A 288,358-nucleotide genomic window follows, 5' to 3' on the forward strand; every position below is an offset into this window, starting at 1 on the left:
CTGCGCAATCAAAAGTATGGTTTAACTCTGTTAGCTTAATGAACATATCAGAAATAAGTTTCACACAATGCTTCTGTGTAGTTTTTATTTGAAGATATTATTTTTCCCAATATAGGCCTCTTAGCGCTCAGAATGTCCAATTGCAGTTTCTACAGAAAGAGTGTTTCAGAAAGGCTCAATCAAAAGGAAGGTTCAACTCTGTTAGTTGAATGCACAGAACAGAAAGAAGTTTCATACAATGCTTCTGTGTAGTTTATATTTGAACATATTCATTTTTCCACTATTACCCACTTAGCGCTACGAATGTCCAGTTGCATTTTCTACAGACAGAGTGTTTCAAAACTGCTCAATCAAAAGTATGGTTTAACTCTGTTAGCTGAATGCTCAGATCAGAAAGAAGTTTCACAGAATGCTTCTGTGTAGTTTATATTTGAATATATTCCTTTTTCCACTACTACTCTCTTAGCGCTCCAAATGTCCAGTTGCATTTTCTACAGAAGGAGTGTTCAGATCTGCTCAATGAAAAGTATGGTTTAACTCTGTTAGCTGAATGCACAGATCAGAAAGAAGTTTCACCGAATGATTCTGTGTAGTTTATATTTGGAGACATTCCTTTTTCCACTATGACCCTCTTAGCGCTCCGAATCTCCACTTGCATTTTCTACAGAAAGAGTGTTTCAGAACGGCTCAATCAAAACTAAGGTTCAACTCTTTTAGTTGAACAAACAGAACAGAAAGAAGTTTCACACAATTCTTCTGTGTAGTTTTTATTTTTAGACATTCTTTTTCCCAATATAGGCCTCTTAGCGCTCAGAATGTCCAATTGCAGTTTCTACAGAAAGAGTGTTTCAGAACGGCTCAATCAAAAGTAAGGTTCAACTCTGTTAGTTGAATGCACAGAAGAGAAAGTAGTTTCATACAATGCTTCTGTGTAGTTTATATTTGAACATATTCTTTTTTCCACTATTACCCACTTAGCGCTACGAATGTCCAGTTGCATTTTCTACAGACAGAGTGTTTCCAAACTGCTCAATCAAAAGTATGGTTTAACTCTGTTAGCTGAATGCTCAGATCAGAAAGAAGTTTCACAGAATGCTTCTGTGTAGTTTATATTTGAATATATTCCTTTTTCCACTACTACGCTCTTAGCGCTCCAAATATCCAGTTGCATTATCTACAGAAAGAGTGTTCAGATCTGCTCAATCAAAAGTATGGCTAACTCTGTTAGCTGAATGCACAGATCAGAAAGAAGTTTCACTGAATGATTCCGTGTAGTTTATATTTGAAGACATTCCTTTTTCCACTATGACCATCTTAGCGCTCCGAATCTCCACTTGCATTTTCTACAGAAAGAGTGTTTCAGAACGGCTCAATCAAAACTAAGGTTCAACTCTTTTAGTTGAACAAACAGAACAGAAAGAAGTTTCACACAATTCTTCTGTGTAGTTTTTATTTGTAGACATTCTTTTTCCCAATATAGGCCTCTTAGCACTCAGAATGTCCAATTGCAGTTTCTACAGAAAGAGTGTTTCAGAACGGCTCAATCAAAAGTAAGGTTCAACTCTGTTAGTTGAATGCACAGAACAGAAAGAAGTTTCATACAATGCTTCTGTGTAGTTTATATTTGAACATATTCTTTTTTCCACTATTACCCACTTAGCGCTACGAATGTCCAGTTGCATTTTCTACAGACAGAGTGTTTCAAAACTGCTCAATCAAAAGTATGGTTTAAATCTGTTAGCTGAATGCTCAGATCAGAAAGAAGTTTCACAGACTGCTTCTGTGTAGTTTATATTTGAATATATTCCTTTTTCCACTACTACGCTCTTAGCGCTCCAAATGTCCAGTTGCATTTTCTACAGAAAGAGTGTTCAGATCTGCTCAATCAAAAGTATGGTTTAACTCTGTTAGCTGAATGCACAGATCAGAAAGAAGTTTCACCGAATGATTCCGTGTAGTTTATATTTGAAGACATTCCTTTTTCCACTATGACCCTCTTAGCGCTCGGAATCTCCACTTGCATTTTCTACAAAAAGAGTGTTTCATAACTGCTCAATCAAAAATATGTTTTATCTCTGTTAACTGAATTTACAGATCAGAAATAAGTTTCACAGAATGCATCTGTGTAGTTTTAATTTGAAGATATTCTTTTTCCCAATGTAGGCCTCTTAGAGCTTAGCATGTCCAATTGCAGTTTCTACAGAAAGAGTGTTTCACAACGGCTCAATCAAAAGTAAGGTTCAACTCTGTTAGTTGAATGCACAGAACAGAAAGAATTTTCACAGAATGCTACTGTGTAGTTTATATTTGAATATATTCCTTTTTCCACTATTACCCTCTTAGCGCTCCGAATGTCCACTTGCATTTTCTACAGAAAGAGTGTTCAGAACTGCGCAATCAAAAGTATGGTTTAACTCTGTTAGCTGAATGCACAGATCACCAAGAAGTTTCACAGAATGATTCTGTGTAGTTTATATTTGGAGACATTCCTTTTTCCACTATTACCCTCTTAGCGCTCCGAATCTCCACTTGCATTTTCTACAAAAAGAGTGTTTCATAACTGCTCAATCAAAAATATGTTTTATCTCTGTTAACTGAATTTGCAGATCAGAAATAAATTTCACAGAATGCATCTGTGTAGTTTTTATTTGAAGATATTCTTTTTCCCAATGTAGGCCTCTTAGCGCTTAGCATGTCCAATTGCAGTTTCTACAGAAAGAGTGTTTCAGAACGGCTCAATCAAAATTAAGGTTCAACTCTGTTAGTTGAATGCACAGAACAGAAAGAATTTTCACAGAATGCTACTGTGTAGTTTATATTTGAATATATTCCTTTTTCCACTATTACCCTCTTAGCGCTCCGAATGTCCACTTGCATTTTCTACAGAAAGAGTGTTTAGAACTGCGCAATCAAAAGTATGGTTTAACTCTGTTAGCTTAATGAACATATCAGAAATAAGTTTCACACAATGCTTCTGTGTAGTTTTTATTTGAAGATATTATTTTTCCCAATATAGGCCTCTTAGCGCTCAGAATGTCCAATTGCAGTTTCTACAGAAAGAGTGTTTCAGAAAGGCTCAATCAAAAGGAAGGTTCAACTCTGTTAGTTGAATGCACAGAACAGAAAGAAGTTTCATACAATGCTTCTGTGTAGTTTATATTTGAACATATTCATTTTTCCACTATTACCCACTTAGCGCTACGAATGTCCAGTTGCATTTTCTACAGACAGAGTGTTTCAAAACTGCTCAATCAAAAGTATGGTTTAACTCTGTTAGCTGAATGCTCAGATCAGAAAGAAGTTTCACAGAATGCTTCTGTGTAGTTTATATTTGAATATATTCCTTTTTCCACTACTACTCTCTTAGCGCTCCAAATGTCCAGTTGCATTTTCTACAGAAGGAGTGTTCAGATCTGCTCAATGAAAAGTATGGTTTAACTCTGTTAGCTGAATGCACAGATCAGAAAGAAGTTTCACCGAATGATTCTGTGTAGTTTATATTTGGAGACTTTCCTTTTTCCACTATGACCCTCTTAGCGCTCCGAATCTCCACTTGCATTTTCTACAGAAAGAGTGTTTCAGAACGGCTCAATCAAAACTAAGGTTCAACTCTTTTAGTTGAACAAACAGAACAGAAAGAAGTTTCACACAATTCTTCTGTGTAGTTTTTATTTGTAGACATTCTTTTTCCCAATATAGGCCTCTTAGCGCTCAGAATGTCCAATTGCAGTTTCTACAGAAAGAGTGTTTCAGAACGGCTCAATCAAAAGTAAGGTTCAACTCTGTTAGTTGAATGCACAGAAGAGAAAGTAGTTTCATACAATGCTTCTGTGTAGTTTATATTTGAACATATTCTTTTTTCCACTATTACCCACTTAACGCTACGAATGTCCAGTTGCATTTTCTACAGACAGAGTGTTTCAAAACTGCTCAATCAAAAGTATGGTTTAAATCTGTTAGCTGAATGCTCAGATCAGAAAGAAGTTTCACAGACTGCTTCTGTGTAGTTTATATTTGAATATATTCCTTTTTCCACTACTACGCTCTTAGCGCTCCAAATGTCCAGTTGCATTTTCTACAGAAAGAGTGTTCAGATCTGCTCAATCAAAAGTATGGTTTAACTCTGTCAGCTGAATGCACAGTTCAGAAAGAAGTTTCACCGAATGATTCCGTGTAGTTTATATTTGAAGACATTCCTTTTTCCACTATGACCCTCTTAGCGCTCCGAATCTCCACTTGCATTTTCTACAAAAAGAGTGTTTCATAACTGCTCAATCAAAAATATGTTTTATCTCTGTTAACAGAATTTACAGATCAGAAATAAGTTTCACAGAATGCATCTGTGTAGTTTTAATTTGAAGATATTCTTTTTCCCAATGTAGGCCTCTTAGAGGTTAGCATGTCCAATTGCAGTTTCTACAGAAAGAGTGTTTCACAACGGCTCAATCAAAAGTAAGGTTCAACTCTGTTAGTTGAATGCACAGAACAGAAAGAATTTTCACAGAATGCTACTGTGTAGTTTATATTTGAATATATTCCTTTTTCCACTATTACCGTCTTAGCGCTCCGAATGTCCACTTGCATTTTCTACAGAAAGAGTGTTCAGAACTGCGCAATCAAAAGTATGGTTTAACTCTGTTAGCTGAATGCACAGATCACCAAGAAGTTTCACAGAATGATTCTGTGTAGTTTATATTTGGAGACATTCCTTTTTCCACTATTACCCTCTTAGCGCTCCGAATCTCTACTTGCATTTTCTACAAAAAGAGTGTTTCATAACTGCTCAATCAAAAATATGTTTTATCTCTGTTAACTGAATTTGCAGATCAGAAATATGTTTCACAGAATGCATCTGTGTAGTTTTTATTTGAAGATATTCTTTTTCCCAATGTAGGCCTCTTAGCGCTTAGCATGTCCAATTGCAGTTTCTACAGAAAGAGTGTTTCAGAACGGCTCAATCAAAAGTAAGGTTCAATTCTGTTAGTTGAATGCACAGAACAGAAAGAATTTTCACAGAATGCTACTGTGTAGTTTATATTTGAATATATTCCTTTTTCCACTATTACCCTCTTAGCGCTCCGAATGTCCACTTGCATTTTCTACAGAAAGAGTGTTTAGAACTGCGCAATCAAAAGTATGGTTTAACTCTGTTAGCTTAATGAACATATCAGAAATAAGTTTCACACAATGCTTCTGTGTAGTTTTTATTTGAAGATATTATTTTTCCCAATATAGGCCTCTTAGCGCTCAGAATGTCCAATTGCAGTTTCTACAGAAAGAGTGTTTCAGAAAGGCTCAATCAAAAGGAAGGTTCAACTCTGTTAGTTGAATGCACAGAACAGAAAGAAGTTTCATACAATGCTTCTGTGTAGTTTATATTTGAACATATTCTTTTTTCCACTATTACCCACTTAGCGCTACGAATGTCCAGTTGCATTTTCTACAGACAGAGTGTTTCAAAACTGCTCAATCAAAAGTATGGTTTAACTCTGTTAGCTGAATGCTCAGATCAGAAAGAAGTTTCACAGAATGCTTCTGTGTAGTTTATATTTGAATATATTCCTTTTTCCACTACTACTCTCTTAGCGCTCCAAATGTCCAGTTGCATTTTCTACAGAAGGAGTGTTCAGATCTGCTCAATGAAAAGTATGGTTTAACTCTGTTAGCTGAATGCACAGATCAGAAAGAAGTTTCACCGAATGATTCTGTGTAGTTTATATTTGGAGACATTCCTTTTTACACTATTACCATCTTAGCGCTCCGAATCTCCACTTGCATTTTCTACAGAAAGAGTGTTTCAGAACGGCTCAATCAAAAGTAAGGTTCAACTCTTTTAGTTGAAGAAACAGAACAGAAAGAAGTTTCACACAATTCTTCTGTGTAGTTTTTATTTGTAGACATTCTTTTTCCCAATATAGGCCTCTTAGCGCTCAGAATGTCCAATTGCAGTTTCTACAGAAAGAGTGTTTCAGAACGGCTCAATCAAAAGTAAGGTTCAACTCTGTTAGTTGAATGCACAGAACAGAAAGAAGTTTCATATTATGCTTCTGTGTAGTTTATATTTGTACATATTCTTTTTTCCACTATTACACACTTAGCGCTACGAATGTCCAGTTGCATTTCCTACAGACAGAGTGTTTCAAAACTGCTCAATCAAAAGTATGGTTTAACTCTGTTAGCTGAATGCTCAGATCAGAAAGAAGTTTCACAGAATACTTCTGTGTAGTTTATATTTGAATATATTCCTTTTTCCACTACTACTCTCTTAGCGCTCCAAATGTCCAGTTGCATTTTCTACAGAAAGAGTGTTCAGATCTGCTCAATCAAAAGTATGGTTTAACTCTGTTAGCTGAATGCACAGATCAGAAAGAAGTTTCACAGAATTATTCTGTGTAGTTTATATTTGGAGACATTCCTTTTTCCACTATTACCCTCTTAGCGCTCCGAATCTCCACTTGCATTTTCTACAGAAAGAGTGTTTCAGAACGGCTCAATCAAAACTAAGGTTCAACTCTTTTAGTTGAACAAACAGAACAGAAAGAAGTTTCACACAATTCTTCTGTGTAGTTTTTATTTGTAGACATTCTTTTTCCCAATATAGGCCTCTTAGCGCTCAGAATGTCCAATTGCAGTTTCTACAGAAAGAGTGTTTCAGAACGGCTCAATCAAAAGTAAGGTTCAACTCTGTTAGTTGAATGCACAGAACAGAAAGAAGTTTCATACAATGCTTCTGTGTAGTTTATATTTGAACATATTCTTTTTTCCACTATTACCCACTTAGCGCTACGAATGTCCAGTTGCATTTTCTACAGACAGAGTGTTTCAAAACTGCTCAATCAAAAGTATGGTTTAAACCTGTTAGCTGAATGCTCAGATCAGAAAGAAGTTTCACAGAATGCTTCTGTGTAGTTTATATTTGAGTATATTCCTTTTTCCACTACTACGCTCTTAGCGCTCCAAATGTCCAGTTGCATTTTCTACAGAAAGAGTGTTCAGATCTGCTCAATCAAAAGTATGGTTTAACTCTGTTAGCTGAATGCACAGATCAGAAAGAAGTTTCACCGAATGATTCCGTGTAGTTTATATTTGAAGACATTCCTTTTTCCACTATGACCCTCTTAGCGCTCCGAATCTCCACTTGCATTTTTTACAAAAAGAGTGTTTCATAACTGCTCAATCAAAAATATGTTTTATCTCTGTTAACTGAATTTACAGATCAGAAATAAGTTTCACAGAATGCATCTGTGTAGTTTTAATTTGAAGATATTCTTTTTCCCAATGTAGGCCTCTTAGAGCTTAGCATGTCCAATTGCAGTTTCTACAGAAAGAGTGTTTCAGAACGGCTCAATCAAAAGTAAGGTTCAACTCTGTTTGTTGAATGCACAGAACAGAAAGAATTTTCACAGAATGCTACTGTGTGGTTTATATTTGAATATATTCCTTTTTCCACTATTACCCTCTTAGCGCTTCGAATGTCCACTTGCATTTTCTACAGAAAGAGTGTTCAGAACTGCGCAATCAAAAGTATGGTTTAACTCTGTTAGCTGAATGCACAGATCACAAAGAAGTTTCACAGAATGATTCTGTGTAGTTTATATTTGGAGACATTCCTTTTTCCACTATTACCCTCTTAGCGCTCCGAATCTCCACTTGCATTTTCTACAAAAAGAGTGTTTCATAACTGCTCAATCAAAAATATGTTTTATCTCTGTTAACTGAATTTACAGATCAGAAATAAGTTTCACAGAATGCATCTGTGTAGTTTTTATTTGAAGATATTCTTTTTCCCAATGTAGGCCTCTTAGCGCTTAGCATGTCCAATTGCAGTTTCTACAGAAAGAGTGTTTCAGAACGGCTCAATCAAAAGTAAGGTTCAACTCTGTTAGTTGAATGCACAGAACAGAAAGAATTTTCACAGAATGATACTGTGTAGTTTATATTTGAATATATTCCTTTTTCCACTATTACCCTCTTAGCGCTCCAAATGTCCACTTGCATTTTCTACAGAAAGAGTGTTTAGAACTGCGCAATCAAAAGTATGGTTTAACTCTGTTAGCTTAATGAACATATCAGAAATAAGTTTCACACAATGCTTCTGTGTAGTTTTTATTTGCAGATATTATTTTTCCCAATATAGGCCTCTTAGCGCTCAGAATGTCCAATTGCAGTTTCTACAGAAAGAGTGTTTCAGAAAGGCTCAATCAAAAGTAAGGTTCAACTCTGTTAGTTGAATGCACAGAACAGAAAGAAGTTTCATACAATGCTTCTGTGTAGTTTATATTTGAACATATTCTTTTTTCCACTATTACCCACTTAGCGCTACGAATGTCCAGTTGCATTTTCTACAGACAGAGTGTTTCAAAACTGCTCAATCAAAAGTATGGTTTAACTCTGTTAGCTGAATGCTCAGATCAGAAAGAAGTTTCACAGAATGCTTCTGTGTAGTTTATATTTGAATATATTCCTTTTTCCACTACTACTCTCTTAGCGCTCCAAATGTCCAGTTGCATTTTCTACAGAAAGAGTGTTCAGATCTGCTCAATCAAAAGTATGGTTTAACTATGTTAGCTGAATGCACAGATCAGAAAGAAGTTTCACAGAATTATTCTGTGTAGTTTATATTTGGAGACATTCCTTTTTCCACTATTACCCTCTTAGCGCTCCGAATCTCCACTTGCATTTTCTACAGAAAGAGTGTTTCAGAACAGCTCAATCAAAACTAATGTTCAACTCTTTTCGTTGAACAAACAGAACAGAAAGAAGTTTCACACAATTCTTCTGTGTAGTTTTTATTTGTAGACATTCTTTTTCCCAATATAGGCCTCTTAGCGCTCAGAATGTCCAATTGCAGTTTCTACAGAAAGAGTGTTTCAGAACGGCTCAATCAAAAGTAAGGTTCAACTCTGTTAGTTGAATGCACGGAACAGAAAGAAGTTTCATACAATGCTTCTGTGTAGTTTATATTTGAACATATTCTTTTTTCCACTATTACCCACTTAGCGCTACGAATGTCCAGTTGCATTTTCTACAGACAGAGTGTTTCAAAACTGCTCAATCAAAAGTATGGTTTAACTCTGTTAGCTGAATGCTCAGATCAGAAAGAAGTTTCACAGAATGCTTCTGTGTAGTTTATATTTGAATATATTCCTTTTTCCACTACTACGCTCTTAGCGCTACAAATGTCCAGTTGCATTTTCTACAGAAAGAGTGTTCAGATCTGCTCAATCAAAAGTATGGTTTAACTCTGTTACCTGAATGCACAGATCAGAAAGAAGTTTCACCGAATGATTCTGTGTAGTTTATATTTGAAGACATTCCTTTTTCCACTATTACCCTCTTAGCGCTCCGAATCTCCACTTGCATTTTCTACAAAAAGAGTGTTTCATAACTGCTCAATCAAAAATATGTTTTATCTCTGTTAACTGAATTTACAGATCAGAAATAAGTTTCACAGAATGCATCTGTGTAGTTTTTATTTGAAGATATTCTTTTTCCCAATGTAGGCCTCTTAGCGCTTAGCATGTCCAATTGCAGTTTCTACAGAAAGAGTGTTTCAGAACGGCTCAATCAAAAGTAAGGTTGAACTCTGTTAGTTGAATGCACAGAACAGAAAGAATTTTCACAGGATGCTACTGTGTAGTTTATATTTGAATATATTCCTTTTTCCACTATTACCCTCTTAGCGCTCCGAATGTCCACTTGCATTTTCTACAGAAAGAGTGTTCAGAACTGCGCAATCAAAAGTATGGTTTAACTCTGTTAGCTTAATGAACATATCAGAAATAAGTTTCACACAATGCTTCTGTGTAGTTTTTATTTGAAGATATTATTTTTCCCAATATAGGCCTCTTAGCGCTCAGAATGTCCAATTGCAGTTTCTACAGAAAGAGTGTTTCAGAAAGGCTCAGTCAAAAGTAAGGTTCAACTCTGTTAGTTGAATGCACAGAACAGAAAGAAATTTCATACAATGGTTCTGTGTAGTTTATATTTGAATATATTCTTTTTTCCACTATTACCCACTTAGCGCTACGAATGTCCAGTTGCATTTTCTACAGACAGAGTGTTTCAAAACTGCTCAATCAAAAGTATGGTTTAACTCTGTTAGCTGAATGCTCAGATCAGAAAGAAGTTTCACAGAATGCTTCTGTGTAGTTTATATTTGAATATATTCCTTTTTCCACTACTACTCTCTTAGCGCTCCAAATGTCCAGTTGCATTTTCTACAGAAAGAGTGTTCAGATCTGCTCAATGAAAAGTATGCTTTAACTCTGTTAGCTGAATGCACAGATCAGAAAGAAGTTTCACAGAATGATTCTGTGTAGTTTATATTTGGAGATATTCCTTTTTCCACTATTACCCCCTTAGCGCTGCGAATCTCCACTTGCATTTTCTACAGAAAGAGTGTTTCAGAATGGCTCAATCAAAACTAAGGTTCAACTCTTTTAGTTGAACAAACAAAACCGAAAGAAGTTTCACACAATTCTTCTGTGTAGTTTTTATTTGTAGACATTCTTTTTCCCAATATAGGCCTCTTAGCGCTCAGAATGTCCAATTGCAGTTTCTACAGAAAGAGTGTTTCAGAACGGCTCAATCAAAAGTAAGGTTCAACTCTGTTAGTTGAATGCACAGAACAGACAGAAGTTTCATACAATGCTTCTGTGTAGTTTATATTTGAACATATTCTTTTTTCCACTATTACCCACTTAGCGCTACGAATGTCCAGTTGCATTTTCTACAGACAGAGTGTTTCCAAACTGCTCAATCAAAAGTATGGTTTAACTCAGTTAGCTGAATGCTCAGATCAGAAAGAAGTTTCACAGAATGCTTCTGTGTAGTTTATATTTGAATATATTCCTTTTTCCACTACTACGCTCTTAGCGCTCCAAATGTCCAGTTGCATTTTCTACAGAAAGAGTGTTCAGATCTGCTCAATCAAAAGTATGGTTTAACTCTGTTAGCTGAATGCACAGATCAGAAAGAAGTTTCACAGAATGATTCGGTGTAGTTTATATTTGGAGACATTCCTTTTTCCACTATTACCCTCTTAGCGCTCCGAATCTCCACTTGCATTTTCTACAGAAAGAGTGCTTCAGAACGGCTCAATCAAAACTAAGGTTCAACTCTTTTAGTTGAACAAACAGAACAGAAAGTAGTTTCACACAATTCTTCTGTGTAGTTTTTATTTGTAGACATTATTTTTCCCAATATAGGCCTCCTCGCGCTCAAAATGTCCAATTGCAGTTTCTACAGAAAGAGTGTTTCAGAACGGCTCAATCAAAAGTAAGGTTCAACTTTGTTAGTTGAATGCACAGAACAGAAAGAAGTTTCATACAATGCTTCTGTGTAGTTTATATTTGAACATATTCTTTTTTCCACTATTACCCACTTAGCGCTACGAATGTCCAGTTGCATTTTCTACAGACAGAGTGTTTCAAAACTGCTCAATCAAAAGTATGGTTTAACTCTGTTAGCTGAATGCTCAGATCAGAAAGAAGTTTCACAGAATGCTTCTGTGTAGTTTATATTTGAATATATTCCTTTTTCCACTACTACTCTCTTAGCGCTCCAAATGTCCAGTTGCATTTTCTACAGAAAGAGTGTTCAGATCTGGTCAATCAAAAGTATGGTTTAACTCTGTTAGCTGAATGCACAGATCAGAAAGAAGTTTCACCGAATGATTCTGTGTAGTTTATATTTGAAGACATTCCTTTTTCCACTATTACCCTCTTAGCGCTCCGAATCTCCACTTGCATTTTCTTCAAAAAGAGTGTTTCATAACTGCTCAATCAAAAATATGTTTTATCTCTGTTAACTGAATTTACAGATCAGAAATAAGTTTCACATAATGCATCTGTGTAGTTTTTATTTGAAGATATTCTTTTTCCCAATGTAGGCCTCTTAGCGCTTAGCATGTCCAATTGGAGTTTCTACAGAAATGGTGTTTCAGAACGGCTGAATCAAAAGTAAGGTTCAACTCTGTTAGTTGAATGCACAGAACAGAAAGAATTTTCACAGAATGCTACTGTGTAGTTTATATTTGAATATATTCCTTTTTCCACTATTACCCTCTTAGCGCTCCGAAAGTCCACTTGCATTTTCTACAGAAACAGTGTTCAGAACTGCGCAATCAAAAGTATGGTTTAACTCTCTTAGCTTAATGAACATATCAGAAATAAGTTTCACACAATGCTTCTGTGTAGTTTTTATTTGAAGATATTATTTTTCCCAATATAGGCCTCTTAGCGCTCTGAATTTCCAATTGCAGTTTCTACAGAAAGAGTGTTTCAGAAAGGCTCAATCAAAAGTAAGGTTCAACTCCGTTAGTTGAATGCACAGAACAGAAAGAAGTTTCATACAATGCTTCTGTGTAGTTTATATTTGAACATATTCTTTTTTCCACTATTACCCACTTAGCGCTACGAATGTCCAGTTGCATTTTCTACAGACAGAGTGTTTCAAAACTGCTCAATCAAAAGTAAGGTTTAATTCTGTTAGCTGAATGCTCAGATCAGAAAGAAGTTTCACAGAATGCTTCTGTGTAGTTTATATTTGAATATATTCCTTTTTCCACTACTACTCTCTTAGCGCTGCAAATGTCCAGTTGCATTTTCTACAGAAAGAGTGTTCAGATCTGCTCAATGAAAAGTATGGTTTAACTCTGTTAGCTGAATTCACAGATCAGAAAGAATTTTCACAGAATGATTCTGTGTAGTTTATATTTGGGGACATTCTTTTTCCACTGTTACCCTCTTAGCGCTCCGAATCTCCACTTGCATTTTCTACAGAAAGAGTGTTTCAGAACGGCACAATCAAAACTAAGGTTCAACTCTTTTAGTTGAACAAACAGAACAGAAAGAAGTTTCACACAATTCTTCTGTGTAGTTTTTATTTGTAGACATTCTTTTTCCCAATATAGGCCTCTTAGCGCTCAGAATGTCCAATTGCAGTTTCTACAGAAAGAGTGTTTCAGAACGGCTCAATCAAAAGTAAGGTTCAACTCTGTTAGTTGAATGCACAGAACAGAAAGAAGTTTCATACAATGCTTCTGTGTAGTTTATATTTGAACATATTCTTTTTTCCACTATTACCCACTTAGCGCTACGAATGTCCAGTTGCATTTTCTACAGACAGATTGTTTCAAAACTGCTCAATCAAAAGTATGGTTTAAACCTGTTAGCTGAATGCTCAGATCAGAAAGAAGTTTCACAGAATGCTTCTGTGTAGTTTATATTTGAATATATTCCTTTTTCCACTACTACTCTCTTAGCGCTGCAAATGTCCAGTTGCATTTTCTACAGAAAGAGTGTTCAGATCTGCTCAATGAAAAGTATGGTTTAACTCTGTTAGCTGAATTCACAGATCAGAAAGAATTTTCACAGAATGATTCTGTGTAGTTTATATTTGGAGACATTCTTTTTCCACTATTACCCTCTTAGCGCTCCGAATCTCCACTTGCATTTTCTACAGAAAGAGTGTTTCAGAACGGCTCAATCAAAACTAAGGTTCAACTCTTTTAGTTGAACAAACAGAACAGAAAGTAGTTTCACACAATTCTTCTGTGTAGTTTTTATTTGTAGACATTATTTTTCCCAATATAGGCCTCCTCGCGCTCAAAATGTCCAATTGCAGTTTCTACAGAAAGAGTGTTTCAGAACGGCTCAATCAAAAGTAAGGTTCAACTTTGTTAGTTGAATGCACAGAACAGAAAGAAGTTTCATACAATGCTTCTGTGTAGTTTATATTTGAACATATTCTTTTTTCCACTATTACCCACTTAGCGCTACGAATGTCCAGTTGCATTTTCTACAGACAGAGTGTTTCAAAACTGCTCAATCAAAAGTATGGTTTAACTCTGTTAGCTGAATGCTCAGATCAGAAAGAAGTTTCACAGAATGCTTCTGTGTAGTTTATATTTGAATATATTCCTTTTTCCACTACTACTCTCTTAGCGCTCCAAATGTCCAGTTGCATTTTCTACCGAAAGAGTGTTCAGATCTGGTCAATCAAAAGTATGGTTTAACTCTGTTAGCTGAATGCACAGATCAGAAAGAAGTTTCACCGAATGATTCTGTGTAGTTTATATTTGGAGACATTCTTTTTCCACTATTACCCTCTTAGCGCTCCGAATCTCCACTTGCATTTTCTACAGAAAGAGTGTTTCAGAACGGCTCAATCAAAACTAAGGTTCAACTCTTTTAGTTGAACAAACAGAACAGAAAGTAGTTTCACACAATTCTTCTGTGTAGTTTTTATTTGTAGACATTATTTTTCCCAATATAGGCCTCCTCGCGCTCAAAATGTCCAATTGCAGTTTCTACAGAAAGAGTGTTTCAGAACGGCTCAATCAAAAGTAAGGTTCAACTTTGTTAGTTGAATGCACAGAACAGAAAGAAGTTTCATACAATGCTTCTGTGTAGTTTATATTTGAACATATTCTTTTTTCCACTATTACCCACTTAGCGCTACGAATGTCCAGTTGCATTTTCTACAGACAGAGTGTTTCAAAACTGCTCAATCAAAAGTATGGTTTAACTCTGTTAGCTGAATGCTCAGATCAGAAAGAAGTTTCACAGAATGCTTCTGTGTAGTTTATATTTGAATATATTCCTTTTTCCACTACTACTCTCTTAGCGCTCCAAATGTCCAGTTGCATTTTCTACAGAAAGAGTGTTCAGATCTGGTCAATCAAAAGTATGTTTTAACTCTGTTAGCTGAATGCACAGATCAGAAAGAAGTTTCACCGAATGATTCTGTGTAGTTTATATTTGAAGACATTCCTTTTTCCACTATTACCCTCTTAGCGCTCCGAATCTCCACTTGCATTTTCTTCAAAAAGAGTGTTTCATAACTGCTCAATCAAAAATATGTTTTATCTCTGTTAACTGAATTTACAGATCAGAAATAAGTTTCACATAATGCATCTGTGTAGTTTTTATTTGAAGATATTCTTTTTCCCAATGTAGGCCTCTTAGCGCTTAGCATGTCCAATTGGAGTTTCTACAGAAATGGTGTTTCAGAACGGCTGAATCAAAAGTAAGGTTCAACTCTGTTAGTTGAATGCACAGAACAGAAAGAATTTTCACAGAATGCTACTGTGTAGTTTATATTTGAATATATTCCTTTTTCCACTATTACCCTCTTAGCGCTCCGAAAGTCCACTTGCATTTTCTACAGAAACAGTGTTCAGAACTGCGCAATCAAAAGTATGGTTTAACTCTCTTAGCTTAATGAACATATCAGAAATAAGTTTCACACAATGCTTCTGTGTAGTTTTTATTTGAAGATATTATTTTTCCCAATATAGGCCTCTTAGCGCTCTGAATTTCCAATTGCAGTTTCTACAGAAAGAGTGTTTCAGAAAGGCTCAATCAAAAGTAAGGTTCAACTCCGTTAGTTTAATGCACAGAACAGAAAGAAGTTTCATACAATGCTTCTGTGTAGTTTATATTTGAACATATTCTTTTTTCCACTATTACCCACTTAGCGCTACGAATGTCCAGTTGCATTTTCTACAGACAGAGTGTTTCAAAACTGCTCAATCAAAAGTAAGGTTTAATTCTGTTAGCTGAATGCTCAGATCAGAAAGAAGTTTCACAGAATGCTTCTGTGTAGTTTATATTTGAATATATTCCTTTTTCCACTACTACTCTCTTAGCGCTGCAAATGTCCAGTTGCATTTTCTACAGAAAGAGTGTTCAGATCTGCTCAATGAAAAGTATGGTTTAACTCTGTTAGCTGAATTCACAGATCAGAAAGAATTTTCACAGAATGATTCTGTGTAGTTTATATTTGGGGACATTCTTTTTCCACTGTTACCCTCTTAGCGCTCCGAATCTCCACTTGCATTTTCTACAGAAAGAGTGTTTCAGAACGGCACAATCAAAACTAAGGTTCAACTCTTTTAGTTGAACAAACAGAACAGAAAGAAGTTTCACACAATTCTTCTGTGTAGTTTTTATTTGTAGACATTCTTTTTCCCAATATAGGCCTCTTAGCGCTCAGAATGTCCAATTGCAGTTTCTACAGAAAGAGTGTTTCAGAACGGCTCAATCAAAAGTAAGGTTCAACTCTGTTAGTTGAATGCACAGAACAGAAAGAAGTTTCATACAATGCTTCTGTGTAGTTTATATTTGAACATATTCTTTTTTCCACTATTACCCACTTAGCGCTACGAATGTCCAGTTGCATTTTCTACAGACAGATTGTTTCAAAACTGCTCAATCAAAAGTATGGTTTAAACCTGTTAGCTGAATGCTCAGATCAGAAAGAAGTTTCACAGAATGCTTCTGTGTAGTTTATATTTGAATATATTCCTTTTTCCACTACTACTCTCTTAGCGCTGCAAATGTCCAGTTGCATTTTCTACAGAAAGAGTGTTCAGATCTGCTCAATGAAAAGTATGGTTTAACTCTGTTAGCTGAATTCACAGATCAGAAAGAATTTTCACAGAATGATTCTGTGTAGTTTATATTTGGAGACATTCTTTTTCCACTATTACCCTCTTAGCGCTCCGAATCTCCACTTGCATTTTCTACAGAAAGAGTGTTTCAGAAGGGCTCAATCAAAACTAAGGTTCAACTCTTTTAGTTGAACAAACAGAACAAAAAGAAGTTTCACACAATTCTTCTGTGTAGTTTTTATTTGTAGACATTCTTTTTCCCAATATAGGCCTCCTAGCGCTCAAAATGTCCTATTGCAGTTTCTACAGAAAGAGTGTTTCAGAACGGCTCAATCAAAAGTAAGGTTCAACTCTGTTAGTTGAATGCACAGAACAGAAAGAAGTTTCATACAATGCTTCTGTGTAGTTTATATATGAACATATTCTTTTTTCCACTATTACCCACTTAGCGCTACGAATGTCCAGTTGCATTTTCTACAGACAGAGTGTTTCACAACTGCTCAATCAAAAGTATGGTTTAACTCTGTTAGCTGAATGCTCAGATCAGAAAGAAGTTTCACAGAATGCTTCTGTGTAGTTTATATTTGAATATATTCCTTTTTCCACTACTACGCTCTTAGCGCTCCAAATGTCCAGTTGCATTTTCTACAGAAAGAGTGTTCAGATCTGCTCAATCAAAAGTATGGTTTAACTCTGTTAGCTGAATGCACAGATCAGAAAGAAGTTTCACCGAATGATTCTGTGTAGTTTATATTTGAAGACATTCCTTTATCCACTATTACCCTCTTAGCGCTCCGAATCTCCACTTGCATTTTCTACAAAAAGAGTGTTTCATAACTGCTCAATCAAAAATATGTTTTATCTCTGTTAACTGAATTTACAGATCAGAAATAAGTTTCACAGAATGCATCTGTTTAGTTTTTATTTGAAGATATTCTTTTTCCCAATGTAGGCCTCTTAGCGCTTAGCATGTCCAATTGCAGTTTCTACAGAAAGAGTGTTTCAGAACGGCTCAATCAAAAGTAAGGTTCAACTCTGTTAGTTGAATGCACAGAACAGAAAGAATTTTCACAGAATGCTACTGTGTAGTTTATATTTGAATATATTCCTTTTTCCACTATTACCCTCTTAGCGCTCCTAATGTCCACTTGCATTTTCTACAGAAAGAGTGTTCAGAACTGCGCAATCAAAAGTATGGTTTAACTCTGTTAGCTTAATGAACATATCAGAAATAAGTTTCACACAATGCTTCTGTGTAGTTTTTATTTGAAGATATTATTTTTCCCAATAGAGGCCTCTTAGCGCTCAGAATGTCCAATTGCAGTTTCTACAGAAAGAGGGTTTCAGAAAGGCTCAATCAAAAGTAAGGTTCAACTCCGTTAGTTGAATGAACAGAACAGAAAGAAGTTTCATACAATGCTTCTGTGTAGTTTATATTTGAACATATTCTTTTTTCCACTATTACCCACTTAGCGCTACGAATGTACAGTTGCATTTTCTTCAGACAGAGTGTTTCAAAACTGCTCAATCAAAAGTAAGGTTTATCTCTGTTAGCTGAATGCTCAGATCAGAAAGAAGTTTCACAGAATGCTTCTGTGTAGTTTATATTTGAATATATTCCTTTTTCCACTACTACTCTCTTAGCGCTCCAAATGTCCAGTTGCATTTTCTACAGAAAGAGTCTTCAGATCTGCTCAATCAAAAGTATGGTTTAACTCTGTTAGCTGAATGCACAGATCAGAAAGAAGTTTCACAGAATGATTCTGTGTAGTTTATATTTGGAGACATTCTTTTTCCACTATTACCCTCTTAGCGCTCCGAATCTCCACTTGCATTTTCTACAGAAAGAGTGTTTCAGAACGGCTCAATCAAAAGTAAGGTTCAACTCTTTTAGTTGAACAAACAGAACAGAAAGAAGTTTCACACAATTCATCTGTGTAGTTTTTATTTGTAGACATTCTTTTTCACAATATAGGCCTCCTAGCGCTCAAAATGTCCAATTGCAGTTTCTACAGAAAGAGTGTTTCAGAACGGCTCAATCAAAAGTAAGGTTCAACTCTGTTAGTTGAATGCACAGAACAGAAAGAAGTTTCATACAATGCTTCTGTGTAGTTTATATTTGAACATATTCTTTTTTCCACTATTACCCACTTAGCGCTACGAATGTCCAGTTGCATTTTCTACAGACAGAGTGTTTCAAAACTGCTCAATCAAAAGTATGGTTTAACTCTGTTAGCTGAATGCTCAGATCAGAAAGAAGTTTCACAGAATGCTTCTGTGTAGTTTATATTTGAATATATTCCTTTTTCCACTACTACGCTCTTAGCGCTCCAAATGTCCAGTTGCATTTTCTACAGAAAGAGTGTTTCAGAATGGCTCAATCAAAACTAAGGTTCAACTCTTTTAGTTGAACAAACAAAACCGAAAGAAGTTTCACACAATTCTTCTGTGTAGTTTTTATTTGTAGACATTCTTTTTCCCAATATAGGCCTCTTAGCGCTCAGAATGTCCAATTGCAGTTTCTACAGAAAGAGTGTTTCAGAACGGCTCAATCAAAAGTAAGGTTCAACTCTGTTAGTTGAATGCACAGAACAGACAGAAGTTTCATACAATGCTTCTGTGTAGTTTATATTTGAACATATTCTTTTTTCCACTATTACCCACTTAGCGCTACGAATGTCCAGTTGCATTTTCTACAGACAGAGTGTTTCCAAACTGCTCAATCAAAAGTATGGTTTAACTCAGTTAGCTGAATGCTCAGATCCGAAAGAAGTTTCACAGAATGCTTCTGTGTAGTTTATATTTGAATATATTCCTTTTTCCACTACTACGCTCTTAGCGCTCCAAATGTCCAGTTGCATTTTCTACAGAAAGAGTGTTCAGATCTGCTCAATCAAAAGTATGGTTTAACTCTGTTAGCTGAATGCACAGATCAGAAAGAAGTTTCACAGAATGATTCGGTGTAGTTTATATTTGGAGACATTCCTTTTTCCACTATTACCCTCTTAGCGCTCCGAATCTCCACTTGCATTTTCTACAGAAAGAGTGCTTCAGAACGGCTCAATCAAAACTAAGGTTCAACTCTTTTAGTTGAACAAACAGAACAGAAAGTAGTTTCACACAATTCTTCTGTGTAGTTTTTATTTGTAGACATTATTTTTCCCAATATAGGCCTCCTCGCGCTCAAAATGTCCAATTGCAGTTTCTACAGAAAGAGTGTTTCAGAACGGCTCAATCAAAAGTAAGGTTCAACTTTGTTTGTTGAATGCACAGAACAGAAAGAAGTTTCATACAATGCTTCTGTGTAGTTTATATTTGAACATATTCTTTTTTCCACTATTACCCACTTAGCGCTACGAATGTCCAGTTGCATTTTCTACAGACAGAGTGTTTCAAAACTGCTCAATCAAAAGTATGGTTTAACTCTGTTAGCTGAATGCTCAGATCAAAAAGAAGTTTCACAGAATGCTTCTGTGTAGTTTATATTTGAATATATTCCTTTTTCCACTACTACTCTCTTAGCGCTCCAAATGTCCAGTTGCATTTTCTACAGAAAGAGTGTTCAGATCTGGTCAATCAAAAGTATGGTTTAACTCTGTTAGCTGAATGCACAGATCAGAAAGAAGTTTCACCGAATGATTCTGTGTAGTTTATATTTGAAGACATTCCTTTTTCCACTATTACCCTCTTAGCGCTCCGAATCTCCACTTGCATTTTCTTCAAAAAGAGTGTTTCATAACTGCTCAATCAAAAATATGTTTTATCTCTGTTAACTGAATTTACAGATCAGAAATAAGTTTCACATAATGCATCTGTGTAGTTTTTATTTGAAGATATTCTTTTTCCCAATGTAGGCCTCTTAGCGCTTAGCATGTCCAATTGGAGTTTCTACAGAAATGGTGTTTCAGAACGGCTGAATCAAAAGTAAGGTTCAACTCTGTTAGTTGAATGCACAGAACAGAAAGAATTTTCACAGAATGCTACTGTGTAGTTTATATTTGAATATATTCCTTTTTCCACTATTACCCTCTTAGCGCTCCGAAAGTCCACTTGCATTTTCTACAGAAACAGTGTTCAGAACTGCGCAATCAAAAGTATGGTTTAACTCTCTTAGCTTAATGAACATATCAGAAATAAGTTTCACACAATGCTTCTGTGTATTTTTTATTTGAAGATATTATTTTTCCCAATATAGGCCTCTTAGCGCTCTGAATTTCCAATTGCAGTTTCTACAGAAAGAGTGTTTCAGAAAGGCTCAATCAAAAGTAAGGTTCAACTCCGTTAGTTGAATGCACAGAACAGAAAGAAGTTTCATACAATGCTTCTGTGTAGTTTATATTTGAACATATTCTTTTTTCCACTATTACCCACTTAGCGCTACGAATTTCCAGTTGCATTTTCTACAGACAGAGTGTTTCAAAACTGCTCAATCAAAAGTAAGGTTTAATTCTGTTAGCTGAATGCTCAGATCAGAAAGAAGTTTCACAGAATGCTTCTGTGTAGTTTATATTTGAATATATTCCTTTTTCCACTACTACTCTCTTAGCGCTGCAAATGTCCAGTTGCATTTTCTACAGAAAGAGTGTTCAGATCTGCTCAATGAAAAGTATGGTTTAACTCTGTTAGCTGAATTCACAGATCAGAAAGAATTTTCACAGAATGATTCTGTGTAGTTTATATTTGGAGACATTCTTTTTCCACTGTTACCCTCTTAGCGCTCCGAATCTCCACTTGCATTTTCTACAGAAAGAGTGTTTCAGAACGGCACAATCAAAACTAAGGTTCAACTCTTTTAGTTGAACAAACAGAACAGAAAGAAGTTTCACACAATTCTTCTGTGTAGTTTTTATTTGTAGACATTCTTTTTCCCAATATAGGCCTCTTAGCGCTCAGAATGTCCAATTGCAGTTTCTACAGAAAGAGTGATTCAGAACGGCTCAATCAAAAGTAAGGTTCAACTCTGTTAGTTGAATGCACAGAACAGAAAGAAGTTTCATACAATGCTTCTGTGTAGTTTATATTTGAACATATTCTTTTTTCCACTATTACCCACTTAGCGCTACGAATGTCCAGTTGCATTTTCTACAGACAGATTGTTTCAAAACTGCTCAATCAAAAGTATGGTTTAAACCTGTTAGCTGAATGCTCAGATCAGAAAGAAGTTTCACAGAATGCTTCTGTGTAGTTTATATTTGAATATATTCCTTTTTCCACTACTACTCTCTTAGCGCTGCAAATGTCCAGTTGCATTTTCTACAGAAAGAGTGTTCAGATCTGCTCAATGAAAAGTATGGTTTAACTCTGTTAGCTGAATTCACAGATCAGAAAGAATTTTCACAGAATGATTCTGTGTAGTTTATATTTGGAGACATTCTTTTTCCACTATTACCCTCTTAGCGCTCCGAATCTCCACTTGCATTTTCTACAGAAAGAGTGTTTCAGAACGGCTCAATCAAAACTAAGGTTCAACTCTTTTAGTTGAACAAACAGAACAAAAAGAAGTTTCACACAATTCTTCTGTGTAGTTTTTATTTGTAGACATTCTTTTTCCCAATATAGGCCTCCTAGCGCTCAAAATGTCCTATTGCAGTTTCTACAGAAAGAGTGTTTCAGAACGGCTCAATCAAAAGTAAGGTTCAACTCTGTTAGTTGAATGCACAGAACAGAAAGAAGTTTCATACAATGCTTCTGTGTAGTTTATATATGAACATATTCTTTTTTCCACTATTACCCACTTAGCGCTACGAATGTCCAGTTGCATTTTCTACAGACAGAGTGTTTCACAACTGCTCAATCAAAAGTATGGTTTAACTCTGTTAGCTGAATGCTCAGATCAGAAAGAAGTTTCACAGAATGCTTCTGTGTAGTTTATATTTGAATATATTCCTTTTTCCACTACTACGCTCTTAGCGCTCCAAATGTCCAGTTGCATTTTCTACAGAAAGAGTGTTCAGATCTGCTCAATCAAAAGTATGGTTTAACTCTGTTAGCTGAATGCACAGATCAGAAAGAAGTTTCACCGAATGATTCTGTGTAGTTTATATTTGAAGACATTCCTTTATCCACTATTACCCTCTTAGCGCTCCGAATCTCCACTTGCATTTTCTACAAAAAGAGTGTTTCATAACTGCTCAATCAAAAATATGTTTTATCTCTGTTAACTGAATTTACAGATCAGAAATAAGTTTCACAGAATGCATCTGTTTAGTTTTTATTTGAAGATATTCTTTTTCCCAATGTAGGCCTCTTAGCGCTTAGCATGTCCAATTGCAGTTTCTACAGAAAGAGTGTTTCAGAACGGCTCAATCAAAAGTAAGGTTCAACTCTGTTAGTTGAATGCACAGAACAGAAAGAATTTTCACAGAATGCTACTGTGTAGTTTATATTTGAATATATTCCTTTTTCCACTATTACCCTCTTAGCGCTCCTAATGTCCACTTGCATTTTCTACAGAAAGAGTGTTCAGAACTGCGCAATCAAAAGTATGGTTTAACTCTGTTAGCTTAATGAACATATCAGAAATAAGTTTCACACAATGCTTCTGTGTAGTTTTTATTTGAAGATATTATTTTTCCCAATAGAGGCCTCTTAGCGCTCAGAATGTCCAATTGCAGTTTCTACAGAAAGAGGGTTTCAGAAAGGCTCAATCAAAAGTAAGGTTCAACTCCGTTAGTTGAATGAACAGAACAGAAAGAAGTTTCATACAATGCTTCTGTGTAGTTTATATTTGAACATATTCTTTTTTCCACTATTACCCACTTAGCGCTACGAATGTCCAGTTGCATTTTCTTCAGACAGAGTGTTTCAAAACTGCTCAATCAAAAGTAAGGTTTATCTCTGTTAGCTGAATGCTCAGATCAGAAAGAAGTTTCACAGAATGCTTCTGTGTAGTTTATATTTGAATATATTCCTTTTTCCACTACTACTCTCTTAGCGCTCCAAATGTCCAGTTGCATTTTCTACAGAAAGAGTCTTCAGATCTGCTCAATCAAAAGTATGGTTTAACTCTGTTAGCTGAATGCACAGATCAGAAAGAAGTTTCACAGAATGATTCTGTGTAGTTTATATTTGGAGACATTCTTTTTCCACTATTACCCTCTTAGCGCTCCGAATCTCCACTTGCATTTTCTACAGAAAGAGTGTTTCAGAACGGCTCAATCAAAAGTAAGGTTCAACTCTTTTAGTTGAACAAACAGAACAGAAAGAAGTTTCACACAATTCATCTGTGTAGTTTTTATTTGTAGACATTCTTTTTCACAATATAGGCCTCCTAGCGCTCAAAATGTCCAATTGCAGTTTCTACAGAAAGAGTGTTTCAGAACGGCTCAATCAAAAGTAAGGTTCAACTCTGTTAGTTGAATGCACAGAACAGAAAGAAGTTTCATACAATGCTTCTGTGTAGTTTATATTTGAACATATTCTTTTTTCCACTATTACCCACTTAGCGCTACGAATGTCCAGTTGCATTTTCTACAGACAGAGTGTTTCAAAACTGCTCAATCAAAAGTATGGTTTAACTCTGTTAGCTGAATGCTCAGATCAGAAAGAAGTTTCACAGAATGCTTCTGTGTAGTTTATATTTGAATATATTCCTTTTTCCACTACTACGCTCTTAGCGCTCCAAATGTCCAGTTGCATTTTCTACAGAAAGAGTGTTTCAGAATGGCTCAATCAAAACTAAGGTTCAACTCTTTTAGTTGAACAAACAAAACCGAAAGAAGTTTCACACAATTCTTCTGTGTAGTTTTTATTTGTAGACATTCTTTTTCCCAATATAGGCCTCTTAGCGCTCAGAATGTCCAATTGCAGTTTCTACAGAAAGAGTGTTTCAGAACGGCTCAATCAAAAGTAAGGTTCAACTCTGTTAGTTGAATGCACAGAACAGACAGAAGTTTCATACAATGCTTCTGTGTAGTTTATATTTGAACATATTCTTTTTTCCACTATTACCCACTTAGCGCTACGAATGTCCAGTTGCATTTTCTACAGACAGAGTGTTTCCAAACTGCTCAATCAAAAGTATGGTTTAACTCAGTTAGCTGAATGCTCAGATCAGAAAGAAGTTTCACAGAATGCTTCTGTGTAGTTTATATTTGAATATATTCCTTTTTCCACTACTACGCTCTTAGCGCTCCAAATGTCCAGTTGCATTTTCTACAGAAAGAGTGTTCAGATCTGCTCAATCAAAAGTATGGTTTAACTCTGTTAGCTGAATGCACAGATCAGAAAGAAGTTTCACAGAATGATTCGGTGTAGTTTATATTTGGAGACATTCCTTTTTCCACTATTACCCTCTTAGCGCTCCGAATCTCCACTTGCATTTTCTACAGAAAGAGTGCTTCAGAACGGCTCAATCAAAACTAAGGTTCAACTCTTTTAGTTGAACAAACAGAACAGAAAGTAGTTTCACACAATTCTTCTGTGTAGTTTTTATTTGTAGACATTATTTTTCCCAATATAGGCCTCCTCGCGCTCAAAATGTCCAATTGCAGTTTCTACAGAAAGAGTGTTTCAGAACGGCTCAATCAAAAGTAAGGGTCAACTTTGTTTGTTGAATGCACAGAACAGAAAGAAGTTTCATACAATGCTTCTGTGTAGTTTATATTTGAACATATTCTTTTTTCCACTATTACCCACTTAGCGCTACGAATGTCCAGTTGCATTTTCTACAGACAGAGTGTTTCAAAACTGCTCAATCAAAAGTATGGTTTAACTCTGTTAGCTGAATGCTCAGATCAGAAAGAAGTTTCACAGAATGCTTCTGTGTAGTTTATATTTGAATATATTCCTTTTTCCACTACTACTCTCTTAGCGCTCCAAATGTCCAGTTGCATTTTCTACAGAAAGAGTGTTCAGATCTGGTCAATCAAAAGTATGGTTTAACTCTGTTAGCTGAATGCACAGATCAGAAAGAAGTTTCACCGAATGATTCTGTGTAGTTTATATTTGAAGACATTCCTTTTTCCACTATTACCCTCTTAGCGCTCCGAATCTCCACTTGCATTTTCTTCAAAAAGAGTGTTTCATAACTGCTCAATCAAAAATATGTTTTATCTCTGTTAACTGAATTTACAGATCAGAAATAAGTTTCACATAATGCATCTGTGTAGTTTTTATTTGAAGATATTCTTTTTCCCAATGTAGGCCTCTTAGCGCTTAGCATGTCCAATTGGAGTTTCTACAGAAATGGTGTTTCAGAACGGCTGAATCAAAAGTAAGGTTCAACTCTGTTAGTTGAATGCACAGAACAGAAAGAATTTTCACAGAATGCTACTGTGTAGTTTATATTTGAATATATTCCTTTTTCCACTATTACCCTCTTAGCGCTCCTAATGTTAACTTGCATTTTCTACAGAAAGAGTGTTCAGAACTGCGCAATCAAAAGTATGGTTTAACTCTGTTAGCTTAATGAACATATCAGAAATAAGTTTCACACAATGCTTCTGTGTAGTTTTTATTTGAAGATATTATTTTTCCCAATAGAGGCCTCTTAGCGCTCAGAATGTCCAATTGCAGTTTCTACAGAAAGAGGGTTTCAGAAAGGCTCAATCAAAAGTAAGGTTCAACTCCGTTAGTTGAATGAACAGAACAGAAAGAAGTTTCATACAATGCTTCTGTGTAGTTTATATTTGAACATATTCTTTTTTCCACTATTACCCACTTAGCGCTACGAATGTCCAGTTGCATTTTCTTCAGACAGAGTGTTTCAAAACTGCTCAATCAAAAGTAAGGTTTATCTCTGTTAGCTGAATGCTCAGATCAGAAAGAAGTTTCACAGAATGCTTCTGTGTAGTTTATATTTGAATATATTCCTTTTTCCACTACTACTCTCTTAGCGCTCCAAATGTCCAGTTGCATTTTCTACAGAAAGAGTCTTCAGATCTGCTCAATCAAAAGTATGGTTTAACTCTGTTAGCTGAATGCACAGATCAGAAAGAAGTTTCACAGAATGATTCTGTGTAGTTTATATTTGGAGACATTCTTTTTCCACTATTACCCTCTTAGCGCTCCGAATCTCCACTTGCATTTTCTACAGAAAGAGTGTTTCAGAACGGCTCAATCAAAAGTAAGGTTCAACTCTTTTAGTTGAACAAACAGAACAGAAAGAAGTTTCACACAATTCATCTGTGTAGTTTTTATTTGTAGACATTCTTTTTCACAATATAGGCCTCCTAGCGCTCAAAATGTCCACTTGCAGTTTCTACAGAAAGAGTGTTTCAGAACGGCTCAATCAAAAGTAAGGTTCAACTCTGTTAGTTGAATGCACAGAACAGAAAGAAGTTTCATACAATGCTTCTGTGTAGTTTATATTTGAACATATTCTTTTTTCCACTATTACCCACTTAGCGCTACGAATGTCCAGTTGCATTTTCTACAGACAGAGTGTTTCAAAACTGCTCAATCAAAAGTATGGTTTAACTCTGTTAGCTGAATGCTCAGATCAGAAAGAAGTTTCACAGAATGCTTCTGTGTAGTTTATATTTGAATATATTCCTTTTTCCACTACTACGCTCTTAGCGCTCCAAATGTCCAGTTGCATTTTCTACAGAAAGAGTGTTCAGATCTGCTCAATCAAAAGTATGGTTTAACTCTGTTAGCTGAATGCACAGATCAGAAAGAAGTTTCACCGAATGATTCTGTGTAGTTTATATTTGAAGACATTCCTTTCTCCACTATTACCCTCTTAGCGCTCCGAATCTCCACTTGCATTTTCTACAAAAAGAGTGTTTCATAACTTGTCAATCAAAAATATGCTTTATCTCTGTTAACTGAATTTACAGATCAGAAATAAGTTTCACAGAATGCATCTGTGTAGTTTTTATTTGAAGATATTCTTTTTCCCAATGTAGGCCTCTTAGCGCTTAGCATGTCCAATTGCAGTTTCTACAGAAAGAGTGTTTCAGAACGGGTCAATCAAAAGTAAGGTTCAACTCTGTTAGTTGAATGCACAGAACAGAAAGAATTTTCACAGAATGCTACTGTGTAGTTTATATTTGAATATATTCCTTTTTCCACTATTACCCTCTTAGCGCTCCTAATGTCCACTTGCATTTTCTACAGAAAGAGTGTTCAGAACTGCGCAATCAAAAGTATGGTTTAATTCTGTTAGCTTAATGAACATATCAGAAATAAGTTTCACAAAATGCTTCTGTGTAGTTTTTATTTGAAGATATTATTTTTCCCAATAGAGGCCTCTTAGCGCTCAGAATGTCCAATTGCAGTTTCTACAGAAAGAGTGTTTCAGAAAGGCTCAATCAAAAGTAAGGTTCAACTCCGTTAGTTGAATGCACAGAACAGAAAGTAGTTTCATACAATGCTTCTGTGTAGTTTATATTTGAACATATTTTTTTTCCACTATTACACACTTAGCGCTACGAATGTCCAGTTGCATTTCCTACAGACAGAGTGTTTCAAAACTGCTCAATCAAAAGTAAGGTTTAACTCTGTTAGCTGAATGCTCAGATCAGAAAGAAGTTTCACAGAATGCTTCTGTGTAGTTTATATTTGAATATATTCCTTTTTCCACTACTACTCTCTTAGCGCTCCAAATGTCCAGTTGCATTTTCTGCAGAAAGAGTCTTCAGATCTGCTCAATCAAAAGTATGGTTTAACTCTGTTAGCTGAATGCACAGATCAGAAAGAAGTTTCACCGAATGATTCTGTGTAGTTTATATTTGAAGACATTCCTTTCTCCACTATTACCCTCTTAGCGCTCCGAATCTCCACTTGCATTTTCTACAAAAAGAGTGTTTCATAACTGCTCAATCAAAAATATGCTTTATCTCTGTTAACTGAATTTACAGATCAGAAATAAGTTTCACAGAATGCATCTGTGTAGTTTTTATTTGAAGATATTCTTTTTCCCAATGTAGGCCTCTTAGCGCTTAGCATGTCCAATTGCAGTTTCTACAGAAAGAGTGTTTCAGAACGGCTCAATCAAAAGTAAGGTTCAACTCTGTTAGTTGAATGCACAGAACAGAAAGAATTTTCACAGAATGCTACTGTGTAGTTTATATTTGAATATATTCCTTTTTCCACTATTACCCTCTTAGCGCTCCTAATGTCCACTTGCATTTTCTACAGAAAGAGTGTTCAGAACTGCGCAATCAAAAGTATGGTTTAACTCTGTTAGCTTAATGAACATATCAGAAATAAGTTTCACACAATGCTTCTGTGTAGTTTTTATTTGAAGATATTATTTTTCCCAATAGAGGCCTCTTAGCGCTCAGAATGTCCAATTGCAGTTTCTACAGAAAGAGTGTTTCAGAAAGGCTCAATCAAAAGTAAGGTTCAACTCCGTTAGTTGAATGCACGGAACAGAAAGAAGTTTCATACAATGCTTCTGTGTAGTTTATATTTGAACATATTCTTTTTTCCACTATTACCCACTTAGCGCTACGAATGTCCAGTTGCATTTCCTACAGACAGAGTGTTTCAAAACTGCTCAATCAAAAGTAAGGTTTAACTCTGTTAGCTGAATGCTCAGATCAGAAAGAAGTTTCACAGAATGCTTCTGTGTAGTTTATATTTGAATATATTCCTTTTTCCACTATTACTCTCTTAGCGCTCCAAATGTCCAGTTGCATTTTCTACAGAAAGAGTCTTCAGATCTGCTCAATCAAAAGTATGGTTTAACCCTGTTAGCTGAATGCACAGATCAGAAAGAAGTTTCACAGAATGATTCTGTGTAGTTTATATTTAGAGACATTCTTTTTCCACTATTACCCCCTTAGCGCTCCGAATCTCCACTTGCATTTTCTACAGAAAGAGTGTTTCAGAACGGCTCAATCAAAACTAAGGTTCAACTCTTTTAGTTGAACAAACAGAACAGAAAGAAGTTTCACACAATTCTTCTGTGTAGTTTTTATTTGTAGACATTCTTTTTCCCAATATAGGCCTCTTAGCGCTCAGAATGTCCAATTGCAGTTTCTACAGAAAGAGTGTTTCAGAACGGCTCAATCAAAAGTAAGGTTCAACTCTGTTAGTTGAATGCACAGAACAGACAGAAGTTTCATACAATGCTTCTGTGTAGTTTATATTTGAACATATTCTTTTTTCCACTATTACCCACTTAGCGCTACGAATGTCCAGTTGCATTTTCTACAGACAGAGTGTTTCCAAACTGCTCAATCAAAAGTATGGTTTAACTCAGTTAGCTGAATGCTCAGATCAGAAAGAAGTTTCACAGAATGCTTCTGTGTAGTTTATATTTGAATATATTCCTTTTTCCACTACTACGCTCTTAGCGCTCCAAATGTCCAGTTGCATTTTCTACAGAAAGAGTGTTCAGATCTGCTCAATCAAAAGTATGGTTTAACTCTGTTAGCTGAATGCACAGATCAGAAAGAAGTTTCACAGAATGATTCGGTGTAGTTTATATTTGGAGACATTCCTTTTTCCACTATTACCCTCTTAGCGCTCCGAATCTCCACTTGCATTTTCTACAGAAAGAGTGCTTCAGAACGGCTCAATCAAAACTAAGGTTCAACTCTTTTAGTTGAACAAACAGAACAGAAAGTAGTTTCACACAATTCTTCTGTGTAGTTTTTATTTGTAGACATTATTTTTCCCAATATAGGCCTCCTCGCGCTCAAAATGTCCAATTGCAGTTTCTACAGAAAGAGTGTTTCAGAACGGCTCAATCAAAAGTAAGGGTCAACTTTGTTTGTTGAATGCACAGAACAGAAAGAAGTTTCATACAATGCTTCTGTGTAGTTTATATTTGAACATATTCTTTTTTCCACTATTACCCACTTAGCGCTACGAATGTCCAGTTGCATTTTCTACAGACAGAGTGTTTCAAAACTGCTCAATCAAAAGTATGGTTTAACTCTGTTAGCTGAATGCTCAGATCAGAAAGAAGTTTCACAGAATGCTTCTGTTTAGTTTATATTTGAATATATTCCTTTTTCCACTACTACTCTCTTAGCGCTCCAAATGTCCAGTTGCATTTTCTACAGAAAGAGTGTTCAGATCTGGTCAATCAAAAGTATGGTTTAACTCTGTTAGCTGAATGCACAGATCAGAAAGAAGTTTCACCGAATGATTCTGTGTAGTTTATATTTGAAGACATTCCTTTTTCCACTATTACCCTCTTAGCGCTCCGAATCTCCACTTGCATTTTCTTCAAAAAGAGTGTTTCATAACTGCTCAATCAAAAATATGTTTTATCTCTGTTAACTGAATTTACAGATCAGAAATAAGTTTCACATAATGCATCTGTGTAGTTTTTATTTGAAGATATTCTTTTTCCCAATGTAGGCCTCTTAGCGCTTAGCATGTCCAATTGGAGTTTCTACAGAAATGGTGTTTCAGAACGGCTGAATCAAAAGTAAGGTTCAACTCTGTTAGTTGAATGCACAGAACAGAAAGAATTTTCACAGAATGCTACTGTGTAGTTTATATTTGAATATATTCCTTTTTCCACTATTACCCTCTTAGCGCTCCTAATGTTAACTTGCATTTTCTACAGAAAGAGTGTTCAGAACTGCGCAATCAAAAGTATGGTTTAACTCTGTTAGCTTAATGAACATATCAGAAATAAGTTTCACACAATGCTTCTGTGTAGTTTTTATTTGAAGATATTATTTTTCCCAATAGAGGCCTCTTAGCGCTCAGAATGTCCAATTGCAGTTTCTACAGAAAGAGGGTTTCAGAAAGGCTCAATCAAAAGTAAGGTTCAACTCCGTTAGTTGAATGAACAGAACAGAAAGAAGTTTCATACAATGCTTCTGTGTAGTTTATATTTGAACATATTCTTTTTTCCACTATTACCCACTTAGCGCTACGAATGTCCAGTTGCATTTTCTTCAGACAGAGTGTTTCAAAACTGCTCAATCAAAAGTAAGGTTTATCTCTGTTAGCTGAATGCTCAGATCAGAAAGAAGTTTCACAGAATGCTTCTGTGTAGTTTATATTTGAATATATTCCTTTTTCCACTACTACTCTCTTAGCGCTCCAAATGTCCAGTTGCATTTTCTACAGAAAGAGTCTTCAGATCTGCTCAATCAAAAGTATGGTTTAACTCTGTTAGCTGAATGCACAGATCAGAAAGAAGTTTCACAGAATGATTCTGTGTAGTTTATATTTGGAGACATTCTTTTTCCACTATTACCCTCTTAGCGCTCCGAATCTCCACTTGCATTTTCTACAGAAAGAGTGTTTCAGAACGGCTCAATCAAAAGTAAGGTTCAACTCTTTTAGTTGAACAAACAGAACAGAAAGAAGTTTCACACAATTCATCTGTGTAGTTTTTATTTGTAGACATTCTTTTTCACAATATAGGCCTCCTAGCGCTCAAAATGTCCAATTGCAGTTTCTACAGAAAGAGTGTTTCAGAACGGCTCAATCAAAAGTAAGGTTCAACTCTGTTAGTTGAATGCACAGAACAGAAAGAAGTTTCATACAATGCTTCTGTGTAGTTTATATTTGAACATATTCTTTTTTCCACTATTACCCACTTAGCGCTACGAATGTCCAGTTGCATTTTCTACAGGCAGAGTGTTTCAAAACTGCTCAATCAAAAGTATGGTTTAACTCTGTTAGCTGAATGCTCAGATCAGAAAGAAGTTTCACAGAATGCTTCTGTGTAGTTTATATTTGAATATATTCCTTTTTCCACTACTACGCTCTTAGCGCTCCAAATGTCCAGTTGCATTTTCTACAGAAAGAGTGTTCAGATCTGCTCAATCAAAAGTATGGTTTAACTCTGTTAGCTGAATGCACAGATCAGAAAGAAGTTTCACCGAATGATTCTGTGTAGTTTATATTTGAAGACATTCCTTTCTCCACTATTACCCTCTTAGCGCTCCGAATCTCCACTTGCATTTTCTACAAAAAGAGTGTTTCATAACTTGTCAATCAAAAATATGCTTTATCTCTGTTAACTGAATTTACAGATCAGAAATAAGTTTCACAGAATGCATCTGTGTAGTTTTTATTTGAAGATATTCTTTTTCCCAATGTAGGCCTCTTAGCGCTTAGCATGTCCAATTGCAGTTTCTACAGAAAGAGTGTTTCAGAACGGGTCAATCAAAAGTAAGGTTCAACTCTGTTAGTTGAATGCACAGAACAGAAAGAATTTTCACAGAATGCTACTGTGTAGTTTATATTTGAATATATTCCTTTTTCCACTATTACCCTCTTAGCGCTCCTAATGTCCACTTGCATTTTCTACAGAAAGAGTGTTCAGAACTGCGCAATCAAAAGTATGGTTTAATTCTGTTAGCTTAATGAACATATCAGAAATAAGTTTCACAAAATGCTTCTGTGTAGTTTTTATTTGAAGATATTATTTTTCCCAATAGAGGCCTCTTAGCGCTCAGAATGTCCAATTGCAGTTTCTACAGAAAGAGGGTTTCAGAAAGGCTCAATCAAAAGTAAGGTTCAACTCCGTTAGTTGAATGCACAGAACAGAAAGTAGTTTCATACAATGCTTCTGTGTAGTTTATATTTGAACATATTTTTTTTCCACTATTACACACTTAGCGCTACGAATGTCCAGTTGCATTTCCTACAGACAGAGTGTTTCAAAACTGCTCAATCAAAAGTAAGGTTTAACTCTGTTAGCTGAATGCTCAGATCAGAAAGAAGTTTCACAGAATGCTTCTGTGTAGTTTATATTTGAATATATTCCTTTTTCCACTACTACTCTCTTAGCGCTCCAAATGTCCAGTTGCATTTTCTGCAGAAAGAGTCTTCAGATCTGCTCAATCAAAAGTATGGTTTAACTCTGTTAGCTGAATGCACAGATCAGAAAGAAGTTTCACCGAATGATTCTGTGTAGTTTATATTTGAAGACATTCCTTTCTCCACTATTACCCTCTTAGCGCTCCGAATCTCCACTTGCATTTTCTACAAAAAGAGTGTTTCATAACTGCTCAATCAAAAATATGCTTTATCTCTGTTAACTGAATTTACAGATCAGAAATAAGTTTCACAGAATGCATCTGTGTAGTTTTTATTTGAAGATATTCTTTTTCCCAATGTAGGCCTCTTAGCGCTTAGCATGTCCAATTGCAGTTTCTACAGAAAGAGTGTTTCAGAACGGCTCAATCAAAAGTAAGGTTCAACTCTGTTAGTTGAATGCACAGAACAGAAAGAATTTTCACAGAATGCTACTGTGTAGTTTATATTTGAATATATTCCTTTTTCCACTATTACCCTCTTAGCGCTCCTAATGTCCACTTGCATTTTCTACAGAAAGAGTGTTCAGAACTGCGCAATCAAAAGTATGGTTTAACTCTGTTAGCTTAATGAACATATCAGAAATAAGTTTCACACAATGCTTCTGTGTAGTTTTTATTTGAAGATATTATTTTTCCCAATAGAGGCCTCTTAGCGCTCAGAATGTCCAATTGCAGTTTCTACAGAAAGAGTGTTTCAGAAAGGCTCAATCAAAAGTAAGGTTCAACTCCGTTAGTTGAATGCACGGAACAGAAAGAAGTTTCATACAATGCTTCTGTGTAGTTTATATTTGAACATATTCTTTTTTCCACTATTACCCACTTAGCGCTACGAATGTCCAGTTGCATTTCCTACAGACAGAGTGTTTCAAAACTGCTCAATCAAAAGTAAGGTTTAACTCTGTTAGCTGAATGCTCAGATCAGAAAGAAGTTTCACAGAATGCTTCTGTGTAGTTTATATTTGAATATATTCCTTTTTCCACTATTACTCTCTTAGCGCTCCAAATGTCCAGTTGCATTTTCTACAGAAAGAGTCTTCAGATCTGCTCAATCAAAAGTATGGTTTAACCCTGTTAGCTGAATGCACAGATCAGAAAGAAGTTTCACAGAATGATTCTGTGTAGTTTATATTTAGAGACATTCTTTTTCCACTATTACCCCCTTAGCGCTCCGAATCTCCACTTGCATTTTCTACAGAAAGAGTGTTTCAGAACGGCTCAATCAAAACTAAGGTTCAACTCTTTTAGTTGAACAAACAGAACAGAAAGAAGTTTCACACAATTCTTCTGTGTAGTTTTTATTTGTAGACATTCTTTTTCCCAATATAGGCCTCCTAGCGCTCAAAATGTCCAATTGCAGTTTCTACAGAAAGAGTGTTTCAGAACGGCTCAATCAAAAGTAAGATTCAACTCTGTTAGTTGAATGCACAGAACAGAAAGAAGTTTCATACAATGCTTCTGTGTAGTTTATATTTGAACATATTCTTTTTTCCACTATTACCCACTTAGCGCTACGAATGTCCAGTTGCATTTTCTACAGACAGAGTGTTTCAAAACTGCTCAATCAAAAGTATGGTTTAACTCTGTTAGCTGAATGCTCAGATCAGAAAGAAGTTTCACAGAATGCTTCTGTGTAGTTTATATTTGAATATATTCCTTTTTCCACTACTACTCTCTTAGCGCTCCAAATGTCCAGTTGCATTTTCTACAGAAAGAGTCTTCAGATCCGCTCAATCAAAAGTATGGTTTAACTCTGTTAGCTGAATGCACAGATCAGAAAGAAGTTTCACAGAATGATTCTGTGTAGTTTATATTTGGAAACATTCTTTTTCCACTATTACCCTCTTAGCGCTCCGAATCTCCACTTGCATTTTCTACAGAAAGAGTGTTTCAGAACGTCTCAATCAAAACTAAGGTTCAACTCTTTTAGTTGAACAAACAGAACAGAAAGAAGTTTCACACAATTCTGCTGTGTAGTTTTTATTTGTAGACATTCTTTTTCCCAATATAGGCCTCTTAGCGCTCAAAATGTCCAATTGCAGTTTCTACAGAAAGAGTGTTTCAGAACGGCTCTATCAAAAGTAAGGTTCAACTCTGTTAGTTGAATGCACAGAACAGAAAGAAGTTTCATACAATGCTTCTGTGTAGTTTATATTTGAACATATTCTTTTTTACACTATTACCCACTTAGGGCTACGAATGTCCAGTTGCATTTTCTACAGACAGAGTGTTTCAAAACTGCTCAATCAAAAGTATGGTTTAACTCTGTTAGCTGAATGCTCAGATCAGAAAGAAGTTTCACAGAATGCTTCTGTGTAGTTTATATTTGAATATATTCCTTTTTCCACTACTACGCTCTTAGCGCTCCAAATGTCCAGTTGCATTTTCTACAGAAAGTGTGTTCAGATCTGCTCAATCAAAAGTATGGTTTAACTCTGTTAGCTGAATGCACAGATCAGAAAGAAGTTTCACCGAATGATTCTGTGTAGTTTATATTTGAAGACATTCCTTTCTCCACTATTACCCTCTTAGCGCTCCGAATCTCCACTTGCATTTTCTACAAAAAGAGTGTTTCATAACTGCTCAATCAAAAATATGCTTTATCTCTGTTAACTGAATTTACAGATCAGAAATAAGTTTCACAGAATGCATCTGTGTAGTTTTTATTTGAAGATATTCTTTTTCCCAATGTAGGCCTCTTAGCGCTTAGCATGTCCAATTGCAGTTTCTACAGAAAGAGTGTTTCAGAACGGGTCAATCAAAAGTAAGGTTCAACTCTGTTAGTTGAATGCACAGAACAGAAAAAATTTTCACAGAATGCTACTGTGTAGTTTATATTTGAATATATTCCTTTTTCCACTATTACCCTCTTAGCGCTCCTAATGTCCACTTGCATTTTCTACAGAAAGAGTGTTCAGAACTGCGCAATCAAAAGTATGGTTTAATTCTGTTAGCTTAATGAACATATCAGAAATAAGTTTCACAAAATGCTTCTGTGTAGTTTTTATTTGAAGATATTATTTTTCCCAATAGAGGCCTCTTAGCGCTCAGAATGTCCAATTGCAGTTTCTACAGAAAGAGTGTTTCAGAAAGGCTCAATCAAAGGTAAGGTTCAACTCCGTTAGTTGAATGCACAGAACAGAAAGAAGTTTCATACAATGCTTCTGTGTAGTTTATATTTGAACATATTCTTTTTTCGACTATTACCCACTTAGCGCTACGAATGTCCAGTTGCATTTTCTACAGACAGAGTGTTTCAAAACTGCTCAATCAAAAGTAAGGTTTAACTCTGTTAGCTGAATGCTCAGATCAGAAAGAAGTTTCACAGAATGCTTCTGTGTAGTTTATATTTGAATATATTCCTTTTTCCACTATTACTCTCTTAGCGCTCCAAATGTCCAGTTGCATTTTCTACAGAAAGAGTCTTCAGATCTGCTCAATCAAAAGTATGGTTTAACCCTGTTAGCTGAATGCACAGATCAGAAAGAAGTTTCACAGAATGATTCTGTGTAGTTTATATTTAGAGACATTCTTTTTCCACTATTACCCCCTTAGCGCTCCGAATCTCCACTTGCATTTTCTACAGAAAGAGTGTTTCAGAACGGCTCAATCAAAACTAAGGTTCAACTCTTTTAGTTGAACAAACAGAACAGAAAGAAGTTTCACACAATTCTTCTGTGTAGTTTTTATTTGTAGACATTCTTTTTCCCAATATAGGCCTCCTAGCGCTCAAAATGTCCAATTGCAGTTTCTACAGAAAGAGTGTTTCAGAACGGCTCAATCAAAAGTAAGATTCAACTCTGTTAGTTGAATGCACAGAACAGAAAGAAGTTTCATACAATGCTTCTGTGTAGTTTATATTTGAACATATTCTTTTTTCCACTATTACCCACTTAGCGCTACGAATGTCCAGTTGCATTTTCTACAGACAGAGTGTTTCAAAACTGCTCAATCAAAAGTATGGTTTAACTCTGTTAGCTGAATGCTCAGATCAGAAAGAAGTTTCACAGAATGCTTCTGTGTAGTTTATATTTGAATATATTCCTTTTTCCACTACTACTCTCTTAGCGCTCCAAATGTCCAGTTGCATTTTCTACAGAAAGAGTCTTCAGATCCGCTCAATCAAAAGTATGGTTTAACTCTGTTAGCTGAATGCACAGATCAGAAAGAAGTTTCACAGAATGATTCTGTGTAGTTTATATTTGGAAACATTCTTTTTCCACTATTACCCTCTTAGCGCTCCGAATCTCCACTTGCATTTTCTACAGAAAGAGTGTTTCAGAACGTCTCAATCAAAACTAAGGTTCAACTCTTTTAGTTGAACAAACAGAACAGAAAGAAGTTTCACACAATTCTGCTGTGTAGTTTTTATTTGTAGACATTCTTTTTCCCAATATAGGCCTCTTAGCGCTCAAAATGTCCAATTGCAGTTTCTACAGAAAGAGTGTTTCAGAACGGCTCTATCAAAAGTAAGGTTCAACTCTGTTAGTTGAATGCACAGAACAGAAAGAAGTTTCATACAATGCTTCTGTGTAGTTTATATTTGAACATATTCTTTTTTACACTATTACCCACTTAGGGCTACGAATGTCCAGTTGCATTTTCTACAGACAGAGTGTTTCAAAACTGCTCAATCAAAAGTATGGTTTAACTCTGTTAGCTGAATGCTCAGATCAGAAAGAAGTTTCACAGAATGCTTCTGTGTAGTTTATATTTGAATATATTCCTTTTTCCACTACTACGCTCTTAGCGCTCCAAATGTCCAGTTGCATTTTCTACAGAAAGTGTGTTCAGATCTGCTCAATCAAAAGTATGGTTTAACTCTGTTAGCTGAATGCACAGATCAGAAAGAAGTTTCACCGAATGATTCTGTGTAGTTTATATTTGAAGACATTCCTTTCTCCACTATTACCCTCTTAGCGCTCCGAATCTCCACTTGCATTTTCTACAAAAAGAGTGTTTCATAACTGCTCAATCAAAAATATGCTTTATCTCTGTTAACTGAATTTACAGATCAGAAATAAGTTTCACAGAATGCATCTGTGTAGTTTTTATTTGAAGATATTCTTTTTCCCAATGTAGGCCTCTTAGCGCTTAGCATGTCCAATTGCAGTTTCTACAGAAAGAGTGTTTCAGAACGGGTCAATCAAAAGTAAGGTTCAACTCTGTTAGTTGAATGCACAGAACAGAAAGAATTTTCACAGAATGCTACTGTGTAGTTTATATTTGAATATATTCCTTTTTCCACTATTACCCTCTTAGCGCTCCTAATGTCCACTTGCATTTTCTACAGAAAGAGTGTTCAGAACTGCGCAATCAAAAGTATGGTTTAATTCTGTTAGCTTAATGAACATATCAGAAATAAGTTTCACAAAATGCTTCTGTGTAGTTTTTATTTGAAGATATTATTTTTCCCAATAGAGGCCTCTTAGCGCTCAGAATGTCCAATTGCAGTTTCTACAGAAAGAGTGTTTCAGAAAGGCTCAATCAAAGGTAAGGTTCAACTCCGTTAGTTGAATGCACAGAACAGAAAGAAGTTTCATACAATGCTTCTGTGTAGTTTATATTTGAACATATTCTTTTTTCGACTATTACCCACTTAGCGCTACGAATGTCCAGTTGCATTTTCTACAGACAGAGTGTTTCAAAACTGCTCAATCAAAAGTAAGGTTTAACTCTGTTAGCTGAATGCTCAGATCAGAAAGAAGTTTCACAGAATGCTTCTGTGTAGTTTATATTTGAATATACTCCTTTTTCCACTACTACTCTCTTAGCGCTCCAAATGTCCAGTTGCATTTTCTGCAGAAAGAGTCTTCAGATCTGCTCAATCAAAAGTATGGTTTAACTCTGTTAGCTGAATGCACAGATCAGAAAGAAGTTTCACCGAATGATTCTGTGTAGTTTATATTTGAAGACATTCCTTTCTCCACTATTACCCTCTTAGCGCTCCGAATCTCCACTTGCATTTTCTACAAAAAGAGTGTTTCATAACTGCTCAATCAAAAATATGCTTTATCTCTGTTAACTGAATTTACAGATCAGAAATAAGTTTCACAGAATGCATCTGTGTAGTTTTTATTTGAAGATATTCTTTTTCCCAATGTAGGCCTCTTAGCGCTTAGCATGTCCAATTGCAGTTTCTACAGAAAGAGTGTTTCAGAACGGCTCAATCAAAAGTAAGGTTCAACTCTGTTAGTTGAATGCACAGAACAGAAAGAATTTTCACAGAATGCTACTGTGTAGTTTATATTTGAATATATTCCTTTTTCCACTATTACCCTCTTAGCGCTCCTAATGTCCACTTGCATTTTCTACAGAAAGAGTGTTCAGAACTGCGCAATCAAAAGTATGGTTTAACTCTGTTAGCTTAATGAACATATCAGAAATAAGTTTCACACAATGCTTCTGTGTAGTTTTTATTTGAAGATATTATTTTTCCCAATAGAGTCCTCTTAGCGCTCAGAATGTCCAATTGCAGTTTCTACAGAAAGAGTGTTTCAGAAAGGCTCAATCAAAAGTAAGGTTCAACTCCGTTAGTTGAATGCACGGAACAGAAAGAAGTTTCATACAATGCTTCTGTGTAGTTTATATTTGAACATATTCTTTTTTCCACTATTACCCACTTAGCACTACGAATGTCCAGTTGCATTTCCTACAGACAGAGTGTTTCAAAACTGCTCAATCAAAAGTAAGGTTTAACTCTGTTAGCTGAATGCTCAGATCAGAAAGAAGTTTCACAGAATGCTTCTGTGTAGTTTATATTTGAATATATTCCTTTTTCCACTATTACTCTCTTAGCGCTCCAAATGTCCAGTTGCATTTTCTACAGAAAGAGTGTTCAGATCTGCTCAATCAAAAGTATGGTTTAACTCTGTTAGCTGAATGCACAGATCAGAAAGAAGTTTCACAGAATGATTCTGTGTAGTTTATATTTAGAGACATTCTTTTTCCACTATTACCCCCTTAGCGCTCCGAATCTCCACTTGCATTTTCTACAGAAAGAGTGTTTCAGAACGGCTCAATCAAAACCAAGGTTCAACTCTTTTAGTTGAACAAACAGAACAGAAAGAAGTTTCACACAATTCTTCTGTGTAGTTTTTATTTGTAGACATTCTTTTTCCCAATATAGGCCTCCTAGCGCTCAAAATGTCCAATTGCAGTTTCTACAGAAAGAGTGTTTCAGAACGGCTCAATCAAAAGTAAGATTCAACTCTGTTAGTTGAATGCACAGAACAGAAAGAAGTTTCATACAATGCTTCTGTGTAGTTTATATTTGAACATATTCTTTTTTCCACTATTACCCACTTAGCGCTACGAATGTCCAGTTGCATTTTCTACAGACAGAGTGTTTCAAAACTGCTCAATCAAAAGTATGGTTTAACTCTGTTAGCTGAATGCTCAGATCAGAAAGAAGTTTCACAGAATGCTTCTGTGTAGTTTATATTTGAATATATTCCTTTTTCCACTACTACTCTCTTAGCGCTCCAAATGTCCAGTTGCATTTTCTACAGAAAGAGTCTTCAGATCCGCTCAATCAAAAGTATGGTTTAACTCTGTTAGCTGAATGCACAGATCAGAAAGAAGTTTCACAGAATGATTCTGTGTAGTTTATATTTGGAAACATTCTTTTTCCACTATTACCCTCTTAGCGCTCCGAATCTCCACTTGCATTTTCTACAGAAAGAGTGTTTCAGAACGTCTCAATCAAAACTAAGGTTCAACTCTTTTAGTTGAACAAACAGAACAGAAAGAAGTTTCACACAATTCTGCTGTGTAGTTTTTATTTGTAGACATTCTTTTTCCCAATATAGGCCTCTTAGCGCTCAAAATGTCCAATTGCAGTTTCTACAGAAAGAGTGTTTCAGAACGGCTCTATCAAAAGTAAGGTTCAACTCTGTTAGTTGAATGCACAGAACAGAAAGAAGTTTCATACAATGCTTCTGTGTAGTTTATATTTGAACATATTCTTTTTTACACTATTACCCACTTAGGGCTACGAATGTCCAGTTGCATTTTCTACAGACAGAGTGTTTCAAAACTGCTCAATCAAAAGTATGGTTTAACTCTGTTAGCTGAATGCTCAGATCAGAAAGAAGTTTCACAGAATGCTTCTGTGTAGTTTATATTTGAATATATTCCTTTTTCCACTACTACGCTCTTAGCGCTCCAAATGTCCAGTTGCATTTTCTACAGAAAGAGTGTTCAGATCTGCTCAATCAAAAGTATGGTTTAACTCTGTTAGCTGAATGCACAGATCAGAAAGAAGTTTCACCGAATGATTCTGTGTAGTTTATATTTGAAGACATTCCTTTTTCCACTATTACCCACTTAGCGCTCCGAATCTCCACTTGCATTTTCTACAAAAAGAGTGTTTCATAACTGCTCAATCAAAAATATGTTTTATCTCTGTTAACTGAATTTACAGATCAGAAATAAGTTTCACAGAATGCATCTGTGTAGTTTTTATTTGAAGATATTCTTTTTCCCAATGTAGGCCTCTTAGCGCTTAGCATGTCCAATTGCAGTTTCTACAGAAAGGGTGTTTCAGAACGGCTGAATCAAAAGTAAGGTTCAACTCTGTTAGTTGAACGCACAGAACAGAAAGAATTTTCACAGAATGCTACTGTGTAGTTTATATTTGAATATATTCCTTTTTCCACTATTACCCTCTTAGCGCTCCGAATGTCCACTTGCATTTTCTACAGAAAGAGTGTTCAGAACTGCGCAATCAAAAGTATGGTTTAACTCTGTTAGCTTAATGAACATATCAGAAATAAGTTTCACACAATGCTTCTGTGTAGTTTTTATTTGAAGATATTATTTTTCCCAATAGAGGCCTCTTAGCGCTCAGAATGTCCAATTGCAGTTTCTACAGAAAGAATGTTTCAGAAAGGCTCAATCAAAAGTAAGGTTCAACTCTGTTAGTTGAATGCACAGAACAGAAAGGAGTTTCATACAATGCTTCTGTGTAGTTTATATTTGAACATATTCTTTTTTCCACTATTACCCACTTAGCGCTACGAATGTCCAGTTGCATTTTCTACAGACAGAGTGTTTCAAAACTGCTCAATGAAAAGTATGGTTTAACTCTGTTAGCTGAATGCTCAGATCAGAAAGAAGTTTCACAGAATGCTTCTGTGTAGTTTATATTTGAATATATTCCTTTTTCCACTACTACTCTCTTAGCGCTCCAAATGTCCAGTTGCATTTTCTACAGAAAGAGTCTTCAGATCTGCTCAATCAAAAGTATGGTTTAACTCCATTAGCTGAATGCACAGATCAGAAAGAAGTTTCACAGAATGATTCTGTGTAGTTTATATTTGAAGACATTCCTTTTTCCACTATTACCCTCTTAGCGCTCCGAATCTCCACTTGCATTTTCTACAAAAAGAGTGTTTCATAACTGCTCAATCAAAAGTATGCTTTATCTCTGTTAAGTGAATTTACAGATCAGAAATAATTTTCACAGAATGCATCTGTGTAGTTTTTATTTGAAGATATTCTTTTTCCCAATGTAGGCCTCTTAGCGCTTAGCATGTCCAATTGCAGTTTCTACAGAAAGAGTGTTTCAGAACGGCTCAATCAAAAGTAAGGTTCAACTCTGTTAGTTGAATGCACAGAACAGAAAGAAGTTTCATACAATGCTTCTGTGTAGTTTATATTTGAACATATTCTTTTTTCCACTATACCCACTTAGCGCTACGAATGTCCAGTTGCATTTACTACAGACAGAGTGTTTCAAAACTTCTCAATCAAAAGTATGGTTTAACTCTGTTAGCTGAATGCTCAGATCAGAAAGAAGTTTCACAGAATGATTCTGTGTTGTTTATATTTGAATATATTCCTTTTTCCACTACTACGCTCTTAGCGCTCCAAATGTCCAGTTGCATTTTCTACAGAAAGAGTGTTCTCATCTGCTCAATCAAAAGTATGGTTTAACTCTGTTAGCTGAATGCACAGATCAGAAATAAGTTTCACAGAATGCATCTGTGTAGTTTTTATTTGAAGATATTCTTTTTCCCAATGTAGGCCTCTTAGCGCTTAGCATGTCCAATTGCAGTTTCTACAGAAAGAGTGTTTCAGAACGGCTCAATCAAAAGTAAGGTTTAACTCTGTTAGTTGAATGCACAGAACAGAAAGAATTTTCACAGAATGCTACTGTGTAGTTTATATTTGAATATATTCCTTTTTCCACTATTACCCTCTTAGCGCTCCGAATGTCCACTTGCATTTTCTACAGAAAGAGTGTTCAGAACTGTGCAATCAAAAGTATGGTTTAACTCTGTTAGCTTAATGAACATATCAGAAATAAGTTTCAAACAATGCTTCTGTGTAGTTTTTATTTGAAGATATTATTTTTCCCAATAGAGACCTCTTAGCGCTCAGAATGTCCAATTGCAGTTTCTACAGAAAGAGTGTTTCAGAAAGGCTCAATCAAAAGTAAGGTTCAACTCTGTTAGTTGAATGCACAGAACAGAAAGAAGTTTCATACAATGCTTCTGTGTAGTTTATATTTGAACATATTCTTTTTTCCACTATTACCCACTTAGCGCTCCGAATGTCCAGTTGCATTTTCTACAGACACAGTGTTTCAAAACTGCTCAATCAAAAGTATGGTTTAACTCTGTTAGCTGAATGCTCAGATCAGAAAGAAGTTTCACAGAATGCTTCTGTGTAGTTTATATTTGAATATATTCCTTTTTCCACTACTACTCTCTTAGCGCTCCAAATGTCCAGTTGCAAATTCTACAGAAAGAGTGTTCAGATCTGCTCTATCAAAAGTATGGTTTAACTCTGTTAGCTGAATGCACAGATCAGAAAGAAGTTTCACAGAATGATTCTGTGTAGTTTATATTTGGAGACATTCCTTTTTCCACTATTACCCTCTTAGCGCTCCGAATCTCCACTTGCATTTTCTACAGAAAGATTTTCTCAGAACGGCTCAATCAAAACTAATGTTCAAATCTTTTAGTTGAACAAACAGAACAGAAAGAAGTTTCACACAATTCTTCTCTGTAGTTTTTTTTTGTAGACATTCATTTTCCCAATATAGGCCTCCTAGCGCTCAGAATGTCCAATTGCAGTTTCTACAGAAAGAGTGTTTCAGAACGGCTCAATCAAAAGTAAGGTTCAACTCTGTTAGTTGAATGCACAGAACAGAAAGAAGTTTCATACAATGCTTCTGTGTAGTTTATATTTGAACATATTCTTTTTTCCTCTGTTACCCACTTAGCGCTCCGAATGTCCACTTGCATTTTCTACAGAAAGAGTGTTCAGAACTGCGCAATCAAAAGTATGGTTTAACTCTGTTAGCTTAATGAACATATCAGAAATAAGATTCACACAATGCTTCTGTGTAGTTTTTATTTGAAGATATTTTTTTTCCCAATAGAGGCCTCTTAGCGCTCAGAATGTCCAATTGCAGTTTCTACAGAAAGAGTGTTTCAGAAAGGCTCAATCAAAAGTAAGGTTCAACTCTGTTAGTTGAATGCACAGAACAGAAAGAAGTTTCATACAATGCTTCTGTGTAGTTTATATTTGAACATATACTTTTTTCCAGTATTACCCACTTAGCGCTACGAATGTCCAGTTGCATTTTCTACAGACAGAGTGTTTCAAAACTCCTCAATCAAATGTATAGTTTAACTCTGTTAGCTGAGTGCTCAGATCAGAAAGAAGTTTCACAGAATGCTTCTGTGTAGTTTATATTTGAATATATTCCTTTTTCCACTAGTACTCTCTTAGCGCTCCAAATGTCCAGTTGCATTTTCTACAGAAAGAGTGTTCAGATCTGCTCAATCAAAAGTATGGTTTAACTCTGTTAGCTGAATGCACAGATCAGAAAGAACTTTCACAGAATGATTCTGTGTAGTTTATATTTGGAGACATTCCTTTTTCCACTATTACCCACTTAGCGCTCCGAATCTCCACTTGCATTTTCTACAGAAAGAGTGTTTCAGAACGGCTCAATCAAAACTAAAGTTCAAATCTTTTAGTTGAACAAACAGAACTGAAAGAAGTTTCACACAATTCTTCTGTGTAGTTTTTATTTGTAGACATTCTTTTTCCCAATATAGGCCTCCTAGCGCTCAGAATGTCCAATTGCAGTTTCTACAGAAAGAGTGTTTCAGAACGGCTCAATCAAAAGTAAGGTTCAACTCTGTTAGTTGAATGCACAGAACAGAAAGAAGTTTCATACAATGCTTCTGTGTAGTTTATATTTGAACATATTCTTTTTTCCACTATTACCCACTTAGCGCTACGAATGTCCAGTTGCATTTTCTACAGACAGAGTGTTTCAAAACTGCTCAATCAAAAGTATGGTTTAACTCTGTTAGCTGAATGCTCAGATCAGAAAGAAGTTTCACAGAATGCTTCTGTGTAGTTTATATTTGAATATATTCCTTTTTCCACTACTACTCTCTTAGCGCTCCAAATGTCCAGTTGCATTTTCTACAGAAAGAGTCTTCAGATCCGCTCAATCAAAAGTATGGTTTAACTCTGTTAGCTGAATGCACAGATCAGAAAGAAGTTTCACAGAATGATTCTGTGTAGTTTATATTTGGAAACATTCTTTTTCCACTATTACCCTCTTAGCGCTCCGAATCTCCACTTGCATTTTCTACAGAAAGAGTGTTTCAGAACGTCTCAATCAAAACTAAGGTTCAACTCTTTTAGTTGAACAAACAGAACAGAAAGAAGTTTCACACAATTCTGCTGTGTAGTTTTTATTTGTAGACATTCTTTTTCCCAATATAGGCCTCTTAGCGCTCAAAATGTCCAATTGCAGTTTCTACAGAAAGAGTGTTTCAGAACGGCTCTATCAAAAGTAAGGTTCAACTCTGTTAGTTGAATGCACAGAACAGAAAGAAGTTTCATACAATGCTTCTGTGTAGTTTATATTTGAACATATTCTTTTTTACACTATTACCCACTTAGGGCTACGAATGTCCAGTTGCATTTTCTACAGACAGAGTGTTTCAAAACTGCTCAATCAAAAGTATGGTTTAACTCTGTTAGCTGAATGCTCAGATCAGAAAGAAGTTTCACAGAATGCTTCTGTGTAGTTTATATTTGAATATATTCCTTTTTCCACTACTACGCTCTTAGCGCTCCAAATGTCCAGTTGCATTTTCTACAGAAAGAGTGTTCAGATCTGCTCAATCAAAAGTATGGTTTAACTCTGTTAGCTGAATGCACAGATCAGAAAGAAGTTTCACCGAATGATTCTGTGTAGTTTATATTTGAAGACATTCCTTTTTCCACTATTACCCACTTAGCGCTCCGAATCTCCACTTGCATTTTCTACAAAAAGAGTGTTTCATAACTGCTCAATCAAAAATATGTTTTATCTCTGTTAACTGAATTTACAGATCAGAAATAAGTTTCACAGAATGCATCTGTGTAGTTTTTATTTGAAGATATTCTTTTTCCCAATGTAGGCCTCTTAGCGCTTAGCATGTCCAATTGCAGTTTCTACAGAAAGGGTGTTTCAGAACGGCTGAATCAAAAGTAAGGTTCAACTCTGTTAGTTGAACGCACAGAACAGAAAGAATTTTCACAGAATGCTACTGTGTAGTTTATATTTGAATATATTCCTTTTTCCACTATTACCCTCTTAGCGCTCCGAATGTCCACTTGCATTTTCTACAGAAAGAGTGTTCAGAACTGCGCAATCAAAAGTATGGTTTAACTCTGTTAGCTTAATGAACATATCAGAAATAAGTTTCACACAATGCTTCTGTGTAGTTTTTATTTGAAGATATTATTTTTCCCAATAGAGGCCTCTTAGCGCTCAGAATGTCCAATTGCAGTTTCTACAGAAAGAATGTTTCAGAAAGGCTCAATCAAAAGTAAGGTTCAACTCTGTTAGTTGAATGCACAGAACAGAAAGGAGTTTCATACAATGCTTCTGTGTAGTTTATATTTGAACATATTCTTTTTTCCACTATTACCCACTTAGCGCTACGAATGTCCAGTTGCATTTTCTACAGACAGAGTGTTTCAAAACTGCTCAATGAAAAGTATGGTTTAACTCTGTTAGCTGAATGCTCAGATCAGAAAGAAGTTTCACAGAATGCTTCTGTGTAGTTTATATTTGAATATATTCCTTTTTCCACTACTACTCTCTTAGCGCTCCAAATGTCCAGTTGCATTTTCTACAGAAAGAGTCTTCAGATCTGCTCAATCAAAAGTATGGTTTAACTCCATTAGCTGAATGCACAGATCAGAAAGAAGTTTCACAGAATGATTCTGTGTAGTTTATATTTGAAGACATTCCTTTTTCCACTATTACCCTCTTAGCGCTCCGAATCTCCACTTGCATTTTCTACAAAAAGAGTGTTTCATAACTGCTCAATCAAAAGTATGCTTTATCTCTGTTAAGTGAATTTACAGATCAGAAATAATTTTCACAGAATGCATCTGTGTAGTTTTTATTTGAAGATATTCTTTTTCCCAATGTAGGCCTCTTAGCGCTTAGCATGTCCAATTGCAGTTTCTACAGAAAGAGTGTTTCAGAACGGCTCAATCAAAAGTAAGGTTCAACTCTGTTAGTTGAATGCACAGAACAGAAAGAAGTTTCATACAATGCTTCTGTGTAGTTTATATTTGAACATATTCTTTTTTCCACTATACCCACTTAGCGCTACGAATGTCCAGTTGCATTTACTACAGACAGAGTGTTTCAAAACTTCTCAATCAAAAGTATGGTTTAACTCTGTTAGCTGAATGCTCAGATCAGAAAGAAGTTTCACAGAATGATTCTGTGTTGTTTATATTTGAATATATTCCTTTTTCCACTACTACGCTCTTAGCGCTCCAAATGTCCAGTTGCATTTTCTACAGAAAGAGTGTTCTCATCTGCTCAATCAAAAGTATGGTTTAACTCTGTTAGCTGAATGCACAGATCAGAAATAAGTTTCACAGAATGCATCTGTGTAGTTTTTATTTGAAGATATTCTTTTTCCCAATGTAGGCCTCTTAGCGCTTAGCATGTCCAATTGCAGTTTCTACAGAAAGAGTGTTTCAGAACGGCTCAATCAAAAGTAAGGTTTAACTCTGTTAGTTGAATGCACAGAACAGAAAGAATTTTCACAGAATGCTACTGTGTAGTTTATATTTGAATATATTCCTTTTTCCACTATTACCCTCTTAGCGCTCCGAATGTCCACTTGCATTTTCTACAGAAAGAGTGTTCAGAACTGTGCAATCAAAAGTATGGTTTAACTCTGTTAGCTTAATGAACATATCAGAAATAAGTTTCAAACAATGCTTCTGTGTAGTTTTTATTTGAAGATATTATTTTTCCCAATAGAGACCTCTTAGCGCTCAGAATGTCCAATTGCAGTTTCTACAGAAAGAGTGTTTCAGAAAGGCTCAATCAAAAGTAAGGTTCAACTCTGTTAGTTGAATGCACAGAACAGAAAGAAGTTTCATACAATGCTTCTGTGTAGTTTATATTTGAACATATTCTTTTTTCCACTATTACCCACTTAGCGCTCCGAATGTCCAGTTGCATTTTCTACAGACACAGTGTTTCAAAACTGCTCAATCAAAAGTATGGTTTAACTCTGTTAGCTGAATGCTCAGATCAGAAAGAAGTTTCACAGAATGCTTCTGTGTAGTTTATATTTGAATATATTCCTTTTTCCACTACTACTCTCTTAGCGCTCCAAATGTCCAGTTGCAAATTCTACAGAAAGAGTGTTCAGATCTGCTCTATCAAAAGTATGGTTTAACTCTGTTAGCTGAATGCACAGATCAGAAAGAAGTTTCACAGAATGATTCTGTGTAGTTTATATTTGGAGACATTCCTTTTTCCACTATTACCCTCTTAGCGCTCCGAATCTCCACTTGCATTTTCTACAGAAAGATTTTCTCAGAACGGCTCAATCAAAACTAATGTTCAAATCTTTTAGTTGAACAAACAGAACAGAAAGAAGTTTCACACAATTCTTCTCTGTAGTTTTTTTTTGTAGACATTCATTTTCCCAATATAGGCCTCCTAGCGCTCAGAATGTCCAATTGCAGTTTCTACAGAAAGAGTGTTTCAGAACGGCTCAATCAAAAGTAAGGTTCAACTCTGTTAGTTGAATGCACAGAACAGAAAGAAGTTTCATACAATGCTTCTGTGTAGTTTATATTTGAACATATTCTTTTTTCCTCTGTTACCCACTTAGCGCTCCGAATGTCCACTTGCATTTTCTACAGAAAGAGTGTTCAGAACTGCGCAATCAAAAGTATGGTTTAACTCTGTTAGCTTAATGAACATATCAGAAATAAGATTCACACAATGCTTCTGTGTAGTTTTTATTTGAAGATATTTTTTTTCCCAATAGAGGCCTCTTAGCGCTCAGAATGTCCAATTGCAGTTTCTACAGAAAGAGTGTTTCAGAAAGGCTCAATCAAAAGTAAGGTTCAACTCTGTTAGTTGAATGCACAGAACAGAAAGAAGTTTCATACAATGCTTCTGTGTAGTTTATATTTGAACATATACTTTTTTCCAGTATTACCCACTTAGCGCTACGAATGTCCAGTTGCATTTTCTACAGACAGAGTGTTTCAAAACTCCTCAATCAAATGTATAGTTTAACTCTGTTAGCTGAGTGCTCAGATCAGAAAGAAGTTTCACAGAATGCTTCTGTGTAGTTTATATTTGAATATATTCCTTTTTCCACTAGTACTCTCTTAGCGCTCCAAATGTCCAGTTGCATTTTCTACAGAAAGAGTGTTCAGATCTGCTCAATCAAAAGTATGGTTTAACTCTGTTAGCTGAATGCACAGATCAGAAAGAACTTTCACAGAATGATTCTGTGTAGTTTATATTTGGAGACATTCCTTTTTCCACTATTACCCACTTAGCGCTCCGAATCTCCACTTGCATTTTCTACAGAAAGAGTGTTTCAGAACGGCTCAATCAAAACTAAAGTTCAACTCTTTTAGTTGAACAAACAGAACTGAAAGAAGTTTCACACAATTCTTCTGTGTAGTTTTTATTTGTAGACATTCTTTTTCCCAATATAGGCCTCCTAGCGCTCAGAATGTCCAATTGCAGTTTCTACAGAAAGAGTGTTTCAGAACGGCTCAATCAAAAGTAAGGTTCAACTCTGTTAGTTGAATGCACAGAACAGAAAGAAGTTTCATACAATGCTTCTGTGTAGTTTATATTTGAACATATTCTTTTTTCCACTATACCCACTTAGCGCTACGAATGTCCAGTTGCATTTACTACAGACAGAGTGTTTCAAAACTGCTCAATCAAAAGTATGGTTTAACTCTGTTAGCTGAATGCTCAGATCAGAAAGAAGTTTCACAGAATGCTTCTGTGTTGTTTATATTTGAATATATTCCTTTTTCCACTACTACGCTCTTAGCGCTCCAAATGTCCAGTTGCATTTTCTACAGAAAGAGTGTTCTGATCTGCTCAATCAAAAGTATGGTTTAACTATGTTAGCTGAATGCACAGATCAGAAAGAAGTTTCACCGAATGATTCTGTGTAGTTTATATTTGAAGACATTCCTTTTTCCACTATTACCCTCTTAGCGCTCCGAATCTCCACTTGCATTTTCTACAAAAAGAGTGTTTCATAACTACTCAATCAAAAATATGTTTTATCTCTGTTAACTGAATTTACATATCAGAAATAAGTTTCACAGAATGCATCTGTGTAGTTTTTATTTGAAGATATTCTTTTTCCCAATGTAGGCCTCTTAGCGCTTAGCATGTCCAATTGCAGTTTCTACAGAAAGAGTGTTTCAGAACGGCTCAATCAAAAGTAAGGTTTAACTCTGTTAGTTGAATGCACAGAACAGAAAGAATTTTCACAGAATGCTACTGTGTAGTTTATATTTGAATATATTCCTTTTTCCACTATTACCCTCTTAGCGCTCCGAATGTCCACTTGCATTTTCTACAGAAAGAGTGTTCAGAACTGTGCAATCAAAAGTATGGTTTAACTCTGTTAGCTTAATGAACATATCAGAAATAAGTTTCAAACAATGCTTCTGTGTAGTTTTTATTTGAAGATATTATTTTTCCCAATAGAGGCCTCGTAGCGCTCAGAATGTCCAATTGCAGTTTCTACAGAAAGAGTGTTTCAGAAAGGCTCAATCAAAAGTCAGGTTCAACTCTGTTAGTTGAATGCACAGAACAGAAAGAAGTTTCATACAATGCTTCTGTGTAGTTTATATTTGAACATATTCTTTTTTCCACTATTACCCACTTAGCGCTACGAATGTCCAGTTGCATTTTCTACAGACACAGTGTTTCAAAACTGCTCAATCAAAAGTATGGTTTAACTCTGTTAGCTGAATGCTCAGATCAGAAAGAAGTTTCACAGAATGCTTCTGTGTAGTTTATATTTGAATATATTCCTTTTTCCACTACTACTCTCTTAGCGCTCCAAATGTCCAGTTGCATATTCTACAGAAAGAGTGTTCAGATCTGCTCAATCAAAAGTATGGTTTAACTCTGTTAGCTGAATGCACAGATCAGAAAGAAGTTTCACAGAATAATTCTGTGTAGTTTATATTTGGAGACATTCCTTTTTCCACTATTACCCTCTTAGCGCTCCGAATCTCCACTTGCATTTTCTACAGAAAGAGTTTCTCAGAACGGCTCAATCAAAACTAAGGTTCAACTCTTTTAGTTGAACAAACAGAACAGAAAGAGGTTTCACACAATTCTTCTCTGTAGTTTTTATTTGTAGACATTCTTTTTCCCAATATAGGCCTCCTAGCGCTCAGAATGCCCAATTGCAGTTTCTACAGAAAGAGTGTTTCAGAACGGCTCAATCAAAAGTAAGGTTCAACTCTGTTAGTTGAATGCACAGAACAGAAAGAAGTTGCATACAATGCTTCTGTGTAGTTTATATTTGAACATATTCTTTTTTCCACTATTACCCACTTAGCGCTACGAATGTCCAGTTGCATTTTCTACAGACAGAGTGTTTCAAAACTGCTCAATCAAAAGTATGGTTTAACTCTGTTACCTGAATGCTCAGATCAGAAAGAAGTTTCACAGAATGCTTCTGTGTAGTTTATATTTGAATATATTCCTTTTTCCACTACTACGCTCTTAGCGCTCCAAATGTCCAGTTGCATTTTCTACAGAAAGAGTGTTCAGATCTGCTCAATCAAAAGTATGGTTTAACTCTGTTAGCTGAATGCACAGATCAGAAAGAAGTTTCACCGAATGATTCTGAGTAGTTTATATTTGAAGACATTCCTTTTTCCACTATTACCCTCTTAGCGCTCCGAATCTCCACTTGCATTTTCTACAAAAAGAGTGTTTCATAACTGCTCAATCAAAAATATGTTTTATCTCTGTTAACTGAATTTACAGATCAGAAATAAGTTTCACAGAATGCATCTGTGTAGTTTTTATTTGAAGATATTCTATTTCCCAATGTAGGCCTCTTAGCGCTTAGCATGTCCAATTGCAGTTTCTACAGAAAGAGTGTTTCAGAACGCCACAATCAAAAGTAAGGTTCAACTCTGTTAGTTGAATGCACAGAACAGAAAGAATTTTCACAGAATGCTACTGTGTAGTTTATATTTGAATATATTCCTTTTTCCACTATTACCCTCTTAGCGCTCCGAATGTCCACTTGCATTTTCTACAGAAAGAGTGTCCAGAACTGCGCAATCAAAAGTATGGTTTAACTCTGTTAGCTTAATGAACATATCAGAAATAAGTTTCACACAATGCTTCTGTGTAGTTTTTATTTGAAGATATTATTTTTCCCAACAGAGGCCTCTTAGCGCTCAGAATGTCCAATTGCAGTTTCTACAGAAAGAGTGTTTCAGAAAGGCTCAATCAAAAGTAAGGATCAACTCTGTTAGTTGAATGCACAGAACAGAAAGAAGTTTCATACAATGCTTCTGTGTAGTTTATATTTGAACATATTCTTTTTTCCACTATTACCCACTTAGCGCTACGAATGTCCAGTTGCATTTTCTACAGACAGAGTGTTTCAAAACTGCTCAATCAAAAGTATGTTTTAACTCTGTTAGCTGAATGCTCAGATCAGAAAGAAGTTTCACAGAATGCTTCTGTGTAGTTTATATTTGAATATATTCCTTTTTCCACTACTACGCTCTTAGCGCTCCAAATGTCCAGTTGCATTTTCTACAGAAAGAGTGTTCAGATCTGCTCAATCAAAAGTTTGGTTTAACTCTGTTAGCTGAATGCACAGATCAGAAAGAAGTTTCACAGAATGATTCTGTGTAGTTTATATTTGGAGACATTCCTTTTTCCACTTTTACCCTCTTAGCGCTCCGAATCTCCACTTGCATTTTCTACAGAAAGAGTGTTTCAGAACGGCTCAATCAAAACTAAGGTTCAAATCTTTTAGTTGAACAAACCGAATAGAAAGAAGTTTCACACAATTCTTCTGTGTAGTTTTTATTTGTAGACATTCTTTTTCCCAATATAGGCCTCCTAGCGCTCAGAATGTAGAATTGCAGTTTCTACAGAAAGAGTGTTTCAGAACGGCTCAATCAAAAGTAAGGTTCAACTCTGTTAGTTGAATGCACAGAACAGAAAGTAGTTTCATACAATGCTTCTGTGTAGTTTATATTTGAACATATTCTTTTTTCCACTATTACCCACTTAGCGCTACGAATATCCAGTTGCCTTTTCTACAGACAGAGTGTTTCAAAACTGCTCAAACAAAAGTATGGTTTAACTCTGTTAGCTGAATACTCAGATCAGAAAGAAGTTTCACAGAATGCTTCTGTGTAGTTTATATTTGAATATATTCCTTTTTCCACTACTACGCTCTTAGCGCTCCAAATGTCCAGTTGCATTTTCTACAGAAAGAGTGTTCAGATCTGCTCAATCAAAAGTATGTTTTAACTCTGTTAGCTGAATGCACAGATCAGAAAGAAGTTTCACCGAATGATTCTGTGTAGTTTATATTTGAAGACATTCCTTTTTCCACTATTACCCTCTTAGCGCTCCGAATCTCCACTTGCATTTTCTACAAAAAGAGTGTTTCATAACTGCTCAATCAAAAATATGTTTTATCTCTGTTAACTGAATTTACAGATCAGAAATAAGTTTCACAGAATGCATCTGTGTACTTTTTATTTGAAGATATTCTTTTTCCCAATGTAGGCCTCTTAGCGCTTAGCATGTCCAATTGCAGTTTCTACAGAAAGAGTGTTTCAGAACGGCTCAATCAAAAGTAAGGTTCAACTCTGTTAGTTGAATGCACAGAACAGAAAGAATTTTCACAGAATGCTACTGTGTAGTTTATATTTGAATATATTCCTTTTTCCAATATTACCCTCTTAGCGCTCCGAATATCCACTTGCATTTTCTACAGAAAGAGTGTTCAGAACTGCGCAATCAAAAGTATGGTTTAACTCTGTTAGCTTAATGAACATATCAGAAATAAGTTTCACACAATGCTTCTGTGTAGTTTTTATTTGAAGATATTATTTTTCCCAATAGAGGCCTCTTAGCGCTCAGAATGTCCAATTGCAGTTTCTACAGAAAGAGTGTTTCAGAAAGGCTCAATCAAAAGTAAGGTTCAACTCTGTTAGTTGAATGCACAGAACAGAAAGAAGTTTCATACAATGCTTCTGTGTAGTTTATATTTGAACATATTCTTTTTTCCTCTGTTACCCACTTAGCGCTCCGAATGTCCACTTGCATTTTCTACAGAAAGAGTGTTCAGAACTGCGCAATCAAAAGTATGGTTTAACTCTGTTAGCTTAATGAACATATCAGAAATAAGATTCACACAATGCTTCTGTGTAGTTTTTATTTGAAGATATTTTTTTTCCCAATAGAGGCCTCTTAGCGCTCAGAATGTCCAATTGCAGTTTCTACAGAAAGAGTGTTTCAGAAAGGCTCAATCAAAAGTAAGGTTCAACTCTGTTAGTTGAATGCACAGAACAGAAAGAAGTTTCATACAATGCTTCTGTGTAGTTTATATTTGAACATATACTTTTTTCCAGTATTACCCACTTAGCGCTACGAATGTCCAGTTGCATTTTCTACAGACAGAGTGTTTCAAAACTCCTCAATCAAATGTATAGTTTAACTCTGTTAGCTGAGTGCTCAGATCAGAAAGAAGTTTCACAGAATGCTTCTGTGTAGTTTATATTTGAATATATTCCTTTTTCCACTAGTACTCTCTTAGCGCTCCAAATGTCCAGTTGCATTTTCTACAGAAAGAGTGTTCAGATCTGCTCAATCAAAAGTATGGTTTAACTCTGTTAGCTGAATGCACAGATCAGAAAGAACTTTCACAGAATGATTCTGTGTAGTTTATATTTGGAGACATTCCTTTTTCCACTATTACCCACTTAGCGCTCCGAATCTCCACTTGCATTTTCTACAGAAAGAGTGTTTCAGAACGGCTCAATCAAAACTAAAGTTCAACTCTTTTAGTTGAACAAACAGAACTGAAAGAAGTTTCACACAATTCTTCTGTGTAGTTTTTATTTGTAGACATTCTTTTTCCCAATATAGGCCTCCTAGCGCTCAGAATGTCCAATTGCAGTTTCTACAGAAAGAGTGTTTCAGAACGGCTCAATCAAAAGTAAGGTTCAACTCTGTTAGTTGAATGCACAGAACAGAAAGAAGTTTCATACAATGCTTCTGTGTAGTTTATATTTGAACATATTCTTTTTTCCACTATTACCCACTTAGCGCTACGAATGTCCAGTTGCATTTTCTACAGACAGAGTGTTTCAAAACTGCTCAATCAAAAGTATGTTTTAACTCTGTTAGCTGAATGCTCAGATCAGAAAGAAGTTTCACAGAATGCTTCTGTGTAGTTTATATTTGAATATATTCCTTTTTCCACTACTACGCTCTTAGCGCTCCAAATGTCCAGTTGCATTTTCTACAGAAAGAGTGTTCAGATCTGCTCAATCAAAAGTTTGGTTTAACTCTGTTAGCTGAATGCACAGATCAGAAAGAAGTTTCACAGAATGATTCTGTGTAGTTTATATTTGGAGACATTCCTTTTTCCACTTTTACCCTCTTAGCGCTCCGAATATCCACTTGCATTTTCTACAGAAAGAGTGTTTCAGAACGGCTCAATCAAAACTAAGGTTCAAATCTTTTAGTTGAACAAACCGAATAGAAAGAAGTTTCACACAATTCTTCTGTGTAGTTTTTATTTGTAGACATTCTTTTTCCCAATATAGGCCTCCTAGCGCTCAGAATGTAGAATTGCAGTTTCTACAGAAAGAGTGTTTCAGAACGGCTCAATCAAAAGTAAGGTTCAACTCTGTTAGTTGAATGCACAGAACAGAAAGTAGTTTCATACAATGCTTCTGTGTAGTTTATATTTGAACATATTCTTTTTTCCACTATTACCCACTTAGCGCTACGAATATCCAGTTGCCTTTTCTACAGACAGAGTGTTTCAAAACTGCTCAAACAAAAGTATGGTTTAACTCTGTTAGCTGAATACTCAGATCAGAAAGAAGTTTCACAGAATGCTTCTGTGTAGTTTATATTTGAATATATTCCTTTTTCCACTACTACGCTCTTAGCGCTCCAAATGTCCAGTTGCATTTTCTACAGAAAGAGTGTTCAGATCTGCTCAATCAAAAGTATGTTTTAACTCTGTTAGCTGAATGCACAGATCAGAAAGAAGTTTCACCGAATGATTCTGTGTAGTTTATATTTGAAGACATTCCTTTTTCCACTATTACCCTCTTAGCGCTCCGAATCTCCACTTGCATTTTCTACAAAAAGAGTGTTTCATAACTGCTCAATCAAAAATATGTTTTATCTCTGTTAACTGAATTTACAGATCAGAAATAAGTTTCACAGAATGCATCTGTGTACTTTTTATTTGAAGATATTCTTTTTCCCAATGTAGGCCTCTTAGCGCTTAGCATGTCCAATTGCAGTTTCTACAGAAAGAGTGTTTCAGAACGGCTCAATCAAAAGTAAGGTTCAACTCTGTTAGTTGAATGCACAGAACAGAAAGAATTTTCACAGAATGCTACTGTGTACTTTATATTTGAATATATTCCTTTTTCCAATATTACCCTCTTAGCGCTCCGAATATCCACTTGCATTTTCTACAGAAAGAGTGTTCAGAACTGCGCAATCAAAAGTATGGTTTAACTCTGTTAGCTTAATGAACATATCAGAAATAAGTTTCACACAATGCTTCTGTGTAGTTTTTATTTGAAGATATTATTTTTCCCAATAGAGGCCTCTTAGCGCTCAGAATGTCCAATTGCAGTTTCTACAGAAAGAGTGTTTCAGAAAGGCTCAATCAAAAGTAAGGTTCAACTCTGTTAGTTGAATGCACAGAACAGAAAGAAGTTTCATACAATGCTTCTGTGTAGTTTATATTTGAACATATTCTTTTTTCCTCTGTTACCCACTTAGCGCTCCGAATGTCCACTTGCATTTTCTACAGAAAGAGTGTTCAGAACTGCGCAATCAAAAGTATGGTTTAACTCTGTTAGCTTAATGAACATATCAGAAATAAGATTCACACAATGCTTCTGTGTAGTTTTTATTTGAAGATATTTTTTTTCCCAATAGAGGCCTCTTAGCGCTCAGAATGTCCAATTGCAGTTTCTACAGAAAGAGTGTTTCAGAAAGGCTCAATCAAAAGTAAGGTTCAACTCTGTTAGTTGAATGCACAGAACAGAAAGAAGTTTCATACAATGCTTCTGTGTAGTTTATATTTGAACATATACTTTTTTCCAGTATTACCCACTTAGCGCTACGAATGTCCAGTTGCATTTTCTACAGACAGAGTGTTTCAAAACTCCTCAATCAAATGTATAGTTTAACTCTGTTAGCTGAGTGCTCAGATCAGAAAGAAGTTTCACAGAATGCTTCTGTGTAGTTTATATTTGAATATATTCCTTTTTCCACTAGTACTCTCTTAGCGCTCCAAATGTCCAGTTGCATTTTCTACAGAAAGAGTGTTCAGATCTGCTCAATCAAAAGTATGGTTTAACTCTGTTAGCTGAATGCACAGATCAGAAAGAACTTTCACAGAATGATTCTGTGTAGTTTATATTTGGAGACATTCCTTTTTCCACTATTACCCACTTAGCGCTCCGAATCTCCACTTGCATTTTCTACAGAAAGAGTGTTTCAGAACGGCTCAATCAAAACTAAAGTTCAACTCTTTTAGTTGAACAAACAGAACTGAAAGAAGTTTCACACAATTCTTCTGTGTAGTTTTTATTTGTAGACATTCTTTTTCCCAATATAGGCCTCCTAGCGCTCAGAATGTCCAATTGCAGTTTCTACAGAAAGAGTGTTTCAGAACGGCTCAATCAAAAGTAAGGTTCAACTCTGTTAGTTGAATGCACAGAACAGAAAGAAGTTTCATACAATGCTTCTGTGTAGTTTATATTTGAACATATTCTTTTTTCCACTATACCCACTTAGCGCTACGAATGTCCAGTTGCATTTACTACAGACAGAGTGTTTCAAAACTGCTCAATCAAAAGTATGGTTTAACTCTGTTAGCTGAATGCTCAGATCAGAAAGAAGTTTCACAGAATGCTTCTGTGTTGTTTATATTTGAATATATTCCTTTTTCCACTACTACGCTCTTAGCGCTCCAAATGTCCAGTTGCATTTTCTACAGAAAGAGTGTTCTGATCTGCTCAATCAAAAGTATGGTTTAACTATGTTAGCTGAATGCACAGATCAGAAAGAAGTTTCACCGAATGATTCTGTGTAGTTTATATTTGAAGACATTCCTTTTTCCACTATTACCCTCTTAGCGCTCCGAATCTCCACTTGCATTTTCTACAAAAAGAGTGTTTCATAACTACTCAATCAAAAATATGTTTTATCTCTGTTAACTGAATTTACATATCAGAAATAAGTTTCACAGAATGCATCTGTGTAGTTTTTATTTGAAGATATTCTTTTTCCCAATGTAGGCCTCTTAGCGCTTAGCATGTCCAATTGCAGTTTCTACAGAAAGAGTGTTTCAGAACGGCTCAATCAAAAGTAAGGTTTAACTCTGTTAGTTGAATGCACAGAACAGAAAGAATTTTCACAGAATGCTACTGTGTAGTTTATATTTGAATATATTCCTTTTTCCACTATTACCCTCTTAGCGCTCCGAATGTCCACTTGCATTTTCTACAGAAAGAGTGTTCAGAACTGTGCAATCAAAAGTATGGTTTAACTCTGTTAGCTTAATGAACATATCAGAAATAAGTTTCAAACAATGCTTCTGTGTAGTTTTTATTTGAAGATATTATTTTTCCCAATAGAGGCCTCGTAGCGCTCAGAATGTCCAATTGCAGTTTCTACAGAAAGAGTGTTTCAGAAAGGCTCAATCAAAAGTCAGGTTCAACTCTGTTAGTTGAATGCACAGAACAGAAAGAAGTTTCATACAATGCTTCTGTGTAGTTTATATTTGAACATATTCTTTTTTCCACTATTACCCACTTAGCGCTACGAATGTCCAGTTGCATTTTCTACAGACACAGGGTTTCAAAACTGCTCAATCAAAAGTATGGTTTAACTCTGTTAGCTGAATGCTCAGATCAGAAAGAAGTTTCACAGAATGCTTCTGTGTAGTTTATATTTGAATATATTCCTTTTTCCACTACTACTCTCTTAGCGCTCCAAATGTCCAGTTGCATATTCTACAGAAAGAGTGTTCAGATCTGCTCAATCAAAAGTATGATTTAACTCTGTTAGCTGAATGCACAGATCAGAAAGAAGTTTCACAGAATAATTCTGTGTAGTTTATATTTGGAGACATTCCTTTTTCCACTATTACCCTCTTAGCGCTCCGAATCTCCACTTGCATTTTCTACAGAAAGAGTTTCTCAGAACGGCTCAATCAAAACTAAGGTTCAACTCTTTTAGTTGAACAAACAGAACAGAAAGAGGTTTCACACAATTCTTCTCTGTAGTTTTTATTTGTAGACATTCTTTTTCCCAATATAGGCCTCCTAGCGCTCAGAATGCCCAATTGCAGTTTCTACAGAAAGAGTGTTTCAGAACGGCTCAATCAAAAGTAAGGTTCAACTCTGTTAGTTGAATGCACAGAACAGAAAGAAGTTGCATACAATGCTTCTGTGTAGTTTATATTTGAACATATTCTTTTTTCCACTATTACCCACTTAGCGCTACGAATGTCCAGTTGCATTTTCTACAGACAGAGTGTTTCAAAACTGCTCAATCAAAAGTATGGTTTAACTCTGTTACCTGAATGCTCAGATCAGAAAGAAGTTTCACAGAATGCTTCTGTGTAGTTTATATTTGAATATATTCCTTTTTCCACTACTACGCTCTTAGCGCTCCAAATGTCCAGTTGCATTTTCTACAGAAAGAGTGTTCAGATCTGCTCAATCAAAAGTATGGTTTAACTCTGTTAGCTGAATGCACAGATCAGAAAGAAGTTTCACCGAATGATTCTGAGTAGTTTATATTTGAAGACATTCCTTTTTCCACTATTACCCTCTTAGCGCTCCGAATCTCCACTTGCATTTTCTACAAAAAGAGTGTTTCATAACTGCTCAATCAAAAATATGTTTTATCTCTGTTAACTGAATTTACAGATCAGAAATAAGTTTCACAGAATGCATCTGTGTAGTTTTTATTTGAAGATATTCTTTTTCCCAATGTAGGCCTCTTAGCGCTTAGCATGTCCAATTGCAGTTTCCACAGAAAGAGTGTTTCAGAACGGCTGAATCAAAAGTAAGGTTCAACTCTGTTAGTTGAATGCACAGAACAGAAAGAATTTTCACAGAATGCTACTGTGTAGTTTATATTTGAATATATTCCTTTTTCCACTATTACCCTCTTAGCGCTCCGAATGTCCACTTGCATTTTCTACAGAAAGAGTGTTCAGAACTGCGCAATCAAAAGTATGGTTTAACTCTGTTAGCTTAATGAACATTTCAGAAATAAGTTTCACACAATGCTTCTGTGTAGTTTTTATTTGAAGATATTATTTTTCCCAATGTAGGCCTCTTAGCGCTCAGAATGTCCAATTGCATTTTCTACAGAAAGAGTGTTTCAGAACGGCTCCATCAAATGTAAGGTTCAACTCTCTTTGTTGAATGCACAGAACAGAAAGAAGTTTCACAGAATGCTTCTGTGTAGTTTTTATTTGTAGATATTCTTTTTCCCAATATAGGCCTCTTAGTGCTCAGAATGTCCAATTGCACTTTCTACAGAAAGAGTGTTTCAGAACGTCTCAATCAAAAGTAAGGTTCAACTCTGTTAGTTGAATGCACAGAACAGAAAGAAGTTTCATACAATGCTTCTGTGTAGTTTATATTTGAATATATTCTTTTTTCCACTATTACCCACTTAGCGCTACGAATGTCCAGTTGCATTTTCTACAGACAGGGTGTTTCAAAACTGCTCAATCAAAAGTATGGTTTAAATCTGTTAGCTGAATGCTCAGATCAGAAAGAAGTTTCAGAGAATGCTTCTGTGTAGTTTATATTTGAATATATTCCTTTTTCCACTACTACCCTCTTAGCGCTCCAAATGTCCAGTGTCATTTTCTACGGAAAGAGTGTTCAGATCTGCTCAATCAAAAGTATGGTTTAACTCTGTTAGCTGAATGCACAGATCAGAAAGAAGTTTCACAGAATGAATCTGTGAAGTTTATATTTGAAGACATTCCTTTTTCCACTATTACCCTCTTAGCGCTCCGAATCTCCACTTGCATTTTCTACAGAAAGAGTGTTTCAGAACGGCTCAATCAAAACTAAGGTTCAACTCTTTTAGTTGAATGAACAGAACAGAAAGAAGTTTCACAGAATGCTTCTGTGTAGTTTTTATTTGTAGATATTCTTTTTCCCAATATAGGCCTCTTAGCGCTCAGAATGTCCTATTGCAGTTTCTACAGAAAGAGTGTTTCAGAACGGCTCAATCAAAAGTAACGTTCAACCCTGGTAGTTGAATGCACAGAACAGAAAGAAGTTTCACAGAATGCTTCTGTGTAATTTATATTTGAATATATACCTTTTTCCACTATTACCGTCTTAGCGCTCCGAATGTCCACTTGCATTTTCTACAGAAAGAGTGTTCTGAACTGCGCAATCAAAAGTATGGTTTAACTCTGTTAGCTGAATGCACATATCAGAAATAAGTTTCAAACAATGCTTCTGTGTAGTTTTTATTTGAAGATATTATTTTTCCCAATATAGGCCCCTTAGCGCTCAGAATGTCCAATTGCAGTTTCTACAGAAAGAGTGTTTCAGAACGGCTCAATCAAATGTAAGGTTCAACTCTCTTAGTTGAATGCACAGAACAGAAAGAAGTTTCACAGAATGCTTCTGTGTAGTATTTAGTTGAAGATACTCCTTTTTGGACTATTACCCACTTAGCGCTCCGAATATCCACTGGCAGTTTCTACACAAAGTGCGTTTCAGAACTGCTCCTTCAAAAGTAAGGCTTAACACTGTTAGTTGAATGCGAAGAACAGAAAGGGGTTTCAGAGAATGCTTCTGTGTCGTTTTTAATGGGAGATATTCCTTTTTCCTCTATTACAATCTTAGCGCTCCGAATGTCCACTTGCATTTTCTACAAAAAGAGTGTTTCATAACTGCTCAATCAAAAATATGGTTTAGCTCTGTTAACTGAATTTACAGATCAGAAATAAGTTTCACAGAATGCATCTGTGTAGTTTTTATTTGAAGATATACTTTTTCCCAATGTAGGCCTCTTAGCGCTTAGCATGTCCAATTGCAGTTTCTACAAAAAGAGTGTTTCAGAACGGCTCAATCAAAAGTAAGGTTCAACTCTGTTAGTTGAATTCACAGAACAGAAAGAAGTTTCACAGAATGCTACTGTGTAGTTTATATTTGAATATATTCCTTTTTCCACTATTACCCTCTTAGCGCTCGGAATGTCCACTTGCATTTTCTACAGAAAGAGTGTTCGGAACTGTGCAATCAAAAGTATGGTTTAAATCTATTAGCTGAATGCACATATCAGAAATAAGTTTCTCACAATGCTTCTGTGTAGTTTTTATTTGAAGATATTATTTTTCCCAATATAGGCCTCTTTGCGCTCAGAATGTCCAATTGCAGTTTCTACAGAAAGAGTGTTTCAGAACGGCTCAATCAAAAGTAAGGTTCAACTCTGTTAGTTGAATGCACAGAACAGAAAGAAGTTTCATACAATGCTTCTGTGTAGTTTATATTTGAATATATTCTTTTTTCCACTATTACCCACTTAGCGCTACGAATGTCCAGTTGCATTTTCTACAGACAGAGTGTTTCAAAACTGCTCAATCAAAATATGGTTTAACTCTGTTAGCTGAATGCTCAGATCAGAAAGTAGTTTCACAGAATGCTTCTGTGTTGTTTATATTTGTATATATTCCTTTTTCCACTACTACCCTCTTAGCGCTCCAAATGTCCAGTTGCATTTTCTACAGAAAGAGTGTTCAGATCTGCTCAATCAAAAGTATGGTTTAACTCTGTTAGCTGAATGCACAGATCACAAAGAAGTTTCATAGAATGATTCTGTGTAGTTTATATTTGAAGACATTCCTTTTTCCACTATTACCCTCTTAGCGCTCCGATTCTCAACTTGCATTTTCTACAGAAAGAGTGTTTCAGAACGGCTCAATCAAAACCAAAGTTCAACTCTTTTAGTTGAATGAACTGAACACAAAGAAGTTTCACAGAATGCTTCTGTGTAGTTTTTATTTGTAGATATTCTTTTTCCCAATATAGGCCTCTTAGCGCTCAGAATGTCCAATTGCAGTTTCTACACAAAGAGTGTTTCAGAACTGCTCAATCAAAAGTAAGGTTCAACCCTGGTAGTTGAATGCACAGAACAGAAAGTAGTTTCACAGAATGCTTCTGTGTAATTTATATTTGAATATATTCCTTTTTCCACTATTACCCTCTTAGCGCTCCGAATGTCAACTTGCATTTTCTACAGAAAGAGTGTACGGAACTGCGCAATCAAAAGTATGGTTTAACTCTGTTAGCTGAATGCACATATCAGAAATAAGTTTCAAACAATGCTTCTGTGTAGTTTTTATTTGAAGATATTATTTTTCCCAATATAGGACTCTTAGCGCTCAGAATGTCCAATTGCAATTTCTACAGAAAGAGTGTTTCAGAACGGCTCAATCAAATGTAAGTTTCAACTCTCTTAGTTGAATGCACAGAACAGAAAGGAGTTTCACAGAATGCTTCTGTGTAGTATTTAGTTGAAGATACTCCTTTTTGGACTATTACCTACTTAGCGCTCCGAATATCCACTGGCAGTTTCTACACAAAGTGTGTTTCAGAACTGCTCCTTCAAAAGTAAGGCTCAACTCTGTTAGTTGAATGCGGAGAACAGAAATGTGTTTCAGAGAATGCTTCTGTGTAGTTTTTAATTGGAGATATTCCTTTTTCCTCTATTACAATCTTAGCGCTCCGAATGTCCACTTGCATTTTCTACAAAAAGAGTGTTTCATAACTGCTCAATCAAAAATATGGTTTAGCTCTGTTAACTGAATTTACAGATCAAAAATAAGTTTCACAGAATGCATCTGTGTAGTTTTTATTTGAAGATATTCTTTTTCAAAATGTAGGCCTCTTAGCGCTTAGAATGTCCAATTGCAGTTTCTACAGAAAGAGTGTTTCTGAACGGCTCAATCAAAAGTAAGGTTCAACTCTGTTAGTTGAATGCACAGAACAGAAAGAAGTTTCACAGAATACTACTGTGTATTTTATATTTGAATATATTACTTTTTCCACTATTACACTCTTAGCGCTCCGAATGTCCACTTGCATGTTCTACAGAAAGAGTGTTCGGAACTGCGCAATCAAAAGTATGGTTTAACTCTGTTAGCTGAATGCACATATCAGAATTAAGTTTCACACAATGCTTCTGTGTAGTTTTTATTTGAAGATATTATTTTTCCCAGTATAGGCCTCTTAGCGCTCAGAATGTCCAATTGAAGTTTCTACAGAAAGAGTGTTTCAGAAAGGCTCAATCAAAAGTAAGGTTCAACTCTGTTAGTTGAATGCACAGAACAGAAAGAATTTTCATACAATGCTTCTGTGTAGTTTATATTTGAACATATTCTCTTTTCCACTATTACCCATAGAGCGCTACGAATGTCCAGTTGCATTTTCTACAGACAGAGTGTTTCAAAACTGCTCAATCAAAAGTATGGTTTAACTCTGTTAGCTGAATGCTCAGATCAGAAACAAGTTTCACAGAATGCTTCTGTGTAGTTTATATTTGAATATATTCCTTTTTCCACTACCAACCTCTCAGCGCTCCAAATGTCCAGTTGCATTTTCTACAGAAAGAGTGTTCAGATCTGCTCAATCAAAAGTATGGTTTAACTCTGTTAGCTGAATGCACAGATCAGAAAGAAATTTCACAGAATGATTCTGTGTAGTTTATATTTGAAGACATTCCTTTTTCCACTATTACCCTCTTAGCGCTCCGAATGTCCACTTGCATTTTCTACGGAAAGAGTGTTCGGAACTGCGCAATCCAAAGTATGGTTTAACTCTGTAAGCTGAATGCACATATCAGAAATAAGTTTCACACAATTCTTCTGTGTAGTTTTTATTTGAACATATTATTTTTCCCAATATAGGCCTCTTAGCGCTCAGAATGTCCAATTGCAGTTTCTACAGAAAGACGGTTTCAGAACGGCTCAATCAAAAGTAAGGTTCAACTCTGTTAGTTGAATGCACAGAACCGAAAGAAGTTTCATACAATGCTTCTGTGTAGTTTATATTTGAACATATTATTTTTTCCACTATTACCCACTTAGCGCTACGAATGTCCGGTTGAATTTTCTACAGACAGAGTGTTTCAAAACTGCTCAATCAAAAGTATGGTTTAACTCTGTTAGCTGAATGCTCAGATCAGAAAGAAGTTTCACAGAATGCTTCTGTGTAGTTTATATTTGAATATATTCCTTTTTCCACGACTACCCTCTTAGCGCTCCAAATGTCCAGTTGCATTTTCTACAGAAAGAGTGTTCAGATCTGCTCAATCAAAAGTATGGTTTAACTCTGTTAGCTGAATGCACAGATCAGAAAGAAGTCTCACAGAATGATTCTGTGTAGTTTATATTTGAAGACATTCCTTTTTCCACTATTACCCTCTTAGCGCTCCGAATCTCCACTTGCATTTTCTACAGAAAGAGTGTTTCAGAACGGCTCAATCAGAACTAAGGTTCAACTCTTTTAGTTGAATGAACAGAACATAAAGAAGTTTCACAGAATGCTTCTGTGTAGTTTTAATTTGTAGATATTCTTTTTACCAATATAGGCCTCCTAGCGCTCAGAATGTCCAATTGCAGTTTCTACAGAAAGAGTGTTTCAGAACGGCTCAATCAAATGTAAGGTTCAACTCTCTTAGTTGAATGCACAGAACAGAAAGAAGTTTCACAGAATGCTTCTGTGTAGTATTTAGTTGAAGATACTCCTTTTTGGACTATTACCCACTTAGCGCTCCGAATATCCACTGGCAGTTTCTACACAAAGAGCGTTTCATAACTGCTCCTTCAAAAGTAAGGCTTAACACTGTTAGTTGAATGCGAAGAACAGAAAGGGGTTTCAGAGAATGCTTCTGTGTAGTTTTTAATGGGAGATATTCCTTTTTCCTCTATTACAATCTTAGCGCTCCGAATGTCCACTTGCATTTTCTACAAAAAGAGTGTTTCATAACTGCTCAATCAAAAATATGGTTTAGCTCTGTTAACTGAATTTACAGATCAGAAATAAGTTTCACAGAATGCATCTGTGTAGTTTTTATTTGAAGATATACTTTTTCCCAATGTAGGCCTCTTAGCGCTTAGCATGTCCAATTGCAGTTTCTACAAAAAGAGTGTTTCAGAACGGCTCAATCAAAAGTAAGGTTCAAATCTGTTAGTTGAATTCACAGAACAGAAAGAAGTTTCACAGAATGCTACTGTGTAGTTTATATTTGAATATATTCCTTTTTCCACTATTACCCTCTTAGCGCTCGGAATGTCCACTTGCATTTTCTACAGAAAGAGTGTACGGAACTGCGCAATCAAAAGTATGGTTTAACTCTGTTAGCTGAATGCACATATCAGAAATAAGTTTCAAACAATGCTTCTGTGTAGTTTTTATTTGAAGATATTATTTTTCCCAATATAGGACTCTTAGCACTCAGAATGTCCAATTGCAGTTTCTACAGAAAGAGTGTTTCAGAACGGCTCAATCAAATGTAAGTTTCAACTCTCTTAGTTGAATGCACAGAACAGAAAGGAGTTTCACAGAATGCTTCTGTGTAGTATTTAGTTGAAGATACTCCTTTTTGGACTATTACCTACTTAGCGCTCCGAATATCCACTGGCAGTTTCTACACAAAGTGTGTTTCAGAACTGCTCCTTCAAAAGTAAGGCTCAACTCTGTTAGTTGAATGCGGAGAACAGAAATGTGTTTCAGAGAATGTTTCTGTGTAGTTTTTAATTGGAGATATTCCTTTTTCCTCTATTACAATCTTAGCGCTCCGAATGTCCACTTGCATTTTCTACAAAAAGAGTGTTTCATAACTGCTCAATCAAAAATATGGTTTAGCTCTGTTAACTGAATTTACAGATCAGAAATAAGTTTCACAGAATGCATCTGTGTAGTTTTTATTTGAAGATATCCTTTTTCAAAATGTAGGCCTCTTAGCGCTTAGAATGTCCAATTGCAGTTTCTACAGAAAGAGTGTTTCTGAACGGCTCAATCAAAAGTAAGGTTCAACTCTGTTAGTTGAATGCACAGAACAGAAAGAAGTTTCACAGAATACTACTGTGTATTTTATATTTGAATATATTACTTTTTCCACTATTACACTCTTAGCGCTCCGAATGTCCACTTGCATGTTCTACAGAAAGAGTGTTCGGAACTGCGCAATCAAAAGTATGGTTTAACTCTGTTAGCTGAATGCACATATCAGAATTAAGTTTCACACAATGCATCTGTGTAGTTTTTATTTGAAGATATTATTTTTCCCAGTATAGGCCTCTTAGCGCTCAGAATGTCCAATTGAAGTTTCTACAGAAAGAGTGTTTCAGAAAGGCTCAATCAAAAGTAAGGTTCAACTCTCTTAGTTGAATGCACAGAACAGAAAGAAGTTTCATACAATGCTTCTGTGTAGTTTATATTTGAACATATTTTTTTTCCACTATTACCCATAGAGCGCTACGAATGTCCAGTTGCATTTTCTACAGACAGAGTGTTTCAAAACTGCTCAATCAAAAGTATGGTTTAACTCTGTTAGCTGAATGCTCAGATCAGAAACAAGTTTCACAGAATGCTTCTGTGTAGTTTATATTTGAATATATTCCTTTTTCCACTACCAACCTCTCAGCGCTCCAAATGTCCAGTTGCATTTTCTACAGAAAGAGTGTTCAGATCTGCTCAATCAAAAGTATGGTTTAACTCTGTTAGCTGAATGCACAGATCAGAAAGAAGTTTCACAGAATGATTCTGTGTAGTTTATATTTGAAGACATTCCTTTTTCCACTATTACCCTCTTAGCGCTCCGAATGTCCACTTGCATTTTCTACGGAAAGAGTGTTCGGAACTGCGCAATCCAAAGTATGGTTTAACTCTGTAAGCTGAATGCACATATCAGAAATAAGTTTCACACAATTCTTCTGTGTAGTTTTTATTTAAACATATTATTTTTCCCAATATAGGCCTCTTAGGGCTCAGAATGTCCAATTGCATTTTCTACAGAAAGACGGTTTCAGAACAGCTCAATCAAAAGTAAGGTTCAACTCTGTTAGTTGAATGCACAGAATCGAAAGAAGTTTCATACAATGCTTCTGTGTAGTTTATATTTGAACATATTCTTTTTTCCACTATTACCCACTTAGCGCTACGAATGTCCAGTTGCATTTTCTACAGAAAGAGTGTTTCAGAGCGGCTCCATCAAAACTAAGGTTCAACTCTTTTAGTTGAATGAACAGAACAGAAAGAAGTTTCACAGAATGCTTCTGTGTAGTTTTTATTTTATATATTCTTTTTCCCAATATAGGCCTCTTAGCGCTCAGAATTTCCAATTGAAGGTTCTACAGAAAGAGTGTTTCAGAACGGCTCAATCAAAAGTAAGTTTCAACCCTGGTAGTTGAATGCACAGAACAGAAAGAAGTTTCACAGAATGCTTCTGTGTAGTTTATATTTGAATATATTACTTTTTCCACTATTACCCTCTTAGCGCTCCGAATGTCCACTTGCATTTTCTACAGAAAGAGTGTTCTGAACTGCCCAATCAAAAGTATGGTTTAACTCTTTTAGCTGAATGCACATATCAGAAATAAGTTTCAAGCAATGCTTCTGAGTAGTTTTTATTTGAAGATATTATTTTTCCCAAAATAGGCCTCTTAGCGCTCAGAATGTCCAATTGCAGTTTCTACAGAAAGAGTGTTTCAGAACGGCTCAATCAAATGTAAGGTTCAACCCTCTTAGTTGAATGCACAGAACAGAAAGAAGTTTCACAGAATGCTTGTGTGTAGTATTTAGTTGAAGATACTCCTTTTTGGACTATTACACACTTAGCGCCCCGAATATCCACTGGTAGTTTCTACACAAAGAGTGTTTCAGAACTGCTCCTTCAAAAGTAAGTCTCAACTCTGTTAGTTGAATGCGGAGAACAGAAAGGGGTTTCAGAGAATGCTTCTATGTAGTTTTTAATTGGAGATATTCCTTTTTCCTCTATTACAATCTTAGCGCTCCGAATGTCCACTTGCATATTCAACAAAAAGAGTGTTTCATAACTGCTCAATCAAAAATATGGTTTAGCTCTGTTAACTGAATTTACACATCAGAAATAAGTTTCACAGAATGCATCTGTGTAGTTTTTATTTGAAGATATTATTTTTCCTAATGTAGGCCTCTTAGAGCTTAGATTGTCCAATTGCAGTTTCTACAGAAAGAGTGTTTCAGAACGGCTCAATCAAAAGTAAGGTTCAACTCTGTTAGTTGAATGCAAAGAACAGAAAGAAGTTTCAGAGAATGCTACTGTGTAGTTTATATTTGAATATATTCCTTTTTCCACTATTCCCCTCTTAGCGCTCCGAATGTCCACTTGCATTTTCTACAGAAAGAGTGTTCGGAACTTCGCAATCAAAAGTATGGTTTAACTCTGTTAGCTGAATGCACATATCAGAAATAAGTTTCACACAATGCTTCTGTGTAGTTTTTATTTGAAGATATTATTTTTCTCCATGTAGGCCTCTTAGCGCTCAGAATGTCCAATTGCAGTTTCTACAGAAAGAGTGTTTCAGAACGGCTCAATCAAAAGTAAGGTTCAACTCTGTTAGTTGAATGCACAGAACAGAAAGAAGTTTCATACAATGCTTCTGTGTAGCTTATATTTGAACATATTCTTTTTTCCACTATTACCCACTTAGCGCTACGAATGTCCAGTTGCATTTTCTACAGAAAGAGTGTTTCAGAGCGGCTCCATCAAAACTAAGGTTCAACTCTTTTAGTTGAATGAACAGAACAGAAAGAAGTTTCACAGAATGCTTCTGTGTAGTTTTTATTTTAGATATTCTTTTTCCCAATATAGGCCTCTTAGCGCTCAGAATTTCCAACTGAAGGTTCTACAGAAAGAGTGTTTCAGAACGGCTCAATCAAAAGTAAGGTTCAACCCTGGTAGTTGAATGCACAGAACAGAAAGAAGTTTCACAGAATGCTTCTGTGTAGTTTATATTTGAATATATTACTTTTTCCACTATTACCCTCTTAGCGCTCCGAATGTCCACTTGCATTTTCTACAGAAAGTGTGTTCTGAACTGCGCAATCAAAAGTATGGTTTAACTCTGTTAGCTGAATGCACATATCAGAAATAAGTTTCAAACAATGCTTCTGTGTAGTTTTTATTTGAAGATATTATTTTTCCCAATTTAGGCCTCTTAGCGCTCAGAATGTCCAATTGCGGTTTCTACAGAAAGAGTGTTTCAGAACGGCTCAATCAAATGTAAGATTCAACTCTGTTAGTTGAATGCACAGAACAGACAGAAGTTTCACAGAATGCTTCTGTGTAGTATTTAGTTGAAGATACTCCTTTTTGGACTATTACCCACTTAGCGCTCCGAATATCCACTGGCAGTTTCTACACAAAGAGTGTTTCAGAACTGCTCCTTCAAAAGTAAGGCTCAACTCTGTTAGTTGAATGCGGAGAACAGAAAGGGGTTTCAGAGAATGCTTCTGTGTAGTTTTTAATTGGAGATATTCCTTTTTCCTCTATTACAATCTTAGCGCTCCGAATGTCCACTTGCATTTTCTACAAAAAGAGTGTTTCATAACTGCACAATCAAAAATATGGTTTAGCTCTGTTAACTGAATTTACAGATCAGAAATAAGTTTCACATAATGCATCTGTTTAGTTTTTATTTGAAGATATTCTTTTTTCCAATGTAGGCCTCTTAGCGCTTATCATGTCCAATTGCAGTTTCTACAGAAAGAGTGTTTCAGAACGGCTCAATCAAAAGTAAGGTTCAACTCTGTTAGTTGAATGCACAGAACAGAAAGAAGTTTCACAGAATGCTACTGTGTAGTTTATATTTGAATATATTCCTTTTTCCAATATTACCCTCTTAGCGCTCCGAATGTCCACTTGCATTTTCTACAGAAAGAGTGTTCGGAACTGCGCAATCAAAAGTATGGTTTAACTCTGTTAGCTGAATGCACATATCAGAAATATGTTTCACACAATGTTTCTGTGTAGTTTTTATTTGAAGATATTATTTTTCCCAATATAGGCCTCTTAGCGCTCAGAATGTCCAATTGCAGTTTCTACAGAAAGAGTGTTTCAGAACGGCTCAATCAAAAGTAAGGTTCAACTCTGTTATTTGAATGCACAGAACAGAAAGAAGTTTCATACAATGCTTCTGTGTAGTTTATATTTGAACATATTCTTGTTTCCACTATTACCCTCTTAGTGCTCCAAATGTCCAGTTGCATTTTCTACAGAAAGAGTGTTCAGATCTGCTCAATCAAAAGTATGGTTTAACTCTGTTAGCTGAATGCACAGATCAGAAATATGTTTCACAGTATGATTCTGTGTAGTTTATATTTGAAGACATTCCTTTTTCCACTATTACCCTCTTAGCGCTCCGAATCTCCACTTGCATTTTCTACAGAAAGAGTGTTTCAGAGCGGCTCAATCAAAACTAATGTTCAACTCTTTTAGTTGAATGAACAGAACAGAAAGAGGTTTCACAGAATGCTTCTGTGTAGTTTATATTTGAATATATTCCTTTTTCCACTATTACCCTCTAAGCGCTCCGAATGTCCACTTGCATTTTCTACAGAAAGAGTGTTCTGAACTGCGCAATCAAAAGTATGGTTTATCTCTGTTAGCTGAATGCACATATCAGAAATAAGTTTCAAACAATGCTTCTGTGTAGTTTTTATTTGCAGATATTATTTTTCCCAATATAGACCTCTTAGAGCTCAGAATGTCCAACTGCAGTTTCTACAGAAAGAGTGTTTCAGAACGGCTCAATCAAATGTAAGTTTCAACTCTCTTAGTTGAATGCACAGAACAGAAAGAAGTTTCACAGAATGTTTCAGTGTAGTTTTAATTTGTGGATATTCTTTTTCCCAATATAGGTCTCTTAGCGCTCAAAATGTCCAATTGCAGTTTCTACAGAAAGAGTGTTTCAGAACGCCTCAATCAAAAGTAAGGTTCAACCCTGGTAGTTGAATGCACAGAACAGAAAAAATTTTCACAAAATGCTTCTGTGTAGTTTATATTTGAATATATTTCTTTTTCCACTATTACCCTTTTAGCGCTCCGAATGTCCACTTGCATTTTCTACAGAAAGTGTGTTCTGAACTGCGCAATCAAAAGTATGGTTTAACTCTGTTAGCTGAATGCACATATCAGAAATAAGTTTCAAACAATGCTTCTGTGTAGTTTTTATTTGAAGATATTATTTTTCCCAATTTAGGCCTCTTAGCGCTCAGAATGTCCAATTGCGGTTTCTACAGAAAGAGTGTTTCAGAACGGCTCAATCAAATGTAAGATTCAACTCTGTTAGTTGAATGCACAGAACAGACAGAAGTTTCACAGAATGCTTCTGTGTAGTATTTAGTTGAAGATACTCCTTTTTGGACTATTACCCACTTAGCGCTCCGAATATCCACTGGCAGTTTCTACACAAAGAGTGTTTCAGAACTGCTCCTTCAAAAGTAAGGCTCAACTCTGTTAGTTGAATGCGGAGAACAGAAAGGGGTTTCAGAGAATGCTTCTGTGTAGTTTTTAATTGGAGATATTCCTTTTTCCTCTATTACAATCTTAGCGCTCCGAATGTCCACTTGCATTTTCTACAAAAAGAGTGTTTCATAACTGCACAATCAAAAATATGGTTTAGCTCTGTTAACTGAATTTACAGATCAGAAATAAGTTTCACATAATGCATCTGTTTAGTTTTTATTTGAAGATATTCTTTTTTCCATTGAAGGCCTCTTAGCGCTTATCATGTCCAATTGCAGTTTCTACAGAAAGAGTGTTTCAGAACGGCTCAATCAAAAGTAAGGTTCAACTCTGTTAGTTGAATGCACAGAACAGAAAGAAGTTTCACAGAATGCTACTGTGTAGTTTATATTTGAATATATTCCTTTTTCCAATATTACCCTCTTAGCGCTCCGAATGTCCACTTGCATTTTCTACAGAAAGAGTGTTCGGAACTGCGCAATCAAAAGTATGGTTTAACTCTGTTAGCTGAATGCACATATCAGAAATATGTTTCACACAATGCTTCTGTGTAGTTTTTATTTGAAGATATTATTTTTCCCAATATAGGCCTCTTAGCGCTCAGAATGTCCAATTGCAGTTTCTACAGAAAGAGTGTTTCAGAACGGCTCAATCAAAAGTAAGGTTCAACTCTGTTATTTGAATGCACAGAACAGAAAGAAGTTTCATACAATGCTTCTGTGTAGTTTATATTTGAACATATTCTTGTTTCCACTATTACCCTCTTAGTGCTCCAAATGTCCAGTTGCATTTTCTACAGAAAGAGTGTTCAGATCTGCTCAATCAAAAGTATGGTTTAACTCTGTTAGCTGAATGCACAGATCAGAAATATGTTTCACAGTATGATTCTGTGTAGTTTATATTTGAAGACATTCCTTTTTCCACTATTACCCTCTTAGCGCTCCGAATCTCCACTTGCATTTTCTACAGAAAGAGTGTTTCAGAGCGGCTCAATCAAAACTAATGTTCAACTCTTTTAGTTGAATGAACAGAACAGAAAGAGGTTTCACAGAATGCTTCTGTGTAGTTTATATTTGAATATATTCCTTTTTCCACTATTACCCTCTTAGCGCTCCGAATGTACACTTGCATTTTCTACAGAAAGAGTGTTCTGAACTGCGCAATCAAAAGTATGGTTTATCTCTGTTAGCTGAATGCACATATCAGAAATAAGTTTCAAACAATGCTTCTGTGTAATTTTTATTTGAAGATATTTTTTTTCCCAATATAGATCTCTTAGCGCTCAGAATGTCCAATTGCAGTTTCTACAGAAAGAGTGTTTCAGAACGGCTCAATCAAATGTAAGTTTCAAGTCTCTTAGTTGAATGCACAGAACAGAAAGAAGTTTCACAGAATGCTTCTGTGTAGTATTTAGTTGAAGATACTCCTTTTTGGACTATTTCCCACTTAGCGCTCCGAATATCCACAGGCAGTTTCTACACAAAGAGTGTTTCAGAAATGCTCCTTCAAAAGTAAGGCTCAACTCTGTTAGTTGAATGCGGAGAACAGAAAGGGGTTTCAGAGAATGCTTCTGTGTAGTTTTTAATTGGAGATATTCCTTTTTCCTCTATTACAATCTTAGCGCCACCAATGTCCACTTGCATTTTCTACAAAAAGAGTGTTTCATAACTGCTCAATCAAAAATATGGTTTAGCTCTGTTAACTGAATTTACAGATCAGAAATAAGTTTCACAGAATGCATCTGTGTAGTTTTTATTTGAAGATATTCTTTTTCCCAATGTAGGCCTCATAGCGCTTAGAATGTCCAATTGCAGTTTCTACAGAAAGAGTGTTTCAGAACGGCTCAATCAAAAGTAAGGTTCAACTCTGTTAGTTGAATGCACAGAACAGAAAGAAGTTTCACAGAATGCTACTGTGTAGTTTATATTTGAATATATTCCTTTTTCCACTATTACCCTCTTAGCGCTCCGAATGTCCACTTGCATTTTCTACAGAAAGAGTGTTCGGAACTGCGCAATCAAAAGTATGGTTTAACTCTGTTAGCTGAATGCACATAACAGAAATATGTTTCACACAATGCTTCTGTGTAGTTTTTATTTGAAGATATTATTTTTCCCAATATAGGCCTCTTAGCGCTCAGAATGTCCAATTGCAGTTTCTACAGAAGGAGTGTTTCAGAACGGCTCAATCAAAAGTAAGGTTCAACTCTGTTATTTGAATGCACAGAACAGAAAGAAGTTTCATACAATGCTTCTGTGTAGTTTATATTTGAACATATTCTTGTTTCCACTATTACCCACTTAGCGCTACGAATGTCCAGTTGCATTTTCTACAGACAGAGTGTTTCAAAACTGCTCAATCAAAATTATGGTTTAACTCTGTTAGCTGAATGCTCAGATCAGAAAGAAGTTTCACAGAATGCTTCTGTGTTGTTTATATTTGAATATATTCCTTTTTCCATGACTACCCTCTTAGCGCTCCAAATGTCCAGTTGCATTTTCTACAGAAAGCGTGTTCAGATCTGCTCAATCAAAAGTATGGTTTAACTCTGTTAGCTGAATGCACAGATCAGAAATATGTTTCACAGTATGATTCTGTGTAGTTTATATTTGAAGACATTCCTTTTTCCACTATTACCCTCTTAGCGCTCCGAATCTGCACTTGCATTTTCTACAGAAAGAGTGTTTCAGAGCGGCTCAATCAAAACTAATGTTCAAATCTTTTTGTTGAATGAACAGAACAGAAAGAGGTTTCACAGAATGCTTCTGTGTAGTTTATATTTGAATATATTCCTTTTTCCACTATTACCCTCTTAGCGCTCCAAATGTCCACTTGCATTTTCTACAGAAAGAGTGTTCTGAACTGCGCAATCATAAGTATGGTTTATCTCTGTTAGCTGAATGCACATATCAGAAATAAGTTTCAAACAATGCTTCTGTGTAGTTTTTATTTGAAGATATTCTTTTTCCCAATGTAGGCCTCTTAGCGCTTAGAATGTCCAATTGCAGTTTCTACAGAAAGAGTGTTTCAGAACGGCTAAATCAAAAGTAAGGTTCAACTCTGTTAGTTGAATGCACAGCACAGAAAGAAGTTTCACAGAATGCTACTGTGTAGTTTATATTTCAATATATTCCTTTTTCCACTATTACCCTCTTAGCGCTCCGAATGTCCACTTGCATTTTCTACAGAAAGAGTGTTCGGAACTGCGCAATCAAAAGTATGGTTTAACTCTGTTAGCTGAATGCACATATCAGAAATAAGTTTCACACAATGCTTCTGTGTAGTTTTTATTTGAAGGTATTATTTTTCCCAATATAGGCCTCTTAGCGCTCAGAATGTCCAATTGCAGTTTCTACAGAAAGAGTGTTTCAGAAAGGCTCAATCAAAAGTAAGGTTCAACTCTGTTAGTTGAATGCACAGAACAGAAAGAAGTTTCATACAATGCTTCTGTGTAGTTTATATTTGAACATATTCTTTTTTCCACTATTACCCACTTAGCGCTACGAATGTCCAGTTGCATTTTCTACAGACAGAGTGTTTCAAAACTGCTCAATCAAAAGTATGGTTTAACTCTGTTAGCTGAATGCTCAGATCAGAAAGAAGTTTCACAGAATGCTTCTGTGTAGTTTATATTTGAATATATTCCTTTTTCCACGACTACCCTCTTAGCACTCCAAATGTCCAGTTGCATTTTCTACAGAAAGAGTGTTCAGATCTGCTCAATCAAAAGTATGGTTTAACTCTGTCAGCTGAATGCACAGATCAGAAAGAAGTTTCACAGAATGATTCTGTGTAGTTTATATTTGAAGACATTCCTTTTTCCACTATTATCCTCTTAGCGCTCTTAATCCCACTTGCATTTTCTACAGAAAGAGTGTTTCAGAACGGCTCAATCAAAACTAAGGTTCAACTCTATTAGTTGAATGAACAGAACAGAAAGAAGTTTCACAGAATGCTTCTGTGTAGTTTTTATTTGTAGATTTTCTTTTCCCAATATAGGCCTCTCAGCGCTCAGAAGGTCCAATTGCAGTTTCTACAGAAAGAGTGTTTCAGAACGGCTCTAACAAAAGTAAGGTTCAACCCTGGTAGTTGAATGCACAGAACAGAAAGAATTTTCACAAAATGCTTGTGTGTAGTTTATATTTGAATATATTCCTTTTTCCACTATTACCCTCTTAGCGCTCCGAACGTCCACTTGCATTTTCTACAGAAAGAGTGTTCTGAACTGCGCAATCAAAAGTATGGTTTAACTCTGTTAGCTGAATGTACATATCAGAAATAAGTTTCAAACAATGCTTCTGTGTAGTTTTTATTTGAAGATATTATTTTTCCCAATATAGGCCTCTTAGGGCTCAGAATGTCCAATTGCAGTTTCTACAGAAAGAGTGTTTCAGAACGGCTCAATCAAATGTAAGGTTCAACTCTGTTAGTTGAATGCACAGAACAGACAGAAGTTTCACAGAATGCTTCTGTGTAGTATTTAGTTGAAGATACTCCTTTTTGGACTATTACCCACTTAGCGCTCCGAATATCCACTGGCAGTTTCTACACAAAGAGTGTTTCAGAACTGCTCCTTCAAAAGTAAGGCTCAACTCTGTTAGTTGAATGCGGAGAACAGAAAGTGGTTTCAGAGAATGCTTCTGTGTAGTTTTTAATTGGAGATATTCCTTTTTCCTCTATTACAATCTTAGCGCTACGAATGTCCACTTGCATTTTCTACAAAAAGAGTGTTTCATAACTGCTCAATCAAAAATATCGTTTAGCTCTGTTAACTGAATTTACAGATCAGAAATAAGTTTCACAGAATGCATCTGTGTAGTTTTTATTTGAAGATATTCTTTTTCCCAATGTAGGCCTCTTAGCGCTTAGAATGTCCAATTGCAGATTCTACAGAAAGAGTGTTTCAGAACGGCTCAATCAAAAGTCAGGTTCAACTCTGTTAGTTGAATGCACAGAACAGAAAGAAGTTTCACAGAATGCTACTGTGTAGTTTATATTTGAATATATTCTTTTTTCCACTATTACCCTCTTAGCGCTCCGAATGTCCACTTGCATTTTCTACAGAAAGAGTGTTCGGAACTGCGCAATCAAAAGTATGGTTTAAATCTGTTAGCTGAATGCACATATCAGAAATAAGTTTCACACAATGCTTCTGTGTAGTTTTTATTTGAAGATATTATTTTTCCCATTATAGGCCTCTTAGCGCTCAGAATGTCCAATTGCAGTTTCTACAGAAAGAGTGTTTCAGAACGGCTCAATCAAAAGTAAGGTTCAACTCTGTTAGTTGAATGCCCAGAACAGAAAGAAGTTTCATACAATGCTTCTGTGTAGTTTATATTTGAACATATTCTTTTTTCCACTATTACCCTCTTAGCGCTACGAATGTCCAGTTGCAATTTTCTACAGACAGATTGTTTCAAAACTGCTCAATAAATGTATGGTTTAACTCTGTTAGCTGAATGCTCAGATCAGAAAGAAGTTTCACAGAATGCTTCTGTGTAGTTTATATTTGAATATATTCCTTTTTCCACAAATACCCTCTTAGCACTCCAAATGTCCATTTGCATTTTCTACAGAAAGAGTGTTCAGATCTGCTCTATCAAAAGTATGGTTTAACACTGTTAGCTGAATGCACAGATCAGAAAGAAGTTTCACAGAATGATTCTGTGTAGTTTATTTTTGAAGACATTCCTTTTTCCACTATTACCCTCTTAGCGCTCCGAATCTCCACTTGCATTTTCTACAGAAAGAGTGTTTCAGAACGGCTCAATCAAAGCTAAGTTTCAACTGTTTTAGTTGAATGAACAGAACAGAAAGAAGTTTCACAGAATGCTTCTGTGAAGTTTTTATTTGTAGATATTCTTTTTCCCAATATAGGCCTCTTAGCGCTCAGAATGTCCAATTGCAGTTTCTACAGAAAGAGTGTTTCAGAACGGCTCAATCTAAAGTAAGGTTCAACCCTGGTAGTTGAATGCACAGAACAGAAAGAATTTTCACAGAATGCTTCTGTGTAGTTTATATTTGAATATATTACTTTTTCCACTATTACCCTCTTAGCGCTCCGAATGTCCACTTGCACTTTCTACAGAAAGAGTGTTCTGAACTGCGCAATCAAAAGTATGGTTTAACTCTGTTAGCTGAATGCATATATCAGACAAAAGTTTCAAACAATGCTTCTGTGTAGTTTTTATTTGAAGATATTATTTTTCCCAATATAGGCCTCTTAGCGCTCAGAATGTCCAATTGCAGTTTCTACAGAAAGAGTGTTTCAGAACGGCTCAATCAAATGTAAGGTTCAACGTTCTTAGTTGAATACACAGAACAGAAAGAAGTTTCACAGAATGCTTCTGTGTAGTATTTAGTTGAAGATACTCCTTTTTGGACTATTACCCACTTAGCGCTCAGAATATCCACTGGCAGTTTCTACACAAAGAGTGTTTCAGAACTGCTCCTTCAAAAGTAAGGCTCAACTCTGTTAGTTGAATGCGGTGAACAGAAAGGGGTTTCAGGGAATGCTTCTGTGTAGTTTTTAATTGGAGATATTCCTTTTTCCTCTATTACAATCTTAGCGCTCCGAATGTCCACTTGCATTTTCTACAAAAAGAGTGTTTCATAACTACTCAATCAAAAATATGGTTTAGCTCTGTTAACTGAATTTACAGATCAGAAATAAGTTTCACAGAATGCATCTGTGTAGTTTTTATTTGAAGATATTCTTTTTCCCAATGTAGGCCTCTTAGCGCTTAGAATGTCCAATTGCAGTTTCTACAGAAAGAGTGTTTCAGAACGGCTCAATCAAAAGTAAGGTTCAACTCTGTTAGCTGAATGCACAGAACAGAAAGAAGTTTCACAGAATGCTACTGTGTAGTTTATATTTGAATATATTCCTTTTTCCAATATTACCTTCTTAGCGCTCCGAATGTCCACTTGCATTTTCTACAGAAAGAGTGTTCGGAACTGCGCAATCAAAAGTATGGTTTAACTCTGTTAGCTGAATGCACATATCAGAAATAAGTTTCACACAATGCTTCTGTGTAGTTTTTATTTGAAGATATTATTTTTCCCAATATAGGCCTCTTAGCACTCAGAATGTCCAATTGCAGTTTCTACAGAAAGAGTGTTTCAGAACGGCTCAATCAAAAGTAAGGTTCAACTCTGTTAGTTGAATGCACAGAACAGAATGTAGTTTAACAGATTGCTTCTGTGTAGTTTGTATTTGAAGATATTCCTTTTTCCACTGTTACCCTTTTTAGAGCTCAGAATGTCCACTTGCATTTTCTACAGAAAGTGTGTTCAGAACTGCTCTATCAAAAGTATGTTTTAACTCTTTAGGTGAATGCACAGATCAGAAATAAGTTTCACAGAATTTTTCTGTGTAGTTTATATTTGAAGATATTCCATTTTCCACTATTACCCACTTAGCGCTCTGAATGTCCAGTTGCATTTTCTACAGAAAGAGTGTTCTGAACGGCTCAATCAAAAGTATGGTTTTACTCTGTTATTTGAATGCACATATCAGAAATAAGTTTCACAGAATCCTTCCGTGTAGTATTTTGTTGAAGATATTCCTTTTTCGACTATTATCCTCTTAGCTCTCCGAATGTCCAATTTCAGTTTCTAAACAAAGAGTGTTTCAGAACTGCTCCTTCAAAAGTAGGGGTCAACTCTGTTAGTTGAATGCAGAGAACAGAAAGGAGTTTCACAGAATGCCCCTGTGTAGTTTATATTTGAATATATTCCCTTTTTCAGTATTACCCTCTTAGCGCTCCGAATGTCCACTTGCATTTTCTACAGAAAAAGTGTTCAGAACTGCTCAATCCAAAGTATGGTTTAACTCTGTTAGCTGAATGCACAGATCAGAAAGAATTTTCACAGAATGCTTCTGTGTACTTTTTATTTGAAGATATTCCTTTCTCCAATATAGGAGTCTTAGCGCTCAGAATGTCCAATTGCAGTTTCTACAGAAAGAGTGTTTCAGAAAGGCTCAATCAAAAGTAAGGTTCAACTCTGTTAGTTGAATGCACAGAACAGAAAGTAGTTTCACAGAATGCTTCTGTGTAGTTTATATTTGAATATATTACTTTTTCCACTACTACCCTCTTAGCGCTCCAAATGTACAGTTGCATTTTCTACAGAAAGAGTGTTCAGAACTGCTCAATCAAATGTATGATTTAACTCTCTTAGCTGAATGCACAGATTAGAAAGAAGTTGCACAGAATGCTTCTGTGTAGTTTTTATTTGAAGATATACTTTTTCCCAATATAGGCCTCTTAGTGCTCATATTGTCCAATTGCAGTTTCTACAGAAGGAGTGTTTCAGAATGGCTCTTTCAAAAGTAAGGTTCAACTCTGCTATTTCAATGCACAGAACAGAAAGTAGTTTCAAAGAATGCTTCTCTGTAGTTCATATTTGACGGTATTACTTTTTCCACTATTACCCTCTTAGAGCTCGGAATGTCCACTTGCATTTTCTACAGAAAGAGTGTTCAGAACTGCTCCATCAAAAGTATGGTTTAACTCTGTTAGTTGAATGCACAGATCAGAAAGAAGTTTCACAGAATTCTTCTGTGTAGTTTTTATTTGAAGATATTCCTTTTTCCAATATAGGTCTCTTAGCGCTCAGAATGTCCAATTGCAGTATCTACAGAAAGAGAGTTTCAGAACTGCTCAATCAAAAGTAAGGTTCAATACTGTTAGTTGAATGCACGGAACAGAAAGAAGTTTCAGAGAATGCTTCTGTGTAGTTTATATTTGAAGATATTCCTTTTTCCACTATTACCCTCTTAGCGCTCCGAATCACCACTTGCATTTTCTACAGAAAGAGTGTTTCAGAACGGCTCAATCAAAAGTAAGGTTGAACTCTTTTAGTTGAATGCACAGAACAGAAAGAAGTTTCACAGAATGCTTCTGTGTAGTATTTAGTTATAGATATTCCTTTTTCGACTATTACCCTCTTAGCATTCCGAATGTCCACTGGCAGTTTCTGCACAAAGATTGTTTGAGAACAGCTCCTTCAAAGTAAGGCTCAAATCAGTTAGTTGAATGCAGAGAACAGAAAGGAGTTTCAGAGAATGCTTCTGTGTAGTTTTAATTTGGGGATATTCCTTTTTCCACTAATACAATTTTAGCGCTCCGAATGTCCACTTGCGTTTTCTACAGAAAGAGTGTCTCATAACTTCTCAATCAAAAGTATGGTTTAACTCTGTTAGCTGAATGCACAGATCAGAAATAAGTTTCACAGAATGCTTCTGAGTAGTTTTTATTTGGAGATATTCTTTTTCCCAATAGAGGCCACTTAGCGCTCAGAATGTCCAATTGCTGTTTCTACAGAATGAGTGTTTCAGAAGGCTCAATCAAAAGTAAGGTTCAACTCTGTTAGTTGAATGCACAGAACAGAAAGAAATTTCACAGAATGCTTCTGTGTAGTTTATATTTGAATGTATTCCTTTTTCCACTATTACCATCTTAGCGCTCCGAATGTCCACTTGCATTTTCTACAGAAAGAGAGTTTCAGAAAGGCTCAATCAAAAGTAAGGTTCAACTCTGTTACTTGAATGCACAGAACAGCAAGAAGTTTCACAGAATGCTTCTGTGTAGTTTATATTTGAATATATTCCTTTTTCCAGTATTACCCTCTTAGTGCTCCGAATGTCCACTTGCATTTTCTACAGAAAGAGTGTTCTGAACGGCTCAATCAAAAGTATGGTTTTATTCTGTTATTTGAATGCACATATCAGAAATAAGTTTCACAGAATCCTTCCGTGTAGTATTTTGTTGATGATATTCCTTTTTCGACTATTATCCTCTTAGCTCTCCGAATGTCCAATTTCAGTTTCTAAACAAAGAGTGTTTCAGAACTGCTCCTTCAAAAGTAGGGCTCAACTCTGTTAGTTGAATGCAGAGAACAGAAAGGAGTTTCTCAGAATGCCTCTGTGTAGTTTATATTTGAATATATTCCCTTTTTCAGTATTACCCTCTTAGCGCTCCGAATGTCCACTTGCATTTTCTACAGAAAGAGTGTTCAGAACTGCTCAATCCAAAGTATGGTTTAACTCTGTTAGCTGAATGCACAGATCAAAAAGAATTTTCACAGAATGCTTCTGCGTACTTTTTATTTGAAGATATTCCTTTCTCCAATATAGGAGTCTTAGCGCTCAGAATGTCCAATTGCAGTTTCTACAGAAAGAGTGTTTCAGAAAGGCTCAATCAAAAGTAAGGTTCAACTCTGTTAGTTGAATGCACAGAACAGAAAGTAGTTTCACAGAATGCTTCTGTGTAGTTTATATTTGAATATATTACTTTTTCCACTACTACCCTCTTAGCGTTCCAAAAGTCCAGTTGCCTTTTCTACAGAAAGAGTGTTCAGAACTGCTCAATCAAATGTATGATTTACCTCTCTTAGCTGAATGCACAGATTAGAAAGAAGTTGCACAGAATGCTTCTGTGTAGTTTTTATTTGAAGATATACTTTTTCCCAATATAGGCCTCTTAGTGCTCAGATTGTCCAATTGCAGTTTCTACAGAAAGAGTGTTTCAGAATGGCTCTTTCAAAAGTAAGGTTCAACCCTGCTATTTCAATGCACAGAACCGAAAGTAGTTTCACAGAATGCTTCTCTGTAGTTCATATTTGACGGTATTACTTTTTCCACTATTACCCTCTTAGAGCTCGGAATGTCCACTTGCATTTTCAACAGAAAGTGTGTTCAGAACTGCTCCATCAAAAGTATGGTTTAACTCTGTTAGTTGAATGCACAGATCAGAAAGAAGTTTCACAGAATTCTTCTGTGTAGTTTTTATTTGAAGATATTCCTTTTTCCAATATAGGTCTCTTAGCGCTCAGAATGTCCAATTGCAGTTTCTACAGAAAGAGTGTTTCAGAACGGCTAAATCAAAAGAAAGGTTCAACTCTGTTAGTTGAATGCACAGCACAGAAAGAAGTTTCACAGAATGCTACTGTGTAGTTTATATTTCAATATATTCCTTTTTCCACTATTACCCTCTTAGCGCTCCGAATGTCCACTTGCATTTTCTACAGAAAGAGTGTTCGGAACTGCGCAATCAAAAGTATGGTTTAACTCTGTTAGCTGAATGCACATATCAGAAATAAGTTTCACACAATGCTTCTGTGTAGTTTTTATTTGAAGATATTATTTTTCCCAATATAGGCCTCTTAGCGCTCAGAATGTCCAATTGCAGTTTCTACAGAAAGAGTGTTTCAGAAAGGCTCAATCAAAAGTAAGGTTCAACTCTGTTAGTTGAATGCACAGAACAGAAAGAAGTTTCATACAATGCTTCTGTGTAGTTTATATTTGAACATATTCTTTTTTCCACTATTACCCACTTAGCGCTACGAATGTCCAGTTGCATTTTCTACAGACAGAGTGTTTCAAAACTGCTCAATCAAAATTATGGTTTAACTCTGTTAGCTGAATGCTCAGATCAGAAAGAAGTTTCACAGAATGCTTCTGTGTAGTTTATATTTGAATATATTCCTTTTTCCACGACTACCCTCTTAGCACTCCAAATGTCCAGTTGCATTTTCTACAGAAAGAGTGTTCAGATCTGCTCAATCAAAAGTATGGTTTAACTCTGTCAGCTGAATGCACAGATCAGAAAGAAGTTTCACAGAATGATTCTGTGTAGTTTATATTTGAAGACATTCCTTTTTCCACTATTATCCTCTTAGCGCTGTTAATCCCACTTGCATTTTCTACAGAAAGAGTGTTTCAGAACGGCTCAATCAAATGTAAGTTTCAACTCTCTTAGTTGAATGCACAGAACAGAAAGAAGTTTCACAGAATGCTTCTGTGTAGTATTTAGTTGAAGATACTCCTTTTTGGACTATTACCCACTTCGCGCTCCAAATATTCACTGGCAGTTTCTACACAAAGAGTGTTTCAGAACTGCTCCTTCAAATGTAAGGCTCAACTCTGTTAGTTGAATGCGGAGAACAGAAAGTGGTTTCAGAGAATGCTTCTGTGTAGTTTTTAATTGGAGATATTCCTTTTTCCTCTATTACAATCTTAGCGCTCCGAATGTCCACTTGCATTTTCTACAAAAAGAGTGTTTCATAACTCCTCAATCAAAAATATGGTTTAGCTCTGTTAACTGAATTTACAGATCAGAAATAAGTTTCACAGAATGCATCTGTGTAGTTTTTATTTGAAGATATTCTTTTTCCCAATGTAGGCCTCTTAGCGCTTAGAATGTCTAATTGCAGTTTCTACAGAAAGAGTGTTTCAGAACGGCTCAATAAAAAGTAAGGTTCAACACTTTTAGTTGAATGCACAGAACAGAAAGAAGTTTCACAGAATGCTACTGTGTAGTTTATATGTGAATATATTCCTTTTTCCAATATTACCCTCTTAGCGCTCCGAATGTCCACTTGCATTTTCTACAGAAAGAGTGTTCGGAACTGCGCAAACAAAAGTATGGTTTAACTCTGTTTGCTGAATGCACATATCAGAAATAAGTTTCACACAATGCTTCTGTGTAGTTTTTATTTGATGATATTATTTTTCCCAATATAGGCCTCTTAGCGCTCAGAATGTCCAATTGCAGTTTCTACAGAAAGAGTGTTTCAGAACGACTCAATCAAAAGTAAGGTTCAACTCTGTTAGTTGAATGCACAGAACAGAAAGAAGTTTCATACAATGCTTCTGTGTAGTTTATATTTGAACATATTCTTTTTTCCACTATTACCCACTTAGCGCTACGAATGTCCAGTTGCATTTCCTACAGACAGAGTGTTTCAAAACTGCTCAATCAAAAGTATGGTTTAACTCTGTTAGCTGAATGCTCAGATCAGAAAGAAGTTTCACAGAATGCTTCTGTGTAGTTTATATTTGAATATATTGCTTTTTCCACTACTACCCTCTTAGCGCTCCAAATGTCCAGTTGCATTTTCTACAGAAAGAGTGTTCAGATCTGCTCAATCAAAAGTATGGTTTAACACTGTTAGCTGAATGCACAGATCAGAAGGAAGTTTCACAGAATGATTCTGTGTAGTTTATATTTGAAGACATTCCTTTTTCCACTATTACCCTCTTAGCGCTCCGAATCTCCACTTGCATTTTCTACAGAAAGAGTGTTTCAGAACGGCTCAATCAAAACTAATGTTCAAATCTTTTAGTTGAATGAACAGAACATAAAGAAGTTTCACAGAATGCTTCTGTGTAGTTTTTATTTGTAGATATTCTTTTTCCCAATATAGGCCTCTTAGCGCTCAGAATGTGCAATTGCAGTTTCTACAGAAAGAGTGTTTCAGAACGGCTCAATCAAAAGTAAGGTTCAACCCTGGTAGTTGAATGCACAGAACAGAAAGAAGTTTCACAGAATGCTTCTGTGTAGTTTATATTTGAATATATTCCTTTTTCCACTATAACCCTCTTAGCGCTCCGAATGTCCACTTGCACTTTCTACAGAAAGAGTGTTCTGAACTGCGCAATCAAAAGTATGGTTTAACTCTGTTAGCTGAATGCATTTATCAGACATAAGTTTCAAACAATGCTTCTGTGTAGTTTTTATTTGAAGATATTATTTTCCCAATATAGGCCTCTTAGCGCTCAGAATGTCCAATTGCAGTTTCTACAGCAAGAGTGTTTCAGAACGGCTCAATCAAATGTAAGGTTCAACTTTCTTAGTTGAATGCACAGAACAGAAAGAAGTTTCACAGAATGCTTCTGTGTAGTATTTAGTTGAAGATACTCCTTTTTGGACTATTACCCACTTAGCGCTCCGAATATCCACTGGCAGTTTCTACACAAAGAGTGTTTCAGAACTGCTCCTTCAAAAGTAAGGCTCAACTCTGTTAGTTGAATGCGGAGAACAGAAAGTGGTTTCCGAGAATGCTTCTGTGTAGTTTTTAATTGGAGATATTCCTTTTTCCTCTATTACAATCTTAGCGCTCCGAATGTCCACTTGCATTTTCTAAAAAAGAGTGTTTCATAACTCCTCAATCAAAAATATGGTTTAGCTCTGTTAACTGAATTTACAGATCAGAAATAAGTTTCACAGAATGCATCTGTGTAGTTTTTATTTGAAGATATTCTTTTTCCCAATATAGGCCTCTTAGCGCTTAGAATGTCCAATTGCAGTTTCTATAGAAAGAGTGTTTCAGAACGGCTCAATCAAAAGTAAGGTTCAACTCTGTTAGCTGAATGCACAGAACAGAAAGAAGTTTCACAGAATGCTACTGTGTAGTTTATATTTGTATATATTCCTTTTTCCACTATTACCCTCTTAGTGCTCCGAATGTCCACTTGCATTTTCTACAGAAAGAGTGTTCGGAACTGCGCAATCAAAAGTATGGTTTAACTCTGTTAGCTGAATGCACATATCAGAAATAAGTTTCACACAATGCTTCTGTGTAGTTTTTATTTGTAGACATTTTTTTTCCCAATATAGGCCTCTTTGCGCTCAGAATGTCCAATTGCAGTTTCTACAGTAAGAGTGTTTCAGAACGGCTCAATCAAAATTAAGGTTCAACTCTGTTAGTTGAATGCACAGAACAGAAAGAAGTTTCATACAATGCTTCTGTGTAGTTTATATTTGAACATATTCTTTTTTCCACTATTACCCACTTAGCGCTACGAATGTCCAGTTGCATTTCCTACAGACAGAGTGTTTCAAAACTGCTCAATCAAAAGTATGGTTTAACTCTGTTAGCTGAATGCTCAGATCAGAAAGAAGTTTCACAGAATGCTTCTGTGTAGTTTATATTTGAATATATTCCTTTTTCCACTACTACCCTCTTAGCGCTCCAAATGTCCAGTTGCATTTTCTACAGAAAGAGTGTTCAGATCTGCTCAATCAAAAGTATGGTTTAACACTGTTAGCTGAATGCACAGATCAGAAAGAAGTTTCACAGAATGATTCTGTGTAGTTTATATTTGAAGACATTCCTTTTTCCACTATTACCCTCTTAGCGCTCCGAATCTCCACTTGCATTTTCTACAGAAAGAGTGTTTCAGAACGGCTCAATCAAAACTAATGTTCAAATCTTTTAGTTGAATGAACAGAACATAAAGAAGTTTCACAAAATGCTTCTGTGTAGTTTTTATTTGTAGATATTCTTTTTCCCAATATAGGCCTCTTAGCGCTCAGAATGTGCAATTGCAGTTTCTACAGAAAGAGTGTTTCAGAACGGCTCAATCAAAAGTAAGGTTCAACCCTGGTAGTTGAATGCACAGAACAGAAAGAAGTTTCACAGAATGCTTCTGTGTAGTTTATATTTGAATATATTCCTTTTTCCACTATAACCCTCTTAGCGCTCCGAATGTCCACTTGCACTTTCTACAGAAAGAGTGTTCTGAACTGCGCAATCAAAAGTATGGTTTAACTCTGTTAGCTGAATGCATTTATCAGACATAAGTTTCAAACAATGCTTCTGTGTAGTTTTTATTTGAAGATATTATTTTCCCAATATAGGCCTCTTAGCGCTCAGAATGTCCAATTGCAGTTTCTACAGCAAGAGTGTTTCAGAACGGCTCAATCAAATGTAAGGTTCAACTTTCTTAGTTGAATGCACAGAACAGAAAGAAGTTTCACAGAATGCTTCTGTGTAGTATTTAGTTGAAGATACTCCTTTTTGGACTATTACCCACTTAGCGCTCCGAATATCCACTGGCAGTTTCTACACAAAGAGTGTTTCAGAACTGCTCCTTCAAAAGTAAGGCTCAACTCTGTTAGTTGAATGCGGAGAACAGAAAGTGGTTTCCGAGAATGCTTCTGTGTAGTTTTTAATTGGAGATATTCCTTTTTCCTCTATTACAATCTTAGCGCTCCGAATGTCCACTTGCATTTTCTAAAAAAGAGTGTTTCATAACTCCTCAATCAAAAATATGGTTTAGCTCTGTTAACTGAATTTACAGATCAGAAATAAGTTTCACAGAATGCATCTGTGTAGTTTTTATTTGAAGATATTCTTTTTCCCAATATAGGCCTCTTAGCGCTTAGAATGTCCAATTGCAGTTTCTACAGAAAGAGTGTTTCAGAACGGCTCAATCAAAAGTAAGGTTCAACTCTGTTAGCTGAATGCACAGATCAGAAAGAAGTTTCACAGAATGATTCAGTGTAGTTTATATTTGAAGACATTCCTTTTTCCACTATTACCCTCTTAGCGCTCCAAATCTCCACTTGCATTTTCTACAGAAAGAGTGTTTCAGAACGTCTCAATCAATACTAAGGTTCAAATCTCTTAGTTGAATGCACAGAACAGAATGTAGTTTCACAGATTGCTTCTGTGTAGTTTGTATTTGAAGATATTCCTTTTTCCACTGTTACCCTCTTAGAGCTCAGAATGTCCACTTGCATTTTCTACAGAAAGTGTGTTCAGAACTGCTCTATCAAAAGTATGTTTTAACTCTTTAGGTGAATGCACAGATCAGAAATAAGTTTCACAGAATTTTTCTGTGTAGTTTATATTTGAAGATATTCCATTTTCCACTATTACCCACTTAGCGCTCTGAATGTCCAGTTGCATTTTCTACAGAAAGAGTGTTTCAGAACTGCTCAATCAAAAGTATGGTTTAACTCTGTTAGCTGAATGCACAGATCAGAAAGAAGTTTCACAGAATGCTGCTGTGTAGTGTTTATATGAAGTTATTCTTTTTACCAATATAGGCCTCTTAGCGCACAGAATGTCCAATTGCAGTTTCTACAGAGAGAGTGTTTCAGAAAGGCTCAATCAAAAGTAAGGTTCAACTCTTTTAGTTGAATGAACAGAACAGAAAGAAGTTTCAGAGAATGATTCTGTGTAGTTTATATTTGAAGATATTCCTTTTTCCACTATTACCTTCTAAGCTCTCCGAATGTCCACTTGCATTTTCTACAGAAAGAGTGTTTCCGAACTGCTCAATCAAAAGTATGGTTTAACTCTGTTAGCTGAATGCACAGATCAGTACGAAGTTTCACAGAATGTTTCTGTGTAGTTTTTATTTGAAGATAGTCCTTTCCCAAATATAGGCCTCTTAGCGCTCCGAATATCCAATTTCAGTTTCTACAGAAAAAGTGTTTCAGAACGCCTCAATGAAAAGTAGGGTTCAACTCTTTTAGTTGAATTCACAGAACGGAAAGTAGTTTCACAGAATGCTTCTGTGTAGTATTTATTTGAAGGTGTTCCTTTTTCCACCAGTAACCTCTTAGCGCTCCAAATGTCCAGTTGCATTTTCTACAGAAGGAGTGTTCAGAACTGCTCAATCATAAGTGTGGTTTAACCCTGTTAGGTGAATGCACAGATCAGAAAGAAGTTTCACAGAATTCTTCAGTGTAGTTTATATTTGAAGATATTCCATTTTCCACTATTACCCACTTAGCGCTCTGAATCTCCAGTTGCATTTTCTACAGAAAGAGTGTTTCAGAACTGCTCAGTCAAAAGAATGGTTTAACTCTGTTAGCTGAATGCACAGAACAGAAAGAAGTTTCACAGAATGCTGCGGTGTAATGTTTATATGAAGATATTATTTTTACCAATATAGGCCTCTTAGCGCTCAGTATATCCAATTGCAATTTCTACAGAAAGAGAGTTTCAGAAAGGCTCAATCAAAAGTAAGGTTCAACCCTGTTAGTTGAATGCACAGAACAGAAAGTAGTTTCACAGAATGCTTCTGTGTAGTTTATATTTGAATATATTACTTTTTCCACTACTACCCTCTTAGCGCTCCAAATGTACAGTTGCATTTTCTACAGAAAGAGTGTTCAGAACTGCTCAATCAAATGTATGATTTAACTCTCTTAGCTGAATGCACAGATTAGAAAGAAGTTGCACAGAATGCTTCTGTGTAGTTTTTATTTGAAGATATCCTTTTTGCCAATATAGGCCTCTTAGTGCTCAGATTGTCCAATTGCAGTTTCTACAGAAAGAGTGTTTCAGAATGGCTCTTTCAATAGTAAGGTTCAACTCTGCTATTTCAATGCACAGAACAGAAAGTAGTTTCACAGAATGCTTCTCTGTAGTTCATATTTGACGATATTACTTTTTCCACTATTACCCTCTTAGAGCTCGGAATGTCCACTTGCATTTTCTACAGAAAGAGTGTTCAGAACTGCTCCATCAAAAGTATGGTTTAACTCTGTTAGTTGAATGCACAGATCAGAAAGAAGTTTCACAGAATTCTTCTGTGTAGTTTTTATTTGAAGATATTCCTTTTTCCAATATAGGTCTCTTAGCGCTCAGAATGTCCAATTGCAGTATCTACAGAAAGAGAGTTTCAGAACTGCTCAATCAAAAGTAAGGTTCAATACTGTTAGTTGAATGCACGGAACAGAAAGAAGTTTCAGAGAATGCTTCTGTGTAGTTTATATTTGGAGACATTCCTTTTTCCACTATTACCCTCTTAGCGCTCCGAATCACCACTTGCATTTTCTACAGAAAGAGTGTTTCAGAACGGCTCAATCAAAAGTAAGGTTGAACTCGTTTAGTTGAATGCACAGAACAGAAAGAAGTTTCACAGAATGCTTCTGTGTAGTATTTAGTTATAGATATTCCTTTTACGACTATTACCCTCTTAGTGTTCCGAATGTCCACGGGCAGTTTCTACACACAGAGTGTTTCAGAACTGCTCCTTCAAAGTAAGGCTCAAATCTGTTAGTTGAATGCAGAGAACAGAAAGGAGTTTCAGAGAATGCTTCTGTGTAGTTTTAATTTGGGGATATTCCTTTTTCCACTAATACAATTTTAGCGCTCCGAATGTCCACTTGCGTTTTCTACAGAAAGAGTGTCTCATAACTTCTCAATCAAAAGTATGGTTTAACTCTGTTAGCTGAATGCACAGATCAGAAATAAGTTTCACAGAATGCTTCTGAGTAGTTTTTATTTGGAGATATTCTTTTTCCCAATATAGGCCATTTAGCGCTCAGAATGTCCAATTGCCGTTTCTACAAAATGAGTGTTTCAGAAGGCTCAATCAAAAGTAAGGTTCAACTCTGTTAGTTGAATGCACAGAATAGAAAGAAGTTTCACAGAATGCTTCTGTGTAGTTTATATTTGAATGTATTCCTTTTTCCACTATTACCATCTTAGCGCTCCGAATGTCCACTTGCATTTTCTACAGAAAGAGAGTTTCAGAAAGGCTCAATCAAAAGTAAGGTTCAACTCTGTTACTTGAATGCACAGAACAGCAAGAAGTTTCACAGAATGCTTCTGTGTAGTTTATATTTGAATATATTCCTTTTTCCAGTATTACCCTCTTAGTGCTCCGAATGTCCACTTGCATTTTCTACAGAAAGTGTGTTCTGAACGGCTCAATCAAAAGTATGGTTTTACTCTGTTATTTGAATGCACATATCAGAAATAAGTTTCACAGAATCCTTCTGTGTAGTATTTTGTTGAAGATATTCCTTTTTCGACTATTATCCTCTTAGCTCTCCGAATGTCCAATTTCAGTTTCTAAACAAAGAGTGTTTCAGAACTGCTCCTTGAAAAGTAGGGCTCAACTCTGTTAGTTGAATGCAGAGAACAGAAAAGAGTTTCACAGAATGCTTCTGTGTAGTTTATATTTGAATATATTCCCTTTTTCAGTATTACCCTCTTAGCGCTCTGAATGTCCACTTGCATTTTCTACAGAAAGAGTGTTCAGAACTGCTCAATCCAAAGTATGGTTTAACTCTGTTAGCTGAATGCACAGATCAGAAAGAATTTTCACAGAATGCTTCTGTGTACTTTTTATTTGAAGATATTCCTTTCTCCAATATAGGAGTCTTAGCGCTCAGAATGTCCAATTGCAGTGTCTACAGAAAGAGTGTTTCTGAACTGCTTAATCAAATGTAAGGTTCAACTCTGTTTGTTGAATGAACGGAACAGAAAGAAGTTTCATAGAATGCTTCTGTGTAGTTTATATTTGAAGATGTTCCTTTTTCCACTATTACCTTCTAAGCGCTCCGAATGTCCACTTGCATTTTCTACAGAATGAGTGTTTCCGAACTGCTCAATCAAAAGTATGGTTTAATTCTGTTAGCTGAATGCACAGATCAGTACGAAGTTTCACGGAATGCTTCTGTGTAGTTTTTATTTGAAGATAGTCCTTTTTCCAATATAGGCCTTTTAGCGCTCCGAATATCCAATTGCAGTTTCTACAGAAAGAGTGTTTCAGAATGGCTCAATCAAAAGTAGGGTTCAACTCATTTAGTTGAATGCACAGAACAGAGAGTAGTTTCACAGAATGCTTCTGTGTAGTATTTATTTGAAGATATTCCTTTTTCCACTATTACCCTCTTAGCGCTCCGAATGTCCACTTGCAGTTACTACAGAAAGAGTGTTTCAGGACTGCTCCTTCAAAAATAAGGCTCAACCCTGTTAGTTGAAAGCAGAGAACAGAAACAAGTTTCAGAGAATGCCTCTTTGTAATTTTTATTTGAAGATATTCCTTTTTCCACAATTACCATCTTAGCGCACCGAATGACCACTTGCATTTTCTACAGAAAGAGTGTTTCAGAACTGCTAAATCAAAAGTATCGTTTAACTCTGTTAGCTGAATGCACAGATAAGAAAGAAGTTTCACAGAGTGCATCTGTGTAGTTTTTATTTGAAGATATTCTTTATCCCAATATAGGCATCATAGCGCTCAGTATGTTAAATTGCAGTTTCTACAGAAAGAGTGTTTCAGAACGGCTGAATCAAAAGTAAGGTTCAACTCTGTTAGTTGAATGCACAGAACAAAAAGAAGTTTCACAGAATGCTTCTGAGTAGTTTATATTTGAATATATTCCTTTTTGCACTATTACCCTCTTAGCGCTCCGAATGTCCACTTGCATTTTCTACATAAAGAGTGTTCAGAACGGCTCAATCAAAAATATGGTTTCACTCTGTTAGTTATATGCATATATCAGAAATAAGTTTCAGAGAAGGCTTCTGTGTAGTATTTAGTTGAAGATATTCCTTTTTCGAATATTACCCTCTTAGCGCTCCGAATGTCCACTGGCAGTTTCTACACAAAGTGTTTTTCAGAACTGCTCCTTCAAAAGTAATGCTCAACACTGTAAGTTGAATGCAGAGAACAGAAAGAAGCTTCACATAATGCTTCTGTGTAGTTTATATTTGAATATATTCCTTTTTTCAGTATTACCCTCTTAGCGCTCCGAATGTCCACCTGCATTTTCTACAAAAAGAGTGTTCAGAACTGCTCAATCAAAAGTTGGTGTATCTCTGTTAGCTGAATGCACATATCAGTACGAAGTTTCACAGAATGCTTCTGTGTAGTTTTTATTTGAAGATAGTCCTTTTTCAAATATAGGCCTCTTAGCGCTCCAAATATCCAATTGCAGTTTCTACAGAAAGAGTGTTTCAGAACGGCAAAATGAAAAGTAGGGTTCAACACTTTTAGTTGAATTCACAGAACAGAAAGTAGTTTCACAGATTGCTTCTGTGTAGTATTTATTTGAAGGTATTCCTTTTTCCACTATTACCCTAGTAGTGCTCGGAATGTCCACTTGCAGTTTCTACAGAAAGTGTGTTTCAGGGCTGCTCCTTCAAAAATAAGGCTCAACTCTGTTAGTTGAATGCAGAGAACAGAAAGAAGTTTCAGAGAATGCCTCTGTGTAGTTTTTATTTGAAGATATTCCTTTTTCCACAATTACCAACTTAGCACACCGAATGTCCACTTGCATTTTCTACAGAAAGAGTGTTTCAGAACTGCTTAATCAAATGTATCGTTTAATTCTGTTAGCTGAATGCACAGAACAGAAAGAAGTTTCAGAGAATGCATCTCTGTAGTTTTTATTTGAAGATATTATTTTTCTCAATATAGGCCTCTTAGCGTTCAGAAATCCAATTACAGTTTCTACAGAAAGAGTGTTTCAGAACTGCTCAATCAAAATTAAGGTTCAACTCTGTTAGTTGAATGCACAGAACAGAATGTAGTTTCACAGATTGCTTCTGTGTAGTTTATATTTGAAGATATTCCTTTTTCCACTGTTACCCTCTTAGATCTCCGAATGTCCACTTGCATTTTCTACAGAAAGTGTGTTCAGAACTGTTCTATCAAAAGTATGGTTTAACTCTGTTAGGTGAATGCACAGATCAGAAATAAGTTTCACAGAATTCTTCTGTGTAGTTTATATTTGAAGATATTCCATTTTCCACTATTACCCACTTAGCGCTCTGAATGTCCAGTTGCATTTTCTACAGAAAGAGTGTTTCAGAACTGCTCAATCAAAAGTATGGTTTAACTCTGTTAGCTGAATGCACAGATCAGAAAGAAGTTTCACAGAATGCTGCTGTGTAGTGTTTATATGAAGATATTCTTTTTACCAATATAGGCCTCTTAGCGCTCAGAATGGCCAATTGCAGTTTCTACAGAAAGAGTGTTTCAGAAATGCTCAATCAAAAGTAAGGTTCAACTATGTTAGTTGAATGCACAGAACAGAAAGAAGTTTCACAGAATGCTTCTGTGTAGTTTATATTGGAATATATTCCTTTTTGCACTACTACCCTCTTAGCGTTCCAAATGTCCAGTTGCATTTTCTACAGAAAGAGTGTTCAGAACTGATCAATCAAATGTATGATTTAACTCTGTTAGCTGAATGCACAGATCAGAAAAAGTTTCACAGAATGCTTCTGTGTAGTTTTTATTTGAAGATATTCTTTTTCCCAATATAGGCCTCTTATCGCTCAGATTGTCCAATTGAATTTTCTACAGAAAGAGTGTTTCAGAATGGCTCAATCAAAAGTAAGGTTCAACTCTGTTATTTGAATGCACAGAACAGAAAGTAGTTTCACAGAATGCCTGTCTGTAGTTCTTATTTGACGATATTACTTTTTCCACTATTACCCTCTTAGAGCTCCGAATGTCCACTTGCATTTTCTACAGAAAGAGTGTTCAGAACTGCTCAATCAAAAGTATGGTTTAACTCTGTTAGTTGAATGCACAGATCAGAAAGAAGTTTCACAGAATTCTTCTGTGTAGTTTTTATTTGAACATATTCCTTTTTCCAATATAGGACTCTTAGCGCTCAGAATTTCCAATTGCAGTATCTACAGAAAGAGAGTTTCAGAACTGGTCAATCAAAAGTAAGGTTCAATATTGTTAGTTGAATGCAAGGAACAGAAAGAAGTTTTACAGAATGCTTCTGTGTAGTTTATATTTGAAGATACTCCTTTTTCCACTATTACCCTCTTAGCGCTCCGAATCACCACTTGCATTTTCTACAGAAAGAGTGTTTCAGAACGGCTCAATCAAAAGTAAGGTTCAACTCTTTTAGTTGAATGCACAGAACAGAAAGAAGTTTCACAGAATGCTTCTGTTTAGTATTTAGTTGAAGATATTCCTTTTTCGACTATTACCCTCTTAGCGTTCCGCATATCCACTGGCAGTTTCTACACAAAGAGTGTTTCAGAACAGCACCTTCAAAAGTAAGGCTCAACTCTGTTAGTTTAATGCAGAGAACAGAAAGGAGTTTCAGAGAATGCTTCTGTGTAGTTTTTATTTGGGGATATTCCTTTTTCCACTATTACAATCTTAGCGCTCCTAATGTCCACTTGCATTTCCTACAGAAACAGTGTTTAATAACTGCTCAATCAAAAGTGTGGTTTAACTCTGTTAGCTGAATGCACAGATCAGAAATAAGTTTCACAGAATTCTTCTGAGTAGTTTTTATTTGGAGATATTCTTTTTCCCAATATAGGCCACTTAGCGCTCAGAATGTCCAATTGCAGTTTCTACAGAATGAGTGTTTCAGGACGGCTCAATCAAAAGTAAGGTTCAACTCTGTTAGTTGAATGCACAGAACAGAAAGTAGTTTCACAGAATGCCTGTCTGTAGTTCTTATTTGACGATATTACTTTTTCCACTATTACCCTCTTAGAGCTCCGAATGTCCACTTGCATTTTCTACAGAAAGAGTGTTCAGAACTGCTCAATCAAAAGTATGGTTTAACTCTGTTAGTTGAATGCACAGATCAGAAAGAAGTTTCACAGAATTCTTCTGTGTAGTTTTTATTTGAACATATTCCTTTTTCCAATATAGGACTCTTAGCGCTCAGAATTTCCAATTGCAGTATCTACAGAAAGAGAGTTTCAGAACTGGTCAATCAAAAGTAAGGTTCAATATTGTTAGTTGAATGCAAGGAACAGAAAGAAGTTTTACAGAATGCTTCTGTGTAGTTTATATTTGAAGATACTCCTTTTTCCACTATTACCCTCTTAGCGCTCCGAATCACCACTTGCATTTTCTACAGAAAGAGTGTTTCAGAACGGCTCAATCAAAAGTAAGGTTCAACTCTTTTAGTTGAATGCACAGAACAGAAAGAAGTTTCACAGAATGCTTCTGTTTAGTATTTAGTTGAAGATATTCCTTTTTCGACTATTACCCTCTTAGCGTTCCGCATATCCACTGGCAGTTTCTACACAAAGAGTGTTTCAGAACAGCACCTTCAAAAGTAAGGCTCAACTCTGTTAGTTTAATGCAGAGAACAGAAAGGAGTTTCAGAGAATGCTTCTGTGTAGTTTTTATTTGGGGATATTCCTTTTTCCACTATTACAATCTTAGCGCTCCTAATGTCCACTTGCATTTCCTACAGAAACAGTGTTTAATAACTGCTCAATCAAAAGTGTGGTTTAACTCTGTTAGCTGAATGCACAGATCAGAAATAAGTTTCACAGAATTCTTCTGAGTAGTTTTTATTTGGAGATATTCTTTTTCCCAATATAGGCCACTTAGCGCTCAGAATGTCCAATTGCAGTTTCTACAGAATGAGTGTTTCAGGACGGCTCAATCAAAAGTAAGGTTCAACTCTGTTAGTTGAATGCACAGAACAGAAAGAAGTTTCACAGAATTCTTCTGTGTAGTTTATATTTGAATATATTCCTTTTTCCAGTATTACCTTCTTAGTGCTCCGAATGTCCACTTGCATTTTCTTCAGAAAGAGTGTTCATAACGGCTCAATCAAAAGTATGGTTTTACTCTGTTAGTTGAATTCACATATCAGAAATAAGTTTCACAGAATGCTTCTGTGTAGTATTTAGCTGAAGATATTCCTTTTTCGACTATTATCCTCTTAGCTCTCCGAATGTCCAATTTCAGTTTCTACACAAAGAGTGTTTCAGAACTGCTCCTTCAAAAGTAAGGCTCAACTCTGTTAGTTGAATGCAGAGAACAGAAAGAAGTTGCAGAGAACAGAAAGAAATTTCACAGAATGCTTCTGTGTACTTTATATTTGAATATATTCCTTTTTCCACTACTACCCTCTTAGCGCTCCAAATGTCCAGTTGCATTTTCTACAGAAAGAGTGTTCAGAACTGCTCAATCAAATGTACGGTTTAACTCTGTTAGCTGAATGCACAGATCAGAAAGAAGTTTCACAGAATGATTCTGTGTAGTTTATATTTGAAGATATTCCTTTCTGTTCTCTGCATTAAAATCAATCAAAAAATTATATTGAAATTGAAATACTGAATTTTATACTAAAGACAAGGCATCCAACTGAAAATGAAATTTTCCAGGTGAAAATTTCCAAATCATAAATATGCAGGGACAAAAAACTTTATTTATAAAGAAAAAGATAATTCTAATTAATTGATGTTTCAAAGGTTTACAACTTTAAAAGTAAATATTATCTTTGAAGTAAAGTCCATTTAAATTATTTATGCCGCCAAAATTTTAGTAATTGTATATGTATATCATGTAAACTTTTTCGAGAATGATGGAATTGGAAATGTTAGGGTATTATGCGGAAAAAATCACCTAAAGAAAAAAATTATCTCCTCATGAAGGATTACTTTAGCCACTTTGACAGGTGTAGGTAAAAGAACACTTAATGCACATCAATATGATTAGGAGATGCGCGCTTAGATATACGTTATCATTGAAAAGAGAATTGTATTATCAGGTTTGCAGGGGCCCATCTTATCCTTCATATTTATGTAACTTTGTCATCTATAGAAAGATTATAGGAATTTTAAAAATAGCTGATAGTTAAGAAACATCACCATAACACTGTGCTGAATGCATAATAAAACATTTCCCTTCTCTCTAAAAGCCTTTTAAAATTATGTACCATAATCAGTATGGCCAGCAGAGGGTCATTTCCATGTTCAAGTTCCTCTGTTTCTCGAGGGTGAGAATCCTTCTATAGTCTTCTGAGGGTGACACTGTAGTGTTTTCTTAGCCTGATTATTTTTATCTATTTTTTCCGATGCTTTCCTTTGTATATTTACATTTTACATATTGAAAGTTATTTTTTCAAATATTTTATATGCAAGTTTACAAAGTACAACGACTGTACATTAAAATAACTTATTTATGCCATATGGAAGATTAAATATAATTTTACAATATCTAATATTGATTGTTTAGTTTCTAATCATTGATACTTGACATGATTTTTCCCAGCATACCTCAAAATATTCTTCAAAATCCTGCGAATTAATTCCTGTAACACTTCTGAGGTGTATTAATAAGCTAGAGATGTAAAGAAGATTTGCAGAGAAAATTAGGTTCCCAAATTAGAAATTTTGTCCCACTATCGACTAGAAACCTCTTGAAATGATCTAAAACAATAATAATGCATGTCATAGAGGAAAACCAATAAGGCTGCTGCAGCATGACTACCTCTGTGACCTCAGACAAGTTACGTGTGGGTCCCTACTTCTGTGACCTCAGACAAGTTACGTGTGGGTCCGCACTTATTTTCTTCATCTCTAATAAATATTCGACAAATCTCATTTTCAAAAGTCTTTTAAGGCCTATCCACCTTTCTTTTTCTGATGGAGTTTTGCTCTCATTGCCCAGGCTGCAGTGCAATGTCATGGTCTCGGCTCACACAACCTCCGACTCCCGGGTTCATGTGATTCTCCTGCCTCCACCTCCTGAGTAGCTGGGATTACAGGTGCGCAACACAACGCCCAGCTAATTTTTTGTATTTTTAGTAGAGATGGGGTTTCACCATGTTGGTCAGGCTGGTCTTGAACTCCCGACCTCAGGTGATCTGCACGCCTCGGCCTCTCAAAGTGCTGGGATTACAGTCATGAGCAACCGCGGCCTGTGAGGGCTTTCTACTTTTAAGATGTCAGGACGTATAGCCTGGGAGGTAAATGGTAGTATATATATACATATATATATGTATATATATATACACAGACACACACTGTATATATATACATATATACGGTATATTATACTATATATACATATATACTGAATATTATACTCTATATATACATATCTACTGTATATTATATATATATATACACATACACACATACACACATACACACATGAGACAGAGAGAAGAGATAGACAATTTCATGTGAAAATATAAACTGTTAACATAATATTTTGCTTCTCTGAGGAATATTTAGCATTGTTCTCAATATTCTCTGCAGAATTTAAGCATTTTTCTCAGAACTCACCAGATAGAATGAGGGAGGGGCCATATGATACGAGCCAGAGATGAAGGGAGAACAATAGAGAGGGTGCTTTGGGAAAAATAGTACAGTAAGGCTAGGGAATACTTCTCTCCAACAAAAAGACCAAGGTCACAGCTGTATCTCTTCAGAAGCCAAACTTTCTTTTAAAATGTCAATTTCCATCTATTTCTTGCTTCACAGAAATTCCATTCATTGCTGGATTTCAAATAAAGCCTTTCCATGTGCAACCTTTCTATAGAAAAAGAGAAATATGGGGGACAGTACAGTCTAAGAAGTGATTAAGAATATCTAGTGGACTTTCCCAGACTGTAAATCTTTACATATATCTGAGCCTAATGAGGTGATTTATTGTGCTATAATGCACAGTGAACTATACAGATGCTTCTTTTTGATCATGCTGCAGAATGGAACTAAATACTAAATACCAAATAGCACTCCCATGATTCTTATACATGTCATTCATATGGCATATTTATGCTTTTTTATATAGCAATTATTATTCTTAGCTCTTAGGCAACTACAGAATCTATTTGTCATTTTAATAGTCATGCTCCATTTGAGTTATGCAAGGTAGAAATTCTAAGTAGAAAATCTTGTTTTTATTGAAAGTTTTTAGTAAACATTTTGGAAAAAGTCTGTTTTTTGATGCTACTTCTGCACGCTTTCTCAACATGATATTACTTGGTATTGTCCTTATTAACCATAGTACACCATATTCTGCAAATGTTAGAGAGGGTTAAAAATCAGTCATGTATAAGTAAAGCTAATGAAATAGAAAGGAAACCATATTTAGGAAATGGAAGGCAGAAGCAAATGTATTAACCATGAGTTAGAAACGGTTTAGTCTTTGGAATGAAGCAGCAAGAGTTTAAAAATCTGGTTTGTGATTCACTAGCTTTGTGACCTTGGAGAATTACCTCAGATTTCTGAGTATCAGTTTAGTAGGTGATATCAATTGCAACTTCGCAGAAATATCACAAGTATTAAATAAAGGACTTAGTATCTGGGAGAGCATAGAAAATTACTAATAGTTACATTTTTGTTAATATTACCGTTATTATTATCATACGTATAGTATTTTCTTTCACTGACAATGCATTTAGGACATAAGGAGAACTATAGAACAGTGCTTCTCCAACTTAAATGCAGAGCATGAATCACCTGGAGTTTTGTCAAAATGCGAATTCTGACTCAGTAGCCCTGCAAACTAAGGAAATCTTGGTAATGCTGGTGCTGCTAGTTCACCAACAGACCACACGTTTTGCAACAGCTATATAGAATGTCCTGTTTCTTTTTTTAATCACAAAACATGGCAAGCTCTAAAATAAAGCAGAATAACAGATTTAAATGTTAATACTCATGTCCTCAATTTATAATTTCTCCCTCCCTAACAATGGTATAATTCTGATTAAAAATTAGCAAAGAAAAAAATGGAAATTAATCTTCCTATGTTTATTCTTTTAACAAATTCTGTGTGATTACTACTGGGTTACTTGCTGTAGGAAATAGAAAAATTGCTTTGACATAGATCCTCAAGAATCTGTCCCACTACAAGCTTATTTTTGTAGGAAGCTAAAAGATTTATATAAATAACCGTAATTAAAGAGACAAATGAAGAAGTGCAATGAAAGACGTAGGGAAAGTGCTAGAGGAGTTCGGGGTGGAGGAAAATTATCCTCAAATAATATCTATGCGTAACATTATGCTATCTTCCCTAACCAGCGCTTGACCAGATTGTCACAGTGAACTTTGGTCCTTTCTTATATCTTAGTTTTGGTTCCCACATCCTTCTGTTTGGGGAAGTTCTTGTTTTCCTCATGTAATGACAACAACACTTAAACAATGTATACCAGATAAAAGGAACTATATTGCTTGCTTTATTTACATAGTTAATTTAATTTGTACAATGAACTATGAAGTAATCAGCATTATTTCCTTCATTTTACATATGAGAAAATGGAGAATCAGCGACATTGAATCATCTCAAGTTTCTAAAATATCCACTCTCACCAGGCTGTTTACCCTGTTTTTGTCTGTATGCTGCTATAACAAAATGCCACAGATTGAGTAATTCATAAAAAACAGAAATGTATTTCTCACAGTTCTGGGGCTGAGAAGTCCGAAATCAAGGCAGCGGAGATTTGGCAGTTGGTCCCGAGGTGGCACCTTCTTGCTTCGTTTCACGTGACAAAAGTGGGCAAAAACGGACAATGTGACGACATGGCAGAAGAGACTGAGGAGCCCGGCATTCCTCTAAAGCATCTTTTACGAGGACGTTTATCTCATTCATGAGGGTGGATCCTTCTTCACTTAATCACTTAACCAAAAGCCCCATCTCTTGATGTCATTGTCCTGGGATTTTAGTTTCAACATACAAACTTTGGATGGGCACATAGGTTCAAATCATAGCACCCTCCAAATTATAATGCCTCTCTCATGCCTGTTCTCCTTGAAGTACCCTCTGGTTTTGCTCTCTTCATTCTTGCCATCACAGTTAACCCTTCAGTTCCATTTCTTTAAGTAATCTCTAAATTTGTAAGATGGTTCCATCTTTTTTTTTTGTATATGGCAGTCTCTCAAACATATTTGTCATATGAACTAAGCAGGTAAATATGTAAATGCCAGCTAAATTTTAGTGAATGATATAATGGCCTAAAGTTGTATCTACCCTTCAGCCAAATATATTTACTTTTAGTAGCAATCTCCTGTCATATACAAAGTCACGACTCTAGGGGTAAACATTTTAGCCTGTGGGTAAGATGTAAAGCAGTGGTATGTTATAGTGACAACTCACTGTCATAGCACTGGGACATGCTCCTCTATCTGCTACAAATTGAATCAACAAAATATATATGATTTTGTCAGATTTAAATGTATGCTCCTGTTAGTAAAATAAAAGTATGGGAAAACTTTACGGAGTAGATTTAATAGAAATGTTTTCCTGAGTTATCTGCCTTCTTTATTTTTATGTTATGCTTTAAGTCTATGGTCAATGTATAGAGCTATGATTGATGTGCTTTTCCAATTCTGTTCAGATCAGACAGGTTAATTTTCTTCTTTTAAATCTTCTTGAATTTTGTCTAACACTTTTTGTTCCAATTTCTTACTAGATTATACTCCCTTCCCTAACTGCTTCATGATTACTTATACACAAACAATATTATGATATTGACACATTGAATTCATTTTAGGTGATGATTTTGGTCATAAACATGAGCAGGTTGTGAAGTGTTTCAGCCATCCCAGGGCATGGCTGTCAGTCCCTTGTCTAATGTTTCAAAAAAATCTTGAATTTGTGATGATGCTGTGATGGTCCCTCAGATATTCTTACACACATCTTTGCCCCTTGTTCCCTCTAACTTTCCTCTTCTGATAAAAAAGCAAACACTGCCAAGCTCAAATGGAATTACATTTGGATGCAAGTGTCACTATGCAATGGTTGCCAATAAAAGTACACAAGGAATTTTATTATGGTGAATTAAAGGCAAACAGACTTCAGAGAAATGAGCACGAACATGAAAATGGCGCATGGTACGCGGATCTCACTGGAAAGTCATTCGGTACACAATGTTTTCACTAGAAAAATCCATTAGCTTTAGCTAGAAATTGAAATTACTTTGTAGGAAATCAGAATAAAATATGTGAAAACATTATATTCTGTGCAAGATTAATACCACGCCTGGTGTTGAAAGGTTTGTGGTCTTGCTTCGACGATGCTAAAAGGTCAGAAACCACAAAGATGCATATGTGTTGTCGTTTGCACAGTTACTAATTTTTCTCATTATTTCCATAATGCGATGTGCTGTTTCAACAGAGAAAACCTCTGGAGAGTGGCTTGCACTGTTTTCAGGCAGCTCTTTTGCTTTCATGTTTTGGCCTTGGCCAGGGAATTCAGACAGACTTTTCAGTTATTTTCGACAAGAATGTATTCATTGATTGTTTTAAATAATAATAAATAGATTTTAAAATTACTGTACATTACTGCACTTTAAACGCCATGAGGTCAAGGACTCTAAAGTCTGGACATCATTGTATACCCTACATCTTGCACAAGGTTTAGAAAAAATGGCATGGACACCTATTTTTTGAATCAATAAATGAATACATAAAAGAATTCCAAACTCTAGTCCAAGGTTTTAGATTAATAATGTATTAAAATGCGTAAAATTTATAGACAAAACTCTTCTTATTTAGAAGTTTATTCTTTAATTGGAGAGATAAAATATATGCACATAAAAGCTTAAGGAAAAATAATAAGGGTTTTGAAGTACTTACTATGTGAAAAATTTAGCATAAATCTTACATCCATTTATTTAACACATTTTATACGTTGCATTATTTATATATAGTGCTGATTGGTAGAATTCATATGTGAACGGAACTATAAAAATTTTGAGGATAAGCACTAGAAACACAGAATAAATAGAGTGTTAACATGCAAAACACAGAAATACTTCAATTGACTAGGTGAAAGAAAAGATTTCTGGTTCCATCTACACTGATTATTGAGGGATGAGTATGACATTATTATGCCAGAATCAATAAATATTTTAAATAGGGAGAAAACTATAATTATATATCTTTGTGTTCAACAGGAGTAGCAGTACTGATAAAGTAGAAGTTTGTTATACCTTTTTTATAGTCTTTTAAAGTTGTTTATAAATAAAATCTACTCTTAGTTAATTAATGGTTGATGTTCATTGAAGTGTTTTCAAATTTTTGACCTCTGAATTGCCTTGTACATATGGAGAAATAAAGCTTGCCTAGCATAATTTCTTGAGTGGAGAATGAATGATCTGGATAGATTTGTTGACAATATGTCTGTACTTATTTTATTAATTCTTTAATCTTCATGAAGAAAAATATAAAAGTCATATTCTAGTGTTTTATACCATGGAAAAAATGTCTTATCCTTTTCCTAAGGAAAAATACATCATGACACAAAAGTAAAGTTAATTAAATTACTTACTTTATTAATTAACTGTCTATTATTTCTATGGGTTGAAGTAAATTTGATACTCAATGCTATTTAATCTAATTCTAAAAGCTTGAATGAGTAATGATTTTTTCATGTAAGGTTAGTTGAAATAAATTATCACTGATTTTCAGATTTAATATTAATTAGCTATTGCATATTCTTAATGGGAAATAAGTGTTTAAAAAGCCCTTTTTGGTTGCGAAAAGACCACGCCCATTGTAGACTTCTTAGAATACATCACATCTGGCCTCCTTTTTAGAGTGGGGAATTCAACTCATAAGTGGCTGGACATTGATTCTGAACATTTTGAACATTATTTGCCTGTCTTCACTCATACTGGTTGCTGTTCTTTTATAAGTAATCACCATGTTTAGCATGCACTTGAACTATTGTTACTTAGGGTGCTTGACTATTTACAAGTCTCACTAGGATTCTAGGTATTCATTAGTCTCGTGGTGTGTATTTGCTGATGGTCCTATTATCTTTGTTGGTTCAGTTACACAGTACCATCCAAGATGCTGCAACACATTATACACAGGCTATGGGTTGTGGGAGCTACAGATATCAGTTATTATTTAGGCTCAGAAACTTAGAATCTCTGCAAGGTTGGACATGATCCTTAGTCTTGTTTTAAGACCGTCTTGTTTTAAAAGTTAAACCCAAATTCTTAAAATATAGAATAGGGGTGCTAGTAGTGCTCACAGAATTGTAGTAAAGATCAGCTGGGAAAGAAGAGCCTATTAAACAGAGCCTGGTATTTAATAAGTATCAGCTGCCTTCAATTAGGAATCTGTGTTGTCATGATTAGAAGATTGCTGGTTTATTTTACAGATCTGTAAGTATAGCCAAAATATGTCAAAATAACCACCAGAAAGAATCATATACCGTCCCTTGAACATTTCATCCCTAGAATCTAGCCAGATTAGCATCTCTATACTGGCAATACTGTTAACACAGATTGTGCTCAAACCCCTCATTGACTTTTCAGCACCTGTAAATTACTGGAGATTTAGGAAGAAGTCTGGGGTTATGGCTTAGTTAAGCTGAGTGGCCAGAAAGTGTGAGATGCTGGATGCCTCCTCCAGTTCATTTCTCCAGCGGCCGCACCAGGCGTATCCATAGCTCCGCTCCCGGGAGCTCGTCTCCGGCGTGGGGCGTGTGCGCACCCCTGGCCGGGCGGAGCCTGGAGCCTGCTCATTAGCAGCGCGGGCAGCTCGTGCGCCCGCAGGAGGGAGGCGGAAGCACAGCCCTGAGCCGCCAGCAGGAGGAGGGAGCGCGGCGGCTGCAGGCAGGGGAGGGAGAGGAAAGAACGGAGGGACGGTTCCCGGACAGAGCGGGAGGAATCGGGGAGCGGCCAGTCCAGGGGGAGCTGCTCCGCTGCGCTGCGCTCGTTATTCACAGGACGCGGCGGCGCTTCCCGGGGCCGCTTCCCGGTCCCCTGGGTGGAGGCTGCCATCTAAACCTGACTCCAGGTGAGTTCCCCAAAGAGGCGAAGCGAGGGGTCTCGAACCAGAGACTTGGAACTGGCGAGGCTGCTCGGCTCCCCAAGCGCCGCTGCCTTGACATTTCCCGATTCACGGGAGGTTTTGGGGGCGGCTGCACAGGCTGGAGGGGCGGATGGGCGGTTGCGATCCTCAGCCGGCGTGGGGGCGTTCGGGAGGAATTAGCTTCAGTGAACGGGGTTTTAGGAGATGTCCGCAAGGCACGCGCTATGTACGCGTTTCTAGACGAGCTTTTGAGACAGAAATTTGGCTTCCCGGATGCCCGTTTTGGCCTTCTGTCCTTCCTTTTGCTTGCCTCATGCCCAATTTTCCAAGCCGAGGAAAGGACTGGAAGGGCGTGGAAGTAGGAGGTCTGGGCACAGCATTCGGCAGGGCAGCCCTGGTCTCCAAGTTTGGGGGTGGGGGGTGGGACTCTTTTCCTTTCAGCCTAATTTACCAGGGGAAAACCCGCAGAGCACCTTGAGGTGCCTTTGCTCCGCACCCTCCATAAGCTTATTAGAGGGAACTTGAGGCTCGCTAGACAACCTGTGACAGGTGACGGCAATTTAGCTTAAAAGCCATGTTGGTTCACTTCGTCTCCTCTTTATCCTTTGTTGCAAAATTGATACCTTTTTGGATTTCTTTAACAGCACAAAGTTTAAGTGGCCGGCTGACAGGAAATATTTCTTTTGAAAATGCTATGAGAAAAGTGATGAGTTAACGTTGAGAGAAAGGCAACTTTATTTTCTCGGAAGAACTTTGGGGAAAGAGATTGATAGGGAAATTCTGGGCATGAAATTATGGACATTTCCCACAGAACTTCCTTCATTTATTTATTTTTTTACATTTCCTTCATTTTTTTTTTTAATCGTGTGTGTGTGTATCAGAGAGACAAAATTCGTTGGAGGTATTAGGACTTTATTTGGTTTAGAAGTTTCTTTCTTACTAATAGCACTAATTTGTGATCTTCATGATTATAAGAATTTACTAAGTGTTTTGCTTTTAGGTGTTTTGGGTCTGTTTTTTAAAAAAATTCAATACTTACTTTGTGGGCCTTGCTGAATACCTCTCAATAAAATCGGTGGGCATACAGTTAGTGACATGACCCCTGTGGATTTAATAGCAGGTAAGTATACAAATGATAAGTTTAGGAAATAAATGTCAGAATCAACATTTAGGTGTGAAATTGAAATATCTTTCAAATATTTACCAAACTCTCTTATAGGATCCAATGTCATTTTATGGTCAAGAGAGCTTAAAGGTTTCTCAGATTGAGATATATGTATCTACTTTGTTAATCCAAATGTAATGTTTTATTTTGTTCTTTAATGACTGTTTGAATTCAACAAATAAAACTTGCATATTTAATGTAAGGTTCTTTCACATATATTACTTCTCCAATTTTTAATATAAATTTAAGGAGAAAAGCAATATTCCATTTTGTAGATGAAGAGACTGTGTCACAGAAGTATTACTTTACCTAGATTTCTGTAATTATTATGTTATAAACTTAGAAATTACATATTATTCTGGAACATATAAAATATATGAATGTTATAAACCATAAGAATTCAGACCTATGCTATTTAACTTCAAGTTTAGTTCTTTACCCAAACAATTGCATGACTACATTGAGACTACTGAAGTAATTATATATGAACACGCTATACGAAAAAATACTTAAAACATTTCTTATTTTTGTCGTTTCTCTTTGATATAAAATATACTATAATTTAATGGAGTTATATTCCATATTTAGATGCTCCTAACTTCCAAATAACACCTAAACTCCTAAAAACTGACCTGTGTCCTTCTTAATAGAAGTGGCTTGACCGGGAGACCCAATTTTTACTAAGAATATTCTTGGGATAATTTATGTCTTATAATCAAGATAAAGACAGGCCACATTTAGTTGTATTTTTAAACCACTTAGTGTGAAGTTGCAACGCAGACATAACTTGCTTTCAGGCTACACTGCCAGCTTTGCAGTGAATAGTCTTTAAGATTCCGTGGAAACATTGGCAGATATAGCTAATGTCTATCTGATGTAGGATTTATGAGAAAAGGAGAGGTAGAAACTGAATGCTCTTATATTTCATATGTGACCACATTCATAAAACTTTATTGATAAGTACTTTGTTGTCTGACACGGGCTGATACAAATAGGCTTCTTCAAGAGTTGAGGAAGAAAACTAAATCCCTATAATACAGCCTTTTTCCTCCTTTTCTTTCTTAAGCGGTAATAGTTGATCCTAGCTTTTGTGTGTCTATGCATGCTCAATACAGTTAGGGGTATAAGGAGAAGTTAAGCAAGAATATTGAATGCTAGCTAGGAAAGTTTTTGGAGTCTCAAATACTTTGGAACGATTTTTCACATTATATACATAAAATTCCTAGTTACATTTGGGAACTAAGTATATTATACACAACTTTGCATCTGATTACAGGATTCCCTGTACATTTATAGCTCAGGTATTCTGGAAAGAGTCAAGATAATTAGTTTTATGGCTCTTGCCCGTGTGACCTGTTTCTTTCTGGTCCTGATATTAAAAGGATGACTTAAATTTTCTGGAATGTCAAAATTTTCTCTTCCCTTGGATCCTACAAAATACTTCAAGCAGTGTATGTGTGATACTCGCTGTCATTCCAACATTTCCAATCCTCCTGAGAATGCTAAACAATGCCCTAGATTTCTTCCTTTGTAATTCTTTCAGATAGAGGGTTAGCTGAGTTAGGAAGAAAGGAGAGAGGGAGAGAAGAAGAGAGATGACATTTTATCCCTCAGGAAAGAACAAGACCAATTGTATTCCTAATTTAGAAATATTATTCTACAAACATTCCTGAACAAGAGGGCTTTGCATATACATTAAAGCAGAATACCTAGTCAACTTCTAGTTATGCCATGTAGTGAAATGGAAGTAAGATGAGCAGGCCGAGATCATTTTTGTTGGAGAACTGAGACCACATGAAATAGGTAACAGAGTTACCCCAACTGGGGGGCAAGAGGACTTGAAAGTTTCCTCCATAAATTTGCAGTTAGTACAGGGCTGCTCCAGTGATCAGAGTCATGAATGCCCTAGAGTGTCTGTATAACCCTGTACACAGGCTGAGACAGCTCTAACGGCCCAGAAAAGCCTCTGGACAGAATCACTGCACCCTTGGACATTGTCCGACCGCATGTATGAGAATAGTGAGTGCTGAGGAGTTGTGGGTAGCTCGGTACAACTCTTGCTAAAGGAGTGTCATCAACATTCATTGCTGAAAGTGAATTTTTTCATTCACATATGTGATGCCTATTAGGTCATGATTTCTTGGATACCAATTTGTACAAGATATGAATTAATTTTTGAACATCCTTTCTTAAAAGTACCATGTTCATATAGTTGCTCATTTTAATATGAGTAGTTCAGATGGGACATAATAGAGTAAGGAAATGATTGAACATCCTAAGATCTAGTGTATATACCTTTGTTCATGATGAGATTCATCCCCTGTCCCCCTTTGTAGTGACACTGATGGCATAAGGAGTATTAGATGAAATTTAATGCAGAAAACAATGGGATATATGAATGGTAGATATGGTTGACAACCACCATTTTCACTGAAGTTGTTTCAAAGCAAAGAAATTTGGGATAAATTCATTTTATTTGCTCCTGAAGGGTAATTAGGAATAAGTAGGAATTGTGAAGAGGCTGTAGTGTTGACATTAAGAGAAGTTTTTGATTCTTAAAATAGGATATATTACACAAGAGTGAACAAACAGAAGATACTGAACAAATATTCTGTCATAAGTAAGTGATGGATTATTCGGACTTGTTGAACTATGTTTTTAAATGTATTATTTAAATATTTAAATATTATTAAAACCTTAAATAATATTTAAATATTATAAAAGTTGTAGAAAATTATGTTTTCAATACAAATATACACTTATAAGCTATATTGTAGATATGGGAGTAAACAATGCAATTTTTTTTAACTGAGTGAAAAATTTAGTTTTTTAAAATTCCAAATGGAGCTAACAGCTTAGTGTGATACATATTTTGAATTTCAAAATTTGTAACCAAATAGGACAAATGTGTTGAACTGTACTTTTCTTGAAGAACCGTGATAAGAATGAGCGGTGAAAAAATTACAGCATACTTACCAGGGATCAAATACTTGCTTAGGGTTAATAAGAAAAATCTCAGCAAACGCTAGAAATGAGGTACACGATCTATCAGAGACCCATGATTAAAGTGGTATCTTGTTAGGTATATGAGCTTGAAAAGAAACGGCATAGCTTCACTTTACCCCAGTTGCTTCTTTTGTAAAACGGGGAGACTAAGAGTGTGGTAACTCAAAATCCTTTGTTAATGATTTTCTTCTTAGAACAGTGCCAGGTCCAATTAGGATTAGATTGCTATTTTTATTATTGATATTTGCCCTAGTTCTGCCTTTTATTGACTGTGTGAAATTGGTGAAGATCCCTTTCTGAAGCTTTGTTTCTTACCTACAAGCTGGGAATAGAATACTTGCTATGAAGAGTGGTTGTTAGTACATTAGAAAGGCTGGATATTTGTTGATATAAGGGGCTCAGCGCATGGTAGAAATTTGATAGCATTTTTTTCTTGCCCTCCCATGTATTACTGTGGAGACATCCCACATATTATGTCCAAGTTTTTATTTTCCCCTCAAATGCAATGTCAAGCACAAAACATTCCCATCTCCCAATTCTCTTCTGATGTTCTACAACCATTAAAGTATAGAAAACTAGAATGAGTGTTTTTATAACTTTTGCTGTACTTAAGCATGTGGAGAGAAGAGCGCTAGATCACAGGACACACTTTGATAGGAAAAGGGAAATATTTACACTGCAAACAACTTTCTCCTCATGCTTAACAGTTTTATGCTGTCATTCTGTCAGCACCAAGTGAGATTTTTCTATTTAAATAGTTTTCTATTTGTGGTATGATAATTCATGTATGGACTTCATGTAACTAATATAAATATAATGGATGGTTGAGAAGTGGTTTATTTTTACCAAGAGGAAAAAATGTGTACACGATTTTTTAAAATATTGCTTTGAAAATATTTAAAATTAATTTTGATTCAGTTGGTGGAAGATAGCGTCACAAATTCACTGCTAGTGGTATTCTTGAGAAGTAATGTTTGAATTTTCTAGGTATTGTCCCCAGACTGGCTTAAAAGAATTTAATTTTAGATGTAAATTTTCTGCTTAACGTGGAAGATTTTCCCTGAAAATATTAGCTTCATCAGATACATAGTTGCTTAGGGGTAGCTGCATGGAATTATGGGAAGAGTGAAATAGAAAAAAATTTTCATGTCTAAGTTATACATACTGGTGTAATCATATTGATTGGATGATAATGATAATTACAGCAATAATGTGATTGAAAGGGTAAGCAAGTAACATATACTACAGTTACTAATATAATCCTGTGATTGAGTTTACCACTTCGTTTCTCTTTCCTGGAAACCCTTAAGTTTGTCACTATTGCACTTTATTTCCTTTGCTTATTGTAGTGGTGTATTAGTTGTATTACTGCTGCTATAACAAATTACGACACATTTACATAACTTAACACATATTTATTGTCTTGCAGTTTCAAAGGTCAGAAGTCCAAAATCACTTTAATATGGCTAAGTCAATGTGTCTGCAGTGTGGGTTCCTTCTGGAGGTGCTGAGGGGAGAATCCATTCTCTTGCATTTTCTGCTTCTGGTGGCACCTGTCTTCATTGTCTTTTCCCCATTCCTCCATTTTCAAGGTGCGTTGCTTTTATTTCTGTTTCTGTCTCCGCGCTGTCTCCTCCTTTAACTTTGAGTCCTTCTCTCCACTTCATCTAAGGACTCCTGTGATTACTTTGGACTCACGTGGATGATCTGGGATAATCACCTTGTCTCCAGATCCTTAAATGAATCGTATCTACAAGTCCTTTGGCTGTGTAAGGCAGCACATTCCCAGGGCCGGGAGATTAGGTGAAGAACATCTTTTGGGACTATTATGCAGCCTATCACAAGTGGTAATATCACTTTTATGCCTTGAGACCCTGAAATTAATGTACTTGCTTACGCATGGAAAAACAATGTATCTGTGGGGGTAACAGTTTATTTTTGAACCATTAGAAGGTATTGATGGGGAAGTTTTCATCTGACAACAGATACTGATAAATTAAATACCCTTAGATTTGTCAAAACTAGCTTTAGTAAAATATAAGTAAAAGTATTTGCACTGCTAGGGTCAAAAATATTAATTAAACCCATTATTTATCAAGGCCAAGTCCTGGATTAGTTAGGTTTAAATTAACCTAGAACATTATCTTCCATAGTGCTTAATTGTGAAGCTTAGTTCTTGTTGACAAAAGCTCATCCATATAAGAAAGCATCGAAAGGTTGGTGTTTTTTAACCTTTGCAGAATATAACTTTTCAAAGGGATGTTAGACAGTAGTTCCATCACAATTGATGCAGTTCACAGACATTCTTTGTGAATATTTTATCTCATGAGTTATATCTATGACACTAATCATAGACTTCTAGAAGAAATTTAGCAATGGTCATGTCAGCCTTTCAAATCTTTCTGTAACCTAGAAGAGGATCATTGCATAAGATAGATTCATTTTCCCCTTTATTCCATTGTTGCCAGAGAGAACTTGAAATGCCCTGTTCAAATTAATTTAATGCAAATGAATTCTTGCTGCCTCACAAGTAGTTTGTCCTTCATTTTTCTTAAAATTAGATTGAAAATGGATGTGACCTGCTTTACTGGTTGTTGTGCAGGAAGCGTTGTCCTTCCTGAAAGCTCCCTCCGTTGTCAAAATGAAGCCATTAAGAGTAAAGTAAATTATATTATCTGATCATAGTATCACAATTGACCTTAAAACAATAAATTTTATAATCAGTGCAAATTGCTGAATAGTGTTTGCAGTTGTAGAAATTTCAAAGGAAACCCTGGTTGAGATACAAAGCTGCTATAATCATTTTTAAAATCTTTGTTTTTCTTTTACTTTGGAACAGTAGTGCAGTAAGTACTTTTGCCTTATTGTTCTCTCTGCCTTCCAGAAACCCTCATTCAAATATTCTAAGTTTTTAAGTCTTTTTCATTTCTTTTAATATTGTAACATTTAACAATGTCAAAGAAAGTATAATTTTTCTGGAAATCAAGCTAAAAATAAAGAGAAGCCGATGTAAATGAACATCAAATTAACAAGATTGATTAGGAAAAGTAATTTTTGAAAAGGGCCCAAAATCCCTTTGCACATAAATGCAAAAGAATTTAGTGAAAGAAGGTGAAACTGGAGTAAAGAACTCTACGGATGCGTAAGTAACTCTTAATAAGAATGAGTAACGTACATGCGTATCTTTAGCTCCCAGTTTCAGAGATACAGTAGTTGTACAACAAATGGTCCTTTCCTGCTCTTAAGGAAGCCTCTCCTCCTCCAGCCATGCCATTCCTCAGAGCAAGCTCTTCCACTGAGTTTTCAGCAACCATAAGTAAGAAGGATGGTACGATAGGCTGCGTGTACATATGGCCCTCATTAGCAGGCCAACTGTTCCTTTTGCCCACCCACATCACTGGGGACATATGGCGTTACTTTGACTGTTGAAACAAGTGTGTGTGGACATATCTTGGTATGAGTAAAAGACTGTTGATTGTCTTTCTCTTGTCGCTCGTGCAACCGTCTCCTTGTGGAGATCGTATTATCCATAACACTAGATTTGAGGATGATAAATGACGTTGTTATTATTAACTGAATTTGCCTCTCTAGTTTGATCACAAAACCAGCGAATGTTTGCTTATGGAACATGTAAAGCTTATAGAAGACGGAAAGCTTACAGAAAGAAATGATGGCTTTTCTAAGCATAAGAGTCAGGTCTTTTTCAATCAAAAACTAACTCATTCAAAAATTCAAGAGTTCTGTAAAACCAGAACAGCAGAGGTTTCAGAAATGCTATTGAGATCATTTATTATAAAATAGCCATTAATGAAATGTAATAGTGAGTCTGTTGTTGTGACTATGTGGAGAAATGAATGAGAAAATATAAGATAGGCTGGAATGAAGAGAGTCATCGGATCCCAACATAATTCATTTTGTATAGTTCACAGTATTGTAGCTTTAAAAAAATTATGAATTTTTTCAGTACTGTGAATTCTGAATTTGCAATATGAGGCTTTTCAATCCTTGCAACAAGTGTGTATTTTTCAGTGGTTCTAGAATTATCGGGGCTTTCGAGCTGCTTCTGATAAGAAGGCAAGGCTAGAGGACTCGTGTTGAGGTGGCATTTGCACAGGACTTTAGATAACATACATCGATGATGTAGAGAGAAGAGCGGGTGATGTTGCTGTGGATTATAGTGGAAAGGCACCTTTTGCTCCCTCTGCTGACCTATTTGTGTATTCAGCTGTGTAGCATATTTCTTGTATAATTACATAGTAATTTCACACACTACATTAAGAAAATCTGAACAATTTTTACTAAACTCATGTTTTCTAAATATTAAGTAAATAAAACCAATATTTGGCTAGGTAACATTTATAAAAACAGGATTTCTAGATAGATGATGATAAATTTTCATCTATATCTATAGAGCTGATAAATTTTCAAAACCCTTTGAATATCACTTGTACTACAAAGTCTCGTTTCAGTTTCAGTGCCATGGCACATTGATTAATCACCACTAAAGCGGTACATGAAATATTTGGCAATATAGGTATTTGGTAATGGTGATTGATGCACAGAATACGGCACCGTTATTATGCACTGGCCTTGAGAACTTTAGTTTTCATCTTCGATCGCCTGATAGAGAACAAACTAACAGCTTTTTTCTTTCACCTTGCTGGAGAATAAACTAACAACTTCAAATTATCTGATCCATCCAAAAACTTATTTCCGTGAAACTCACTGATTTATTTATTATTTCGTGGGGATCACTATTATTTGCTGTAGTAAAATATCAAATGATCGATGTTTTATACCAACATGGCAGCTCACATGGTAGGCAACAGAATGAAAACAAACAGGTTTACTACCAAGAATTATACTATATTGCTTTTATTGACAGAGAAAGCATACAGATAATTTTATTCAGAGATTTTATGTGAATTATTTTGATAAGTGTACACATATATTTATAACTGACCTTTCTTTGTCAAGTGTGTGCCCACACACGTATTCATACTAAATCAATCTTAGAGATCTTATCCAAAGATTGAATTTCTTAAAGTGACTGTTCCAAATATGTATAATTTATGGCAAAAAAGTCACAAAATGGCAATACAAGGAGGCATAAAAGTGAAGATAAAGGGGGAGATGATGGTTAAAAACACCTGTAAATGAATAATTGATTTTGATTTAAATTCTTTTTAGTTCTTAGCTGATGAAATGAATATAAATGAAATTATTATGCAAAACACCTCTATTTGTTGTATATGCATGTACATATATGTGTTACAAATACAAAACTGATAGGATATTATTTAACATATATTCACACTCATAATGTGCATATATGTACATAATGAAAATGAGTGCTTGTTTTATATGTATGTATACACACACATACACATATTGCATACTTTCATTTTTTAAAATTTTACTTTAAGTTCTGGGATACATGTGCTGAACATGCAGGTTTGTTACATAGGTATACTTGTGCCATGGTAATTTGCTGCACCCATCAACCCGTCATCTAGGTTTTAAGCTCCACATGCATTAGCTATTTGTCCTAATGCTCTCCCTCCCCTTTCCCCACACCCACCTACAGACCCCAGTGTGTGATGTTCCTCTCCCTGTGTCAACATGTTCTCATTGTTCAGCACCCACTTATGAGTGAGAACATGCAGTGTTTGGTTTTCTGTTCCTGTGTTAGTTTGCTGAGGATGATGGTTTCCAGCTTCATCCATATCCCCGCAAAGGACGTGAACTCATCCTTTTTTATGGCTGTGTAGTATTCCATGGTGAATATGTGCCACATTTTCTTCATCCAGTCTATCATTGATGGGCATTATGTTGGTTCCAAGTCTTTGCTATTGTAAATAGTCCCATGATAAACATATATGTACATGTGTCTTTAGAGTAGAATGATGTATAATCCTTTGGTATATACCCAGTAATGGGATTGCTGGGTCAAATGGTATTTCTGGTTTTATATCCTTGAGGAATCACCACATTGTATTCCACAATGGTTGAACTATTTTACAAGCCCACCAACAGTGTAAAAGTGTTCCTATTTCTCTGCATCTTCTCCAGCATCTGTTTCCAGAATTTTTAATGATCACCATTCTAACTGGTGTGAGATGGTATGTCATTGTGGTTTTGATTTGCATTTCTCTAATGAACAGTGATAATGAGCTTTTTTCATATGTTTATTGGCCACATACATATCTTCTTTTGAGGAGTGTCTGTTCATATCCTTTGCCCACTTTTTGATGGGGTTGTTTTTTTTTTCTTGTAAATTTGTTTAAGTTCCTTCTAGATTCTGGATATTAGACCTTTGTCAGATGGATAGATTGCAAAAATTTTCTCATATTTTGTAGGTTGCCTGTTCACTCTTGTGATAGTTTATTTTACTGAGCAGAAGCTCTTTAGTTTGATTAGATTCCATCTGTCAATTTTGGCTGTTGTTTCAAGTGCTGTTGGTGATTTAGTCATGAAGTCTTTGCCCACACCTATGTCCTGAATCATATTGCCTAGGTTTTCTTCTAGGGTTTTTATAGTTTTAGGTTTTACATTTATGTTTTTAATCCACCTTGAGTTAATTCTTTTATAAGGTATAATGAAGGGGTCTAGTTTCTCTTTTCTGCATATGGCTACCCAGTTTTCCCAGCGCCATTTATTACATAGGGAATCCTTTCCCCATTGCTTGCTTTTGTCAGGTTTGTTGAAGATCAGATTGTTGTAGATGTGTGGTGTTATTTCTGAGGCCTCTATTCTGTTTCATTGGTCTATATATCTGTTTTGGTATTAGCACCATGCTGTTTTGGTTACTTTAGCTTTGTAATATAGTTTGAAGTCAGGCAGCGTCATGCCTCCAGCTTTGTTCTTTTTGCTTAGGTTAGCCTTGGCTCCACAGGCTCTTTTTTGCTTCCATATGAAATTTAACATAGTTTTTTTCTAGTTCTGTGAAGAAAGTCAATGGTAGCTTGATGGGAATAGCATTGAATCTATAAATTACTTTGGGCAATATGGCCATTTTCATGATATTGAGTCTTCCTATCCATAAGGATGGAGTGTTTCTCTATATGTTTGTGTCCTGTCATTTCCTTGAGCTCTGGTTTGTAGTTTTCTTTGAAGAGGTCCTTCACATCCCTTGTAGGTTGTATTCCTAGGTATTTTGTTTTCTTTTTAGCAATTGTGAATGGGAGTTTACTAATGATTTGGCTCTCTGCTTGTCTGTTATTGGTATATAAGAATGATTGTGATTTTTGCACATTAATTTTATATCCTGAGACTTTGCCAAAGTTGCTTATCAGGTTAAGGAATTTTTGGGCTGAGGTGGTGGCGTTTTGTAAATATACAATCATGTCATCTGCAGACAGAGACAATTTGATTTCCTCTCTTCCTATTTGCATGCTTTTATTTCTTTCTCTTACTCGATTGCCCTGGCCAGAACTTCCAATACTATCTTGATAAGAGTGGGGAGAGAGGGCATCCTACTCTTGGGCCAGTTTTCAAAGGTAATGCTTCCAGCTTTTGGCCATTTAGCATGATATTAGCTATGCATTTGTCATAAATAGCTCTTATTTTTGTGAGATATGTTCCATCAATACCTAGTTTATTGAGAGTTTTTAGTATGAGGGGTGTTGAATTTTATTGAAGGCCTTTTCTGCATCTATTGAGATAATCATGTGGTTTTTGTCATTGGTTCTGTTTATGTGATGGATTATGTTTATTGATTTGCATATGTTGAACCAGCCTTGCATGCCAGGCATGAAGCCAACTTGATCGTGGTGGATAAGTTTTTGATGTGCTGCTGGATTCTCTTGCCGGTATTTTATTCAGGATTTTCGCATCGATGTTCATCAGTGATATTGGCCTGAAATTTTCTTTTTCTATTGGGTCTCTGCCAGGTTTTGGAATCAGAGTGATGCTGGCCTCATAAAATGATTTAGGGAGGAGTCTTTCTTTTTCTATTGTTCAGAATAGTTTCAGAAGGAATGGTACCAGCTCCTCTTTGTACCTCTGGTAGAACTCGGCTGTGAAGACATCTGGTCCTGGGCTTTTTTTGGTTGGTAGGCTAGTAATTACTGAGTCAATTTCAGAACTTGTTATTGGTCTATTCAGGGATTTGACTTCTTCCTGCTTTAGTCTTGGGAGGGTGTATGTGTCCAGGACTTTATCCATTTCTTCTAGATTTTCTAGTTTATTTGTGTAGAGGTGTTTACAGTATTCTCTAATAATAGTTTGTATTTCTGTGGGATCAGTGGTGATATACCCTTTATCGTTTTTTAATGTGTCTATTTGATCTTTCTCTCTTTTCTTCCTTGTTAGTCTGGCTACCGGTCTATCTATTTTGTTAATCTTTTCAAAAAACCCACTCCTAGATTCATTGATTTTTTTTTGAAGGTTTTTTTGTGTTTCTCTCCCATTCGGTTCTGCTGTGATCTTAGTTATTTCTTGTTTTATACTAGGTTTTTAATGTGTTTTCCATTGCTTCTTTTGATTGTGATGTTAGGGTGTCTATTTTAGATCTTTCCCACTTTCTAATGTGGACATTTAATGCTGTAAATTTCCCTCTAAACACTGTTTTAACTGTATCCCAGAAATTCTGATATGTTGTGTCTTTGTTCTCATTGGTTTCAAAGAACTTATTTATTTCTGCCTTAATTTTGCTATTTACCCAGTAGTCATTCATAAACAGGTTGTTCAGTTTCCATGTAGTTGTGCAGTTTTGAGTGAGCTTCTTAATTCTGAGTTCTAATTTGATTACACTGTGGTGTGAGAGATTGTTTGTTATGATTTTCATTCTTTTGCATTTGCTGAGGAGTGTTTTACTTCCAATTATGTGGTTGATTTCAGAATAAGTGCTATGTGGTGCTGAGAAGAATGTATATTCTGTTGATTTGGGGTGGAGGGTTCTGTAGGTATCTATTAGGTCCACTTGGACCAGAGCTGAGTTCAAGTCTGAATATCCTTGTTAATTTCCTTTCTTGTTGATCTGTCTAATATTGATAGTGGGTTGTTAAAGTTTCCCACTATTATTGTGTGGGAGTCTAAGTCTCCTTGTAGGTCTCTAGGAACTCGTTTTATGAATCCTGGTGCTCCTGTATTTGGCATATATATATATTTAGGATACTCAGCTCTTCTTGTTGCATTGATCCCTTTACTACTATGTAATGCCCTTCTTTGTCCTTTTTTATCCTTGTTGGTTTAAAGTCTGTTTTATTAGGGACTAGGATTGCAACTCCTGCTTTTTTTTTCTTTCTTTCCATTTGCTTGGTAAATATTCCTCCATCCCTTTATTTTGAGCCTATGTGTGTCCTTGCAAGTGAGATGTGTCTCCTGAATACAGCACACCTGTGGGTATTGACTCTTTATCCAATTTGCCAGTGTATGTCTTTTAATTGGGGCATTTAGCTCATTTATATTTACCGTTAATATTGTTATGTGTGAATTTGGTCCTGTCATCATGATGTTAGCTGGTTATTCTGCACATTAGTTGAAGCAGTTTCTTCCTAGTTTCATTGGTTTATATATTTTGGTGTGTTTTTGCAGTGGCTGGTACTGGTTTTTCCTTTCCATGTTTAGTGCTTCCTTTAGGAGCTCTTGGAAGGCAGGTCTGATGGTGACTAAATCTGTCAGCATCTGCTTGTCTGTAAAGGATTTTATTTCTCATTCACTTATGAAGCTTAGTTTGGCTGGTTATGAAATTCCATATGTACATCATGGAAACGAGTGCATGTGATACACACACACACACACGCACACACATTGCATACTTTCATTTTTGTGTCCATTACTTTTCTGATTTTATCAGCAGCCAACTAAAGAAAATAGAAAAAAAAATTGGTAATTCGATCTTTCATGTTCTGCATCTTCCAGCTTCACAACTTATAGTTTTCTATTTTTATTGTTATTGTGATCAGAATGAAAATGTATACAATAGAATCAGAATCAGGTCAGAATCAACAAAAATACTATAATGTTTGTACATGCTTTCGATGCAGTTTGTCTCTGCAAAGGGTGTGTGTGTTTCTATGCACATGTGCATGTACACAAGTGTGTAAATAAGTGTTTTATTCATGATGGAGAAAGGCTGGTCAAAATGATTCTGAATGAGATAGCACCACTACAGCAGATAATTAGGTCTCTAGCAATAAAACAAGTCATTAAACATGTTTCTAAGCATCTACTCAGTATCTGGCACAATGTTAAGTAGTGTAAATATAATCATTAGCAAAATTCAGCTTCTACCCTCAATGGTATATGTGTAGAACAAATTGGTAAAGCTGGAGTACATTTCAGGACCAAAAACAGTTTCTGTGTAGTTCCCACTTCATCAAGACCATGTTGTATACCTCTCATACACTTAAGCCATAGGGAAGCAATTATTCCATCCATCCTTTTACAGGGTAGTGGTGGGGAAGAAGAGCTGACTGTCATGCTTGAATTCACATAATTTCATAATTAAATAATTTCATGTTACATAATCTCGATAAACCTAAAATCCAATATATGATAAAGATAGTGTTTCAAATCAGTGGATAAGTGATAAACAGTTCATAAAATGGTGTTCAGATAATTGGCTATATGTATTTTATAGTTGCACAAAGGTATAATATGTCATTAATAAATATTAATTCCATAGTGGATGTCAAATACACTTTTTCAAAATATAAAGAAAAAATACCATAGACAAATATCACTTGCAACATTACGGTTAAAATTAAATATCCAAACATAGCCCTAACCAATAACAGAAAATTTAAAAAAAAAATTATGGATTGGAATTTGTTAAAATATAAAACTTTTCTTTTTCAGAGGATACAATGAATATGTGTAAAAAGCAAATATCAAATCAGCAACAAGTGCTTGCAATTCACTTGACATATTTAAAATATGAGTAGTTCCAACAAATCATAAATAAATGATTAGTAGTCCAATAAAAAAAAGACAAAGTACATTGACAGGAAACTGTATGAAACTCATGAACACTAAATGTCTTAGATTCTCTATTGTTAAGCAAAATGCAAAAACAATAGAGAACATTACGAATATGGAGTTAATATTTAACAAAATTATTTTATCCATGTTATAAGTAAATATTTACATCCAAAAACCCTTGTTTTCTCTGAAAGTTGTCACTTATGAGTCTATTTTGAAAATGTTTAAAGAATAGTAATTAATTAACTTTAATAAATAGGTACTCCTATTGAGGGAAAACAGACATTTCCATAATTTTTCTTCTGTTTCTAATCTAGTAGATGGTAGGAAAATAATGACAATTGCATGTTCATACCTGGAGAATATGCATTCCATTTCTTTTAAACTTTTGCATTCTCAAAACTATATTGATACCTCAAAGCATACCCTTTGCTGTTGAAAACAGCCTTTCAAGTATAAAGACACACACATCACTTTCCTTAAATCTTATATAAGGCAAGGGCCTAGATTCCTATCAGAAAATGTATTTCAAGAATGCTTTTTTAGTAGTTCCTGTGGCCTTATCTTATAGAGGAAGGTTTTTTTTTAAACATACACACAGTATTTGATGCACATTTTTATTGGAAAGAGCTTTTATTTCCTTAAATGTTTTGTTGTCTAAGTGTGAAAAGTATCCTGCAGTGGAATTCAGTGGCACAGATGCTTATTGTGATAGATGAGATGAACTTGCTTCCCTAAGCATGCATGGGCATGAAATGCATCTGGCTTCTGTACATAAAAGTCAGTTATGTTCCCAAATGTGTCTCTGCATTTACACAGACGTTTAGGGGCAGACACCCTACTGTTCCCTCAAAAGGCGGCTCTGCTTAATTATGAAGTTCAAGTTAGACCAGAAGTTGGAAAATACTAAATTCCACATTGCAGACAGAGCCTGAGCAGGTGATGTCACCACTGCATTCTAAGGTGGCAAGTCCTCAGAGAAGTAACTTATCACCTTACCATGGAGAAAAATAACCGTGTCCAGAACACAAGAGGATGCTTTAAGGTAGCGTACAATCAAGTGTGCAAACCTGTGCAATACATACCAGATGAAATCCAGTTCAGAGGCTCAGGAAAACAAACAAATGAGGATATGCTTTAAAAAATAGGACTTAATATAAACAGTCGTGAGAGTAAAACTATTGCTAAGCACATAGGAAACATAAACCAGGCTTTCAGGAAGGAGTTTGGCACATGTGTGCACTGGTAGGAGGTGTAATGTGCAGAAATCCGGCCTTTTGTGGCATAGCAACTAAAGTTCCTTTTCTATTGTCCAGACAACCTTAAATATTCCTTTATGCAGTACTATTTTAAAAAGGCCATCTACTGTGCACAATGTGTTAGCATCAAGGACATGAAATTTATCTGGAATATACCAAAACTTTAATCAATAGACTAGGACCAAAGCTTTTAAAAACAGGTTTTCGTAGATAAATCATTATAAGTTATTATTTCCTCGCCATAGGTAAGGCATGATAGATAACTTTACTTTTTCTCAGTCACTTAGTGTGTAGGTAGAATAATGACCCTTAGCAGGATGACCTTTTGAATGTGTTGTTAGGCAGCATGGAAGCATTATGGTTAGAGGTGGAATTAAGATTGCTAATCACCTCACCTTAAACTGGAGCGATTATCCTGAATTATCTAGGTGGGCCCACTGTAGTCACAAAGAACCTTCAGACAGGAAGGCGGAGAGACCAGAGTGAGCAGAAGAGCTTGGGGAAACTGGAGCCGAGGCTGAAGTGATGTGCTGTGTCCAAGATGTGCAGAGGCCAAGAGCTCAGGGATACATGTGACCCCTCAAACCTGGTGAATTCTCTCCTGGAATCTCTAGACAAAATATACACTTGATGATACCTTGATTTTAGCACACTAAGACCCATTTTGGACTTCTGACCCCCAGAAGTATAAAGAAAAAAAATGTGTTGTTTTAAGCCTCTGAGTTTATGTTAATTTACTGTAACAGCAGTAAGAAACTAACACAGTAAGACGGCTTTTATTTTTATGTGATGTATAGAATTAAATTGGATATGCTAGGAAATATTGGAAATTTATTGATTTATTTTTTTGTCTGAGCTGGAGTCTGGCTCTGTCGCCCAGGCTGGAGTGCAGTGGCGCGATCTCGGCTCACTGCATGCTCTGCCTCCCGGGTTCCCGCCATTCTCCTGCCTCAGCCTCCCGAGTTGCTGGGACTACAGGCGCCGCCACCACGCCAGCTAATTTTCTGTATTTTTAGTAGAGACGGGGTTTCACCGTGGTCTCGATCTCCTGACCTTGTGATCCGCCCGCCTCGGCCTCCCAAAGTGCTGGGATTACAAGTGTGAGCCACCGCGCCCGGCCAGGAATTTATTTTCTTAATATAGTTCTTCATATTAGAATAATGAGAACCATCGAGTAATGAAGTGTTCTATTTTGTGAAGGATGATTATATAAACAGTACGAAGGTTAAAAACCGGGCGGGACCGGCTGGGCACAATGGCTCGTTCATGTAATCCCAGCACTTTGGGAGGCCGGGGCAGGTGGATCTCTTGAGCCCAGGAGTCTCAGATCAACCTGGGCAACATGTGAAACCCCATCTCCACAAAAATACAAAAACCAGGCAGACGTGGTGGCGGCGCCTGTGGTCCCAGCCACTCAGGAGGCTGCGGTGGAAGGATCGGAGCCCGGCAGGTGCAGGCTGCGGTGGACCGTGATTATGCCACTGCGCTCCAGTCTGGGTGACAGAGTAAGACCCTGTCTCCATTAAATAAATAGATAAATAAATATATATATAAGTAAAAGAGGAGGGTGTCTTTTGAAGGCTATTAAAGTCGTCTAAGTGTCCTCTGATTATATGAGGCTGGAATGGTGCATGGAATGTTGTGTTGAATAACCTGATACAGTCTCTGAAACTATAGAAGCATTAGTAATTTTAGCCTGAGAGTGCTATAATCTGGGATAATTTGGTCCAATACTTCCAGAGAGGGTTGAAGTTTTGAGATAGCTGGAGTTATTTCAGTTGAAGACCTGAATATGAGGCAACTGCATACTCAATTACAATTCAATTTCTACTCTTTATATAAGGTAGAAATGGGTAACATGTGGGACACTGTGTTAAAAGTAATGCAGCCATAGTGTAGTGGTAAAAGCAGATGAAAAGTACTATAATAGTCGTATAGATGAGGTACTGGAAAGAAGCAGATTTGAAAAATTGGAGATAAATGTCAGTTTTCCGGAGCCATGGGATGAAAACCAAACCGGATTACAACAGATTCAATTCACTCAAGATGTCTAACTTGGTAATAGGTCAGAAAACTCAATTTGTCGTATTTTCTTAAAAGTACACAAAAATGTTCCTTTTGATAAAACACGTGTAGTGCACCTTCGGATTTGATTTTTCTTTATGTTCTGTAAACTGCTCGCAGTAAAACAGAAAAAAAGTCTGACAAATATGATGGTCCTTAAATCTTGTAGGAGTATGATGCTTCTCCAAAGAATAGAGGTTTTCCTAGGAAGGCCCTAAGCAAGGAATCAAGTTTCCTTTTGCAAGAAATAAAAATTCTCAAAAGTTCCCTGCACCTTGGAAAGGCTCTGGTTGAAATTAATAGCACAACGTTATTTATTTAAATTTTAACTTTTAAGTTCAGGGGTACAAGTGTAGGTTTGTTACAGAGGTAAGCTTATGCCATGGGATTGGTTGTACAGTTTATTTCATCACCCAGATATTAAGCCTAATATCCATTAGTTGTTTTTCCTGATCCTCATAGCAAATATTACCCCCATAAAGTTTTATGGTTACTTTTTTCTTATCTTCTGATTAATGCCATTAGATTCACCAATTGAAATTATTTTTCAGTAGTTTAATTCCCTCTAGAAGGTTTAAAAAATGTTTCCGAATTTCCTAAGTCTTCTTTCTTTGTTAGTCTTCTAAAAAGCTATATTCAATAGAATTCATGTGCTTAGGTACAGTTTCACTAAAAGCGTATCTTCAACATTTGATCTGTTTAAAAGTTCTTAAGGTGTTAAGGAACATTAGGTATCAGAGTTTATGGCATTTGATTAATCTGAATAAATCTTGGCATCAAATTGAATTCAGCAAAAGTAACAGTGATAAATCAGAGAGCAATATTTGAAATGTCTCCAGGAAACATTTTAAAACAATTTTTAAGTTCACTAATTTGAGTCATTACACTTGGCCCTAATATGGTAGATTTTAAGTGAAGCTCAGTCGAACCTGGCAGATATCATATACAAACTTTTAATAGTCCTAACAATTCCTGTACCTCATTTGGATAAAGATTATTTCCAGAGCATCAGTGCTTTGACCAGAAAGGCATTTATTATTCTGTAACACTTTTCTTGAGAAATTAGCATGATTCATCATTTGAGTACGCTCTCTCAGATAAGATTCTAATATTTGGGTGTGAATAAAACTTCAGGGCATTGAAAACAGCTGGAAGATAGACAATAGGGTGATCATCCTCTCTTGTCATTCTCTATCAAGGTCCTCTTTAATTATTGGCCTAAACAGCTATAACTTTATGGTGAAAACAAACCGCTCGGATATAGCGTTAAAGGTTGAAATAATGAATTATACATAAATCGATTTAGTTCAGTTATATTCTGTTGAATTGGGAGAACATCGAATTTTTAAATTTCTCTGCATTTCTTGAAGTTAGGAATAAAAGCTGGGGTGGGGTCTCCTGAAATAATGAGGTCTAGAATAATTTCTGTTAAATTTACTTTTTAGTAGGATAAGTCTACTAAAATCAATATGAATGGAACCTTCAATGTACCACTGAAGATAATTAATCTTTGAGAGGTTAAGTAACCATTACAAGGTAATTTACCTAATTAGCAACTAAACCAACCAAATTTTAGATTTCTTAACTTTAAGACTATTGCTCACATAGTCACGTAAAGTATATCTTCCACATAGTCACAGGCAATCACAAGCTAACACGAGCAGTTAGCACAAAATAGATGTTCCACATAGAATGCAGAACAAAAAAAGACACTTTAAAAATCCTTTTCCCTTTTCCAAATTCATATTTAAAAAGTTTCTTGTGGAATTTCCCAAATGCCAGCATGGCCACATATAATACAGATTGATACTCAGACCTCTAATGAGAAACAGTTAGAATTATGCTAAACAAGGAACATTCTATATTGATTTCACAAATTCTCCTCTTTCCACTTATAGTTTCTCATAAAATGTAACATGTTTGTCTTGTGTGGAGTCTGTATAGAAAAAGTGTGATAACTGAAGATATAGACACACAGGTGTATGTATGTCTGTGTGTTCCTGTGTATTATAGCCTTTCTTTAATGGTTTTCTCTTTATATATATATATACTTTAAGTTCTAGGACACATGTGCACAACGTGCAGGTTTGTTACATATGTATACATGTGCCATGTTGGTGTGCTGCACCCAGTAACTCATCATTTACATTAGGTATATCTCCAAATGCTGTCCCTCCCCCTCACCCCACCCCATGACAGGCCCCGGAGTGTGATGTTCCCCTTCCTGGGTCCATGTGTTCTCATTGTTCAATTCACACCTATGAGTGAGAACATGCAGCGTTTGGTTTTTTTTGTCCTTGTGATAGTTTGCTGAGAATTATGGTTTCCAGCTTCATCCATGTGTCTACAAAGGACATGAACTCATCCTTTTTTATGGCTGCATAGTATTCCATGGTGTATATGTGCCACATTTTCTTTTTTTTTCTTTTTTTTATTATACTTTAGGTTTTAGGGTACATATGCACAATGTGCAGGTTTGTTACATATGTATCCAGCCACATTTTCTTAATCCAGTCTATCATCGTTGGACGTTTGGGTTGGTTCCAAGTCTTTGCTATTGTGAATAGTGCCACAATAAACATACGTGTGCATGTGTCTTTATAGCAGCATGACTTATAATCCTTTGGGTATATATACATATATATATAAAAAAACTATATATATATATTTTGGGGACGGAGTTTCGCTCTGTCACCCAGCTGGAGTGCAGTGGTGCGATCTCGGCTCACTGCAAGCTCCGCCTCCCGGGTTCACACCATTCTCCTGCCTCAGCCTCCAGAGTAGGTGGGACTACAGGTGCCCGCCACCATGCCCGGCTAATTTTTTGCATTTTTACTACAGACGGGGTTTCACCGTGTTAGCCAGGATGGTCTCGATCTCCTGACCTCATGATCCACCCTCCTCGGCCTCCCAAAGTGCTGGGATTACAGGCATGAACCACCGCGCCTGGTCTCTATTTAAGTTAGCTCTGTCCAGGGCAAACCAGCATTTCAAAGATACAAACTGTTTTTGCAAAAAACAGGTATACACCTATCCATAGTGCAGACATTATGTCTACTTATTTCTCTCTAAATAGATCTTTCATTTTAACAAGTACTTCACCTTCACAAAATTTAGTTGAGTCAGTGAACTCTTATCCAGATGCTATATCTTGGCCAGATTATCAAGAATTAAGCCTCACAGATAGGCTGTTTCCATTTCCTTTAACAAAGTTTATCAGTCCTGAGTTACTTCTTGATTTCTTGCCAGTGGCATATAATGATGACTCAGCCAAGTCAGTTCCCAGAGTTGGACTCTTTTTTTTCTTATACACAGGAAACTTCTTTTCCAAGAATACTTGTTCCAGTTGCTCACAATCTTCATAGTTGATGATTATAGAATGATCTATGTACTTTCAATGTACCTTCAAAAATGAGATCTGCAGCTGGATAAGACGTGTGTGTGTGTGTGTGTGTGTGTGTCTTAGTAGACTTAAACCTTTCATTGAATAAGAAGCCTAGTTGATAGTGTAAGGTGAGAGTTAGAAGAACAGGGAATTATTTGGTTTAAGGAATTGTGAAGAAATGTGCTATGCCATTAAAATTTTTCTCTACTTTTGTGTTAAATCTTAATTTTGTGCAGAATTTACTAAGCTGCAGGAAACTGTCAAAATTGACTCTTGCTAAGTTCCATATTGGTTTGTAATTATCTTAAAACAAAAGTTGGTTGATACTAAAGTGCAGTTTTTCCTCTAGCTTTCATAAATTGAGACAGGTCTTTTTCTCACCCTCCACATACCTATGGCTGGAAGCCGAGGTGGTTGTTCTTGGTTCCCGTTACAACTTCTAGACGGTTAATTTCTCCGCTCCTTGCAAATTAGACTGTTCCTTTGAAACTCAAACCCCTTGGAAATATCAGCCATGCCCCTTTGGTATTACCATCATCAACAGACCTCCCTCCTGGGCACTCTGGTCTTATTTTTTTTTTTTTTGAGATGGAGTCTTGCTCTGTCACCCATGCTGGAGTGTAATGGTGTGATCTCGGCTCACTGCAAACTCCTCCTCCCGGTTTCAAGTGATTCTCCTGCCTCAGGTTCCTGAGTAACTGGGATTACAGGTGCATACCACCACACCCAGCTAATTTTTGTATTTTTGGTAGAGACGGGGTTTCGCCATGTTGGCCAGGCTGGTCTCGAACTCCTGACCTCAGGTGATATGCCTGCCTCAGCCCCCCAAAGTGCTGGGATTACAGGCATGATCCACTGCACCTGGCCTCTTGCCATTTATTTAAGGCTTTAGATCTTTTGCTCAATATCATCTTCAGGCAAGTTCAGCCATCATTTTAGTGGCTCAGCTTTCACGTGAAAGGACCAGTACAAACCTCGGTTCCCCGTTTTTTGACATCTTTATTTCCATTACTTTTTTTCTTTCCTCCACTTTATTGTCATCAAATCTGAAACATTTTCTATAAGGGTATGTACCACCAGGATCTAGATGCAAATATTCTGCCTCCTGGACATCACTCCTTGCCAGCTCGTTGGCCCAGATGTCCTCATTCCTACAACCCTTCATTTTCACTGAGACTCTCCTTAGGACACAGATGCTGCTGCTCCCTCACGATCCATCCGTACTCTCTTGCTTTCAGTTTCCACGTTTTCCTCCTCAAATGCCATAGTTCATTTTTAGCATTCCCTTGCAACTACCCTGAGCTTCATTTTCCCACAATTTATTTGTTTCTCTTTCTCTTCCCAAATTTTAAATGTTGATGTTTCTAAGGGTTCTGTCCTAATTGCTCTTCTTTTCTCTCCACACACATACTCTCTCTAAGCTCTAAACACTACTAAACAGCTCATAATTTCCAGTCTTAGAGTTTGGTCCAGACCTTTATTCTGGGAGTTGATGATTTACGTGACAATAGCACTCGAATAATTCAGAGGTAACATGTCCTGGTTTCCCACATGATAGTAAGTGGCACTGCCAGCCATGCTAGATGCTTATAAGTCATTTTTGGCCCTTCCTCAATATTCTGTCAATATCCAATTCAACATTCATTTAAAGAATATTTTGGTTCCAAATACATCTGTAATTTCCTCCACCTATTTTGATTTCCAATGTCCCCAGCCTAGCCAGAGCCACATATTTTCTTACCTACGCTTATTTTCTTAGGTCATCCTTAGTCAACTTACTTTAATTCTTATCTCCGACACCCTGTTAGCTACAGAGAAACCAAAGTGATCTCTTAACATGTCTTTCAGTTTCCAACTCTCCCACTTTTCTGGTGTACTTGGACTAAGATTTATGTTCCTCATCATTACTAATGAAGACCTGTACTGTTTCACATATCCTTCTCTTTCAGCCACGTCTCACATTACTCTTTCTCCCTTCTGTACTTCATCCAGATTCCTACTTTTCAGTTTTTCATTTCATCCAATTCACAGGTTTCTTCTACATGCCAAGATCTTGCTCATATATTAGGGTCCTTGAACACTGGGGGTTTTTCCTATAAGACGAATCTTTCTGTATTGTATGAAAAGCTAACTCTTTTTATTCTCAGGTCTTAGCTTAAATATTCTCACTTGAAAGAAGTGGTTAGAGTCTGTATAATCCAAATTAATATTTCTTTTTTTCTTTTTCTTTTGAGACAGGGTCTTGCTGTGTCACCCAGGCTGGAGTGCAGTGCCACAATCTTGGCTCACGGAAACCTCTGCCTCCTGGGTTCAAGCAGTTTTCCTTTCTCAGCCTCCTGAGTAGCTGGGACTAGAAGCGCACACCACTACACCCGGCTAACTTTTTTATTTTTAGTAGAGATGGGGTTTTGCCATGTTGATCAGACTGGTCTCAAACTCCTGGACTCAAGTGATCCATCCGCCTTGGCCTCCCAAAATGCTGGCATTACAGGCATAAGCCACCACGCCCGGCCCAAATTAATATATCTATATATAAAAATTATATGTATGAATCTTATATAATGTGAATTAAGATTATATCTAATGTTCGCCCCAACACCCTTGTTGGATATTCAGTCCCTTGCTTCACTTTGCATGTGAACACATTTTGTAATAATCTCTTCACTTTGCTCAGTTGGATTTCTGTGCCTGTCTTCGTCTTCAGAATTGAAACCCTAGGAGTACAGGACTGTGGCTTTCTTATTCACCACTGCAGCTCCGTAACTAAGAGAGCATCTGATACATATGTGTGAAGGGAATTGGTTAAATATAGACCACTAGGTCCAGTGGAGTCCACAGCCTATTCACTTCATGTAGTTTCCAAGAAACAAATGCTTCTCAACATATATTAATGAATGAGATATGGGCCAGGGTATCTGGTCTGGCTGGAGATGGCTTAACTTTGAGTTCACTTGAGAGGGTATCAGTGTGAGCAGGAATGCTTTCACTCACTTCAAGAATTGCATGGTGTTGGCTGGGCGCGGTGGCTCTCGCTTGTAATCCCAGCACTTTGGGAGGCCGAGGCGGGCGGATCACGAGGGCAGAAGATCGAGACCACGGTGAAATCCCGTCTCCACTAAAAATACAAAAAAAATTAGCCAGTCGTGGTGTCGGGCGCCTGTAGTCCCAGCTACTTCGAGAGGCTGAGGCAGGAGAACGGCGTGAACACAGGAGGCGGAGCTTGCAGTGAGCCGAGATTGCACCACTGCACTCCAGCCTGGGTGACAGAGCGAGACTCCGTCTCAAAAAAAAAAAAAAGAAGAAGAATTGCATGGTGTTTAGGGGGAAGAATCACCCCGCTTCTCTGGGGAGACATGAGGGCTCTGTGGCTCCTGTGGGCTCTCAAACTGTTGGAAGATGATTGCTAAACCTGAGTTTTCAGGTCTCCTAGTTATATTCATTTAAACTTATACATGATTTGTCACTATTTTAAGTTGTTTTTCACTGAAAAGTCAGTCTGAATATAGAGCCTTATTTCATTCAGATCAGAAAAACTGGGTTTTGGTAAAATCTGTTTATCTATAATTTTTAAGTAAGTACAATTTTATAAACCAGTTATTCCTAACTTGAGAGGCCTGGAGGATTTATTACAATGTGTATTTCAGGGCCACATCTGCAGAAGTTTTGATACAACATTTCCTTACTAATACCCCTGACAGCACATTTTAGCAGGCATCCTGTGTTATTCAGAAGCAGAACGTTTATGCACTACACTTTGGGAGAGAGAAGTGCATGTTATGTTACCATTTAAAGATGCCTGGTTCTTGTGGGGCAAATTGGCAAATGATTTATCTGAACTAATGGCAGAGTGGAATTTTAATACTTTAGGGTTTTCAGGAATCTTAGAGCTGTTTTCATTTGTCTCACACATACAGCCTGAACCTTGAAGACATTAATGAATTTGTCACAGAAATTAAATTGGGCCAAAATTTACATTTGCAACCCATGTCTGTGCTCTTCATTCTAAAGCACAATGGCCTAGAGTCATATTTTAACCTCTAAGTTTCATCTTATTAAAAAATAAAATAAAATAAATGTAAATACATGCATGTATTATACTATATATACAATTTATATACATTACAATATTAATTTGAATTACACATGACATCACTAGTAAAGGCCAGTTACAGTTTAGACTGAGATAAGCCCTGTGAGAATTTACTAAGGTCAAAAATACTCCTTTTAATAGTGACTCAGTGGTACCTACTCTAAGGACAAAGGCTCCAGTATGTATCCTAATCTAAGTTATTACTGAATGTGAGTCCTGTGATAGCTTCTAATGAAAATTTTCCATTGAAAAAAATCAATGTTAATAACTGGAACTCGAGAGCTGTAATGGGTTCTGCTGTGTTTTTCGGGCTTAGACTGTGTGCTATAATATGCTAAGAAGAGGAGTTGATGACCTGTGAGCTCTGGTCACTTCCTGATCTCATTTGACTCTTTGGTCTTTAGTTTTAAAAGGGTGATCAGAGAGGTTGCTTTATAATGGAGAAGTTGAACAAAAGGACCATCAACCTGCAGGCTCACTGGCACAGCGCAAGTTTCACCGGATAAGCATTTCAGTAAAGAGGACTATTGCCAACAGCAATACTTGCAAGGAAGCTTTGTTACAGAGAGGATTTTTTTTTTTAAAGAAGCTGCTAGGAAAACTGACACTAGAAGCTAACTAGAGTCACTCTTTATAGATATCAATGAAATTGTAAGTCTGAAGACATTGCTTACCTAGATACAGTAATGGACTTTATTTAAGAACCAACTTTATACATACCTAATATACCTAGGCTTGTTGATCAAGTTGGCTGGCTGGGGAAGAATAAAACCATCTAGAAGATCCACATGATGAGAGAAAGCATTCGGGGAGGGCAGACAGAGACATGATGCTGGCCACAGATAGAACCCAGAGATGCTCTGTGATTGAAGTAGTTCTAATACCTGGAAGCTTCGATTTGCTCTTATAACGTGTCTAAAGCCATTTAATTCAAGACTACCCTTCCTAGTTGGTACCTGTAGATGTAATGCATCTCCTAAGGTATTAGTCTAGGCTCCACCGGACAGAACAACTACCTGGAGGTAGGTGGTGGAGCCTCCGGACTCCGCGACACATTTCACAATGCTGTTTACTCCAAAACACTGGCCTTATTGAACTAATCTAGCTATTGGGTAAGACGAGAAGTAATACACGAACATTCTTAAAGTCTGTTCTCTTTTGCCTTGTGACCTTAAACATTTCAAAGACCAACATGAACACTATTGAATAGAATTGTGTTTCCATCGTCATAACTAATCTGAAAGCCTAAGTTATACCTCTTTCACTGCACATCCAATCTATTTTATGGGCAGAAGAGCACAATGGGCTCAGCTATGCAGGCTTTAGGAGTTATTTTAACCTTTAAAGAACAATAGACACAAGTAAAAGTACATACATAAAGTAGGCATTTTATATTTAATTTTTATTTTCATATGCATGAAAAGTGTGTTCCAAAAAAAGATTAGAGAAATCCATGGCATGTCTTTCTGGTTAATGTTACTTTATTTTTTGGTTCATCTACGCTACTACTTACAAGTTACTTGTTTTTTTTTTCATGGAAAATTTTTTTTAAATGAATTGATTTTGCTTTTCATCAGCACAGTTGTTGACTAATACCAAAGTTAGTTAGAAGGTTATGATTTTTACATTTATAGAATGTCAGGGGCAGCATTTAGACAATACATCATAGTAACTTGGCATTTATGAAATATTAGTTTTCCATAAACATGAACTCAGAGAGGAAGGTTACATTTTTTTAAATTATAATAACATTTTGAAAACCATCTGTCCTTTAAAATGTTACTAAAATATATATTGGAACTGGTGTTTTAGATGCCAGTCCTTCCTGAAGAGTGTTTTGAGATTTTTTTCAAATACTGCCTCAGTTCTATATAAAATAGAAAATATTCTGCCTTGTAAAATGACTACTGGATGTAGGTAAGAAGAAGTTAAGGAAATATTACATAAAAGTAGATTTGCAAAGGTAATTTGCTGAAGGATTATTTACACTTTGATGAGTGGATCTGGATATTTTGATACTAAGTGAAAGTGGTTCCACTGGAATTAGAAGGGAATAGAGATCTGAAAGCAGGAGTGAAAAGAATGTGTGTAAGCCGGGCACGGTGGCTCATGCCTGACCTCAGGTGAGCCGCCCACCTCAGCCTCCCAAAGTGCTGGGATGACACGCTTGTTAAGTGGTACTCTAATTAATCAGTAACTTAAACCTCAAAAGAGATTCATTATGTACACAAAATTAATCTTGTGTAATCAAGTGTATAAGTAAAATTAATTGAAGAAATCAAAAAACGCAAGGTGGCTGACACCTGTAATCTCAGTGCTTTCGGAAGTCTAGGTGGGAGGATCCCTTGACTTAAGGAGGCTGAGACCAGTCAAGCAACACGGTGGGACCCCATCTCTGTAAAACAATTAGCCGGGGATGGTGGTGCGTGCCTGTAGTCCGAGCTACTTGAGAGGCTGAGGCAAAAGTATCGCTTGAGCCTAGGACTTGGAGTCTGCAGTGAGCTATGATCACACCACTGACTCCAGCCAGAGCAACAGAGGGAGACAATGAGAACACGTGGACACAGGAAGGGGAACATCACACTCTGGGGACTGTTGTGGGGTGGGGGGAGGGGGCAGGGACAGCATTAGGAGATACACCTAATGCTAAATGACGAGTTAATGGGTGCATCACACCAACATGGCACATGGATACATATGTAAGAATCCTGCACGTTGTGCACATGTACCCCAAAACTCAAAGTATAATAATAAATAAATAATAAACCACAAAACACTTGTAATTCCAAATCCAGATATATAAACCACAGGAATACTTAGATAAACACACGTTATACACACATATAGTATATGTATGATAAAATATACTTGTATGTTCAACTTGGGAAAGGTTGATGATTTTAGAAACTAATAATTCTATTGCCTTGTGCTCTAATGATTTTCAATTTGAAGATTTATTTGGGATCAAATATATGAGGCTCCATATACAAGACATCTTTCTTTCCCCTCTTCTCAGCACCATTTTTTGGCTGATTATTGGACTACAACTGGGAGATCTAGAACTAAATTCCTGCTTAGTGTTTACTTGTTCAGAGCATAGGCTTTGAAATCGTCCTGTTTTGCCTCAGTCTCCACAGTGGTACCTACTAACCTCATGACTAGGGGATCGTGTAGCATTTCTCTAAGCCTTGTTTTCTTAGCTGTGAAGTGGTAAATTTTGGAAGTGCTTTGTTCATAGGATTTCTGTGGAAACTGAATTGGGTAAAGAATGTAAGGCATTTAGCACAGTAAAATAACCTGGATTACAGTAACTTTTCAAGGAGTGTTTATTAGTACTTAAACTGCCATTGTCATCAAAATTCTGTTTTTACATATGAACTTAGAAATGCCATTGTAACCTTCTCAACTCATTTGGTCATTTAAAATAGAGAGGTTGAGTTAGGTGTTTCTTAAATTTCTCTTTAGCTCTGATACTATGTGTCTGACGTTAAGTAATGCAAAGTTGGTAATTAAATCTTCCCCTTTCGTGATGTAGGAGAAAGGCATAAAAAATTTCTGGGTGACTGGATTCCCTTGCAAGTTTATTAGAATTGTAATTACGTAGCATTTTGAATAAAGCGTTCATTCTGGAAATCATTAAGTTTATTTTTCTTAACTCCGTATTTTGTCAACTGTGGAAAAATTGGGATTTAGGAGTAACCTCTGATTTAAAATTCCACCTAGTAACCATCTAAATTGTAGTCTTGTAATTTCCTAACTTTGGTCTTGAAGGTGTTTATCATTCTTATGCGTTATCATACTGTATTATATATTTATGCAACATAAAATGTATAGTTTTAACTATTGCACATGTTTACATATGAAAGGTGTAGTTTTGAACTTACCATTATTAAATTTGCTAATTTTGCTTCACTATTCATTTTGGACACTTATCCATATTAGTACATGCAACTCAAGTTTATTCTTTTGAGCTACTGTATATCATTCAAATGTATGAATAAATAACCTTGCTTTGGTGGACATTTAAGTATTTTCATGTATCAGTATGAAAAACAGTTTCAAAATGAACATTCAAATATACATTGCATATATGTGTATAATATTTGTATATATGAAGCTTCCTGTGGGTCATATATCTGAAATCAAAATTACAAGTGTTTTGTACCTTCTATAATTAATTTTACTCTCAATTTTAAGTAAACAAGATTAGTTTTTGCACATGATGCATCTCTTTATTCAGTTAAAATTACTGACATAATTAGAATACCACTTAAAACTTGAGAATATTTTCAAGGGTATTTATGCAAAACTTACATAAATGTGTTGAAAAGTCCTTTTGTATATATGTAGAGATTACATGGTATGTTAAATTCATCAATTTGCCTAAATATCAAGTTATACTTAAGTAGTGTCCATACACCATGCTTTTGCTTGACTGAACTCCAATATGTATATCCGGAGTACTTTTTAACATTCATAGGTTAAGTGGCCTGTTTTGGAAAATGATATTAAAAATGGAATTCAGATGAATGCTTAAAGATTAAAAATGAATGAGCTTTCGTATTAATCATCAATATGACAACCCTAAAGGGAAGCATGATTTTCAAATATACCTCCTTGTAGGCAGGATAATTCAGAAATGCACAGTGCATATTAGATATGGGATTTGAGTCATAGTGTATTTCTCTAAGAATGTAATTTGTTGTACTTTCACATCCACCCCACTGAATATGCAGAGTTTAAGATGCAATGGCCAGAAGACATGAGCGTGTCACTAGAAGGATGTGGACGTGGGCTCCGGGGCTGTTGATGATGACGGTGGTCTTTTGGGGTCATCTGGGGAATGGACAAGGCCAAGGTAAGTGCAAGGATTTTCTAATTCTTTGCGAGTTGGATGCGAATTTCACTTTGTGATGAAATTATGTTGAGTCTTTGGTTTGATGTTTAAGCAATTTTTTACAATCTTCCGTCAGGTTTTTGTTACAGGGTATTGTAATATCTCTGCACCAGTTAAATTGAAATAGAATTAGGTGTGAGTAAATGCATCAAAATTGAAGCCATCTTTCTGAAATTGGCTTTTCTCTGTTGTAATTGATGATATGTATATATATGTGAGGTTTTATGAAGCCATATATATGCGTGTGTCTCTGTTGTAGTTGGTGGTATGTATATATATGTGAGGTGTTACGAGGCCATAAATATGCGTGTGTGTGGGTTTTGGGTGGGTGGGTGTGCCTGTGAGTTTGTGTGTGTGGTATTTTACAAGAACACGTAGCATATAAAGTTGTCGTGATTTTGAAGAAAAGTTTTTGGACGTTTGTCTGTTTAGGGTTTTTATGTTTTTGGATGTTTGTCTCTTTAGGGTTTTTATGTTTTACATTTTAAAATTTCAAGAACCTATTCTTAAAGGATGCGATGTTCTTTAGAAATTAAATGAAAAATGTGACGTTTCTCATTCTTCTGCCAAGTGTATTTAGGGGAAATTAATGAGAGAGTGGAGCTGCAAGGTTGTGGCATCCTGAAATGTCTGTTGGAGCGTAGAAAAAGGCCATAGATTTTGTAATAAGGCTTTCAATACTGATTTCATCAATAGCTGTATGGAGTGGTTTGTGCCAAATCTAGTATCTGTGAATGTATTTTGTGATAAGTATTGTATTATTTTTGGAGGTGTGTTGCCTGCTCAGATACAAATTGCAATTCTGTATTTTATGTGATAAAACATCCTGACATCGCTGAAATTTTCTTTTCCTTTCCGGGCAAGTATATTCGGCATTGATTTCCTGCATTTTCAAGGCTTGAAATGAAATCTGTGAGCAGGAAGTTTACAGAGTTATTTCAAGGGATAGGTATATTTCTCCAGATAAAATTGAAAGTGTGCAGTGTTATTATATAATTGTGATGAAGTTGAGCTTTGCTAGTTTGAAGTATCTAATAAAGTTTAACACTTTTTAAAAGATCCTTCAAAAAAAGCAGTTTTCTTGCCATATGTAATATTGTTCAATGAAGTTTTGAAATGAAATAGATATTTTTCAAAACCACAAATGCATCTGTGCCTTTATATGAACAGTTGTATATACATGTAAGCAGATAATACATTTTGTTAATTAAGATCAGCTTTGATTTTAATTTTTCTTTCCTGTCATTCAGAATTTGTATTTGCATCTAATAGAATTCTCATTTTTCTTTTTTGTCATAAAACTAATGTAAAATATATTCAATACACATAGTAGTTTTTTTCACCAAAGGTCTAAAACAAGAATATGTAGACAGTAGCTACGTTGGATTTCTTTGGCTATAAGAGTTGTCTATTTCTCTGGTGATGTGTAGAATTACTAAAATGCAGCATGACAACTGTTTCTCTGTAATAGTGATCCAACATGACATGTAGTATTACACAGGGTTGCTAATACCTTCCTCTGACCATCATTTCCAGTAATTGTGGCTTGTTTTAGATGAGGAATAGGTTATTAGATATTTAAAATATTTGAGAAAAATAGGTATCTTCTCTCTTATTTACCCAAACCCTTTTATTTACTCAATATTGATGGCTCAAGTATTCTATCTTTCACTAGGGACCATCATTTATTAAAAAATGGCCTGAAATCAATTCCAAGTCTAGCTGTAGTGAAGCTTCTAGTGGGAAATGCAAATTAAGTAATTTGTTTTCTTTCTAAAAGGATAAATTAAAATAGACAATGATTCAAAGAACAAAACAACTTAATAGAAAACATAATGGAATGCTTTGATACTATGATTCAGGGAATTTTGCTTCCTTAGTGGTAGCTAGATTGAGTGAAGGAGATTGCTTAGGTATAATGAGCAAATCTTATAATTGCAAGTATAACCCAAGCTGCATATCATCATTTAGCTCAATAAGCCTCATTAAATATTAAATATTACCTTTTAACTTTTATGCAATTAAGCAGAATTTAAAAATAAAAGTTTTAAAAATTAAAGTTTTTATTACTAAGTATCTTTTAAAATACAAATCTCACAGCTCCTTATTGTCAAGAAAAGAACACATGAAAATTTATAAATAAGGTTTTCTCTCTATTAAATTTACAGTCTTGCATTAAATATTGGTTATTGGGACCCACCATGTCCATGATTATGATTAAGTATCAATGAAAGATGACTCTTGCAGCAAATATGCATGCAAATGTTTTAAGATTATTTTCACATTATTTCACATAATTTCTTAAGCATAATAGGATAAGTAAATTATACTTTCTACACAAGCTCTTCATATTTATGAATAGACCATGTTCTAAATTTTTCAATCATTGGGGAATCCCAATGTCATATTTATGAATGGACCATGTTCTAAATGTTTCAGTCATTGGGGAATCCCAATGTCATATTTATGAATGGACCATGTTCTAAAAGTTTCAGTCATTGGGGAATCCCAGTGTCGTATTTATGAATGGACCATGTTCTAAATGTTTCAGTCATTGGGGAATCCCAGTGTCGTATTTATGAGTGGACCATGTTCTAAATGTTTCAGTCATTGGGGAATCCCAGTGTCGTATTTATGAATGGACCATGTTCAAAATGTTTCAGTCACTGGGGAATCCCAGTGTCGTATTTATGAATCGACCATGTTCTAAATGTTTCAGTCATTGAGGAATCTTCCTAGAGAAACCGTGTGAGAAATTGTAGCTAAGCTCAAAAACGGAAGACAAAAATCGATTTAACGAGGAATGTAGATTAATGTCATAGTATTATCGCGACTGTGTGCAACCACTACTTATAAACAATGATATAAGAAATGCAATCTGAAATCTGAATTCTAAATAGGAATGTAGTGCCATTATCCCTCTGGGACCCTTAGGGTCAAAATAAGATAAAAGTGATGAATGGTGGGTTGGAAGTCAGTCAGTGATCCTTGTCAAATTTTTGTATCTGTCAAGAAAAGCATCTGCTTGAGGACATCCATTTTCCTACTTCTGAGTTACAGAATAATAGGTACTTATCCTGAATGTGACATTCCCTGACGTGGACTCTGTCTTTGCTGCTTAGGTGGTGTGTGCATGAGAAAGTGCTTAACATCTGAAAACGGAGACAATCCTTAGAGAAAGATATATATGAATTTTAAAAGGAAATATACCTACGATGGAAATAAAACAAATAGCATAAATATCTAGCTGTATTTGGTCTTTTTGGTAACTATTACAATATATACATTTTCAAACAACTAAGTTCAGCACTGACTTTGGGAGAATCTAGATAAAACTGAACTGACATATAATAAGCATTGGTGTAATTAATAGCACAGCGGGCAGAACCATGGGGGTATTTCCTGAGGAAGAGGGACTATAGAGAGGCAAAAGAAAACCCAGCTCATTCTGGGGAGTGCCAGGAGCAGTTATTATATTCAGAACTGAGAACTTATTTCTAACTCACCAACCCATAGTTCTGGCTGAAGTGCAGTGGTGCAGTCATAGCTCATTCTCAGCCCCAAACTCCTGGGTTCATATGGTCCTCTCATCTCAGCCTCCTGGTAGCTATGACCACAGGTGTGCACTACTTTGTCCAGCCAGTTTATTTTATATTTTATTTTCATTTCATTTGTAAAGACTGGGTCTTGCTATGTTGCCCAGGCAGGTCACAAACTCCTATCCTCAAGCAGTCCTCTAACCTAGGCCTCCCAAAGTACTGACATTACAGGCATGAGCCATTGCATCTGGCTCAAAAATATTTCTGTCCTAATGGCTTTAACAAAGAAGTGCCGTTTTGGGGATATATACAATGGTGTGCTGCTTGGGAGTGACAAAAAAATAATTATAAGAAGAATGGAATGAATATGTCAGTATGTTTTCAAAAGCAAGTTAGCCCAAGTTTTTAAACAAGCATAATTTTAGGGTTTTTGTAACTAACTTAGGGTTTAAATGTAGCAAAAATTTTAAACATTATCATGAATACACAGAAAATTTTAATCAATTTGGTTTCCATGATGAATTTACATGCTTAAATTCCTAATTTCAATTTGCTGCTAGATATGAGAAAGTTTGAGATTTTGAAGAAGCAAGTGGTTCTTACAAATGTAGCAAACTTAAATTTTGAGGACAATTTAATTTAACTTCCATTTTTATGACCAGATTTTGGGTCAGCTGTTAAGCATTCAAAAAATAAAATCTGATAATATCTGGCAATTCCAATTTTCAGTTTTATTGATCTTCACCATGAAATAATATATAAGGTAAGGGGCAAAATTTTGGAAAAGCAGATCACTTTGTTGTCCTATTTAGCAAGTTCTCAAATTATGCCATCTTGGAATCATTACAAGTAATTATACGAAGACAGTATCTTGTGTTTTGTATTTCATTGTTACACATCCAATTGTTCTCTAGAGATATCAGAGAAAACCCACTCAAGAAGGGAAGGTTAGATAAACAGCCCTCTCTCTCTCTCTCTCTGTCTTTGCCTCCATTTGGTTCCTTATGTTCATTTCTCAGTGCATTTCAGTTACTTTTATTGTTCCCTTCATTTTCTCTTTCATTCCAGAAGTTTAAGTGATTGCATAATTCTTTTGACAGCTGAAAGTAGTATCCGACTTTGAATGAAAGGTTTACAGCTACAGCTTTTCAATTAGAAAATCTCAGATCATGTGATCTATGAGTTTTAATATCTTAGGATCTCGACCAGTAAGGAATAATCACTTTGAAAAACCTTGATGCTACCTAGAGTTTGTGTTTTGTGAGGTTGCTTGGTAAATTATTTTCCTTTGATAATTGAATATTGCTTCAAGAGAGGTGAGCTCAGACGTTTGGCAATGAATATTGAATGTGTATTCCAAGAGACATGACCTTAAAATATCATCAAGCTAAGTAGTAGTGAAATTGAACTCTGCTGTATAATAGAAGTCAGTGTTTCTTACATCTTTGTGATATATAAATATTTTTACATTGTGGTAGATAATAATTTGTATGGGAACATTTAATTGAATTTAATTTATCCTATGGCAGAATTATGTTGCATAGGTCATTTTAGTTTTTGATTTAAGCATCTTAAAATTACAAATGCAAATATTCAACACGTAAAACCCACATGAATACACACTCCCAAACATTTGAAATCCTAACAGTCATTTCCAACAGCTTTTTCCTACAAAAGAAGTCAGCTCTTCTTAGAGAAGACATGCATTCCCATAGCTTGAGAGGTGCACACTATAAGGTAAACAGAGAAAGGATTACAGCAGTTTAAGTATACCAGCGGATTTACTTTATAGACAATAGACTTTTGAATTACTTGTCTTCAAAATTTGGTTTCTTGAGAAAATTATCTGTGTAGATTAATCATGCATTTCAGATACTTTCCAGACATCTGAATGTTGTTTTCTTAAAAGTAGCCAGCACGCCTTTTTATGCAGTCTGCATGGGAGATAGTAAGAGATGTGTATGCTGTATATCTACTAGTAGAGATTTGTTTATGAGTGCTTCCTTAAAAAATTATTTTTTCTGAAGAAAGGGATTTCTTTTTTATAATTTAGATTAGATGATTTTAAATGTTTTTAGGTTTTAACCTCTCTGATCATCAGGGTCATTGCCATGGAAAAAATGCAAGTTATAGCATATTTCATTTTTATAAGGAAAGAAGTTGATAATTTAGACTTTTTTCTTTTACTAAATTGAATTACATCACTCAATATTTGGATGGCATTAATTCACAATAGCAACAAAAAAATCTTACTATTCAACAAAATAAAGTATGATTTCCTTCACATTTAACTTAATTTGTTCTTTAAAACATCTCCTAACGAAGGTTTTCTCATCCTCTGAAGCTGAATTTATTTAGGAAAAAATATTTTAAACACCATCCCAAGTGATATAACTATTTTTATTGAGCTTTGATGTTCTATTTGAACATATTTGAAGACTGTACAAGCACTCAATTGAGAATTAAGATTTTATTTGGAGATTTTGGTTGTATTTGAAATCTGTTGTGGAATTAAACATGAAGAATACGTCAATTTACTAGATGTCATTGTCTATGACACATTTTAGTCTTATCTTTCTGCCTATATGTAAAGAGGAATAGAAATAATTGGTATAAACAGGAAAAAAGAAGTAAAGTGGTAGGATCAGATGTGAGAAATATATAAGCTAAGATACTCTTTTTTTGTTTGTTTGTTTTTTGTTTTTGTGAGACAGAGTCTTGCTCTGTTGCCCAGGCTGGAGTGCAGTGACACAATCTTGGCTCACTGCGGCCTCCACCTCCCAGGCTCAATGGTTCTCCTGCCTCAGCCTCCTGTGTAGCTGGGATTACAGGTACGCATCACCACACCCGGCTAATTTTTGGATTTTTAGTAGAGACTAGGTTTGACCATGTTGGCTAGGCTAGTCTCAAACTCCTGACTTCAGTTGATCCGCCCACTTCAGCCTCCCAAAATTCTGGGATTTCAAGTGTGAGCCACCAGGGCCAGCCTAAGCTAAGATATTCTAGAAGCTATTAATAGTAAAATATAATGTAAATTGTTTAAAATTAATCTGTATATGAAATTTTTTCTAGGACTTTCCTGCCAGAAAAGTAGGAATAGAATGGCAAAAGGAACGAGGTTCCTTCTACAAGTAGGCACACATCCTATTTCACTTTATCCTGTGATCAGTCTCATAACCATCTCCTGGTGTGAAGTGCTAAAACTGTGCTTTAAGAATAACTTAAGTCCTTTATGTACAAACTAAAGTATGAGAGCCTGAACCTTGGAAACCAAGAGATTCCAAAAAGCCTTATGTGTGAGACTGGGTGCCACAGATCTTGGCAGAAATTACTGCTTATTCTTAATTCTTATTGTTCCTTTCTAGCACTTCAATTTATAATGCCAATATCTACCTCAGCCTAAAGACAAGCTCTAGAATCACTTGTGTTACTTATTACATTTCTTTTAAAAAGCTCATGAATTACACATGAATTTCAAAGTTGCCAACTGAGATTCCAAGGACTTAGAAAAGAAAAAACGTGGCACCTTTCCATTATAAAGGCTGTACGCAGTCTTCATAGTGTTTGTCTTTAAGGGACAACATGCCTCATCCATCAGCAACTTTTCTTCCTTAAATCATCATATCTTGCCTAAAAAGGTTTTCTGAAAACTAAGATTTGCAGATTGTTATATCACATCTTAATCTACGTATCAACTTTAGCATTATCAAAGCATGAACTGTTCTGGGTTTTCATAGTTAATTATGTTTGTGGTAATAACTGGGATGCAATTGTTTTTCTTCTGATGATTTTGTACTTGCTTTTCTTATGGTAACTTCTGATGCTTGTTTGTAAGATCTTCCTCTCTTTTCTCCATCTGGTTATCTTCTTACCTTCTGTCCTTTAACTCAGATGTCACCCACACTGTGTGTCTTTCTGGATTGCTTCTTATTTAACTGTTGCTTCTCATAGTTTACATACCTCCTCCTGTACCACACTATCAACATTTCTCAAGCTGCACTATATGCTGGGTTGTGTCTTTATTTATTTATAAGTTCCTTGATAATTCGGACTATATATTAGTATATTCAAAAAATACTTATGAAGTGTTTACTTTGGGTCAGGAAGTATTGAGTGAAGGAAATTGACCAAAACTCTGCCATCATGAAGCTCGCATTCTAACTTAGGGAGACAGATAACAGACAATGAGCCACATAAATATGCAAAGTATCGTAAGTTAGATGGTGAAAAGTAATCCTGGATGGGGATCAGATAATTTTGATAGGATAATTTTTAACTGGGTAGTCAAGAAAGGCCGCACAGAGAAGATGGCAATTGGAAGAACAAGGTGGTGAGAACTGCTGAGTCTGGAGCAAACACACAATTTGGAGCAGTAGAAGATTCCAGAAGTAACAGTATAGAGGCGAAGAAGTGGGAATTGTGTGGAGTCTTTTACTTGCTGTTGTAATGACCTTGGCTATGCTTTGAAGTGAGGTGGAAAGTTGGCAGGGACCTTAGTTTTCTTTTTAATAATTCACTATGAATTTTGAACGGTCACTATTATAGACTCAATAATTTTGCTTTATTACTCTTGCAATTGACTACAAAAGAGCGTATTGAAGAAATGTTAAATTCTAATTTAAACTGATTGAAATAGGTTTTTATCTTTTTATGTTTCTCATCACTGAATATCTCATTTTTAATTAGTTTGAAAGCATTCTAAGATAGTGAGCCAATGCAATTTAGCATAATGCATAACTTATTATTCATCAGATTTAGGTATTTAACCGAGGATGCTAATTAGGAAAGTAACTTGTTCTGTTGGATGATTTTGATAAAGCTACTTTCAAATGATTATCACATCCATTGATGTCATATTAAGTTGTGTTTCTGGAAACCAAATTTAGGCAGTGGTAATGAGTTAATATCTCTAAGTGGATACCTTTTATCTCTACAGTCAAGGATACTTGAAAGTGGAAAAACATACTGGCTTCAAGTCTTGGGAACTAGGACTTACCGGAAATGTGTGTGTTTTTTTTGTTTCCTGGTGGAATTGTCTTCTCGGAAAGATGGTGTTTCCTTTTCAATAGGAAAAAATTGATCCTATGCTGCTTTACTTTAATGCTTTGCTTTTGTCAAAATAGTGTTTTCTTAGGAAAATTAACCTATCATAATATAATGAAAAGAGAAATGCTGAAGACACAAAATGATGTCCATGTTAATATTGAGTAGGAAGCATCAAGGGACATGAGAAGAGGGAAGCGAAGAGAGGGAGAAGAGAAATTTATAGTGTAACAACAATTAGTAAAAAGGATTAGCATATACATGTAGTCAATAAGTCAATAAATGGCTGTTTATAGAAAGCCTACCAGGCACTAGGGGATATAGCAGTGAAGAAGGCAAAGACACAATTGGCTATACTGTAGTGAGGAGGGAAAGAGGAGGAAGACATACAAATACCTAAAAAAAGCAATGGTGTGAAGGGCTATAAAGTACACTACTACGAAGAAGATTACATGTGATAACATGGCTGAGTAAAACTGTCAAGGAGGAAGGCACTGATCTGGCTGTAGGTATTTCAGAGCATTTTTCTCTCTGAGGAGGTAATATTTCATTTGAGAGTTGAGTGAAGACAAAGAGGAAGGTACTTTGAAGATCTGGGGTGCTCTGAGCAGAAAGAAGGGCAGATATAAAGATTCTGTAATTTAAAAAGAGAGCTTGATAGTTTCTTACAAAGAAAAGAAGGCCGGTTTGGCTGGAATGTCCATGAAGGAAGAGCATGGAGAGAGATTACATGAGTGTTCTCAGGGACCAAATCTAGATCTTATATCAAAATGTGAATATAAATTAACTACATTGAAAAGTGTATGATGGATGTGTGATACGATGAGGTTAGCTCTTAGGAGGGTGTACTATTGTGGAAGGGTACACTAGTGAAGGAAGGGGGTTCATTTAGCTGACTATTGCACCTGTCCAGTTGAAGGATGATGGTAGTTGGGATTATGAGTGTAGCAATAAAGTTGGAGAAAATCAGTTGAGATTGGAAGTTGATTTGAAGATGATTGAATTTACTGAGCAAGAATTATATCAAGGTATTTGGATTTAGGGACATGGGGGATTATGGTCACTTTTAGTGATATGGCAAAGTCTTGATGACATGAGGCAGTTTGCAAGTGACAGAGGTGTGGGTAGGTGCGTATGTGTGATTGATTTTACATTTTTTAATCTTAAATTAAGACGCTAGTTAGAATCCAAGTGGAGACATCAAGTAGGCACTGACAAGTTGACTTGGCTAGAGATGTGAGTTAGATCATCGTAGCCTATAGAGCATGCCTAAAGTCATGAATCTAGGTGAGGGGTTGGAAAACTATTATAGCCCATGAGCCAGATCTGGTCTGCCACCTATTTTTGTATGGCTCATGAGTTATAAGTACGTGTGGCATTTATAAGTCTAAAATGTAAAATACAGGGAAATTTTTCAGCAGGGAAAGTTCCATAAATTTGCCTCTTGGCAACACAAAGCCTGCAATATTTACTATCTGGCTCTTTGTCAAAAATGTTACTGACTCCTGATCTGGATGAAACCCTGTGAGGAGAGAGTGTTGACAGAAGAGAGAGAAGCATCACAGTGGAAATTAAAATTATGTCAACTGAAGTGTGTAGGGTAGAGAATTTAAGCCTGAGTATAACAGTAAGAGATTAAAATAACAGTAAATTCATTATCAGCGTGATCAATGAAACCTTTGGGGGCAAAGAGGAACTATCTTCGTCACACCTTTCACTCACTCATAGAAAGATCTTAGGCAGGAAATATAACTTGTTTGAAGATCTGAGATAAGGCTAATGTAGTTTGGACAAAGAAAGCCAATGGGAGGATGACATTACATCTGGCCAAAGATTTAGGGAAGAGCCAAATACTTCAGGCTTTTTAAAGTGATCTTTAGATAAAGAGGAGGTCATCAAGGCATTCCGAATTTGGAGGATCAAATCACATCTGATGGAAAAAATCTGGCTGTATGTGCATCTAGGATGTAAGGAAGCCAACATGGATGTGAAGTTAAAATTGTCCATTGCAAATAATAAAATGAAGGCCCCAGGTAGCCTTGGCAAGGGCAGATTTGGTATAAAATCCTTATTGGAATGGGCTTAAGCAGTAACGGGAATACGGATCTAGCTGTTGTGTTTAGTGGAATTTTATCAGTCTTTTTGTTGTGTATGATATATAGATGGTCAAAATAAGGAACTTCTACATTTTCGGTTTTTGTTTTATTTTAATTGAGATTTGAATTAAAAATAAGAAACTTTTATTTTGAAACTTGGAGACTGTGTTTAAAAAGTATAGAGTAGGGCTAGAAAAAAACCTAAAACTCTCCTGATGAGGAGAGTGCTAATCGTGACTCTAATAATAATAAAATACTTTTCTGATAATTTTTTGTGTGTTTCATTATTTATATATGTATGGGAAGTTGTACCCTAGCCACATGCCAATTCACCTGGTGAACTTGCTCTTCAACGTGGCACAAATATTTCCTTCTATCTTTAGCCTTCCGGGGTTTCTCACATGGACTATTGGCTCTTCCTACTTGAACCTGCTGGTAGTACCCTGTAGGAGACATGCTACTCCATGACAACAGGCACCACGCTGTAGGGGAATTACCATACCTGTCAATCACTATCTCTAGAATGTGGCCTTTCATGAGCCCTGAGATTTCATACTGTTTCTCTGAGCTGTAACAATATTTATATTGAAAAAATAAACATGTTCTTCTATCTTTAATATTTTATATCTTATAATTTGAATATCCCATTTTCATTATACTACTTAGCTGCTAAGTTATGTTATAAAAACAAGTTTTAATTATCTGCAAACACCTTCAAATCTAATCCTTACCAGTGAAGACTGATGTCTGGTTAACATCTGTTAGGACATTTATTTCCATACAGTATTTATAGCGCCTTTTTGTTATTGATTGGTATGATAAATGTGTAACTCTTACACAAAGACAAAATTTTTAGATTTTTGTATTTAAAATACTGGTTATCAAAAGAAAAACCCAGATGTTATTTGTTTATGTTTCTGCTTGAGGTACTGAATCTATTTCAAGTCATATTTCTCAGTATTGATATACTTAATTTTGCTGAAATAATAACACACTAACTTTAGCTACTTTTTTTCTCAGTGTATCTCCTTGTCGCTCACCATTTCTGCCTCATTTCACTTCTCATCTTTATTTCTTTTTCTTTGGTCTTCTTTTACTTTAGGGATTCTTTCAATTTAGAAGTGTTCTTGTTTTCTGTTAATTACTATTCTTCTTGGATGTACACAGTTATCCTTTTCCATTTCATTTGTGAATTCATCTCAGAGGCATTTTGTATGTGCCTTTTACTCATAGCTTCTCAGAAGTCCCTTTCGAGGTTACCGATTTAACATGTCATGTACTATAAGGTTTGCATGGCATGGTGGCAGCTGACTTTGGTCTTTACAAGGATTGAAATGTTCACTCAACATGGATTGGTAGAATTTATTTTTTCCTTAAACATTTCATCGCCTTGTAAACAAACAAAAGCAAACCCAAGACTCAAAACTGACATTACTATTGGTGCCCCTGGAAATAGCTACCTTCTCACTAAAGTAGATTTTGTCATCCAACTTTATGTGTTGTTGAACACACATGGTGCTGTATGAGCACTCACTCACTAGTCTAGAAAACATTGCTGTGACCAGTTACCAGAAAAATAAATTCAGATTGCTCTTCACCTTCCACAGATGACCCTTCTGAAAGCCATTTGAATTCATTATAAATTATAGTTATATTAGTGTGACTTTAATTCACTTGTAATCTGAACTTTATGTGCAATGCATTTTTTCCCGTGTTTAATCATTTTTGAATGCTAAATCATTTGCAAACAAATGGCTTGTCCTTGAGAAAGAATTTAAGGCTGAAAGTACATTAAGTGCCATCTGGGTATCTGTGTCAATGGTTTTGTCACTACAAATGTGTGTGTGTGTGCATATCACCTACTTTATCACATTTATTTGATAAAATTGATATGCAATCTCTAAATCATTGTGTCTCCAACTTGTGTTATGCCACAAATACAAATTTTTGTCCTAAAGTTGATGGTACCCTTTGTAAAACTAGAAGTTCTCATTTGTGCAAAGGAAGGAAAAATAAAACAAGAAACAAATTCAATAAACAAATTAAAGGTCAGATTTCTTTTATAGCTGCTGAATTCCTTTCTTTCCTTTCCATCATCCTCACATTCCCAAATCTCAACAAAGTTAAGAAATTAAAACACACATCATGAGATCATATGTTCACCTTGTTCAGGAACTGAAGGATTACATATACAAGACTATACCTTAATAAGTAGAGCGAGAAATATGAAGATATGAATAGAATATGAAAATTTATTATAATGCAGTTGTATTCTAAAGTGTTTCCTAGGCAGGCTAAGAGTATGTTGCCAGGAAATTTTAAGAGACCCACTCCATTATATAGAAGAGGATGTGTGTAGATCTCTTAATTCTGAAATGTTTAGAACTGAGTACAACAGGTCTTTGAATAACGACGTTTCATTCAATGTCATTTCATTATGATGTTGATGAGAAAAAACAAATTGATTCCAATTGGGGTTCACTGTCTGTGTAGAGCTTATGTATTCTCCCCATGTCTGCATTGATATTCTCTGGATGCTCCAGTTTCCTCTCACTTCCCAAGGCTGTGCATGTGAGGTTGATTGACGTGTCTATGTGGTCCCAGTCTGAGTAACTGTGGGTATGTGTGAGTGCACCTGCAATGCGACGGCACCCTGTCCAGGGCTGGTTCCCACATTGCGTCCTGAGCTGACAGGATAGGCTGCGGTCAACTGCAACCCTAAACTGAAATAAGTAGGTAAATAATGATTTTACTAGCTTTTATTAATCTTAAACGTATGAATAGCTGAAATTTATTTCAGCATTTAATATTAGAAGTGTTTTGATCTTTATTTACAAGTTTGTTGACGTTTTAGTTACCAAAAGCCATAGAAGCTTAACTCTTTTGATGTCAACCTATGGTAAAATGGGTTTCGCTGACTGTATTTTTGTACCAATTAACCATCCCCAATTTATCCCTCCGTATGCGTGTATCAAAACATCACGTGACCATAAATATATATACCTATGACCAGTTTTCAAGCACCTGTCAATGATGTTAAGTGAAGACTTATTGTAGTCCTTTTTTGGCATAACGAAAATGTGTGTGTTTTGTTCAAGATTGGAAAAGTTCTTTGTGTAATGAACTAGACAGTAAATATTATAGGCTTTGCTGGCCATATGTAGTCTCTGTCTCTCCTTCATCTACTCATTCTTCTTCTCCCCTTCCTTCTCCTTCTTTAAACACTTCCAAAATGCCAAAACAATTTTTAGCTCTCAGCCATATGAAGCAAGCCATTGATTAAATTTGGCTTGTAGGCCCATAAGGTGTGAATTCCTTTACATCATCAGAATGCCGCATATATATGAAATGTTATCTATGAGAAATTAATGGGGCTCCCAGCAGAGAGAAATTAGCCTAAGTTAAGTTTGGGCTTTGGAATTCAGGGGAATGCCATGCACAAAAATGCTCTGCTTTTAAAACTAGTTACTAACAGTCCATTTCTGATATCAGAAATACATGAAAACTACCAATTGAACGGACATTATTCACTACTTTAGTGCTGCTACTCCTGTGTGGTGGAAAAAGAATCCAGAAAGTTTTCCTTTCCATTTGAACATTCATGCAATAAAAATTTCCAAATCTTTTTTTGAACAAATTTTTTATCTTATAGCTCTCTTGTGTACTTTATAAGTACGTTTTGCTGCTTATTCTCAGTAACTGTATTGAAACAATCTGTTTTCCTTTATCAATCAAAATAAAATAAGAAATTTAGCTTAATACTAATATTAAGCTGAAGTGCAAGATATATGAAAAAGAGAGAAAAGAAGCAGGATAAACTGACCTTTTGATAACTGCAGAGGACAGCAGATCAAAGACTGGACTTTAACGTCTGACATTTTCAGAATCTATCACAGTAAGTCCACTGGGTCCAGAAATAGGTTTTAATCCTAGATTGAAATGACAATGCTGTCATGACATTGAGTTTGATGGAAAAAGTGAAGTTAAAGTTTTTCTCAATATTTTTTTAAAATCAATGATTGATTTAACTATAAAATGGACTGATTCTGAAGAACTCATTCTGACGTTGGAGGTGAAAATGCTTTTACTCTAATCATTAAAATCAATTTCTCTAGATATCTGACTTTATTCTGCTTTATAACATAAAGAATGAAACTATATTTATTAATGAAGTGTAATCTAGCAAAGTGGCATAAGCATAATTATGAGTCACTTACTAAAGTTGTGTGTTTTTTTCCATTGCATGAAAACCCTGCCTTGTTTTAATTTTTATTGACTCTTTAAAAGCAATTTTAGGTTTGTAGAAAGAAGTGAATAAGCATTCACACGTCATCCTCAGCCTCTACCCCAATTTCCCCGATTTTTAACATCTTGCAATAGTGTGGTACATTTGTTATAGTTGATGAGTCAATATTGGTACATTACTATTGACTAAAGTATGTAGTTTGTATTAGAGTTTACTCCTTGTCTTATGAATTCTGTAGGTTTTGTCAAATGTGTAATGACAAATAATCCTCATTACAGTGTCATACAGAATAATGGATTCACTCTCCTAAAATTCTTCCTTGCTCCATCCGTTCATCGTTTCCTCTACTAATTTATGTAGAAGATAAATTAGTAGATTGAGTTGATGGTTATAGCAGTTTAAAGCACAGATAGAAAACTAGATTGACCTGCCTACCCAGACTGTGCTTCTCACTCTCACTGTGCCCTTTCTTAACCTTTGGAAATGCTTTTATTCATATATAAAATAGGCTATAACTTCATATAGTTGTATTACAAAAAGTTAATGCACAGAAAAAGACTTGTGCTAGGTATATGGTTTCTTCTCAGTTAAATGGAAGCCATTGCGTGTGTTTGTCAATAGAATTCGTCATACTTTATCTCACATATCTTTACGTCATTGTTGGCACATGACATGTTTAGACTGCACAAATCTCCTCCAAATCCCTAATAGTCACTGATCTCTTTACTGTCTCCATAGTTTTGCTTTCTCCAGAAGGTCATGTAGTTGAATCATACGGTATGTAGACTTTTCAGACTGGCTTCTTTCACTTGGCAATATGCATTTAAAGGTTCCTGTGTGTCTTCTGTAGCTTGACAGAATACTATTCCATTGCCTGGATATACCACAGTTTATTTTTCCATTCACTTCCTGAAGGACATTTCGATTTTAGTGATCATGAATAAGGCTCCTGTAACATTCATGGGAAGAAGGCTTTTGTGTGCATGTAAGTTTTCAAATCCTTTAAGTAAATACCGGGAATGTAATTGCTGGGTTGTGTGGTAGGAGTATGTTTAGTTTTATAAGAAACTGCCAAACTGACTGCCAAAGTAGCTGTACTATTCTGCATTCTCACAAGCAATGAATAAAAGTTCCTGTTTCTCCTCACATTTGCCAGCTTTTGGTATCATCAGACTTTTGGATATTGGTCATTTTAATAGTCATGTAATAATATCTCACAGTTGCTGTGACTTGCAGTTCCCTAATGATACATGACTAGTAACTTCAAAATCCCCATTTGACAGCTGTATTTAGACCTTTGGACTATTTTTTAAATGAGTTGTTTTCTTTCTTATTTTCGAGTTCTCTGTATACTTTAAATACCAGTAATTTATCTGATATGTTTTGAAAATGTTTTGAATATGTTTTGAAAAAATTTTCTCCCAACCTGTGGCTTTTGTTTTCATTCTAAGCACAGTTTTAATAACAAAAGTCTTTAATTTTAATGATGCTCAATTTCTCAATTTTTTCTTTGTCTAACCCAATAAATCAGAAAGCTTTTTATCATTTCACATGACTTAATATTCAGGCAAGGTCTATATAGGCCCCTTTCAAACAGTCATAAAGTTTAGAAGCTCTGACCTCACAAACAATAACAACGACAACATAGAAACAAAAATTACAGCTTTTGATGTTGTCTCAGTAATTTCTCAATTCAAGAACAGATTACTGAGCTTTATAAGCAATACGTATAGATATCAATTTCACAATAAAATACCTTATGATATTTATCAAATCACCTTAGTTTTGGTCACTTATTACTATTAGACTAAAATGTAATTTGTCAGACATGAGAAATCCTTTGGAGTATTTTTTAGAGAACCAAGTATTTGTTTTAGCCTTTTCAGTTCTTCTCTTGCTGTTTCTCCAGTATAGTCATTCCAATTGTCTCTATAGATGTATTAATACGAGGTACATAGTAAACACAATTATCTCCCACGTGTACCCCAACCCCCTTCCCTGTTCATGCAGTGAACATAAAGGAAGCAGGTCAAAAGGAAGCAGGTCATGTACCCTGTGATGTGCTGGGTTGTAAGGAAAGGTACACAATTAATGTACCATGTCTGAGTTTTCTTCTTCTCTGTATTTGTTCCATTTAATGCATGTATGTTTTTTATTCCTTAGGCCTCTCCAGTCCTAACACACTCAGGGATACTTGATACAGCTATAAGGCTGTGTCTTTATCAGGTACCTTTGGGTTACCCCCGGCCAGGGGTGGGAAATAGAGGAAGTGAATGTCTGTATCCTCATTAAGTATCACACAGAGCAGAAACATAAAGAAGCCTGTGCCATGAATGGGTCTCTTCTTTCTCCAAAAACCACCTACCCCTTCAACTCCCACTGCTTAAAGGAAAATCTTGTATTAGTCTCCCCATTTTCTCCTCAAACTTGCTTTAGCAAAGCAGTTCCTAAACCTCTGTTAATGTATGTCCCCACCCCTAACTCAACACACAGTCTCATGTCACATCACAGAAAAGAAGTTCAAAACAAAACAAAACAAAGCCACAGTCTTATAAGAAAAATAGGTAAGTTTTACAAAAGTTGTGTACTGTATCTCTGCTTTGAATTTTGTCATTGGCCAAGGATAGTAAAACTCTTGGAAAACTATAAAACAGGAACTTACGTAATATGTTTTACCCAAGATTTTTCAAACATTGTTGGAAGGATACTTATTAACATCTTGCAGAGGTAATGTTACATGAAAAACTTAGCATAAGACCAATCAGGTATTCTATGCAATAATGCAGATATATGAAAAAATAATATAATGAAATAAATGACTTTTCAAAAGGTATTGATCCTAGATCCACATTCTTTTTTTGGTTCAGGTGAGGCAATTAGAATGTGAAAAAAAGAAGCATAGAACAACTGTCTAATGAGAGGGACGAATGCTCCTGGGTGGAAAGTTATTAGAAGATAAATTAGTAGATTGACACTTTTGTGTAGTTTATATTTGGAGACATTCCTTTTTCCACTATTACCCTCTTAGCGCTCCGAATCTCCACTTGCATTTTCTACAGAAAGTGTGTTTCAGAACGGCTCAATCAAAACTAAGGTTCAACTCTTTTAGTTGAACAAACAGAACAGAAAGAAGTTTCACAAAATTCTTCTGTGTAGTTTTTATTTGTAGACATTCTTTTTCCCAATATAGGCCTCTTAGCGCTCAGAATGTCCAATTGCAGTTTCTACAGAAAGAGTGTTTCAGATCGGCTCAATCAAAAGTAAGGTTCAACTCTGTTAGTTGAATGCACAGAACAGAAAGAAGTTTCATACAATGCTTCTGTGTAGTTTATATTTGAACATATTCTTTTTTCCACTATTACCCACTTAGCGCTACGAATGTCCAGTTGAATTTTCTACAGACAGAGTGTTTCAAAACTGCTCAATCAAAAGTATGGTTTAAGTCTGTTAGCTGAATGCTCAGATCAGAAAGAAGTTTCACAGAATGCTTCTGTGTAGTTTATATTTGAATATATTCCTTTTTCCACTACTACGCTCTTAGCGCTCCAAATGTCCAGTTGCATTTTCTACAGAAAGAGTGTTCAGATCTGCTCAATCAAAAGTATGGTTTAACTCTGTTAGCTGAATGCACAGATCAGAAAGAAGTTTCACCGAATGATTCTGTGTAGTTTATATTTGAAGACATTCCTTTTTCCACTATTACCCTCTTAGCGCTCCGAATCTCCACTTGCATTCTCTACAAAAAGAGTGTTTCATAACTGCTCAATCAAAAATATGTTTTATCTCTGTTAACTGAATTTACAGATCAGAAATAAGTTTCACAGAATACATCAGTGTAGTTTTTATTTGAAGATATCCTTTTTCCCAATGTAGGCCTCTTAGCGCTTAGCATGTCCAATTGAAGTTTCTACAGAAAGAGTGTTTCAGAACGGCTCAATCAAAAGTAAGGTTCAACTCTGTTAGTTGAATGCACAGAACAGAAAGAAGTTTCACAGAATGCTACTGTGTAGTTTATATTTGAATATATTCCTTTTTCCACTATTACCCTCTTAGCGCTCCCAATGTCCACTTGCATTTTCTACAGAAAGAGTGTTCAGAACTGCGCAATCAAAAGTATGGTTTAACTCTGTTAGCTTAATGAACATATCAGAAATAAGTTTCACACAATGCTTCTGTGTAGTTTTTATTTGAAGATATTATTTTTCCCAATATGGGCCTCTTAGCGCTCAGAATGTCCAATTGCAGTTTATACAGAAAGAGTGTTTCAGAAAGGCTCAATCAAAAGTAAGGTTCAACTCTGTTAGTTGAATGCACAGAACAGAAAGAAGTTTCATACAATGCTTCTGTGTAGTTTATATTTGAACATATTCTTTTTTCCACTATTACCCACTTAGCGCTACGAATGTCCAGTTGCATTTTCTACAGACAGAGTGTTTCAAAACTGCTCAATCAAATGTATGGTTTAACTCTGTTAGCTGAATGCTCAGATCAGAAAGAAGTTTCACAGAATGCTTCTGTGTAGTTTATATTTGAATATATTACTTTTTCCACTACTACTCTCTTAGCGCTCCAAATGTCCAGTTGCATTTTCTACAGAAAGAGAGTTCAGATCTGCTCAATCAAAAGTATGGTTTAACTCTGTTAGCTGAATGCACAGATCAGAAAGAAGTTTCACAGAATGATTCTGTGTAGTTTATATTTGGAGACATTCCTTTTTCCACTATTACCCTCTTAGCGCTCCGAATCTCCACTTGCATTTTCTACAAAAAGAGTGTTTCATAACTGCTCAATCAAAAATATGATTTATCTCTGTTAACTGAATTTACAGATCAGAAATAAGTTTCACAGAATGCATCTGTGTAGTTTTTATTTGAAGATATTCTTTTTCCCAATGTAGGCCTCTTAGCGCTTAGCATGTCCAATTGCAGTTTCTACAGAAAGAGTGTTTCAGAAAGGCTCAATCAAATTAAGGTTCAACTCTGTTAGTTGAATTCACAGAACAGAAAGAAGTTTCATACACTGCGTCTGTGTAGTTTATATTTGAACATATTCTTTTTTCCACAATTACCCACTTAGCGCTACGAATGTCCAGTTGCATTTTCTACAGACAGAGTGTTTCAAAACTGCTCAATCAAAAGTATGGTTTAACTCTGTTAGCTGAATGCTCAGATCAGAAAGAAGTTTCACAGAATGCTTCTGTGTAGTTTATATTTGAATATATTCCTTTTTCCACTACTACTCTCTTAGCGCTCCAAATGTCCAGTTGCATTTTCTACAGAAAGAGAGTTCAGATCTGCTCAATCAAAAGTATGGTTTAACTCTGTTAGCTGAATGCACAGATCAGAAAGAAGTTTCACAGAATGATTCTGTGTAGTTTATATTTGGAGACATTCCTTTTTCCACTATTAACCTCTTAGGGCTCCGAATCTCCACTTGCATTTTCTACAGAAAGAGTGTTTCAGAACGGCTCAATCAAAACTAAGGTTCAACTCTTTTAGTTGAACAAACAGAACAGAAAGAAGTTTCACACAATTCTTCTGTGTAGTTTTTATTTGTAGACATTCTTTTTCCCAATATAGGCCTCTTAGCGCTCAGAATGTCCAATTGCAGTTTCTACAGAAAGAGTGTTTCAGAACGGCTCAATCAAAAGTAAGGTTCAACACTGTTAGTTGAATGCACAGAACAGAAAGAAGTTTCATACAATGCTTCTGTGTAGTTTATATTTGAACATACTCTTTTTTCCACTATTACCCACTTAGCGCTACGAATGTCCAGTTGCATATTCTACAGACAGAGTGTTTCAAAACTGCTCAATCAAAAGTATGGTTTAACTCTGTTAGCTGAATGCTCAGATCAGAAAGAAGTTTCACAGAATGCTTCTGTGTAGTTTATATTTGAATATATTCCTTTTTCCACTACTACGCTCTTAGCGCTCCAAATGTCCAGTTGCATTTTCTACAGAAAGAGTGTTCAGATCTGCTCAATCAAAAGTATGGTTTAACTCTGTTAGCTGAATGCACAGATCAGAAAGAAGTTTCACCGAATGATTCTGTGTAGTTTATATTTGAAGACATTCCTTTTTCCACTATTACCCTCTTAGCGCTCCGAATCTCCACTTGCATTTTCTACAAAAAGAGTGTTTCATAACTGCTCAATCAAAAATATGTTTTATCTCTGTTAACTGAATTTACAGATCAGAAATAAGTTTCACAGAATGCATCTGTGTAGTTTTTATTTGAAGATATTCTTTTTCCCAATGTAGGCCTCTTAGCGCTTAGCATGTCCAATTGCAGTTTCTACAGAAAGAGTGTTTCAGAACGGCTCAATCAAAAGTAAGGTTCAACTCTGTTAGTTGAATGCACAGAACAGAAAGAATTTTCACAGAATGCTACTGTGTAGTTTATATTTGAATATATTCCTTTTTCCACTATTACCCTCTTAGCGCTCCGAATGTCCACTTGCATTTTCTACAGAAAGAGTGTTCAGAACTGCGCAATCAAAAGTATGGTTTAACTCTGTTAGCTTAATGAACATATCAGAAATAAGTTTCACACAATGCTTCTGTGTAGTTTTTATTTGAAGATATTATTTTTCCCAATATAGGCCTCTTAGCGCTCAGAATGTCCAATTGCAGTTTCTACAGAAAGAGTGTTTCAGAAAGGCTCAATCAAATTAAGGTTCAACTCTGTTAGTTGAATGCACAGAACAGAAAGAAGTTTCATACAATGCTTCTGTGTAGTTTATATTTGAACATATTCTTTTTTCCACTATTACCCACTTAGCGCTACGAATGTCCAGTTGCATTTTCTACAGACAGAGTGTTTCAAAACTGCTCAATCAAAAGTATGGTTTAACTCTGTTAGCTGAATGCTCAGATCAGAAAGAAGTTTCACAGAATGCTTCTGTGTAGTTTATATTTGAATATATTCCTTTTTCCACTACTACTCTCTTAGCGCTCCAAATGTCCAGTTGCATTTTCTACAGAAAGAGAGTTCAGATCTGCTCAATCAAAAGTATGGTTTAAATCTGTTAGCTGAATGCACAGATCAGAAAGAAGTTTCACAGAATGATTCTGTGTAGTTTATATTTGGAGACATTCCTTTTTCCACTATTACCCTCTTAGCGCTCCGAATCTCCACTTGCATTTTCTACAGAAAGAGTGTTTCAGAACGGCTCAATCAAAACTAAGGTTCAACTCTTTTAGTTGAACAAACAGAACAGAAAGAAGTTTCACAGAATTCTTCTGTGTAGTTTTTATTTGTAGACATTCTTTTTCCCAATATAGGCCTCTTAGCGCTCAGAATGTCCAATTGCAGTTTCTACAGAAAGAGTGTTTCAGAACGGCTCAATCAAAAGTAAGGTTCAACTCTGTTAGTTGAATGCACAGAACAGAAAGAAGTTTCATACAATGCTTCTGTGTAGTTTATATTTGAACATATTCTTTTTTCCACTATTACCCACTTAGCGCTACAAATGTCCAGGTGCATTTTCTACAGACAGAGTGTTTCAAAACTGCTCAATCAAAAGTATGGTTTAAGTCTGTTAGCTGAATGCTCAGATCAGAAAGAAGTTTCACAGAATGCTTCTGTGTATTTTATATTTGAATATATTCCTTTTTCCACTACTACGCTCTTAGCGCTCCAAATGTCCAGTTGCATTTTCTACAGAAAGAGTGTTCAGATCTGCTCAATCAAAAGTATGGTTTAACTCTGTTAGGTGAATGCACAGATCAGAAAGAAGTTTCACGAATGATTCTGTGTAGTTTATATTTGAAGACATTCCTTTTTCCACTATTACCCTCTTAGCGCTCCGAATCTCCACTTGCATTTTCTACAAAAAGAGTGTTTCATAACTGCTGAATCAAAAATATGTTTTATCTCTGTTAACTGAATTTACAGATCAGAAATAAGTTTCACAGAATGCATCTGTGTAGTTTTTATTTGAAGATATTCTTTTTCCCAATGTAGGCCTCTTAGCGCTTAGCATGTCCAATTGCAGTTTCTACAGAAAGAGTGTTTCAGAACGGCTCAATCAAAAGTAAGGTTCAACTCTGTTAGTTGAATGCACAGAACAGAAAGAGTTTTCACAGAATGCTACTGTGTAGTTTATATTTGAATATATTCCTTTTTCCACTATTACCCTCTTAGCGCTCCGAATGTCCACTTGCATTTTCTACAGAAAGAGTGTTCAGAACTGCGCAATCAAAAGTATGGTTTAACTCTGTTAGCTTAATGAACATATCAGAAATAAGTTTCACACAATGCTTCTGTGTAGTTTTTATTTGAAGATATTATTTTTCCCAATATAGGCCTCTTAGCGCTCAGAATGTCCAATTGCAGTTTCTACAGAAAGAGTGTTTCAGAACGGCTCAATCAAAAGTAAGGTTCAACTCTGTTAGTTGAATGCACAGAACAGAAAGAAGTTTCATACAATGCTTCTGTGTAGTTTATATTTGAACATATTCTTTTTTCCACTATTACCCACTTAGCGCTACAAATGTCCAGTTGCATTTTCTACAGACAGAGTGTTTCAAAACTGCTCAATCAAAAGTATGGTTTAAGTCTGTTAGCTGAATGCTCAGATCAGAAAGAAGTTTCACAGAATGCTTCTGTGTAGTTTATATTTGAATATATTCCTTTTTCCACTACTACGCTCTTAGCGCTCCAAATGTCCAGTTGCATTTTCTACAGAAAGAGTGTTCAGATCTGCTCAATCAAAAGTATGGTTTAACTCTGTTAGCTGAATGCACAGATCAGAAAGAAGTTTCACCGAATGATTCTGTGTAGTTTATATTTGAAGACATTCCTTTTTCCACTATTACCCTCTTAGCGCTCCGAATCTCCACTTGCATTTTCTACAAAAAGAGTGTTTCAAAACTGCTCAATCAAAAATATGTTTTATCTCTGTTAACTGAATTTACAGATCAGAAATAAGTTTCACAGAATGCATCTGTGTAGTTTTAATTTGAAGATATTCTTTTTCCCAATGTAGGCCTCTTAGAGCTTAGCATGTCCAGTTGCATTTTCTACAGAAAGAGTGTTCAGATCTGCTCAATCAAAAGTATGGTTTAACTCTGTTAGCTGAATGCACAGATCAGAAAGAAGTTTCACCGAATGATTCTGTGTAGTTTATATTTGAAGACATTCCTTTTTCCACTATTACCCTCTTAGCGCTCCGAATCTCCACTTGCATTTTCTACAAAAAGAGTGTTTCATAACTGCTCAATCAAAAATATGTTTTATCTCTGTTAACTGAATTTACAGATCAGAAATAAGTTTCACAGAATGCATCTGTGTAGTTTTTATTTGAAGATATTCTTTTTCCCAATGTAGGCCTCTTAGCGCTTAGCATGTCCAATTGCAGTTTCTACAGAAAGAGTGTTTCAGAACGGCTCAATCAAAAGTAAGGTTCAACTCTGTTAGTTGAATGCACAGAACAGAAAGAATTTTCACAGAATGCTACTGTGTAGTTTATATTTGAATATATTCCTTTTTCCACTATTACCCTCTTAGCGCTCCGAATGTCCACTTGCATTTTCTACAGAAAGAGTGTTCAGAACTGCGCAATCAAAAGTATGGTTTAACTCTGTTAGCTTAATGAACATATCAGAAATAAGTTTCACACAATGCTTCTGTGTAGTTTTTATTTGAAGATATTATTTTTCCCAATATAGGCCTCTTAGCGCTCAGAATGTCCAATTGCAGTTTCTACAGAAAGAGTGTTTCAGAAAGGCTCAATCAAATTAAGGTTCAACTCTGTTAGTTGAATGCACAGAACAGAAAGAAGTTTCATACAATGCTTCTGTGTAGTTTATATTTGAACATATTCTTTTTTCCACTATTACCCACTTAGCGCTACGAATGTCCAGTTGCATTTTCTACAGACAGAGTGTTTCAAAACTGCTCAATCAAAAGTATGTTTTAACTCTGTTAGCTGAATGCTCAGATCAGAAAGAAGTTTCACAGAATGCTTCTGTGTAGTTTATATTTGAATATATTCCTTTTTCCACTACTACTCTCTTAGCGCTCCAAATGTCCAGTTGCATTGTCTACAGAAAGAGAGTTCAGATCTGCTCAATCAAAAGTATGGTTTAAATCTGTTAGCTGAATGCACAGATCAGAAAGAAGTTTCACAGAATGATTCTGTGTAGTTTATATTTGGAGACATTCCTTTTTCCACTATTACCCTCTTAGCGCTCCGAATCTCCACTTGCATTTTCTACAGAAAGAGTGTTTCAGAACGGCTCAATCAAAAATAAGGTTCAACTCTTTTAGTTGAACAAACAGAACAGAAAGAAGTCTCACACAATTCTTCTGTGTAGTTTTTATTTGTAGACATTCTTTTTCCCAATATAGGCCTCTTAGCGCTCAGAATGTCCAATTGCAGTTTCTACAGAAAGAGTGTTTCAGAACGGCTCAATCAAAAGTAAGGTTCAACTCTGTTAGTTGAATGCACAGAACAGAAAGAAGTTTCATACAATGCTTCTGTGTAGTTTATATTTGAACATATTCTTTTTTCCACTATTACCCACTTAGCGCTACAAATGTCCAGTTGCATTTTCTACAGACAGAGTGTTTCAAAACTGCTCAATCAAAAGTATGGTTTAAGTCTGTTAGCTGAATGCTCAGATCAGAAAGAAGTTTCACAGAATGCTTCTGTGTATTTTATATTTGAATATATTCCTTTTTCCACTACTACGCTCTTAGCGCTCCAAATGTCCAGTTGCATTTTCTACAGAAAGAGTGTTCAGATCTGCTCAATCAAAAGTATGGTTTAACTCTGTTAGCTGAATGCACAGATCAGAAAGAAGTTTCACCGAATGATTCTGTGTAGTTTATATTTGAAGACATTCCTTTTTCCACTATTACCCTCTTAGCGCTCCGAATCTCCACTTGCATTTTCTACAAAAAGAGTGTTTCATAACTGCTCAATCAAAAATATGTTTTATCTCTGTTAACTGAATTTACAGATCAGAAATAAGTTTCACAGAGTGCATCTGTGTAGTTTTTATTTGAAGATATTCTTTTTCCCAATGTAGGCCTCTTAGCGCTTAGCATGTCCAATTGCAGTTTCTACAGAAAGAGTGTTTCAGAACGGCTCAATCAAAAGTAAGGTTCAACTCTGTTAGTTGAATGCACAGAACAGAAAGAGTTTTCACAGAATGCTACTGTGTAGTTTATATTTGAATATATTCCTTTTTCCACTATTACCCTCTTAGCGCTCCGAATCTCCACTTGCATTTTCTACAGAAAGAGTGTTCAGAACTGCGCAATCAAAAGTATGGTTTAACTCTGTTAGCTTAATGAACATATCAGAAATAAGTTTCACACAATGCTTCTGTGTAGTTTTTATTTGAAGATATTATTTTTCCCAATATAGGCCTCTTAGCGCTCAGAATGTCCAATTGCAGTTTCTACAGAAAGAGTGTTTCAGAACGGCTCAATCAAAAGTAAGGTTCAACTCTGTTAGTTGAATGCACAGAACAGAAAGAAGTTTCATACAATGCTTCTGTGTAGTTTATATTTGAACATATTCTTTTTTCCACTATTACCCACTTAGCGCTACAAATGTCCAGTTGCATTTTCTACAGACAGAGTGTTTCAAAACTGCTCAATCAAAAGTATGGTTTAACTCTGTTAGCTGAATGCTCAGATCAGAAAGAAGTTTCACAGAATGCTTCTGTGTAGTTTATATTTGAATATATTCCTTTTTCCACTACTACTCTCTTAGCGCTCCAAATGTCCAGTTGCATTTTCTACAGAAAGAGTGTTCAGATCTGCTCAATCAAAAGTATGGTTTAACTCTGTTAGCTGAATGCACAGATCAGAAAGAAGTTTCACCGAATGATTCTGTGTAGTTTATATTTGAAGACATTCCTTTTTCCACTATTACCCTCTTAGCGCTCTGAATCTCCACTTGCATTTTCTACAAAAAGAGTGTTTCATAACTGCTCAATGAAAAATATGTTTTATCTCTCTTAACTGAATTTACAGATCAGAAATAAGTTTCACAGAATGCATCTGTGTAGTTTTTATTTGAAGATATTTTTTTCCCAATGTAGGCCTCTTAGCGCTTAGCATGTCTAATTGCAGTTTCTACAGAAAGAGTGTTTCAGAACGGCTCAATCAAAAGTAAGGTTCAACTCTGTTAGTTGAATGCACAGAACAGAAAGAATTTTCACAGAATGCTACTGTGTAGTTTATATTTGAATATATTCCTTTTTCCACTATTACCCTCTTAGCGCTCCGAATGTCCACTTGCATTTTCTACAGAAAGAGTGTTCAGAACTGCGCAATCAAAAGTATGGTTTAACTCTGTTAGCTTAATGAACATATCAGAAATAAGTTTCACACAATGCTTCTGTGTAGTTTTTATTTGAAGATATTTTTTTTCCCAATATAGGCCTCTTAGCGCTCAGAATGTCCAATTGCAGTTTCTACAGAAAGAGTGTTTCAGAAAGGCTCAATCAAAAGTAAGGTTCAACTCTGTTAGTTAAATGCACAGAACAGAAAGAAGTTTCATACAATGCTTCTGTGTAGTTTATATTTGAACATATTCTTTTTTCCACTATTACCCACTTAGCGCTACGAATGTCCAGTTGCATTTTCTACAGACAGAGTGTTTCAAAACTGCTCAATCAAAAGTATGGTTTAACTCTGTTAGCTGAATGCTCAGATCAGAAAGAAGTTTCACAGAATGCTTCTGTGTAGTTTATATTTGAATATATTCCTTTTTCCACTACTACTCTCTTAGCGCTCCAAATGTCCAGTTGCATTTTCTACAGAAAGAGTGTTCAGATCTGCTCAATCAAAAGTATGGTTTAACTCTGTTAGCTGAATGCACAGATCAGAAAGAAGTTTCACCGAATGATTCTGTGTAGTTTATATTTGAAGACATTCCTTTTTCCACTATTACCCTCTTAGCGCTCCGAATCTCCACTTGCATTCTCTACAAAAAGAGTGTTTCATAACTGCTCAATCAAAAATATGTTTTATCTCTGTTAACTGAATTTACAGATCAGAAATAAGTTTCACAGAATACATCAGTGTAGTTTTTATTTGAAGATATCCTTTTTCCCAATGTAGGCCTCTTAGCGCTTAGCATGTCCAATTGAAGTTTCTACAGAAAGAGTGTTTCAGAACGGCTCAATCAAAAGTAAGGTTCAACTCTGTTAGTTGAATGCACAGAACAGAAAGAAGTTTCACAGAATGCTACTGTGTAGTTTATATTTGAATATATTCCTTTTTCCACTATTACCCTCTTAGCGCTCCCAATGTCCACTTGCATTTTCTACAGAAAGAGTGTTCAGAACTGCGCAATCAAAAGTATGGTTTAACTCTGTTAGCTTAATGAACATATCAGAAATAAGTTTCACACAATGCTTCTGTGTAGTTTTTATTTGAAGATATTATTTTTCCCAATATGGGCCTCTTAGCGCTCAGAATGTCCAATTGCAGTTTATACAGAAAGAGTGTTTCAGAAAGGCTCAATCAAAAGTAAGGTTCAACTCTGTTAGTTGAATGCACAGAACAGAAAGAAGTTTCATACAATGCTTCTGTGTAGTTTATATTTGAACATATTCTTTTTTCCACTATTACCCACTTAGCGCTACGAATGTCCAGTTGCATTTTCTACAGACAGAGTGTTTCAAAACTGCTCAATCAAATGTATGGTTTAACTCTGTTAGCTGAATGCTCAGATCAGAAAGAAGTTTCACAGAATGCTTCTGTGTAGTTTATATTTGAATATATTACTTTTTCCACTACTACTCTCTTAGCGCTCCAAATGTCCAGTTGCATTTTCTACAGAAAGAGAGTTCAGATCTGCTCAATCAAAAGTATGGTTTAACTCTGTTAGCTGAATGCACAGATCAGAAAGAAATTTCACAGAATGATTCTGTGTAGTTTATATTTGGAGACATTCCTTTTTCCACTATTACCCTCTTAGCGCTCCGAATCTCCACTTGCATTTTCTACAAAAAGAGTGTTTCATAACTGCTCAATCAAAAATATGATTTATCTCTGTTAACTGAATTTACAGATCAGAAATAAGTTTCACAGAATGCATCTGTGTAGTTTTTATTTGAAGATATTCTTTTTCCCAATGTAGGCCTCTTAGCGCTTAGCATGTCCAATTGCAGTTTCTACAGAAAGAGTGTTTCAGAAAGGCTCAATCAAATTAAGGTTCAACTCTGTTAGTTGAATTCACAGAACAGAAAGAAGTTTCATACACTGCGTCTGTGTAGTTTATATTTGAACATATTCTTTTTTCCACAATTACCCACTTAGCGCTACGAATGTCCAGTTGCATTTTCTACAGACAGAGTGTTTCAAAACTGCTCAATCAAAAGTATGGTTTAACTCTGTTAGCTGAATGCTCAGATCAGAAAGAAGTTTCACAGAATGCTTCTGTGTAGTTTATATTTGAATATATTCCTTTTTCCACTACTACTCTCTTAGCGCTCCAAATGTCCAGTTGCATTTTCTACAGAAAGAGAGTTCAGATCTGCTCAATCAAAAGTATGGTTTAACTCTGTTAGCTGAATGCACAGATCAGAAAGAAGTTTCACAGAATGATTCTGTGTAGTTTATATTTGGAGACATTCCTTTTTCCACTATTAACCTCTTAGGGCTCCGAATCTCCACTTGCATTTTCTACAGAAAGAGTGTTTCAGAACGGCTCAATCAAAACTAAGGTTCAACTCTTTTAGTTGAACAAACAGAACAGAAAGAAGTTTCACACAATTCTTCTGTGTAGTTTTTATTTGTAGACATTCTTTTTCCCAATATAGGCCTCTTAGCGCTCAGAATGTCCAATTGCAGTTTCTACAGAAAGAGTGTTTCAGAACGGCTCAATCAAAAGTAAGGTTCAACACTGTTAGTTGAATGCACAGAACAGAAAGAAGTTTCATACAATGCTTCTGTGTAGTTTATATTTGAACATACTCTTTTTTCCACTATTACCCACTTAGCGCTACGAATGTCCAGTTGCATATTCTACAGACAGAGTGTTTCAAAACTGCTCAATCAAAAGTATGGTTTAACTCTGTTAGCTGAATGCTCAGATCAGAAAGAAGTTTCACAGAATGCTTCTGTGTAGTTTATATTTGAATATATTCCTTTTTCCACTACTACGCTCTTAGCGCTCCAAATGTCCAGTTGCATTTTCTACAGAAAGAGTGTTCAGATCTGCTCAATCAAAAGTATGGTTTAACTCTGTTAGCTGAATGCACAGATCAGAAAGAAGTTTCACCGAATGATTCTGTGTAGTTTATATTTGAAGACATTCCTTTTTCCACTATTACCCTCTTAGCGCTCCGAATCTCCACTTGCATTTTCTACAAAAAGAGTGTTTCATAACTGCTCAATCAAAAATATGTTTTATCTCTGTTAACTGAATTTACAGATCAGAAATAAGTTTCACAGAATGCATCTGTGTAGTTTTTATTTGAAGATATTCTTTTTCCCAATGTAGGCCTCTTAGCGCTTAGCATGTCCAATTGCAGTTTCTACAGAAAGAGTGTTTCAGAACGGCTCAATCAAAAGTAAGGTTCAACTCTGTTAGTTGAATGCACAGAACAGAAAGAATTTTCACAGAATGCTACTGTGTAGTTTATATTTGAATATATTCCTTTTTCCACTATTACCCTCTTAGCGCTCCGAATGTCCACTTGCATTTTCTACAGAAAGAGTGTTCAGAACTGCGCAATCAAAAGTATGGTTTAACTCTGTTAGCTTAATGAACATATCAGAAATAAGTTTCACACAATGCTTCTGTGTAGTTTTTATTTGAAGATATTATTTTTCCCAATATAGGCCTCTTAGCGCTCAGAATGTCCAATTGCAGTTTCTACAGAAAGAGTGTTTCAGAAAGGCTCAATCAAATTAAGGTTCAACTCTGTTAGTTGAATGCACAGAACAGAAAGAAGTTTCATACAATGCTTCTGTGTAGTTTATATTTGAACATATTCTTTTTTCCACTATTACCCACTTAGCGCTACGAATGTCCAGTTGCATTTTCTACAGACAGAGTGTTTCAAAACTGCTCAATCAAAAGTATGGTTTAACTCTGTTAGCTGAATGCTCAGATCAGAAAGAAGTTTCACAGAATGCTTCTGTGTAGTTTATATTTGAATATATTCCTTTTTCCACTACTACTCTCTTAGCGCTCCAAATGTCCAGTTGCATTTTCTACAGAAAGAGAGTTCAGATCTGCTCAATCAAAAGTATGGTTTAAATCTGTTAGCTGAATGCACAGATCAGAAAGAAGTTTCACAGAATGATTCTGTGTAGTTTATATTTGGAGACATTCCTTTTTCCACTATTACCCTCTTAGCGCTCCGAATCTCCACTTGCATTTTCTACAGAAAGAGTGTTTCAGAACGGCTCAATCAAAACTAAGGTTCAACTCTTTTAGTTGAACAAACAGAACAGAAAGAAGTTTCACAGAATTCTTCTGTGTAGTTTTTATTTGTAGACATTCTTTTTCCCAATATAGGCCTCTTAGCGCTCAGAATGTCCAATTGCAGTTTCTACAGAAAGAGTGTTTCAGAACGGCTCAATCAAAAGTAAGGTTCAACTCTGTTAGTTGAATGCACAGAACAGAAAGAAGTTTCATACAATGCTTCTGTGTAGTTTATATTTGAACATATTCTTTTTTCCACTATTACCCACTTAGCGCTACAAATGTCCAGGTGCATTTTCTACAGACAGAGTGTTTCAAAACTGCTCAATCAAAAGTATGGTTTAAGTCTGTTAGCTGAATGCTCAGATCAGAAAGAAGTTTCACAGAATGCTTCTGTGTATTTTATATTTGAATATATTCCTTTTTCCACTACTACGCTCTTAGCGCTCCAAATGTCCAGTTGCATTTTCTACAGAAAGAGTGTTCAGATCTGCTCAATCAAAAGTATGGTTTAACTCTGTTAGGTGAATGCACAGATCAGAAAGAAGTTTCACGAATGATTCTGTGTAGTTTATATTTGAAGACATTCCTTTTTCCACTATTACCCTCTTAGCGCTCCGAATCTCCACTTGCATTTTCTACAAAAAGAGTGTTTCATAACTGCTGAATCAAAAATATGTTTTATCTCTGTTAACTGAATTTACAGATCAGAAATAAGTTTCACAGAATGCATCTGTGTAGTTTTTATTTGAAGATATTCTTTTTCCCAATGTAGGCCTCTTAGCGCTTAGCATGTCCAATTGCAGTTTCTACAGAAAGAGTGTTTCAGAACGGCTCAATCAAAAGTAAGGTTCAACTCTGTTAGTTGAATGCACAGAACAGAAAGAGTTTTCACAGAATGCTACTGTGTAGTTTATATTTGAATATATTCCTTTTTCCACTATTACCCTCTTAGCGCTCCGAATGTCCACTTGCATTTTCTACAGAAAGAGTGTTCAGAACTGCGCAATCAAAAGTATGGTTTAACTCTGTTAGCTTAATGAACATATCAGAAATAAGTTTCACACAATGCTTCTGTGTAGTTTTTATTTGAAGATATTATTTTTCCCAATATAGGCCTCTTAGCGCTCAGAATGTCCAATTGCAGTTTCTACAGAAAGAGTGTTTCAGAACGGCTCAATCAAAAGTAAGGTTCAACTCTGTTAGTTGAATGCACAGAACAGAAAGAAGTTTCATACAATGCTTCTGTGTAGTTTATATTTGAACATATTCTTTTTTCCACTATTACCCACTTAGCGCTACAAATGTCCAGTTGCATTTTCTACAGACAGAGTGTTTCAAAACTGCTCAATCAAAAGTATGGTTTAAGTCTGTTAGCTGAATGCTCAGATCAGAAAGAAGTTTCACAGAATGCTTCTGTGTAGTTTATATTTGAATATATTCCTTTTTCCACTACTACGCTCTTAGCGCTCCAAATGTCCAGTTGCATTTTCTACAGAAAGAGTGTTCAGATCTGCTCAATCAAAAGTATGGTTTAACTCTGTTAGCTGAATGCACAGATCAGAAAGAAGTTTCACCGAATGATTCTGTGTAGTTTATATTTGAAGACATTCCTTTTTCCACTATTACCCTCTTAGCGCTCCGAATCTCCACTTGCATTTTCTACAAAAAGAGTGTTTCAAAACTGCTCAATCAAAAATATGTTTTATCTCTGTTAACTGAATTTACAGATCAGAAATAAGTTTCACAGAATGCATCTGTGTAGTTTTAATTTGAAGATATTCTTTTTCCCAATGTAGGCCTCTTAGAGCTTAGCATGTCCAGTTGCATTTTCTACAGAAAGAGTGTTCAGATCTGCTCAATCAAAAGTATGGTTTAACTCTGTTAGCTGAATGCACAGATCAGAAAGAAGTTTCACCGAATGATTCTGTGTAGTTTATATTTGAAGACATTCCTTTTTCCACTATTACCCTCTTAGCGCTCCGAATCTCCACTTGCATTTTCTACAAAAAGAGTGTTTCATAACTGCTCAATCAAAAATATGTTTTATCTCTGTTAACTGAATTTACAGATCAGAAATAAGTTTCACAGAATGCATCTGTGTAGTTTTTATTTGAAGATATTCTTTTTCCCAATGTAGGCCTCTTAGCGCTTAGCATGTCCAATTGCAGTTTCTACAGAAAGAGTGTTTCAGAACGGCTCAATCAAAAGTAAGGTTCAACTCTGTTAGTTGAATGCACAGAACAGAAAGAATTTTCACAGAATGCTACTGTGTAGTTTATATTTGAATATATTCCTTTTTCCACTATTACCCTCTTAGCGCTCCGAATGTCCACTTGCATTTTCTACAGAAAGAGTGTTCAGAACTGCGCAATCAAAAGTATGGTTTAACTCTGTTAGCTTAATGAACATATCAGAAATAAGTTTCACACAATGCTTCTGTGTAGTTTTTATTTGAAGATATTATTTTTCCCAATATAGGCCTCTTAGCGCTCAGAATGTCCAATTGCAGTTTCTACAGAAAGAGTGTTTCAGAAAGGCTCAATCAAATTAAGGTTCAACTCTGTTAGTTGAATGCACAGAACAGAAAGAAGTTTCATACAATGCTTCTGTGTAGTTTATATTTGAACATATTCTTTTTTCCACTATTACCCACTTAGCGCTACGAATGTCCAGTTGCATTTTCTACAGACAGAGTGTTTCAAAACTGCTCAATCAAAAGTATGTTTTAACTCTGTTAGCTGAATGCTCAGATCAGAAAGAAGTTTCACAGAATGCTTCTGTGTAGTTTATATTTGAATATATTCCTTTTTCCACTACTACTCTCTTAGCGCTCCAAATGTCCAGTTGCATTGTCTACAGAAAGAGAGTTCAGATCTGCTCAATCAAAAGTATGGTTTAAATCTGTTAGCTGAATGCACAGATCAGAAAGAAGTTTCACAGAATGATTCTGTGTAGTTTATATTTGGAGACATTCCTTTTTCCACTATTACCCTCTTAGCGCTCCGAATCTCCACTTGCATTTTCTACAGAAAGAGTGTTTCAGAACGGCTCAATCAAAAATAAGGTTCAACTCTTTTAGTTGAACAAACAGAACAGAAAGAAGTCTCACACAATTCTTCTGTGTAGTTTTTATTTGTAGACATTCTTTTTCCCAATATAGGCCTCTTAGCGCTCAGAATGTCCAATTGCAGTTTCTACAGAAAGAGTGTTTCAGAACGGCTCAATCAAAAGTAAGGTTCAACTCTGTTAGTTGAATGCACAGAACAGAAAGAAGTTTCATACAATGCTTCTGTGTAGTTTATATTTGAACATATTCTTTTTTCCACTATTACCCACTTAGCGCTACAAATGTCCAGTTGCATTTTCTACAGACAGAGTGTTTCAAAACTGCTCAATCAAAAGTATGGTTTAAGTCTGTTAGCTGAATGCTCAGATCAGAAAGAAGTTTCACAGAATGCTTCTGTGTATTTTATATTTGAATATATTCCTTTTTCCACTACTACGCTCTTAGCGCTCCAAATGTCCAGTTGCATTTTCTACAGAAAGAGTGTTCAGATCTGCTCAATCAAAAGTATGGTTTAACTCTGTTAGCTGAATGCACAGATCAGAAAGAAGTTTCACCGAATGATTCTGTGTAGTTTATATTTGAAGACATTCCTTTTTCCACTATTACCCTCTTAGCGCTCCGAATCTCCACTTGCATTTTCTACAAAAAGAGTGTTTCATAACTGCTCAATCAAAAATATGTTTTATCTCTGTTAACTGAATTTACAGATCAGAAATAAGTTTCACAGAGTGCATCTGTGTAGTTTTTATTTGAAGATATTCTTTTTCCCAATGTAGGCCTCTTAGCGCTTAGCATGTCCAATTGCAGTTTCTACAGAAAGAGTGTTTCAGAACGGCTCAATCAAAAGTAAGGTTCAACTCTGTTAGTTGAATGCACAGAACAGAAAGAGTTTTCACAGAATGCTACTGTGTAGTTTATATTTGAATATATTCCTTTTTCCACTATTACCCTCTTAGCGCTCCGAATCTCCACTTGCATTTTCTACAGAAAGAGTGTTCAGAACTGCGCAATCAAAAGTATGGTTTAACTCTGTTAGCTTAATGAACATATCAGAAATAAGTTTCACACAATGCTTCTGTGTAGTTTTTATTTGAAGATATTATTTTTCCCAATATAGGCCTCTTAGCGCTCAGAATGTCCAATTGCAGTTTCTACAGAAAGAGTGTTTCAGAACGGCTCAATCAAAAGTAAGGTTCAACTCTGTTAGTTGAATGCACAGAACAGAAAGAAGTTTCATACAATGCTTCTGTGTAGTTTATATTTGAACATATTCTTTTTTCCACTATTACCCACTTAGCGCTACAAATGTCCAGTTGCATTTTCTACAGACAGAGTGTTTCAAAACTGCTCAATCAAAAGTATGGTTTAACTCTGTTAGCTGAATGCTCAGATCAGAAAGAAGTTTCACAGAATGCTTCTGTGTAGTTTATATTTGAATATATTCCTTTTTCCACTACTACTCTCTTAGCGCTCCAAATGTCCAGTTGCATTTTCTACAGAAAGAGTGTTCAGATCTGCTCAATCAAAAGTATGGTTTAACTCTGTTAGCTGAATGCACAGATCAGAAAGAAGTTTCACCGAATGATTCTGTGTAGTTTATATTTGAAGACATTCCTTTTTCCACTATTACCCTCTTAGCGCTCTGAATCTCCACTTGCATTTTCTACAAAAAGAGTGTTTCATAACTGCTCAATGAAAAATATGTTTTATCTCTCTTAACTGAATTTACAGATCAGAAATAAGTTTCACAGAATGCATCTGTGTAGTTTTTATTTGAAGATATTTTTTTCCCAATGTAGGCCTCTTAGCGCTTAGCATGTCTAATTGCAGTTTCTACAGAAAGAGTGTTTCAGAACGGCTCAATCAAAAGTAAGGTTCAACTCTGTTAGTTGAATGCACAGAACAGAAAGAATTTTCACAGAATGCTACTGTGTAGTTTATATTTGAATATATTCCTTTTTCCACTATTACCCTCTTAGCGCTCCGAATGTCCACTTGCATTTTCTACAGAAAGAGTGTTCAGAACTGCGCAATCAAAAGTATGGTTTAACTCTGTTAGCTTAATGAACATATCAGAAATAAGTTTCACACAATTCTTCTGTGTAGTTTTTATTTGAAGATATTTTTTTTCCCAATATAGGCCTCTTAGCGCTCAGAATGTCCAATTGCAGTTTCTACAGAAAGAGTGTTTCAGAAAGGCTCAATCAAAAGTAAGGTTCAACTCTGTTAGTTAAATGCACAGAACAGAAAGAAGTTTCATACAATGCTTCTGTGTAGTTTATATTTGAACATATTCTTTTTTCCACTATTACCCACTTAGCGCTACGAATGTCCAGTTGCATTTTCTACAGACAGAGTGTTTCAAAACTGCTCAATCAAAAGTATGGTTTAACTCTGTTAGCTGAATGCTCAGATCAGAAAGAAGTTTCACAGAATGCTTCTGTGTAGTTTATATTTGAATATATTCCTTTTTCCACTACTACTCTCTTAGCGCTCCAAATGTCCAGTTGCATTTTCTACAGAAAGAGTGTTCAGATCTGCTCAATCAAAAGTATGGTTTAACTCTGTTAGCTGAATGCACAGATCAGAAAGAAGTTTCACCGAATGATTCTGTGTAGTTTATATTTGAAGACATTCCTTTTTCCACTATTACCCTCTTAGCGCTCCGAATCTCCACTTGCATTCTCTACAAAAAGAGTGTTTCATAACTGCTCAATCAAAAATATGTTTTATCTCTGTTAACTGAATTTACAGATCAGAAATAAGTTTCACAGAATACATCAGTGTAGTTTTTATTTGAAGATATCCTTTTTCCCAATGTAGGCCTCTTAGCGCTTAGCATGTCCAATTGAAGTTTCTACAGAAAGAGTGTTTCAGAACGGCTCAATCAAAAGTAAGGTTCAACTCTGTTAGTTGAATGCACAGAACAGAAAGAAGTTTCACAGAATGCTACTGTGTAGTTTATATTTGAATATATTCCTTTTTCCACTATTACCCTCTTAGCGCTCCCAATGTCCACTTGCATTTTCTACAGAAAGAGTGTTCAGAACTGCGCAATCAAAAGTATGGTTTAACTCTGTTAGCTTAATGAACATATCAGAAATAAGTTTCACACAATGCTTCTGTGTAGTTTTTATTTGAAGATATTATTTTTCCCAATATGGGCCTCTTAGCGCTCAGAATGTCCAATTGCAGTTTATACAGAAAGAGTGTTTCAGAAAGGCTCAATCAAAAGTAAGGTTCAACTCTGTTAGTTGAATGCACAGAACAGAAAGAAGTTTCATACAATGCTTCTGTGTAGTTTATATTTGAACATATTCTTTTTTCCACTATTACCCACTTAGCGCTACGAATGTCCAGTTGCATTTTCTACAGACAGAGTGTTTCAAAACTGCTCAATCAAATGTATGGTTTAACTCTGTTAGCTGAATGCTCAGATCAGAAAGAAGTTTCACAGAATGCTTCTGTGTAGTTTATATTTGAATATATTACTTTTTCCACTACTACTCTCTTAGCGCTCCAAATGTCCAGTTGCATTTTCTACAGAAAGAGAGTTCAGATCTGCTCAATCAAAAGTATGGTTTAACTCTGTTAGCTGAATGCACAGATCAGAAAGAAATTTCACAGAATGATTCTGTGTAGTTTATATTTGGAGACATTCCTTTTTCCACTATTACCCTCTTAGCGCTCCGAATCTCCACTTGCATTTTCTACAAAAAGAGTGTTTCATAACTGCTCAATCAAAAATATGATTTATCTCTGTTAACTGAATTTACAGATCAGAAATAAGTTTCACAGAATGCATCTGTGTAGTTTTTATTTGAAGATATTCTTTTTCCCAATGTAGGCCTCTTAGCGCTTAGCATGTCCAATTGCAGTTTCTACAGAAAGAGTGTTTCAGAAAGGCTCAATCAAATTAAGGTTCAACTCTGTTAGTTGAATTCACAGAACAGAAAGAAGTTTCATACACTGCGTCTGTGTAGTTTATATTTGAACATATTCTTTTTTCCACAATTACCCACTTAGCGCTACGAATGTCCAGTTGCATTTTCTACAGACAGAGTGTTTCAAAACTGCTCAATCAAAAGTATGGTTTAACTCTGTTAGCTGAATGCTCAGATCAGAAAGAAGTTTCACAGAATGCTTCTGTGTAGTTTATATTTGAATATATTCCTTTTTCCACTACTACTCTCTTAGCGCTCCAAATGTCCAGTTGCATTTTCTACAGAAAGAGAGTTCAGATCTGCTCAATCAAAAGTATGGTTTAACTCTGTTAGCTGAATGCACAGATCAGAAAGAAGTTTCACAGAATGATTCTGTGTAGTTTATATTTGGAGACATTCCTTTTTCCACTATTAACCTCTTAGGGCTCCGAATCTCCACTTGCATTTTCTACAGAAAGAGTGTTTCAGAACGGCTCAATCAAAACTAAGGTTCAACTCTTTTAGTTGAACAAACAGAACAGAAAGAAGTTTCACACAATTCTTCTGTGTAGTTTTTATTTGTAGACATTCTTTTTCCCAATATAGGCCTCTTAGCGCTCAGAATGTCCAATTGCAGTTTCTACAGAAAGAGTGTTTCAGAACGGCTCAATCAAAAGTAAGGTTCAACACTGTTAGTTGAATGCACAGAACAGAAAGAAGTTTCATACAATGCTTCTGTGTAGTTTATATTTGAACATACTCTTTTTTCCACTATTACCCACTTAGCGCTACGAATGTCCAGTTGCATATTCTACAGACAGAGTGTTTCAAAACTGCTCAATCAAAAGTATGGTTTAACTCTGTTAGCTGAATGCTCAGATCAGAAAGAAGTTTCACAGAATGCTTCTGTGTAGTTTATATTTGAATATATTCCTTTTTCCACTACTACGCTCTTAGCGCTCCAAATGTCCAGTTGCATTTTCTACAGAAAGAGTGTTCAGATCTGCTCAATCAAAAGTATGGTTTAACTCTGTTAGCTGAATGCACAGATCAGAAAGAAGTTTCACCGAATGATTCTGTGTAGTTTATATTTGAAGACATTCCTTTTTCCACTATTACCCTCTTAGCGCTCCGAATCTCCACTTGCATTTTCTACAAAAAGAGTGTTTCATAACTGCTCAATCAAAAATATGTTTTATCTCTGTTAACTGAATTTACAGATCAGAAATAAGTTTCACAGAATGCATCTGTGTAGTTTTTATTTGAAGATATTCTTTTTCCCAATGTAGGCCTCTTAGCGCTTAGCATGTCCAATTGCAGTTTCTACAGAAAGAGTGTTTCAGAACGGCTCAATCAAAAGTAAGGTTCAACTCTGTTAGTTGAATGCACAGAACAGAAAGAATTTTCACAGAATGCTACTGTGTAGTTTATATTTGAATATATTCCTTTTTCCACTATTACCCTCTTAGCGCTCCGAATGTCCACTTGCATTTTCTACAGAAAGAGTGTTCAGAACTGCGCAATCAAAAGTATGGTTTAACTCTGTTAGCTTAATGAACATATCAGAAATAAGTTTCACACAATGCTTCTGTGTAGTTTTTATTTGAAGATATTATTTTTCCCAATATAGGCCTCTTAGCGCTCAGAATGTCCAATTGCAGTTTCTACAGAAAGAGTGTTTCAGAAAGGCTCAATCAAATTAAGGTTCAACTCTGTTAGTTGAATGCACAGAACAGAAAGAAGTTTCATACAATGCTTCTGTGTAGTTTATATTTGAACATATTCTTTTTTCCACTATTACCCACTTAGCGCTACGAATGTCCAGTTGCATTTTCTACAGACAGAGTGTTTCAAAACTGCTCAATCAAAAGTATGGTTTAACTCTGTTAGCTGAATGCTCAGATCAGAAAGAAGTTTCACAGAATGCTTCTGTGTAGTTTATATTTGAATATATTCCTTTTTCCACTACTACTCTCTTAGCGCTCCAAATGTCCAGTTGCATTTTCTACAGAAAGAGAGTTCAGATCTGCTCAATCAAAAGTATGGTTTAAATCTGTTAGCTGAATGCACAGATCAGAAAGAAGTTTCACAGAATGATTCTGTGTAGTTTATATTTGGAGACATTCCTTTTTCCACTATTACCCTCTTAGCGCTCCGAATCTCCACTTGCATTTTCTACAGAAAGAGTGTTTCAGAACGGCTCAATCAAAACTAAGGTTCAACTCTTTTAGTTGAACAAACAGAACAGAAAGAAGTTTCACAGAATTCTTCTGTGTAGTTTTTATTTGTAGACATTCTTTTTCCCAATATAGGCCTCTTAGCGCTCAGAATGTCCAATTGCAGTTTCTACAGAAAGAGTGTTTCAGAACGGCTCAATCAAAAGTAAGGTTCAACTCTGTTAGTTGAATGCACAGAACAGAAAGAAGTTTCATACAATGCTTCTGTGTAGTTTATATTTGAACATATTCTTTTTTCCACTATTACCCACTTAGCGCTACAAATGTCCAGGTGCATTTTCTACAGACAGAGTGTTTCAAAACTGCTCAATCAAAAGTATGGTTTAAGTCTGTTAGCTGAATGCTCAGATCAGAAAGAAGTTTCACAGAATGCTTCTGTGTATTTTATATTTGAATATATTCCTTTTTCCACTACTACGCTCTTAGCGCTCCAAATGTCCAGTTGCATTTTCTACAGAAAGAGTGTTCAGATCTGCTCAATCAAAAGTATGGTTTAACTCTGTTAGGTGAATGCACAGATCAGAAAGAAGTTTCACGAATGATTCTGTGTAGTTTATATTTGAAGACATTCCTTTTTCCACTATTACCCTCTTAGCGCTCCGAATCTCCACTTGCATTTTCTACAAAAAGAGTGTTTCATAACTGCTGAATCAAAAATATGTTTTATCTCTGTTAACTGAATTTACAGATCAGAAATAAGTTTCACAGAATGCATCTGTGTAGTTTTTATTTGAAGATATTCTTTTTCCCAATGTAGGCCTCTTAGCGCTTAGCATGTCCAATTGCAGTTTCTACAGAAAGAGTGTTTCAGAACGGCTCAATCAAAAGTAAGGTTCAACTCTGTTAGTTGAATGCACAGAACAGAAAGAGTTTTCACAGAATGCTACTGTGTAGTTTATATTTGAATATATTCCTTTTTCCACTATTACCCTCTTAGCGCTCCGAATGTCCACTTGCATTTTCTACAGAAAGAGTGTTCAGAACTGCGCAATCAAAAGTATGGTTTAACTCTGTTAGCTTAATGAACATATCAGAAATAAGTTTCACACAATGCTTCTGTGTAGTTTTTATTTGAAGATATTATTTTTCCCAATATAGGCCTCTTAGCGCTCAGAATGTCCAATTGCAGTTTCTACAGAAAGAGTGTTTCAGAAAGGCTCAATCAAAAGTAAGGTTCAACTCTGTTAGTTGAATGCACAGAACAGAAAGAAGTTTCATACAATGCTTCTGTGTAGTTTATATTTGAACATATTCTTTTTTCCACTATTACCCACTTAGCGCTACAAATGTCCAGTTGCATTTTCTACAGACAGAGTGTTTCAAAACTGCTCAATCAAAAGTATGGTTTAAGTCTGTTAGCTGAATGCTCAGATCAGAAAGAAGTTTCACAGAATGCTTCTGTGTAGTTTATATTTGAATATATTCCTTTTTCCACTACTACGCTCTTAGCGCTCCAAATGTCCAGTTGCATTTTCTACAGAAAGAGTGTTCAGATCTGCTCAATCAAAAGTATGGTTTAACTCTGTTAGCTGAATGCACAGATCAGAAAGAAGTTTCACCGAATGATTCTGTGTAGTTTATATTTGAAGACATTCCTTTTTCCACTATTACCCTCTTAGCGCTCCGAATCTCCACTTGCATTTTCTACAAAAAGAGTGTTTCAAAACTGCTCAATCAAAAATATGTTTTATCTCTGTTAACTGAATTTACAGATCAGAAATAAGTTTCACAGAATGCATCTGTGTAGTTTTAATTTGAAGATATTCTTTTTCCCAATGTAGGCCTCTTAGAGCTTAGCATGTCCAGTTGCATTTTCTACAGAAAGAGTGTTCAGATCTGCTCAATCAAAAGTATGGTTTAACTCTGTTAGCTGAATGCACAGATCAGAAAGAAGTTTCACCGAATGATTCTGTGTAGTTTATATTTGAAGACATTCCTTTTTCCACTATTACCCTCTTAGCGCTCCGAATCTCCACTTGCATTTTCTACAAAAAGAGTGTTTCATAACTGCTCAATCAAAAATATGTTTTATCTCTGTTAACTGAATTTACAGATCAGAAATAAGTTTCACAGAATGCATCTGTGTAGTTTTTATTTGAAGATATTCTTTTTCCCAATGTAGGCCTCTTAGCGCTTAGCATGTCCAATTGCAGTTTCTACAGAAAGAGTGTTTCAGAACGGCTCAATCAAAAGTAAGGTTCAACTCTGTTAGTTGAATGCACAGAACAGAAAGAATTTTCACAGAATGCTACTGTGTAGTTTATATTTGAATATATTCCTTTTTCCACTATTACCCTCTTAGCGCTCCGAATGTCCACTTGCAATTTCTACAGAAAGAGTGTTCAGAACTGCGCAATCAAAAGTATGGTTTAACTCTGTTAGCTTAATGAACATATCAGAAATAAGTTTCACACAATGCTTCTGTGTAGTTTTTATTTGAAGATATTATTTTTCCCAATATAGGCCTCTTAGCGCTCAGAATGTCCAATTGCAGTTTCTACAGAAAGAGTGTTTCAGAAAGGCTCAATCAAATTAAGGTTCAACTCTGTTAGTTGAATGCACAGAACAGAAAGAAGTTTCATACAATGCTTCTGTGTAGTTTATATTTGAACATATTCTTTTTTCCACTATTACCCACTTAGCGCTACGAATGTCCAGTTGCATTTTCTACAGACAGAGTGTTTCAAAACTGCTCAATCAAAAGTATGGTTTAACTCTGTTAGCTGAATGCTCAGATCAGAAAGAAGTTTCACAGAATGCTTCTGTGTAGTTTATATTTGAATATATTCCTTTTTCCACTACTACTCTCTTAGCGCTCCAAATGTCCAGTTGCATTGTCTACAGAAAGAGAGTTCAGATCTGCTCAATCAAAAGTATGGTTTAAATCTGTTAGCTGAATGCACAGATCAGAAAGAAGTTTCACAGAATGATTCTGTGTAGTTTATATTTGGAGACATTCCTTTTTCCACTATTACCCTCTTAGCGCTCCGAATCTCCACTTGCATTTTCTACAGAAAGAGTGTTTCAGAACGGCTCAATCAAAAATAAGGTTCAACTCTTTTAGTTGAACAAACAGAACAGAAAGAAGTCTCACACAATTCTTCTGTGTAGTTTTTATTTGTAGACATTCTTTTTCCCAATATAGGCCTCTTAGCGCTCAGAATGTCCAATTGCAGTTTCTACAGAAAGAGTGTTTCAGAACGGCTCAATCAAAAGTAAGGTTCAACTCTGTTAGTTGAATGCACAGAACAGAAAGAAGTTTCATACAATGCTTCTGTGTAGTTTATATTTGAACATATTCTTTTTTCCACTATTACCCACTTAGCGCTACAAATGTCCAGTTGCATTTTCTACAGACAGAGTGTTTCAAAACTGCTCAATCAAAAGTATGGTTTAAGTCTGTTAGCTGAATGCTCAGATCAGAAAGAAGTTTCACAGAATGCTTCTGTGTATTTTATATTTGAATATATTCCTTTTTCCACTACTACTCTCTTAGCGCTCCAAATGTCCAGTTGCATTTTCTACAGAAAGAGTGTTCAGATCTGCTCAATCAAAAGTATGGTTTAACTCTGTTAGCTGAATGCACAGATCAGAAAGAAGTTTCACCGAATGATTCTGTGTAGTTTATATTTGAAGACATTCCTTTTTCCACTATTACCCTCTTAGCGCTCCGAATCTCCACTTGCATTTTCTACAAAAAGAGTGTTTCATAACTGCTCAATCAAAAATATGTTTTATCTCTGTTAACTGAATTTACAGATCAGAAATAAGTTTCACAGAGTGCATCTGTGTAGTTTTTATTTGAAGATATTCTTTTTCCCAATGTAGGCCTCTTAGCGCTTAGCATGTCCAATTGCAGTTTCTACAGAAAGAGTGTTTCAGAACGGCTCAATCAAAAGTAAGGTTCAACTCTGTTAGTTGAATGCACAGAACAGAAAGAGTTTTCACAGAATGCTACTGTGTAGTTTATATTTGAATATATTCCTTTTTCCACTATTACCCTCTTAGCGCTCCGAATCTCCACTTGCATTTTCTACAGAAAGAGTGTTCAGAACTGCGCAATCAAAAGTATGGTTTAACTCTGTTAGCTTAATGAACATATCAGAAATAAGTTTCACACAATGCTTCTGTGTAGTTTTTATTTGAAGATATTATTTTTCCCAATATAGGCCTCTTAGCGCTCAGAATGTCCAATTGCAGTTTCTACAGAAAGAGTGTTTCAGAACGGCTCAATCAAAAGTAAGGTTCAACTCTGTTAGTTGAATGCACAGAACAGAAAGAAGTTTCATACAATGCTTCTGTGTAGTTTATATTTGAACATATTCTTTTTTCCACTATTACCCACTTAGCGCTACAAATGTCCAGTTGCATTTTCTACAGACAGAGTGTTTCAAAACTGCTCAATCAAAAGTATGGTTTAAGTCTGTTAGCTGAATGCTCAGATCAGAAAGAAGTTTCACAGAATGCTTCTGTGTAGTTTATATTTGAATATATTCCTTTTTCCACTACTACGCTCTTAGCGCTCCAAATGTCCAGTTGCATTTTCTACAGAAAGAGTGTTCAGATCTGCTCAATCAAAAGTATGGTTTAACTCTGTTAGCTGAATGCACAGATCAGAAAGAAGTTTCACCGAATGATTCTGTGTAGTTTATATTTGAAGACATTCCTTTTTCCACTATTACCCTCTTAGCGCTCCGAATCTCCACTTGCATTTTCTACAAAAAGAGTGTTTCAAAACTGCTCAATCAAAAATATGTTTTATCTCTGTTAACTGAATTTACAGATCAGAAATAAGTTTCACAGAATGCATCTGTGTAGTTTTTATTTGAAGATATTCTTTTTCCCAATGTAGGCCTCTTAGCGCTTAGCATGTCCAATTGCAGTTTCTACAGAAAGAGTGTTTCAGAACGGCTCAATCAAAAGTAAGGTTCAACTCTGTTAGTTGAATGCACAGAACAGAAAGAATTTTCACAGAATGCTACTGTGTAGTTTATATTTGAATATATTCCTTTTTCCACTATTACCCTCTTCGCGCTCCGAATGTCCACTTGCATTTTCTACAGAAAGAGTGTTCAGAACTGCGCAATCAAAAGTAACGTTTAACTCTGTTAGCTTAATGAACATATCAGAAATAAGTTTCACACAATGCTTCTGTGTAGTTTTTATTTCAAGATATTATTTTTCCCAATATAGGCCTCTTAGCGCTCAGAATGTCCAATTGCAGTTTCTACAGAAAGAGTGTTTCAGAAAGGCTCAATCAAAAGTAAGGTTCAACTCTGTTAGTTGAATTCACAGAACAGAAAGAAGTTTCATACAATGCTTCTGTGTAGTTTATATTTGAATATATTCCTTTTTCCACTATTTCCCTCTTAGCGCTCCGAATGTCCACTTGCATTTTCTACAGAAAGAGTGTTCAGAACTGCGCAATCAAAAGTATGGTTTAACTCTGTTAGCTTAATGAACATATCAGAAATAAGTTTCACACAATGCTTCTGTGTAGTTTTTATTTGAAGATATTATTTTTCCCAATATAGGCCTCTTAGCGCTCAGAATGTCCAATTGCAGTTTCTACAGAAAGAGTGTTTCAGAAAGGCTCAATCAAATTAAGGTTCAACTCTGTTAGTTGAATGCACAGAACAGAAAGAAGTTTCATACAATGCTTCTGTGTAGTTTATATTTGAACATATTCTTTTTTCCACTATTACCCACTTAGCGCTACGAATGTCCAGTTGCATTTTCTACAGACAGAGAGTTTCAAAACTGCTCAATCAAAAGTATGGTTTAACTCTGTTAGCTGAATGCTCAGATCAGAAAGAAGTTTCACAGAATGCTTCTGTGTAGTTTATATTTGAATATATTCCTTTTTCCACTACTACTCTCTTAGCGCTCCAAATGTCCAGTTGCATTTTCTACAGAAAGAGAGTTCAGATCTGCTCAATCAAAAGTATGGTTTAAATCTGTTAGCTGAATGCACAGATCAGAAAGAAGTTTCACAGAATGATTCTGTGTAGTTTATATTTGGAGACATTCCTTTTTCCACTATTACCCTCTTAGCGCTCCGAATCTCCACTTGCATTTTCTACAGAAAGAGTGTTTCAGAACGGCTCAATCAAAACTAAGGTTCAACTCTTTTAGTTGAACAAACAGAACAGAAAGAAGTTTCACACAATTCTTCTGTGTAGTTTTTATTTGTAGACATTCTTTTTCCCAATATAGGCCTCTTAGCGCTCAGAATGTCCAATTGCAGTTTCTACAGAAAGAGTGTTTCAGAACGGCTCAATCAAAAGTAAGGTTCAACTCTGTTAGTTGAATGCACAGAACAGAAAGAAGTTTCATACAATGCTTCTGTGTAGTTTATATTTGAACATATTCTTTTTTCCACTATTACCCACTTAGCGCTACAAATGTCCAGTTGCATTTTCTACAGACAGAGTGTTTCAAAACTGCTCAATCAAAAGTATGGTTTAAGTCTGTTAGCTGAATGCTCAGATCAGAAAGAAGTTTCACAGAATGCTTCTGTGTAGTTTATATTTGAATATATTCCTTTTTCCACTACTACGCTCTTAGCGCTCCAAATGTCCAGTTTCATTTTCTACAGAAAGAGTGTTCAGATCTGCTCAATCAAAAGTATGGTTTAACTCTGTTAGCTGAATGCACAGATCAGAAAGAAGTTTCACTGAATGATTCTGTGTAGTTTATATTTGAAGACATTCCTTTTTCCACTATTACCCTCTTAGCGCTCCGAATCTCCACTTGCATTTTCTACAAAAAGAGTGTTTCATAACTGCTCAATCAAAAATATGTTTTATCTCTGTTAACTGAATTTACAGATCAGAAATAAGCTTCACACAATGCTTCTGTGTAGTTTTTATTTCAAGATATTATTTTTCCCAATATAGGCCTCTTAGCGCTCAGAATGTCCAATTGCAGTTTCTACAGAAAGAGTGTTTCAGAAAGGCTCAATCAAAAGTAAGGTTCAACTCTGTTAGTTGAATTCACAGAACAGAAAGAAGTTTCATACAATGCTTCTGTGTAGTTTATATTTGAATATATTCCTTTTTCCACTATTACCCTCTTAGCGCTCTGAATGTCCACTTGCATTTTCTACAGAAAGAGTGTTCAGAACTGCGCAATCAAAAGTATGGTTTAACTCTGTTAGCTTAATGAACATATCAGAAATAAGTTTCACACAATGCTTCTGTGTAGTTTTTATTTGAAGATATTATTTTTCCCAATATAGGCCTCTTAGCGCTCAGAATGTCCAATTGCAGTTTCTACAGAAAGAGTGTTTCAGAAAGGCTCAATCAAATTAAGGTTCAACTCTGTTAGTTGAATGCACAGAACAGAAAGAAGTTTCATACAATGCTTCTGTGTAGTTTATATTTGAACATATTCTTTTTTCCACTATTACCCACTTAGCACTACGAATGTCCAGTTGCATTTTCTACAGACAGAGTGTTTCAAAACTGCTCAATCAAAAGTATGGTTTAACTCTGTTAGCTGAATGCTCAGATCAGAAAGAAGTTTCACAGAATGCTTCTGTGTAGTTTATATTTGAATATATTCCTTTTTCCACTACTACTCTCTTAGCGCTCCAAATGTCCAGTTGCATTTTCTACAGAAAGAGAGTTCAGATCTGCTCAATCAAAAGTATGGTTTAATTCTGTTAGCTGAATGCACAGATCAGAAAGAAGTTTCACAGAATGATTCTGTGTAGTTTATATTTGGAGACATTCCTTTTTCCACTATTACCCTCTTAGCGCTCCGAATCTCCACTTGCATTTTCTACAGAAAGAGTGTTTCAGAACGGCTCAATCAAAACTAAGGTTCAACTCTTTTAGTTGAACAAACAGAACAGAAAGAAGTTTCACACAATTCTTCTGTGTAGTTTTTATTTGTAGACATTCTTTTTCCCAATATAGGCCTCTTAGCGCTCAGAATGTCCAATTGCAGTTTCTACAGAAAGAGTGTTTCAGAACGGCTCAATCAAAAGTAAGGTTCAACTCTGTTAGTTGAATGCACAGAACAGAAAGAAGTTTCATACAATGCTTCTGTGTAGTTTATATTTGAACATATTCTTTTTTCCACTATTACCCACTTAGCGCTACAAATGTCCAGTTGCATTTTCTACAGACAGAGTGTTTCAAAACTGCTCAATCAAAAGTATGGTTTAAGTCTGTTAGCTGAATGCTCAGATCAGAAAGTAGTTTCACAGAATGCTTCTGTGTAGTTTATATTTGAATATATTCCTTTTTCCACTACTACGCTCTTAGCGCTCCAAATGTCCAGTTGCATTTTCTACAGAAAGAGTGTTCAGATCTGCTCAATCAAAAGTATGGTTTAACTCTGTTAGCTGAATGCACAGATCAGAAAGAAGTTTCACTGAATGATTCTGTGTAGTTTATATTTGAAGACATTCCTTTTTCCACTATTACCCTCTTAGCGCTCCGAATCTCCACTTGCATTTTCTACAAAAAGAGTGTTTCATAACTGCTCAATCAAAAATATGTTTTATCTCTGTTAACTGAATTTACAGATCAGAAATAAGTTTCACAGAATGCATCTGTGTAGTTTTTATTTGAAGATATTCTTTTTCAAAATGTAGGCCTCTTAGCGCTTAGCATGTCCAATTGCAGTTTCTACAGAAAGAGTGTTTCAGAACGGCTCAATCAAAAGTAAGGTTCAACTCTGTTAGTTGAATGCAAAGAACAGAAAGAATTTTCACAGAATGCTACTGTGTAGTTTATATTTGAATATATTCCTTTTTCCACTATTACCCTCTTAGCGCTCCGAATGTCCACTTGCATTTTCTACAGAAAGAGTGTTCAGAACGGCGCAATCAAAAGTATGGTTTAACTCTGTTAGCTTAATGAACATATCAGAAATAAGTTTCACACAATGCTTCTGTGTAGTTTTTATTTGAAGATATTATTTTTCCCAATATAGGCCTCTTAGCGCTCAGAATGTCCAATTGCAGTTTCTACAGAAAGAGTGTTTCAGAAAGGCTCAATCAAAAGTAAGGTTCAACTCTGTTAGTTGAATGCACAGAACAGAAAGAAGTTTCATACAATGCTTCTGTGTAGTTTATATTTGAACATATTGTTTTTTCCACTATTACCCACTTAGCGCTACGAATGTCCAGTTGCATTTTCTACAGACAGAGTTTTTCAAACTGCTCAATCAAAAGTATGGTTTAACTCTGTTAGCTGAATGCTCAGATCAGAAAGAAGTTTCACAGAAGGCTTCTGTGTAGTTTATATTTGAATATATTCCTTTTTCCACTACTACGCTCTTAGCGCTCCAAATGTCCAGTTGCATTTTCTACAGAAAGAGTGTTCAGATCTGCTCAATCAAAAGTATGGTTTAACTCTGTTAGCTGAATGCACAGATCAGAAAGAAATTTCACCGAATGATTCTGTGTAGTTTATATTTGAAGACATTCCTTTTTCCACTATTACCCACTTAGCGCTCCGAATCTCCACTTGCATTTTCTACAAAAACAGTGTTTCATAACTGCTCAATCAAAAATATGTTTTATCTCTGTTAACTGAATTTACAGATCAGAAATAATTTTCACAGAATGCATCTGTGTAGTTTTTATTTGAAGATATTCTTTTTCCCAATGTAGGCCTCTTAGCGCTTAGCATGTCCAATTGCAGTTTCTACAGAAAGAGTGTTTCAGAACGGCTCCATCAAAAGTAAGGTTAAACTCTGTTAGTTGAATGCACAGAACAGAAAGAATTTTCACAGAATGCTACAGTGTAGTTTATATTTGAATATATTCCTTTTTCCAATATTACCCTCTTAGCGCTCCGAATGTCCACTTGCATTTTCTACAGAAAGAGTGTTCAGAACTGCGCAATCAAAAGTATGGTTTAACTCTGTTAGCTTAATGAACATATCAGAAATAAGTTTCACACAATGCTTCTGTGTAGTTTTTATTTGAAGATATTATTTTTCCCATTACAGGCCTCTTAGCGCTCAGAATGTCCAATTGCAGTTTCTACAGAAAGAGTGTTTCAGAACGGCTCAATCAAAAGTAAGGTTCAACTCTGTTAGTTGAATGCACAGAACAGAAAGAAGTTTCATACAATGCTTCTGTGTAGTTTATATTTGAACATATTCTTTTTTCCACTATTACCCACTTAGCGCTACGAATGTCCAGTTGCATTTTCTACAGACAGAGTGTTTCAACACTGCTCAATCAAAAGTATGGTTTAACTCTGTTAGCTGAATGCTCAGATCAGAAAGAAGTTTCACAGAATGCTTCTGTGTAGTTTATATTTGAATATATTCCTTTTTCCACTACTACTCTCTTAGCGCTCCAAATGTCCAGTTGCATTTTCTACAGAAAGAGTGTTCTGATCTGCTCAATCAAAAGTATGGTTTAACTCTGTTAGCTAAATGCACAGATCAGAAAGAAGTTTCACAGAATGATTCTGTGTAGTTTATATTTGGAGACATTCCTTTTTCCACTATTACCCTCTTAGCGCTCCGAATCTCCACTTGCATTTTCTACAGAAAGAGTGTTTCAGAACGGCTCAATCAAAACTAAGGTTCAACTCTTTTAGTTGAACAAACAGAACAGAAAGAAGTTTCACACAATTCTTCTGTGTAGTTTTTATTTGTAGACATTCTTTTTCCCAATATAGGCCTCTTAGCGCTCCGAATGTCCAATTGCAGTTTCTACAGAAAGAGTGTTTCAGAACGGCTCAATCAAAAGTAAGGTTCAACTCTGTTAGTTGAATGCACAGAACAGAAAGAGTTTTCACAGAATGCTACTGTGTAGTTTATATTTGAATATATTCCTTTTTCCACTATTACCCTCTTAGCGCTCCGAATGTCCACTTGCATTTTCTACAGAAAGAGTGTTCAGAACTGCGCAATCAAAAGTATGGTTTAACTCTGTTAGCTTAATGAACATATCAGAAATAAGTTTCACACAATGCTTCTGTGTAGTTTTTATTTGAAGATATTATTTTTCCCAATATAGGCCTCTTAGCGCTCAGAATGTCCAATTGCAGTTTCTACAGAAAGAGTGTTTCAGAAAGGCTCAATCAAAAGTAAGGTTCAACTCTGTTAGTTGAATGCACAGAACAGAAAGAAGTTTCATACAATGTTTCTGTGTAGTTTATATTTGAACATATTCTTTTTTCCACTATTACCCACTTAGCGCTATGAATGTCCAGTTGCATTTTCTACAGACAGAGTGTTTCAAAACTGCTCAATCAAAAGTATGGTTTAACTCTGTTAGCTGAATGCTCAGATCAGAAAGAAGTTTCACAGAATGCTTCTGTGTAGTTTATATTTGAATATATTCCTTTTTCCACTACTACGCTCTTAGCGCTCCAAATGTCCAGTTGCATTTTCTACAGAAAGAGTGTTCAGATCTGCTCAATCAAAAGTATGGTTTAACTCTGTTAGCTGAATGCACAGATCAGAAAGAAGTTTCACCGAATGATTCTGTGTAGTTTATATTTGAAGACATTCCATTTTCCACTATTACCCTCTTAGCGCTCCGAATCTCCACTTGCATTTTCTACAAAAAGAGTATTTCATAACTGCTCAATCAAAAATATGTTTTATCTCTGTTAACTGAATTTACAGATCAGAAATAAGTTTCACAGAATGCATCTGTGTAGTTTTTATTTGAAGATATTCTTTTTCCCAATGTAGGCCTCTTAGCGCTTAGCACGTCCAATTGCAGTTTCTACAGAAAGAGTGTTTCAGAACGGCTGAATCAAAAGTAAGGTTCAACTCTGTTAGTTGAATGCACAGAACAGAAAGAATTTTCACAGAATGCTACTGTGTAGTTTATATTTGAATATATTCCTTTTTCCACTATTACCCTCTTCGCGCTCCGAATGTCCACTTGCATTTTCTACAGAAAGAGTGTTGAGAACTGCGCAATCAAAAGTATGGTTTAACTCTGTTAGCTTAATGAACATATCAGAAATAAGTTTCACACAATGCTTCTGTGTAGTTTTTATTTCAAGATATTATTTTTCCCAATATAGGCCTCTTAGCGCTCAGAATGTCCAATTGCAGTTTCTACAGAAAGAGTGTTTCAGAAAGGCTCAATCAAAAGTAAGGTTCAACTCTGATAGTTGAATTCACAGAACAGAAAGAAGTTTCATACAATGCTTCTGTGTAGTTTATATTTGAACATATTCTTTTTTCCACAATTACCCACTTAGCACTACGAATGTCCAGTTGCATTTTCTACAGACAGAGTGTTTCAAAACTGCTCAATCAAAAGTATGGTTTAACTCTGTTAGCTGAATGCTCAGATCAGAAAGAAGTTTCACAGAATGCTTCTGTGTAGTTTATATTTGAATATATTCCTTTTTCCACTACTACTCTCTTAGCGCTCCAAATGTCCAGTTGCATTTTCAACAGAAAGAGAGTTCAGATCTGCTCAATCAAAAGTATGGTTTAACTCTGTTAGCTGAATGCACAGATCAGAAAGAAGTTTCACAGAATGATTCTGTGTAGTTTATATTTGGAGACATTCCTTTTTCCACTATTACCCTCTTAGCGCTCCGAATCTCCACTTGCATTTTCTACAGAAAGAGTGTTTCAGAACGGCTCAATCAAAACTAATGTTCAACTCTTTTAGTTGAACAAACAGAACAGAAAGAAGTTTCACACAATTCTTCTGTGTAGTTTTTATTTGTAGACATTCTTTTTCCCAATATAGGCCTCTTAGCGCTCAGAATGTCCAATTGCAGTTTCTACAGAAAGAGTGTTTCAGAACGGCTCAATCAAAAGTAAGGTTCAACTCTGTTAGTTGAATGCACAGAACAGAAAGAAGTTTCATACAATGCTTCTGTGTAGTTTATATTTGAACATATTCTTTTTTCCACTATTACCCACTTAGCGCTACGAATGTCCAGTTGCATTTTCTACAGACAGAGTGTTTCAAAACTGCTCAATCAAAAGTATGGTTGAAGTCTGTTAGCTGAATGCTCAGATCAGAAAAAAGTTTCACAGAATGCTTCTGTGTAGTTTATATTTGAATATATTCCTTTTTCCACTACTATGCTCTTAGCGCTCCAAATGTCCAGTTGCATTTTCTACAGAAAGAGTGTTCAGATCTGCTCAATCAAAAGTATGGTTTAACTCTGTTAGCTGAATGCACAGATCAGAAAGAAGTTTCACCGAATGATTCTGTGTAGTTTATATTTGAAGACATTCCTTTTTCCACTATTACCCTCTTAGCGCTCAGAATCTCCACTTGCATTTTCTACAAAAAGAGTGTTTCATAACTGCTCAATCAAAAATATGTTTTATCTCTGTTAACTGAATTTACAGATCAGAAATAAGTTTCACAGAATGCATCTGTGTAGTTTTTATTTGAAGATATTCTTTTTCCCAATGTAGGCCTCTTAGCGCTTAGCATGTCCAATTGCAGTTTCTACAGAAAGAGTGTTTCAGAACGGCTCAATCAAAAGTAAGGTTCAACTCTGTTAGTTGAATGCACAGAACAGAAAGAATTTTCACAGAATGCTACTGTGTAGTTTATATTTGAATATATTCCTTTTTCCACTATTACCTTCTTAGCGCTCCGAATGTCCACTTGCATTTTCTACAGAAAGAGTGTTCAGAACTGCGCAATCAAAAGTATGGTTTAACTCTGTTAGCTTAATGAACATATCAGAAATAAGTTTCACACAATGCTTCTGTATAGTTTTTATTTGAAGATATTATTTTTCCCAATAGAGGCCTCTTAGCGCTCAGAATGTCCAATTGCAGTTTCTACAGAAAGAGTGTTTCAGAAAGGCTCAATCAAAAGTAAGGTTCAACTCTGTTAGTTGAATGCACAGAACAGAAAGAAGTTTCATACAATGCTTCTGTGTAGTTTATATTTGAACATATTATTTTTTCCACTATTACCCACTTAGCGCTACGAATGTCCAGTTGCATTTTCTACAGACAGAGTGTTTCAAAACTGCTCAATCAAAAGTATGGTTTAACTCTGTTAGCTGAATGCTCAGATCAGAAAGAAGTTTCACAGAATGCTTCTGTGTAGTTTATATTTGAATATATTCCTTTTTCCACAACTACGCTCTTAGCGCTCCAAATGTCCAGTTGCATTTTCTACAGAAAGAGTGTTCAGATCTGCTCAATCAAAAGTATGGTTTAACTCTGTTAGCTGAATGCACAGATCAGAAAGAAGTTTCACAGAATGATTCTGTGTAGTTTATATTTGGAGACATTCCTTTTTCCACTATTAACCTCTTAGCGCTCCGAATCTCCACTTGCACTTTCTACAGAAAGTGTGTTTCAGAACGGCTCAATCAAAACTAAGGTTCAACTCTTTTAGTTGAACAAACAGAACAGAAAGTAGTTTCACACAATTCTTCTGTGTAGTTTTTATTTGTAGACATTCTTTTTCCCAATATAGGCCTCTTAGCGCTCAGAATGTCCAATTGCAGTTTCTACAGAAAGAGTGTTTCAGAACGGCTCAATCAAAAGTAAGGTTCAACTCTGTTAGTTGAATGCACAGAAGAGAAAGAAGTTTCATACAATGCTTCTGTGTAGTTTATATTTGAACATATTCTTTTTTCCACTATTACCCACTTAGCGCTACGAATGTCCAGTTGCATTTTCTACAGACAGAGTGTTTCAAAACTGCTCAATCAAAAGTATGGTTTAACTCTGTTAGCTGAATGCTCAGATCAGAAAGAAGTTTCACAGAATGCTTCTGTGTAGTTTATATTTGAATATATTCCTTTTTCCACTACTACGCTCTTAGCGCTCCAAATGTCCAGTTGCATTTTCTACAGAAAGAGTGTTCAGATCTGCTCAATCAAAAGTATGGTTTAACTCTGTTAGCTGAATGCACAGATCAGAAAGAAGTTTCACCGAATGATTCTGTGTAGTTTATATTTGAAGACATTCCTTTTTCCACTATTACCCTCTTAGCGCTCCGAATCTCCACTTGCATTTTCTTCAAAAAGAGTGTTTCATAACTGCTCAATCAAAAATATGTTTTATGTCTGTTAACTGAATTTACAGATCAGAAATAAGTTTCACACAATGCATCTGTGTAGTTTTTATTTGAAGATATTCTTTTTCCCAATGTAGGCCTCTTATCGCTTAGCATGTCCAATTGCAGTTTCTACAGAAAGAGTGTTTCAGAACGGCTCAATCAAAAGTAAGGTTCAACTCTGTTAGTTGAATGCATAGAACAGATAGAATTTTCACAGAATGCTACTGTGTAGTTTATATTTGAATATATTCCTTTTTCCACTATTACACTCTTAGCGCTCCGAATGTCCACTTGCATTTTCTACAGAAAGAGGGTTCAGAACTGCGCAATCAAAAGTATGGTTTAACTCTGTTAGCTTAATGAACATATCAGAAATAAGTTTCACACAATGCTTCTGGGTAGTTTTTATTTGAAGATATTATTTTTCCCAATATATGCCTCTTAGCGCTCAGAATGTCCAATTGCAGTTTCTACAGAAAGAGTGTTTCAGAAAGGCTCAATCAAAAGTAAGGTTCAACTCTGTTAGTTGAATTCACAGAACAGAAAGAAGTTTCATACACTGCTTCTGTGTAGTTTATATTTGAAGATATTCTTTTTTCCACAATTAACCACTTAGCGCTACGAATGTCCAGTTGCATTTTCTACAGACAGAGTGTTTCAAAACTGCTCAATCAAAAGTATGGTTTAACTCTGTTAGCTGAATGCTCAGATCAGAAAGAAGTTTCACAGAATGCTTCTGTGTAGTTTATATTTGAATATATTCCTTTTTCCACTACTACTCTCTTAGCGCTCCAAATGTCCAGTTGCATTTTCTACAGAAAGAGAGTTCAGATATGCTCAATCAAAAGTATGGTTTAACTCTGTTAGCTGAATGCACAGATCAGAAAGAAGTTTCACAGAATGATTCTGTGTAGTTTATATTTGGAGACATTCCTTTTTCCACTATTACCCTCTTAGCGCTCCGAATCTCCACTTGCATTTTCTACAGAAAGAGTGTTTCAGAACGGCTCAATCAAAACTAAGGTTCAACTCTTTAGTTGAACAAGCAGAACATAAAGAAGTTTCACACAATTCTTCTGTGTAGTTTTTATTTGTAGACATTCTTTTTCCCAATATAGGCCTCTTAGCGCTCAGAAAGTCCAATTGCAGTTTCTACAGAAAGAGTGTTTCAGAACGGCTCAATCAAAAGTAAGGTTCAACTCTGTTAGTTGAATGCACAGAACAGAAAGAAGTTTCATACAATGCTTCTGTGTAGTTTATATTTGAACATATTCTTTTTTCCACTATTACCCACTTAGCGCTACGAATGTCCAGTTGCATTTTCTACAGACAGAGTGTTTCAAAACTGCTCAATCAAAAGTATGGTTTAACTCTGTTAGCTGAATGCTCAGATCAGAAAGAAGTTTCACAGAATGCTTCTGTGTAGTTCATATTTGAATATATTACTTTTTCCACTACTACGCTCTTAGCGCTCCAAATGTCCAGTTGCATTTTCTACAGAAAGAGTGTTCAGATCTGCTCAATCAAAAGTATGGTTTAATTCTGTTAGCTGAATGCACAGATCATAAATAAGTTTCACCGAATGATTCTGTGTAGTTTATATTTGAAGACATTCCTTTTTCCACTATTACCCTCTTAGCGCTCCGAATCTCCACTTGCATTTTCTACAAAAGAGTGTTTCATAACTGCTCAATCAAAAATATGTTTTATGTCTGTTAACTGAATTTACAGATCAGAAATAAGTTTCACAGAATGCATCTGTGTAGTTTTTATTTGAAGATATTCTTTTTCAAAATGTAGGCCTCTTAGCGCTTAGCATGTCCAATTGCAGTTTCTACAGAAAGAGTGTTTCAGAACGGCTCAATCAAAAGTAAGGTTCAACTCTGTTAGTTGAATGCACAGAACAGAAAGAATTTTCACAGAATGCTACTGTGTAGTTTATATTTGAATATATTCCTTTTTCCACTATTACCCTCTTAGCGCTCCGAATGTCCACTTGCATTTTCTACAGAAAGAGTGTTCAGAACTGCGCAATCAAAAGTATGGTTTAACTCTGTTAGCTTAATGAACATATCAGAAATAAGTTTCACACAATGCTTCTGTGTAGTTTTTATTTGAAGATATTCTTTTTCCCAATATAGGCCTCTTAGCGCTCAGAATGTCCAATTGCAGTTTCTACAGAAAGAGTGTTTCAGAACGGCTCAATCAAAAGTAAGGTTCAACTCTGTTAGTTGAATGCACAGAACAGAAAGAAGTATCATACAATGCTTCTGTGTAGTTTATATTTGAACATATTCTTTTTTCCACTATTACCCACTTAGCGCTACGAATGTCCAGTTGCATTTTCTAAAGACAGAGTGTTTCAAAACTGCTCAATCAAAAGTATGGTTTAACTCTGTTAGCTGAATGCTCAGATCAGAAAGAAGTTTCACAGAATGCTTCTGTGTAGTTTATATTTGAATATATTCCTTTTTCCACTACTACGCTCTTAGCGCTCCAAATGTCCAGTTGCATTTTCTACAGAAAGAGTGTTCAGATCTGCTCAATCAGAAGTATGATTTAACTCTGTTAGCTGAATGCACAGATCAGAAAGAAGTTTCACAGAATGATTCTGTGTAGTTTATATTTGGAGACATTCCTTTTTCCACTATTACCCTCTTAGCGCTCCGAATCTCCACTTGCATTTTCTACAGAAAGAGTGTTTCAGAACGGCTCAATCAAAACTAAGGTTCAACTCTTTTAGTTGAACAAACAGAACAGAAAGAAGTTTCACACAATTCTTCTGTGTAGTTTTTATTTGTAGACATTCTTTTTCCCAATATAGGCCTCTTAGCGCTCAGAATGTCCAATTGCAGTTTCTACAGAAAGAGTGTTTCAGAACGGCTCAATCAAAAGTAAGGTTCAACTCTGTTAGTTGAATGCACAGAACAGAAAGAAGTTTCATACAATGCTTCTGTGTAGTTTATATTTGAACATATTCTTTTTTCCACTATTACCCACTTAGCGCTACAAATGTCCAGTTGCATTTTCTACAGACAGAGTGTTTCAAAACTGCTCAATCAAAAGTATGGTTTAAGTCTGTTAGCTGAATGCTCAGATCAGAAAGAAGTTTCACAGAATGCTTCTGTGTAGTTTATATTTGAATATATTCCTTTTTCCACTACTACGCTCTTAGCGCTCCAAATGTCCAGTTTCATTTTCTACAGAAAGAGTGTTCAGATCTGCTCAATCAAAAGTATGGTTTAACTCTGTTAGCTGAATGCACAGATCAGAAAGAAGTTTCACTGAATGATTCTGTGTAGTTTATATTTGAAGACATTCCTTTTTCCACTATTACCCTCTTAGCGCTCCGAATCTCCACTTGCATTTTCTACAAAAAGAGTGTTTCATAACTGCTCAATCAAAAATATGTTTTATCTCTGTTAACTGAATTTACAGATCAGAAATAAGTTTCACACAATGCTTCTGTGTAGTTTTTATTTCAAGATATTATTTTTCCCAATATAGGCCTCTTAGCGCTCAGAATGTCCAATTGCAGTTTCTACAGAAAGAGTGTTTCAGAAAGGCTCAATCAAAAGTAAGGTTCAACTCTGTTAGTTGAATTCACAGAACAGAAAGAAGTTTCATACAATGCTTCTGTGTAGTTTATATTTGAATATATTCCTTTTTCCACTATTACCCTCTTAGCGCTCTGAATGTCCACTTGCATTTTCTACAGAAAGAGTGTTCAGAACTGCGCAATCAAAAGTATGGTTTAACTCTGTTAGCTTAATGAACATATCAGAAATAAGTTTCACACAATGCTTCTGTGTAGTTTTTATTTGAAGATATTATTTTTCCCAATATAGGCCTCTTAGCGCTCAGAATGTCCAATTGCAGTTTCTACAGAAAGAGTGTTTCAGAAAGGCTCAATCAAATTAAGGTTCAACTCTGTTAGTTGAATGCACAGAACAGAAAGATGTTTCATACAATGCTTCTGTGTAGTTTATATTTGAACATATTCTATTTTCCACTATTACCCACTTAGCGCTACGAATGTCCAGTTGCATTTTCTACAGACAGAGTGTTTCAAAACTGCTCAATCAAAAGTATGGTTTAACTCTGTTAGCTGAATGCTCAGATCAGAAAGAAGTTTCACAGAATGCTTCTGTGTAGTTTATATTTGAATATATTCCTTTTTCCACTACTACTCTCTTAGCGCTCCAAATGTCCAGTTGCATTTTCTACAGAAAGAGAGTTCAGATCTGCTCAATCAAAAGTATGGTTTAAATCTGTTAGCTGAATGCACAGATCAGAAAGAAGTTTCACAGAATGATTCTGTGTAGTTTATATTTGGAGACATTCCTTTTTCCACTATTACCCTCTTAGCGCTCCGAATCTCCACTTGCATTTTCTACAGAAAGAGTGTTTCAGAACGGCTCAATCAAAACTAAGGTTCAACTCTTTTAGTTGAACAAACAGAACAGAAAGAAGTTTCACACAATTCTTCTGTGTAGTTTTTATTTGTAGACATTCTTTTTCCCAATATAGGCCTCTTAGCGCTCAGAATGTCCAATTGCAGTTTCTACAGAAAGAGTGTTTCAGAACGGCTCAATCAAAAGTAAGGTTCAACTCTGTTAGTTGAATGCACAGAACAGAAAGAAGTTTCATACAATGCTTCTGTGTAGTTTATATTTGAACATATTCTTTTTTCCACTATTACCCACTTAGCGCTACAAATGTCCAGTTGCATTTTCTACAGACAGAGTGTTTCAAAACTGCTCAATCAAAAGTATGGTTTAAGTCTGTTAGCTGAATGCTCAGATCAGAAAGAAGTTTCACAGAATGCTTCTGTGTAGTTTATATTTGAATATATTCCTTTTTCCACTACTACGCTCTTAGCGCTCCAAATGTCCAGTTGCATTTTCTACAGAAAGAGTGTTCAGATCTGCTCAATCAAAAGTATGGTTTAACTCTGTTAGCTGAATGCACAGATCAGAAAGAAGTTTCACTGAATGATTCTGTGTAGTTTATATTTGAAGACATTCCTTTTTCCACTATTACCCTCTTAGCGCTCCGAATCTCCACTTGCATTTTCTACAAAAAGAGTGTTTCATAACTGCTCAATCAAAAATATGTTTTATCTCTGTTAACTGAATTTACAGATCAGAAATAAGTTTCACAGAATGCATCTGTGTAGTTTTTATTTGAAGATATTCTTTTTCCCAATGTAGGCCTCTTAGCGCTTAGCATGTCCAATTGCAGTTTCTACAGAAAGAGTGTTTCAGAACGGCTCAATCAAAAGTAAGGTTCAACTCTGTTAGTTGAATGCACAGAACAGAAAGAGTTTTCACAGAATGCTACTGTGTAGTTTATATTTGAATATATTCCTTTTTCCACTATTACCCTCTTAGCGCTCCGAATGTCCACTTGCATTTTCTACAGAAAGAGTGTTCAGAACTGCGCAATCAAAAGTATGGTTTAACTCTGTTAGCTTAATGAACATATCAGAAATAAGTTTCACACAATGCTTCTGTGTAGTTTTTATTTGAAGATATTATTTTGCCCAATATAGGCCTCTTAGCGCTCAGAATGTCCAATTGCAGTTTCTACAGAAAGAGTGTTTCAGAAAGGCTCAATCAAAAGTAAGGTTCAACTCTGTTAGTTGAATGCACAGAACAGAAAGAAGTTTCATACAATGTTTCTGTGTAGTTTATATTTGAACATATTCTTTTTTCCACTATTACCCACTTAGCGCTATGAATGTCCAGTTGCATTTTCTACAGACAGAGTGTTTCAAAACTGCTCAATCAAAAGTATGGTTTAACTCTGTTAGCTGAATGCTCAGATCAGAAAGAAGTTTCACAGAATGCTTCTGTGTAGTTTATATTTGAATATATTCCTTTTTCCACTACTACGCTCTTAGCGCTCCAAATGTCCAGTTGCATTTTCTACAGAAAGAGTGTTCAGATCTGCTCAATCAAAAGTATGGTTTAACTCTGTTAGCTGAATGCACAGATCAGAAAGAAGTTTCACCGAATGATTCTGTGTAGTTTATATTTGAAGACATTCCATTTTCCACTATTACCCTCTTAGCGCTCCGAATCTCCACTTGCATTTTCTACAAAAAGAGTGTTTCATAACTGCTCAATCAAAAATATGTTTTATCTCTGTTAACTGAATTTACAGATCAGAAATAAGTTTCACAGAATGCATCTGTGTAGTTTTTATTTGAAGATATTCTTTTTCCCAATGTAGGCCTCTTAGCGCTTAGCACGTCCAATTGCAGTTTCTACAGAAAGAGTGTTTCAGAACGGCTGAATCAAAAGTAAGGTTCAACTCTGTTAGTTGAATGCACAGAACAGAAAGAATTTTCACAGAATGCTACTGTGTAGTTTATATTTGAATATATTCCTTTTTCCACTATTACCCTCTTCGCGCTCCGAATGTCCACTTGCATTTTCTACAGAAAGAGTGTTCAGAACTGCGCAATCAAAAGTATGGTTTAACTCTGTTAGCTTAATGAACATATCAGAAATAAGTTTCACACAATGCTTCTGTGTAGTTTTTATTTCAAGATATTATTTTTCCCAATATAGGCCTCTTAGCGCTCAGAATCTCCAATTGCAGTTTCTACAGAAAGAGTGTTTCAGAAAGGCTCAATCAAAAGTAAGGTTCAACTCTGATAGTTGAATTCACAGAACAGAAAGAAGTTTCATACAATGCTTCTGTGTAGTTTATATTTGAACATATTCTTTTTTCCACAATTACCCACTTAGCACTACGAATGTCCAGTTGCATTTTCTACAGACAGAGTGTTTCAAAACTGCTCAATCAAAAGTATGGTTTAACTCTGTTAGCTGAATGCTCAGATCAGAAAGAAGTTTCACAGAATGCTTCTGTGTAGTTTATATTTGAATATATTCCTTTTTCCACTACTACGCTCTTAGCGCTCCAAATGTCCAGTTGCATTTTCAACAGAAAGAGAGTTCAGATCTGCTCAATCAAAAGTATGGTTTAACTCTGTTAGCTGAATGCACAGATCAGAAAGAAGTTTCACAGAATGATTCTGTGTAGTTTATATTTGGAGACATTCCTTTTTCCACTATTACCCTCTTAGCGCTCCGAATCTCCACTTGCATTTTCTACAGAAAGAGTGTTTCAGAACGGCTCAATCAAAACTAAGGTTCAACTCTTTTAGTTGAACAAACAGAACAGAAAGAAGTTTCACACAATTCTTCTGTGTAGTTTTTATTTGTAGACATTCTTTTTCCCAATATAGGCCTCTTAGCGCTCAGAATGTCCAATTGCAGTTTCTACAGAAAGAGTGTTTCAGAACGGCTCAATCAAAAGTAAGGTTCAACTCTATTAGTTGAATGCACAGAACAGAAAGAAGTTTCATACAATGCTTCTGTGTAGTTTATATTTGAACATATTCTTTTTTCCACTATTACCCACTTAGCGCTACGAATGTCCAGTTGCATTTTCTACAGACAGAGTGTTTCAAAACTGCTCAATCAAAAGTATGGTTTAACTCTGTTAGCTGAATGCTCAGATCAGAAAGAAGTTTCACAGAATGCTTCTGTGTAGTTTATATTTGAATATATTACTTTTTCCACTACTACGCTCTTAGCGCTCCAAATGTCCAGTTGCATTTTCTACAGAAAGAGTGTTCAGATCTGCTCAATCAAAAGTATGGTTTAATTCTGTTAGCTGAATGCACAGATCATAAATAAGTTTCACCAAATGATTCTGTGTAGTTTATATTTGAAGACATTCCTTTTTCCACTATTACCCTCTTAGCGCTCCGAATCTCCACTTGCATTTTCTACAAAAGAGTGTTTCATAACTGCTCAATCAAAAATATGTTTTATGTCTGTTAACTGAATTTACAGATCAGAAATAAGTTTCACAGAATGCATCTGTGTAGTTTTTATTTGAAGATATTCTTTTTCAAAATGTAGGCCTCTTAGCGCTTAGCATGTCCAATTGCAGTTTCTACAGAAAGAGTGTTTCAGAACGGCTCAATCAAAAGTAAGGTTCAACTCTGTTAGTTGAATGCACAGAACAGAAAGAGTTTTCACAGAATGCTACTGTGTAGTTTATATTTGAATATATTCCTTTTTCCACTATTACCCTCTTAGCGCTCCGAATGTCCACTTGCATTTTCTACAGAAAGAGTGTTCAGAACTGCGCAATCAAAAGTATGGTTTAACTCTGTTAGCTTAATGAACATATCAGAAATAAGTTTCACACAATGCTTCTGTGTAGTTTTTATTTGAAGATATTATTTTGCCCAATATAGGCCTCTTAGCGCTCAGAATGTCCAATTGCAGTTTCTACAGAAAGAGTGTTTCAGAAAGGCTCAATCAAAAGTAAGGTTCAACTCTGTTAGTTGAATGCACAGAACAGAAAGAAGTTTCATACAATGTTTCTGTGTAGTTTATATTTGAACATATTCTTTTTTCCACTATTACCCACTTAGCGCTATGAATGTCCAGTTGCATTTTCTACAGACAGAGTGTTTCAAAACTGCTCAATCAAAAGTATGGTTTAACTCTGTTAGCTGAATGCTCAGATCAGAAAGAAGTTTCACAGAATGCTTCTGTGTAGTTTATATTTGAATATATTCCTTTTTCCACTACTACGCTCTTAGCGCTCCAAATGTCCAGTTGCATTTTCTACAGAAAGAGTGTTCAGATCTGCTCAATCAAAAGTATGGTTTAACCCTGTTAGCTGAATGCACAGATCAGAAAGAAGTTTCACCGAATGATTCTGTGTAGTTTATATTTGAAGACATTCCATTTTCCACTATTACCCTCTTAGCGCTCCGAATCTCCACTTGCATTTTCTACAAAAAGAGTGTTTCATAACTGCTCAATCAAAAATATGTTTTATCTCTGTTAACTGAATTTACAGATCAGAAATAAGTTTCACAGAATGCATCTGTGTAGTTTTTATTTGAAGATATTCTTTTTCCCAATGTAGGCCTCTTAGCGCTTAGCACGTCCAATTGCAGTTTCTACAGAAAGAGTGTTTCAGAACGGCTGAATCAAAAGTAAGGTTCAACTCTGTTAGTTGAATGCACAGAACAGAAAGAATTTTCACAGAATGCTACTGTGTAGTTTATATTTGAATATATTCCTTTTTCCACTATTACCCTCTTCGCGCTCCGAATGTCCACTTGCATTTTCTACAGAAAGAGTGTTCAGAACTGCGCAATCAAAAGTATGGTTTAACTCTGTTAGCTTAATGAACATATCAGAAATAAGTTTCACACAATGCTTCTGTGTAGTTTTTATTTCAAGATATTATTTTTCCCAATATAGGCCTCTTAGCGCTCAGAATCTCCAATTGCAGTTTCTACAGAAAGAGTGTTTCAGAAAGGCTCAATCAAAAGTAAGGTTCAACTCTGATAGTTGAATTCACAGAACAGAAAGAAGTTTCATACAATGCTTCTGTGTAGTTTATATTTGAACATATTCTTTTTTCCACAATTACCCACTTAGCACTACGAATGTCCAGTTGCATTTTCTACAGACAGTTTCAAAACTGCTCAATCAAAAGTATGGTTTAACTCTGTTAGCTGAATGCTCAGATCAGAAAGAAGTTTCACAGAATGCTTCTGTGTAGTTTATATTTGAATATATTCCTTTTTCCACTACTAATCTCTTAGCGCTCCAAATGTCCAGTTGCATTTTCAACAGAAAGAGAGTTCAGATCTGCTCAATCAAAAGTATGGTTTAACTCTGTTAGCTGAATGCACAGATCAGAAAGAAGTTTCACAGAATGATTCTGTGTAGTTTATATTTGGAGACATTCCTTTTTCCACTATTACCCTCTTAGCGCTCCGAATCTCCACTTGCATTTTCTACAGAAAGAGTGTTTCAGAACGGCTCAATCAAAACTAAGGTTCAACTCTTTTAGTTGAACAAACAGAACAGAAAGAAGTTTCACACAATTCTTCTGTGTAGTTTTTATTTGTAGACATTCTTTTTCCCAATATAGGCCTCTTAGCGCTCAGAATGTCCAATTGCAGTTTCTACAGAAAGAGTGTTTCAGAACGGCTCAATCAAAAGTAAGGTTCAACTCTATTAGTTGAATGCACAGAACAGAAAGAAGTTTCATACAATGCTTCTGTGTAGTTTATATTTGAACATATTCTTTTTTCCACTATTACCCACTTAGCGCTACGAATGTCCAGTTGCATTTTCTACACACAGAGTGTTTCAAAACTGCTCAATCAAAAGTATGGTTTAACTCTGTTAGCTGAATGCTCAGATCAGAAAGAAGTTTCACAGAATGCTTCTGTGTAGTTTATATTTGAATATATTACTTTTTCCACTAATACGCTCTTAGCGCTCCAAATGTCCAGTTGCATTTTCTACAGAAAGAGTGTTCAGATCTGCTCAATCAAAAGTATGGTTTAATTCTGTTAGCTGAATGCACAGATCATAAATAAGTTTCACCGAATGATTCTGTGTAGTTTATATTTGAAGACATTCCTTTTTCCACTATTACCCTCTTAGCGCTCCGAATCTCCACTTGCATTTTCTACAAAAGAGTGTTTCATAACTGCTCAATCAAAAATATGTTTTATGTCTGTTAACTGAATTTACAGATCAGAAATAAGTTTCACAGAATGCATCTGTGTAGTTTTTATTTGAAGATATTCTTTTTCAAAATGTAGGCCTCTTAGCGCTTAGCATGTCCAATTGCAGTTTCTACAGAAAGAGTGTTTCAGAACGGCTCAATCAAAAGTAAGGTTCAACTCTGTTAGTTGAATGCACAGAACAGAAAGAGTTTTCACAGAATGCTACTGTGTAGTTTATATTTGAATATATTCCTTTTTCCACTATTACCCTCTTAGCGCTCCGAATGTCCACTTGCATTTTCTACAGAAAGAGTGTTCAGAACTGCGCAATCAAAAGTATGGTTTAACTCTGTTAGCTTAATGAACATATCAGAAATAAGTTTCACACAATGCTTCTGTGTAGTTTTTATTTGAAGATATTATTTTGCCCAATATAGGCCTCTTAGCGCTCAGAATGTCCAATTGCAGTTTCTACAGAAAGAGTGTTTCAGAAAGGCTCAATCAAAAGTAAGGTTCAACTCTGTTAGTTGAATGCACAGAACAGAAAGAAGTTTCATACAATGTTTCTGTGTAGTTTATATTTGAACATATTCTTTTTTCCACTATTACCCACTTAGCGCTATGAATGTCCAGTTGCATTTTCTACAGACAGAGTGTTTCAAAACTGCTCAATCAAAAGTATGGTTTAACTCTGTTAGCTGAATGCTCAGATCAGAAAGAAGTTTCACAGAATGCTTCTGTGTAGTTTATATTTGAATATATTCCTTTTTCCACTACTACGCTCTTAGCGCTCCAAATGTCCAGTTGCATTTTCTACAGAAAGAGTGTTCAGATCTGCTCAATCAAAAGTATGGTTTAACCCTGTTAGCTGAATGCACAGATCAGAAAGAAGTTTCACCGAATGATTCTGTGTAGTTTATATTTGAAGACATTCCATTTTCCACTATTACCCTCTTAGCGCTCCGAATCTCCACTTGCATTTTCTACAAAAAGAGTGTTTCATAACTGCTCAATCAAAAATATGTTTTATCTCTGTTAACTGAATTTACAGATCAGAAATAAGTTTCACAGAATGCATCTGTGTAGTTTTTATTTGAAGATATTCTTTTTCCCAATGTAGGCCTCTTAGCGCTTAGCACGTCCAATTGCAGTTTCTACAGAAAGAGTGTTTCAGAACGGCTGAATCAAAAGTAAGGTTCAACTCTGTTAGTTGAATGCACAGAACAGAAAGTATTTTCACAGAATGCTACTGTGTAGTTTATATTTGAATATATTCCTTTTTCCACTATTACCCTCTTCGCGCTCCGAATGTCCACTTGCATTTTCTACAGAAAGAGTGTTCAGAACTGCGCAATCAAAAGTATGGTTTAACTCTGTTAGCTTAATGAACATATCAGAAATAAGTTTCACACAATGCTTCTGTGTAGTTTTTATTTCAAGATATTATTTTTCCCAATATAGGCCTCTTAGCGCTCAGAATCTCCAATTGCAGTTTCTACAGAAAGAGTGTTTCAGAAAGGCTCAATCAAAAGTAAGGTTCAACTCTGATAGTTGAATTCACAGAACAGAAAGAAGTTTCATACAATGCTTCTGTGTAGTTTATATTTGAACATATTCTTTTTTCCACAATTACCCACTTAGCACTACGAATGTCCAGTTGCATTTTCTACAGACAGTTTCAAAACTGCTCAATCAAAAGTATGGTTTAACTCTGTTAGCTGAATGCTCAGATCAGAAAGAAGTTTCACAGAATGCTTCTGTGTAGTTTATATTTGAATATATTCCTTTTTCCACTACTAATCTCTTAGCGCTCCAAATGTCCAGTTGCATTTTCAACAGAAAGAGAGTTCAGATCTGCTCAATCAAAAGTATGGTTTAACTCTGTTAGCTGAATGCACAGATCAGAAAGAAGTTTCACAGAATGATTCTGTGTAGTTTATATTTGGAGACATTCCTTTTTCCACTATTACCCTCTTAGCGCTCCGAATCTCCACTTGCATTTTCTACAGAAAGAGTGTTTCAGAACGGCTCAATCAAAACTAAGGTTCAACTCTTTTAGTTGAACAAACAGAACAGAAAGAAGTTTCACACAATTCTTCTGTGTAGTTTTTATTTGTAGACATTCTTTTTCCCAATATAGGCCTCTTAGCGCTCAGAATGTCCAATTGCAGTTTCTACAGAAAGAGTGTTTCAGAACGGCTCAATCAAAAGTAAGGTTCAACTCTGTTAGTTGAATGCACAGAACAGAAAGAAGTTTCATACAATGCTTCTGTGTAGTTTATATTTGAACATATTCTTTTTTCCACTATTACCCACTTAGCGCTACGAATGTCCAGTTGCATTTTCTACACACAGAGTGTTTCAAAACTGCTCAATCAAAAGTATGGTTTAACTCTGTTAGCTGAATGCTCAGATCAGAAAAAAGTTTCACAGAATGCTTCTGTGTAGTTTATATTTGAATATATTCCTTTTTCCACTACTATGCTCTTAGCGCTCCAAATGTCCAGTTGCATTTTCTACAGAAAGAGTGTTCAGATCTGCTCAATCAAAAGTATGGTTTAACTCTGTTAGCTGAATGCACAGATCAGAAAGAAGTTTCACCGAATGATTCTGTGTAGTTTATATTTGAAGACATTCCTTTTTCCACTATTACCCTCTTAGCGCTCAGAATCTCCACTTGCATTTTCTACAAAAAGAGTGTTTCATAACTGCTCAATCAAAAATATGTTTTATCTCTGTTAACTGAATTTACAGATCAGAAATAAGTTTCACAGAATGCATCTGTGTAGTTTTTATTTGAAGATATTCTTTTTCCCAATGTAGGCCTCTTAGCGCTTAGCATGTCCAATTGCAGTTTCTACAGAAAGAGTGTTTCAGAACGGCTCAATCAAAAGTAAGGTTCAACTCTGTTAGTTGAATGCACAGAACAGAAAGAATTTTCACAGAATGCTACTGTGTAGTTTATATTTGAATATATTCCTTTTTCCACTATTACCCTCTTAGCGCTCCGAATGTCCACTTGCATTTTCTACAGAAAGAGTGTTCAGAACTGCGCAATCAAAAGTATGGTTTAACTCTGTTAGCTTAATGAACATATCAGAAATAAGTTTCACACAATGCTTCTGTATAGTTTTTATTTGAAGATATTATTTTTCCCAATAGAGGCCTCTTAGCGCTCAGAATGTCCAATTGCAGTTTCTACAGAAAGAGTGTTTCAGAAAGGCTCAATCAAAAGTAAGGTTCAACTCTGTTAGTTGAATGCACAGAACAGAAAGAAGTTTCATACAATGCTTCTGTGTAGTTTATATTTGAACATATTCTTTTTTCCACTATTACCCACTTAGCGCTACGAATGTCCAGTTGCATTTTCTACAGACAGAGTGTTTCAAAACTGCTCAATCAAAAGTATGGTTTAACTCTGTTAGCTGAATGCTCAGATCAGAAAGAAGTTTCACAGAATGCTTCTGTGTAGTTTATATTTGAATATATTCCTTTTTCCACTACTACGCTCTTAGCGCTCCAAATGTCCAGTTGCATTTTCTACAGAAAGAGTGTTCAGATCTGCTCAATCAAAAGTATGGTTTAACTCTGTTAGCTGAATGCACAGATCAGAAAGAAGTTTCACAGAATGATTCTGTGTAGTTTATATTTGGAGACATTCCTTTTTCCACTATTACCCTCTTAGCGCTCCGAATCTCCACTTGCACTTTCTACAGAAAGTGTGTTTCAGAACGGCTCAATCAAAACTAAGGTTCAACTCTTTTAGTTGAACAAACAGAACAGAAAGTAGTTTCACACAATTCTTCTGTGTAGTTTTTATTTGTAGACATTCTTTTTCCCAATATAGGCCTCTTAGCGCTCAGAATGTCCAATTGCAGTTTCTACAGAAAGAGTGTTTCAGAACGGCTCAATCAAAAGTAAGGTTCAACTCTGTTAGTTGAATGCACAGAAGAGAAAGAAGTTTCATACAATGCTTCTGTGTAGTTTATATTTGAACATATTCTTTTTTCCACTATTACCCACTTAGCGCTACGAATGTCCAGTTGCATTTTCTACAGACAGAGTGTTTCAAAACTGCTCAATCCAAAGTATGGTTTAACTCTGTTAGCTGAATGCTCAGATCAGAAAGAAGTTTCACAGAATGCTTCTGTGTAGTTTATATTTGAATATATTCCTTTTTCCACTACTACGCTCTTAGCGCTCCAAATGTCCAGTTGCATTTTCTACAGAAAGAGTGTTCAGATCTGCTCAATCAAAAGTATGGTTTAACTCTGTTAGCTGAATGCACAGATCAGAAAGAAGTTTCACCGAATGATTCTGTGTAGTTTATATTTGAAGACATTCCTTTTTCCACTATTACCCTCTTAGCGCTCCGAATCTCCACTTGCATTTTCTTCAAAAAGAGTGTTTCATAACTGCTCAATCAAAAATATGTTTTATGTCTGTTAACTGAATTTACAGATCAGAAATAAGTTTCACACAATGCATCTGTGTAGTTTTTATTTGAAGATATTCTTTTTCCCAATGTAGGCCTCTTAGCGCTTAGCATGTCCAATTGCATTTTCTACAGAAAGAGTGTTTCAGAACGGCTCAATCAAAAGTAAGGTTCAACTCTGTTAGTTGAATGCATAGAACAGATAGAATTTTCACAGAATGCTACTGTGTAGTTTATATTTGAATATATTCCTTTTTCCACTATTACCCTCTTAGCGCTCCGAATGTCCACTTGCATTTTCTACAGAAAGAGGGTTCAGAACTGCGCAATCAAAAGTATGGTTTAACTCTGTTAGCTTAATGAACATATCAGAAATAAGTTTCACACAATGCTTCTGGGTAGTTTTTATTTGAAGATATTATTTTTCCCAATATATGCCTCTTAGCGCTCAGAATGTCCAATTGCAGTTTCTACAGAAAGAGTGTTTCAGAAAGGCTCAATCAAAAGTAAGGTTCAACTCTGTTAGTTGAATTCACAGAACAGAAAGAAGTTTCATACACTGCTTCTGTGTAGTTTATATTTGAAGATATTCTTTTTTCCACAATTACCCACTTAGCGCTACGAATGTCCAGTTGCATTTTCTACAGACAGAGTGTTTCAAAACTGCTCAATCAAAAGGATTGTTTAACTCTGTTAGCTGAATGCTCAGATCAGAAAGAAGTTTCACAGAATGCTTCTGTGTAGTTTATATTTGAATATATTCCTTTTTCCACTACTACTCTCTTAGCGCTCCAAATGTCCAGTTGCATTTTCTACAGAAAGAGTGTTCAGATCTGCTCAATCAAAAGTATGGTTTAATTCTGTTAGCTGAATGCACAGATCAGAAAGAAGTTTCACCGAATGATTCTGTGTAGTTTATATTTGAAGACATTCCTTTTTCCACTATTACCCTCTTAGCGCTCCGAATCTCCACCTGTATTTTCTACAAAAAGTGTGTTTCATAACTGCTCAATCAAAAATATGTTTTATCTCTGTTAACTGAATTTACAGATCAGAAATAAGTTTCACAGAATGCATCTGTGTAGTTTTTATTTGAAGATATTATTTTTCAAAATGTAGGCCTCTTAGCGCTTAGCATGTCCAATTGCAGTTTCTACAGAAAGAGTGTTTCAGAACGGCTCAATCAAAAGTAAGGTTCAACACTGTTAGTTGAATGCACAGAACAGAAAGAATTTTCACAGAATGCTACTGTGTAGTTTATATTTGAATATATTCCTTTTTCCACTATTACCCTCTTAGCGCGCCGAATGTCCACTTGCATTTTCTACATAAAGAGAGTTCAGAACTGCGCAATCAAAAGTATGGTTTAACTCTGTTAGCTTAATGAACATATCAGAAATAAGTTTCACACAATGCTTCTGTGTAGTTTTTATTTGAAGATATTATTTTTCCCAATAGAGGCCTCTTAGCGCTCAGAATGTCCAATTGCAGTTTCTACAGAAAGAGTGTTTCAGAAAGGCTCAATCAAAAGTAAGGTTCAACTCTGTTAGTTGAATGCACAGAACAGAAAGAAGTTTCATACAATGCTTCTGTGTAGTTTATATTTGAACATATTCTTTTTTCCACTATTACCCACTTAGCGCTACGAATGTCCAGTTGCATTTTCTACAGACAGAGTGTTTCAAAACTGCTCAATCAAAAGTATGGTTTAACTCTGTTAGCTGAATGCTCAGATCAGAAAGAAGTTTCACAGAATGCTTCTGTGTAGTTTATATTTGAATATATTCCTTTTTCCACTACTACTCTCTTAGCGCTCCAAATGTCCAGTTGCATTTTCTACAGAAAGAGAGTTCAGATCTGCTCAATCAAAAGTATGGTTTAACTCTGTTAGCTGAATGCACAGATCAGAAAGAAGTTTCACCGAATGATTCTGTGTAGTTTATATTTGGAGACATTCCTTTTTCCACTATTACCCTCTTAGCGCTCCGAACCTCCACTTGCATTTTCTACAGAAAGAGTGTTTCAGAACGGCTCAATCAAAACTAAGGTTCAACTCTTTTAGTTGAACAAACAGAACAGAAAGAAGTTTCAAACAATTCTTCTGTGTAGTTTTTATTTGTAGACATTCTTTTTCCCAATATAGGCCTCTTAGCGCTCAGAATGTCCAATTGCAGTTTCTACAGAAAGAGTGTTTAAGAACGGCTCAATCAAAAGTAAGGTTCAACTCTGTTAGTTGAATGCACAGAACAGAAAGAAGTTTCATACAATGCTTCTGTGTAGTTTATATTTGAACATATTCTTTTTTCCACTATTACCCACTTAGCGCTACGAATGTCCAGTTGCATTTTCTACAGACAGAGTGTTTCAAAACTGCTCAATCAAAAGTATGGTTGAACTCTGTTAGCTGAATGCTCAGATCAGAAAAAAGTTTCACAGAATGCTTCTGTGTAGTTTATATTTGAATATATTCCTTTTTCCACTACTATGCTCTTAGCGCTCCAAATGTCCAGTTGCATTTTCTACAGAAAGAGTGTTCAGATCTGCTCAATCAAAAGTATGGTTTAACTCTGTTAGCTGAATGCACAGATCAGAAAGAAGTTTCACCGAATGATTCTGTGTAGTTTATATTTGAAGACATTCCTTTTTCCACTATTACCCTCTTAGCGCTCCGAATCTCCACTTGCATTTTCTACAAAAAGAGTGTTTCATAACTGCTCAATCAAAAATATGTTTTATCTCTGTTAACTGAATTTACAGATCAGAAATAAGTTTCACAGAATGCATCTGTGTAGTTTTTATTTGAAGATATTCTTTTTCCCAATGTAGGCCTCTTAGCGCTTAGCATGTCCAATTGCAGTTTCTACAGAAAGAGTGTTTCAGAACGGCTCAATCAAAAGTAAGGTTCAACTCTGTTAGTTGAATGCACAGAACAGAAAGAATTTTCACAGAATGCTACTGTGTAGTTTATATTTGAATATATTCCTTTTTCCACTATTACCCTCTTAGCGCTCCGAATGTCCACTTGCATTTTCTACAGAAAGAGTGTTCAGAAGTGCGCAATCAAAAGTATGGTTTAACTCTGTTAGCTTAATGAACATATCAGAAATAAGTTTCACACAATGCTTCTGTGTAGTTTTTATTTGAAGATATTATTTTTCCCAATAGAGGCCTCTTAGCGCTCAGAATGTCCAATTGCAGTTTCTACAGAAAGAGTGTTTCAGAAAGGCTCAATCAAAAGCAAGGTTCAACTCTGTTAGTTGAATGCACAGAACAGAAAGAAGTTTCATACAATGCTTCTGTGTAGTTTATATTTGAACATATTCTTTTTTCCACTATTACCCACTTAGCGCTACGAATGTCCAGTTGCATTTTCTACAGACAGAGTGTTTCAAAACTGCTCAATCAAAAGTATGGTTTAACTCTGTTAGCTGAATGCTCAGATCAGAAAGAAGTTTCACAGAATGCTTCTGTGTAGTTTATATTTGAATATATTCCTTTTTCCACTACTACTCTCTTAGCGCTCCAAATGTCCAGTTGCATTTTCTACAGAAAGAGTGTTCAGATCTGCTCAATCAAAAGTATGGTTTAACTCTGTTAGCTGAATGCACAGATCAGAAAGAAGTTTCACAGAATGATTCTGTGTAGTTTATATTTGGAGACATTCCTTTTTCCACTATTACCCTCTTAGCGCTCCGAATCTCCACTTGCACTTTCTACAGAAAGTGTGTTTCAGAACGGCTCAAGCAAAACTAAGGTTCAACTCTTTTAGTTGAACAAACAGAACAGAAAGTAGTTTCACACAATTCTTCTGTGTAGTTTTTATTTGTAGACATTCTTTTTCCCAATATAGGCCTCTTAGCGCTCAGAATGTCCAATTGCAGTTTCTACAGAAAGAGTGTTTCAGAACGGCTCAATCAAAAGTAAGGTTCAACTCTGTTAGTTGAATGCACAGAACAGAAAGAAGTTTCATACAATGCTTCTGTGTAGTTTATATTTGAACATATTCTTTTTTCCACTATTACCCACTTAGCGCTACGAATGTCCAGTTGCATTTTCTACAGACAGTTTCAAAACTGCTCAATCAAAAGTATGGTTTAACTCTGTTAGCTGAATGCTCAGATCAGAAAGAAGTTTCACAGAATGCTTCTGTGTAGTTTATATTTGAATATATTCCTTTTTCCACTACTACGCTCTTAGCGCTCCAAATGTCCAGTTGCATTTTCTACAGAAAGAGTGTTCAGATCTGCTCAATCAAAAGTATGGTTTAACTCTGTTAGCTGAATGCACAGATCAGAAAGAAGATTCACCGAATGATTCTGTGTAGTTTATATTTGAAGACATTCCTTTTTCCACTATTACCCTCTTAGCGCTCCGAATCTCCACTTGCATTTTCTACAAAAAGAGTGTTTCATAACTGCTCAATCAAAAATATGTTTTATGTATGTTAACTGAATTTACAGATCAGAAATAAGTTTCACAGAATGCATCTGTGTAGTTTTTATTTGAAGATATTCTTTTTCCCAATGTAGGCCTCTTAGCGCTTAGCATGTCCAATTGCAGTTTCTACAGAAAGAGTGTTTCAGAACGGCTCAATCAAAAGTAAGGTTCAACTCTGTTAGTTGAATGCACAGAAAAGAAAGAATTTTCACAGAATGCTACTGTGTAGTTTATATTTGAATATATTCTTTTTCCACTATTACCCTCTTAGCGCTCCGAATGTCCACTTGCATTTTCTACAGAAAGAGTGTTCAGAACTGCGCAATCAAAAGTATGGTTTAACTCTGTTAGCTGAATGCACAGATCAGAAAGAAGTTTCACAGAATGATTCTGTGTAGTTTATATTTGGAGACATTCCTTTTTCCACTATTACCCTCTTAGCGCTCCGAATCTCCACTTGCATTTTCTAAAGAAAGAGTGTTTCAGAACGGCTCAATCAAAACTAAGGTTCAACTCTTTTAGTTGAACACGCAGAACATAAAGAAGTTTCACACAATTCTTCTGTGTAGTTTTTATTTGTAGACATTCTTTTTCCCAATATAGGCCTCTTAGCGCTCAGAATGTCCAATTGCAGTTTCTACAGAAAGAGTGTTTCAGAACGGCTCAATCAAAAGTAAGGTTCAACTCTGTTAGTTGAATGCACAGAACAGAAAGAAGTTTCATACAATGCTTCTGTGTAGTTTATATTTGAACATATTCTTTTTTCCACTATTACCCACTTAGCGCTACGAATGTCCAGTTGCATTTTCTACAGACAGAGTGTTTCAAAACTGCTCAATCAAAAGTATGGTTTAACTCTCTTAGCTGAATGCTCAGATCAGAAAGAAGTTTCACAGAATGCTTCTGTGTAGTTTATATTTGAATATATTCCTTTTTCCACTACTACGCTCTTAGCGCTCCAAATGTCCAGTTGCATTTTCTACAGAAAGAGTGTTCAGATCTGCTCAATCAAAAGTATGGTTTAACTCTGTTAGCTGAATGCACAGATCAGAAATAAGTTTCACCGAATGATTCTGTGTAGTTTATATTTGAAGACATTCCTTTTTCCACTATTACCCTCTTAGCGCTCCGAATCTCCACTTGCATTTTCTACAAAAGAGTGTTTCATAACTGCTCAATCAAAAATATGTTTTATATCTGTTAACTGAATTTACAGATCAGAAATAAGTTTCACAGAATGCATCTGTGTAGTTTTTATTTGAAGATATTCTTTTTCAAAATGTAGGCCTCTTAGCGCTTAGCATGTCCAATTGCAGTTTCTACAGAAAGAGTGTTTCAGAACGGCTCAATCAAAAGTAAGGTTCAACTCTGTTAGTTGAATGCACAGAACAGAAAGAATTTTCACAGAATGCTACTGTGTAGTTTATATTTGAATATATTCCTTTTTCCACTATTACCCTCTTAGCGCTCCGAATGTCCACTTGCATTTTCTACAGAAAGAGTGTTCAGAACTGCGCAATCAAAAGTATGGTTTAACTCTGTTAGCTTAATGAACATATCAGAAATAAGTTTCACACAATGCTTCTGTGTAGTTTTTATTTGAAGATATTCTTTTTCCCAATATAGGCCTCTCAGCGCTCAGAATGTCCAATTGCAGTTTCTACAGAAAGAGTGTTTCAGAACGGCTCAATCAAAAGTAAGGTTCAACTCTGTTAGTTGAATGCACAGAACAGAAAGAAGTTTCATACAATGCTTCTGTGTAGTTTATATTTGAACATATTCTTTTTTCCACTATTACCCACTTAGCGCTACGAATGTCCAGTTGCATTTTCTAAAGACAGAGTGTTTCAAAACTGCTCAATCAAAAGTATGGTTTAACTCTGTTAGCTGAATGCTCAGATCAGAAAGAAGTTTCACAGAATGCTTCTGTGTAGTTTATATTTGAATATATTCCTTTTTCCACTACTACTCTCTTAGCGCTCCAAATGTCCAGTTGCATTTTCTACAGAAAGAGAGTTCAGATCTGCTCAATCAAAAGTATGGTTTAACTCTGTTAGCTGAATGCACAGATCAGAAAGAAGTTTCACCGAATGATTCTGTGTAGTTTATATTTGGAGACATTCCTTTTTCCCCTATTACCCTCTTAGCGCTCCGAATCTCCACTTGCATTTTCTACAGAAAGAGTGTTTCAGAACGGCTCAATCAAAACTAAGGTTCAACTCTTTTAGTTGAACAAACAGAACAGAAAGAAGTTTCACACAATTCTTCTGTGTAGTTTTTATTTGTAGACATTCTTTTTCCCAATATAGGCCTCTTAGCGCTCAGAATGTCCAATTGCAGTTTCTACAGAAAGAGTGTTTCAGAACGGCTCAATCAAAAGTAAGGTTCAACTCTGTTAGTTGAATGCACAGAACAGAAAGAAGTTTCATACAATGCTTCTGTGTAGTTTATATTTGAACATATTCTTTTTTCCACTATTACCCACTTAGCGCTACGAATGTCCAGTTGCATTTTCTACAGACAGAGTGTTTCAAAACTGCTCAATCAAAAGTATGGTTTAACTCTCTTAGCTGAATGCTCAGATCAGAAAGAAGTTTCACAGAATGCTTCTGTGTAGTTTATATTTGAATATATTCCTTTTTCCACTACTACGCTCTTAGCGCTCCAAATGTCCAGTTGCATTTTCTACAGAAAGAGTGTTCAGATCTGCTCAATCAAAAGTATGGTTTAACTCTGTTAGCTGAATGCACAGATCAGAAATAAGTTTCACCGAATGATTCTGTGTAGTTTATATTTGAAGACATTCCTTTTTCCACTATTACCCTCTTAGCGCTCCGAATCTCCACTTGCATTTTCTACAAAAGAGTGTTTCATAACTGCTCAATCAAAAATATGTTTTATCTCTGTTAACTGAATTTACAGATCAGAAATAAGTTTCACAGAATGCATCTGTGTAGTTTTTATTTGAAGATATTCTTTTTCAAAATGTAGGCCTCTTAGCGCTTAGCATGTCCAATTGCAGTTTCTACAGAAAGAGTGTTTCAGAACGGCTCAATCAAAAGTAAGGTTCAACTCTGTTAGTTGAATGCACAGAACAGAAAGAATTTTCACAGAATGCTACTGTGTAGTTTATATTTGAATATATTCCTTTTTCCACTATTACCCTCTTAGCGCTCCGAATGTCCACTTGCATTTTCTACAGAAAGAGTGTTCAGAACTGCGCAATCAAAAGTATGGTTTAACTCTGTTAGCTTAATGAACATATCAGAAATAAGTTTCACACAATGCTTCTGTGTAGTTTTTATTTGAAGATATTCTTTTTCCCAATATAGGCCTCTTAGCGCTCAGAATGTCCAATTGCAGTTTCTACAGAAAGAGTGTTTCAGAACGGCTCAATCAAAAGTAAGGTTCAACTCTGTTAGTTGAATGCACAGAACAGAAAGAAGTTTCATACAATGCTTCTGTGTAGTTTATATTTGAACATATTCTTTTTTCCACTATTACCCACTTAGCGCTACGAATGTCCAGTTGCATTTTCTAAAGACAGAGTGTTTCAAAACTGCTCAATCAAAAGTATGGTTTAACTCTGTTAGCTGAATGCTCAGATCAGAAAGAAGTTTCACAGAATGCTTCTGTGTAGTTTATATTTGAATATATTCCTTTTTCCACTACTACTCTCTTAGCGCTCCAAATGTCCAGTTGCATTTTCTACAGAAAGAGAGTTCAGATCTGCTCAATCAAAAGTATGGTTTAACTCTGTTAGCTGAATGCACAGATCAGAAAGAAGTTTCACCGAATGATTCTGTGTAGTTTATATTTGGAGACATTCCTTTTTCCACTATTACCCTCTTAGCGCTCCGAATCTCCACTTGCATTTTCTACAGAAAGAGTGTTTCAGAACGGCTCAATCAAAACTAAGGTTCAACTCTTTTAGTTGAACAAACAGAACAGAAAGAAGTTTCACACAATTCTTCTGTGTAGTTTTTATTTGTAGACATTCTTTTTCCCAATATAGGCCTCTTAGCGCTCAGAATGTCCAATTGCAGTTTCTACAGAAAGAGTGTTTAAGTACGGCTCAATCAAAAGTAAGGTTCAACTCTGTTAGTTGAATGCACAGAACAGAAAGAAGTTTCATACAATGCTTCTGTGTAGTTTATATTTGAACATATTCTTTTTTCCACTATTACCCACTTAGCGCTACGAATGTCCAGTTGCATTTTCTACAGACAGAGTGTTTCAAAACTGCTCAATCAAAAGTATGGTTGAACTCTGTTAGCTGAATGCTCAGATCAGAAAAAAGTTTCACAGAATGCTTCCGTGTAGTTTATATTTGAATATATTCCTTTTTCCACTACTATGCTCTTAGCGCTCCAAATGTCCAGTTGCATTTTCTACAGAAAGAGTGTTCAGATCTGCTCAATCAAAAGTATGGTTTAACTCTGTTAGCTGAATGCACAGATCAGAAAGAAGTTTCACCGAATGATTCTGTGTAGTTTATATTTGAAGACATTCCTTTTTCCACTATTACCCTCTTAGCGCTCCGAATCTCCACTTGCATTTTCTACAAAAAGAGTGTTTCATAACTGCTCAATCAAAAATATGTTTTATCTCTGTTAACTGAATTTACAGATCAGAAATAAGTTTCACATAATGCATCTGTGTAGTTTTTATTTGAAGATATTCTTTTTCCCAATTTAGGCCTCTTAGCGCTTAGCATGTCCAATTGCAGTTTCTACAGAAAGAGTGTTTCAGAACGGCTCAATCAATAGTAAGGTTCAACTCTGTTAGTTGAATGCACAGAACAGAAAGAATTTTCACAGAATGCTACTGTGTAGTTTATATTTGAATATATTCCTTTTTCCACTATTACCCTCTTAGCGCTCCGAATGTCCACTTGCATTTTCTACAGAAAGAGTGTTCAGAACTGCGCAATCAAAAGTATGGTTTAACTCTGTTAGCTTAATGAACATATCAGAAATAAGTTTCACACAATGCTTCTGTGTAGTTTTTATTTGAAGATATTATTTTTCCCAATAGAGGCCTCTTAGCGCTCAGAATTTCCAATTGCAGTTTCTACAGAAAGAGTGTTTCAGAAAGGCTCAATCAAAAGTAAGGTTCAACTCTGTTAGTTGAATGCACAGAACAGAAATAAGTTTCATACAATGCTTCTGTGTAGTTTATATTTGAACATATTGTTTTTTCCACTATTACCCACTTAGCGCTACGAATGTCCAGTTGCATTTTCTACAGACAGAGTGTTTCAAAACTGCTCAATCAAAAGTATGGTTTAACTCTGTTAGCTGAATGCTCAGATCAGAAAGAAGTTTCACAGAATGCTTCTGTGTAGTTTATATTTGAATATATTCCTTTTTCCACTACTACTCTCTTAGCGCTCCAAATGTCCAGTTGCATTTTCTACAGAAAGAGTGTTCAGATCTGCTCAATCAAAAGTATGGTTTAACTCTGTTAGCTGAATGCACAGATCAGAAAGAAGTTTCACAGAATGATTCTGTGTAGTTTATATTTGGAGACATTCCTTTTTCCACTATTACCCTCTTAGCGCTCCGAATCTCCACTTGCACTTTCTACAGAAAGTGTGTTTCAGAACGGCTCAATCAAAACTAAGGTTCAACTCTTTTAGTTGAACAAACAGAACAGAAAGTAGTTTCACACAATTCTTCTGTGTAGTTTTTATTTGTAGACATTCTTTTTCCCAATATAGGCCTCTTAGCGCTCAGAATGTCCAATTGCAGTTTCTACAGAAAGAGTGTTTCAGAACGGCTCAATCAAAAGTAAGGTTCAACTCTGTTAGTTGAATGCACAGAACAGAAAGAAGTTTCATACAATGCTTCTGTGTAGATTATATTTGAACATATTCTTTTTTCCACTATTACCCACTTAGCGCTACGAATGTCCAGTTGCATTTTCTACAGACAGTTTCAAAACTGCTCAATCAAAAGTATGGTTTAATTCTGTTAACTGAATGCTCAGATCAGAAAGAAGTTTCACAGAATGCTTCTGTGTAGTTTATATTTGAATATATTCCTTTTTCCACTACTACGCTCTTAGCGCTCAAAATGTCCAGTTGCATTTTCTACAGAAAGAGTGTTCAGATCTGCTCAATCAAAAGTATGGTTTAACTCTGTTAGCTGAATGCTCAGATCAGAAAGAAGTTTCACAGAATGATTCTGTGTAGTTTATATTTGAATATATTCCTTTTTCCACTACTACTCTCTTAGCGCTCCAAATGTCCAGTTGCATTTTCTACAGAAAGAGTGTTCAGATCTGCTCAATCAAAAGTATGGTTTAACTCTGTTAGCTGAATGCACAGATCAGAAAGAAGTTTCACAGAATGATTCTGTGTAGTTTATATTTGGAGACATTCCTTTTTCCACTATTACCCTCTTAGCGCTCCGAATCTCCACTTGCACTTTCTACAGAAAGTGTGTTTCAGAACGGCTCAATCAAAACTAAGGTTCAACTCTTTTAGTTGAACAAACAGAACAGAAAGTAGTTTCACACAATTCTTCTGTGTAGTTTTTATTTGTAGACATTCTTTTTCCCAATATAGGCCTCTTAGCGCTCAGAATGTCCAATTGCAGTTTCTACAGAAAGAGTGTTTCAGAACGGCTCAATCAAAAGTAAGGTTCAACTCTGTTAGTTGAATGCACAGAACAGAAAGAAGTTTCATACAATGCTTCTGTGTAGTTTATATTTGAACATATTCTTTTTTCCACTATTACCCACTTAGCGCTATGAATGTCCAGTTGCATTTTCTACAGACAGTTTCAAAACTGCTCAATCAAAAGTATGGTTTAACTCTGTTAACTGAATGCTCAGATCAGAAAGAAGTTTCACAGAATGCTTCTGTGTAGTTTATATTTGAATATATTCCTTTTTCCACTACTACGCTCTTAGCGCTCCAAATGTCCAGTTGCATTTTCTACAGAAAGAGTGTTCAGATCTGCTCAATCAAAAGTATGGTTTAACTCTGTTAGCTGAACGCACAGATCAGAAGGAAGATTCACCGAATGATTCTGTGTAGTTTATATTTGAAGACATTCCTTTTTCCACTATTACCCTCTTAGCGCTCCGAATCTCCACTTGCATTTTCTACAAAAAGAGTGTTTCATAACTGCTCAATCAAAAATATGTTTTATGTCTGTTAACTGAATTTACAGATCAGAAATAAGTTTCACAGAATGCATCTGTGTAGTTTTTATTTGAAGATATTCTTTTTCCCAATGTAGGCCTCTTAGCGCTTAGCATGTCCAATTGCAGTTTCTACAGAAAGAGTGTTTCAGAACGGCTCAATCAAAAGTAAGGTTCAACTCTGTTAGTTGAATGCACAGAACAGAAAGAATTTTCACAGAATGCTACTGTGTAGTTTATATTTGAATATATTCTTTTTCCACTATTACCCTCTTAGCGCTCCGAATGTCCACTTGCATTTTCTACAGAAAGAGTGTTCAGAACTGCGCAATCAAAAGTATGGTTTAACTCTGTTAGCTTAATGAACATATCAGAAATAAGTTTCACACAATGCTTCTGTGTAGTTTTTATTTGAAGATATTATTTTTCCCTATATAGGCCTCTTAGCGCTCAGAATGTCCAATTACAGTTTCTACAGAAAGAGTGTTTCAGAAAGGCTCAATCATAAGTAAGGTTCAACTCTGTTAGTTGAATTCACAGAACAGAAAGAAGTTTCATACACTGCTTCTGTGTAGTTTACATTTGAAGATATTCTTTTTTCCACAATTACCCACTTAGCGCTACGAATGTCCAGTTGCATTTTCTACAGACAGAGTGTTTCAAAACTGCTCAATCAAAAGGATTGTTTAACTCTGTTAGCTGAATGCTCAGATCAGAAAGAAGTTTCACAGAATGCTTCTGTGTAGTTTATATTTGAATATATTCCTTTTTCCACTACTTCTCTCTTAGCGCTCCAAATGACCAGTTGCATTTTCTACAGAAATAGAGTTCAGATCTGCTCAATCAAAAGTATGGTTTAACTCTGTTAGCTGAATGCACAGATCAGAAAGAAGTTTCACAGAATGATTCTGTGTAGTTTATATTTGGAGACATTCCTTTTTCCACTATTACCCTCTTAGCGCTCCGAATCTCCACTTGCATTTTCTACAGAAAGAGTGTTTCAGAACGGCTCAATAAAAACTAAGGTTCAACTCTTTTAGTTGAACAAGCAGAACATAAAGAAGTTTCACACAATTCTTCTGTGTAGTTTTTATTTGTAGACATTCTTTTTCCCAATATAGGCCTCTTAGCGCTCAGAATGTCCAATTGCAGTTTCTACAGAAAGAGTGTTTCAGAACGGCTCAATCAAAAGTAAGGTTCAACTCTGTTAGTTGAATGCACAGAACAGAAAGAAGTTTCATACAATGCTTCTGTGTAGTTTATATTTGAACATATTCTTTTTTCCACTATTACCCACTTAGCGCTACGAATGTCCAGTTGCATTTTCTACAGACAGAGTGTTTCAAAACTGCTCAATCAAAAGTATGGTTTAACTCTCTTAGCTGAATGCTCAGATCAGAAAGAAGTTTCACAGAATGCTTCTGTGTAGTTTATATTTGAATATATTCCTTTTTCCACTACTACGCTCTTAGCGCTCCAAATGTCCAGTTGCATTTTCTACAGAAAGAGTGTTCAGATCTGCTCAATCAAAAGTATGGTTTAACTCTGTTAGCTGAATGCACAGATCAGAAATAAGTTTCACCGAATGATTCTGTGTAGTTTATATTTGAAGACATTCCTTTTTCCACTATTACCCTCTTAGCGCTCCGAATCTCCACTTGCATTTTCTACAAAAGAGTGTTTCATAACTGCTCAATCAAAAATATGTTTTATCTCTGTTAACTGAATTTACAGATCAGAAATAAGTTTCACAGAATGCATCTGTGTAGTTTTTATTTGAAGATATTCTTTTTCAAAATGTAGGCCTCTTAGCGCTTAGCATGTCCAATTGCAGTTTCTACAGAAAGAGTGTTTCAGAACGGCTCAATCAAAAGTAAGGTTCAACTCTGTTAGTTGAATGCACAGAACAGAAAGAATTTTCACAGAATGCTACTGTGTAGTTTATATTTGAATATATTACTTTTTCCACTATTACCCTCTTAGCGCTCCGAATGTCCACTTGCATTTTCTACAGAAAGAGTGTTCAGAACTGCGCAATCAAAAGTATGGTTTAACTCTGTTAGCTTAATGAACATATCAGAAATAAGTTTCACACAATGCTTCTGTGTAGTTTTTATTTGAAGATATTATTTTTCCCAATAGAGGCCTCTTAGCGCTCAGAATTTCCAATTGCAGTTTCTACAGAAAGAGTGTTTCAGAAAGGCTCAATCAAAAGTAAGGTTCAACTCTGTTAGTTGAATGCACAGAACAGAAATAAGTTTCATACAATGCTTCTGTGTAGTTTATATTTGAACATATTGTTTTTTCCACTATTACCCACTTAGCGCTACGAATGTCCAGTTGCATTTTCTACAGACAGAGTGTTTCAAAACTGCTCAATCAAAAGTATGGTTTAACTCTGTTAGCTGAATGCTCAGATCAGAAAGAAGTTTCACAGAATGCTTCTGTGTAGTTTATATTTGAATATATTCCTTTTTCCACTACTACTCTCTTAGCGCTCCAAATGTCCAGTTGCATTTTCTACAGAAAGAGTGTTCAGATCTGCTCAATCAAAAGTATGGTTTAACTCTGTTAGCTGAATGCACAGATCAGAAAGAAGTTTCACAGAATGATTCTGTGTAGTTTATATTTGGAGACATTCCTTTTTCCACTATTACCCTCTTAGCGCTCCGAATCTCCACTTGCACTTTCTACAGAAAGTGTGTTTCAGAACGGCTCAATCAAAACTAAGGTTCAACTCTTTTAGTTGAACAAACAGAACAGAAAGTAGTTTCACACAATTCTTCTGTGTAGTTTTTATTTGTAGACATTCTTTTTCCCAATATAGGCCTCTTAGCGCTCAGAATGTCCAATTGCAGTTTCTACAGAAAGAGTGTTTCAGAACGGCTCAATCAAAATAAGGTTCAACTCTGTTAGTTGAATGCACAGAACAGAAAGAAGTTTCATACAATGCTTCTGTGTAGATTATATTTGAACATATTCTTTTTTCCACTATTACCCACTTAGCGCTACGAATGTCCAGTTGCATTTTCTACAGACAGTTTCAAAACTGCTCAATCAAAAGTATGGTTTAACTCTGTTAACTGAATGCTCAGATCAGAAAGAAGTTTCACAGAATGCTTCTGTGTAGTTTATATTTGAATATATTCCTTTTTCCACTACTACGCTCTTAGCGCTCCAAATGTCCAGTTGCATTTTCTACAGAAAGAGTGTTCAGATCTGCTCAATCAAAAGTATGGTTTAACTCTGTTAGCTGAATGCTCAGATCAGAAAGAAGTTTCACAGAATGATTCTGTGTAGTTTATATTTGAATATATTCCTTTTTCCACTACTACTCTCTTAGCGCTCCAAATGTCCAGTTGCATTTTCTACAGAAAGAGTGTTCAGATCTGCTCAATCAAAAGTATGGTTTAACTCTGTTAGCTGAATGCACAGATCAGAAAGAAGTTTCACAGAATGATTCTGTGTAGTTTATATTTGGAGACATTCCTTTTTCCACTATTACCCTCTTAGCGCTCCGAATCTCCACTTGCACTTTCTACAGAAAGTGTGTTTCAGAACGGCTCAATCAAAACTAAGGTTCAACTCTTTTAGTTGAACAAACAGAACAGAAAGTAGTTTCACACAATTCTTCTGTGTAGTTTTTATTTGTAGACATTCTTTTTCCCAATATAGGCCTCTTAGCGCTCAGAATGTCCAATTGCAGTTTCTACAGAAAGAGTGTTTCAGAACGGCTCAATCAAAAGTAAGGTTCAACTCTGTTAGTTGAATGCACAGAACAGAAAGAAGTTTCATACAATGCTTCTGTGTAGTTTATATTTGAACATATTCTTTTTTCCACTATTACCCACTTAGCGCTATGAATGTCCAGTTGCATTTTCTACAGACAGTTTCAAAACTGCTCAATCAAAAGTATGGTTTAACTCTGTTAACTGAATGCTCAGATCAGAAAGAAGTTTCACAGAATGCTTCTGTGTAGTTTATATTTGAATATATTCCTTTTTCCACTACTACGCTCTTAGCGCTCCAAATGTCCAGTTGCATTTTCTACAGAAAGAGTGTTCAGATCTGCTCAATCAAAAGTATGGTTTAACTCTGTTAGCTGAACGCACAGATCAGAAGGAAGATTCACCGAATGATTCTGTGTAGTTTATATTTGAAGACATTCCTTTTTCCACTATTACCCTCTTAGCGCTCCGAATCTCCACTTGCATTTTCTACAAAAAGAGTGTTTCATAACTGCTCAATCAAAAATATGTTTTATGTCTGTTAACTGAATTTACAGATCAGAAATAAGTTTCACAGAATGCATCTGTGTAGTTTTTATTTGAAGATATTCTTTTTCCCAATGTAGGCCTCTTAGCGCTTAGCATGTCCAATTGCAGTTTCTACAGAAAGAGTGTTTCAGAACGGCTCAATCAAAAGTAAGGTTCAACTCTGTTAGTTGAATGCACAGAACAGAAAGAATTTTCACAGAATGCTACTGTGTAGTTTATATTTGAATATATTCTTTTTCCACTATTACCCTCTTAGCGCTCCGAATGTCCACTTGCATTTTCTACAGAAAGAGTGTTCAGAACTGCGCAATCAAAAGTATGGTTTAACTCTGTTAGCTTAATGAACATATCAGAAATAAGTTTCACACAATGCTTCTGTGTAGTTTTTATTTGAAGATATTATTTTTCCCAATATAGGCCTCTTAGCGCTCAGAATGTCCAATTGCAGTTTCTACAGAAAGAGTGTTTCAGAAAGGCTCAATCATAAGTAAGGTTCAACTCTGTTAGTTGAATTCACAGAACAGAAAGAAGTTTCATACACTGCTTCTGTGTAGTTTACATTTGAAGATATTCTTTTTTCCACAATTACCCACTTAGCGCTACGAATGTCCAGTTGCATTTTCTACAGACAGAGTGTTTCAAAACTGCTCAATCAAAAGGATTGTTTAACTCTGTTAGCTGAATGCTCAGATCAGAAAGAAGTTTCACAGAATGCTTCTGTGTAGTTTATATTTGAATATATTCCTTTTTCCACTACTTCTCTCTTAGCGCTCCAAATGACCAGTTGCATTTTCTACAGAAATAGAGTTCAGATCTGCTCAATCAAAAGTATGGTTTAACTCTGTTAGCTGAATGCACAGATCAGAAAGAAGTTTCACAGAATGATTCTGTGTAGTTTATATTTGGAGACATTCCTTTTTCCACTATTACCCTCTTAGCGCTCCGAATCTCCACTTGCATTTTCTACAGAAAGAGTGTTTCAGAACGGCTCAATAAAAACTAAGGTTCAACTCTTTTAGTTGAACAAGCAGAACATAAAGAAGTTTCACACAATTCTTCTGTGTAGTTTTTATTTGTAGACATTCTTTTTCCCAATATAGGCCTCTTAGCGCTCAGAATGTCCAATTGCAGTTTCTACAGAAAGAGTGTTTCAGAACGGCTCAATCAAAAGTAAGGTTCAACTCTGTTAGTTGAATGCACAGAACAGAAAGAAGTTTCATACAATGCTTCTGTGTAGTTTATATTTGAACATATTCTTTTTTCCACTATTACCCACTTAGCGCTACGAATGTCCAGTTGCATTTTCTACAGACAGAGTGTTTCAAAACTGCTCAATCAAAAGTATGGTTTAACTCTCTTAGCTGAAAGCTCAGATCAGAAAGAAGTTTCACAGAATGCTTCTGTGTAGTTTATATTTGAATATATTCCTTTTTCCACTACTACGCTCTTAGCGCTCCAAATGTCCAGTTGCATTTTCTACAGAAAGAGTGTTCAGATCTGCTCAATCAAAAGTATGGTTTAACTCTGTTAGCTGAATGCACAGATCAGAAATAAGTTTCACCGAATGATTCTGTGTAGTTTATATTTGAAGACATTCCTTTTTCCACTATTACCCTCTTAGCGCTCCGAATCTCCACTTGCATTTTCTACAAAAGAGTGTTTCATAACTGCTCAATCAAAAATATGTTTTATCTCTGTTAACTGAATTTACAGATCAGAAATAAGTTTCACAGAATGCATCTGTGTAGTTTTTATTTGAAGATATTCTTTTTCAAAATGTAGGCCTCTTAGCGCTTAGCATGTCCAATTGCAGTTTCTACAGAAAGAGTGTTTCAGAACGGCTCAATCAAAAGTAAGGTTCAACTCTGTTAGTTGAATGCACAGAACAGAAAGAATTTTCACAGAATGCTACTGTGTAGTTTATATTTGAATATATTCCTTTTTCCACTATTACCCTCTTAGCGCTCCGAATGTCCACTTGCATTTTCTACAGAAAGAGTGTTCAGAACTGCGCAATCAAAAGTATGGTTTAACTCTGTTAGCTTAATGAACATATCAGAAATAAGTTTCACACAATGCTTCTGTGTAGTTTTTATTTGAAGATATTCTTTTTCCCAATATAGGCCTCTTAGCGCTCAGAATGTCCAATTGCAGTTTCTACAGAAAGAGTGTTTCAGAACGGCTCAATCAAAAGTAAGGTTCAACTCTGTTAGTTGAATGCACAGAACAGAAAGAAGTTTCATACAATGCTTCTGTGTAGTTTATATTTGAACATATTCTTTTTTCCACTATTACCCACTTAGCGCTACGAATGTCCAGTTGCATTTTCTAAAGACAGAGTGTTTCAAAACTGCTCAATCAAAAGTATGGTTTAACTCTGTTAGCTGAATGCTCAGATCAGAAAGAAGTTTCACAGAATGCTTCTGTGTAGTTTATATTTGAATATATTCCTTTTTCCATTACTACGCTCTTAGCGCTCAAAATGTCCAGTTGCATTTTCTACAGAAAGAGTGTTCAGATCTGCTCAATCAAAAGTATGGTTTAATTCTGTTAGCTGAATGCACAGATCAGAAAGAAGTTTCACCGAATGATTCTGTGTAGTTTATATTTGAAGACATTCCTTTTTCCACTATTACCCTCTTAGCGCTCCGAATCTCCACTTGTATTTTCTACAAAAAGAGTGTTTCATAACTGCTCAATCAAAAATATGTTTTATCTCTGTTAACTGAATTTACAGATCAGAAATAAGTTTCACAGAATGCATCTGTGTAGTTTTTATTTGAAGATATTATTTTTCAAAATGTAGGCCTCTTAGCGCTTAGCATGTCCAATTGCAGTTTCTACAGAAAGAGTGTTTCAGAACGGCTCAATCAAAAGTAAGGTTCAACTCTGTTAGTTGAATGCACAGAACAGGAAGAATTTTCACAGAATGCTACTGTGTAGTTTATATTTGAATATATTCCTTTTTCCACTATTACCCTCTTAGCGCTCCGAATGTCCACTTGCATTTTCTACAGAAAGAGAGTTCAGAACTGCGCAATCAAAAGTATGGTTTAACTCTGTTAGCTTAATGAACATATCAGAAATAAGTTTCACACAATGCTTCTGTGTAGTTTTTATTTGAAGATATTATTTTTCCCAATAGAGGCCTCTTAGCGCTCAGAATGTCCAATTGCAGTTTCTACAGAAAGAGTGTTTCAGAAAGGCTCAATCAAAAGTAAGGTTCAACTCTGTTAGTTGAATGCACAGAACAGAAAGAAGTTTCATACAATGCTTCTGTGTAGTTTATATTTGAACATATTCTTTTTTCCACTATTACCCACTTAGCACTACGAATGTCCAGTTGCATTTTCTACAGACAGAGTGTTTCAAAACTGCTCAATCAAAAGTATGGTTTAACTCTGTTAGCTGAATGCTGAGATCAGAAAGAAGTTTCACAGAATGCTTCTGTGGAGTTTATATTTGAATATATTCCTTTTTCCGCTATTACTCTCTTAGCGCTCCAATTGTCCAGTTGCATTTTCTACAGAAAGAGTGTTCAGATCTGCTCAATCAAAAGTATGGTTTAACTCTGTTAGCTGAATGCTCAGATCAGAAAGAAGTTTCACAGAATGCTTCTGTGTAGTTTATATTTGAATATATTCCTTTTTCCACTACTACTCTCTTAGCGCTCCAAATGTCCAGTTGCATTTTCTACAGAAAGAGAGTTCAGATCTGCTCAATCAAAAGTATGGTTTAACTCTGTTAGCTGAATGCACAGATCAGAAAGAAGTTTCACAGAATGATTCTGTGTAGTTTATATTTGGAGACATTACTTTTTCCACTATTACCCTCTTAGCGTTCCGAATCTCCACTTGCATTTTCTACAGAAAGAGTGTTTCAGAACGGCTCAATCAAAACTAAGGTTCAACTCTTTTAGTTGAACAAGCAGAACAGAAAGAAGTTTCACACAATTCTTCTGTGTAGTTTTTATTTGTAGACATTCTTTTTCCCAATATAGGCCTCTTAGCGCTCAGAATGTCCAATTGCAGTTTCTACAGAAAGAGTGTTTCAGAACAGCTCAATCAAAAGTAAGGTTCAACTCTGTTAGTTGAATGCACAGAACAGAAAGAAGTTTCATACAATGCTTCTGTGTACTTTATATTTGAACATATTCTTTTTTCCACTATTACCCACTTAGCGCTACGAATGTCCAGTTGCATTTTCTACAGACAGAGTGTTTCAAAACTGCTCAATCAAAAGTATGGTTTAACTCTGTTAGCTGAATGCTCAGATCAGAAAGAAGTTTCACAGAATGCTTCTGTGTAGTTTATATTTGAATATATTCCTTTTTCCACTACTACGCTCTTAGCGCTCCAAATGTCCAGTTGCATTTTCTACAGAAAGAGTGTTCAGATCTGCTCAATCAAAAGTATGGTTTAAGTCTGTTAGCTGAATGCACAGATCAGAAACAAGTTTCACCGAATGATTCTGCGTAGTTTATATTTGAAGACATTCCTTTTTCCACTATTACACTCTTAGCGCTCCGAATCTCCACTTGCATTTTCTACAAAAAGAATGTTTCATAACTGCTCAATCAAAAATATGTTTTATCTCTGTTAACTGAATTTACAGATCAGAAATAAGTTTCACAGAATGCATCTGTGTAGTTTTTATTTGAAGATATTATTTTTCAAAATGTAGGCCTCTTAGCGCTTAGCATGTCCAATTGCAGTTTCTACAGAAAGAGTGTTTCAGAACGGCTCAATCAAAAGTAAGGTTCAACTCTGTTAGTTGAATGCACAGAACAGAAAGAATTTTCACAGAATGCTACTGTGTAGTTTATATTTGAATATATTCCTTTTTCCACTATTACCCTCTTAGCGCTCCGAATGTCCACTTGCATTTTCTACAGAAAGAGAGTTCAGAACTGCGCAATCAAAAGTATGGTTTAACTCTGTGAGCTTAATGAACATATCAGAAATAAGTTTCACACAATGCTTCTGTGTAGTTTTTATTTGAAGATATTATTTTTCCCAATAGAGGCCTCTTAGCGCTCAGAATGTCCAATTGCATTTTCTACAGAAAGAGTGTTTCAGAAAGGCTCAATCAAAAGTAAGGTTCAACTGTGTTAGTTGAATGCACAGAACAGAAAGAAGTTTCATACAATGCTTCTGTGTAGTTTATATTTGAACATATTCTTTTTTCCACTATTACCCACTTAGCGCTACGAATGTCCAGTTGCATTTTCTACAGACAGAGTGTTTCAAAACTGCTCAATCAAAAGTATGGTTTAACTCTGTTAGCTGAATGCTCAGATCAGAAAGAAGTTTCACAGAATGCTTCTGTGTAGTTTATATTTGAATATATTCCTTTTTCCACTATTACTCTCTTAGCGATCCAAATGTCCAGTTGCATTTTCTACAGAAAGAGTGTTCAGATCTGCTCAATCAAAAGTATGGTTTAACTCTGTTAGCTGAATGCACAGATCAGAAAGAAGTTTCACCGAATGATTCTGTGTAGTTTATATTTGGAGACATTCCTTTTTCCACTATTACCCTCTTAGCTCTCCGAATCTCCACTTGCATTTTCTACAGAAAGTGTGTTTCAGAACGGCTCAATCAAAACTAAGTTTCAACTCTTTTAGTTGAACAAACAGAACAGAAAGAAGTTTCACACAATTCTTCTGTGTAGTTTTTATTTGTAGACATTCTTTTTCCCAATATAGTCCTCTTAGCGCTCAGAATGTCCAATTGCAGTTTCTACAGAAAGAGTGTTTCAGAACGGCTCAATCAAAATTAAGGTTCAACTCTGTTAGTTGAATGCACAGAACAGAAAGGATTTTCACAGAATGCTACTGTGTAGTTTATATTTGAATATATTTCTTTTTCCACTATTACCCTCTTAGCGCTCCGAATGTCCACTTGCATTTTCTACAGAAAGAGAGTTCAGAACTGCGCAATCAAAAGTATGGTTTAACTCTGTTAGCTTAATGAACATATCAGAAATAAGTTTCACAAAATGCTTCTGTGTAGTTTTTATTTGAATATATTATATTTCCCAATATAGGCCTCTTAGCGCTCAGAATGTCCAATTGCAGTTTCCACAGAAAGAGTGTTTCAGAAAGGCTCAATCAAAAGTAAGGTTCAACTCTGTTAGTTGAATGCACAGAACAGAAAGAAGATTCATACAATGCTTCTGTGTAGTTTATATTTGAACATATTCTTTTTTCCACTATTACCCACTTAGCGCTACGAATGTCCAGTTGCATTTTCTACAGAGAGAGTGTTTCAAAACTGCTCAATCAAAAGTATGGTTTAACTCTGTTAGCTGAATGCTCAGATCAGAAAGAAGTTTCACAGAATGCTTCTGTGTCGTTTATATTTGAATATATTCCTTTTCCACTACTACGCTCTTAGCGCTCCAAATGTCCAGTTGCATTTTCTACAGAAAGAGTGTTCAGATCTGCTCAATCAATAGTATGGTTTAACTCTCTTAGCTGAATGCTCAGATCAGAAAGAAGTTTCACCGAATGATTCTGTGTAGTTTATATTTGAAGACATTCTTTTTTCCACTATTACCCTCTTAGCGCTCCGAATCTCCACTTGCATTTTCTACAAAAAGAGTGTTTCATAACTGCTCAATCAAAAATATGTTTTATCTCTGTTAACTGAATTTACAGATCAGAAATAAGTTTCACAGAATGCATCTGTGTAGTTTTTATTTGAAGATATTCTTTTTCCCAATGTAGGCCTCTTAGCGCTTAGCATGTCCAATTGCAGTTTCTACAGAAAGAGTGTTTCAGAACGGCTCAATCAAAAGTAAGGTTCAACTCTGTTAGTTGAATGCACAGAACAGAAAGAATTTTCACAGAATGCTACTGTGTAGTTTATATTTGAATATATTCCTTTTTCCACTAGTACCCTCTTAGCGCTCCGAATGTCCACTTGAATTTTCTACAGAAAGAGTGTTCAGAACGGCGCAATCAAAAGTATGGTTTAAGTCTGTTAGCTTAATGAACATATCAGAAATAAGTTTCACACAATGCTTCTGTGTAGTTTTTATTTGAAGATATTATTTTTCTCAATAGAGGCCTCTTAGCGCTCAGAATGTCCAATTGCAGTTTCTACAGAAAGAGTGTTTCAGAAAGGCTCAATCAAAACTAAGGTTCAACTCTGTTAGCTGAATGCACAGAACAGAAAGAAGTTTCATACAATGCTTCTGTGTGGTTTATATTTGAACATATTCTTTTTTCCACTATTACCCACTTAGCGCTACGAATGTCCAGTTGCATTTTCTACAGACAGAGTGTTTCAAAACTGCTCAATCAAAAGTATGGTTTAACTCTGTTAGCTGAATGCTCAGATCAGAAAGAAGTTTCACAGAATGCTTCTGTGTAGTTTATATTTGAATATATTCCTTTTTCCACTATTACTCTCTTAGCGCTCCAATTGTCCAGTTGCATTTTCTACAGAAAGATTGTTCAGATCTGCTCAATCAAAAGTATGGTTTAACTCTGTTAGCTGAATGCACAGATCAGAAAGAATTTTCACAGAATGCTACTGTGTAGTTTATATTTGAATATATTCCTTTTTCCACTATTACCCTCTTAGCGCTCCGAATGTCCACTTGCATTTTCTACAGAAAGAGTGTTCAGAACTGCGCAATCAAAAGTATGGATTAACTCTGTTAGCTTAATGAACATATCAGAAATAAGTTTCACACAATGCTTCTGTGTAGTTTTTATTTGAAGATATTATATTTCCCAATATAGGCCTCTTAGCGCTCAGAATGTCCAATTGCAGTTTCTACAGAACGAGTGTTTCAGAAAGGCTGAATCAAAAGTAAGGTTCAACTCTGTTAGTTGAATGCACAGAACAGAAAGAAGTTTCATACAATGCTTCTGTGTAGTTTATATTTGAACATATTATTTTTTCCACTATTACCCACTTAGCGCTACGAATGTCCAGTTGCATTTTCTACAGACAGAGTGTTTCAAAACTGCTCAATCAAAAGTATGGTTTAACTCTGTTAGCTGAATGCTCAGATCAGAAAGAAGTTTCACAGAATGCTTCTGTGTAGTTTATATTTGAATATATTCCTTTTTCCACTACTACGCTCTTAGCGCTCCAAATGTCCAGTTGCATTTTCTACAGAAAGAGTGTTCAGATCTGCTCAATCAAAAGTATGGTTTAACTCTGTTAGCTGAATGCACAGATCAGAAAGAAGTTTCACCGAATGATTCTGTGTAGTTTATATTTGAAGACATTCCTTTTTCCACTATTACCCTCTTAGCGCTCCGAATCTCCACTTGCATTTTCTACAAAAAGAGTGTTTCATAACTGCTCAATCAAAAATATGTTTTATCTCTGTTAACTGAATTTACAGATCAGAAATAAGTTTCACAGAATGCATCTGTGTAGTTTTTATTTGAAGATATTCTTTTTCCCAATGTAGGCCTCTTAGCGCTTAGCATGTCCAATTGCAGTTTCTACAGAAAGAGTGTTTCAGAACGGCTCAATCAAAAGTAAGGTTCAACTCTGTTAGTTGAATGCACAGAACAGAAAGAATTTTCACAGAATGCTACTGTGTAGTTTATATTTGACTCTATTCCTTTTTCCACTATTACCCTCTTAGCGCTCCTAATGTCCACTTGCATTTTCTACAGAAAGAGTGTTCAGAACTGCGCAATCAAAAGTATGGTTTAACGCTGTTAGCTTAATGAACATATCAGAAATAAGTTTCACACAATGCTTCTGTGTAGTTTTTATTTGAAGATATTATTTTTCCCAATATAGGCCTCTTAGCGCTCAGAATGTCCAATTGCAGTTTCTGCAGAAAGAGTGTTTCAGAAAGGCTCAATCAAAAGTAAGGTTCAACTCTGTTAGTTGAATGCACAGAACAGAAAGAAGTTTCATACAATGCTTCTGTGTAGTTTATATTTGAACATATTCTGTTTTCCACTATTACCCACTTAGCGCTACGAATGTCCAGTTGTATTTTCTACAGACAGAGTGTTTCAAAACTGCTCAATCAAAAGTATGGTTTAACTCTGTTAGCTGAATTCTCAGATCAGAAAGAAGTTTCACAGAATGCTTCTGTGTAGTTTATATTTGAATATATTCCTTTTTCCACTACTACTCTCTTAGCGCTCCAAATGTCCAGTTGCATTTTCTACAGAAAGAGTGTTCAGATCTGCTCAATCAAAAGTATGGTTTAACTCTGTTAGCTGAATGCACAGATCAGAAAGAAGTTTCACAGAATGATTCTGTGTAGTTTATATTTGGAGACATTCCTTTTTCCACTATTACCCTCTTAGCGCTCCGAATCTCCACTTGCATTTTCTACAGAAAGTGTGTTTCAGAACGGCTCAATCAAAACTAAGGTTCAACTCTTTTAGCTGAACAAACAGAACAGAAAGAAGTTTCACACAATTCTTCTGTGTAGTTTTTATTTGTAGACATTCTTTTTCCCAATATAGGCCTCTTAGCGCTCAGAATGTCCAATTGCAGTTTCTACAGAAAGAGTGTTTCAGAACGGCTCAATCAAAAGTAAGGTTCAACTCTGTTAGTTGAATGCACAGAACAGAAAGAAGTTTCATACCATGCTTCTGTGTAGTTTATATTTGAACATATTATTTTTTCCACTATTACCCACTTAGCGCTACGAATGTCCAGTTGCATATTCTACAGACAGAGTGTTTCAAAACTGCTCAATCAAAAGTATGGTTTAACTCTGTTAGCTGAATGCTCAGATCAGAAAGAAGTTTCACAGAATGCTTCTGTGTAGTTTATATTTGAATATATTCCTTTTTCCACTACTACGCTCTTAGCGCTCCAAATGTCCAGTTGCATTTTCTACAGAAAGAGTGTTCAGATCTGCTCAATCAAAAGTATGGTTTAACTCTGTTAGCTGAATGCACAGATCAGAAAGAAGTTTCACCGAATGATTCTGTGTAGTTTATATTTGAAGACATTCCTTTTTCCACTATTACCCTCTTAGCGCTCCGAATGTCCACTTGCATTTTCTACAGAAAGAGTGTTCAGAACTGCGCAATCAAAAGTATGGTTTAACTCTGTTAGCTTAATGAACATATCAGAAATAAGTTTCACACAATGCTTCTGTGTAGTTTTTATTTGAAGATATTATTTTTCCCAATATAGGCCTCTTAGCGCTCAGAATGTCCAATTGCAGTTTCTACAGAAAGAGTGTTTCAGAAAGGCTCAATCAAAAGTAAGTTTCAACTCTGTTAGTTGAATGCACAGAACAGAAAGTAGTTTCATACAATGCTTCTGTGTAGTTTATATTTGAACATATTCATTTTTCCACTATTACCCACTTAGCGATACGAATGTCCAGTTGCATTTTCAACAGACAGAGTGTTTCAAAACTGCTCAATCAAAATTATGGTTTAACTCTGTTAGCTGAATGCTCAGATCAGAAAGAAGTTTCACAGAATGCTTCTGTGTAGTTTATATTTGAATATATTCCTTTTTCCACTACTACTCTCTTTGCGCTCCAAATGTCCAGTTGCATTTTCTACAGAAAGAGTGTTCAGATCTGCTCAATCAAAAGTATGGTTTAACTCTGTTAGCTGAATGCACAGATCAGAAAGAAGTTTCACAGAATGATTCTGTGTAGTTTATATTTGGAGACATTCCTTTTTCCACTATTACCCTCTTAGCTCTCCGAATCTCCACTTGCATTTTCTACAGAAAGTGTGTTTCAGAACGGCTCAATCAAAACTAAGTTTCAACTCTTTTAGTTGAACAAACAGAACAGAAAGAAGTTTCACACAATTCTTCTGTGTAGTTTTTATTTGTAGACATTCTTTTTCCCAATATAGGCCTCTTAGCGCTCAGAATGTCCAATTGCAGTTTCTACAGAAAGAGTGTTTCAGAACGGCTCAATCAAAAGTAAGGTTCAACTCTGTTAGTTGAATGCACAGAACAGAAAGAAGTTTCATACAATGCTTCTGTGTAGTTTATATTTGAACATATTCTTTTTTCCACTATTACCCACTTAGCGCTAGGAATGTCCAGTTGCATTTTCTACAGACAGAGTGTTTCAAAACTGCTCAATCAAAAGTATGGTTTAACTCTGTTAGCTGAATGCTCAGATCAGAAAGAAGTTTCACAGAATGCTTCTGTGTAGTTTATATTTGAATATATTCCTTTTTCCACTACTACGCTCTTAGCGCTCCAAATGTCCAGTTGCATTTTCTACAGAAAGAGTGTTCAGATCTGCTCAATCAAAAGTATGGTTTAACTCTGTTAGCTGAATGCACAGATCAGAAAGAAGTTTCACCGAATGATTCTGTGTAGTTTATATTTGAAGACATTCCTTTTTGAACTATTACCCTCTTAGCGCTCCGAATCTCCACTTGCATTTTCTACAAAAAGAGTGTTTCATAACTGCTCAATCAAAAATATGTTTTATGTCTGTTAACTGAATTTACAGATCAGAAATAAGTTTCACAGAATGCATCTGTGTAGTTTTTATTTGAAGATATTCTTTTTCCCAATGTAGGCCTCTTAGCGCTTAGCATGTCCAATTGCAGTTTCTACAGAAAGAGTGTTTCAGAACGGCTCAATCAAAAGTAAGGTTCAACTCTGTTAGTTGAATGCACAGAACAGAAAGAATTTTCACAGAATGCTACTGTGTAGTTTATATTTGAATATATTCCTTTTTCCACTATTACCCTCTTAGCGCTCCGAATGTCCACTTGCATTTTCTACAGAAAGAGTGTTCAGAACTGCGCAATCAAAAGTATGGTTTAACTCTGTTAGCTTAATGAACATATCAGAAATAAGTTTCACACAATGCTTCTGTGTAGTTTTTATTTGAAGATATTATTTTTCCCAATATAGGCGTCTTAGCGCTCAGAATGTCCAATTGCAGTTTCTACAGAAAGAGTGTTTCAGAAAGGCTCAATCAAAAGTAAGGTTCAACTCTGTTAGTTGAATTCACAGAACAGAAAGAATTTTCATACACTGCTTCTGTGTAGTTTATATTTGAACATATTCTTTTTTCCACAATTACCCACTTAGCGCTACGAATGTCCAGTTGCATTTTCTACAGACAGAGTGTTTCAAAACTGCTCAATCAAAAGGATTGTTTAAATCTGTTAGCTGAATGCTCAGATCAGAAAGAAGTTTCACAGAATGCTTCTGTGTAGTTTATATTTGAATATATTCCTTTTTCCACTACTACTCTCTTAGCGCTCCAAATGTCCAGTTGCATTTTCTACAGAAAGAGAGTTCAGATCTGCTCAATCAAAAGTATGGTTTAACTCTGTTAGCTGAATGCAGAGATCAGAAAGAAGTTTCACAGAATGATTCTGTGTAGTTTATATTTGGAGACATTCCATTTTCCACTATTACCCTCTTAGCGCTCCGAATCTCCACTTGCATTTTCTACAGAAAGAGTGTTTCAGAACGGCTCAATCAAAACTAAGGTTCAACTCTTTTAGTTGAACAAGCAGAACAGAAAGAAGTTTCACACAATTCTTCTGTGTAGTTTTTATTTGTAGACATTCTTTTTCCCAATATAGGCCTCTTAGCGCTCAGAATGTCCAATTGCAGTTTCTACAGAAAGAGTGTTTCAGAAAGGCTCAATCAAAAGTAAGGTTCAACTCTGTTAGTTGAATGCACAGAACAGAAAGTAGTTTCATACAATGCTTCTGTGTAGTTTATATTTGAACATATTCTTTTTTCCACTATTACCCACTTAGCGCTACGAATGTCCAGTTGCATTTTCTACAGACAGAGTGTTTCAAAACTGCTCAATCAAAAGTATGGTTTAACTCTGTTAGCTGAATGCTCAGATCAGAAAGAAGTTTCACAGAATGCTTCTGTGTAGTTTATATTTGAATATATTCCTTTTTCCACTACTACGCTCTTAGCGCTCCAAATGTCCAGTTGCATTTTCTACAGAAAGAGTGTTCAGATCTGCTCAATCAAAAGTATGGTTTAACTCTGTTAGCTGAATGCACAGATCAGAAAGAAGTTTCACCGAATGATTCTGTGTAGTTTATATTTGAAGACATTCCTTTTTCCACTATTACCCTCTTAGCGCTCCGAATCTCCACTTGCATTTTCTACAAAAAGAGTGTTTCATAACTGCTCAATCAAAAATATGTTTTATCTCTGTTAACTGAATTTACAGATCAGAAATAAGTTTCACAGAATGCATCTGTGTAGTTTTTATTTGAAGATATTATTTTTCAAAATGTAGGCCTCTTAGCGCTTAGCATGTCCAATTGCAGTTTCTACAGAAAGAGTGTTTCAGAACGGCTCAATCAAAAGTAAGGTTCAACTCTGTTAGTTGAATGCACAGAACAGAAAGAATTTTCACAGAATGCTACTGTGTAGTTTATATTTGAATATATTCCTTTTTCCACTATTACCCTCTTAGTGCTCCGAATGTCCACTTGCATTTTCTACAGAAAGAGAGTTCAGAACTGCGCAATCAAAAGTATGGTTTAACTCTGTTAGCTTAATGAACATACCAGAAATAAGTTTCACAAAATGCTTCTGTGTAGTTTTTATTTGAATATATTATATTTCCCAATATAGGCCTCTTAGCGCTCAGAATGTCCAATTGCAGTTTCCACAGAAAGAGTGTTTCAGAAAGGCTCAATCAAAAGTAAGGTTCAACTCTGTTAGTTGAATGCACAGAACAGAAAGATGTTTCATACAATGCTTCTGTGTAGTTTATATTTGAACATATTCTTTTTTCCACTATTACCCACTTAGCGCTACGAATGTCCAGTTGCATTTTCTACAGACAGAGTGTTTCAAAACTGCTCAATCAAAAGTATGGTTTAACTCTGTTAGCTGAATGCTCAGATCAGAAAGAAGTTTCACAGAATGCTTCTGTGTCGTTTATATTTGAATATATTCCTTTTCCACTACTACGCTCTTAGCGCTCCAAATGTCCAGTTGCATTTTCTACAGAAAGAGTGTTCAGATCTGCTCAATCAATAGTATGGTTTAACTCTGTTAGCTGAATGCACAGATCAGAAAGAAGTTTCACCGAATGATTCTGTGTAGTTTATATTTGAAGACATTCCTTTTTCCACTATTACCCTCTTAGCGCTCCGAATCTCCACTTGCATTTTCTACAAAAAGAGTGTTTCATAACTGCTCAATCAAAAATATGTTTTATCTCTGTTAACTGAATTTACAGATCAGAAATAAGTTTCACAGAATGCATCTGTGTAGTTTTTATTTGAAGATATTCTTTTTCCCAATGTAGGCCTCTTAGCGCTTAGCATGTCCAATTGCAGTTTCTACAGAAAGAGTGTTTCAGAACGGCTCAATCAAAAGTAAGGTTCAACTCTGTTAGTTGAATGCACAGAACAGAAAGAATTTTCACAGAATGCTACTGTGTAGTTTATATTTGAATATATTCCTTTTTCCACTATTACCCTCTTAGCGCTCCGAATGTCCACTTGCATTTTCTACAGAAAGAGAGTTCAGAACTGCGCAATCAAAAGTATGGTTTAACTCTGTTAGCTTAATGAACATATCAGAAATAAGTTTCACACAATGCTTCTGTGTAGTTTTTATTTGAAGATATTATTTTTCCCAATAGAGGCCTCTTAGCGCTCAGAATGTCCAATTGCAGTTTCTACAGAAAGAGTGTTTCAGAAAGGCTCAATCAAAAGTAAGGTTCAACTCTGTTAGTTGAATGCACAGAACAGAAAGAAGTTTCATACAATGCTTCTGTGTAGTTTATATTTGAACATATTCTTTTTTCCACTATTACCCACTTAGCACTACGAATGTCCAGTTGCATTTTCTACAGACAGAGTGATTCAAAACTGCTCAATCAAAAGTATGGTTTAACTCTGTTAGCTGAATGCTGAGATCAGAAAGAAGTTTCACAGAATGCTTCTGTGGAGTATATATTTGAATATATTCCTTTTTCCACTATTACTCTCTTAGCGCTCCAATTGTCCAGTTGCATTTTCTACAGAAAGAGTGTTCAGATCTGCTCAATCAAAAGTATGGTTTAACTCTGTTAGCTGAATGCTCAGATCAGAAAGAAGTTTCACTGAATGCTTCTGTGTAGTTTATATTTGAATATATTCCTTTTTCCACTACTACTCTCTTAGCGCTCCAAATGTCCAGTTGCATTTTCTACAGAAAGAGAGTTCAGATCTGCTCAATCAAAAGTATGGTTTAACTCTGTTAGCTGAATGCACAGATCAGAAAGAAGTTTCACAGAATGATTCTGTGTAGTTTATATTTGGAGACATTACTTTTTCCACTATTACCCTCTTAGCGTTCCGAATCTCCACTTGCATTTTCTACAGAAAGAGTGTTTCAGAACGGCTCAATCAAAACTAAGGTTCAACTCTTTTAGTTGAACAAGCAGAACAGAAAGAAGTTTCACACAATTCTTCTGTGTAGTTTTTATTTGTAGACATTCTTTTTCCCAATATAGGCCTCTTAGCGCTCAGAATGTCCAATTGCAGTTTCTACAGAAAGAGTGTTTCAGAACAGCTCAATCAAAAGTAAGGTTCAACTCTGTTAGTTGAATGCACAGAACAGAAAGAAGTTTCATACAATGCTTCTGTGTACTTTATATTTGAACATATTCTTTTTTCCACTATTACCCACTTAGCGCTACGAATGTCCAGTTGCATTTTCTACAGACAGAGTGTTTCAAAACTGCTCAATCAAAAGTATGGTTTAACTCTGTTAGCTGAATGCTCAGATCAGAAAGAAGTTTCACAGAATGCTTCTGTGTAGTTTATATTTGAATATATTCCTTTTTCCACTACTACGCTCTTAGCGCTCCAAATGTCCAGTTGCATTTTCTACAGAAAGAGTGTTCAGATCTGCTCAATCAAAAGTATGGTTTAAGTCTGTTAGCTGAATGCACAGATCAGAAACAAGTTTCACCGAATGATTCTGCGTAGTTTATATTTGAAGACATTCCTTTTTCCACTATTACCCTCTTAGCGCTCCGAATCTCCACTTGCATTTTCTACAAAAAGAGTGTTTCATAACTGCTCAATCAAAAATATGTTTTATCTCTGTTAACTGAATTTACAGATCAGAAATAAGTTTCACAGAATGCATCTGTGTAGTTTTTATTTGAAGATATTATTTTTCAAAATGTAGGCCTCTTAGCGCTTAGCATGTCCAATTGCAGTTTCTACAGAAAGAGTGTTTCAGAACGGCTCAATCAAAAGTAAGGTTCAACTCTGTTAGTTGAATGCACAGAACAGAAAGAATTTTCACAGAATGCTACTGTGTAGTTTATATTTGAATATATTCCTTTTTCCACTATTACCCTCTTAGCGCTCCGAATGTCCACTTGCATTTTCTACAGAAAGAGAGTTCAGAACTGCGCAATCAAAAGTATGGTTTAACTCTGTGAGCTTAATGAACATATCAGAAATAAGTTTCACACAATGCTTCTGTGTAGTTTTTATTTGAAGATATTATTTTTCCCAATAGAGGCCTCTTAGCGCTCAGAATGTCCAATTGCAGTTTCTACAGAAAGAGTGTTTCAGAAAGGCTCAATCAAAAGTAAGGTTCAACTCTGTTAGTTGAATGCACAGAACAGAAAGAAGTTTCATACAATGCTTCTGTGTAGTTTATATTTGAACATATTCTTTTTTCCACTATTACCCACTTAGCGCTACGAATGTCCAGTTGCATTTTCTACAGACAGAGTGTTTCAAAACTGCTCAATCAAAAGTATGGTTTAACTCTGTTAGCTGAATGCTCAGATCAGAAAGAAGTTTCACAGAATGCTTCTGTGTAGTTTATATTTGAATATATTCCTTTTTCCACTATTACTCTCTTAGCGATCCAAATGTCCAGTTGCATTTTCTACAGAAAGAGTGTTCAGATCTGCTCAATCAAAAGTATGGTTTAACTCTGTTAGCTGAATGCACAGATCAGAAAGAAGTTTCACAGAATGATTCTGTGTATTTTATATTTGGAGACATTCCTTTTTCCACTATTACCCTCTTAGCTCTCCGAATCTCCACTTGCATTTTCTACAGAAAGTGTGTTTCAGAACGGCTCAATCAAAACTAAGTTTCAACTCTTTTAGTTGAACAAACAAAACAGAAAGAAGTTTCACACAATTCTTCTGTGTAGTTTTTATTTGTAGACATTCTTTTTCCCAATATAGTCCTCTTAGCGCTCAGAATGTCCAATTGCAGTTTCTACATAAAGAGTGTTTCAGAACGGCTCAATCAAAATTAAGGTTCAACTCTGTTAGTTGAATGCACAGAACAGAAAGGATTTTCACAGAATGCTACTGTGTAGTTTATATTTGAATATATTTCTTTTTCCACTATTACCCTCTTAGCGCTCCGAATCTCCACTTGCATTTTCTACAGAAAGTGTGTTTCAGAACGGCTCAATCAAAACTAAGTTTCAACTCTTTTAGTTGAACAAACAGAACAGAAAGAAGTTTCACACAATTCTTCTGTGTAGTTTTTATTTGTAGACATTCTTTTTCCCAATATAGGCCTCTTAGCGCTCAGAATGTCCAATTGCAGTTTCTACAGAAAGAGTGTTTCAGAACGGCTCAATCAAAAGTAAGGTTCAACTCTGTTAGTTGCATGCACAGAACAGAAAGAAGTTTCATACAATGCTTCTGTGTAGTTTATATTTGAACATATTCTTTTTTCCACTATTACCCACTTAGCGCTAGGAATGTCCAGTTGCATTTTCTACAGACAGAGTGTTTCAAAACTGCTCAATCAAAAGTATGGTTTAACTCTGTTAGCTGAATGCTCAGATCAGAAAGAAGTTTCACAGAATGCTTCTGTGTAGTTTTTATTTGAATATATTCCTTTTTCCACTACTACGCTCTTAGCGCTCCAAATGTCCAGTTGCATTTTCTACAGAAAGAGTGTTCAGATCTGCTCAATCAAAAGTATGGTTTAACTCTGTTAGCTGAATGCACAGATCAGAAAGAAGTTTCACCGAATGATTCTGTGTAGTTTATATTTGAAGACATTCCTTTTTCCACTATTACCCTCTTAGCGCTCCGAATCTCCACTTGCATTTTCTACAAAAAGAGTGTTTCATAACTGCTCAATCAAAAATATGTTTTATGTCTGTTAACTGAATTTACAGATCAGAAATAAGTTTCACAGAATGCATCTGTGTAGTTTTTATTTGAAGATATTCTTTTTCCCAATGTAGGCCTCTTAGCGCTTAGCATGTCCAATTGCACTTTCTACAGAAAGAGTGTTTCAGAACGGCTCAATCAAAAGTAAGGTTCAACTCTGTTAGTTGAATGCACAGAACAGAAAGAATTTTCACAGAATGCTACTGTGTAGTTTATATTTGAATATATTCCTTTTTCCACTATTACCCTCTTAGCGCTCCGAATGTCCACTTGCATTTTCTACAGAAAGAGTGTTCAGAACTGCGCAATCAAAAGTATGGTTTAACTCTGTTAGCTTAATGAACATATCAGAAATAAGTTTCACACAATGCTTCTGTGTAGTTTTTATTTGAAGATATTATTTTTCCCAATATAGGCCTCTTAGCGCTCAGAATGTCCAATTGCAGTTTCTACAGAAAGAGTGTTTCAGAAAGGCTCAATCAAAAGTAAGGTTCAACTCTGTTAGTTGAATTCACAGAACAGAAAGAATTTTCATACACTGCTTCTGTGTAGTTTATATTTGAACATATTCTTTTTTCCACAATTACCCACTTAGCGCTACGAATGTCCAGTTGCATTTTCTACAGACAGAGTGTTTCAAAACTGCTCAATCAAAAGGATTGTTTAAATCTGTTAGCTGAATGCTCAGATCAGAAAGAAGTTTCACAGAATGCTTCTGTGTAGTTTATATTTGAATATATTCCTTTTTCCACTACTACTCTCTTAGCGCTCCAAATGTCCAGTTGCATTTTCTACAGAAAGAGAGTTCAGATCTGCTCAATCAAAAGTATGGTTTAACTCTGTTAGCTGAATGCAGAGATCAGAAAGAAGTTTCACAGAATGATTCTGTGTAGTTTATATTTGGAGACATTCCATTTTCCACTATTACCCTCTTAGCGCTCCGAATCTCCACTTGCATTTTCTACAGAAAGAGTGTTTCAGAACGGCTCAATCAAAACTAAGGTTCAACTCTTTTAGTTGAACAAGCAGAACAGAAAGAAGTTTCACACAATTCTTCTGTGTAGTTTTTATTTGTAGACATTCTTTTTCCCAATATAGGCCTCTTAGCGCTCAGAATGTCCAATTGCAGTTTCTACAGAAAGAGTGTTTCAGAAAGGCTCAATCAAAAGTAAGGTTCAACTCTGTTAGTTGAATGCACAGAACAGAAAGTAGTTTCATACAATGCTTCTGTGTAGTTTATATTTGAACATATTCTTTTTTCCACTATTACCCACTTAGCGCTACGAATGTCCAGTTGCATTTTCTACAGACAGAGTGTTTCAAAACTGCTCAATCAAAAGTATGGTTTAACTCTGTTAGCTGAATGCTCAGATCAGAAAGAAGTTTCACAGAATGCTTCTGTGTAGTTTATATTTGAATATATTCCTTTTTCCACTACTACGCTCTTAGCGCTCCAAATGTCCAGTTGCATTTTCTACAGAAAGAGTGTTCAGATCTGCTCAATCAAAAGTATGGTTTAACTCTGTTAGCTGAATGCACAGATCAGAAAGAAGTTTCACCGAATGATTCTGTGTAGTTTATATTTGAAGACATTCCTTTTTCCACTATTACCCTCTTAGCGCTCCGAATCTCCACTTGCATTTTCTACAAAAAGAGTGTTTCATAACTGCTCAATCAAAAATATGTTTTATCTCTGTTAACTGAATTTACAGATCAGAAATAAGTTTCACAGAATGCATCTGTGTAGTTTTTATTTGAAGATATTATTTTTCAAAATGTAGGCCTCTTAGCGCTTAGCATGTCCAATTGCAGTTTCTACAGAAAGAGTGTTTCAGAACGGCTCAATCAAAAGTAAGGTTCAACTCTGTTAGTTGAATGCACAGAACAGAAAGAATTTTCACAGAATGCTACTGTGTAGTTTATATTTGAATATATTCCTTTTTCCACTATTACCCTCTTAGTGCTCCGAATGTCCACTTGCATTTTCTACAGAAAGAGAGTTCAGAACTGCGCAATCAAAAGTATGGTTTAACTCTGTTAGCTTAATGAACATACCAGAAATAAGTTTCACAAAATGCTTCTGTGTAGTTTTTATTTGAATATATTATATTTCCCAATATAGGCCTCTTAGCGCTCAGAATGTCCAATTGCAGTTTCCACAGAAAGAGTGTTTCAGAAAGGCTCAATCAAAAGTAAGGTTCAACTCTGTTAGTTGAATGCACAGAACAGAAAGATGTTTCATACAATGCTTCTGTGTAGTTTATATTTGAACATATTCTTTTTTCCACTATTACCCACTTAGCGCTACGAATGTCCAGTTGCATTTTCTACAGACAGAGTGTTTCAAAACTGCTCAATCAAAAGTATGGTTTAACTCTGTTAGCTGAATGCTCAGATCAGAAAGAAGTTTCACAGAATGCTTCTGTGTCGTTTATATTTGAATATATTCCTTTTCCACTACTACGCTCTTAGCGCTCCAAATGTCCAGTTGCATTTTCTACAGAAAGAGTGTTCAGATCTGCTCAATCAATAGTATGGTTTAACTCTGTTAGCTGAATGCACAGATCAGAAAGAAGTTTCACCGAATGATTCTGTGTAGTTTATATTTGAAGACATTCCTTTTTCCACTATTACCCTCTTAGCGCTCCGAATCTCCACTTGCATTTTCTACAAAAAGAGTGTTTCATAACTGCTCAATCAAAAATATGTTTTATCTCTGTTAACTGAATTTACAGATCAGAAATAAGTTTCACAGAATGCATCTGTGTAGTTTTTATTTGAAGATATTCTTTTTCCCAATGTAGGCCTCTTAGCGCTTAGCATGTCCAATTGCAGTTTCTACAGAAAGAGTGTTTCAGAACGGCTCAATCAAAAGTAAGGTTCAACTCTGTTAGTTGAATGCACAGAACAGAAAGAATTTTCACAGAATGCTACTGTGTAGTTTATATTTGAATATATTCCTTTTTCCACTATTACCCTCTTAGCGCTCCGAATGTCCACTTGCATTTTCTACAGAAAGAGTGTTCAGAACTGCGCAATCAAAAGTATGGTTTAACTCTGTTAGCTTAATGAACATATCAGAAATAAGTTTCACACAATGCTTCTGTGTAGTTTTTATTTGAAGATATTATTTTTCTCAATAGAGGCCTCTTAGCGCTCAGAATGTCCAATTGCAGTTTCTACAGAAAGAGTGTTTCAGAAAGGCTCAATCATAAGTAAGGTTCAACTCTGTTAGTTGAATGCACAGAACAGAAAGAAGTTTCATACAATGCTTCTGTGTAGTTTATATTTGAACATATTCTTTTTTCCACTATTACCCACATAGCGCTACGAATGTCCAGTTGCATTTTCTACAGACAGAGTGTTTCAAAACTGCTCAATCAAAAGTATGGTTTAACTCTGTTAGCTGAATGCTCAGATCAGAAAGAAGTTTCACAGAATGCTTCTGTGTAGTTTATATTTGTATATATTCCTTTTTCCACTGTTACTCTCTTAGCGCTCCAATTGTCCAGTTGCATTTTCTACAGAAAGAGTGTTCAGATCTGCTCAATCAAAAGTATGGTTTAACTCTGTTAGCTGAATGCACAGATCAGAAAGAATTTTCACAGAATGCTACTGTGTAGTTTATATTTGAATATATTCCTTTTTCCACTATTACCCTCTTAGCGCTCCGAATGTCCACTTGCATTTTCTACAGAAAGAGTGTTCAGAACTGCGCAATCAAAAGTATGGATTAACTCTGTTAGCTTAATGAACATATCAGAAATAAGTTTCACACAATGCTTCTGTGTAGTTTTTATTTGAAGATATTATATTTCCCAATATAGGCCTCTTAGCGCTCAGAATGTCCAATTGCAGTTTCTACAGAAAGAGTGTTTCAGAAAGGCTCAATCAAAAGTAAGGTTCAACTCTGTTAGTTGAATGCACAGAACAGAAAGAAGTTTCATACAATGCTTCTGTGTAGTTTATATTTGAACATATTCTTTTTTCCACTATTACCAAATTAGCGCTACGAATGTCCAGTTGCATTTTCTACAGACAGAGTGTTTCAAAACTGCTCAATCAAAAGTATGGTTTAACTCTGTTAGCTGAATGCTCAGATCAGAAATAAGTTTCACAGAATGCTTCTGTGTAGTTTATATTTGAATATATTCCTTTTTCCACTACTACTCTCTTAGCGCTCCAAATGTCCAGTTGCATTTTCTACAGAAAGAGTGTTCAGATCTGCTCAATCAAAAGTATGGTTTAAATCTGTTGGCTGAATGCACAGATCAGAAAGAAGTTTCACAGAATGATTCTGTGTAGTTTATATTTGGAGACATTCCTTTTTCCACTATTACCCTCTTAGCGCTCCGAATCTCCACTTGCATTTTCTACAGAAAGAGTGTTTCAGAACGGCTCAATCAAAACTAAGGTTCAACTCTTTTAGTTGAACAAGCAGAACAGAAAGAAGTTTCACACAATTCTTCTGTGTAGTTTTTATTTGTAGACATTCTTTTTCCCAATATAGGCCTCTTAGCGCTCAGAATGTCCAATTGCAGTTTCTACAGAAAGAGTGTTTCAGAAAGGCTCAATCAAAAGTAAGGTTCAACTCTGTTAGTTGAATGCACAGAACAGAAAGTAGTTTCATACAATGCTTCTGTGTAGTTTATATTTGAACATATTCTTTTTTCCACTATTACCCACTTAGCGCTACGAATGTCCAGTTGCATTTTCTACAGACAGAGTGTTTCAAAACTGCTCAATCAAAAGTATGGTTTAACTCTGTTAGCTGAATGCTCAGATCAGAAAGAAGTTTCACAGAATGCTTCTGTGTAGTTTATATTTGAATATATTCCTTTTTCCACTACTACGCTCTTAGCGCTCCAAATGTCCAGTTGCATTTTCTACAGAAAGAGTGTTCAGATCTGCTCAATCAAAAGTATGGTTTAACTCTGTTAGCTGAATGCACAGATCAGAAAGAAGTTTCACCGAATGATTCTGTGTAGTTTATATTTGAAGACATTCCTTTTTCCACTATTACCCTCTTAGAGCTCCGAATCTCCACTTGCATTTTCTACAAAAAGAGTGTTTCTTAACTGCTCAATCAAAAATATGTTTTATCTCTGTTAACTGAATTTACAGATCAGAAATAAGTTTCACAGAATGCATCTGTGTAGTTTTTATTTGAAGATATTATTTTTCAAAATGTAGGCCTCTTAGCGCTTAGCATGTCCAATTGCAGTTTCTACAGAAAGAGTGTTTCAGAACGGCTCAATCAAAAGTAAGGTTCAACTCTGTTAGTTGAATGCACAGAACAGAAAGAATTTTCACAGAATGCTACTGTGTAGTTTATATTTGAATATATTCCTTTTTCCACTATTACCCTCTTAGTGCTCCGAATGTCCACTTGCATTTTCTACAGAAAGAGAGTTCAGAACTGCGCAATCAAAAGTATGGTTTAACTCTGTTAGCTTAATGAACATATCAGAAATAAGTTTCACAAAATGCTTCTGTGTAGTTTTTATTTGAATATATTATATTTCCCAATATAGGCCTCTTAGCGCTCAGAATGTCCAATTGCAGTTTCCACAGAAAGAGTGTTTCAGAAAGGCTCAATCAAAAGTAAGGTTCAACTCTGTTAGTTGAATGCACAGAACAGAAAGATGTTTCATACAATGCTTCTGTGTAGTTTATATTTGAACATATTCTTTTTTCCACTATTACCCACTTAGCGCTACGAATGTCCAGTTGCATTTTCTACAGACAGAGTGTTTCAAAACTGCTCAATCAAAAGTATGGTTTAACTCTGTTAGCTGAATGCTCAGATCAGAAAGAAGTTTCACAGAATGCTTCTGTGTCGTTTATATTTGAATATATTCCTTTTCCACTACTACGCTCTTAGCGCTCCAAATGTCCAGTTGCATTTTCTACAGAAAGAGTGTTCAGATCTGCTCAATCAATAGTATGGTTTAACTCTGTTAGCTGAATGCACAGATCAGAAAGAAGTTTCACTGAATGATTCTGTGTAGTTTATATTTGAAGACATTCCTTTTTCCACTATTACCCTCTTAGCGCTCCGAATCTCCACTTGCATTTTCTACAAAAAGAGTGTTTCATAACTGCTCAATCAAAAATATGTTTTATCTCTGTTAACTGAATTTACAGATCAGAAATAAGTTTCACAGAATGCATCTGTGTAGTTTTTATTTGTAGACATTCTTTTTCCCAATATAGGCCTCTTAGCGCTCAGAATGTCCAATTGCAGTTTCTACAGAAAGAGTGTTTCAGAAAGGCTCAATCAAAAGTAAGGTTCAACTCTGTTAGTTGAATGCACAGAACAGAAAGTAGTTTCATACAATGCTTCTGTGTAGTTTATATTTGAACATATTCTTTTTTCCACTATTACCCACTTAGCGCTACGAATGTCCAGTTGCATTATCTACAGACAGAGTGTTTCAAAACTGCTCAATCAAAAGTATGGTTTAACTCTGTTAGCTGAATGCTCAGATCAGAAAGAAGTTTCACAGAATGCTTCTGTGTAGTTTATATTTGAATATATTCCTTTTTCCACTACTACGCTCTTAGCGCTCCAAATGTCCAGTTGCATTTTCTACAGAAAGAGTGTTCAGATCTGCTCAATCAAAAGTATGGTTTAACTCTGTTAGCTGAATGCACAGATCAGAAAGAAGTTTCACCGAATGATTCTGTGTAGTTTATATTTGAAGACATTCCTTTTTCCACTATTACCCTCTTAGCGCTCCGAATCTCCACTTGCATTTTCTACAAAAAGAGTGTTTCATAACTGCTCAATCAAAAATATGTTTTATCTCTGTTAACTGAATTTACAGATCAGAAATAAGTTTCACAGAATGCATCTGTGTAGTTTTTATTTGAAGATATTATTTTTCAAAATGTAGGCCTCTTAGCGCTTAGCATGTCCAATTGCAGTTTCTACAGAAAGAGTGTTTCAGAACGGCTCAATCAAAAGTAAGGTTCAACTCTGTTAGTTGAATGCACAGAACAGAAAGAATTTTCACAGAATGCTACTGTGTAGTTTATATTTGAATATATTCCTTTTTCCACTATTACCCTCTTAGTGCTCCGAATGTCCACTTGCATTTTCTACAGAAAGAGAGTTCAGAACTGCGCAATCAAAAGTATGGTTTAACTCTGTTAGCTTAATGAACATACCAGAAATAAGTTTCACAAAATGCTTCTGTGTAGTTTTTATTTGAATATATTATATTTCCCAATATAGGCCTCTTAGCGCTCAGAATGTCCAATTGCAGTTTCCACAGAAAGAGTGTTTCAGAAAGGCTCAATCAAAAGTAAGGTTCAACTCTGTTAGTTGAATGCACAGAACAGAAAGATGTTTCATACAATGCTTCTGTGTAGTTTATATTTGAACATATTCTTTTTTCCACTATTACCCACTTAGCGCTACGAATGTCCAGTTGCATTTTCTACAGACAGAGTGTTTCAAAACTGCTCAATCAAAAGTATGGTTTAACTCTGTTAGCTGAATGCTCAGATCAGAAAGAAGTTTCACAGAATGCTTCTGTGTCGTTTATATTTGAATATATTCCTTTTCCACTACTACGCTCTTAGCGCTCCAAATGTCCAGTTGCATTTTCTACAGAAAGAGTGTTCAGATCTGCTCAATCAATAGTATGGTTTAACTCTGTTAGCTGAATGCACAGATCAGAAAGAAGTTTCACCGAATGATTCTGTGTAGTTTATATTTGAAGACATTCCTTTTTCCACTATTACCCTCTTAGCGCTCCGAATCTCCACTTGCATTTTCTACAAAAAGAGTGTTTCATAACTGCTCAATCAAAAATATGTTTTATCTCTGTTAACTGAATTTACAGATCAGAAATAAGTTTCACAGAATGCATCTGTGTAGTTTTTATTTGAAGATATTCTTTTTCCCAATGTAGGCCTCTTAGCGCTTAGCATGTCCAATTGCAGTTTCTACAGAAAGAGTGTTTCAGAACGGCTCAATCAAAAGTAAGGTTCAACTCTGTTAGTTGAATGCACAGAACAGAAAGAATTTTCACAGAATGCTACTGTGTAGTTTATATTTGAATATATTCCTTTTTCCACTATTACCCTCTTAGCGCTCCGAATGTCCACTTGCATTTTCTACAGAAAGAGTGTTCAGAACTGCGCAATCAAAAGTATGGTTTAACTCTGTTAGCTTAATGAACATATCAGAAATAAGTTTCACACAATGCTTCTGTGTAGTTTTTATTTGAAGATATTATTTTTCTCAATAGAGGCCTCTTAGCGCTCAGAATGTCCAATTGCAGTTTCTACAGAAAGAGTGTTTCAGAAAGGCTCAATCATAAGTAAGGTTCAACTCTGTTAGTTGAATGCACAGAACAGAAAGAAGTTTCATACAATGCTTCTGTGTAGTTTATATTTGAACATATTCTTTTTTCCACTATTACCCACATAGCGCTACGAATGTCCAGTTGCATTTTCTACAGACAGAGTGTTTCAAAACTGCTCAATCAAAAGTATGGTTTAACTCTGTTAGCTGAATGCTCAGATCAGAAAGAAGTTTCACAGAATGCTTCTGTGTAGTTTATATTTGTATATATTCCTTTTTCCACTGTTACTCTCTTAGCGCTCCAATTGTCCAGTTGCATTTTCTACAGAAAGAGTGTTCAGATCTGCTCAATCAAAAGTATGGTTTAACTCTGTTAGCTGAATGCACAGATCAGAAAGAATTTTCACAGAATGCTACTGTGTAGTTTATATTTGAATATATTCCTTTTTCCACTATTACCCTCTTAGCGCTCCGAATGTCCACTTGCATTTTCTACAGAAAGAGTGTTCAGAACTGCGCAATCAAAAGTATGGATTAACTCTGTTAGCTTAATGAACATATCAGAAATAAGTTTCACACAATGCTTCTGTGTAGTTTTTATTTGAAGATATTATATTTCCCAATATAGGCCTCTTAGCGCTCAGAATGTCCAATTGCAGTTTCTACAGAAAGAGTGTTTCAGAAAGGCTCAATCAAAAGTAAGGTTCAACTCTGTTAGTTGAATGCACAGAACAGAAAGAAGTTTCATACAATGCTTCTGTGTAGTTTATATTTGAACATATTCTTTTTTCCACTCTTACCAAATTAGCGCTACGAATGTCCAGTTGCATTTTCTACAGACAGAGTGTTTCAAAACTGCTCAATCAAAAGTATGGTTTAACTCTGTTAGCTGAATGCTCAGATCAGAAATAAGTTTCACAGAATGCTTCTGTGTAGTTTATATTTGAATATATTCCTTTTTCCACTACTACTCTCTTAGCGCTCCAAATGTCCAGTTGCATTTTCTACAGAAAGAGTGTTCAGATCTGCTCAATCAAAAGTATGGTTTAAATCTGTTGGCTGAATGCACAGATCAGAAAGAAGTTTCACAGAATGATTCTGTGTAGTTTATATTTGGAGACATTCCTTTTTCCACTATTACCCTCTTAGCGCTCCGAATCTCCACTTGCATTTTCTACAGAAAGAGTGTTTCAGAACGGCTCAATCAAAACTAAGGTTCAACTCTTTTAGTTGAACAAGCAGAACAGAAAGAAGTTTCACACAATTCTTCTGTGTAGTTTTTATTTGTAGACATTCTTTTTCCCAATATAGGCCTCTTAGCGCTCAGAATGTCCAATTGCAGTTTCTACAGAAAGAGTGTTTCAGAAAGGCTCAATCAAAAGTAAGGTTCAACTCTGTTAGTTGAATGCACAGAACAGAAAGTAGTTTCATACAATGCTTCTGTGTAGTTTATATTTGAACATATTCTTTTTTCCACTATTACCCACTTAGCGCTACGAATGTCCAGTTGCATTTTCTACAGACAGAGTGTTTCAAAACTGCTCAATCAAAAGTATGGTTTAACTCTGTTAGCTGAATGCTCAGATCAGAAAGAAGTTTCACAGAATGCTTCTGTGTAGTTTATATTTGAATATATTCCTTTTTCCACTACTACGCTCTTAGCGCTCCAAATGTCCAGTTGCATTTTCTACAGAAAGAGTGTTCAGATCTGCTCAATCAAAAGTATGGTTTAACTCTGTTAGCTGAATGCACAGATCAGAAAGAAGTTTCACCGAATGATTCTGTGTAGTTTATATTTGAAGACATTCCTTTTTCCACTATTACCCTCTTAGAGCTCCGAATCTCCACTTGCATTTTCTACAAAAAGAGTGTTTCATAACTGCTCAATCAAAAATATGTTTTATCTCTGTTAACTGAATTTACAGATCAGAAATAAGTTTCACAGAATGCATCTGTGTAGTTTTTATTTGAAGATATTATTTTTCAAAATGTAGGCCTCTTAGCGCTTAGCATGTCCAATTGCAGTTTCTACAGAAAGAGTGTTTCAGAACGGCTCAATCAAAAGTAAGGTTCAACTCTGTTAGTTGAATGCACAGAACAGAAAGAATTTTCACAGAATTCTACTGTGTAGTTTATATTTGAATATATTCCTTTTTCCACTATTACCCTCTTAGTGCTCCGAATGTCCACTTGCATTTTCTACAGAAAGAGAGTTCAGAACTGCGCAATCAAAAGTATGGTTTAACTCTGTTAGCTTAATGAACATATCAGAAATAAGTTTCACAAAATGCTTCTGTGTAGTTTTTATTTGAATATATTATATTTCCCAATATAGGCCTCTTAGCGCTCAGAATGTCCAATTGCAGTTTCCACAGAAAGAGTGTTTCAGAAAGGCTCAATCAAAAGTAAGGTTCAACTCTGTTAGTTGAATGCACAGAACAGAAAGATGTTTCATACAATGCTTCTGTGTAGTTTATATTTGAACATATTCTTTTTTCCACTATTACCCACTTAGCGCTACGAATGTCCAGTTGCATTTTCTACAGACAGAGTGTTTCAAAACTGCTCAATCAAAAGTATGGTTTAACTCTGTTAGCTGAATGCTCAGATCAGAAAGAAGTTTCACAGAATGCTTCTGTGTCGTTTATATTTGAATATATTCCTTTTCCACTACTACGCTCTTAGCGCTCCAAATGTCCAGTTGCATTTTCTACAGAAAGAGTGTTCAGATCTGCTCAATCAATAGTATGGTTTAACTCTGTTAGCTGAATGCACAGATCAGAAAGAAGTTTCACTGAATGATTCTGTGTAGTTTATATTTGAAGACATTCCTTTTTCCACTATTACCCTCTTAGCGCTCCGAATCTCCACTTGCATTTTCTACAAAAAGAGTGTTTCATAACTGCTCAATCAAAAATATGTTTTATCTCTGTTAACTGAATTTACAGATCAGAAATAAGTTTCACAGAATGCATCTGTGTAGTTTTTATTTGAAGATATTCTTTTTCCCAATGTAGGCCTCTTAGCGCTTAGCATGTCCAATTGCAGTTTCTACAGAAAGAGTGTTTCAGAACGGCTCAATCAAAAGTAAGGTTCAACTCTGTTAGTTGAATGCACAGAACAGAAAGAATTTTCACAGAATGCTACTGTGTAGTTTATATTTGAATATATTCCTTTTTCCACTATTACCCTCTTAGCGCTCCGAATGTCCACTTGCATTTTCTACAGAAAGAGTGTTCAGAACTGCGCAATCAAAAGTATGGTTTAACTCTGTTAGCTTAATGAACATATCAGAAATAAGTTTCACACAATGCTTCTGTGTAGTTTTTATTTGAAGATATTATTTTTCTCAATAGAGGCCTCTTAGCGCTCAGAATGTCCAATTGCAGTTTCTACAGAAAGAGTGTTTCAGAAAGGCTCAATCAAAACTAAGGTTCAACTCTGTTAGTTGAATGCACAGAACAGAAAGAAGTTTCATACAATGCTTCTGTGTAGTTTATATTTGAACATATTCTTTTTTCCACTATTACCCACATAGCGCTACGAATGTCCAGTTGCATTTTCTACAGACAGAGTGTTTCAAAACTGCTCAATCAAAAGTATGGTTTAACTCTGTTAGCTGAATGCTCAGATCAGAAAGAAGTTTCACAGAATGCTTCTGTGTAGTTTATATTTGAATATATTCCTTTTTCCACTATTACCCTCTTAGCGCTCCGAATGTCCACTTGCATTTTCTACAGAAAGAGTGTTCAGAACTGCGCAATCAAAAGTATGGATTAACTCTGTTAGCTTAATGAACATATCAGAAATAAGTTTCACACAATGCTTCTGTGTAGTTTTTATTTGAAGATATTATATTTCCCAATATAGGCCTCTTAGCGCTCAGAATGTCCAATTGCAGTTTCTACAGAAAGAGTGTTTCAGAAAAGCTCAATCAAAAGTAAGGTTCAACTCTGTTAGTTGAATGCACAGAACAGAAAGAAGTTTCATACAATGCTTCTGTGTAGTTTATATTTGAACATATTCTTTTTTCCACTATTACCCACTTAGCGCTACGAATGTCCAGTTGCATTTTCTACAGACAGAGTGTTTCAAAACTGCTCAATCAAAAGTATGGTTTAACTCTGTTAGCTGAATGCTCAGATCAGAAAGAAGTTTCACAGAATGCTTCTGTGTAGTTTATATTTGAATATATTCCTTTTTCCACTACTACGCTCTTAGCGCTCCAAATGTCCAGTTGCATTTTCTACAGAAAGAGTGTTCAGATCTGCTCAATCAAAAGTATGGTTTAACTCTGTTAGCTGAATGCACAGATCAGAAAGAGGTTTCACCGAATGATTCTGTGTAGTTTATATTTGAAGACATTCCTTTTTCCACTATTACCCTCTTAGAGCTCCGAATCTCCACTTGCATTTTCTACAAAAAGAGTGTTTCATAACTGCTCAATCAAAAATATGTTTTATCTCTGTTAACTGAATTTACAGATCAGAAATAAGTTTCACAGAATGCATCTGTGTAGTTTTTATTTGAAGATATTATTTTTCAAAATGTAGGCCCCTTAGCGCTTAGCATGTCCAATTGCAGTTTCTACAGAAAGAGTGTTTCAGAACGGCTCAATCAAAAGTAAGGTTCAACTCTGTTAGTTGAATGCACAGAACAGAAAGAATTTTCACAGAATGCTACTGTGTAGTTTATATTTGAATATATTCCTTTTTCCACTATTACCCTCTTAGTGCTCCGAATGTCCACTTGCATTTTCTACAGAAAGAGAGTTCAGAACTGCGCAATCAAAAGTATGGTTTAACTCTGTTAGCTTAATGAACATATCAGAAATAAGTTTCACAAAATGCTTCTGTGTAGTTTTTATTTGAATATATTATATTTCCCAATATAGGCCTCTTAGCGCTCAGAATGTCCAATTGCAGTTTCCACAGAAAGAGTGTTTCAGAAAGGCTCAATCAAAAGTAAGGTTCAACTCTGTTAGTTGAATGCACAGAACAGAAAGATGTTTCATACAATGCTTCTGTGTAGTTTATATTTGAACATATTCTTTTTTCCACTATTACCCACTTAGCGCTACGAATGTCCAGTTGCATTTTCTACAGACAGAGTGTTTCAAAACTGCTCAATCAAAAGTATGGTTTAACTGTGTTAGCTGAATGCTCAGATCAGAAAGAAGTTTCACAGAATGCTTCTGTGTCGTTTATATTTGAATATATTCCTTTTCCACTACTACGCTCTTAGCGCTCCAAATGTCCAGTTGCATTTTCTACAGAAAGAGTGTTCAGATCTGCTCAATCAATAGTATGGTTTAACTCTGTTAGCTGAATGCACAGATCAGAAAGAAGTTTCACCAAATGATTCTGTGTAGTTTATATTTGAAGACATTCCTTTTTCCACTATTACCCTCTTAGCGCTCCGAATCTCCACTTGCATTTTCTACAAAAAGAGTGTTTCATAACTGCTCAATCAAAAATATGTTTTATCTCTGTTAACTGAATTTACAGATCAGAAATAAGTTTCACAGAATGCATCTGTGTAGTTTTTATTTGAAGATATTCTTTTTCCCAATGTAGGCCTCTTAGCGCTTAGCATGTCCAATTGCAGTTTCTACAGAAAGAATGTTTCAGAACGGCTCAATCAAAAGTAAGGTTCAACTCTGTTAGTTGAATGCACAGAACAGAAAGAATTTTCACAGAATGCTACTGTGTAGTTTATATTTGAATATATTCCTTTTTCCACTATTACCCTCTTAGCGCTCCGAATGTCCACTTGCATTTTCTACAGAAAGAGTGTTCAGAACTGCGCAATCAAAAGTATGGTTTAACTCTGTTAGCTTAATGAACATATCAGAAATAAGTTTCACACAATGCTTCTGTGTAGTTTTTATTTGAAGATATTATTTTTCTCAATAGAGGCCTCTTAGCGCTCAGAATGTCCAATTGCAGTTTCTACAGAAAGAGTGTTTCAGAAAGGCTCAATCAAAACTAAGGTTCAACTCTGTTAGTTGAATGCACAGAACAGAAAGAAGTTTCATACAATGCTTCTGTGTAGTTTATATTTGAACATATTCTTTTTTCCACTATTACCCACATAGCGCTACGAATGTCCAGTTGCATTTTCTACAGACAGAGTGTTTCAAAACTGCTCAATCAAAAGTATGGTTTAACTCTGTTAGCTGAATGCTCAGATCAGAAAGAAGTTTCACAGAATGCTTCTGTGTAGTTTATATTTGAATATATTCCTTTTTCCACTATTACTCTCTTAGCGCTCCAATTGTCCAGTTGCATTTTCTACAGAAAGAGTGTTCAGATCTGCTCAATCAAAAGTATGGTTTAACTCTGTTAGCTGAATGCACAGATCAGAAAGAATTTTCACAGAATGCTACTGTGTAGTTTATATTTGAATATATTCCTTTTTCCACTATTACCCTCTTAGCGCTCCGAATGTCCACTTGCATTTTCTACAGAAAGAGTGTTCAGAACTGCGCAATCAAAAGTATGGATTAACTCTGTTAGCTTAATGAACATATCAGAAATAAGTTTCACACAATGCTTCTGTGTAGTTTTTATTTGAAGATATTATATTTCCCAATATAGGCCTCTTAGCGCTCAGAATGTCCAATTGCAGTTTCTACAGAAAGAGTGTTTCAGAAAGGCTCAATCAAAAGTAAGGTTCAACTCTGTTAGTTGAATGCACAGAACAGAAAGAAGTTTCATACAATGCTTCTGTGTAGTCTATATTTGAACATATTCTTTTTTCCACTATTACCAAATTAGCGCTACGAATGTCCAGTTGCATTTTCTACAGACAGAGTGTTTCAAAACTGCTCAATCAAAAGTATGGTTTAACTCTGTTAGCTGAATGCTCAGATCAGAAATAAGTTTCACAGAATGCTTCTGTGTAGTTTATATTTGAATATATTCCTTTTTCCACTACTACTCTCTTAGCGCTCCAAATGTCCAGTTGCATTTTCTACAGCAAGAGTGTTCAGATCTGCTCAATCAAAATTATGGTTTAAATCTGTTGGCTGAATGCACAGATCAGAAAGAAGTTTCACAGAATGATTCTGTGTAGTTTATATTTGGAGACATTCCTTTTTCCACTATTACCCTCTTAGCGCTCCGAATCTCCACTTGCATTTTCTACAGAAAGAGTGTTTCAGAACGGCTCAATCAAAACTAAGGTTCAACTCTTTTAGTTGAACAAGCAGAACAGAAAGAAGTTTCACACAATTCTTCTGTGTAGTTTTTATTTGTAGACATTCTTTTTCCCAATATAGGCCTCTTAGCGCTCAGAATGTCCAATTGCAGTTTCTACAGAAAGAGTGTTTCAGAAAGGCTCAATCAAAAGTAAGGTTCAACTCTGTTAGTTGAATGCACAGAACAGAAAGTAGTTTCATACAATGCTTCTGTGTAGTTTATATTTGAACATATTCTTTTTTCCACTATTACCCACTTAGCGCTACGAATGTCCAGTTGCATTTTCTACAGACAGAGTGTTTCAAAACTGCTCAATCAAAAGTATGGTTTAACTCTGTTAGCTGAATGCTCAGATCAGAAAGAAGTTTCACAGAATGCTTCTGTGTAGTTTATATTTGAATATATTCCTTTTTCCACTACTACGCTCTTAGCGCTCCAAATGTCCAGTTGCATTTTCTACAGAAAGAGTGTTCAGATCTGCTCAATCAAAAGTATGGTTTAACTCTGTTAGCTGAATGCACAGATCAGAAAGAAGTTTCACCGAATGATTCTGTGTAGTTTATATTTGAAGACATTCCTTTTTCCACTATTACCCTCTTAGAGCTCCGAATCTCCACTTGCATTTTCTACAAAAAGAGTGTTTCATAACTGCTCAATCAAAAATATGTTTTATCTCTGTTAACTGAATTTACAGATCAGAAATAAGTTTCACAGAATGCATCTGTGTAGTTTTTATTTGAAGATATTATTTTTCAAAATGTAGGCCTCTTAGCGCTTAGCATGTCCAATTGCAGTTTCTACAGAAAGAGTGTTTCAGAACGGCTCAATCAAAAGTAAGGTTCAACTCTGTTAGTTGAATGCACAGAACAGAAAGAATTTTCACAGAATGCTACTGTGTAGTTTATATTTGAATATATTCCTTTTTCCACTATTACCCTCTTAGTGCTCCGAATGTCCACTTGCATTTTCTACAGAAAGAGAGTTCAGAACTGCGCAATCAAAAGTATGGTTTAACTCTGTTAGCTTAATGAACATATCAGAAATAAGTTTCACACAATGCTTCTGTGTAGTTTTTATTTGAAGATATTATTTTTCTCAATAGAGGCCTCTTAGCGCTCAGAATGTCCAATTGCAGTTTCTACAGAAAGAGTGTTTCAGAAAGGCTCAATCAAAACTAAGGTTCAACTCTGTTAGTTGAATGCACAGAACAGAAAGAAGTTTCATACAATGCTTCTGTGTAGTTTATATTTGAACATATTCTTTTTTCCACTATTACCCACATAGCGCTACGAATGTCCAGTTGCATTTTCTACAGACAGAGTGTTTCAAAACTGCTCAATCAAAAGTATGGTTTAACTCTGTTAGCTGAATGCTCAGATCAGAAAGAAGTTTCACAGAATGCTTCTGTGTAGTTTATATTTGAATATATTCCTTTTTCCACTATTACTCTCTTAGCGCTCCAATTGTCCAGTTGCATTTTCTACAGAAAGAGTGTTCAGATCTGCTCAATCAAAAGTATGGTTTAACTCTGTTAGCTGAATGCACAGATCAGAAAGAATTTTCACAGAATGCTACTGTGTAGTTTATATTTGAATATATTCCTTTTTCCACTATTACACTCTTAGCGCTCCGAATGTCCACTTGCATTTTCTACAGAAAGAGTGTTCAGAACTGCGCAATCAAAAGTATGGATTAACTCTGTTAGCTTAATGAACATATCAGAAATAAGTTTCACACAATGCTTCTCTGTAGTTTTTATTTGAAGATATTATATTTCCCAATATAGGCCTCTTAGCGCTCAGAATGTCCAATTGCAGTTTCTACAGAAAGAGTGTTTCAGAAAGGCTCAATCAAAAGTAAGGTTCAACTCTGTTAGTTGAATGCACAGAACAGAAAGAAGTTTCATACAATGCTTCTGTGTAGTTTATATTTGAACATATTCTTTTTTCCACTATTACCCACTTAGCGCTACGAATGTCCAGTTGCATTTTCTACAGACAGAGTGTTTCAAAACTGCTCAATCAAAAGTATGGTTTAACTCTGTTAGCTGAATGCTCAGATCAGAAAGAAGTTTCACAGAATGCTTCTGTGTAGTTTATATTTGAATATATTCCTTTTTCCACTACTACGCTCTTAGCGCTCCAAATGTCCAGTTGCATTTTCTACAGAAAGAGTGTTCAGATCTGCTCAATCAAAAGTATGGTTTAACTCTGTTAGCTGAATGCACAGATCAGAAAGAAGTTTCACCGAATGATTCTGTGTAGTTTATATTTGAAGACATTCCTTTTTCCACTATTACCCTCTTAGAGCTCCGAATCTCCACTTGCATTTTCTACAAAAAGAGTGTTTCATAACTGCTCAATCAAAAATATGTTTTATCTCTGTTAACTGAATTTACAGATCAGAAATAAGTTTCACAGAATGCATCTGTGTAGTTTTTATTTGAAGATATTATTTTTCAAAATGTAGGCCTCTTAGCGCTTAGCATGTCCAATTGCAGTTTCTACAGAAAGAGTGTTTCAGAACGGCTCAATCAAAAGTAAGGTTCAACTCTGTTAGTTGAATGCACAGAACAGAAAGAATTTTCACAGAATGCTACTGTGTAGTTTATATTTGAATATATTCCTTTTTCCACTATTACCCTCTTAGCGCTCCGAATGTCCACTTGCATTTTCTACAGAAAGAGAGTTCAGAACTGCGCAATCAAAAGTATGGTTTAACTCTGTTAGCTTAATGAACATATCAGAAATAAGTTTCACAAAATGCTTCTGTGTAGTTTTTATTTGAATATATTATATTTCCCAATATAGGCCTCTTAGCGCTCAGAATGTCCAATTGCAGTTTCCACAGAAAGAGTGTTTCAGAAAGGCTCAATCAAAAGTAAGGTTCAACTCTGTTAGTTGAATGCACAGAACAGAAAGATGTTTCAAACAATGCTTCTGTGTAGTTTATATTTGAACATATTCTTTTTTCCACTATTACCCACTTAGCGCTACGAATGTCCAGTTGCATTTTCTACAGACAGAGTGTTTCAAAACTGCTCAATCAAAAGTATGGTTTAACTCTGTTAGCTGAATGCTCAGATCAGAAAGAAGTTTCACAGAATGCTTCTGTGTCGTTTATATTTGAATATATTCCTTTTCCACTACTACGCTCTTAGCGCTCCAAATGTCCAGTTGCATTTTCTACAGAAAGAGTGTTCAGATCTGCTCAATCAATAGTATGGTTTAACTCTGTTAGCTGAATGCACAGATCAGAAAGAAGTTTCACCGAATGATTCTGTGTAGTTTATATTTGAAGACATTCCTTTTTCCACTATTACCCTCTTAGCGCTCCGAATCTCCACTTACATTTTCTACAAAAAGAGTGTTTCATAACTGCTCAATCAAAAATATGTTTTATCTCTGTTAACTGAATTTACAGATCAGAAATATGTTTCACAGAATGCATCTGTGTAGTTTTTATTTGAAGATATTCTTTTTCCCAATGTAGGCCTCTTAGCGCTTAGCATGTCCAATTGCAGTTTCTACAGAAAGAGTGTTTCAGAACGGCTCAATCAAAAGTAAGGTTCAACTCTGTTAGTTGAATGCACAGAACAGAAAGAATTTTCACAGAATGCTACTGTGTAGTTTATATTTGAATATATTCCTTTTTCCACTATTACCCTCTTAGCGCTCCGAATGTCCACTTGCATTTTCTACAGAAAGAGTGTTCAGAACTGCGCAATCAAAAGTATGGATTAACTCTGTTAGCTTAATGAACATATCAGAAATAAGTTTCACACAATGCTTCTGTGTAGTTTTTATTTGAAGATATTATATTTCCCAATATAGGCCTCTTAGCGCTCAGAATGTCCAATTGCAGTTTCTACAGAAAGAGTGTTTCAGAAAGGCTCAATCAAAAGTAAGGTTCAACTCTGTTAGTTGAATGCACAGAACAGAAAGAAGTTTCATACAATGCTTCTGTGTAGTTTATATTTGAACATATTCTTTTTTCCACTATTACCCACTTAGCGCTACGAATGTCCAGTTGCATTTTCTACAGACAGAGTGTTTCAAAACTGCTCAATCAAAAGTATGGTTTAACTCTGTTAGCTGAATGCTCAGATCAGAAAGAAGTTTCACAGAATGCTTCTGTGTAGTTTATATTTGAATATATTCCTTTTTCCACTACTACGCTCTTAGCGCTCCAAATGTCCAGTTGCATTTTCTACAGAAAGAGTGTTCAGATCTGCTCAATCAAAAGTATGGTTTAACTCTGTTAGCTGAATGCACAGATCAGAAAGAAGTTTCACAGAATGATTCTGTGTAGTTTATATTTGGAGACATTCCTTTTTCCACTATTACCCTCTTAGCGCTCCGAATCTCCACTTGCATTTTCTACAGAAAGTGTGTTTCAGAACGGCTCAATCAAAACTAAGGTTCAACTCTTTTAGCTGAACAAACAGAACAGAAAGAAGTTTCACACAATTCTTCTGTGTAGTTTTTATTTGTAGACATTTTTTTTCCCAATATAGGCCTCTTAGCGCTCAGAATGTCCAATTGCAGTTTCTACAGAAAGAGTGTTTCAGAACGGCTCAATCAAAAGTAAGGTTCAACTCTGTTAGTTGAATGCACAGAACAGAAAGAAGTTTCATACAATGCTTCTGTGTAGTTTATATTTGAACATATTATTTTTTCCACTATTACCCACTTAGCGCTACGAATGTCCAGTTGCATATTCTACAGACAGAGTGTTTCAAAACTGCTCAATCAAAAGTATGGTTTAACTCTGTTAGCTGAATGCTCAGATCAGAAAGAAGTTTCACAGAATGCTTCTGTGTAGTTTATATTTGAATATATTCCTTTTTCCACTACTACGCTCTTAGCGCTCCAAATGTCCAGTTGCATTTTCTACAGAAAGAGTGTTCAGATCTGCTCAATCAAAAGTATGGTTTAACTCTGTTAGCTGAATGCACAGATCAGAAAGAAGTTTCACCGAATGATTCTGTGTAGTTTATATTTGAAGACATTCCTTTTTCCACTATTACCCTCTTAGCGCTCCGAATCTCCACTTGCATTTTCTACAGAAAGAGTGTTCAGAACTGCGCAATCAAAAGTATGGTTTAACTCTGTTAGCTTAATGAACATATCAGAAATAAGTTTCACACAATGCTTCTGTGTAGTTTTTATTTGAAGATATTATTTTTCCCAATATAGGCCTCTTAGCGCTCAGAATGTCCAATTGCAGTTTCTACAGAAAGAGTGTTTCAGAAAGGCTCAATCAAAAGTAAGGTTCAACTCTGTTAGTTGAATGCACAGAACAGAAAGAAGTTTCATACAATGCTTCTGTGTAGTTTATATTTGAACATATTCTTTTTTCCACTATTACCCACTTAGCGATACGAATGACCAGTTGCATTTTCTACAGACAGAGTGTTTCAAAACTGCTCAATCAAAATTATGGTTTACCTCTGTTAGCTGAATGCTCAGATCAGAAAGAAGTTTCACAGAATGCTTCTGTGTAGTTTATATTTGAATATATTCCTTTTTCAACTACTACTCTCTTAGCGCTCCAAATGTCCAGTTGCATTTTCTAGAGAAAGAGTGTTCAGATCTGCTCAATCAAAAGTATGGCTTAACTCTGTTAGCTGAATGCACAGATCAGAAAGAAGTTTCAAAGAATGATTCTGTGTAGTTTATATTTGGAGAAATTCCTTTTTCCACTATTACCCTCTTAGCGCTCCGAATCTCCACTTGCATTTTCTACAGAAAGTGTGTTTCAGAACGGCTCAATCAAAACTAAGGTTCAACTCTTTTAGTTGAACAAACAGAACAGAAAGAAGTTTCACACAATTCTTCTGTGTAGTTTTTATTTGTAGACATTCTTTTTCCCAATATAGGCCTCTTAGCGCTCAGAATGTCCAATTGCAGTTTCTACAGAAAGAGTGTTTCAGAACGGCTCAATCAAAAGTAAGGTTCAACTCTGTTAGTTGAATGCACAGAACAGAAAGAAGTTTCATACAATGCTTCTGTGTAGTTTATATTTGAACATATTCTTTTTTCCACTATTACCCACTTAGCGCTACGAATGTCCACTTGCATTTTCTACAGACAGAGTGTTTCAAAACTGCTCAATCAAAAGTATGGTTTAACTCTGTTAGCTGAATGCTCCGATCAGAAAGAAGTTTCACAGAATGCTTCTGTGTAGTTTATATTTGAATATATTCCTTTTTCCACTACTACGCTCTTAGCGCTCCAAATGTCCAGTTGCATTTTCTACAGAAAGAGTGTTCAGATCTGCTCAATCAAAAGTATGGTTTAACTCTGTTAGCTGAATGCACAGATCAGAAAGAAGTTTCACCGAATGATTCTGTGTAGTTTATATTTGAAGACATTCCTTTTTCCACTATTACCCTCTTAGCGCTCCGAATCTCCACTTGCATTTTCTACAAAAAGAGTGTTTCATAACTGCTCAGTCAAAAATATGTTTTATCTCTGTTAACTGAATTTACAGATCAGAAATAAGTTTCACAGAATGCATCTGTGTAGTTTTTATTTGAAGATATTCTTTTTCCCAATGTAGGCCTCTTAGCGCTTAGCATGTCCAATTGCAGTTTCTACAGAAAGAGTGTTTCAGAACGGCTCAATCAAAAGTAAGGTTCAACTCTGTTAGTTGAATGCACAGAACAGAAAGAATTTTCACAGAATGCTACTGTGTAGTTTATATTTGAATATATTCCTTTTTCCACTATTACCCTCTTAGCGCTCCGAATGTCCACTTGCATTTTCTACAGAAAGAGTGTTCAGAACTGCGCAATCAAAAGTATGGTTTAACTCTGTTAGCTTAATGAACATATGAGAAATAAGTTTCACACAATGCTTCTGTGTAGTTTTTATTTGAAGATATTATTTTTCCCAATATAGGCCTCTTAGCGCTCAGAATGTCCAATTGCAGTTTCTACAGAAAGAGTGTTTCAGAAAGGCTCAATCAAAAGTAAGGTTCAACTCTGTTAGTTGAATGCACAGAACAGAAAGAAGTTTCATACAATGCTTCTGTGTAGTTTATATTTGAACATATTCTTTTTTCCACTATTACCCACTTAGCGTTACGAATGTCCAGTTGCATTTTCTACAGACAGAGTGTTTCAAAACTGCTCAATCAAAAGTATGGTTTAACTCTGTTAGCTGAATGCTCAGATCAGAAAGAAGTTTCACAGAATGCTTCTGTGTAGTTTATATTTGAATATATTCCTTTTTCCACTACTACTCTCTTAGCGCTCAAAATGTCCAGTTGCATTTTCTACAGAAAGAGAGTTCAGATCTGCTCAATCAAAAGTATGGTTTAATTCTGTTAGCTGAATGCACAGATCAGAAAGAAGTTTCACAGAATGATTCTGTGTAGTTTATATTTGGAGACATTCCTTTTTCCACTATTACCCTCTTAGAGCTCCGAATCTCCACTTACATTTTCTACAGAAAGACTGTTTCAGAACGGCTCAATCAAAACTAAGGTTCAACTCTTTTAGTTGAACAAACAGAACAGAAAGAATTTTCACAGAATCCTACTGTGTAGTTTATATTTGAATATATTCCTTTTTCCACTATTACCCTCTTAGCGCTCCGAATGTGCACTTGCATTTTCTACAGAAAGAGTGTTCAGAACTGCGCAATCAAAAGTATGGTTTAACTCTGTTAGCTTAATGATCATATCAGAAATAAGTTTCACACAATGCTTCTGTGTATTTTTTATTTGAAGATATTATTTTTCCCAATATAGGCCTCTTAGCGCTCAGAATGTCCAATTGCAGTTTCTACAGAAAGAGTGTTTCAGAAAGGCTCAATCAAAAGTAAGGTTCAACTCTGTTAGTTGAATGCACAGAACAGAAAGAAGTTTCATACAATGCTTCTGTGTAGTTTATATTTGAACATATTCTTTTTTCCACTATTACCCACTTAGCGCTACGAATGTGCAGTTGCATTTTCTACAGACAGAGTGTTTCAAAACTGCTCAATCAAAAGTATGGTTTAACTCTGTTAGCTGAATGCTCAGATCAGAAAGAAGTTTCACAGAATGCTTCTGTGTAGTTTATATTTGAATATATTCCTTTTTCCACTACTACTCTCTTAGCGCTCCAAATGTCCAGTTGCATTTTCTACAGAAAGAGTGTTCAGATCTGCTCAATCAAAAGTATGGTTTAACTCTGTTAGCTGAATGCACAGATCAGAAAGAAGTTTCACAGAATGATTCTGTGTAGTTTATATTTGGAGAAATTCCTTTTTCCACTATTACCCTCTTAGCGCTCCGAATCTCCACTTGCATTTTCTACAGAAAGTGTGTTTCAGAACGGCTCAATCAAAACTAAGGTTCAACTCTTTTAGTTGAACAAACAGAACAGAAAGAAGTTTCACACAATTCTTCTGTGTAGTTTTTATTTGTAGACATTCTTTTTCCCAATATAGGCCTCTTAGCGCTCAGAATGTCCAATTGCAGTTTCTACAGAAAGAGTGTTTCAGAACGGCTCAATCAAAAGTAAGGTTCAACTCTGTTAGTTGAATGCACAGAACAGAAAGAAGTTTCATACAATGCTTCTGTGTAGTTTATATTTGAACATATTCTTTTTTCCACTATTACCCACTTAGCGCTACGAATGTCCACTTGCATTTTCTACAGACAGAGTGTTTCAAAACTGCTCAATCAAAAGTATGGTTTAACTCTGTTAGCTGAATGCTCCGATCAGAAAGAAGTTTCACAGAATGCTTCTGTGTAGTTTATATTTGAATATATTCCTTTTTCCACTACTACGCTCTTAGCGCTCCAAATGTCCAGTTGCATTTTCTACAGAAAGAGTGTTCAGATCTGCTCAATCAAAAGTATGGTTTAACTCTGTTAGCTGAATGCACAGATCAGAAAGAAGTTTCACCGAATGATTCTGTGTAGTTTATATTTGAAGACATTCCTTTTTCCACTATTACCCTCTTAGCGCTCCGAATCTCCACTTGCATTTTCTACAAAAAGAGTGTTTCATAACTGCTCAGTCAAAAATATGTTTTATCTCTGTTAACTGAATTTACAGATCAGAAATAAGTTTCACAGAATGCATCTGTGTAGTTTTTATTTGAAGATATTCTTTTTCCCAATGTAGGCCTCTTAGCGCTTAGCATGTCCAATTGCAGTTTCTACAGAAAGAGTGTTTCAGAACGGCTCAATCAAAAGTAAGGTTCAACTCTGTTAGTTGAATGCACAGAACAGAAAGAATTTTCACAGAATGCTACTGTGTAGTTTATATTTGAATATATTCCTTTTTCCACTATTACCCTCTTAGCGCTCCGAATGTCCACTTGCATTTTCTACAGAAAGAGTGTTCAGAACTGCGCAATCAAAAGTATGGTTTAACTCTGTTAGCTTAATGAACATATGAGAAATAAGTTTCACACAATGCTTCTGTGTAGTTTTTATTTGAAGATATTATTTTTCCCAATATAGGCCTCTTAGCGCTCAGAATGTCCAATTGCAGTTTCTACAGAAAGAGTGTTTCAGAAAGGCTCAATCAAAAGTAAGGTTCAACTCTGTTAGTTGAATGCACAGAACAGAAAGAAGTTTCATACAATGCTTCTGTGTAGTTTATATTTGAACATATTCTTTTTTCCACTATTACCCACTTAGCGTTACGAATGTCCAGTTGCATTTTCTACAGACAGAGTGTTTCAAAACTGCTCAATCAAAAGTATGGTTTAACTCTGTTAGCTGAATGCTCAGATCAGAAAGAAGTTTCACAGAATGCTTCTGTGTAGTTTATATTTGAATATATTCCTTTTTCCACTACTACTCTCTTAGCGCTCAAAATGTCCAGTTGCATTTTCTACAGAAAGAGAGTTCAGATCTGCTCAATCAAAAGTATGGTTTAATTCTGTTAGCTGAATGCACAGATCAGAAAGAAGTTTCACAGAATGATTCTGTGTAGTTTATATTTGGAGACATTCCTTTTTCCACTATTACCCTCTTAGAGCTCCGAATCTCCACTTACATTTTCTACAGAAAGACTGTTTCAGAACGGCTCAATCAAAACTAAGGTTCAACTCTTTTAGTTGAACAAACAGAACAGAAAGAATTTTCACAGAATCCTACTGTGTAGTTTATATTTGAATATATTCCTTTTTCCACTATTACCCTCTTAGCGCTCCGAATGTGCACTTGCATTTTCTACAGAAAGAGTGTTCAGAACTGCGCAATCAAAAGTATGGTTTAACTCTGTTAGCTTAATGATCATATCAGAAATAAGTTTCACACAATGCTTCTGTGTATTTTTTATTTGAAGATATTATTTTTCCCAATATAGGCCTCTTAGCGCTCAGAATGTCCAATTGCAGTTTCTACAGAAAGAGTGTTTCAGAAAGGCTCAATCAAAAGTAAGGTTCAACTCTGTTAGTTGAATGCACAGAACAGAAAGAAGTTTCATACAATGCTTCTGTGTAGTTTATATTTGAACATATTCTTTTTTCCACTATTACCCACTTAGCGCTACGAATGTGCAGTTGCATTTTCTACAGACAGAGTGTTTCAAAACTGCTCAATCAAAAGTATGGTTTAACTCTGTTAGCTGAATGCTCAGATCAGAAAGAAGTTTCACAGAATGCTTCTGTGTAGTTTATATTTGAATATATTCCTTTTTCCACTACTACTCTCTTAGCGCTCCAAATGTCCAGTTGCATTTTCTACAGAAAGAGTGTTCAGATCTGCTCAATCAAAAGTATGGTTTAACTCTGTTAGCTGAATGCACAGATCAGAAAGAAGTTTCACAGAATGATTCTGTGTAGTTTATATTTGGAGACATTCCTTTTTCCACTATTACCCTCTTAGCGCTCCGAATCTCCACTTGCATTTTCTACAGAAAGTGTGTTTCAGAACGGCTCAATCAAAATTAAGGTTCAACTCTTTTAGTTGAACAAACAGAACAGAAAGAAGTTTCAAACAATTCTTCTGTGTAGTTTTTATTTGTAGACATTCTTTTTCCCAATATAGGCCTCTTAGCGCTCAGAATGTCCAATTGCAGTTTCTACAGAAAGAGTGTTTCAGAACGGCTCAATCAAAAGTAAGGTTCAACTCTGTTAGTTGAATGCACAGAACAGAAAGAAGTTTCATACAATGCTTCTGTGTAGTTTATATTTGAACATATTCTTTTTTCCACTATTACCCACTTAGCGCTACGAATGTCCAGTTGCATTTTCTACAGACAGAGTGTTTCAAAACTGCTCAATCAAAAGTATGGTTTAACTCTGTTAGCTGAATGCTCAGATCAGAAAGAAGTTTCACAGAATGATTCTGTGTAGTTTATATTTGGAGAAATTCCTTTTTCCACTATTACCCTCTTAGCGCTCCGAATCTCCACTTGCATTTTCTACAGAAAGTGTGTTTCAGAACGGCTCAATCAAAACTAAGGTTCAACTCTTTTAGTTGAACAAACAGAACAGAAAGAAGTTTCACACAATTCTTCTGTGTAGTTTTTAATTGTAGACATTCTTTTTCCCAATATAGGCCTCTTAGCGCTCAGAATGTCCAATTGCAGTTTCTACAGAAAGAGTGTTTCAGAACGGCTCAATCAAAAGTAAGGTTCAACTCTGTTAGTTGAATGCACAGAACAGAAAGAAGTTTCATACAATGCTTCTGGGTAGTTTATATTTGAACATATTCTTTTTTCCGCTATTACCCACTTAGCGCTACGAATGTCCACTTGCATTTTCTACAGACAGAGTGTTTCAAAACTGCTCAATCAAAAGTATGGTTTAACTCTGTTAGCTGAATGCTCAGATCAGAAAGAAGTTTCACAGAATGCTTCTGTGTAGTTTATATTTGAATATATTCCTTTTTCCACTACTACGCTCTTAGCGCTCCAAATGTCCAGTTGCATTTTCTACAGAAAGAGTGTTCAGATCTGCTCAATCAAAAGTATGGTTTAACTCTGTTAGCTGAATGCACAGATCAGAAAGAAGTTTCACCGAATGATTCTGTGTAGTTTATATTTGAAGACATTCCTTTTTCCACTATTACCCTCTTAGCGCTCCGAATCTCCACTTGCATTTTCTACAAAAAGAGTGTTTCATAACTGCTCAGTCAAAAATATGTTTTATCTCTGTTAACTGAATTTACAGATCAGAAATAAGTTTCACAGAATGCATCTGTGTAGTTTTTATTTGAAGATATTCTTTTTCCCAATGTAGGCCTCTTAGCGCTTAGCATGTCCAATTGCAGTTTCTACAGAAAGAGTGTTTCAGAACGGCTCAATCAAAAGTAAGGTTCAACTCTGTTAGTTGAATGCACAGAACAGAAAGTATTTTCACAGAATGCTACTGTGTAGTTTATATTTGAATATATTCCTTTTTCCACTATTACCCTCTTAGCGCTCCGTATGTCCACTTGCATTTTCTACAGAAAGAGTGTTCAGAACTGCGCAATCAAAAGTATGGTTTAACTCTGTTAGCTTAATGAACATATCAGAAATAAGTTTCACACAATGCTTCTGTGTAGTTTTTATTTGAAGATATTATTTTTCCCAATATAGGCCTCTTAGCGCTCAGAATGTCCAATTGCAGTTTCTACAGAAAGAGTGTTTCAGAAAGGCTCAATCAAAAGTAAGGTTCAACTCTGTTAGTTGAATGCACAGAACAGAAAGAAGTTTCATACAATGCTTCTGTGTAGTTTATATTTGAACATATTCTTTTTTCCACTATTACCGACTTAGCGCTACGAATGTCCAGTTGCATTTTCTACAGACAGAGTGTTTCAAAACTGCTCAATCAAAAGTATGGTTTAACTCTGTTAGCTGAATGCTCAGATCAGAAAGAAGTTTCACAGAATGCTTCTGTGTAGTTTATATTTGAATATATTCCTTTTTCCACTACTACTCTCTTAGCACTCCAAATGTCCAGTTGCATTTTCTACAGAAAGAGAGTTCAGATCTGCTCAATCAAAAGTATGGTTTAATTCTGTTAGCTGAATGCACAGATCAGAAAGAAGTTTCACAGAATGATTCTGTGTAGTTTATATTTGGAGACATTCCTTTTTCCACTATTACCCTCTTAGCGCTCCGAATCTCCACTTGCATTTTCTACAGAAAGAGTGTTTCAGAACGGCTCAATCAAAACTAAGGTTCAACTCTTTTAGTTGAACAAACAGAACAGAAAGAATTTTCACAGAATGCTACTGTGTAGTTTATATTTGAATATATTCCTTTTTCCACTATTACCCTCTTAGCGCTCCGAATGTCCACTTGCATTTTCTACAGAAAGAGTGTTCAGAACTGCGCAATCAAATGTATGGTTTAACTCTGTTAGCTTAATGAACATATCAGAAATAAGTTTCACACAATGCTTCTGTGTAGTTTTTATTTGAAGATATTATTTTTCCCAATATAGGCCTCTTAGCGCTCAGAATGTCCAATTGCAGTTTCTACAGAAAGAGTGTTTCAGAAAGGCTCAATCAAAAGTAAGGTTCAACTCTGTTAGTTGAATTCACAGAACAGAAAGAAGTTTCATACAATGCTTCGTGTAGTTTATATTTGAACATATTCTTTTTTCCACTATTACCCACTTAGCGCTACGAATGTGCAGTTGCATTTTCTACAGACAGAGTGTTTCAAAACTGCTCAATCAAAAGTATGGTTTAACTCTGTTAGCTGAATGCTCAGATCAGAAAGAAGTTTCACAGAATGCTTCTGTGTAGTTTATATTTGAATATATTCCTTTTTCCACTACTACTCTCTTAGCGCTCCAAATGTCCAGTTGCATTTTCTACAGAAAGAGTGTTCAGATCTGCTCAATCAAAAGTATGGTTTAAATCTGTTAGCTGAATGCACAGATCAGAAAGAAGTTTCACAGAATGATTCTGTGTAGTTTATATTTGGAGACATTCCTTTTTCCACTATTACCCTCTTAGCGCTCCGAATCTCCACTTGCATTTTCTACAGAAAGTGTGTTTCAGAACGGCTCAATCAAAACTAAGTTTCAACTCTTTTAGTTGAACAAACAGAACAGAAAGAAGTTTCACACAATTCTTCTGTGTAGTTTTTATTTGTAGACATTCTTTTTCCCAATATAGGCCTCTTAGCGCTCAGAATGTCCAATTGCAGTTTCTATAGAAAGAGTGTTTCAGAACGGCTCAATCAAAAGTAAGGTTCAACTCTGTTAGTTGAATGCACAGAACAGAAAGAAGTTTCATACAATGCTTCTGTGTAGTTTATATTTGAACATATTCTTTTTTCCACTATTACCCACTTAGCGCTACGAATGTCCAGTTGCATTTTCTACAGACAGAGTGTTTCAAAACTGCTCAATCAAAAGTATGGTTTAACTCTGTTAGCTGAATGCTCAGATCAGAAAGAAGTTTCACAGAATGCTTCTGTGTAGTTTATATTTGAATATATTCCTTTTTCCACTACTACGCTCTTAGCGCTCCAAATGTCCAGTTGCATTTTCTACAGAAAGAGTGTTCAGATCTGCTCAATCAAAAGTATGGTTTAACTCTGTTAGCTGAATGCACAGATCAGAAAGAAGTTTCACCGAATGATTCTGTGTAGTTTATATTTGAAGACATTCCTTTTTCCACTATTACCCTCTTAGCGCTCCGAATCTCCACTTGCATTTTCTACAAAAAGAGTGTTTCATAACTGCTCAATCAAAAATATGTTTTATCTCTGTTAACTGAATTTACAGATCAGAAATTAGTTTCACAGAATGCATCTGTGTAGTTTTTATTTGAAGATATTCTTTTTCCCAATGTAGGCCTCTTAGCGCTTAGCATGTCCAATTGCAGTTTCTACAGAAAGAGTGTTTCAGAACGGCTCAATCAAAAGTAAGGTTCAACTCTGTTAGTTGAATGCACAGAACAGAAAGAATTTTCACAGAATGCTACTGTGTAGTTTATATTTGAAAATATTCCTTTTTCCACTATTACCCTCTTAGCGCTCCGAATGTCCACTTGCATTTTCTACAGAAAGAGTTTTCAGAACTGCGCAATCAAAAGTATGGTTTAAATCTGTTAGCTTAATGAACATATCAGAAATAAGTTTCACACAATGCTTCTGTGTAGTTTTTATTTGAAGATTTTATTTTTCCCAATAGAGGCCTCTTAGCGCTCAGAATGTCCAATTGCAGTTTCTCCAGAAAGAGTGTTTCAGAAAGGCTCAATCAAAAGTAAGGTTCAACTCTGTTAGTTGAATGCACAGAACAGAAAGAAGTTTCATACAATGCTTCTGTGTAGTTTATATTTGAACATATTATTTTTTCCACTATTACCCACTTAGCGCTACGAATGTCCAGTTGCATTTTCTACAGACAGAGTGTTTCAAAACTGCTCAATCAAAAGTATGGTTTAACTCTGTTAGCTGAATGCTCAGATCAGAAAGAAGTTTCACAGAATGCTTCTGTGTAGTTTATATTTGAATATATTCCTTTTTCCACTACTACTCTCTTAGCGCTCCAAATGTCCAGTTGCATTTTCTACAGAAAGAGTGTTCAGATCTGCTCAATAAAAAGTATGGTTTAACTCTGTTAGCTGAATGCACAGATCAGAAAGAAGTTTCACAGAATGATTCTGTGTAGTTTATATTTGGAGACATTCCTTTTTCCACTATTACCCTCTTAGCGCTCCGAATCTCCACTTGCATTTTCTACAGAAAGAGTGTTTCAGAACGGCTCAATCAAAACTAAGGTTCAACTCTTTTAGTTGAACAAACAGAACAAAAAGAAGTTTCACACAATTCTTCTGTGTAGTTTTTATTTGTAGACATTCTTTTTCCCAATATAGGCCTCTTAGCGCTCAGAATGTCCAATTGCAGTTTCTACAGAAAGAGTGTTTCAGAACGGCTCAATCAAAAGTAAGGTTCAACTCTGTTAGTTGAATGCACAGAACAGAAAGAAGTTTCATACAATGCTTCTGTGTAGTTTATATTTGAACATATTCTTTTTTCCACTATTACCCACTTAGCGCTACGAATGTCCAGTTGCATTTTCTACAGACAGAGTGTTTCAAAACTGCTCAATCAAAAGTATGGTTTAACTCTGTTAGCTGAATGCTCAGATCAGAAAGAAGTTTCACAGAATGATTCTGTGTAGTTTATATTTGGAGAAATTCCTTTTTCCACTATTACCCTCTTAGCGCTCCGAATCTCCACTTGCATTTTCTACAGAAAGTGTGTTTCAGAACGGCTCAATCAAAACTAAGGTTCAACTCTTTTAGTTGAACAAACAGAACAGAAAGAAGTTTCACACAATTCTTCTGTGTAGTTTTTAATTGTAGACATTCTTTTTCCCAATATAGGCCTCTTAGCGCTCAGAATGTCCAATTGCAGTTTCTACAGAAAGAGTGTTTCAGAACGGCTCAATCAAAAGTAAGGTTCAACTCTGTTAGTTGAATGCACAGAACAGAAAGAAGTTTCATACAATGCTTCTGGGTAGTTTATATTTGAACATATTCTTTTTTCCGCTATTACCCACTTAGCGCTACGAATGTCCACTTGCATTTTCTACAGACAGAGTGTTTCAAAACTGCTCAATCAAAAGTATGGTTTAACTCTGTTAGCTGAATGCTCAGATCAGAAAGAAGTTTCACAGAATGCTTCTGTGTAGTTTATATTTGAATATATTACTTTTTCCACTACTACGCTCTTAGCGCTCCAAATGTCCAGTTGCATTTTCTACAGAAAGAGTGTTCAGATCTGCTCAATCAAAAGTATGGTTTAACTCTGTTAGCTGAATGCACAGATCAGAAAGAAGTTTCACCGAATGATTCTGTGTAGTTTATATTTGAAGACATTCCTTTTTCCACTATTACCCTCTTAGCGCTCCGAATCTCCACTTGCATTTTCTACAAAAAGAGTGTTTCATAACTGCTCAGTCAAAAATATGTTTTATCTCTGTTAACTGAATTTACAGATCAGAAATAAGTTTCACAGAATGCATCTGTGTAGTTTTTATTTGAAGATATTCTTTTTCCCAATGTAGGCCTCTTAGCGCTTAGCATGTCCAATTGCAGTTTCTACAGAAAGAGTGTTTCAGAACGGCTCAATCAAAAGTAAGGTTCAACTCTGTTAGTTGAATGCACAGAACAGAAAGTATTTTCACAGAATGCTACTGTGTAGTTTATATTTGAATATATTCCTTTTTCCACTATTACCCTCTTAGCGCTCCGAATGTCCACTTGCATTTTCTACAGAAAGAGTGTTCAGAACTGCGCAATCAAAAGTATGGTTTAACTCTGTTAGCTTAATGAACATATGAGAAATAAGTTTCACACAATGCTTCTGTGTAGTTTTTATTTGAAGATATTATTTTTCCCAATATAGGCCTCTTAGCGCTCAGAATGTCCAATTGCAGTTTCTACAGAAAGAGTGTTTCAGAAAGGCTCAATCAAAAGTAAGGTTCAACTCTGTTAGTTGAATGCACAGAACAGAAAGAAGTTTCATACAATGCTTCTGTGTAGTTTATATTTGAACATATTCTTTTTTCCACTATTACCGACTTAGCGCTACGAATGTCCAGTTGCATTTTCTACAGACAGAGTGTTTCAAAACTGCTCAATCAAAAGTATGGTTTAACTCTGTTAGCTGAATGCTCAGATCAGAAAGAAGTTTCACAGAATGCTTCTGTGTAGTTTATATTTGAATATATTCCTTTTTCCACTACTACTCTCTTAGCACTCCAAATGTCCAGTTGCATTTTCTACAGAAAGAGAGTTCAGATCTGCTCAATCAAAAGTATGGTTTAATTCTGTTAGCTGAATGCACAGATCAGAAAGAAGTTTCACAGAATGATTCTGTGTAGTTTATATTTGGAGACATTCCTTTTTCCACTATTACCCTCTTAGCGCTCCGAATCTCCACTTGCATTTTCTACAGAAAGAGTGTTTCAGAACGGCTCAATCAAAACTAAGGTTCAACTCTTTTAGTTGAACAAACAGAACAGAAAGAATTTTCACAGAATGCTACTGTGTAGTTTATATTTGAATATATTCCTTTTTCCACTATTACCCTCTTAGCGCTCCGAATGTCCACTTGCATTTTCTACAGAAAGAGTGTTCAGAACTGCGCAATCAAATGTATGGTTTAACTCTGTTAGCTTAATGAACATATCAGAAATAAGTTTCACACAATGCTTCTGTGTAGTTTTTATTTGAAGATATTATTTTTCCCAATATAGGCCTCTTAGCGCTCAGAATGTCCAATTGCAGTTTCTACAGAAAGAGTGTTTCAGAAAGGCTCAATCAAAAGTAAGGTTCAACTCTGTTAGTTGAATTCACAGAACAGAAAGAAGTTTCATACAATGCTTCTGTGTAGTTTATATTTGAACATATTCTTTTTTCCACTATTACCCACTTAGCGCTACGAATGTGCAGTTGCATTTTCTACAGACAGAGTGTTTCAAAACTGCTCAATCAAAAGTATGGTTTAACTCTGTTAGCTGAATGCTCAGATCAGAAAGAAGTTTCACAGAATGCTTCTGTGTAGTTTATATTTGAATATATTCCTTTTTCCACTACTACTCTCTTAGCGCTCCAAATGTCCAGTTGCATTTTCTACAGAAAGAGTGTTCAGATCTGCTCAATCAAAAGTATGGTTTAACTCTGTTAGCTGAATGCACAGATCAGAAAGAAGTTTCACAGAATGATTCTGTGTAGTTTATATTTGGAGACATTCCTTTTTCCACTATTACCCTCTTAGCGCTCCGAATCTCCACTTGCATTTTCTACAGAAAGTGTGTTTCAGAACGGCTCAATCAAAACTAAGTTTCAACTCTTTTAGTTGAACAAACAGAACAGAAAGAAGTTTCACACAATTCTTCTGTGTAGTTTTTATTTGTAGACATTCTTTTTCCCAATATAGGCCTCTTAGCGCTCAGAATGTCCAATTGCAGTTTCTACAGAAAGAGTGTTTCAGAACGGCTCAATCAAAAGTAAGGTTCAACTCTGTTAGTTGAATGCACAGAACAGAAAGAAGTTTCATACAATGCTTCTGTGTAGTTTATATTTGAACATATTCTTTTTTCCACTATTACCCACTTAGCGCTACGAATGTCCAGTTGCATTTTCTACAGACAGAGTGTTTCAAAACTGCTCAATCAAAAGTATGGTTTAACTCTGTTAGCTGAATGCTCAGATCAGAAAGAAGTTTCACAGAATGCTTCTGTGTAGTTTATATTTGAATATATTCCTTTTTCCACTACTACGCTCTTAGCGCTCCAAATGTCCAGTTGCATTTTCTACAGAAAGAGTGTTCAGATCTGCTCAATCAAAAGTATGGTTTAACTCTGTTAGCTGAATGCACAGATCAGAAAGAAGTTTCACCGAATGATTCTGTGTAGTTTATATTTGAAGACATTCCTTTTTCCACTATTACCCTCTTAGCGCTCCGAATCTCCACTTGCATTTTCTACAAAAAGAGTGTTTCATAACTGCTCAATCAAAAATATGTTTTATCTCTGTTAACTGAATTTACAGATCAGAAATAAGTTTCACAGAATGCATCTGTGTAGTTTTTATTTGAAGATATTCTTTTTCCCAATGTAGGCCTCTTAGCGCTTAGCATGTCCAATTGCAGTTTCTACAGAAAGAGTGTTTCAGAACGGCTCAATCAAAAGTAAGGTTCAACTCTGTTAGTTGAATGCACAGAACAGAAAGAATTTTCACAGAATGCTACTGTGTAGTTTATATTTGAAAATATTCCTTTTTCCACTATTACCCTCTTAGCGCTCCGAATGTCCACTTGCATTTTCTACAGAAAGAGTTTTCAGAACTGCGCAATCAAAAGTATGGTTTAAATCTGTTAGCTTAATGAACATATCAGAAATAAGTTTCACACAATGCTTCTGTGTAGTTTTTATTTGAAGATTTTATTTTTCCCAATAGAGGCCTCTTAGCGCTCAGAATGTCCAATTGCAGTTTCTCCAGAAAGAGTGTTTCAGAAAGGCTCAATCAAAAGTAAGGTTCAACTCTGTTAGTTGAATGCACAGAACAGAAAGAAGTTTCATACAATGCTTCTGTGTAGTTTATATTTGAACATATTATTTTTTCCACTATTACCCACTTAGCGCTACGAATGTCCAGTTGCATTTTCTACAGACAGAGTGTTTCAAAACTGCTCAATCAAAAGTATGGTTTAACTCTGTTAGCTGAATGCTCAGATCAGAAAGAAGTTTCACAGAATGCTTCTGTGTAGTTTATATTTGAATATATTCCTTTTTCCACTACTACTCTCTTAGCGCTCCAAATGTCCAGTTGCATTTTCTACAGAAAGAGTGTTCAGATCTGCTCAATAAAAAGTATGGTTTAACTCTGTTAGCTGAATGCACAGATCAGAAAGAAGTTTCACAGAATGATTCTGTGTAGTTTATATTTGGAGACATTCCTTTTTCCACTATTACCCTCTTAGCGCTCCGAATCTCCACTTGCATTTTCTACAGAAAGAGTGTTTCAGAACGGCTCAATCAAAACTAAGGTTCAACTCTTTTAGTTGAACAAACAGAACAAAAAGAAGTTTCACACAATTCTTCTGTGTAGTTTTTATTTGTAGACATTCTTTTTCCCAATATAGGCCTCTTAGCGCTCAGAATGTCCAATTGCAGTTTCTACAAAAGAGTGTTTCAGAACGGCTCAATCAAAAGTAAGGTTCAACTCTGTTAGTTGAATGCACAGAACATAAAGAAGTTTCATACAATGCTTCTGTGTAGTTTATATTTGAACATATTCTTTTTTCCACTATTACCCACTTAGCGCTACGAATGTCCAGTTGCATTTTCTACAGACAGAGTGTTTTAAAACTGCTCAATCAAAAGTATGGTTTAACTCTGTTAGCTGAATGCTCAGATCAGAAAGAAGTTTCACAGAATGCTTCTGTGTAGTTTATATTTGAATATATTCCTTTTTCCAATACTACGCTCTTAGCGCTCCAAATGTCCAGTTGCATTTTCTACAGAAAGAGTGTTCAGATCTGCTCAATCAAAAGTATGGTTTAACTCCCTTAGCTGAATGCACAGATCAGAAAGAAGTTTCACCGAATGATTCTGTGTAGTTTATATTTGAAGACATTCCTTTTTCCACTATTACCCACTTAGCGCTCCGAATCTCCACTTGCATTTTCTACAAAAAGAGTGTTTCATAACTGCTCAATCAAAAATATGTTTTATCTCTGTTAACTGAATTTACAGATCAGAAATAAGTTTCACAGAATGCATCTGTGTAGTTTTTATTTGAAGATATTCTTTTTCCCAATGTAGGCCTCTTAGCGCTTAGCATGTCCAATTGCAGTTTCTACAGAAAGAGTGTTTCAGAACGGCTCAATCAAAAGTAAGGTTCAACTCTGTTAGTTGAATGCACAGAACAGAAAGAATTTTCACAGAATGCTACTGTGTAGTTTATATTTGAATATATTCCTTTTTCCACTATTACCCTCTTAGCGCTCCGAATGTCCACTTGCATTTTCTACAGAAAGAGTGTTCAGAACTGCGCAATCAAAAGTATGGTTTAACTCTGTTAGCTTAATGAACATATCAGAAATAAGTTTCACACAATGCTTCTGTGTAGTTTTTATTTGAAGATATTATTTTTCCCAATATAGGCCTCATAGCGCTCAGAATGTCCAATTGCAGTTTCTACAGAAAGAGTGTTTCAGAACGGCTCAATCAAAAGTAAGGTTCAACTCTGTTAGTTGAATGCACAGAACAGAAAGAAGTTTCATACAATGCTTCTGTGTAGTTTATATTTGAACATATTCTTTTTTCCACTATTACCCACTTAGCGCTACGAATGTCCACTTGCATTTTCTACAGACAGAGTGTTTCAAAACTGCTCAATCAAAAGTATGGTTTAACTCTGTTAGCTGAATGCTCAGATCAGAAAGAAGTTTCACAGAATGCTTCTGTGTAGTTTATATTTGAATATATTCCTTTTTCCACTACTATGCTCTTAGCGCTCCAAATGTCCAGTTGCATTTTCTACAGAAAGAGTGTTCAGATCTGCTCAATCAAAAGTATGGTTTAACTCTGTTAGCTGAATGCACAGATCAGAAAGAAGTTTCACCGAATGATTCTGTGTAGTTTATATTTGAAGACATTCCTTTTTCCACTATTACCCTCTTAGCGCTCCGAATCTCCACTTGGATTTTCTACAAAAAGAGTGTTTCATAACTGCTCAGTCAAAAATATGTTTTATCTCTGTTAACTGAATTTACAGATCAGAAATAAGTTTCACAGAATGCATCTGTGTAGTTTTTATTTGAAGATATTCTTTTTCCCAATGTAGGCCTCTTAGCGCTTAGCATGTCCAATTGCAGTTTCTACAGAAAGAGTGTTTCAGAACGGCTCAATCAAAAGTAAGGTTCAACTCTGTTAGTTGAATGCACAGAACAGAAAGTATTTTCACAGAATGCTACTGTGTAGTTTATATTTGAATATATTCCTTTTTCCACTATTACCCTCTTAGCGCTCCGAATGTCCACTTGCATTTTCTACAGAAAGAGTGTTCAGAACGGCGCAATCAAAAGTATGTTTTAACTCTGTTAGCTTAATGAACATATGAGAAATAAGTTTCACACAATGCTTCTGTGTAGTTTTTATTTGAAGATATTATTTTTCCCAATATAGGCCTCTTAGCGCTCAGAATGTCCAATTGCAGTTTCTACAAAAAGAGTGTTTCAGAAAGGCTCAATCAAAAGTAAGGTTCAACTCTGTTAGTTGAATGCACAGAACAGAAAGAAGTTTCATACAATGCTTCTGTGTAGTTTATATTTGAACATATTCTTTTTTCCACTATTACCGACTTAGCGCTAAGAATGTCCAGTTGCATTTTCTACAGACAGAGTGTTTCAAAACTGCTCAATCAAAAGTATGGTTTAACTCTGTTAGCTGAATGCTCAGATCAGAAAGAAGTTTCACAGAATGCTTCTGTGTAGTTTATATTTGAATATATTCCTTTTTCCACTACTACTCTCTTAGCGCTCCAAATGTCCAGTTGCATTTTCTACAGAAAGAGAGTTCAGATCTGCTCAATCAAAAGTATGGTTTAATTCTGTTAGCTGAATGCACAGATCAGAAAGAAGTTTCACAGAATGATTCTGTGTAGTTTATATTTGGAGACATTCCTTTTTCCACTATTACCCTCTTAGCGCTCCGAATCTCCACTTGAATTTTCTACAGAAAGTGTGTTTCAGAACGGCTCAATCAAAACTAAGGTTCAACTCTTTTAGTTGAACAAACAGAACAGAAAGAATTTTCACAGAATGCTACTGTGTAGTTTATATTTGAATATATTCCTTTTTCCACTATTACCCTCTTAGCGCTCCGAATGTCCACTTGCATTTTCTACAGAAAGAGTGTTCAGAACTGCGCAATCAAAAGTATGGTTTAACTCTGTTAGCTTAATGAACATATCAGAAATAAGTTTCACACAATGCTTCTGTGTAGTTTTTATTTGAAGATATTATTTTTCCCAATATAGGCCTCTTAGCGCTCAGAATGTCCAATTGCAGTTTCTACAGAAAGAGTGTTTCAGAAAGGCTCAATCAAAAGTAAGGTTCAACTCTGTTAGTTGAATGCACAGAACAGAAAGAAGTTTCATACAATGCTTCTGTGTAGTTTATATTTGAACATATTCTTTTTTCCACTATTACCCACTTAGCGCTACGAATGTGCAGTTGCATTTTCTACAGACAGAGTGTTTCAAAACTGCTCAATCAAAAGTATGGTTTAACTCTGTTAGCTGAATGCTCAGATCAGGAAGAAGTTTCACAGAATGCTTCTGTGTAGTTTATATTTGAATATATTCCTTTTTCCACTACTACTCTCTTAGCGCTCCAAATGTCCAGTTGCATTTTCTACAGAAAGAGTGTTCAGATCTGCTCAATCAAAAGTATGGTTTAACTCTGTTAGCTGAATGCACAGATCAGAAAGAAGTTTCACAGAATGATTCTGTGTAGTTTATATTTGGAGACATTCCTTTTTCCACTATTACCCTCTTAGCGCTCCGAATTTCCACTTGCATTTTCTACAGAAAGTGTGTTTCAGAACGGCTCAATCAAAACTAAGTTTCAACTCTTTTAGTTGAACAAACAGAACAGAAAGAAGTTCCACACAATTCTTCTGTGTAGTTTTTATTTGTAGACATTCTTTTTCCCAATATAGGCCTCTTAGCGCTGAGAATGTCCAATTGCAGTTTCTACAGAAAGAGTGTTTCAGAACGGCTCAATCAAAAGTAAGGTTCAACTCTGTTAGTTGAATGCACAGAACAGAAAGAAGTTTCATACAATGCTTCTGTGTAGTTTATATTTGAACATATTCTTTTTTCCACTATTACCTTCTTAGCGCTCCGAATGTCCACTTGCATTTTCTACAGAAAGAGTTTTCAGAACTGCGCAATCAAAAGTATGGTTTAAATCTGTTAGCTTAATGAACATATCAGAAATAAGTTTCACACAATGCTTCTGTGTAGTTTTTATTTGAAGATTTTATTTTTCCCAATAGAGGCCTCTTAGCGCTCAGAATGTCCAATTGCAGTTTCTCCAGAAAGAGTGTTTCAGAAAGGCTCAATCAAAAGTAAGGTTCAACTCTGTTAGTTGAATGCACAGAACAGAAAGAAGTTTCATACAATGCTTCTGTGTAGTTTATATTTGAACATATTCCTTTTTCCACTATTACCCACTTAGCGCTACGAATGTCCAGTTGCATTTTCTACAGACAGAGTGTTTCAAAACTGCTCAATCAAAAGTATGGTTTAACTCTGTTAGCTGAATGCTCAGATCAGAAAGAAGTTTCACAGAATGCTTCTGTGTAGTTTATATTTGAATATATTCCTTTTTCCACTACTACTCTCTTAGCGCTCCAAATGTCCAGTTGCATTTTCTACAGAAAGAGTGTTCAGATCTGCTCCATCAAAAGTATGGTTTAACTCTGTTAGCTGAATGCACAGATCAGAAAGAAGTTTCACAGAATGATTCTGTGTAGTTTATATTTGGAGACATTCCTTTTTCCACTATTACCCTCTTAGCGCTCCGAATCTCCACTTGCATTTTCTACAGAAAGAGTGTTTCAGAACGGCTCAATCAAAACTAAGGTTCAACTCTTTTAGTTGAACAAACAGAACAAAAAGAAGTTTCACACAATTCTTCTGTGTAGTTTTTATTTGTAGACATTCTTTTTCCCAATATAGGCCTCTTAGCGCTCAGAATGTCCAATTGCAGTTTCTACAAAAGAGTGTTTCAGAACGGCTCAATCAAAAGTAAGGTTCAACTCTGTTAGTTGAATGCACAGAACAGAAAGAAGTTTCATACAATGCTTCTGTGTAGTTTATATTTGAACATATTCTTTTTTCCACTATTACCCACTTAGCGCTACGAATGTCCAGTTGCATTTTCTACAGACAGAGTGTTTTAAAACTGCTCAATCAAAAGTATGGTTTAACTCTGTTAGCTGAATGCTCAGATCAGAAAGAAGTTTCACAGAATGCTTCTGTGTAGTTTATATTTGAATATATTCCTTTTTCCAATACTACGCTCTTAGCGCTCCAAATGTCCAGTTGCATTTTATACAGAAAGAGTGTTCAGATCTGCTCAATCAAAAGTATGGTTTAACTCTGTTAGCTGAATGCACAGATCAGAAAGAAGTTTCACCAAATGATTCTGTGTAGTTTATATTTAAAGACATTCCTTTTTCCACTATTACCCTCTTAGCGCTCCGAATCTCCACTTGCATTTTCTACAAAAAGAGTGTTTCATAACTGCTCAATCAAAAATATGTTTTATCTCTGTTAACTGAATTTACAGATCAGAAATAAGTTTCACAGAATGCATCTGTGTAGTTTTTATTTGAAGATATTCTTTTTCCCAATGTAGGCCTCTTAGCGCTTAGCATGTCCAATTGCAGTTTCTACAGAAAGAGTGTTTCAGAACGGCTCAATCAAAAGTAAGGTTCAACTCTGTTAGTTGAATGCACAGAACAGAAAGAATTTTCACAGAATGCTACTGTGTAGTTTATATTTGAATATATTCCTTTTTCCACTATTACCCTCTTAGCGCTCCGAATGTCCACTTGCATTTTCTACAGAAAGAGTGTTCAGAACTGCGCAATCAAAAGTATGGTTTAACTCTGTTAGCTTAATGAACATATCAGAAATAAGTTTCACACAATGCTTCTGTGTAGTTTTTATTTGAAGATATTATTTTTCCCAATATAGGCCTCTTAGCGCTCAGAATGTCCAATTGCAGTTTCTACAGAAAGAGTGTTTCAGAACGGCTCAATCAAAAGTAAGGTTCAACTCTGTTAGTTGAATGCACAGAACAGAAAGAAGTTTCATACAATGCTTCTGTGTAGTTTATATTTGAACATATTCTTTTTTCCACTATTACCCACTTAGCGCTACGAATGTCCACTTGCATTTTCTACAGACAGAGTGTTTCAAAACTGCTCAATCAAAAGTATGGTTTAACTCTGTTAGCTGAATGCTCAGATCAGAAAGAAGTTTCACAGAATGCTTCTGTGTAGTTTATATTTGAATATATTCCTTTTTCCACTACTACGCTCTTAGCGCTCCAAATGTCCAGTTGCATTTTCTACAGAAAGAGTGTTCAGATCTGCTCAATCAAAAGTATGGTTTAATTCTGTTAGCTGAATGCACAGATCAGAAAGAAGTTTCACCGAATGATTCTGTGTAGTTTATATTTGAAGACATTCCTTTTTCCACTATTACCCTCTTAGCGCTCCGAATCTCCACTTGCATTTTCTACAAAAAGAGTGTTTCATAACTGCTCAATCAAAAATATGTTTTATCTCTGTTAACTGAATTTACAGATCAGAAATAAGTTTCACAGAATGCATCTGTGTAGTTTTTATTTGAAGATATTCTTTTTCCCAATGTAGGCCTCTTAGCGCTTAGCATGTCCAATTGCAGTTTCTACAGAAAGAGTGTTTCAGAACGGCTCAATCAAAAGTAAGGTTCAACTCTGTTAGTTGAATGCACAGAACAGAAAGAATTTTCACAGAATGCTACTGTGTAGTTTATATTTGAAAATATTCCTTTTTCCACTATTACCCTCTTAGCGCTCCGAATGTCCACTTGCATTTTCTACAGAAAGAGTTTTCAGAACTGCGCAATCAAAAGTATGGTTTAAATCTGTTAGCTTAATGAACATATCAGAAATAAGTTTCACACAATGCTTCTGTGTAGTTTTTATTTGAAGATTTTATTTTTCCCAATAGAGGCCTCTTAGCGCTCAGAATGTCCAATTGCAGTTTCTCCAGAAAGAGTGTTTCAGAAAGGCTCAATCAAAAGTAAGGTTCAACTCTGTTAGTTGAATGCACAGAACAGAAAGAAGTTTCATACAATGCTTCTGTGTAGTTTATATTTGAACATATTCTTTTTTCCACTATTACCCACTTAGCGCTACGAATGTCCAGTTGCATTTTCTACAGACAGAGTGTTTCAAAACTGCTCAATCAAAAGTATGGTTTAACTCTGTTAGCTGAATGCTCAGATCAGAAAGAAGTTTCACAGAATGCTTCTGTGTAGTTTATATTTGAATATATTCCTTTTTCCACTACTACTCTCTTAGCGCTCCAAATGTCCGGTTGCATTTTCTACAGAAAGAGTGTTCAGATCTGCTCAATCAAAAGTATGGTTTAACTCTGTTAGCTGAATGCACAGATCAGAAAGAAGTTTCACAGAATGATTCTGTGTAGTTTATATTTGGAGACATTCCTTTTTCCACTATTACCCTCTTAGCGCTCCGAATCTCCACTTGCATTTTCTACAGAAAGAGTGTTTCATAACGGCTCAATCAAAACTAAGGTTCAACTCTTTTAGTTGAACAAACAGAACAAAAAGAAGTTTCACACAATTCTTCTGTGTAGTTTTTATTTGTAGACATTCTTTTTCCCAATATAGGCCTCTTAGCGCTCAGAATGTCCAATTGCAGTTTCTACAAAAGAGTGTTTCAGAACGGCTCAATCAAAAGTAAGGTTCAACTCTGTTAGTTGAATGCACAGAACAGAAAGAAGTTTCATACAATGCTTCTGTGTAGTTTATATTTGAACATATTCTTTTTTCCACTATTACCCACTTAGCGCTACGAATGTCCAGTTGCATTTTCTACAGACAGAGTGTTTTAAAACTGCTCAATCAAAAGTATGGTTTAACTCTGTTAGCTGAATGCTCAGATCAGAAAGAAGTTTCACAGAATGCTTCTGTGTAGTTTATATTTGAATATATTCCTTTTTCCAATACTACGCTCTTAGCGCTCCAAATGTCCAGTTGCATTTTATACAGAAAGAGTGTTCAGATCTGCTCAATCAAAAGTATGGTTTAACTCTGTTAGCTGAATGCACAGATCAGAAAGAAGTTTCACCAAATGATTCTGTGTAGTTTATATTTAAAGACATTCCTTTTTCCACTATTACCCTCTTAGCGCTCCGAATCTCCACTTGCATTTTCTACAAAAAGAGTGTTTCATAACTGCTCAATCAAAAATATGTTTTATCTCTGTTAACTGAATTTACAGATCAGAAATAAGTTTCACAGAATGCATCTGTGTAGTTTTTATTTGAAGATATTCTTTTTCCCAATGTAGGCCTCTTAGCGCTTAGCATGTCCAATTGCAGTTTCTACAGAAAGAGTGTTTCAGAACGGCTCAATCAAAAGTAAGGTTCAACTCTGTTAGTTGAATGCACAGAACAGAAAGAATTTTCACAGAATGCTACTGTGTAGTTTATATTTGAATATATTCCTTTTTCCACTATTACCCTCTTAGCGCTCCGAATGTCCACTTGCATTTTCTACAGAAAGAGTGTTCAGAACTGCGCAATCAAAAGTATGGTTTAACTCTGTTAGCTTAATGAACATATCAGAAATAAGTTTCACACAATGCTTCTGTGTAGTTTTTATTTGAAGATATTATTTTTCCCAATATAGGCCTCTTAGCGCTCAGAATGTCCAATTGCAGTTTCTACAGAAAGAGTGTTTCAGAACGGCTCAATCAAAAGTAAGGTTCAACTCTGTTAGTTGAATGCACAGAACAGAAAGAAGTTTCATACAATGCTTCTGTGTAGTTTATATTTGAACATATTCTTTTTTCCACTATTACCCACTTAGCGCTACGAATGTCCACTTGCATTTTCTACAGACAGAGTGTTTCAAAACTGCTCAATCAAAAGTATGGTTTAACTCTGTTAGCTGAATGCTCAGATCAGAAAGAAGTTTCACAGAATGCTTCTGTGTAGTTTATATTTGAATATATTCCTTTTTCCACTACTACGCTCTTAGCGCTCCAAATGTCCAGTTGCATTTTCTACAGAAAGAGTGTTCAGATCTGCTCAATCAAAAGTATGGTTTAATTCTGTTAGCTGAATGCACAGATCAGAAAGAAGTTTCACCGAATGATTCTGTGTAGTTTATATTTGAAGACATTCCTTTTTCCACTATTACCCTCTTAGCGCTCCGAATCTCCACTTGCATTTTCTACAAAAAGAGTGTTTCATAACTGCTCAATCAAAAATATGTTTTATCTCTGTTAACTGAATTTACAGATCAGAAATAAGTTTCACAGAATGCATCTGTGTAGTTTTTATTTGAAGATATTCTTTTTCCCAATGTAGGCCTCTTAGCGCTTAGCATGTCCAATTGCAGTTTCTACAGAAAGAGTGTTTCAGAACGGCTCAATCAAAAGTAAGGTTCAACTCTGTTAGTTGAATGCACAGAACAGAAAGAATTTTCACAGAATGCTACTGTGTAGTTTATATTTGAAAATATTCCTTTTTCCACTATTACCCTCTTAGCGCTCCGAATGTCCACTTGCATTTTCTACAGAAAGAGTTTTCAGAACTGCGCAATCAAAAGTATGGTTTAAATCTGTTAGCTTAATGAACATATCAGAAATAAGTTTCACACAATGCTTCTGTGTAGTTTTTATTTGAAGATTTTATTTTTCCCAATAGAGGCCTCTTAGCGCTCAGAATGTCCAATTGCAGTTTCTCCAGAAAGAGTGTTTCAGAAAGGCTCAATGAAAAGTAAGGTTCAACTCTGTTAGTTGAATGCACAGAACAGAAAGAAGTTTCATACAATGCTTCTGTGTAGTTTATATTTGAACATATTCTTTTTTCCACTATTACCCACTTAGCGCTACGAATGTCCAGTTGCATTTTCTACAGACAGAGTGTTTCAAAACTGCTCAATCAAAAGTATGGTTTAACTCTGTTAGCTGAATGCTCAGATCAGAAAGAAGTTTCACAGAATGCTTCTGTGTAGTTTATATTTGAATATATTCCTTTTTCCACTACTACTCTCTTAGCGCTCCAAATGTCCGGTTGCATTTTCTACAGAAAGAGTGTTCAGATCTGCTCAATCAAAAGTATGGTTTAACTCTGTTAGCTGAATGCACAGATCAGAAAGAAGTTTCACAGAATGATTCTGTGTAGTTTATATTTGGAGACATTCCTTTTTCCACTATTACCCTCT

This window comes from Symphalangus syndactylus, chromosome 15, assembly GCF_028878055.3.
Source record: "Symphalangus syndactylus isolate Jambi chromosome 15, NHGRI_mSymSyn1-v2.1_pri, whole genome shotgun sequence".
Taxonomy (NCBI): domain Eukaryota; kingdom Metazoa; phylum Chordata; class Mammalia; order Primates; family Hylobatidae; genus Symphalangus; species Symphalangus syndactylus.